At 38.5% G+C, this 288358-nt stretch overlaps 5 protein-coding genes and 2 long non-coding RNA genes across 12 annotated transcripts in view; 5 read left to right on the plus strand and 2 right to left on the minus strand.

Annotated features, from left to right (window-relative positions):
• Positions 1–5577, plus strand: part of LOC128519968 (interleukin-6 receptor subunit alpha-like) — a 13192-nt gene extending 7615 nt beyond the window's left edge. Inside the window, exons 7-10 of the mRNA XM_053493965.1 lie at positions 1278–1318; positions 1873–1924; positions 4207–4312; positions 4699–5577. Coding sequence (XP_053349940.1) covers positions 1278–1318; positions 1873–1924; positions 4207–4312; positions 4699–4864 — 365 coding nt within the window. The 3' untranslated portion in view covers positions 4865–5577. The remainder of the gene's footprint in view (positions 1–1277; positions 1319–1872; positions 1925–4206; positions 4313–4698) is intronic.
• A 63666-nt stretch (positions 5578–69243) lies between these two features.
• LOC128520147 (uncharacterized) lies at positions 69244–171436 on the minus strand. Of its 5 annotated transcripts, XR_008357913.1 has the most exons (9): positions 171131–171436; positions 142616–142711; positions 123526–123633; positions 101325–101376; positions 91606–91661; positions 86488–86545; positions 76992–77215; positions 76495–76572; positions 72230–72754 (listed from the first exon to the last, which is right to left on the minus strand). It is a non-coding gene; the product is annotated as an uncharacterized LOC128520147 (long non-coding RNA). The 5 variants fall into 5 exon arrangements; XR_008357914.1 differs by lacking the exons at positions 72230–72754; positions 76495–76572 and adding an exon at positions 69244–70103; XR_008357915.1 differs by lacking the exon at positions 76495–76572.
• On the plus strand, positions 129213–133905 carry LOC128520148 (uncharacterized). The gene is made up of 4 exons (XR_008357917.1): positions 129213–129390; positions 130125–130244; positions 132790–132808; positions 133098–133905. It is a non-coding gene; the product is annotated as an uncharacterized LOC128520148 (long non-coding RNA).
• A 7265-nt stretch (positions 171437–178701) lies between the features above and the next one.
• Positions 178702–186478, plus strand: LOC128520588 (RIIa domain-containing protein 1). The gene is made up of 4 exons (XM_053494896.1): positions 178702–178839; positions 181294–181370; positions 181591–181637; positions 185036–186478. Exons 1-4 carry the CDS (start codon positions 178762–178764, stop codon positions 185095–185097), a joined length of 264 nt encoding a protein of 87 aa, XP_053350871.1. The 5' UTR covers positions 178702–178761; the 3' UTR covers positions 185098–186478.
• Positions 186479–192257: 5779 nt separating this feature from the next.
• Positions 192258–218656, plus strand: otoa (otoancorin). Its single transcript, XM_053494959.1, has 27 exons — positions 192258–192292; positions 193245–193266; positions 200203–200242; positions 200423–200546; positions 200664–200732; positions 203020–203207; positions 203319–203482; positions 204303–204427; positions 205073–205218; positions 205368–205476; positions 206278–206490; positions 206599–206760; positions 206886–207026; positions 207225–207280; positions 207447–207567; positions 207653–207771; positions 208708–208843; positions 209032–209225; positions 210333–210423; positions 211629–211791; positions 212290–212465; positions 212740–212892; positions 213064–213206; positions 213331–213467; positions 213685–213782; positions 214573–214738; positions 218302–218656. Exons 1-27 carry the CDS (start codon positions 192284–192286, stop codon positions 218379–218381), a joined length of 3345 nt encoding a protein of 1114 aa, XP_053350934.1. The 5' UTR covers positions 192258–192283; the 3' UTR covers positions 218382–218656.
• A 508-nt stretch (positions 218657–219164) lies between these two features.
• On the minus strand, positions 219165–239895 carry znf687a (zinc finger protein 687a). Of its 2 annotated transcripts, none has more exons than XM_053494312.1 (11): positions 239840–239895; positions 235342–237512; positions 234413–234470; positions 233802–233886; positions 233487–233671; positions 230740–230931; positions 230479–230641; positions 227995–228225; positions 227752–227864; positions 227548–227650; positions 219165–224429 (listed from the first exon to the last, which is right to left on the minus strand). In XM_053494312.1, the coding sequence occupies exons 1-11, from the start codon at positions 239890–239892 to the stop codon at positions 223905–223907; spliced, it is 3879 nt and encodes a 1292-aa protein (XP_053350287.1). In that variant the 5' UTR covers positions 239893–239895; the 3' UTR covers positions 219165–223904. The 2 variants fall into 2 exon arrangements, with proteins under 2 accessions (XP_053350287.1, XP_053350289.1); XM_053494314.1 differs by lacking the exon at positions 219165–224429 and adding an exon at positions 224464–225582.
• A 4277-nt stretch (positions 239896–244172) lies between these two features.
• On the plus strand, positions 244173–286268 carry setdb1b (SET domain bifurcated histone lysine methyltransferase 1b). The gene is made up of 23 exons (XM_053494331.1): positions 244173–244352; positions 251765–251816; positions 259661–259898; positions 262389–262594; positions 264664–264701; positions 264833–265136; positions 265425–265626; positions 265755–265828; positions 266125–266315; positions 267945–268074; positions 268243–268420; positions 268547–268660; positions 268834–269176; positions 270990–271342; positions 274908–275024; positions 275152–275321; positions 275576–275809; positions 276060–276224; positions 281384–281562; positions 281660–281747; positions 282692–282927; positions 283135–283223; positions 285870–286268. The coding sequence occupies exons 2-23, from the start codon at positions 251765–251767 to the stop codon at positions 285985–285987; spliced, it is 3819 nt and encodes a 1272-aa protein (XP_053350306.1). The 5' UTR covers positions 244173–244352; the 3' UTR covers positions 285988–286268.
• Positions 286269–288358: the final 2090 nt, after the last annotated feature.

A 288358-nucleotide genomic window follows, 5' to 3' on the forward strand; every position in this document is an offset into this window, starting at 1 on the left:
CAAAGGAACAGTTCTATTATATAATAAGAAAAGAAGGAAAACCAAGTTAGGCCAACAAAACAGCTGCAAAAATTAAGCTATTTACTGTACATATATCTGGTCAAACCCATGAATATTCAGACTTTTGTATGAGGACACCATTTAAAGGACCAAGAGTAATTGAGCAAACTGATATACAGTACAATACTTACAAATTGTCATATTCAATCTCTGGTTAAAGTCAGGAGCACATAGACAACACCAGATGCTGAGCTGATGCTCAGGCAGGCTTGTACTGCAGCTGTCTTCGGTCTCTGCTGTTTCTTGGGTAGTTTGGCTTTTAGTTTTGACTTTAGCTAGTTAAATACATGCCCAGTCGAATTTAGTTCATGGGAAACAACTGGCAATTTGTTTTTAAAAAAATGTTGCTTTCAATGTATGCTTTGAGTTATTGTCCATCTGTAGTGTGAAGAGCTGTCCAATAAGTTACTGTCCTTGCACAGCTGTCCTAAACACTTAAGCTACATGTGTTTAACTGAATCTAAGCAGACAGTCTAGCCCTATACACTTCAAAATTCATTATGAGGAAACCAGTTTCACTCAGATCATGAGCAGTTTCTTCCTTTTTTTTGGTCCATGTTGATCTTAGTCTTAATTATCTATAGGATGTTGTTGCTGAACTATACAATATATATTTCTCTCTCTATTTATTTGGCTAAGATTTTTCTGTTTAATTTCTGTGATATATTTGTTTAAATTTTCCATAACATTTGCAGTGGAAAGCGAAGCTCTTTAGACTCCCTATTGAAAAAAACTCATATTCATAAAATTAACCAATCAGACAATGGCATGATCGTTGATGGTACATGAACCAGTTTAAGTATTTCTGATTGTCCTGAAATTGTAATGCACAACAGTCTCTCATAATAACTTAGAATGGTGTGAAATGGAAATGAGAAATAAAAAAAACAAAGGTCATCTATTAAAGGGGGTTCTGCAGGCTAAAACATGTTGTTAATGAGGTTACATGAGAATACCCAGGCTGATTTAAATTGCTAGATAGTCTATACTCATCAGGGATTTTTTTTTTTAACCTTTGTTCCTTGAACCTTGTGTCAGATGGTATACACCAGTAGATCATGTCAAGTTCAGTTGGAGGACAGTTGGAGAATAGGAAAAGAGAAGATTACAAAATGATTACATACAGTAATTATATGATTTAGACGTAAGATATAAATTCACAAACACAACAAGCCAACTTTATAAAGTAATAGCATGTATCTATCTTTATACTGTAGCTCCTGAATCTACTGTTGTCCCCGACATTTACACCAGTCAGGTAAGTGACCTATCACCTACCTATCTATTCACCCACACAAACACCCACCTACCCACCTTCTTACCTACCTGTAACCCACCCAAATCATACATCTAAATCGACAAAATAATTATTTAATCAAAAGAAGATTAAAGTTGTTTAATGACTCAGCCAGAGCCCAGATCTGAATCTGATTGAAAAAATCTGTGAGGTGATCTGAAGAAGACTGTGCACAGAAGATGCTCTCGGTAATCTGACAGATTTGAAGTGTTTTTTTTTTCTAAGAAGAATGGGCAAATATTGAAATTCAAGATGTTCCATGCTCTTAGACTCCTAACCAAAAAGACTAAATGCTGTAATAAAATCAATGGATGTTTTAACAAAGTATTAGTTTACAGATGTGCATATTTATGGAACCACATGGTATTTCAGTTTAATCATGTTCCATTAATTCTTCAATACAAAAATGTTTGGTTCACACTAGTTAGTTGTATTCAGCAATTTCTGTTCAGATTAATTTTTGAAGAAAGTACATACAGACATACAGGTGCTGTTTTATCTGCATTCTGTATTAGGAGACATTCTGGATATATTCTGAAGATTCTGGAGAATCAGAAGATGAAATAGGTGAGTAGGGGGTTCTACAAAGGTACATGTTTGCTTAGCACAAGCAGTGGTGCATGAAATTTTTGGTGATTTAGGACATAATTAATAACTCAGGACATAATTAATAATAATAGACTATGCATCAACCAGCCATAATAATTTTACAAACATGGACATGTGTTGCAAATACCCATGATCATCTTATTTTGTAATGACCTCGATATCTGACACACTCTAGGATTTCATTCAGTCAGTTTATGTGTAAAAATACTCCCAGAACCACTCTTTTACAATATGAGTCCTGGTTTATGACCGCGTCATTAGGGAAGAGCAACTCCACAGATGAGATACCCTGATATTTAGTACATTCATGTTATCAGTTGGCTTTAGTTTATGGTCACATAACGTTACTGAGCCTAAATCTGACCAAATAAAAAAATATGGATATGGTTTTTCCGTTGACCTTTTACCATATTTACCAAGTGCTTAAGTGATTTCCATTCATTATTTTTTTTTAACCACATTTCTTCCACAAAGCTAACAGTTCCACAACAATCTTTTCAGGTTTTCATAATATAATGATATACAGTATAAAATATGAATATAATATGTTCTTAACCAGGTTCCAGTGATTGCAAATCTCCTTAGTTGTTTTCTTTATTTGATGAAATGGTGACTTTTTGTTCAGTGGTGTATATTTAAAAAAAAAATTACATTTTATAAATGTATCTCCCTTTTTCAGAATTTTCCAATTTTCTCCGCTAATTTAGTAGTGTCCAATTCCTCCCAGTCACTGGAGGCTCCCACATTAAACGTCTACTGCCAATCAGTTGGGAAGGCCGCAGACCGACGTCCAAGTGACGTCAGTGGCCATTTTTTCAAACTGCTTGCTTATATATATATATATATATATTAAAAACAGGTTTAAAAAAAAAAAGAAGAGAAAGTCTGTTTTGAGTCATTTGTTGTACTTCAGTTTGGGAGAGAAGTCATGTGGGAATGCGTTTTCTGAACGTCGGTGATATTACATGCAGTGATGAAGCAAATAAATTAGGCAGCAAATAAACAGTTAGATTTCAAAGTTCATTGTTAGATGCAGGAAAAAGTTTAATCGTATGGAGTAGGGATTCGAAAAAGTTGATGACTGGGTCAAAGCATCTACAAAACAGCATATCTTGCGGTGTTCCAGGTATGCAGTGTTCCTACTAAAAGTAATCCAAAGAACAATAACTTTTGGCGCCCGACGACTATGGGCGCCCAAGACATCTGGGGAGTGAAGGCTAGCTCGACTGCAATCCCATTAAAGAGCTACTGTTAATTGTTGAAATGCTTAATGCCAGGCCCTATAGAACAGAGAGTGCATGCATAGCTTTACATTATAGACAAAGACTATGATGTAAAGCTATGCATGCACTCTCTTAGCAGATGGGCAGAGTGGCCATGCTGACCCTGTCGCCTCCAAAAATACCTACAATGGGCATGGGAATCTATAACTCCTATATAACTTCAACACAACTCCCATGGAACAATAAAAAAGTGATAAATTGTATTTTATTTTGCATAATGTGGAGGCAGCAAGATGCTCTGGGCAATGTTTTACTAAAAAACATTGGGTCCTGACATTCATGTGCAGTAGATGTTACTTTGACATGTACCATCTGTCTGAACATTGTTGCAGACCAAGTACACCTCTTAATGCCAACATTATCACCTAGTCAGTCCCACTAAGCATCTAAGATAAGTTTCAATTATTTGTCCCCTTCACTTTACAGCACAGTGACAGTATTTTTCCTAGCATCCCAGTACAGAAGTTGGGGTCAGAGCGCAGGGTCAGCCAGGATTCAGCAAACAGGGTAAAGGACCTTGCTCAAGGGCTCAACAGCAACTTGGCGAAGCCGAGGCTCGGACCCCCAACCTTTCGATCAGTAACTCAGTAAACTGCAGCCTTAAACATTTGAGCCACCCCTGCCCCTTTGTGGGGTGTGCTAGATAAACAAGTCTGATCCATGAAGGCCTCACCAACTAACAGGATTTAATGGATCTTCTGCTAATAATAAAACATTTAATATAATATTTTCTGCTGATTAATAAAATGTAATGTCTAAAATAAAATAAATATATGTCTGAAATTGTGTTAAATAATCTTAGAGTTGGTTTAAGAATGAGTAGATAAATCTGTCGTGTTAGATGTACCTTTAACTGTATTTGTTATCATTGTTTTTGTGAAATGTCTGTATCTCACTTGTGCTGCTGGGTGTATGTAAATGCGCAATTAACAAATCTCTCTCTCTCTGGTGTGACAGATGTTAGGCCTGCTGCTGTGACTGGTGTAATGTGGGTGTATGTGCTATGGGTCGTGGGAGTCTGTCTCCTTATCAAAATCATTATGGTCACTGTCTACTTTCTAAGGTATTACCATTTCTTAGCTCTCTTTCTGCTCCCTAATGCATTTTTTTCATACTAGTTCACAGGCCATTGACAGAGCTAATTAATATCGATGTTAAAGGAGCCTACAAATGGCCCACTCGGAATCCAGTGAATTTGAACTTACAAAGTTGTTAGCACTTGTTCCCCTTTACACCCCTAGACTTTATAATACGTAGTTTCCAGCCATGGCATTCTATAATATGTCCCGTAATATATTCCATGATGTCAGAACAGTCAAAAAAGAACAATGAAAAACTATAGATTAAACCATGAAATAATAAATAAACAAAGAAGTAATAATAATAATTACAAAGTGAATTAAGGTTCCACTGTTTTCCTCATGTATTTCTGTCTGCCTTTCCTTTCAGGCACAGAATCCCATTCATGTCTAAGAAGAACACAGAGAATGTCTCTTCGACCTCATCTTGTTCTTCTCCTTCTTCTCTTCTTCAGGAGGAAGGGGAAGCAATAGGCATCCATTTACACAACATGGACTACTTTTTTCCTTCAGTGTCTGAATCTTATAGATTTTAAGCAAACAAACTGTTAGATGGCCAAGGCCAGTAATTTCTCAAACACACACACGCACACACACACACACGCACAACAAACCTCCCACACACATTTGTCATGTTATTTGTATGTCTTACTAAATGTTTAATGACATAATTCTTAATGTCCAAACATCTTGACCTCACCAAACAAAAACATCCCCCACCCCCACCCCCAAAGATGCATTATTAAGATATTTACAAGGTCAAACCACTAACATATTCCTATCCACTTGGGGATATTTGAGCCTCAACAAAATACAGTATGTAAAAAGAGGCTGAGATTCAGACTGTACACCACCTTGCTTCCCTATTAAGGGTTTTGTTTGAAATCTGTAGATTTGGATTTCAATTCATTTCAAGTTTATTTGTATAGTGCTTTTAACAACTGACATTGTCGCAAAGCAGCTTTACACAATCGAAAGAATTATATTTGATCTGATTAATTTGATAAAGAACACCTTCTTTTTGTAACAGAGCAGTACATCACTGTATTGAGTGTTTATTTCTATCTATTGGAGTTTAAATACATGTTATTATAGTATGACTCTATTTTTATCTTCCAAGTTTAGTAATGTTCTGTGGATTAGTAAAGGTCAGGAGGTGGCAACACAATATAACCTAAAACTATATCAAACTGTTAAATAATATATACGCAATATGGCTAAAAGTTAAGTATTTTGGAACGGGATGTTTAAAAATGTCACGAACTAACCGGAATGATCAGAAGACTTAGCACTTAGCGGTTAGCCCTTTGTAGCGTGGATGGTAAACCCAAACGCGGAAGCACGCGAGTAGGCAGGATAGCCACGCGATTTAGTCTAAGGACTCTCACGAAAGGGGAGCAAGGGAAAAACACAAATTTAACCCGCGTCCTATAAACACACACTCGAATCAGAAAGTAGACCCAAGAAAAGTGAGTACTCACAAAATGGCAGACAGGCGATCTGAACCAGCATCGGGCGAACTCAATGACTGAGTGATGTGAAGCGCCATCTTGTCTCCTTTTATGCTTCCTGTTTTAGCGACCGTTCTACTTCCGGGTCCTAGTGCCGGTCGCAAAACGGGTGTGTGTGACAGTACCCCCCTGTCCAGGACCGACTCCCGACGGTCCTGGGGTGGAGGATACCCGGCGACGGTAGTCCCTGATAAGTTCTGGGTCGAGAATAAACCGGGCCGGAATCCAAGATCGCTCCTCTGGGCCGTAGCCTTCCCAGTCGACCAGGTATTGGGTGCCTCGGCCCCTAGGGCGCGAATCGAGGATCCGACGTACGGTGTAAGCAGGACCACCGTCAATGATTCGGGGAGGAGGAGCAGGGGGGGAGGGTGGAACCATGGGAGAAGTGGTGAAGGGTTTCAGCTGTGACATGTGAAAAACCGGATGGATTCGGAGCGCCGCAGGCAGCTGGAGCCGGTAGGTGACAGGGTTGATGCGGAGTGTGATGCGGTATGGGCCGATGAATCTGGGTGACAGTTTCTTTGATTCTGTGCGGAGATGCAAATTCTTTGTTGACAGCCATACCTTGTCACCTACATTATACATTCGTCCCGGTGGGTGCCGACGGCGATGTTGTGTGGCGTAGCGGTGGTTGGCCCTTTGGATGGCTTGATTGGCCTGTCTCCACAGCCGCCGACACCTGCGAACCAACTGTTGGGCCGACGGTACGTCAACCTCCGGTTCTTGATGTTCGAACATCGAAGGCTGGAAACCGTGGCATACCTCGAATGGACTGAGATTTGTGGCTGAAGAAACATGGAGGTTGTGAGATAGATCAGCCCATAAGAGATAGCGGGCCCAGGAGCGCTGACGATCGGCAACAAAACATCTGAGATAGCGCTCCAGTTGTTGGTTGGTCCGCTCCGTCTGACCATTAGTCTGAGGGTGGTATCCAGATGACAGACTGCAGGTGGAATTGATCAGACGGCAGAAGGCTTTCCAGAACCGGGCAGTGAACTGGGGCCCCCTGTCCGAGACGATGTCTTTTGGGAACCCATGCAAACGGACTACGTGCTCTAGAATCAGCTCGGCAGTCTCTTTAGCTGACGGGAGTCCGGGGAGAGCCACCAGGTGCACAGCTTTGGAGAACCGATCCACGATGGTCATAATGGTCGTCTTTTCTTCTGAAGCCGGCAGGCCCGTGATGAAGTCGACGGCAATGTGCGTCCAGGGTCGGCGAGGAACCGGTAGTGGCTGGAGCTCACCAGGTGTCGGCTGGTTGGTGGTCTTGGCCCTGGCGCACACTGGGCACGCCTGAACGAACTCTTCGATGTCCTGGGTCATGGCGGGCCACCAGAAGGCGCGTTGGACGAACTGGAGGGTATGTCTGGTGCCGGGATGTCCAGAAATGGGTGATGAGTGGCCCCACTCCATGACGTCACTCCTGACCGCTTGAGGCATGTAGAGTCGTCCAGGCGGCACACCTGCCGGTTCGGTCTCCGCTGCCTGTGCCTGGCGGACTCTGGTCTCTAGATCCCAGCGGAGAGGTGCGATGATTTTGGAGGAGGGGAGGACAGGCGCGGGTTCCGCCCGGGTGGCTGCCCCCTCATATTGTCGGGAGAGGGCGTCGGCCTTGGTGTTCTTGGACCCCGGGCGATAGGACAGATGGAAGTTGTAATGTTCGAAAAACAGGGCCCACCGTGCCTGCCTCGGGTTGAGCTGCTTGATGTTCTGGATAGTGATCAGATTCTGGTGGTCGGTCCAGATGATGAACGGCTCGCTGGCGCCCTGGAGCCAGTGTCGCCATTCCTCCAATGCCCACTTTATGGACAACAGCTCGCGGTCCCCTACCCCGTATCGCTGTTGAGTGGGATAAAATTTTTGGGAGAAGAAGCCACAAGGGTGTAACTTCTGATCTGGACCTCGCTGGGAGAGAACAGCTCCGGCGCCCACATCCGAAGCGTCCACCTCCACAACGAATTGTTTGTTGATGTCTGGATGGAGAAGGATTGGAGCGGTGGTGAAACGTCGACATAATTCATGGAAGGCGGAGATGGCGGTGGAGTTGAGGTGGAAGTGCTGAGATGATGGACGGGTCAGGGCAGTTAGGGGTGCTGCAACTGTACTGTAGTCCCTGATGAAGCGACGATAGAAATTCGCAAACCCGAGGAACCGTTGAAGCTGCTTGAGGGTCTTGGGTAGGGGCCAATGACGCACAGCTTCTAGTTTCTGCGGGTCCATGGCCACACCCTGGGGCAAGATGACAAAGCCCAGGAACGTGGTGGAGCGCTCGTGAAAAGCGCACTTCTCCAACTTACAATACAGTTGATGGACGAGCAATCTCTTAAGGACCGCCCTGACGTGTTGGGTATGTTCTTCAACTGTTCGTGAGTATATGAGGATGTCGTCCAGGTAGACGAATGCCCACCGCCCCAACATGTCTCGAAGGACATCATTTATGAAACTTTGAAAGGCGGCGGGAGCATTACAGAGTCCGAAGGGGATAACAAGACTTTCATAATGTCCAGTGGGAGTGATGAAGGCCGTCTTCCACTTATCACCCTCTCTGATACGCACCAAGTTGTAGGCGCTCCGAAGGTCCAACTTTGTGAAAATGGTGGCACCAGAGAGGGCGTCCAGGGCAGAGTTGGTAAGAGGCAGAGGATGTCGGTTTTTGATGGTAATGTGATTTAGCCCCCGATAATCGACACATGGGCGAAGTTCACCCCCTTTCTTCTTTACAAAGAAGAACCCCGCGGCGGCGGGCGAGGAGGAGGGCCTGATGGTACCTTGGCGAAGGGCATTCGACACGTACTCCTCCATCGCCCGTGTTTCGGTGGGTGTAAGAGAGTATAAATGGCTGCGGGGGGGGGTCGAGCCCGGCTGAAGGTCAATCGCCAGGTCGTAGGGGCGATGAGGTGGAAGATGGGTGGCGCGTCTCTTGCAGAACACTTCAGCCAGGTCTCGATATGCTGGAGGGATGGCGTTGGTGTCGACGTCGGGGGCCTCGGACCCCCTAGAGCACGTCCCAACCGATGCCGGTAGGCAAAGTTCGCTGCAGGCCGGTCCCCATTGTAGAATCCGGTTCTGAGTCCAGGATATGAGAGGGTCATGTTGTAACAGCCACGGATGTCCAAGGATGATGGGTGGTGATGAAACGGATGTTAGATGAAATTGAACCTGTTCGTGATGTTGCTGGATGATCAGGGTAATGGGTTCTGTCTGGGTGGTGATAGGGCTGGATGATAGGGGCCGGCCATCTACAGAAGTGATGCGAACGGGCTGGGATAACGCCTCAGTCTTTACCCCCAGTTCTTTGGCATAAGAAGAGTCAATGAAGTTACCTGCGGCACCGGAATCGATGAACGCGGTGCTCCTGACTCGTTTGTGGCCAAACTGGAGGCTTACTTGAACCGTGAGACAGGAGATATTGGTCGTGGTGGCGAAGAGTTGGAGGCGACCCGGTGAGCTCTTCCCCTCGCTCACCGGGTCTGGGCGTTTCCCGGCCGGAGAGGACAGATGGCTCTGTGGTGGGCTCCTGACCTGCAGTAGGCACAGAGTCCCTCCCTGAATCGCCGTTCCCGTTCTGCAGCGGTCAAGGAGGCGCGTCCTAACTGCATGGGTTCCCCGGCTCCGGTGTCAACCATGGCAGGAGGTGGAGAACCGACAGGTCCATGAGTGGTGGAGGTGACTGTGGTTGGGGTTCGTGGAGTGGAAAACGCGAAGGTGGATGTTGGCGGCAGGGTTCTCGGGGCTGGCTTCGGGCGAGATAGGAGGCGTTGGTCAATTCGGAGGGCGAGTTGAATCAAACCCTCCAGGGTGGCAGGAAGCTCCCGCCCGGCTAGCTCGTCTTTTATCCTAGACGCCAACCCCTCGTAATAGGTGGTCCGGAGCGTGGCGTCTCCCCAGGTGGCTTGTACGGCGAGAGTGCGGAAATCAGCCGTGTAGCGGCTCACGGACGAACTTCCCTGCCGCAGGTGGTACAGCTTGGTGTCGGTCTCCACCTCGCCCGCAGGGTGTTCAAATGTTAACTTCAGCTGACGGGTGAATTCATTGTAGGAATGGGCGGTATCCGAGTCAGCGCGAAGAACTGCCGTGGCCCACTCAGCTGCCTGCCCCGACAGCAACGAGACAAGGAGAGCAATGCGCAATCGATCGGTGGAGTATTTGGTGGCATTAAACTCGAACACCAGATCGAGAGCAGTTAGAAAAACACTGCATCTCCCATCCGTGCCATCCCACTTATCCGGTAGAGCAAGAAAGACATCAGGAGTAGGAGGGGGGAGGGGGGGCGGAGCTGCAGCCGCCGCGACGGGCGAACGGTTAGCTGCGCCAGCAACAGCCTCGCGAAGGGCCGCGTTCTCCTGCCGGAGCTCCGCCACCTCGCGGCGCAAGGCCGCGACGTCTTGGACGCTCCGGCGAAGAGTAGCGAGCTCTCCGTTTAGCTTGTTGATTAGCTCGGCGTGCCGATCAACCACGTCGCAAAGGTGCGCATAATCCGCTGGGTTTACCGCGGAGGACTCAGTCATTCTGTCACGAACTAACCGGAATGATCAGAAGACTTAGCACTTAGCGGTTAGCCCTTTGTAGCGTGGATGGTAAACCCAAACGCGGAAGCACGCGAGTAGGCAGGATAGCCACGCGATTTAGTCTAAGGACTCTCACGAAAGGGGAGCAAGGGAAAAACACAAATTTAACCCGCGTCCTATAAACACACACTCGAATCAGAAAGTAGACCCAAGAAAAGTGAGTACTCACAAAATGGCAGACAGGCGATCTGAACCAGCATCGGGCGAACTCAATGACTGAGTGATGTGAAGCGCCATCTTGTCTCCTTTTATGCTTCCTGTTTTAGCGACCGTTCTACTTCCGGGTCCTAGTGCCGGTCGCAAAACGGGTGTGTGTGACAAAAAATCATGATATTACTCAAAACTCTTGAGACCTTGTATTAATTTGTAATTCAATTAAAGTCAATTAAAAGGACTTAAAGCGAAGCTAAAATTTCATGCACGTTTCATGTAAAATCTGATAGAGAGATACAACTATTTGCTTTAGACAACCAATTGATACATATTTAACCATTATTTATTTAACTTTAGTAAATTCTTTTAAGTAATTTAAAGCCTTTTCTGGGCCATTATGGGTGCGTGAGCAGCAATCTGGATGTCAGGCTAATCCTCTTGAGGCCACCTCTCACACATTCCCAACTAGGAATAATTCAGTATAAATTATAAGTAGCTTATTTAAAACAAATATAGAAGACGCTTAAAAAAGGTATAGAATATTTAGCATTTCTCACTTTTACGAATCCTCAAGTGGAAGTTGATTTTCTGACTAGGTTAAAAACAAACAAACAAACAACCTACCCAGATAGCACAGGTACGTTGCGGAGAGGTCTGCTAAAGGGCGTATCATCTGGTAAACATCACATTCGTTTTTTTATAGTCGTATTTTGATCGTCTGTAGATTGCTTGTTTGAGCTGTTAAATAATACATTGTCTTTACATTTATACGACATCTATACGACGTATCTTTATCATTCGAAATTTGCTGGTATGTAGAGAATCAACCAGAAATTGACGGTAGTGCAACACTTACGGATGCAAGCCGTCGTTAAACTTCAGAAGAAGAAGAAGAGTTTGTTAAGTAGACAAGCGTTTGGCGGGCGTGTGGAAAAGGTAAGCTGGAATTAATTCCCATCTTTCTAAATAGAAACAACATACTGAACATAAATGGCACCTTTTGTTTAGAGATGTTTAGTGTCGTTATTTTGGTTTAAGCTATTTCTTGTATTTTTAATGCGCGTGCTTAATCTGCGGTTCTGGTTTCGGTCTGTTCTCATGAATTGTGAAGCGAGAAAAACAAAGTATAATTTTTGTTCATTTGCTAAATTAAGTATTATGAATTTTAATTGAATCTATCTCTGTATTTTTTTACAGGAGTTTGTGAGTGAAAGTGTCCTGTCTGCATCTGACTTCAGAAGTTTCCTGACCAACCGTATCCATTGGTCACATTTAAAAGTCATAACATTCAGTTATAAAGTACAAAACGTTTCTGTTGGTGTATAATTTTTTTTCTATGATTAATACTTATTTGTTGTGTTTTATGTTTTGTACATCTTTTAAAATTGAGACCTGATTTGTAAGTTGCTGCTGGTGTAAAACTGTTTTTATTAAATATTTAAAAAAAACCTTTTATCCCGTTTGTCTTATGATTCCTTCCTTCACAGAATTCTGTTGACCATGGTTAATTATAAATAACCAAGGGTATTTAATTAAACTAATGGGAGCAGGGTGTTTTAATAAAACGAAGTCTATCCGACATGAATCAGACATTTGGCAGATGTATGAACATCAGGATCAGGGTCGTTTTAATTCATTGACATCTTAAATACGTAGGCTAAGCATCGTTCACGGACGTCTCGGCGACATCTGCCAGAGGAGCAAATGCCCTCTGCCAGACATCTGCCAGATAAAAAAGATGACGTTGCATAGACCTCTCCACGACGTGTGTGTGCTATCTGGGTAAGTGGAAATAAGTAAATGAAAGAAGTAAATCACTCACTGTGCATACTGCTTTATCATGTGTAGAGGGTCGTGGGGGACTTGGGCACGAGTCAGGGTACACCTTGGATGGTGTGCCAATCTATCGCAGGGCACACACATACACACTTACCTTCACACATTAGACTAACCTGCATGTCTTTGGACTGTGGGAGAAAACTGGAGTACCCAGAGGAAACTCACCAAAAACGGGGAAAACATGCAAACTCCATGCACACAGACCCTGAGGCAGAAACAGAACCTGGAATAAATAAGTAAATATTAAAAAAATTACAAAATAATAAAAAAAGTAAAAAATAAAATTATAAATATGATATATTATGTAAAAATGAAAAATATATAACACAAAATTAGAAAATTTATAAAAAATAAGTAACTAAATGTAATTAAATCAGTGGTGATAAAAGTACTAAAGTGTCTTAATTTGTGTCTTAATAGTGATGAGGATTGACTACAGCTGGTAGCTTCTCTGTGCCAACGAAAAAAATATGCATGTTTGACAACATTAATTGGATCGACAAGCACAAGGTACAATGTGAAAGTCCAAGGAGCTCAGTGCAGATTTGAGAAAGAGTTTAGTATTTTTACACAAGTCAGAAGTCTCTCTTAGCCCTTTTTTCAACAACTGCAGATTTCAAGATCAAGGCTTTCCTGGTTTTGCCATCACCGACAGAGGCCCTAATTTTGCGCATGTTTATAAAATTATAAATTATGATCTTGTAGGCAATAATTCACAGTTAAAGTCAAAGAAACAAACAAGTACAGTATGTATGTAGGTAGGTATTACACTGTAAACCCAGACAAGTGGAGTTTACTTAAAAAATTTGAGGAAACTCAAAAAAACTTAAAAAAATTAAGTAATGTTAAATGAAAACTTAAGTAAGTCTAACTTAAATGCTAAGTTGGCTTAATTTAAAATCGTTTGTAATATCAATTGCTTTACCCAATCACACTGTAACGGAATGACAGACTCAACAGACTAGATCGACAAGACAAGACGATTCACAGAGATGAGGAGAGTTTGACAAGGTGCGTGGCGGAGTCTGTATTCCATTGATGAAGTCAGACGCTGAGTGAGGAGAAGTGCATTGTATTTGAGGTGTGCTGTTGATGAGGATCAGGTGTGCATGTGATTAGAACTTGGGTGATTAGGAACAGATATTGACGGCGGAGCCTGGTGTTTCCGTGACAGAACCCTCCCCTTCACGGACCGCTCCTGAGAGCTGCATGACACGCCGTCGGGGTTAACGACCTCTTCCTCTGGGAGCAGGCATTTGTGGATGTTGCTGGTGGAAGTTCCTGAGGAGGTTTGGGTCGAGGATGTCTTGGCAAGGGACCCAACTCCTTTCCTCAGGACCATACTCCTCCCAGTCCACAAGATATTAGAGCCGACCACCTCGACGACGGGAACTCAGGATTTCCCGTATGGCGTAGGTTGTTCCCTCCTCCATGTCTAGCGCCGGGGGAGACTGCAGGCCAGTCGAAGACAGATGTTGCGTGTGGAGAGCCAAACTTGTTGTACCCAATGGAAGGTCAGAGTATCTGCACTTCTCACATTGGCGACGATGCGTTGCCTCCGAACTGCACGCTGTAGCTGTCGATAAGCCAAGTCCCAAACCCTCTCTCTCTCCTGGAACCAGTAATTCACAGCTGGTACTTCTGATGGTGTCCCGTTCCAAGGGAAGAGAGGTCGTTGATAGCCAAGTACACACTGTAAGGGGGTGAGTCCTGTGGATAGAATCTCTGCTATTTCTTTGGCTAAGGGGAGTCCTCGTAAGGGGACTAGACGGCATGACTTGTACCTCATTTCCACTAGACTGGTGCCAGGTGCCAGTTCTGGTGCTTGGTCGGTGCTGGACTGGGGACTACCGAGAACCGGCCCGCATTTACACTAGACAGGAGCTCAGCGGGAGCTGCATGATAATATGTCACAGGCCACGCCCACTAAACAGAAACGAACATGGCCAAAGTCAGTTTACTGGTTATTCTCCAAACTTTGAATATGTATTTCAGTACCCAAAGGCAGCTCAATCTTTTGCACCTCTACTGCTGCCACTTTTACACAGCCCCTTCTTTGTGTCCCTGTAGTCTTTCTTTAGTTTTTTTAGCTTATTTACCATTTGGTCGGTTGTTCGTGTGAAGCCTGCGACTATTAGTTCTTTCTTATTTCCTCATACACTTTTTTTCTTAAAGCACATTCCAATTTCTGCTGAATCTCGGCGGATGTGCAAATTGCTAAAAGCGCTTATGTTTTGTCCGCACTCCACATTAACGGACTTTGGGTCTCATTTTTTTTACGCTCCCTAAAACTCCGCCCACCGCTCATGACGTCATGGGTTCTCGCCACTAGACCAGCAGAGTTTAGGGGCCGGTTCGGTGCTTATTTTAGAGCACTAGCACCAATTTTTTTCTGTGGAAAAGCGCAGCACTGGTTCCAAAATTGCAAACCGGCACGGGAACCAGAGCAGTGGAAAAGGGGTATTGGAAAACCGGTCAACTATTACTAGGATGGAGGTGTGACCATCGGAGCAGGGGAGATCAGTGACAAAATCCACTCCTAGGTGTGACAGGGACGGTGGGGAACCGGAAGGGGTAAGAGCTTTCCTGCTGGCAGGTGTCTAGCGGATTTAATAGCGATGCAGTCCTGGCCTCCTCTCACGTACCCTCTGACTTGTTCGGCCATACGTGGCCACCAGAAGCATTCTTCCAGTAGTGAGGGGGTTTGATTGGCCCCAGGGTGACCAGTGCCCAGTGAGATATGTACCTGATGGAGGAGAGCGTCTCGCTGAGATGAGGGGATGAAGACAGGATTTGCCGGCATTCTGGGGGAGGTGGTTCGGTGTTCGTGTGTTGCTGAATCTCTTTCTCCACCTCCCACTGAATCTGCGAGACGAACAAAGTGGAAGAGAGAATGTTCTCAGGAGTTTCTCGAGATTCCGCTTTGATGTTCTTGGTCCCAGGTCTGTAAGAAATGGTGAAACGGAATAGCGCCCATCTGGCTTGTCGTGGGGTGAGGCGTTTGGCCTCACGCAGATACTCCAGATTGCGTGATTGGTTAGAACTATGAATGGATGCTGAGCCCCCTCTAACCAATGCCTCCATTCCTGTAGGGGGAGTTTGATCGCTAGGAGCTCTCTGTTTCCGATGTCATAGTTACGTTCAGCAGGGGACATTTTCCGAAAAAAGAATGCACATGGATGGTACTGAGGGATTGGGAAGCATCCACCACAACCAAGAAGGGTTTATTGGGATCTGGGAGAATGAGAATGGGGCCTGAAGTGAACGTCTGTTGGCTTGAGAAGCGTAGGCCAGGTTCCAATGGCTTCTACTATAGTCTCGTCAATTTTTATGCCCTCTTTACTGATAAGGTATCCTAAGAAGTGCACAGAGGGCTGGTGGAATGCACATTTCTCTGCCTTTAGAAACAAATGATGGTGTCGGAGTCTCCGGAGAACCTCGGCTACATGAATGTGGTGTTTTGATTTGTTCCTAGAGTAGATAAGAATATTATCAATAAAGACCAAAATGAATCGGTTAAGGATCGAATGAAACAGCCCTGGAACACTGAGGGGGGCATTGACCAGACCGAATGGCATTACAAGATATTCATAGTAGCCGGTTGGGGTAATGAAAGCTGTTTTCCACTCATTCCCCTCTTTAATTTGGATGAGATTGTTGTCACTCTTCCATGGCTCTCTGCTCAGGAATGGAGAGTGAATATATCTTTTCCTGGGGCACTGGTTCACTGGAGAGAAGATCGATAGCACAGTCCCCTGGCCGATGAGGTGGCAGTCGCTGAGGGCAGAACACGTCCTGGAAGGAGGAGTAGATCTCAGGAATGGTAGCTGACTGCTCGCTCCCCGAGTGTTCCATGGACATGGCGTTTACTGAGAGGACTGGTTTTCTCTGAATGCAGTGTTCGAGGCAGTCAGCACCCCACTTGAGGATGTCTCCACTGTCCCAGGAGATCATGGGTTGATGCTCAGTGAGCCATGGACATCCAAGTTTAATGTCGGAGGTGGACCGCTCCAGAACCAGGAACCTGATGTGTTCAGAGTTGAGCCAGCCTACCCGAATATGTATGAGGGAGGTGGAGTGATGGACCAAACTCCCCCGAGGAGGGGCACCAGTGACACTGCAGATCTTGAATTGTGTGGAATGGAGATGCAGGGGTATTCTGAGCCGCTGACATAAGGAGGCGGAGATGAAGTTGACCCAGAATCCAGGAGTGCCTTTACTGTAACAGAACCAACAGCAGTATCAATGATAACATTTGTGGTTATGGGGGCATTGGTCTACATAGAAAAGAGATTGCTAACGTGGAGGACGTCGAGGACATGTCCCCTTTCTGCGCAGTAAAGGCACAATCCTTGGGTCAGTCGCCATTGGAGTGAGCCTGGAGAACGACTGTTGGTCCACCTGCATGGGTTCTAGAGAGGTCCTCGGCTCGAGAGACCGGAGAACTGCAGGGGATCCTTGAAGCACGGATGTTTCCGCGGTGCACTCACTTAAACGGCCAGCGACCCGGATAGCTGTACGCCTAAACTGCTCCAATCCTACCGAGTCATCCTGGGCCGCAAGTTGCAGTCTCAACTTGAACACACACCACTTAATATCTTAAGTTAAACTGGGAATTATTTGCACACACACACACACACAAACAAACACACATCAACAGAGAGACAGTTTTATCGGAAAAATTAGCAAGGAACACCGCTAGTCACACTCGCGTGAGCGCGTTCTAACGGAATCACAGCTGTAAAGTAAAAAAAATAAAAATAAATAAACAAATGAACCTTTACAGACACTTTTGCCTTTACAGACGAGACACTTTACACTCTTGCCTTTACTTTAAAATTATTTACATATTACATTACTATCAAATGCAAGTATATTGTATTAAAAATTAGTACAATCAAACTTAAAATTATTTAAAACATTGTAATTTATTGTTTGATTTGATATCAAATCCAGGGTTACAAGATATTATATGAATGCTAGATGGCCTAAAAGTTTCCCTAGTGTTGGAAGCACATAATTATATAGGATGTCTTTGTATGCTGTAGAATTAAGGTTTCTCCTTTACTGGAAGGTGTATTGAGATAACACATTTTAGACACTTACTGTACTACCCGGATGCCTAGATACAAAACTGGTCTTTAATTCCCATCTAGTGGCCAAATAAAGGAACAGCTCGATCCCCTCACAATGTACTGAGATAAATATCCCTCATTACTTAGAGTAATAGTACAGTTATATGTACAGTATATCAGTAATATATTTCATGATATTTTAACAATTTTATTATTAAGGACAACAGAATGACAAAATCTAACAGATTTTACATGACTGAAAATATATTATAACATAAATTTTATACTTGTGTATATATGTTACAGAAATAAACTGTTATATAAAAATATTTTCCCCCTTATTTTACTTGAATTTTGTAATTACAAGCCCAAATTAGACATAATAAATATGGACATAAAGTTTATATGTCCATGGTAATAGACATGTTCAGAATAATATAATATTTAGATAAAGTAGGATTTGAGATTAAATATAATCAACACGTAACACATATGTTTCATGAGAGCTCTTGCCAGGTTCTAAATTAAAGTAAAATTGATAATCCCTTTCCTTTTTTTTTTCATGAACAGCAACTTTGATTTTATTCATTTTTTAAACATTAAATAGACATGCAAAGTTTACTGGTACAGAAATGAAAAACTGATTTCTTTGTGATTAAAACAGTGCAGCAGTGACTAATTTTTCCAAAATATTTACTAGGCACTGTCATGACACCTGCATATATGTGCATTTATTTCAATCATTGGTTGGGGTTTCAGGCTGATTTCTCACCAGCAAGAACTTCTCTTATGCCTGTAATAACACCATCACAGCCAAAGGATGCACAGGATGTATCAGTTGATGAGGTCACACACATATCAACCAACCAACCAACCAACCAACCAACCAGCCAACCAATCAAATAAATGAATGGATGGATAGATGGATGAAGGAATGGATGGATGGATGGATGGATGGATGAATGAATGTAATCAAATTTAGTATATAGAGTGAACCCTTGGATTGCGAGTAACACGGTTTGTGAGATTTTTAAAAAAACGAACATGTCTTGATTTACGAGTACCAAATATCATGTATCACTCATGCACTTCTTGTTTTGATGCCAAACGTCACGTGATCACAACTGAGCCAACGGGTTTTTCTTTCTTTTGTACTGCAGAATTGTGGATAATCGTCTCCCCCGCTGGATCTTAGTGCGTGTCTCTTACTGGTATAATCAACATTCATGTACTGTTTACTATAACACTGACCATTTGTGTGCGTGTAAAACATATATCATTTTGTATCTGTATGCGTGTGTGTACAGCAAAAGAAAGGGTCATTAGAGAGGTTAAAAATCCATTTTCTTCCTCTGCTCAAGGCTTAGCCTGCTCTTTGTGTCTCACACATACACACACAGACCCCTCCAACTTTCGCCTTTACAGACACACGCACGCACTCACTCTTTCTCTCTGCTCTACACAGAAACACTGCTCTGCCACAATTCTTTTTCAAAATAAGGTGCAGGTTAGAGCTGGGCCGATAAATGATATTATATCGAATCGTGATTTATTTTATTTTAATAACGATGATAAGCTCTAGACATTTTTTGCCCGATATGGATTATGGATTCCCTGTTGAGTCTGGTTCCTCTCAAGGTTTCTTCCTATTACCATCTCAGGGAGTTTTTCCTTGCCACTGTCGCCGTCGTCCTAAGCTTGCTCATCAGGGACAATCATATAATTTTGATTCATACACATTCACATTTCATACAAACTTAATTCTTTTGATTGTGTAAAGCTGCTTTGTGATGATGTAAATCGTTAAAAGCGATATACAAATAAAATTGAATTGAATTGAATTGAATTAATCTAAGAGTCAATCACACAGCAGAACAATACGACAACAGCCAATCAGCGTGCAGCTTGCGCGTGCCTTGCACATCAAAGTTAATTTCCTACCGCACTTTAAGAAGCAAACTTGACACCAGGACGATAAATACAATGAGTGGAAGCAGCGAAAGTGAATCTAACCTCGAGTTATTATCCAAAGATGTTGAAATTGCGGACAAAAAAGGTAGCACGAATTCCGTTATATGAAAGTTGTTTGGCTACCTAAAAAATGACCAAGCACGGATTAAATCGATCTGTAAAATACAGTATGTCGGTTTGTAAAAACCAAGACCTATTCCATCACCTATAAAAGCATCACCCAAACGACCACACTGAAAGCATTAAAATGCGAGCTGATGCTACTCCGTCAACTAGCAGGGTTAGCAGTGGGGCTGTACCAAAGCAGAAATCGCTCGTGTCGTCTTTAGTGGCCATTACACCTTATAAAAGGTGTTCCAAAAGGAGGAAGGATATAACCAAGGCCGTTTTTAACTTTCTAGTAAAAGATATGATGCCCCTAAGCACAGTAGAACAAGACGGCTGCATCTAGCCATTGGTAAGTTAAGCATCTACTAAAGTTAAAGTTTTCAGTGCTAAAACAGTATATAAGGATTTATAACATAGCCTTAAATGCTTTGAAATCATAAGATATCACATTTGACTGCATAATTTAGAAAATGCTGTTGTATTCACACTGCCCTAACAAACACCAACTTGCGTGTGGTTGTGCGCTGTAAAGGCAGATATAAATAAATAAATAAATAAATGATCGTCTAGACCTGCTTGACGCTATTTAATAAATATGCATATATATTAAGCATGTTACATGTAATGCATCTGTTCTACAATAATAATGTGATAATTTCTCATAATTTATTCCATTTTTGTTGTCATTTCATTCTTAAGCCATTATACCAGTTTATTGGGGCAGTGTGAAATAGCCTTTATTTAACTCCGAATTGTGGGATAAAAAGACAGCCCTAGTGTGTGTGGTCTAAATGTTGTTTTTCATTAGTGTTTGAAAATCTCAAAACATTGTAATTTATCATCACAAAATACTTTTTATAAATTTTTTTTTTTTTTTTTATAAAAATCTTTGCCTGGTAAAGATTCTGAGCATGTGCCTATAGTATCTTAATTTTTAAGGCCAAATCTGTCATCTGTTTTTGTTAATAAGCTATACTTTAAAATGTAATTTAATAAACCCTTTAATTTTTGTGGCTTTAGTCATTGTTGGGATACTCTTTTAAAGATGGAAGCATTAAGAGCTTATATCGAAATATATATCGTTACCGTTCAATATGGGGAAAAATTATCGAGATTACATTTTTGCCATATCGCCCAGCCCTAGTCCAGGTTAATTTGTTTTATTTTTACTTTACAGCAGTGATTCTGTCAGTGTGTCGCTCAATCGAGTGTCGTTAGAGAGATTTTTCCAAAAAGACAGCGTTTCGGTTGTATGTGCGTGCGTGTGTAAAAACGGTAAAGATAGGGGAACTGTGTAAGACGAGAAGGGGGAGAGGAGAGCTTACTTTAAATTCACACACACATACACAGCGCCTGCGCGCACAAATGGAAATACTTATCTCGGGATATTTTTTTTTAAGGTAAAGTACAGGTTAGTTTGTTTTATTTGTACTTAATATTTTGTGTTAATTATTTGTATACATTTATTTATTTGAGCTGTGGAACGAATAATTTGTGTTTCCATTATTTCTTATGGGAATTTTTTAATTTAGTTTACGAGTGTTTTGGAATATGAGCCGGCTTCCAGACCAAATTATGCTTGTAATCCAAGGTTCCACTGTAGTATATAAAAAATAAACATATCAAATAAAAATATCCCTTTTCTTTCCATCCAAAACAAACTAATATAAAACAAATGATTTAAAATCTCTGTGCCATTATGTTACAACATTTAGGTTGTTTCACATGTTTCTTAGCTTCACGAATATTATAAATAAACTTTCATAGCCATAACCATGATATTTTCTTCCCTCTCTGTTGCCTGGACTTTTGCCCAGCAAAACATTCTCTACTAACGGCCCGGTCCACTCCACCACACACAGTAGCTCGAATACGTAGCTAAGTCAGAGAAAAACATAAGTACTTAACAGGTAAGGAGTCCTGGTGTTTCAATATTTGGCAACTTAAGATATATTCTAAAAAAAAAATGCTGTTTTAGTTTGCCTATAGAGTTGCACTCATGCTTGTCTGCATATGTTATAGGGCATCAGTTAAAATTATGTTAACGTATGACATTAAGTCGTTAGAAATATTGCCAGGCTCAAAAGCATTTTATCCATATCTGATGCAGAAAAGCTAGTTTATGCATTTATGACCTCCAAACTGGACTACAATAATGCATTATAGGTGGTTATCCTGCATCCTTATTAAACAAGCTACAATTAGTCCAAAATGTAGGCACCAGAGTCTCACTAGATCAAGAAGATTTGATCATATAACCCCAATACTATCATTCCTGCACTGGCTACCTGTTAAATTTAAAATTAATTACAATTTAGCATTACTTACCTACAAGACTCTATATGGTTCAGCTCCCACATATTTAACCAGCGCTTCTTGAGATCACAAAACTTTGGATTTCTGGTAGTTCCCAGAATATCAAAGTCCACATAAGGGGGCAGAGCATTTTCATTTTTAGCTCTTAAGCTTTGAAATAATCTTCCTGATAATGTTTGGGGCTCAGACACAGTTTCCCAGTTAAAAAGCAGGCTTAAGATACATCTCTTTAGGATGGCATACACATAATTTATCCCATAACCTCATACCCTGGAACATTTAAATGCCCACTCTTATCTAGTGCTGCTAATATAATAAATGGCATCTATGCAAAGTTTTACTTACCTCTTCTTTTTTTACCCATCCCGATGCACCTGGAGATTGTGCCAGCTCCAGTAGACAACCCTGTGAAGATCCTGAGGCATTAAGAGAAGGACTACCACCAGAGTTTTTCCTTGCCACAATCACCGTCCCCCTTGGCTTGCTTATCACGGACAATTAGATAACTATGAGCTAATCAGTTTTACTTTTTCCTACACAATTCCATAATCTCCTTTTAATTTTGTGAAGCTGCTTTGAGACAATAACCATTGTTAAAAGCGCTATATAAATAAAATTGAATTGAATATTCTGCCACACTTCGATTCTGCTGTTAGTTTATGCTAATGCCGTAGATCAGTTAAAGATGGTAATTCCTAATTATCATTTACAAACCCCCAGGGTCGTACTCTGAATTTCTTTGTGAATTTGCAGATTTTCTCTCAAACCTAATCATTTTAATATTAGAACGTAAATGGCCTCAAACTAAATTGCTAGTATTTCAAATAGCATGGAAGGAGAGCATCCTGAACTATAGGAAAGCTCTTAGTGTAGCTAGATCAATGCATCTCTCCACTCTTTTGTTATAGAAAATAACAAAAACAATCCTACATTTTTATTTAATACCGTAGCTAAATTAACCAGAAATAAGACCACTACAGAAATCTCCACAACAACATCAGTGCAGTAGTGAGGACTTCATTGTAACACCTGTGCCACTGCGGCCTCAGGGAAAAAGATCTGGCTCTCCAGACCACTGAGTTGCCGCTTTGTCTCCCCCTAGTTTCTCTGTGTGTGTATGTGTCACACTGATATCATTAAAGTACTGTAGATTTACCTGTGTCTCCCTTGTGTGCTACCCCACTTAAACCAGCCGACCCTGTAGCTCCCTGTCTGTCCACCGTTGTGATATCATGTGTTTTTTGATACCACTCGTAAAATAATGTGTTTGCCTGTTTCCCAGGACTGAATAGACTTAGAAGTCGTGGGTCTAAAACCCTGTTGAACACTCCACAGGAGAAAGAGACTGTAAGCTGTGTTTTTTACTTTTGTGTTTTCTTTGAAAAATAATAAATAACACTTGTGTTCGCACCTGCAGCTGCGTCCAATCTTTGTGTGAGAACATGACATTCATTATTTTTTTTTTATAATAAAATTGTAAATATTAGGCATAAAATTGAGGCTTTGAAACCGAACAATGTAATTGATGCAGATCAAATTCAAATTCAAATATTATTTGTCACAACAAAATCGGATGGATTCGGAGCGCCGCAGGCAGCTGGAGCCGGTAGGTGACAGGATTAATCCGGAGGGTGATGCGATAGGAGCCGATGAATCGGGGTGAAAGTTTCCGTGCTTCTGTATGGAGATGAAGATTCCTAGTTGATAACCATACCTTGTCACTGTGGGAGATAATTCTTCCACCTGTTGATGTTGCTGTTAGTTTAAAATATCAATCAGTTAACAAGTTATTAACAAAGAGAATTAAAGAAGAATTAAAGAAGTTTACGCCACGCAGAGCTGGATGAAGTAAGTCAGGCTTTTATTGCAGCAATAAGAACCCAGGTGAGCCGGACTAGCAATGCTTTAGATCAAATCACAAGCAATGCCAAAATCAGACTACCTTCACAGTCAAAATCATGCTCCTTTTATACAGTTTCTGAGAGGAGAGATCTCCAGTCTCCTCCCCTGTACCTTCACCTCGTTTGACCGCATCAGAATTGTTATTCCATTATAATCCAGTTTATATCAATTAATATTTCCATTATAATTACACCTCGTTATTTTTGACTCCTCTCTGCGCTTATCTGACTCCTCCCTGCGCTTATCTGACTCCTCCTACGTTTATTAATTTCCCATTATAAATCGTTTTCTTTTATATTTATTTTCTATTATCTTTACACTTTTCGTATCTTTTTTATAAAAAATATAGGGTGGCGCTTGTTTTCAAGGCTTTTTCCTCATTTTTCTTTGGTTTGTTCTTCATTTCTCAAGAGACCAGCCATGGGTAAGCATCTCCTTTGCACTACTTTACTTATTTGCCTTATTTTACCCATTTTAATGTTTCTCATGTATTTTGTTCTATTTTATAGCTAACCGCGACTTCTCCATTGATGACTTTATCCCTTTGGATGATTCAGACAGTCAAGGCAGTCCAGATCGTGTGGTTCTTCTGAGGACTATAACCCGACTGAACCTGTTATGGATCAAGCCTCCGTAAGTCCTGTCCGAGCTGATTCTGAGTTGTCTGGCTCTTTGATGCATTATCTACGTGACAAAGGATTTACCTATGTTATGAAAGGTGATTCCAAACCTGGTCTTTCTAAAAGACGGCGTTTGGATTTTGAGAGTCCTCACTGTTCTTTTCAGCCAGTGAGGCCAGAGTCTAGTACTCCAGCTCAGATCTGTCAGAAAGCCTAGATGGTATGTAAGTATTGGTACCCAAATTGATTTTAAAGTGTCTGTTAGTACACAGACTAACGAGACAGCCACTGTTGGTACTCAAACAGATTTTCCTCAAGCACCTGTTCCTCTGTTAAATCGTGGCATTTCTGCTTTTATTCCTCTCACTGACCTTCCTCTTGGTGTTGTTTTGGCCCAAAGAAGGTTTGATAGTTAATTTATTTTTGTTGATGCTTTACCCTATCCCCTTATGTTTTTGTATTATACGTTGGGCTTTTATACTCTGTATTTTTATATTATTACCATGTAGATACACATTTTTATTCTATATCTACTCTTATTAAACTATATTATTCTCAAGACTGACTCTGTGTCTCTGATTTTTACCTGCTCTTTGTTTGTTCGTACCAGCCTGTGCCCGTGGTGCCTTGCACCTATGTTCTAGGGAAATTCCTGCTCCTTTTAAGTTTGGTTTCGAGGACATAATTTATTACATAGGTTACTCTGCACCTCGCTAGCTTCTCTCATTGTCTGTTTTTTCTATGACCTGGTCTTTGCATTTTTTCTATGTTTTCTCTCCTTACTTTGGTTTCTGTTTATCTGCATGGGCAATTTTCAGGTATTTCCCAAGCTCCTGGTACCACTGTTTCTGACTTGCTCCTGTCCTGTCTTTCTGCTATACTGGTATACTTACAGGCCTTTTATATTTCTGCCTGCACAAATATATATTAATTAAAACATGCTTACATGAATATAAGTTGATTAAAACATGCATACGTATTTGATTAAAATATGCTTACATATTTCCCCCTCTGCGACTTTTTAGTCGCACAATGGAAGTAACTCTGTAAGACATAGGTAAAGGATAATACATCAAAGAAAAATTAATGGTGACTACGGGTCCATTATAGTCATATTATATGGTTATCATGTTATACGTTATATGTTTCACATCATGTTATACGTTATATGGTTATATGTTCCACTTACATATTACCCCCTCAGCCAAAGGTCTACACCCAATCAGGATCATACATCGGATACACATGGTGAGGAAATAAGGACTAATAAATGAGTATAGAAAGATTTAATATTGGTTACAACCATGAGTAGATAGCGGGTACTTATAATGAGTTCAGAGGTGGGCGAAAAACCCTCAAGTTTAGTCAATTCAAAAGGGAAAAAATTCCACACCTTGCCAGCTTGTTTGTGCTCGACAGTGCATTCGTCACCTGAACTCATCCCTTGTATATATATGTATATAGTCATGCGTATACATGAATCAATGGAAATCATCAAGACCAATCAAACAGTGAGTTAGGGTCCCTATAGAACAAAGACAAAGTGTCTAGGTTTTCACTCCCTTCGTCCATCATTAGCTTGCGGTCCTCCTCAGAGTAGTCAAGAATATATAAGTCTGTGCACTGCAAGAGAAATGAAAGTGGCATAAAACATGGTCTGTCTGCGTTCTGACAAAGAGGATCTAACCAGTGTCCCGGTGTGGACAAGGCGTCCATTGCTCGCTGTGCAATGCTGGGAGTATCTGTCCACAAAATGTCTTCTCCCAACCGTACCTTAGTGATGACCTTCGATGCTCTTAGATAGACACGTTCGAATTCAAGTGTTCCACAAGGACCATACCTTTCCCCGTGCTCCTCACCGTTGGCAGTCGTGCAGAGGTCAAACTCAAGGTATCTCCCTAGTTGGTACATTGTCGTTTCTAGAAGAAGTCCTCGGTTCTCATCAAGGAAGACTGTGTCCTGTTTTCTCGATGTGACCCACTTGAGGTCCTGAGTCACTACGTCTGCCATGGTGATGAATCTAGTAGGCCATGTTGGGTAGTGTGGATACCAGTCGACCAGATTATGTCGTAATGCGTCCCATCGCTTCGTGGGGGTCCGTGCTGTAGTCTGCCTCCAGATCTCGGTGCAGATGGTGCAGGAGATCTTCCACTGTGGCCATGGCCTTGCTTCCCCCTCTGGTGCAGGTTCTACAGGGTCCATTCTGTAACACATATATGTATAGCAGAACAACAATACACTCCACTGGAACTAGGTCCATTTTCTATTGTTATATAACTACTGATCATGGGTCAAGTGGTTTAAAGGACTGATTCAGAGTGTACAACATAAAGCTTGTTTTCTGAACAATTTCAGTATACATTTGATCATCAAAGATATAGTTCATGATGCAGCTGGGTGATCATTGATCACTCATTTGCATGTAGATTGATTCATCTCCGTCGTTTTCAACATAGACCGTTTGCCTGTCATATTCCACAAGAACAGTATACTGTCCCACCATTTTTCTGATGCTTGCTTTTGCCAGTGGAATGACACAGCATGATAGGATGAGTAAAGTACCTAGCACAATCAGGACAACTGTTCCCATCTTTAGTAGTAGTCCATACCAGCTAGAAGGGTTGAGCCAGTCAAACCAGGAAGTCCATGCTGTAGTCTTCTGAGTTTCCTGGGTGACTCTGACATGTTCATCTCTCAACTTTCGCATAGCTTTTAAAATTTTGGTTATGTTACCCTCTGTGTCTTGGGATGTATGTGCAGCATTCTTCTCCAATCAAGGCACATATGCCTCGTTGAGGTGCTAGCATTGTGTCTAGGACGAATCTATTCTGCAAAGTCATTAGTGTTGTCCTGTCAAACTGTTTTTGTACCAGTCCTAGAACATTTAGTGTGTGATTCCAGAACCTTTGTTGATTATACCATAACAGATTTATCCATCTTGCGTCTGTCCCCATGGAAGGAAGAAAGTCATAAATCCTCCCGCTACCCTGTTTATGACCTCGTGTTCGGTAGGTACGCCTATTGGAATGCCATCCCATGTTACTGTTATTCCTCCTTCTCTGTCAAACTCGTCCCATACTCTCAATTCTTCTTGGCCAATTTTCTCTGTGAACTTTGTGTCTCGTGTGTCTCGGAGGTCTTTCTCATGACGTAAGCCTACCACCACTAAGTCTCCCCCTAGTAGTACGGGAGCACAGCATCCTCCCCAATTGTTTGGTAGTGTTTGTCTGACTGTAGTTCCATCACAGTACCAGAATATGTCTGCCAAGGGTGTGGTACCTGCAGTCAAGTTGGGTTGTCGTATCTTTGACATTTCACTGCAGGCTATATTGTCAGTCTTGCTGTCACAGACATGGCGCATCTCTATGGAGAAGCCTGCTGCCAGTTGTGTCTCATTGCAGCTTGAGGATAGATCTCCTATTTCTTCTGTCCCATTCGAACAGATACATAGAGGATAGGTTTGTTGAATTAGTGTTATCTCTCGCTGGACGGCGTCCAACGTGGTCACTGGCTGATGGGTACACTTGCTTGTATTCTGCATCCATTCTGGGCCATAGTGTATTGCAGCTGAGTGCAAAAGACAGCTGATAGGGCATAATTCTGATGTACTGTATGTTGGGTTGTCTGTACATTCCTTCGTGCCCTGAATGGGAATCACATGTAGGGGTTTGTTACTTTTATCATGACACACTATACAGTCTCTTGAGGTCAGTGAGGCTGCAGTGAATTTTAGCCATTGGAAGAACATGTCATTTTTCCATGTTATATCAGTTTCCGGTAGGCTCTCGGGTGGCGTCTTTGTCATTTGTGGGATAATTGTCACGTATGACGTTGATTCGTTATCTGAGATCCTAATCTGTTTGTCTGCTCTTGCGTAGCATTCCTGCCAATCCATCTGAATTAAGCATGCTCCTCGTATCTTTCCTTCTGCTGATTTATTGAATGCACACCAGTTGTTAGGCAGTGGTTTTGCTTCAATCGCTCCTTCTGTCCTGGACATATGCTCCATTTTGTTCTTTTTATCTAACTCTATGTGGATGCGTATTTGTTCGTCTAATTTTTGTGTCTTGTCCACCTTTATTTGGAACCTTGCTGTCCAGGTTCCTGTTCTGTCTATGCCAGGCATTCTAGCTGTTTTCCTTGCCACTGTCGCCGTCGTCCTAGGCTTGCTCATCAGGGACAATCAGTGACAATCATATCATTTTGATTCATACACATTCACATTTCATACAAACTTAGTTCTTTTGATTGTGTAAAGCTGCTTTGTGATGATGTAAATCGGTAAAAGCGCTATACAAATAAAATTGAATTGAATTGAATTGAATAGTTATTGAGGCTAGTACGCAACGCATTTGTCTTTCATTAAGATCCCAGTCCGCGCTGGCTTTATTACTCAAAGGGTCTCTGCCATCAGTTAGACCTGACAGTAGAACAGGTATTATGATTATAAGCATAATTTCAAGTTTATTTTGGGGGTAGTAACGGAATGGTTTCTCCATCTGGATCACAAAGTCGACACCTAGGGCTGTGGCCTAATAATATACACAATATATGTCTTGGTGTATTTTTCGTTGGGTGTGACGTTACTATTGGAGTTGCTTTAACTATTTTAATCACTATCTGATCCAGTGTCGGGTTCTAGCTGTTGCCTGCCTGTAGTCCCGATGGTCCGGCCCTTGGAGAGTCTTCAGGGGCCTCTGGGGGAAACCTGTCTCTTACCCAGTCTGGGTTTGGTGCTTTGCAGCAGTGGTTCAGATGATACCATACGTCTTTTCCTTGTACTTTCACGGCGGTTGTGGTTGCCTATACTACTTTGTATGGCCCTTCTCTCGTGGCTTAGTTCCACCTTCTTCTGAATACTCGAATGAATACCCTGTCACCAGGTAGTACTGTCCTGTCATCTGCTTCTTCCTCGGCTTCGTTAACTGGTCTTTGTCTGTTGTCGTCAAGTATCGTTGCTCCCTTAACCTGTTGGAAAATAACTTTATGTATTTCAGATAAGTGCTTTACATAATGATCAAGTTCACCTTGTAGTTGTTCAAGAGATGGACCTTTATAGGGTCCTCGAACAAAGGACGTCAGCATTGGTCTGCCAGTAAGCATTTCAAGCGGTGTTAAATGCGTGTTTCGGTTAGTCTGCGATCTCATGCACATTAAAGCTAGCGGTAAAGCTTCTAGCCAATTCATGTTTGTTTTTGCACAGATCTTAGCTAGTTTCATTTTAAGTACCCCATTCGCCCTTTCCACCATCCCTTGGGATTGGGGATGGTATACGCATCCGAATCTGTGTTTGATGTTCAGCCACTGAGTTACTTTTTGTATTACCTTGTTTGCAAAGTGCTTTCCGTTATCTGAGCTAAGGGTGTCCGGAATTCCAAATCTTGGTATTACCTCGCTGCATAGAAATTTTGCTACAGCAGTTGCATCTTCCTTAGCCGTTGCTACAGCTTCTACCCATCTGCTAAACCTGTCAACAACCACTAGGATGTTTCGTTTCCCTTGGAATCTAGGTTCACCCATGTCTACAAAGTCACACATTATATGTCTAAATGGTCCATCTGGCTCTGGAATGTGCCCTACAGGTGAGGTGAAATGCTTTCTATTGTTGAACCTAGCACATATGTCACAAAATTGAGACAACGTTCGATGGACCATAGGGCCTAAATAGGGTGACCACCATGTCTTTTGGATCCTCCTTATCACCTCGCCTTTTGCTACATGGTCGTCGCCATGGGCTCGTCTTATTAAAGTCAGGAGGAAGCTCTGTGGTGCTACCAATCGCCCATCCATGCTTCGCCAAACATTGGTATCGTTATCTTTCTTTGCCCCCCTAGAGAGCCATTTTCGAATTTCTTCGCCCGAGGCTGTCATCTGCATGTCTGCTAAGTAAGCTAAATCTGGTGGGGGCGGTGCGTAATCTTCAGGCCTGAGTATTATCCTTTCTTCTACTTCCGGGTCTACTTCTGGCCTAGCAGGGCTGGCGACTGAGCCAGGGCTGGAGCTTGAGCTAGAGCTCGAGCTAGATCCTGAGCTAGATCCCGAACTAGAGCTGGAGCTAGAACTGGAGCTTAATCCTCCCTCTGCCTGCGGTTCAGGCTCTACCTGTGGATCAGGTTCTCCTTGCGCATTGGGGTCTCCTTTTGCAACTGATTCAGGCATCATATTTATCTGCCTTACTGCTGCTTTCTTTGCTGCTTCATCCGCTGCCTCATTTCCCTCACTAACAAATGTACCGTCTTTTTTGTGTGCTGCACATTTGACTATGGCTACTTTTGAGGGTAATTTGATTGCTCTTAATAGTTCTGCTATTGCTTCTCCATGTACCACTGAGGTTCCATCTGCTCTTTTATAACCTCTTTTTGCCCATATGGGGCCATACAAATGGCATATCCCGTATGCATATGGTATCCCCGTATCCCGCAGTCAGTATATATGGTACACGCCTTCCCTTCTGCTAGTTTACACGCATTTGTTAGGGCGAGTAACTCAGCTAGCTGAGCGGAACAGGGTTGTGGCACCTGTTCCGCTTGTGCTATTCTGAATGTTTTTCCATCTAATGTCGGTGTCACTACAGCATAACCTACTTTATTGCTGTCTCCGTCATTGAAACATGATCCATCAATGAAGAATATACAGTCTGGATGTGTTAGAGGTTGATTTTCTAGGTCTTGTCATGTCTTTAAGTGCTCTGCAGATACTAACTGACAGTCATGCGGTTCTCCTTCCGCCAAAGTCATTATGTGATCTGCTGGATTGACCGTCTGACACCTCCGTATGGTCAACTCGGGTACAGAGAGTATTACATCGTATCCTGTTCTTCTAGCATTTGTGATTACAAATGACGGACTGGTCAGTAGTGTGTGCAGTGCATGGGTGGTGTACAGTGTAACTGGGTGTCCCATAGTTATTTTAGCTGCTTTTTGATAAGCAAATGCTGCTGCTGCCACTCCTCGGTAGCAGGGCGGCATGCCTTTTTCAATGTTATCAAGTGCCGTACTGTAGTAGGCAATTGGTTGTTTACTAGGCCCTTGTTGTTGAGTCAGAACCCCTGTGGCAAAGCCGCCACGCTCTGAGACATACAGGTGAAACGGTTTATTGTATTCTAGACCAGCCAATGCTGGTGCCGTGCAGAGTTCCTTTTTCAACTGTTCAAATGCTTCAAATGCTTCAGGAGTCCACTCTAGTAGTGCACTATTTTTGGCTTGTCCCACTGCCTTGATTAGCGCCCTCAGGGGTGCTGTTTTTAATGCAAAATCACAAATCCAATCTCTGCTAAAGCCTACCATGCCTAAGAAGGACAACATTTCTTTTATAGAACGCGGTTTGGGGGCCTTTAATATTGCTTCTATGTGCTCGGGAGATATGTGCTTAGATGTTCCTTTCAGTATTCTGCCTAAGTATTCCACCCCTTGTCTGCAGAATTGCAGTTTTTCTTTACTTACTTTGTGGCCATTTTCGGCTAATACGGTTAACACCCGGAGTGAGTCTGTCTCGCACTGCTCTCTGGTTGGGCTGCAAATTAAAAGTTCGTCACAATATTGGATTAGGGTGCTTCTAATGTTTATCGCCGCCAGATCTTGCATTAGCACTCGAATAAAGATAGATGGCGACTCCGAATAGCCTTGAGGTAAACGGTTATACGTGTATTGTTGTCCCTCGTAGGTGAAGGCAAACGTGTTGTGATGCTGGATGCAGTGGGATGCTAAAGAAAGCCGAGCATAAGTCTATGACTGTATACCATTGCGTGTCTTCTGGTATATTGGACAACAGAGTGTAAGGATCAGGTACTATAGGCAGCTCTGCCTCCACTATTTGGTTTATGGCTCGTAAATCATGTACGAGTCTCCATTTGTCTGAGTTGGGCTTCCTGACGGGAAAGATAGGAGTGTTGCAAGGACTCTTATTGGTTTTATCCCAGCTATGGCCTGTGGTGTTAGTGGGTATTGCCTTTGATAAGGTAATTTCGCGTTTGGTCTTATTTTTATTAAGGCTTGTCCTCCAGATCCAACTACCCCTACGTCGGTAGGATGTCTTGTCCATAGCTTATCCGGGATTGTTTTCAGTAATTCTTCCTCTAACATTCCTTCTCCTTCTTCTACCTGTCCTAACATTCTTACTGACATTTGTGTGTGCGATGATAACGAGGTGTTACACATCCCCCTCTGAGGGTGTGTTGACAACAGCATGTTCCCATCTATCTCTGTATGCGTTGCCCTCATTCTATCTGTTCCTGAAAAAGTTATCTTTAAGAATCTCTTATCTTGTGAGATGTGTACAGAGGGGTTAGAGGTTTGTGCCCATTCAGTCACTTCTGCTGCCTGTTTGACCATTAGTCCTAGTTCTTTTGACTGCGCTCCTTCTCCCACTAACAGTGAGATGTGGGGTGCGGTGTTCGGCACTTGATGCCAGTGTTCCATCTGTTCAGTTAAATGCACAGTGATGGCTGCTCCTGCAGCACCTACGATTATGTCTCCTAGTGCTACATAGGTGATTGTGTCTTCCATGACTTCTGTCCATAGCTGTGCATATTCTTCATCTTGACTTCCTGTGTCGTAATACATGGTACAGTGTAATGGCAAGGTCACTCTTTTGCAGTCTGGTCGTCGTTGAATTATCCAGTCTTCCCATAATTCTTGAGCATGTTGAGCTCCTCTGCCTGTGCAAAGCAGCCAGTATACTGTGTCCATGTTGTGTTTTTTGACAGTCTGCAGGAACTGTCCTATTGTTACACATAGTCCTTTAGTATTACATTGGATCTTTGCTTTTAGTTTACACAACAAATCTCTTCCAAGTAGATTAACTGGGGTACTCGGTGAGAAGAGTAAAGGTGCCGTTATAGTAGTGTCTTCTAGTGTTATTAGTTGGCACTCTGTAAAGTGCAATACTTGGGATAGTCCCGAGAAGGCTGTGGTTTTTATCGTACTGCTTGAGAGGGGGAGCTTCGAGCCTTCGCGTCCTACACATGAGTAGGTTGCACCTGTGTCAATCATAAATGGAATTGGTTGCGAATTATTTATAGACACCATAACAGTTGGTTTTTGTTGTGGATGCAGTGTTGAGACATACTGCATCTGCTCCCCCTCTGGCTTCTCTGGGCCTCGTCAATTTCAGTTTTGAGGTCCCATCCAGGGGCCTGTCCACTGGTTTTGGGGTTGTCCCTGTGTCTAAGATCCAGGGGGTCCCATGTTCCTGGCAGTTGCCTGCGCTGCTCCATACGGTCCTCGAGGTTGGGGTCCCATTGGCATTCCTCCTGTCAGCTGTGGGCAGTTTCGTCTGAGGTGTCCCATTCCTCCACATTGCCAGCACTGTAGTCTTGAGATCTTGGACCCATTGGTCCTGGGGCACTCTGTCTTCTGGACTGTTGTTGATATGATCCCCTCTGACCTCGGCCTCCATAGGGCCTAGGGCCTTGTCCTTGCCACCTCATTGGTGGAGCTGGTCCTTGCTGGTTTCCAGGATATGTGTATGGTGGAGGGGCTGCTGGTTGCTGTACTTGGGGTATCTGCTGTACTTGCGGTGCTGGCCCAGCAGAGGGTGGTGTTGTCCGATTCTCTGGCACCATCACAGCCGCTTGGATCTTGCCTTTTTCTTTTTCTTTTTTCTTGGCAGCTGAGAGTTCTCCCAGCTGTATTTTGTGCAGTTGGGTTGTGATTGATTCAGCTGCTTCCTTGTTCTCCCTCTTTCTCTTTCGATATTGGTCCACATGATGTACAATGTGGGCTTGGAACGTGTCCCAGGGTAGTGTGTTCAAACCCACCACTCCCTCTAGGGCTGCCTGGACCTCCAGAGGCATGCATTTCTTCAGCATCATTCGAAACAGGCTTTTACTTGTATCTGTTTGGTCCCATGGTCCTTCTGTTTCTTCTCTCCACTTGGTTTGAAAGTTATTGATTAATTTTACTGTGTTCTCGTCTTCCCCAAGTGACACTGATTCCAGTTTTCCTGGATCCATTTTTGTAGGATAGGCTCTTCGTAGAGCATTCCATATCTCGTTTCTATACGCGCCAAATGCAAGTCCATCTCCGGTGTTTTGGCCTTTCAGGGCAAACAGACAAGCATCGTCTAATATCTCCATGGTTTTCACTTTTCCAATTGTTTGTGCTAGGATAGCTTTTACGTCCCCAATTGCTAGCAAATATCCAGTAGTCTTTTCTTCAAACTTAGTTATCCACTTCTGTGCTCCGTTGCACAACTCAGGTAATTGGCCAGCTAGGCCTGTCATGTCCATGAATGACCATGGCACGTACTGGCGCTGGGCTCCCTTTATCACAAGAGGGCAGCGTTTGGTGGTGTAATCTTCTGTATCTGACATACTAACACATAGCTCATCATCTTTTCGTTGTCTGGGTTTTCTCTCATATGTGGGCACGTGCCATTCTGGGCCGTCGTACCATCGTGATGTTTGCTTTGTGCGCGCAGATCTCCTTATCACTCTTGGGTCTGTCAGTGCTCTCTCTGTCGTTTTTAGGGCACTCTTTGTGTACTGAGTCAGATGGTCTTCACACAAGGCTATTCCTTCTTCTGCCTGCTTGAGTGCTTTGTCAATGGATCTTTTATCAATAATTTTCTTTTCAGTTACACGGGGAGTTTCATGGCAACTTCTACTCCTGTATGTTTGTTCTTTACTTTTTGTATGTCGTTGATCGCTGCGTCTTGGGGCGCTCATCCGGCCTTGTCTTTCTGCTCGTTTCACTGCATCTTCTCTGGGTTCCATGTACATAAACCCCTGTACTTTTCTTCTTACTGCTTTGCCTTGAACTTCCTCCATCACTTCGTCTTTTTCCTCGGACCCTGCTTCGTCCTTATCTGAATCGGACCAGCTGGGTGACGCTGGTGATGGTTAGGGTGTCCAGGAATCTGCGAATGGTTCTTCCTCTTCTTCGGATTCATCTTCCTCTAGGTCCTCCTCTTCTTCTCTTTCCTTTTCCTTCATGAGGGGCCTTTCTTGTTCCCTCTTTACTTTGTCAGGCTTGGGGTGGGTTTAAGTATTTGGGTTTTCTTCAGGAATTGCTCACTTCGTTTCTCCATTCGCTCAAGCTCCTCTTTTCTTGATAGCATGTAAGAATCTCTTATCTTTTTAACACTCTGTCCTTTCTCTTTTTCTGTGTGGTGTCTGAGGGTTGTCGCTTCCTGCTTTTTACTTTCAGCTTGCTGATCGTCCCATTCGGGGTTGTATGGCGTCAGTTCAGGGTCGCATGGCGTCAGTTCAGGGTTGCATGGCGTCAGTTCAGGGTTGCATGGCGCCATTTGAATATGTCCTGTCACTTGCCCTTTAAAGTCCCATGTTCCTTCGTTATTTTCTGTTAGTGTTGGGTACATTCCCTTAGCCCTCCGCTGCATGTGTTCCTCAGTGTATGGTGGTGGTCTTTCTTCGTCTATATTTATCTCATTTCTCTTTTCCTCACGTGCTTCTTCTTCTTTACCTGTTTTTACTTCCTGTTCTTTTTTTTCAGTTGGTTTTGCCTTTTCCTTTCTTTTTCCTTCTTTTATAAACCATTCTAACTTATGCTCCAGTTTCATTCTTTCTTTACTGCTTTTTCCTTTAATAGTATGTCTGAGCATTTCTTTGACTTCATTGCAATGTTCTTCATTAAAGGTTCCCTCTTTAGGCCATTGCAGCTCTCCTGTTGTCCCGTCATGCCATTTTGTCATGCATTTTCTGATGTACTTTTCCTCTTCTCTGTGTTTAGCAATAATTATATCTGCTGGAGTCACTGGCTTTGGCCAAGTGCTCTTTCTGCAGTGAACCATCCTCTCCATCACACTCTTTTGTTCCTGTTTATGTGTTAAATGCTTGTGTTTCTTTTCTCTCTTATTCACTACCGTTCGTCTGTTGTGTACCTTGTGGTTGTTGCTGTACATTTTAAATGCTTGCTTTTCTTTTAAATGTTCTCTGAGCATTAATCATCCACTGCTGTCATAATCAGAGGCACAACAAATTTGTCAAGAGTCTGAAAAATTATTCGTCCGTCTGGGCCGACTGGTATCAGAGTAAAATCACTAGTATTACTATTAATCCACCACTCACGACACAGCACTAGTGGACCAGCTTCAGCTTTTATCAATCTGTACCTTCTTACTGTTCGTCTGTTTGGTCTCTCGTCTAGGCGTAACACGTCCCAACTTGGATATGTGCGTAGCTGCGAAATGAGAGGAGTAAGACTGGGGGGTCCGCCTATTCCTTTTAATTCTAATGTACCGTTTATTACCTTTTAACAAATTTCTCTTGGCACTAATCCGATGAAGGACATCTCTTCATTTTAAAATAGGATGTAAGTGTAAGGGTCCACCACTAGAGGTCATTGTTTTTCATTTTGTAGTTTTTTGTTGGCTGACTCAGTTTCCCAGCAGGCACCTCAGTCAGGTGATGCGAGTGCACACCTGAACCGAGGTAGCCATCAATCCATCTCTATAAATAGCTGTTTAGACTGGGAAACTGGGTCGAGCATTTTTGGTATCACCACTGTCACTTGTGTGGGCATTTAGTTTTAGTTTGGTTTTGTTCTTTGTTTAGTTTATTTCGATTTTAGTTGTGTTGACTTGGGCTCTCTTATTGGCAATGTTTCTGTGTGTGTTAGTGGAGCTGATTCAGTCCTGTCTTAAATGTATGTAAGTACTGTGGTTGTTGTCCTCCTGTGTTCTTGTGTGTTTAGCTAGAGTCAGGTAAGTAGTTAGGTGTGTGTTTGGCGAGGAGCGTGTTTAGCTAAAATCTATGTTGAGTTACAGTAACTAGCATGCTTCTAGCCATAGCCCCTTTGTGTCTCTAGCTGTCCTGTGTTTCCTATCCCCCTAGTGTCCCAGTGTGCCTAGCTTTAGAGTGCCACCCCTCCTAGCTTTGGAGTACCGACTAGCTTGTTAGTGCCGCCTCGCTTAGTCTTGGAGGGCCGCCTCGCCTAGCCACTGGGTATCCTCTGTCTGTGTTTCTGTGCCCCCATTCCCTAGTGTGTGTGTGTGTTAAGCTATTAGGTAAGTGTAGCTTAGTGCATGTTGGGGCTAAAGACATGCTTAGCTAGGTGTATGTGTAGCTAACTGCCATGGTTAAGCACAGCTTAACCATGTTTAGCTAAAAGCCATGCCTAGCTGATTGCCATGTCTTTAGCCCTCATCCCGTCTCTCTTGGTCTCCCTCTAGTCTCTACGTGTCTCCCTCTAGTCTCTACGTGTCTCTCTCATGTCTCCCTTCTCTCTAGTGTCTCTCTCTTGTCTCCCTTCTCTCTAGTGTCTCTCTCATGTCTCCCTTCTCTCTAGTGTCTCTCTCATGTGTCTCCCTTCTCTCTAGTGTCCAGTTTCAGCTCCACGCATAGTTTGTGTGTCCTGTTATGTGTTTGTCCTCCTGCCTGTGTCTCTCTATGTGGCCCTCTGCCTGTGTCTCGCCACAGGATGTGTGTTTGTCCTCCATTCTGTGTCTTGCCAGAGAGCCCCTGTTAGCACAGAGTTAAATATTGTTTGCGTTTGTTTGTTCCTTTGTTTGTCTCTTTATTTATACTATGTGTTTACCCATCATTAAAAGACTCTTTTTTTTTTTTTTTTTTTTTTGATTACACACCCCTCTGCCTCTATGCCTACTCCTTCCGCCCACGGCGTTCAACACCTGCCACTACACCCTGATCGTGACAGTAAGGACTATAGTGTGTGTTATGTGTTGACATCAGTTTTTAGTACGTCAGGTATCAGCGAGTGCCTAAGCGTCCACTCTCCCTTACTATCCTTTATTCTAAAAAGTAAATCCTTTCCTGTATTATTCAGCAACCATCGGTATATTTCAGTCTGATGTGCTTCTGGTATCCTAAATATTTGGTCACATTTAGTTAATACTCCCTCTTCACTTATCTGATTATCCCAATTTATCTCTCTACAATCAGCTGTCATAAGTTTGATCTTTTCCCTTATGATCTATTGTGGGTGTGTCACATCCGCCAATATCTGATTATTACTTTAACTATATTTTCATTTCTTTTATTACTTGTTTATTTATATATTTATATATGCTTTCTTTTACTTTATACACACAGGCTCTATACCTAGGTGTTAATACACACATATAACATATACACAGAAAATGTACACTTCAAATTACACACAATACAAGTGCTTTTGATGAGTTTTACAAGTTTGAGTACTCCAAATCACTTCAATACTCATTAACAGTTCATCACACAACTGGGCCCAGAACACAAATACCACCTGTAGGAATTTCAGATATCTCTTATCTCCTCGTTCCTAGCGAAACCTCCTACACATAGGCTCTAGCCCTAGGACACGAGATCGCACGTTAATCCCTTACAGGACTTTTTCACAATACCACCTGTTAAGCACCACGTCTTAAACACCTCACTTTTCAATGAGTTCTATACTTAGCGGCTTATTACAGGACTTTTCCACCTGCCACGTCTGAGGATTTGCTACCGTCCTCTACCTAGTGAACTGCAGGACTTTAAACCATCTGGGTCCGGCCCAACTGGTTGGCGAATCCTCGTGTACGGGCTCTAGCCCCAACACAGTGGCGTTACCTCAGATATACCAAACAGAACGTGCGTGCACCACAGTGGCGGACTGGGACAATAATTCAGGACGGGAATTTGACTCCACTCCCAGGCCACCTCTGCTGCTGCAGTCACCACCACCCTATTCATGTAATCTACTGGACTGATAAACTTGTAGGCTAACCCTATTATTGTAACAGGTAGACTACCAGATGCAATATAAATGAATTAAAAAATAGCCCTTAACAACTCACTAGGAATACACCATTTATACTACCAAACCAATGACAAATTTTTTAAAAGAGATAATAAGAGACACATTCACATGTTGAAATATTTACATTTTATGTATTTTCAGTGCTCAACTCTAGTATATCAAATGCATCAGAAACACAAACACAAATAAACTTAACAAAACCTATGACAGCGTAAGTAACAGATAATGTTTACTCAATTATGGCATTATGTGGAACAGACCAGTAAGAGTAAACAGTAAGTAATTAGCACTACTAGTACACCAGTAGGCGTTTGAATTGGGTGATACTTAAAAAAAATCTAAATCCTTAGACTGTGGACAGGCAAAATAATCAAAAGAGATATAAAGGCTTTCACTGTCTCCTTAATCTTTCCCTGAATCCTTCTCTCTCTCACTCTGCACATGTACCGTAGTTGCTCTGCAATATGAAATAAGCGTGTTCAATAATCTGTATTTATAATTGTGCAGCCATCAGTTGTATGTCCCCAAAATCACAGTCTTACTACTGATCTTATAAATCATAAAAAAGCACATGCTGTTTAAAAAGTATAGCCTGCTGCATGCATGTTTAGTTTAGCTTATCTTTAACTTTACCTGAAGTCAAACGCTCTGACTCAAACGCTGAACTGTCCACCACCTCTAGCTCAACAGCAGGAGCATTTACAGCACTAGTGCTACTGCTGCTTCCTTCGTCACCTTTTCAGACGAAACGAGACTTGACACAGCACAGCAGCACTTACATATTGTTGCTCGTTTGTTGGTTTAGTTTTATCGATTGTGATGATCTAAGTGATTTGGATGAAACTGGTTCGTCTGCCAAATTATTATAAATATAATGTAGATGTAATCTTGACCGACCTGTTCCCTTACTGGCGAACATGGCTGGGATTTTGCAGCAGCTTGCTGCGTCTGCGGCCAGGGCTTTTTTCCTTTTTTTATACGCTGACTCTTTGCTCCTCCTTTGCGTTTACGCTCCATTTTTTTTGAACGATTTAGTCAGATATTAGGCAGTGCGTCGCTGACGTTGGGTCATGTGATGTGGGAGTGTAATTTTCCCTCCTGATCTTCTAATCTTCCCCTCCATTGCCTGATTCGTAGATTGAGAGATCCGTCAATTAATTCGTAGTTATACACCAGCCTATCACATGCCAGGCTGATCGTCTGCACAGCGGCCGCCGGCAGGCCAGAACGACCGTCAGGCCACCGGGAAATGTCCCGGTGCTCCCGATGGCCAGTCCGCCCCTGGTGCACCACAAATATAAATAACCTTTGAGATCTCCTATTGTTTTGTTACTTCATCCAGTCTTTTGTATTAACACAAATACAGTACTTATTTTGTCAATATCAGCAACATTCAACAACATGTGTTCAATATACCTTAGGAGTTGCTCCCTCTAGCTGGAAACACGCATACTAACAGACCATGAACTTCTAATGCAGAAATTTGACAAAACAGGTTTTCTGCTTACCTTCTCTATGTTGGCCAAAGTCGATGGTCTGTCAGCCTGTGGTGGTCCCAGGTCCCCAGAGGGGCCACCCTCAACGGCAATCGCAGTCGGGGGTCACCAATAAATGTGGAAGAATTCTTCCACCTGTTGATGTTGCTGTTAGTTTAAAATAGCAATTAGTTAACAAGTTATTAACAAAGAGAATTAAAGAAGAATTAAAGAAGTTTACGCCATGCAGAGCTGGATGAAGTAAGTCAGGCTTTTATTGCAGCAATAAGAACCCAGGTGAGCCGGACTAGCAATGCTTTAGATCAAATTACAAGCAATGCCAAAATCAGACTACCTTCACAGTCAAAATCATGCTCCTTTTATACAGTTTCTGAGAGGGGAGATCTCCAGTCTCTCCCCTGTACCTTCACCTCGATTAACCGCATCAGAATTTTTATTCCATTATAATCCAGTTTATATCAATTAATATTTCCATTATAATTACACCTCCCTATTTTTGACTCCTCCCTGCGCTTATCTGACTCCTCCCTGCACTTATCTGACTCCCCCTACGTTTATTAATTTCCCATTATAAATCGTTTTCTTTAATATTTATTTTCTATTATCTTTACACTTTTCGTATCTTTTTTATAAAAAATATAGGGTGGCTTTTTCCTTGTTTTTCTTTGGTTTGTTCTTCATTTCTCAAGAGACCAGCCATGGGTAAGCATCTCCTTTGCACTACTTTACTTATTTGCCTTATTTTACCCATTTCAATGTTTCTCATGTATTTTGTTCTATTTTATAGCTAACTGCGACTTCTCCATTGATGACTTTATCCCTTTGGATGATTCAGACAGTCAAGGCAGTCCAGATCGTGTTCCTTCTGAGGACTACAACCCGACTGAACCTGTTATGGATCAGGCCTCCATGAGTCCTGTCCGAGCTGATTCTGAGTTGTCTGGCTCTTTGATGCATTATCTACGTGACAAAGGATTTACCTATGAAATTTACTTATGTAAGGTGATTCCAAACCTGGTCTTTCTAAAAGACGGCGTTTGGATTTTGAGAGTCCTCACTGTTCTTTTCAGCCAGTGAGGCCAGAGTCTAGTACTCCAGCTCCATCTGTCAGAAAGCCTAGATGGTATGTAAGTATTGGTACCCAAACTGATTTTAAAGTGTCTGTTAGTACACAGACTAACGAGACAGCTACTGTTGGTACTCAAACAGATTTTCCTCAAGCACCTGTTCCTCTGTTAAATCGTGGCATTTCTGATTTTATTCCTCTCACTGACCTTCTTCTTGGTGTTGTTTTAGCCCAAAGAAGGTTTGATATGTAATTTTATTTTTGTTGATGCTTCACCCTAGCCCCTTATGTTTTTGTATTATAGGTTGGGCTTTTATACTCTGTATTTTTATATTATTACCATGTAGATACACATTTTTATTCTGTATCTACTCTTATTAAACTATATTATTCACAAGACTGGCTCTGTGTCTCTGATTTTTCCCTACTCTTAGTTTGTTCGTACCAGCCTGTGCCCGTGGTGCCTTGCACCTATGTTCTAGGGAAATTCCTGCTCCTTTTAAGTTTGGTTTCGAGGACATAATTTATTACATAGGTCATTGTGCACCTCGCTAGCTTTTCTCATTGTCTGTTTTTTTTATGACCTGGTCTTTGCGTTTTTTCTATGTTTTCTCTCATTACTTTGGTTTCTGTTTATCTGCATGGGCAATTTTCAGGTATTTCCCAAGCTCCTGGTACCACTGTTTCTGACTTGCTCCTGTCCTGTCTTTCTGCTATACTGGTATACTTACAGGCCTTTTATATTTCTGCCTGCACAAATATATATTAATTAAAACATGCTAACATGAATCTAAGTTGATTAAAACATGCATACGTATTTGATTAAAATATGCTTACATCACCTACATTGTACAATCGTCCCAGAGGGTGTCGACAGCGATGTTAAGTGGTGTAGCGAGCGTTGGCCTGTTGGATGGCGTTGTTGGCTTGGCGCCACAACCGTCGACACGGGTGGACCAACTGTTGAGCCAACGGTACATCAACCCCTGGTTCCTGGTGTTCGAACATGAAAGGTTGGAAACCATGGCATACCACAAATGGGCTTACGTTAGTAGCCGACGAGATATGGAGGTTGTGCGACAGCTCTGCCCAAATCAGATAGCGGGCCCAGGAGCGCTGGCGATTGGCGTTGAAGCACCTCACATAGCGCTCCAGTTATTGTTTGATGGTCCAACTTAGTGAAAATGGTGGCACCAGAGAGGGCGTCCAGGGCTGAGTTGGTAGGAGGCAATAGATAATTCTTTAAGGTGATGTTGTTGAGCCCCCAATAGTTGACACATGGGCAAAGTTCCCCGCGTTTTTTCTTCACGAAGAAGAACCCCGCGGTAGCAGGTGAGGAGGAGGGCAGGATGGTGCCCTGGCGAAGTGCATTGGCTACATACTTCTCCATCGCCTGTGTCTCCGTGGAGGATAAGGAGTAAAAATGGCCGCGGGGGGGACGGCACCCGGCTAAGGGTCTATGGCGAGGTCGTAGGGGCAATGAGGAGGTCGGTGTGTGGCGCGCTTCTTACAGAACACTTCAGCCAGGTCCCGGTAGGCGGTGGGGATGGCGTTGGTTTTGACGTTGGGGGACGCTGGCTCCCTAGAACATGTCCCAGCCGGTGCCTGTAGGCAGAGTTCGGTGCAGGTTGGCCCCCATTGTTAGATCCGGTTCTTTGTCCAGGAGATTAAGGGGGTCGTGCTGTAGTAACCAAGGGTGTCCAAGAATGATGGGAGGCGATGAGATGGAGGTGAGGTGAAACTGGACTTGCTCTTGATGCCGGTCGATGATTAGGGTGATGGGTTGAGTTTGAGTGGTGATGGGACTGGATGAGAGGGGGGCGACTGTCTACAGAGGTAATCCGAACGGGCTGGGATAACGCCTCGGTTTTTACCCCCATTTGGCATAGGTAGAGTCAATGAAATTACCTGCGGCACCAGAATCGATGACCGCGGTACTTCTGACCCGTTTGTGGCCAAATTGGAGGGTTACCTGAACCGTGAGACGAGGGATGGTGTCGGTGGTCATGGGGGAGAGTTGGAGGAGGCCCGGTGAGTCTTTCTTCCTCCTCACCGGGCCTGAGCGTTTCCCGGACGAAGGGGGCAGATTGCTCGGTGGTGCGCCGCCGACCCACAATAGGTGCACAGCCCCTCCCGGAAACGGCGTTCACGCTCGGTCACGGTTAGGGAGGCGCGTCCTACTTGCATGGGTTCCCCGGCTCCGGTGTCAACCACGGCAGGAGGTGGAAATCCGACATCTCCGTGGGTGGTGTAAGTGAATCTGGTTGGTGGTCGTGAAGTGGCGTGAGCGAAGGTGGGTGCTGGAGTCAGGGTTCTTGGGACTGGCATCGGGCTAGCTCGTCTTTATTCCTAGGAGCCAGTCCCTCGTAGTAGGATGTCCGGAGCGCGGCGTCTCCCCAGGAGGTTTGCACTGCAAGAGTACGGAAATCCGCGGTGTATCAACTCACGGACAATCCACGCTGCCGCAGGTGGTATAGCTTTGTGTCGGTCTCCACCTTCCCCGCAGGATGTTCAAAGGTAAGCTTTAACTGGCGAGTGAACTCGTTGTATGAATGGGCAGTATCTAAATCGGAACGAAGTACTGCCGTGGCCCACTCAGCTGCCTGCCCTGATAGCAGTGAGCAATGCGCAATCGATTAGTGGAGTATTTGGTGGCATTAAACTCAAACACTAGGCCGAGAGCAATTAGAAACACACTGCATCTCCCGTCCGTGCCATCCCATTTGTCTGGTAAAGCAAGGAAAACATCAGAGGTTGGAGAGGGGGGGGGGGGGGAACTGCAGCCATCGCGACGGGAGGCCGGTTAGCTGCGCTAGCAACCGCCTCACGAAGGATCACGTTTTCCTGCAAAAGCTCCGCCACCTCGCGGCGCAAGGATGGGACTTCTTGGACACTTCGGCGAAGAGTAGTGAGCTCTCCGTTTAGCTGATTGATTAGCTCGGCAGATCTACCACGTCGCAGAGCCGCGCATAATGAGAGAAAAGAAAATAAGTACTCACGATTTGGCAGACGGACAATCTGGACCAACATGGGCGAAACTCAACGACTGAGCGAGTGTGAAGCACCATCTTGTCTTCTTTTATGCTTTCTGTTTCGCGACCGTACTACTTCCGGGTCCTTGTGTCGGTCGCGGAATGGGGGTGTGTGACAGATTTACAGAAATAGAAAAATGATTTAGAAAAAGTTACTTTTTTAAATTAATAGTAACAAAAAAATAATGAAATTAAAAAGATGCTTTGTGTAATTACATTAAAACAATGTTTGTCTATAATAATGAATTTGAATAAATAGCCTAGTAGCTATTAAATTTTAAGGGGTTGAATAGAGAACCTACTGACTTATTTATGTAGCTAAAACTCTTAATTAAACTAGATAACATGATGATCAAAGTTTTTATATTAAGACTCATTTGAGTACTGATTCTGAACAAGCCAAATATGTGTTAAACATCTAGGGGGGCTGAGCCCCCCTTAACTGAAAATCCTAAAGATGCCCCTGGTCATGAGTAGAGTTGGGTACCGAAAACCGGTGCCAATACGGCACCGGTACCTATATAACCAGGTGACCAAAAATTTAAATACTGCATTCATGGGGTGTCAGATAGGGTGCTGGTGGCTCAGTGGTAAGTGTTTCGCCTGCCATGCAGAAGGCCCAGGTTCGATTCCCAGCAAGTGCCCAAACCCCAGCCACTAGATGCAGTGGCGGTCCCAAGCCCAGTGCCGGTCCCATAGTGGGGAAGGTTGCGTCAGGAAGGGCATCTGGCGTAAAAAACCTGTGCCAAGTTGTAGTGCGGACTGGGTATTCTGCTGTGGTGACAATTGCCGGGAGCAGCCGAAAGACCAACAACAACATTCATGAGGTGTTAGAAATGATCGGAAAAATTAATTATACTCTGTTTAACAGAAACCTGGATTAAACAGGACGAGTATGTAGCTCTAAATGAAGCTAGTCCTCCTGGATACAGCTACATACACCAGCCTCGGTTAACTGGTAGAGGAGGAGGCGTCGCAGTTATTCACAATGATAATTTGACTATTGTACAAAAACACGGACACAAATTTAATTCATTTGAAATTCTTTATAGTAACATAAGTGTATTTAACTATATTAAGTCAGCTCAGTCGATCCCGCTAATTGTCATTTACAGACCTCCAGGGCCGTACTCGGAATTTCTTAGTGAATTTCCAGATTTCCTTTCAAATCTAGTCGTTTCTGTAGACAAAGTGTTAATTGCTGGAGATTTTAATATTCATTTTGAAAACCCAGAAGACCCTCTGAGAACTGCATTTATGTCTATACTGGACTCGATAGGAGTAAATCAGTGTGTAGTAGGACCCACTCATAAAGCAGGTCACACTTTAGATTTAATAATATTATTTGGATTAAGTATAAGAAATTTATTCACAATACCACTATCTGAAGTTATCTCAGATCACTATCTTGTCTCAATTCAAGTGTGTCACAATAATAATGTACACACAGCGCCGCGCTACCGTATGAAACGTACATTCACATCAACTACCAAACAGAGTTTTATCAGTAATCTCCCAGAGTTCCCAACTTCGATTAGATCACCGTCTGACCCCACAGAACTCGATCAGGCGACTGAATATTTAGAGCCGACATTTCGCTATACCTTAGATAATGTAGCTCCAGTCAAAAGAAAAATTATTAGAGATAAGAAACTTGCTCCCTGGTATAACGATCACACGCGCACTTTAAAACAGACCGCTCGGAAATTAGAACGTAAATGGTGTCAAACTAAATTACTAGTATTTCAAATAGCATGGAAGGAGAGCATCCTGAACTATAGAAAAGCTTTTAGTGTAGCTAGATCAACATATCTCTCCACTCTTATAGAAAATAACAAAAATAATCCTAGATTCTTATTTAATGCTGTAGCCAAATTAACCAGAAATAAGACCACTGCAGAAATCTCCACAACAACATCATGCAATAGTGAGGACTTCATGAACTTTTTTAATAATAAAATTGTAAATATTAGGCATAAAATTGAGGTTTTGAAACCGAACAATGTAATTGATGCAGATGTTAATCTAGCCATGTCAGATCAGAACCTAGAATACTTTACTCCCCTTGAAGAGAATGAACTAATTTCACTCATCTCTTCCTTAAATTCATCAACCTGTATATTAGATCCTGTACCGACACATTTTCTTAAACAGATAGTACCAGCAATAATAGAACCCCTGTTGAGAATAATTAATTCTTCACTCAGCATTGGATATGTTCCAAAATCTTTTAAATTAGCAGTTATCAAACCAATAATTAAGAAACCTGACCTCGACCCCTGTCAGCTGTCCAGTTACAGACCAATATCAAACCTCCCCTTTATCTCTAAGATTCTGGAAAAGATAGTAGCGGAGCAGCTATGCTCATATATACATAGAAATGGCATACATGAACTGTATCAGTCAGGATTTAGGCCTCATCACAGTACAGAGACAGCGCTCGTTAAAGTAGTAAATAACATTCTATTGGCCTCTGATCAGGGTTGTGTAACTATGCTTGTACTACTTGACCTCAGTGCAGCTTTTGACACCGTTGATCACGCTATTCTTCTTCACAGATTAGAAAATGTAGTGGGAATTAAGGGTACAGCCCTCTCCTGGCTTAGATCCTATCTGACCCATCGTTATCAGTATGTAGACTTAAATGGTGATTATTCTGCATGTTCTCTAGTGGAGTTTGGCATTCCGCAGGGTTCAGTTTTAGGTCCACTGCTTTTTTCCCTTTACATGCTTCCTCTGGGCAACATAATCCGTAAGCATGGTATTAGTTTTTATTGTTATGCTGACGATACACAGTTATATGTCTCAGCAAAACCTGATGAGAAAAAACAGCTTACTAAAATTGAGCAATGTGTGCAGGACATAAGAAATTGGATGCTAATTAACTTCCTTCTGCTAAATCCGGATAAGACAGAAGTTCTAGTCATAGGACCGCATACAGCTAGGAGTAAAATTTTAGATCACACCGTAACTTTAGATGGCCTTTCTGTTCCATCAAATGCAACAGTAAAAGACCTTGGTGTGATTATTGATTCCAGCCTTTCATTTAAAGCACATGTAGATAATATTACCAGGATAGCATTCTTTCACCTCAGAAATATTGCCAGAATAAGAAATTTATTGTCGCTAAACGATGCAGAAAAACTAGTTCATGCTTTTATCACCTTTAGGTTGGACTATTGTAATGCCTTACTGTCTGGTTGTTCAGCTAGATGCATAAATAAGCTTCAGCTAGTCCAGAATGCAGCAGCGAGAGTCCTCACCAGAACCAGAAGATATGAGCACATCACCCCTATCTTATCTTCACTCCATTGGCTCCCTGTGAAATTTCGCATTGATTTTAAAATACTACTCTTGACATATAAAGCATTAAATGGTCTCGCGCCGCAGTACCTGAGCGGACTGCTAGTGTCTTACGATCCGCCACGCCTACTTCGATCAAAGGTTGCAGGCTGCTTGTCAGTACCGCGTATTATGAAAAATACAGCTGGGGGCAGAGCTTTTTCTTACAAAGCCCCAAAGTTATGGAATAGTCTTCCAAATAGTGTTCGGGACTCAGACACAGTCTCAGTGTTTAAGTCCAGGCTAAAAACCTATTTATTTAGCCAAGCATTTTTATAAATAGATTTGCCATAGGTAAAGGAGCAGATCTGGGGGACTCATGGACGTAGAGTATTATGGTGAACTGGTATGTTTGGATGCTGTCTTCCTCACTCTCATTGATCACTCAGGTTTGCTGACGGTGAGGTGATTGTTTGCTTTACATGTCAGGAAGCTTTATGTTTGTGTTTACTTATGGCTCTCCCTTTTAGTTATGCTGTCATAGTTAGTCCTGCCGGAGTCTCTGCTTGCACTCTACAGTTAATATACATTCACATTATACATTGTGTGACTGTGACCATACCTAACTGCCATCTCTCCTCTTCTTCTCTTTCCCCCCCTCTTTCTTTTTCCTCTCTCCTCCTGTCTCCCCCTTTCACTCTTTCTCTCTCTCTCTGTCAAGCTACACATGTCGTTCCTGAGCTGCCAGTGATCCAGACTCCCTCTGCCCTCCGGACCTGTCTGACCCATCCTGGTGCCCCGCTTCTGGCTGAAGATCTCGTCACATGGATGCCCCGTGTGTCTCTCTGGGATGCGTCTGTTGTCTGGCAATGATTCTCTCTACCTAGAAAATGGTTCTGGCCTTGACTGGTGTTGGCAACTGTTTCTCTGGGGACTTGACAGCTCGATAGTTCATGACTGGAACTTCTTACAAGTCTACCTGGGTCTTCAATAACTACCTGTACTCCATATTAACATCAATTAACATCAGCTGTTATAGCTGAACTGCCTCCCACCCTACACACTGTATAAATGCAGATCATTTACTGCTTTCTGTTTCACCCAAATGAGGATGGGTTCCCTGTTGAGTCTGGTTCCTCTCAAGGTTTCTTCCTATTATCATCTCAGGGAGTTTTTCCTTGCCACTGTCGCCCTCGGCTTGCTCACCAGGGACAAACTGACCATTTTGATTCATACAAATTCACATTTCATACAAACTTAAATAATTCTTTTGACTGTGTAAAGCTGCTTTGCGGCAATGAAAATTGCTAAAAGCGCTATACAAATAAAATTGAATTGAATTGAATTGAATTATTTCCTTAATTAGAAAAATCTTGAGAACTTCGGAAAGCTTTGATAATACAAATCCAAAACATTGTTGCAGTGAGGTTACTGTCCATTTTATTTTTGTAGATTAAAAGTTTATTAGATTAGATTGAAAAGTTAAAAGCACAAATCATCAGGAAATGAAAGACCATTCAAGATGTGCGTGAATGCAGCAACTAACGTTACACCTGCTCTGACAGCAGCAGGTGGTCTACCGCTATCTTAGCTTGCTAAATTAAACAACTTTCATTAAAATGACTAAAACTAAAGTATAGCTATATTTCACAGGAAAGGATTTCGACACAGCGACGTGCAGCAAATGTTGGGAAAAAGGAGAAAACACGTCAAATCTAATGAAACATTTGTGGGCACATGTTTTTTTACGGAATAGACTTAAAAGCAGAGAGATGCACCGTGTTTGACAGCTTGCGGACAACAGCTGGCACTATCGATGTGGATGACCCCAGCCCCAGTCATACCAACTGTAGCAAAAAGGAGTCTGCTGATTATGATGACGACAGCAGCCTTTCGGCTGGTTAGTAGTAGGCTAATGTAAGGTTAATTGCAAAATGCTAATCTTGCATTTATGCTAACAAATGGCCAAATGATTTGTAAAACACTAATGTAACATGGATTCTGATTATAATTATGGCTTTTCAGCTAGTACTAGTAGTACTACAACAGTACTTATATATTGATATATACTTTAAACTTTTAATATATTGTTCAATTTTACATTTTTGTTCAATAAAAATGTATTCTTGAGTCATCCACCATTATTTTGTGGTTTTTGTAAAGTATCGGTTCGGGCACCGTTTTGGCACAGGTACCGTTTTAAAAGTATCGAAAAAACAAACAAACGATACCCAACCCTAGAACTACCTTAACCGAGGCTTGAATCCAGCTCCCAAAATTAGGTTGACTCCCTTCACCAAAAGTGACCAATAATCATTGAAAAAAAAAACAGTTGTCAATTAATAGAAACAACCCATTTCAGATAAAACTTACACAAATCAGCCCTATATCGTTTTAAGTGTTCCTAACCCGACCATACGAATTAACTAGGTTATGCATCATGATTCAGTTGGTGTTGAAGTTGTTGTTTGTGTCTTGTGTGTGTGCCTGTTCTCTTTCACTCTACTTTTTTTTCTAGTGCCCATTGACGTTTGCAACAGGAAACTTACCAGGCAAAAGGGGGATATGTAGGGATGAACAGCCCCCCCAAGGAGAGCAATCAATCAATCACATTTCTTAACCCCTCTCCCAGCTAAATGGCACCATCCCGATACTCTTATCTCATCTGCGAACAGAAAACAGCATCTGGGAAATTAAGAAGCGGGAAACTCAAATAAGGGAAGTCCGCTGCGCCTGGTGCCATAAAAAGTCCAGTTGACCTCGACTACAATGGTGTGAATTGGGAATCGAATAAACAAAGGAGAAAGTTTTACATCTTCAAGTGGGGGAAAACCGTCCCCAAGTCATACCACCGGCACTCTCATTGACCTCTAGAGCACATGCCTTTCCACGAACAAAGAGACATATGGCATAGAAAATATGCTAAACAATCCTTAAAAGTGTGCCAGTAGGGCAAAAGTTATTGACAGGTATTGACCTAGTAGGTTTTATGTTTGTGTGTATGTTTGATTATTTAGTATAACTAAGAAGTGTCATCAGCATTTACAAACACCTTTTAATATGTGAAGGTAGAAATGAGTGTGTAAGATATGGGATGTTTGCTATTAATCGAAAGCATGCTTTATTCAAAGAACATTGGTGTACACAGAAACTAGGTAGCATGAACAGAGGTCATGCGAATATATGTTATAAAGATTTTTAAAAACTCCAACTGGATGGCCCCACGTGACAGCTGAAACACTGGCAACCACATTCTATTGGACCAATCAGTCATGGGACGGACTCACTCCGAAGGGTCAAAGCCTCTACACGTCATCGCCATGGTTGTCTGAGGGAAGCAAGCTCACCCAGTCTTTCACCGCTCGTGCTTTGAGCTTTGACCCTTGCAGGCGTTATGCCATCCCTGCTTGCGTTCTTTGCCTTCGTCTTTTCGCTGCTGCACCACCAAGAGACCGAACTGCATGCAAGTGTTCGACAATTATTATATGCCAAGGTGCAAGGATAAAGGATATTCCCCTGTCTACGGAAACATTGGTGTAACGAGTCATCACCATGGCCTGTGATCAGACCCAAACTTCCAGCTGATGAATTTTTATTCTTGGCGTTACGTTACGTTAGTAACAGTAAAACCAAAACACTGTTTTTGAAAATAACTTATTTTTTCTGACTCAATCCTTTTCATTTACATTTACATTTAGGCATTTGGCAGACGCTCTTATCCAGAGCGACTTAAAAAAAAGTGCTTTAAAGTTTACATCATTGGATACATACTTACACTGGGTTAACTAGGATAATAACTAAGTGCCATTAGTCCAACACAACTGGGAAGAGGTATTTTTTTTTTTTTAGTTAGTTCAAGTACTTTCCCCAATTATTATATCACTGGTATGCACAAGGACATTGAAGATAATTTTAATACTTTAAGTATTGTGGAATTAAATTATATATATGTGTGTGGTGCATTAAGTTTGAAGCCTAGACCTGGGTTGAAACTAAAAAGAAAGCAGTTAAAAACTGCTGTGACCATTATATGTGTAGTTAAACACAAAATTTGCAATAGCAAGAGAAAGACAGAGAGGAGCATGCATGTGTGCATTGTTTGTGCCTTGCTCATCTTTCATAGTTTCATAAAAGGGTGTCATGGATACTGTGTGTGTGTGTGTGTGTGTGTGTGTGTTGTGAACCTATGTGTTGTACAAACCTTTATTTTGAATTTTGTTCTGGACTTTCCATGATGCCCTGCACATCACACCCCAGTCACATAAATGCTTAATCATGCTAATGCTATTACAAAGTCCTAGCTCATAGCCCTGTTCTGGTTCAGCTTCACTTCAGTAGTGGAAACAATATATATTTATACTATTTTAATGACAAATCAAAAAAATGGAAGAACAAGTCCCAAAGTTATATTCATAGGAAATCAAAAATAAATATTAAGTTCACGATTTCACAGTCAATTAATGTTTATAAATGAATGAATGCATGAAAAGGAAATAAATGCACAATGCGTCAGCTGGTTATTGAGTCATGTAAGACCATTACTTATGATACATTAACCATGTGTTTATTTATTGGACATTATGACTATATTTAAGTATTGAGATAAATGGGGTACAAAGCGGTTAGCACTGTCGCCTTGCACTTCCAAGGTCCGGGTTAAATTTCTGCCTGTGTGCATGGAGTTTGCATATTCTCCCTGTACTTAGTGGGTACCAGATACTCAGGTCTTCTTCCACCATCCAAAGACATGCAGATAAGATTAATTGGCGTTCCCAAAATGCCCATAGTGTGTAAATGTTGACCAGAGGTACTCCCATGGTTGTAAAAATACCAATAATATATTTTTTATTATATATTTTATTATATTTTTACGTGATTGTAAATACAATGGTCATCTTCGATTCCCAGGTCTTTTACTGTTGAGCTAGTAGTTACAGTACATTCTTTTAAACGCAGGCTGAATTGTGAAAGCTGGTGTGTGCTGGTTTTTGGGCCGATGAGTAATATCTCTGTCTTGTCTGAGTTTAGTAAAAGAAAGTTATTGGTCATCCAATCTTTTATGTCCTGGACAAACTCGGTTGATCTAGACAATTTAGGTATTTCGTCTGGTTTTGTTGAGATATATAATTGGGTATCATCAGCATAACAATGGAAACTAATCCCATGCCTTCTAATGATGTTTTCCAAGGGAAGCATGTATATTAAGAACAGCAGAGGTCCTAAAACTGACCCTTGTGGGACCTCATATTTCACTGGCAATGATGACAAGACTGTTTATTCTGCAGGTGTTTTTTTCATCATAACACAGTGGGTGATACTTTGTTCCACCTTGCACCCTCAAGATCCTGGCATGTGATCTCCTCCTTCCTACTTAGATTTACTTCCCCCTACTTTGTAAACCAGACAAATCACCTTCCAACAACCTAGAAAGGTCAATCTGCACATTCTTTGCAAGTTCCCTTGTCCATTATGCAAATTATAGTACAACAGAATTCGATCTGCATGCAAGTGTTTGACAATTATTATATGCCAAGGTGCAAGGATAAAGGATATTCCCCTGTCTACGGAAACATTGGTTTAACAAGTCATCACCATGGCCTGTGATTAGACCCAAACTTCCAGCTGACGAATTTCTACGCTTTGCGTTACGTTAGTAACAGTGAAACCAAAACACTATTTCTAAAAATAACTTTTTTTTTTTAATGACTCAATCCTTTTCCCCAATTATTATATCACTGTTACATTATGACTGAGCTCCAGGTCCCAGCCTGGTATGCACAAGGACATTAAAGATTCTTTTAATACTTTTAAGTATTGTGGAATTAAATTATATATACATACAGGAAACATACGGTGCATCCAGTTTGAAGCCTGGATCTGGGTTGAAACTAAAAAGGAAGCAGTTAAAAACTGCTGTGACCATTATATGTGAAGTTAAACACGAAATTAGCAAAAGCAATAGAAAAACAAATGGCAAGAGAAAGACAAAGAGGAGCATGCATGTGTGCATTGTTTGTGCCTTGCTCATCGTTTATAGTTTCATAGAAGGGTGTCATGGATACTGTTTGTTGTGAACCTATGTGTTGTAAAAACCTTTATTTTGAATTTTGTTCTGGACTTCCCATGATGCCCTGCACATCACACACCAGTCACATAAATGCTAAGTCATGCTAATGCTATTGCAAAGTCCTAGCTCATAGCCCTGTTCTGGTTCAGCTTCACTTCAGTAGTGGAAACAATATATATTTATACTATTTTAATGACAAATCAAAAAAATGGAAGAACAAGTCCCAAAGTTATATTCATAGGAAATCAAAAATAAATATTAAGTTCACGATTTCACAGTCAATTAATGTTTATAAATGAATGAATGCATGAAAAGGAAATAAATGCACAATGCGTCAGCTGGTTATTGAGTCATGTAAGACCATTACTTATGATACATTAACCATGTGTTTATTTATTGGACATTATGACTATATTTAAGTATTGAGATAAATGGGGTACAAAGCGGTTAGCACTGTCGCCTTGCACTTCCAAGGTCCGGGTTAAATTTCTGCCTGTGTGCATGGAGTTTGCATATTCTCCCTGTACTTAGTGGGTACCAGATACTCAGGTCTTCTTCCACCATCCAAAGACATGCAGATAAGATTAATTGGCGTTCCCAAAATGCCCATAGTGTGTAAATGTTGACCAGAGGTACTCCCATGGTTGTAAAAATACCAATAATATATTTTTTATTATATTTTTACGTGATTGTAAATACAATGGTCATCTTCGATTCCTGCCTCGGGGTATGTGTGCATAGTTTGCATGTTCTCCCCGTGCTTGGTAGTGGGAATAAGTACAAAGGTAATCACCTGCACTTTCAATAGTTTAACTACAGATGTTTCTAGATGGATGAATGGAGGGTTGGAGTACATATTAAGGAAGGAGGGAAAAAATTATATCAGTTTATGAGACACCCTGTATGTTTACTTATGTTCATTACATACTTTTGTGCAGCTTGAACTTGTTTATATGAACAACGGGTACAGTTTTTAAAGTCCATGTCACCTAAAAATGATTGTATGATTAGTGAACAGTGTGGTACTATATTACATTTGTGATTTCTCTACATTTTCTTTATTTACCACTGGAGGGCACCATATACACAGGTAAAGCATTTTAGTATAACTGGTCATTGTGCATTTTTAGGTGACAAGATAAGTTTTTTTTTTGTTATTATTATTAATATTATTATTATTATTATTTAAACTGTATTTGTTTCCAATAAGCAGCAAACACACAGAAAATGGTTAAAAGAGGGGAAAAAAACTAAATATCAGGAAAGATTGTAGCCTGTTTTGCCTGTTGACATCTATTTTGCTGGACATCACCTCTATTTATCTATTTTTCAAGACAGTCCAGAGCTAAACATAAATGAATAAAACATAAACAGGAAAATGTAAATATTGAGTGTAGGCATGTTGTGAGTCATTTCGGGGCTACAGTTGTGCCTTTGTGCATTGCAACATGTCTGGGCATGTCCCCTCGGCTGTTTTATGATGGTGGCTACATTAGCCCAGGAATGGACCAAAACATTTATTTGAATACTTTATTATCAGTGGCAAAGAGGGAAAGTGTTTGTGTGTTATGAACTGTATATTTCATATTTATATTTTAATATTACATTTATGTTAGTGTTTTTTATTGTTAAATCTTAAAGGCTACTTAACTTCCTCTCTTATTCCTCCCCCCTTCAAATTTCTTTCTTTTCCTTGAGAGAAAAAAAGGGTAGGTATGCCTCCAAACTGATAAGTTTTCTCGTGGTGAGGTTCACATCATGATACAAAGTTAATGTTACAGATAAATCAAGTGTACAGCTCAAGCTATTAGAATGTTAGGTTAATTTCTAAATCACACGAGGTCCTCAGATAATACTAATCCTGTGCGAATAGTACTGTGGTCTTTCGCCTGTTCCATATATATATATATATATATGGGCCCCACGTGACAGCCGAAACACGGGTCTAATGTATGCACAAAAGGGGGAACTACATAAGGCTAAGCCCCGCAACCACATTCTTTCGGACCAATCAGTCAAGGACTGACTCTGAAGTGTCAAAGCCTCTATATGTCATCGTCATGGTCGTCTGAGGGAAGCAAGCTCACCCACTCTTTTACCGCTCGTGCTTTGACCCTTGCAGGCGTTATGCCATCCCTGCTTGCGTTCTTTCCCTTCATCTTTTCGCTGCTGCACCACCAAGGGACCGAACTGCATGCAAGTGTTCGACAATTATTATATGCTAAGGTGCAAGGATAAAGGATATTCCCCTGTCTATGGAAACATTGGTGTAACAAGTCATCACCATGGCCTGTGATCAGACCCAAACTTTCAGCTGACGAATTTTTATTCTTGGCGTTACGTTAGTAACAGTGAAACCAAAACACTGTTTTTAAAAATAACTTATTTTTTATGACTCAATCCTTTTCCCCAATTATTATATCACTGTTACATTGTGACTGTGCTTCAGGTCCTACACAAGGACATTGAAGATTCTTTTAATACTTTTAAGTATTGTGGAATTAAATTATATATATATATATATATATATATATATATATATATATATATATATAATATCTGTATATATGGGTCATTGACGGATAAGACTTTTTTTCTTAAAAAAGCCTTAAAAAAGTCATCTGGGGCGACCGTAATATATCTCAGAATTCACATTTTTATGTATCATTAAGACTAGTTGAACTCATATCAGTAAGTAGATAAACTGATGAAGAAAGATAAACTTTAGTGCCCTTTCATTTTATGAAAACCATTATTTCACAAGTTTATTCTATAATATCAGAGTCTCCTTCATTATCCAGTTAAAATAAATGTTTATCCCTATAAAAGGAATGGAAAATGGCTGAATTTAGAAAAAAAAAGATAAAATATACAAATAATTATACTTAAACAATTAACTCTATGTATATAATTGATGTATAGAATATGAAAACTACAAATATAGGACATATATCTATCATTTAAAACATTTAGCAGTGGTCGCCCCACATGATACTCGGTCGCCCCATATGATGTTTTCAAGTTTACTCAAGTATAACAGGCTAACAGTTAGCCTCAGAAACCAAACTAGCTTCTTCTAGTGACAAAGCACTATCAAATTTATCATCAAAATATAGATTTGTGGAAAAAAATTATAATTCACAGTTTTGGGGTGGTCGCCCCACATCATGACCAAAAGTGACTACGACATCACAGCCGTTAAAAAACAGCTTTTTCTTACTATATGTGAGAGAGACTGATTTACTATACAGTTGTTTCCAGGGGTTCTTCACTTGTGTCTGGCTGATGCAGTATCCCATCCTTGATCTTTTTTTTTAAATAAAGGTCCCAAAATTGTGGTTTGTTGATGGTCGCCCCGGAAAAAATGGATAGAATCAACATAATTCGGACAACATTCCTTTGTATATCATGATAAAAATATATGAGTTAATGCTTTATAGTTTTGTCAATGGATGTAAAACATGTTTAAAATTATGCCAACTAGGAAAAGAGATATATTTAAGGTTGATTTAAAGTGTTTTTTAAACCAGTTGTCCTAACTAAAGTCAAGGCCGGACGGTCGCCCCATATGGTGTTTGGCACTTCGGATAGCAGAAAAATGATGAAAAACGTAAAAATTTGTTAGAGTGGTTTAGTAGGTAAAGAAGGTATAACAAGTAGATGAGAAATTTTTATGTATTTTTTTGTTTTTTCTGCAAAATAAAATTAACCCGGACAGAAAAAGGGGGCGTCACGTCATTGACCCACATACAGAAAACATTTGATGCATTAAGTTTGAAAACTAGATCTGGGTTGAAACTTAAATGAAAGCAGTTAAAAATTGATGTGACCATTATATGTGTAGTTAAACATGAAATTAGCAATAGCAATAGAAAAACAAATAGAAAGACAGAGGAGCATGCATGTGTGCATTGTTTGTGCCTTGCTCATCGTTCATAGTTTCATAGAAGGGTGTCATGGATACTGTGTGTGTTTTGTGAACCTATGTGTTGTACAAACCTTTATTTTGAATTTTGTTGCACATCACACCCCAGTCACATAAATGCTTAATCATGCTAATGCTATTGCAAAGTCCTAGCTCATAGCCCTGTTTTCAAGCTATTAGAATATTAGGTTCATTTTTAAATCACACGAGGTCCCCAGATAATACTAATCCTGTGCAAATAGTACTTTGGTCTTTCGCCTGTTCCATTTCTGGGGTTACCACAGCGAATAATCGGCCTCCATCTAACCGTATCCTCTTCATCCTCTTATCCCACGCCAACAAACTTTTTTTGTTTATGTCCTCTATGTCAACATCCGACTCTGCCTCCTGTCTTTTCTTCATTGCCACTGTCTCTAAGCCGTAAGAAACCTACACTGAGCTACCAATGCCCTAAAATCAAAACTTTTGTAATTATATTAAAAATTTCAATGTAAGCTAGCAACATACAAAATGTTTAAAAAAAACATACATGCTACTAATACTAGTCTATTTTATTACATACATAATATACTCATAAAGGGATAACAGTTTCCCCTTTTCTGATCTATTTTTAATTTATTTTATTATTTTATTATTATTATTTTTACCAGGGCATCTAAAGGCTTTGACTTTTTTGTAATTTAATGAGCATAAGGACATTACCAACCCCAATTAATTGCCAAGATTAAACCATTTCACCCTGTTGGTGTGTAGACTTCACCTTTATTGTAGTAGATATAATCAATATTCAGTGTCAATCTCTTGTAATTTAAGACTGTTCTGTGGAGAGAAACACCACCTGTGACAGCAGCTATATACATATATATAAGTTCTGTTAAAATGCTAAAAAGATAAAGTCACCACCATCTAATTTCATGTTTTTAGAAGCACACAGGACTTAAACTAATAACACCTGCTTTAAATGTAAATCACATTTATTAGTTAATTTTATTTTTTAAGTATTTCTTGTATTTCTTTCATTTCTTATTTTACTTTGTACAGCATATTTTACTAGTTAATTTTATTTTTCAAAGTTTTTCTTTCATACCTATTATTTCTTATGTATAAGCTTTTACAATTTTTTCTTTTAAGGTCACTGGCAATCGTATAAGCATTTCACTGTATATCGTACTGTGTATGACTGTGTATGTGACAAATAAAATTTGAATTTTATTTGAAATATCCAATGGTATTTAGACTTATTCATGTTATGTAATGTTATGTTACACACTACCTTTAGAAATATCTAAAGGTAGTGTGTAACATAACATTACATAACATGAATATTTTGTTTCATACTTTTGTTTAATCACAGATTTCACACTGTCTTTTCCAGCGTGTAGAGGTTATGGCTTGTTATAAGTGTGAGTACACATAATCTCATTCTACTTTTTTCTTTAATGTGGGATGGGCATACCAAATTTTTTACAGATTAAATAATCAGTATTTTCTGACTTTTTGCAATTCCAACAACTGGACCAAACACTGCAGAGGAAAGTGAGTAAAACATAAAAAAAAGCTGTATTATGTGCACTCAGAAATTTCCCAGTGTTTATTTTGTGTTTGCCGTTTCTAAGTCTATACCATTTTAATTTCCCGTCTAGTTTCTGTGACACACATCACATTTCATTTCCTTAGTTTACATTTAGGCATTTGGCAGACGCTCTTATCTGGAGTGACTTACATTTTTTTTTTATCTCATTACACATCCAATCAGTTGAGGGTTAAGGGCCTCTTCCAAACCGTAGTCCAATGCTTTAACCACTGAGCTACCCCTAGGTCAAAAGTTTAGTTATACTCTATAAAGCTGATTAAAGCTGCTTTGTCATTTACAATCCTTAATCCTTCATTGTACCATTATGTATTATTGTACATCATTGTATAATTATATAATAATAATAATTATTATTATTATTATTATATCATGAGTTTTAGTTCACCATCAAATTTAGGTGGCAGTGATCATACTTGTGTATCTGTATCTATGGTGCTGGACGTGCTTACTATAAGGCAGAAAGTAAGTATAAGATGCTGCCATTATTACATTTTTTTTACATTTCATCATAAACATTTTATTTACCTACTGACAAACCTGCAGTTACAAATTACTTGCCAGTTGTGAACATTCCTGCAATGGTTGCAACCACAAATTCTTCACATGGCAGAGATTGCGTCAAACCCATCCATAGTTTTCTTCATCTCCATCCAAGTCCCTTCAGCCTCTCCATCACAACCAAGCAAGTGAAAAAGAAGCTGTGTAAAATCAGTTCAAAAAAGGCTGCTGATCCTGATGTGCTACAGCAGCTGTGTGGTTTGAAGATCTTTGAAGAGTCTATTGGCGCTTTTCCACTGCGTGGTACGACTCGGCTCGTTACGGCACCACACGGCTCAGTTCGACTCAGTTTGCATTTTCACTGCAGTTCAGTACCGCTTTAGAGTGGTCGGGATTATTCACGTGTCGTCATAGTTGCGCTGCCTCTACTGCCGTGACATCATCTAAACGCGCCACAACACCACACAACAATGGAGCACATCGACGGAATGGTGTTCTTCATTCTCGGCATGTGGATGTTTTTAACAGCAAGACGAAGGAGTTTGTTTCAAAAGAGGCTGATGGCAGTCAAAGAAAACACAGCTAAAAAACCAAGACAAGAGAGTTTGGGAACTTTTACAACTACACGCAGACACCGACAACTTGTTAGCTCGACGACGCGCAAGGGTAAGCATCTAAAAAAAGCACATCACTAGATAACTTTTATCACTGTTGCTAAGCATATAATAAACTTAACTGCCAGTGTAACATTACACATTTTGCAAAAAAGTCGCCGCAACAGACCATTTGTTTGGACATTTAACCGTACTTCAGAGTGGTTGGATGTGATTGTTCCCGGTTTTACAAACACTTAGTGGCTGGAGAACTTTAGAATGTCTGAAGAAACATTCATCCACTTATGCAACAAACTGCGTCCAGTGATGGAGAGACGGGACACAAACTTCCGTGTGTGTACCTTTAAAAAAAAGAATAGTCATTGCACTGTGGAAGCTTGCTGAGTACAGAAGTGTTGGACATCTTTTTGGTGTAAGCATAACAACTATGTGTCAGTGTGTTCAGGAGTTCTGTGCAGCAGCAGAAACCCTGTTGGTCCCAGAGCTAATTAGTTATCCAAATCAGGAAAAGTTTAAAGAAATGGCTGCCTACATTGAGAACAGGTGGGGGCTCCCATACTGTATTGGTGCTATTGATGAATCACACATCCCCATCATAGCACCAGAGGAATATCACTGTGACTATTTCAACCGTAAAGGCTGGCACTCCATCATCCTTCAAGGTTTTGTGGATGGAAAGGGACTGGAATGTTTTCACAGGACTGCCTGGAAGCCTGCATGATGCTCGGGTTTTGAGACTGTCAACACTGTGGGAGTTGGCAAGCCGTGGAAACCACATAGCAGCTAACACCAGAAACATAGGTGGGGTGACTGCTGGCTACTACATTCTAGAAGACTCTGCCTATCCCCTGCAGAACTGGCTCTTAAAACCATTCATTGACAATGGACACCTGACAGCAGAACAGCAGGTCTACAACATGAAAATCTGCACGCGTAGTTGTTGAAAATGCCTTCGGTCGATTAAAAGGAAGATGGCGATGCATTATGAAAAGAAATGACTGTGCTGTCAACCTTGTGAAGTCCATGGTGCTGACATGTTGTGCTCTACATAACCTTTGTGAGAGTCATGGTGAGGCCTATGAGAATGCTTGGGATTTACCGCCAGCAGCAGAGACTGTGGTGGCAGTGCCACAGGCTGTAGAGGAGGAGGGCAGGGATATCCGTGCAGTTCTGATGCGTTACTTGAGTAGCTAACTATTCACATAGCATGTTTTGTAAAGTGTATTATCAATAAATTTTTAAACACCATTTCAAACTTTACAATGTATTCCTTGTTTTTTTTTTTTGGTTTGTATCGTGGCGGCATTAACCATTTGTCTTTATCAGGAGGTACTTTACCTGCTCATACAATAATAAATCTTTAATATTGTCTTGGGCTACACGTATTTGATCAGATTGTTTTTATTGAAGCACAACACAATTTTACAGGTAAAAATATGACCAGAAAACACTAAAAATCTACAAAGTGCAAAAAATAAAAAGATAAATAGTGAAAATATAAACAGTAAACTTTAAACAGTGTGCACATGTACGTAGTGCACAACGGACATACAACAGACAAATAGAACAAAATAAATTTTAACGTTAACAGAAGAAACTGTTAACAGTGTGCAGACATGTAGTGCAAACATTATCAAAAAACAAACACAAAAACACAAACACTTATGGTATTAGACAGCAAGAAAGTTTTATTCCCGTCGGCCTCTCATTGCCTGGATAAGCATCCCCATAACATTGAGGAATGCTTGATTGAAAGCAGCCATCTGAGAGTGTTCCTCTGCCCTTTGAGGCCGCTTCCTGCTCCCTTGCTTGTTTGGCCTCTTCCAGTGCCATCTGCAAGTGGCGCTCCCTCTGGGCACGGTTCAGCTCCTGCTGCTCAATGTCTGCCACCAGCATCTCTCTTAATACAGGAAGATGTTCCTGATGGTGCAGGCTCCGTTTCCTCTTGCCTGGATCATAGCGTAGAAAATTGGAGTGAAAATGGGTGAAATTATTTTTGAAATTCATTTGATTTTATTCAATTACATTTACAGTATCTATAGTATTGTATAGTATTATTATTTATGGTATTATACTATTTATGGTACTATTTAAGCAACAGTAATTCATGAGACACGGTATATAAGGATATATAACCTATATTGTGATATCCTATTTGTACATATTATGATATATGAAGTATCAAATGTGTATTATACCCGTTAACACACGCTGCGGTGTCGTCGTGCAGCTGGAGGCCGATGGTGTTGGCCGGCGTGGTGGAGACGCTGCTAGCACCCCTTGGGAAGAGTAGTTGTCGTCGTTGCATGTAGAAAGTGCAAGTAAATCGATCGTGGACAATGAGTCTAAAACGCAAAGTTTGTCTAATCAGTTGGGAATGCACAAATTACTGCAACACAACAACAACAAAAAAAACATGAACATCATGAACAATAGCACTACCATTGATACATGTTAGCTACTAGGACTTCGTGCTTCATGATTTTACAGTCAAATTGCGATATAAAATAAGAATCGACGGTCAATAAAATCAGTAAAGTTAGGATTTCAAGTGTTATAAAAACACTACGTACCATCCTCGATCGTGTTCTTCAATAACAATGGCGTGGCCGAGTCCAGGGCACCCTCCCTTCCATTGCTTGTTGGTCTGCCTCCGTAGATTGCGTCCATTTGGTCGAACAACTTTCACGACCGCCTGTTTGAACCACTCCGGCTGTTGTGGTCCTTTATACTTCTGTAGTTGCTCTTCATTTTTTTTTTACTTGTCCCTACACTGTTTGTAAATCCGATGGTAGCCGTGTGCAGCCAAGAGCTTAGCGACCTCCTAAAAAACGTTTTCATTCGGCGTTGCCCCATCAAGCTCTCGCTGGATCCGCTCCTCGGCTACCAACGAGAGGAACGTCTGTACTTCCTCAATAGACCATGAAACAGCCATTTTTTTTAGTTAATACAGTACAAAAAGGTGCGTCCGGTCCTTCACTGGCTGTGCTAATAATACTAGTGGGTCTGTTGTGTCTCGTGTCGCAAGTTCAGTGACGCAGTAATGACGATTTTTTCCGGCCAATCAGTCACCAGCAGAGTTTACACGTCACGTTTTGGTAATGGTTCGGCGCGCTTGGAACCTCGGCTGAGGTGGTACTAAAAAAAGGGCCAGGTACCAGGTACTGTTCCCAGTGGAAAACCCCCCAAAAGTGAGCTGTACTGAACCGTGTCGTGCCGTACTATGCAGTGGAAAAGCGCCATATGTCTGAAGCTGGAAAGGGTTCCAGTTTCAGGAAAACATCATACCTGGTCTTAGTTCCTAAGAAAGAGCCAGAACGAGGAATAATGTTTTACATATAACTGGAACCCTTTCAGCTTCAGCTCTTATATTACACATCATGACGACCTTGGAGAAGCTGGTCCTGGCCTACCTCTATCCCCTGGTTCAAACAGCACTGGATCCTTTGCAGTTTTTTTTATATCAGGACCATATAGAGGTTGACAATGCAGTGATTTACATAAAATGATAATTTAACAGTTCACTATATGACAAAGGTTTACTTTGTTTAGCAGCAAAAAACAACCATAAGCTTTGAGGTCTCAAGATGGCGCCGGTGAGGTCGGCTGCCGTCACGACCTATTTTACTTTGTTTTCGTTTTTTAAGATATCTTTCAGTAATTTTAAACCAGTTAAATCATCACCATGGAGTACATTATTTATGATAGAGACACTCTTGTTTCTATTGGTATACAATGTACTCACAATTCAACGTTTTTAACTCCGGATCCGAGCTGGCTAAGTGAGATCCTGAGGGAAAACAAAGGACGCGACGCGAAGCGGCGGCCTCGAGGGAAACGAGCCGGCGTCAGGAACAAGCTGAGAGCCCGTGCACACCGCACACCTCTGCCTAGCATCCTGCTCGCCAATGTCCAGTCACTGGAAAACAAGCTCGATGACCTCAGGGCCAGGATAAAGTTCCAGAGAGCCATTTGGGACTGCAATCTCTCCTGCTTCACCGAGACATGGCTAAACCCAGTGGTGCCGGACCACGCCATCCAGCCGGCCGAGTTCTTCTCGGTTTACCGCATGGACAGGACACGGGACTCGGGGAAGTCAAGGGGAGGCGGCGTGTGTTTAATGGTGAACAGCAGCTGGTGCAACAGCGCGAGCGTTGTTTCTCTCACACGCTCCTGCACACCAAACCTGGAACTACTGTCCATCATGTGTCGTCCTTTTTACCTTCCTCGGGAGTTCACATCGGTCAGACACAACACCGGGACGCTGCGCTTATTGTGGCGGGGGACTTTAACAGTGCCAACCTCAAACACGCAGCGCCGAACTTTTATCAGCACATCACCTGCCCCACCGGGGGCGAAAGGACACTGGACCATTGTTACACAATGGTCAAGGATGGCTACAAGGCACAATCTTGCCCACCATTTGGTAAATCCGACCACGCCGCCATCTTCCTCATGCCAAAATACAAACAAAGGCTGAAACAGGAAGTTCCGGTTCAGAGGGAGGTCGCGCGCTGGACGGACCAATCGGTGGCCGCATTACAGGACGCACTCGATGACGCAGACTGGGACATGTTCAGGAACAGCTCCGATGATGACGTCAGCGTGTTTACGGAAGCGGTTGTGGGATTCATCGGGAAACTAGCGGATGATACCATGGAAAAAAAGACAATTAAAACGTTTCCCAACCAGAAGCCGTGGGTGGATAAAACCATCCGCGACGCTTTGAGATCTCGCACCACTGCCTACAACACGGGACTCGCGTCGGGGGACATGGAACCGTACAAGGCTGCGTCATACAGCGTCCGGAAGGCAGTGAAAGAGGCGAAGCAGCGCTACGGGAGGAAACTAGAGTCACAACTGCGACAGAGTGACTTTAGGAGCCTGTGGCAGGGATTAAGGACAATTACGGACTAAAAAGCACCAACAACCGGTGTGACGAACGCGGACGTGACTCTGGCAGACGAGCTGAACATTTTCTATGCTCGCTTCGAGGCTGCAGCTAAAGACGCTAGCGATGCTTATGCTAGCGGCGCTAACGGCTGCAGACAGGAAGTCACTGCCAGCACCGGAAGCGCGTTCATCATCACCGAGCATGACGTGAGGAGAGCCTTCAAGAGAGTGAACACCAGGAAAGCAGCAGAACCAAACGGCATCTCAAGCCGTATTCTCAGAGCCTGCGCAGACCAGCTAGCACCTGTGTTCACTGAGATATTCAACATCTCTTTATCTCAGTCGGTGATCCCCACATGCTTCAAAGAGTCCATTATTGTTCCTGTCCCAAAGAAACCTCAACCTGCTTCTCTTAATGACTATCGCCTTGTAGCTCTTACCTCAGTAGTGATGAAGTGCTTTGAACGCCTGGTCAGAGACTTCATAATTTCTTCACTACCTGACACACTCGACCCATTACAGTTTGCATACCGCCCCAACCGTTCTACTGATGATGCCATCTCTCACCTCCTACACACATCACTCACTCACCTGGACACTAGGAAAGGGAATTATGTGAAAATGCTCTTCATCGACTACAGCTCTGCATTTAATACCATAATTCCCTCCACACTCACCACCAAGCCTGGGACTCAGCTCATCTATGTGCCAGTGGATCTCCAACTTTCTAACTGGCAGACCACAGGCAGTAAGGATGGGCGGTCATGTCTCAGCCTCCCTCACTCTCAGCACTGGAGCACCCCAGGGCTGTGTTCTAAGCCCCCTGCTGTACTCTTTGTACACCCACGACTGCGTGGCGACTACCAACTCCACCGCCGTCATCAAGTTTGCTGACGACACTGTCGTGGTGGGCCTGATCGCCAACAACGATGAGTCGGCCTACCTAGAGGAGATAGGAAATCTGGAGAAATGGTGCCAGAGGAACAATCTCCTCCTGAACATCAGCAAGACAAAGGAGCTGATTGTGGACTTTTGTACAAAGCAGGAGAGCAACTACCAGACCCCAGTCATCAACAGCAGCCCAGTGGAGAGAGTGGACAGCTTTCGATACCTCGGTGTTCACATCACGCAGGACCTGTCATGGTCCTGTCACATCAACACCGTGGTGAAAAAGGCCCGGCAGCGTCTCTACTACCTCAGACGCTTGAGAGACTTTAGACTGCCCTCCAAGGTGCTAAGGAATTTCTACTCCTGCACCATAGAGAGCGTCCTGACGGGAAACATCACAACCTGGTTCGGGAACAGCACCATGCAGGACAGAAGAACTCTACAGAGGATGGTGCGTTCAGCTGAACGAATCATCCGCACCGAGCTCCCTGACCTGCACTCGATCTACAGCAAACGGTGCTGGACTAAGGCCAGGAAGATGGTGAAGGACCTCAGCCATCCCAACAATGGACTGTTCTCTCTTTTGCGGTCTGGGAAGCGATTCCGCTCCCTGAAGACCAATACAGAGAGATTGAGGAGGAGCTTCTTCCCGCAGGCCATAAGGTCTCTCAACCACAACACAATACAGCACTAATATCATCTCTTTTACGTCCAACAGTGGGCATTCATGGACAGTATGGACACATTTATGCACAATTTTTGCAATATATAATTATACTTTCATTATGGACCACTGCACAAATCACTTTAATAATAAGACACTTTAAGAAGTCAGTCACTTTATGCATATTTGCACACCTCAGCCATTTTTTAAATTACTTATGGACAAATTTCTATTTTCCTCTTTCATATTTCTATATTATATATATTTTGTTCTTATTTGTACAGTATATTTTTATTCTTATTTTATTTTAGGTAGCACAGTATATTTTTACTTTTACCAGTTAATTTCATTTTTCTGCAATATTTCTTTTACTGCAATATGTCTTTATTTTTACTTGTACAGTATATTTTACCAGTTAACTTTATTTTCTACCGTATTACTTTTTATTTATATTTATTCTTATGTTTAAGTTTTTATTTTAAGGTCACTGGTAGTCGAAAAAGCATTTCACTGCATATCGTACTGTGTATGACTGCGTACGTGACAAATAAAATTTGAATTTGAATTTGAATTATCAAAACACAAGTTGCAACACCTAGTAAAATACCTTGGTTATGTTGAATGCCATGAGTCTTAGACATTGATCTGGCATTTCTAGCATATTTGCTTCACTTCCTGAGCCCATCAGCTTTACCACACCCCCATCATACTATCAGTTGCTTTTGAGTGTAAAATGTTTCCTTTGCAGGTAACCAGATTCTCAGGCCATTACCCTAATGGATGTCAGTGACAACGAAATAACACAAGCATAAGTGCTTTCTCAGACAAAGGGTATGTGGTGGGTATCACTGCAAGGGCAGGCAATGGCATCCTTAGAGTAAATTTTGGTACATGTTTTTTCTGTGTCTTTTCCTTTTGATTACATTTAAATTTTCTTTTTTTGGTTTGCCTTTATTTTGCCACCTATAATTGCACAATATTTTGACAAATGTTCTATTTAAAAATATTTTGAAATTGATCCTGTACTAAATTCTGCCAGTATTAGGAAGGAAAGAACTCAGCCTCGATTTTTTTTTGTGTATGATGTTACTAAGCTGTTTTTCTCTATAGTATAGTATTTCACATGTCTAACTAATTATTTCACATATTCTTACAAACAGGTTAATTTTAATCTCTGAACACTTTGACTTGTGTCTTAAATTTGAAGCTAACCTTGAAGCAATCATCTGAGAAACAGGCAGGAATGATAACAGCAGATGTTTGTTATAATATAACAAGGAAAGCTAAAGTGAATGCTTTTTCCACTATTCATGCTTTCTATTTTTTGCACTATACCATTGATTAAGACTGTTAGGTAAAATAACCATACTGGACAACCCTGGGCCAGATAAATGATGATGGGAAAATTGCAACAAGATGTTTCTACTCATGGCAAACATTAGACTGAGAGTGTGGTCTGATGTTCTTGAAGGAAACATCAGACCACATTGTGTGTGTGTGTGTGTGTGTAAGAGCCATTTCTTTGCAAGAATTTATGTAGCCTATAACTTCCTGTATTCCAGGAAGTTGTGCCATTTTAGCTCTCATACTCGCTACACTCACACTACAACAATCTGGATACATAAAATGGATAAACATAGTTATTTTGCTACAATTCAAGAAGTAGTGGTTAGTGTTTGTAAGTTTTATGTCCCTTAGCTGAAAATAGCTTTTTAGCTAATGCTAGTTGTAAGCTAATTTTTTTTTTAGTTATAGGTACTGGGATGTCTTAAAGATATACAATTCAAGGGTGCTGGTGTTGGAAACATTTGACTCAGTGTGTTATTTTAGCTGGAAAGAGATACAGTTTTCAACCACAAAGAGAAAGCCAAATTACTAAATACTAGGCCAGTAGCAAACGATAGTACTTTTCTGATTACTAAACAGTTCTGATTACTGTACACCTGTGGAAAGCTGCAAAACTAAAATAAAATTATGATCCATTTATCTATTTTATGTTATTTTGCTAAATTCGATAGTTAGTATAATGTTGGGGTGGTCAGGCACTCTGAGTTTCTGTCTCACGATGAGACGCAGAAATGTATTCAAAAAAGACAAACAGAGCACAAAGATTTCTTTTGTTTTAATGGAAAAATATACATTTACATCTGTGTTCTAATCCATCCACTTGGGGTTGCACAAGCTAGAGCATTCTTAGTTCCGCGCCCAATCTAGATATAGAGGTTTTCTTTATTTTGTATTATTTTCTACATTATCAAACAATATTTTGCATTATGCAGTAAAACATATCGAATTATGTGATAAACAGAAATGTGCTAAAGAAGTTGTTTTAGTGTCCTCAAAGTAGCCACCGTTTACCTCAGTGATGTTGTCCACTATTGGTAGTCAACAAGTAAATAACGTCTACAAGACTACCTCATAAAGCACTTTATGACATAACAAACTAAAAGGTGGCTACTTTGAAAAACCTAAAATATAAAAAATTTTATTGTACATTTACTGACTCAAATATACTACCTTTTAAATTTCAAGCTATTTAATAAGAATTAATTGACGCAACATGTCCAGTCCTGTAAGTAAACTCGATTCAGATAATTTTCTTATTAATATTGGGTGATTTTGTGTGATAGCATCATAATATCCAGTTGACTCAAAATTTTTCAAGACAAGACCACCTTAAACAGTGAGAATAAAAAAGGAGTCATAGTGAGACTGGCTAACCAAATGCTGAGTAATTTTCAGTTATAATTCAGAGCTGTTATAATTCAGCAATATCAGTTGTATTACAGGTTGTGCTTGAATAGTTTGTGTTCTAACATCTTGATCCATGAGTTTTTAAATTTCATCAACTGCCATTTAGAAGTCTCTGCACAACCTCATCAAAGAGTAAGGTGGCTATGCCAAGCTGTCCCAAATTGAAATTTTGAACAAGGCATAAGAAACTCTGACGATCTTCCTCACAATTTCCAAGGGATTTTTGCGTGATGATCATACCTGTTTGGGAAAAGAATAAATGTGGGAAAAGAGACTTTAAAAAAGAATCTAAATTAATTAATTTGTTCTTGGTGACAGAGAAGAAAACGCTTTAACCTTTAACCTTCTCAAAAAAAAGTTTTTGAGGAAAACTTCACTGCATTTAACCATGACAGCAGCATTGTGCAGATACAAATACAACGGTTTACAAAACTGGAAATGGAAATCTAAGAGAGCAGCAGTGATAAAGGAATGTAGTGTGGCGTATAGGAAATTATGTAATTAAATAAAACTTGATATTAGGCTAAAATAGTAAAAGAAGTTGTATTTTGTTGTTCAATTTAGACTGCCAGTTGTTTTGATACTGTACATCTAAGCTTTGTAAGCTCTGTCACACTGCAGGAACTTTCTCTACCCCTCCCCCCAGATCTCTCAGACACTGCTAACAAGGCAATAGGAGAACCATTTTGTGTACAGACACTTTTTATGTAGCCATTTTGTGGACTCTATTGATAAACATGTAACAGAAATAATAAATAAATAATTAAAATGAATTATAATCAAACTTAATTTATTCTAAAAAAAAATATCAATTCTATATTGTTATACTGTGTGTATGTGTGTGTATCCCAAGAACTCCTGCACCTTTTTACAGCAGAGAAGTTGGATTTGCAAGTAGAAACATCACACCAGTTTTGACTATGAAGGGCAAACCACAAATGTTCTTCATGTTCATGTGGCACAGAATAATGTGGCACTAGTCATAGTAAAAGCTGAGCTGCAGCAAAACACATTAAAACTCAGATAAAAAGCTGTATTTTTTTAAATTAAGACAAAGACAAAAGATACAGTGTGGTCTGGTATGCTGTCTAAATGAGTTAATGATTGTCTTTTACTATAGTTTTTATAATTACATAATGCTCTCATTACCACTAATGTCATTTTCTAAATCAACAACTGTTAGACCTAAACTGCATTTTGTTGCCTTGTATTTGTGTGATGACAATAAAGTTTAATCTAATCTACTCTAATCTAAACAGTGCTTTCAACCTGACTTAGAAGTAAGGCTATAATGTCTCATAATTCAACACACACACACACACACACACACACACACACACATTGTCATTGTCATTGCCAGCAACAAAATTATCAGAGAGGGTAGCCAGTGTGACTGCCCGTTGTGCAACCATCTGTGTGTGAAACTGTGCAATTCTTATCAGTCTCTTCTGTTTGATTTTGGAAAGCTGCATGCATATGGGCTAACTAAGGCTTTCTGTTACTACACACCTATTGTCAGCTACTTTCGAACAGAATGTAAAGGAAAGGGGGAAACTTAAAACCCTGCTCTAGTCAAGAGCATTAATAATTTTAACAAAAACAATTTTAATATAAATAATAACATTCATGTAAAGGATTTATGATTGCTTAAGGTTTTTACAGGTTATGGTGCAGTAACAGGATAACCTGGCTTGATACTTGGCTACAACAGCAAAAATACTATAACTGAACCAGTGAATGTTAATGCCATACATGCGTATCTCAGTACAGAATAAGAAGTTAACAGCTCAATGTGTTTATCTCTTTTTAAGCTTGCTGTTGACTGTCCCTTTGTGTGCAATGTTAAAATACTTCAGACTGTAAATGCCTACAGGTGTGGTTTATTAAATTAAAAAAAAAACATTCAAAAACATGAAACAAGAATAACACCGAGACATTCAGGTTATTAGTAAAATAGCACAGACAAACCATATTCCAAACTCTAGGCAACAAAGAAAGGGAAAATGCTGTGTGACTCAGGATGACTCACTGTCATAGGACAGTAAGGCAACAACCTACAGCTAGCCATACAAAATGATTGTAAAATGTGTCAAATATTTAAGAACAGGTTTATTAACAAAGAATTAAGCTTAATTAAATCAACTTGGAGCCATCAAAACAAAACACATGGACGTCTTGAGGACATGAAGTTAGTTGGTGTGAGAGAAGAGGATGCAGAGGATAGGGTTAGATGGAGGCAAATGATTCGTTGTGGCGACCCCTGAAAGGGAACAGCCGAAAGACAAAGAAGAAAGATGCACTTAAACATGCAATTGCCAAAACTATCATTTGATCCTTTCCATGCCTTTTATCTGGGGAAGATTATAAGAGTAGAATAAAACTCTACATAACTCTACATGAACATTATAATTCAATAATTTAATTTACATAATTTCATTTTAGATGGTTTTTAATGTATCTTACTACTTATATTACATATAATATCTCACACTCTTGAGAGTAAATGATCTCATTTTAAAGCTTACTGAATGTTAGTAGAACATTTGTATCAAAAAGTCTAGTGAGACCAGTAAATATAATGGACTTAGTCTAGAGAGCATGCAAGTGTTAGGATGTATCAGCAGTCAAAGGATTAAAGGGACAACAGGGGCAAAAATGAACAGTTCAAGGTAATTTTCAAAGGGTTTATTTCAAAGGGGCAACAATACAAAACAAAATCGCAAATCGCAATACAAAACTTGTCACACGGTTAACCACACCAAACTCCCTTTGCTATGGCTGCGTGCCATTCCGAAGTGTACTTCACATGGTGCTTCCTACTAATTGCTCCGTTTGCAGGGCATGTCGATAAAGGGAACTTCCCTTGACAAAACTCCACCATTCGGAACACCCTGCGAAGTCACCAGTGCAAATATCATTTAATCCATACATTCTGTGAAATATACCTAGCAGTATATTTCCATTACTACCCTAGGTAGTATGCCTGTATAATGGAAGCTCCCTGGTCCTCTTGCAGCAATGTATGCTAGATAACAGTAAAATATTATGTAAAATACATTTTTCGGGTTTACAATAAACAAATATTTTAAAACACTTTTATTAGTTGAAAAAAACTTTCACAAAGTAATTACAAAAAATCTACTTGAGAACAGAATATAAACATAAATAATCACAAAATAATAATACATGAAAATTACAACTTCTTTTAGTTTGATAATTAAAATACACTTTTTTAATGTTGGGTTGGTTATATTAATAAAATCAAAATCAAATTCAGTTGCTTGTGGCCTGCTGTTATGATAATGAATATTTAAGCTGATTATTAAAAATTTTAAATGCTGTTCCATATATTGATGTGGAAATTAATATTTTGTGCACAGAGTATGCTATCTGCACATGTAATAGAAAGGTAGTAATCTGTTAGTTATGTTTACTGTACCTTTGATGTTAGAACAATGTACCTTAAAGGGTAAAAAATTACCCAGGACCATGATGCTACACATACTGTAACTGCACTGTGGCTTTCCTAATTATTTCTCTTTATGTATGAAATCTTTAGAAATAGCCTAATATTTTACTCAAGGGTTATGGTAAATTGGTAAACACTTTACCCAAAATGTAAAAGGAAAATTGTCATCAGTAACAACTACTGTAATTCACTACATATGGCTTTCTTGCTTTAATGAGCAGTCTAAGATGAACAGTTAAAAACACAGAAAGACATGTCCTTTCTTGGTTTAAAGGCTACATTATAATCGAAGCTACAATCTGCAACGTGAAATGAGTCTCCTTAAAACAGATTTTATCAAATAAGATGATCATTAACTGTATATTTTATGCAGCTTGGTCTGGAATATTTAATATATGGTATATTACGTATACTTAGTATATTTACTTATTTGTATCTGCAACACTGTGGAACAAAATGCCTGCAGAAACACAGTCATACCCAAAACCCCCTTTAGCTCATGCACTTCGCAGAATTCTGTTTGCAATTTTCAGAAACTACAATCAATCCTTTCCGCTAACACACCCCATCGACCCCAAATACACACACACATATACACACACACACACATAGCATCATGCTATGTGTGTGTGTGTATTTACCCACCAGTATGTGCCTACATGCGATATGAATAACATATACAACATTTCCCACCTAGTGACATTCATTCAACAGTGAATTTCCACAGACAGACTTTCTGTCATGGGGCGTTTCTGTCATGGGGCGCTGAGAAAAAGCGCCCCTGAGTGCAGCCAAATAGCCCGTCATGTACTGTTGCTAGGGTAAATTAATAAATATGCGGCCAATCAGTTTCTCAGAATTTTATGGTCTTGGGGCGCTGGAAATTCTGCCCCAAGCAGCAGAAAATACCGCGAGATTTAAGTTTTTTTTCTTTTGAGGCGCCGTCAATCAGAGTAATGATGGCGAACTTAACGAGCGAAGAGCAGTTTCCACCAAATTCGGTGAGATGCTTATTAATATACCCGTTTTAGACTGTTGTGTTTAATTGCATTTTTAAAACGGTTTTTCTTTGTGTGAACCACTTTGAGATGCAACTTTGCTTGAAAGGTGATCCAGCTGATCATACCCTTTGATGTTGATTATTGTATTTGATACTCTCTTAAGCATGCATGGCGTATTATACAATGGAAATTTGTTCATTTACTTTATCTGTGAAACTGGTGATTTTGAGGAGGAGATTAAATCATTACTGTTAATTGTAATCATCGTCTGACTGTTGATTTTAATTCTTATATTGGACTAAGCAAAGAAATATATTGTCACATCAGCCCCACTGATAGCATGTCTCTACACAAAGTTTGAATTAAACAGTTTTTTTGTGGCTTTTCGTTTTTTTGTTCTTTAACACTGGGGGATTTTGTTGCGTATTTTGTATGAGTGCGGCAAAGCAGAAGATATAACTGTGTGAAATTAAAGAGCAATTGCGAATTCCCCTTCTGAGTTCCTCCTGTGTGTGTGTGTGTGTGTTTGTGCGTATAAAGAGAGAGAGAAAGAAGAGGGGCGGGGTATGTCTATTTAGGCCAACAGACAATTTAGCATTATAACGTTTTAAATAAAACGAACAAGTACTTTATTTTATTTTTTTATAAATTGTTTTTTTTTTTTTTCCAACCGTTTAAATATTTTGTCTTGACATCCGGGCCTAGTTAGCATGATCTTCATTCGAACCAGATTCATGCCAAAATGATACACTAAAATATTAAGGCAGGAAATACATGTAATAAATTTGCATGGTGACCCATGAAAGACCAGACTGATACTGAGGTTATAACAAGAATTTTTTCTTTTTATTTTGGAACCTTAAAAAGTTTTTAGATTGAAAATGGACTAAATTGAACTTAACGAGATTCACAGCCATTTAACCATGCCAGTTTAATTCGACTAAAAATGCCTATTCAATTTGAATAACTGTTTACTTTCTTTACATATAAACATTACTGAAAGAGAAAAACTCATTACTTTGGGTGTCATATTACGGCTTTTTAAGAACCCAGCGGAATTTGACAACAATACATATTTTAGCGTTAATATCCCCGCTGAGCTCCTTGGGATTTTTGTTTTAAGAAGTGCAAAACTTGTCATTTAAATGATCACCACCGTGTATGCACCACATAATTTGTATTGTTTCACTGAAGTGGTCATTACCACCTAATATTAGTCCGATTAATAATGAGCTATGCATTAGAAAATTGTCATATTACAAGAACCTAACTGTTGCGATCTGGTGTACCAGCTCTCTTTGAGCAGGTTTTGACAGCTCTAGCATTACGGCAGGGATACCGAGGCTGGACAAAAGGCAGGGTCAGTAAAGCAGTGCCTGCTGCTGATGACCAACACCTCTCTCCTTCTAGTAAACTAGTTACTCATTTTAATTATTATGGTAGTCAGTATTAATAACAAAAAATGATGAGAAACATTAATTTTGAATTAATGTTGACTACCATAATAATTACTAGCACAAGCTAATGCTGCTACCGATTTTATTCCATCTTAACTGTTCAGTTTGATTGCCATTCTTTTCACTCGGCTCGGGTAGAGAAGGGGAGAGGTGTTGGTCATCATCATCAGTCACTGGTTCATCACCACTGACCCTGCTGCACATTTAGCTTAAACTGGTGAGTGCTATATCTTACACTGCATCAAGATGAGTTGTGTTTATTTTCTATGTTTATATGTTTTCCTTTGTTTCTTTGTTTTAGAAATATGACCAAATATATGTTCACTGATACTTTAAATAATATGTTTAAATAGCATTTATTTCTGTATTGAGTTATATTTTATACTAGTAAGTGGTCTTAATTTAATCTCCACATTAATGAGCCAAATGTATTATGATGTGGGATGTGGTGGGCTGCTGTGGGCTATAAAGTCCAGGGCCACATTTTGATCCCAGTCCGCCCCTGATTTTAAGCACCACCAAGCTAGCCACTCTCCACGTGCATAAATCATATAATTACAAAAATAATCCCAAGATTATTAAACAAACAAGTATCAACCTGTATAATCTATAACAATTGACTGAATGCCTATTAGTTGTTTTTAATCAATAGCATGTTCAATCATTTCAACAAGTGTAAAATAAGTAAAGAGGTAAACAATTACCGTTGAAGATAATGGCTCAGACGCACGGTGACAAGTAAGACAAACCATCATTTAATAGGATGTTCCATATGAATATGACTGTAAAACAAAATTTAACGGTAGATTTCCTAGAATTTAAAAAAGCATTTATGTTATCATATAGTCAGGGCAAAAACAATACTAAGCAGCAAGCCGAAGAAGATTTCACTCCATGCTGCTTTCCATTTTGTCTGACTTTATTAGGGAGAGAATCTAACTGGCATGTTCAAGCTAAGATTTTTAAATGGAGTAAATGAAGGGCAAGAATATTTTTTTCCAAACACATGCGGGGTCCATAATTTACTAAGCAACTCACTATTGATGATCAGGAAAATCGGTTTCCCTCTTCCTACTAGCTGTGGAAGTATCAGGGATGTCTGAAATTGCCTCAGAGACATGTGCACATGAGGCACAGGTAAAATCCACAGAATGGTTTTAAAAACACTGTCTTTCAATTGAAGTATGGGAAACTTATTTACCTGGGCATCAGGAAAATCCGTTTCCCCCTCCCTACTGGCTGTGGAAGTATCCGGGATGTCTGAAACTGACCAAGTGATATGTGTGCCTGTAGAAAAGATAAAATAGTTATCAGAATGTTTTTTTGTTTGTTTGTTTGTTTGTTTTAAACATTGTATTTTAAATTGAAGTATGGAAAACATATTTTCCTGTTCATCTGAAAATCCGTTTCCTCCTGCCTTCGTGCCTGCAAAGGTAATACAGTGAGATGATGTTTTTAAAAACACTGTATTTTAAACAAGAGACTCCTGGAAATCAATTCACATAGTTAACATTTGTAATAAAGTTTAAGTTTCCATACTTTGTGAAATTAAAGAAAAAGTACCAATTCAGATACATTATTTAATGTAAAAATGCTATTATAATATGTGCTGTGCCAATGTTTTTATCATAGATATCTATACAAAAATAAAAAAAAAAAGAGTATCGTGGTTATCACGAGTAGGAACTCTACCCTTGAATTACATGCTAAATTACAAAGTATAACCTTAAATATATTTAGAATAAATCAGTATCACATCTACCGTCACACAGCTTATGTACTTGTAATAAAAGTAGTCGCGATGTGAGAAAACTGGTAAAATTCTCGTTCGCCCTCTCAGCTTTAGGTAGCGAGTGACGTCATGATTTGAATCGGCGCGCGCGCGCGCGCACTGCGAGCCATAGGAGCCCTGAATTTTCCGGAACACCGGTTGTCCATTTGTTTCTGTTCTGTGTTTCACTTTTTGCTGCTCGACGCGGACCATCAGCTCATTAATACTTGCAACTTTGGACGATTACATTAAATCTTGCTAAATATGAGAACCGATCGTCATCCTTTTTTCTCCTTTCTGCTTCCTGTGTTTCTCACTCTGTTTGTGGAATGTCATGCAAGTACACGTAAGTGCCGTTATTTCTTTTTCGGAGATAACGTTTGTTTTTCGCAGCCTAAATTTACACGCGAAATATTAAATCCCAAATAATAATAGAAACCCTGACCCGTACTCATGCACAGTAATGAGTGAATTGAATGAATTGAAATAAGTTCCATTGTCTTCAGTTGGTCTTGGTCTTTCGGCTGCACCCGGAAAGGGGGCGGCACAGCGGATCATCCGATCCGCACACAGCCTTGGCACAGGTTTTACTTCAGTAACGAGTCGTAATAAGGTGTGCTGCTTTAACAAATGATCCTGCCGCATTGCCCGCATTTAGTAAACCAATTCAGCCTTTATTGCTGCTTATTGCCCTCATCAGTTTATGCTTTTATGCACTTAAAAGATGGACAATATCGCCGCTGCTCATTTATATAAAAATCCACACATAATTACACTTGCTCTTGAGTTTCAAATCGTTCTGATTTTAGACTGCTCTTTCAAGAGAAACGCCACCTGTGACAGCACGGGCAACGCGACATTGAACACTGCTGAATTTTATAAAAAGTATAACGACTGTTATTGGAGTTTAAGGGACAAGGTAAATGAAAAATATCACCTTTTTATTTACATAAACTGAAAGTTATAAATCAATTGAGTTATCATACTACAGCCTACTAAGTACTGTAGTATTTATCTGTACAGTTTACATTATCTATTTATTTTTTCACCTTCAGGATGATATTAAAATTGATAAAGTTAATCCATCTCTAAATCTAGCAGTCCAATGTACCAGGCCTGAAATTCTCGTGAAAGTACACTGCATCACCCCAAAGGTAGCATCTGTAATAGTATGATTACGTTAATTCATAACTAATTAGATGGGCTTGATGTGAAATGCATTTTAATTCAAAAGTTTAACTGATAAAACAGCTTCCATGGTTTTTCGTTTTTAGGATGTGTTTCTTACTTGCTACATGAGTAAGTACTAATTTATTCTTTTTATACTTCTTTTCTGATGAGTATGACAACTCAAAAGGTGAAATTTGCTTTTCATTTTTACTAAATGTTGTCTTACACTATTTAATTTTTTATTTAATTTTTTACTTTCTGCAGTTGTTAACCAAACCAATACTAAAAACCCTGAATGGATCAGTGATGGAGAATGTGAGTAGAATATAAGAATCATCCAATCCTTTTTGTACTTGGGAATTTTGTGGGTTTTTTTCCTTCTGGATAACAATAGACAGTTGTGTCTCTATAGGCTTTATTAACTTGGCATGGAGGTTCTATGACACTTATTACACTACAAAATACAGTATATCACTTTTTTAAATCTGAAATATTGGATTTCTTATAATCCTCAATAAAATCCTCTCTGATCATTTTGCATGTCTTTTTAGCCCACCACCGAAATTGGGTGTTTGTATTTATACCTGTGTCCCTAAGCCTGGTGGTGATATCTGCACTTGCAGTAATGTACAGTAAGTATACCATATTGGTATTTTTAAGTAAATGGGTGTACACTTCCCAAAACAAGTTACTTTTAGAGGCTATAAGAAAACATGTTGTTAGTGAGGGTATTTGAGTTGCTAGGGAGTATAAAGATTGATCTTTGGAGCAATGGAAAAAGGTCATGTGGCCTGATAAGTTTAGATAGACACTATTCTAGAGCAATGTGGTGCACCAGTCATGCATAGTGGCGAATGTACAATCCTCTGGAGACAGTGTTATTATCTGGGGTTGCTCCAGTTGGTCAGGTCTAGGTTCAGCAAGTTTATGTGGCAATAGAATAAGTTAATCTGATAACCTGAAGGTACTGAATGACCAGGTTATCACATCTATGCACTTTTTTCTCCCTGATGGCATGGGTATATTTCATAATGCAAAGTGTAAAAAATATGTTTATGGCCACACCCTTGCAAGTAATAATCAAAGGCAGTCAAACTAAATATTAAGGTGTGTGACTATTTTAGCCAGGCAGTTTATTATTCATATCAATACTTTACAATACTAACAGTGAATGAATTGTGAACAGTGATGCTCATACATTTACATTGTTCATGATTTACAGGAAAAAGAGGATGAGGTAAGAGGCAATGGTAAGAAATACTCTTTAAAATGTGCTTTATTGCATATTATGTTTCTTGTGTTATATTATTATATCATCTATAGTCTTCTTTGTTGTTCTCCAGAAGCTTGACCTTACTTGATGTCAATGCTCCTTGTTGCTATGTCTTTTCATTAAACATATTTTCCACTCAGTCATTTATCTTCTATACCGCTTTATCCTGTATTCAGGGTCAAGGGGTGCCTGGAGCCTATCCCAGAAGAATTAGGGCACAATGCAGGGTACTCCCTGGACAGGGTGCCAATCCATCGCCGAGCACACACACATACACACACTCACACACCCAGTCACTCGCTACAGGCAATTTGGGAACGCCAATTAGCCTAACATGCATATCTTTGGACTGTGGGAGGAAACCGGAGTACCGAGAGGAAACCCACCAAGCACGGGGAGAACATGCAAACTCCATGCACATAAAGACGGGAATCGAGCCTGGCCGGGAATTGAACCTAGACCCTGGAGGTGCAAGGCGGCAGTGCTAACCACTAAATAACCTAAATAACCATCTTTCATAAATACATTTTTTTCAGATAATATGTTTACATAATAATGAGAGTTTGTGCATTGGGCAAGATTTTGAGTGGGAAAGTTTGCCTGGTGTAATTATTCTGTTCAAGAAATTTTATCTTTTTTGTTTGAGTAGAAATTTTATTCAGGATGTCCTTAACCACTACACCACCGTGAAACTGTACATATTTTTCTTTTTCTTTTTTTAGGATTTCTCCTTGTTCCCCTCCCTCATTCGATCATCTGCCTGTTTCAACCCTGCTTATGGCATCCTCAGCAACTAACAGACCATAATACATAATATCCTTGTGACATATGGAGCCACCCAGCCATCAAAATTAAAAACTATTGCTATAAGCTGTCTCTTTTCTGTCCAGGAAATATTATATAAATTAATTAATAGTAACATTCTTTGAGTTTTATGGCTGTGGAACTTAAACTAACCTTTTTATTAAAGTTTCTCATGATCTTCAACAGTCTTTTAAGTTAAAAATGTTTTTTGTGCAACAAAGCTAAACACTTTTTTCCTAGTTTCAACTTGCTTCACTGTCTTGCTATAAAAACACAAACAATGCATGAGTTTGGTATATTTTTTTTATAAAACTAAACCAAGGTATACCTTATATTTAGTTGCATACATTAATAACCCAAGTGCAAGATAATTTATTCATTGTGACAAAAATGTAAATAATCAAAAAAAAATTACGCTTAATATTGTGACCCTTGACATTTTTCACATTGTGACTCAAAGAAAACACAAATACACAAGATATTCTCTATCAATTTGTAATAGTGTTTAATTTATTTGATTTTAAAACCACAAAAAAGAGATATATCATTGTTACAATATTGCATTTGTTTGTTTTGTGTGTCTAGTGATGCTTGCTTTATCTCTGCTATGTCTCTGCTGGTGGGGGGGATTGGGCTTGTGTCTTCCTTGTCTTTGCAGGTTCCGCCCACTTCTGCCATTGCCAGAAATCTATTGGCTGTTGCTCTGCATGTCCTTTGTTGGTCCCGCCTCCTCCCAGATGATTGGTCCGCCAGGCAACCCAGAGGCCTACCTGCTACAAGTACCATGCTACAGACCTTGTTTTTGCTTACTGTTTATCCTATACTTAATCATGATTGTTATTCTGTGTATGACCCCTTTGTTACGTTCCGACTACTCTTAGACTTTACCCTTTTGATGGTTGCTTGGTTTTGTTCGCCTATTCCGTGAATGACCCTTTTGCTTGTGTTGACTACGCTTTTGTGTTTGCCCACTGTTTTGTTTGTTTGGTTTGTAAATATTTTTGTATATATTTGTATTTAACTCTTTTTTTGAGTGGCTTAGTAAGGAGTCGACGCCATTTTGTTTGCCCCTTGTTTCTTCTTGGTTTGTGGTTAGTTAGGGAGTAAGGGAAGAGTCTTGTATTTCTGTTTCTTTATTTTTGGTGCAGGCAAGTTGTCACTTTTGGTACTAGGTAGAGGGAATTTTGTTTATTGTTATGGCCTTGTCGGCTTCTGAAGCTCACAGCCACCTTTTGGGGATTTGCTTATTTACCTTTTTGTAAAATAAACACTAAGCAAACGCACTTTTGGTCTCACCCCCTTTTTTCTTTTCACTCCTGGTGCCGTGACCCGGGTCGGAACCGAGGTTGCTGCGGCGCAGAACTCTGTTTCTGTGCTTGACAAACATGACAGGATCGACAGTACTTAGCAACATCAGACTTAATGGCAGGCCAAAAGAAATGTTTTAAAACACGGAGGTAGGTCTTCCTTACACCCAGGTGACCAGCAAGATCATGGGCAATAAGCAAAACTTGTGTTCTATATGGTTTTGGAACCACAACCTGTAAAACAGCCCTTGACTCATGCTTAATATCAGAGGGTGACCATTTTCGCATTAAAACATCATCATCATCAAAGAAGTATGCCATTGAGTGTTGAGGTAACTTAGCACTATCTACAGCTGCAGCAATACAACGAGAGAGAGAGACGCATCAGATTTCTGAGCGGCAACGAACTGCTCTCGCCCAACACCCAAGGTGCGACATCATCTTGTATGGAATAGATCTTATCCTCTGGTGAAACATGAGGATTATAAGACAAATTCTCATCTTCAAACACCGGATTATCATTACACATAAAGGAATCTGAAATGTCGTCAGCATCCTTCATTTTACGAGCCTGAGAGCGTGTCACCACACAGGTAGGGTGAATAGTGGTAAAGTGGGACAATGGGTAAAGTGGGACAGTTGAGCTTAATAATTTATTAATATAATAAATTCTTAATATAATCTTTGCATGGATATGTTTTTATTACTAAAAATCAACAATGAGTTCATCATTAGCAAGTATGTGATAAAAAAAAAAATCTGTGGCTATGACATCACTTCCGGGGTGTGGCACATCATATTTAACAACCATTTTCAGAAAGTGTTCCACTTTACCACTATTCACCCTACTAAAAACCGAGGGGAACTCATGTGACAGCGCGTCACTTTCATTCAGCTCAGGAGCATCCGTGACAACAGGCAAGTGAAAAAACTTACCACCAGCTAAATCGTTACCCAAAATGAGAGAAACTCCTTCAATTGGCAACTGAGGACGAACTGCGACCTTAACAAAGCCAGACACAATATCACAGTTAAGATAAATCATATGTAATGGAGCTTTTACCACACCAAGTTCAATACCCTGAACTAAAACATCTGCGACAACTAGACTGGTCAGACACCAGGCAAGACACCTTCCAAAATACACGACTGTGCGGCGCCGGTGTCTCTCAGAATACGAAGAGGCTTAGGCTCAGAATCTGTGTCCGAAAGCAAAACCATACCATCCAAGATAAATGGGTTAAAAGCAGCATCCAAAGTCGAAAGCGAAATTGAACTTTCAGCTGGCTGCGGTGGTACATTAACTAAAGCCACACTCTTAGTGTTCTGTGCTTTATGACGGTTCTTACGAGATAACTGAAGTTGGAACGAAAATTTTCCACAGCATTTACCTTTTCAGGGTAAGTTTTAACGCCTTCAGCAGATACGATGTGTCCTATGTCAAAGAGGATTGGATGAAGTTGCACTTTTTTAAGTTAAGAGAGAGTCCAGCATCATGTAAACAGGTAAAGACTTCTCGCAAATGGTTCGAATGAGTGGAAATGTTTGGAAATGGAAATTTTTATGGGTTTTTAACAAAGGCTAGGTATAACCTTTTAAAGATTAAAGATTCACCCGGAACACTTTTTCAGCTCTGCTAATTTGGGGATTGTCCCTGTTCAGGCGCCATCTGTAGACCGGCAGTTTCAATTGTTTGATCTGGTAAGGGCCGATGTGGAGAGATCACAAGCCAGACAAAAAAAGTACTATGATCAATGGAGAAAGAAGATCGAGTTCTCGGTTGGGAACATAGTTTGGGTGCGATCTCACACCTTATCCAGAGCTGACGATGGGTATATGGCTAACTATACCCTAGGTGGAAAGGCCCAGGCAAGGTTCTAAAAAAATTGGGGCCAGTTAATTATCAAATTGCTCTAAACTCTGATCCTACTTCAATAGACACTTACTATATACAAAACAGTTGGACAGTTACACTTTGTTTTCATTACATTTAAAAATAAGGTCAAATTAATTTACTTCCATTTACTGTAAGTATAAAAGCTACAACACCGAAAATAATGTGAAATGTAAAACAACAGTGTGAAATGTAAAACAGATTACATTTACATTTAGTAGACGCTCTTATCCAGAGCGACTTACATTTTTATCTTATTACACATCTGAGCAGTTGAGGGTTAAGGGCCTTGCTCAAGGGCCCAACAGTGGCAACTTGTTGGTTGTGGGGTTTGAACCTGGGATCTTCCGAGCCGTAGTCCAATGCCTTAACCACTGAGCTACCCCTGGCCCAATTAATGGTATGAAGCTTGAAATCTTTTGCTATAGAAAAAAAAGCAAGGTTCTTTCCAGATGCATGTTAGGAACAGAGGAAGTCATGTGTTAATTCATAACATCCAATATGTTTTTTTCACCATGTGTCTAAGAAAGAGAGAGAGAGAGCTGTGGAGTTTACCAAAAAAGGAAAGTGTAACCATTAAATAAAATGAATGAATGGAGTTTGATTTACACTATGAAGTGAGTCAATACATTGTTATTAAAATATAAAACATTAATAAAAAAAAGTGCAATCCAGGTTAATTAAGATGCAGGCCTTTCATTACACCTAACAATTTTTAACTTCACTATAAACAATTAACTATTATAGCTATTATTGAACTATTTAACTTATTGTTTTGTCTGCATAATAATTTTTTAGCACATCATTGTGTATTTTTGTGGCTTGAGTTATGTAGCTAATTAAACAGGGATGATTATTTTTGATGATCTCCTATCCAAGTGAAATGTAATCTATACTTGCCACAACACTAAAGAACAGGTTTTTATTTTTATTTAGAAAATTGTATCCAAACTACTTTTAATTCTAGAAACTGAAATTGTTTCCTGCATGTGACGTTTGTGACTGTACATAGTTATAAATAGCATAAGATCTTTATGTAAGTATGTACTGCCTGTATTCTTTTCCACTTGTCAGGGTAATTGTAATTATGTTTAAATTAATTAATTTAATTTCATTTGTGCATTAAAATTAAAAGAGTTGTGTTGACAGAATAAGAAAAGGTAAATTCTTTAAATTTACTCAGCTCAGTTAATTAAAATGAATGAAATGGTGTTGTATTGCTTCTTTTTGTCAACGCATGTTGGAAAACACCACAGGAAGGAACAAACCACAACGGTCGCTCTTCAGCTCATTTAAATCGGCGTCATTTTTGAGAATCAGGGACGGAGAAATAACGCATTATCTTTATTCATTACTAATGAAGAGTATATTTCTAATACACATTTATTGAAATTGAATTGTACATGTGAATGTAATGCCTCCACGTTCTCACCAATCCTAAATTACTTCCTTTAGAAGACCTTTAGCATTCCATCCCCAGACGTTTGAGGAAACTTGACGCCACCGGCGCCTACATTGAATTTTAAAGATTTGCTTTCATTTTCCAATGTAACAGAGTACAAGAACATTTTCATACATTTTTTTATTAGACATATGGACTTTAATACAAATTTTTAATGCCTAGTTACTTTTCATCCACCTAGTAAAAATAAAAATATTATTATCTATTGTGCGTATTCAAAATTTTTGTAAAAAGTGCATTGTAACTCAGAAGCCTAAACACCATTTGTGACGCATTACATCAAAAGCTGACCAAAAAAGCTCCATTTTGATACAAGGTTTATTACTGTATTATTTTCGCTTACTGAAATATTGCCCGTGAGATATTGTTTGCAAGTTTGTTATTATGTTTATTTTTAGAAAGGAGATGTAAAAGAGTTCCATTTTGACACCAGGACGTCCCAAAAAGAACTTTGCGGATTAAAAGAACAGAAGCATGGATATAACGAAAAATGCTGTTTTTCTAATGGAATGCCAAGTTTTTAGAGTGTCCCTTAACATGCTTTCGATTAATGTTTAGAATTAAAAACTTTTTCAATCCTCATAAAAAATCAACATTGAGAATTTGAAACATTTCACCTATAACTACTACTGTATATGCGAAACAGATCTTTGTGACTTAATAACTGACTTGATATGACCAAGTGCATAATAGCACTATTTTTAAATTAACATGGATTATATTGCATGGATTTCCTTAATACTATTTTTTTTTATTTGTCATATAAATTATAAGCAATGGGTTGAAAATGGAATTTTCCTAGACTTCTGAAAATCCATCCATCTATAGATGGTTTTCTTTCTATATATCAGTCTGTGTTTAATTCCAAAAATGACATTCTTTCTGATCAAGAATTGATGGTTATTCATCAGCTGGTGCGAAACAGCGAGGATGGTGTAGATTACTTTTTGCAAAAGCAGGAAAGACAAACATGATTGTTTAAAACATACACAGTATGCTTCAAAGGAAACACTTACAGGATGAAGTGTCCCAGTTTCAGCGGCCTGTGTCTAGCAGCTTGTTGTGTGTTGTGCCCTGGAATGACAAAATTGATCACACAATTTAGTTGCATAATTTTTGTATTGTAAACGAACCATGTTAAATATTTTGTAATAATTATTACTAAGAAACCAATGTGTATTATAGTATTTTGTATATTCAGATATGATATAACGCTAAATGATTTATCGCTGAAGGGATAAACTGTTGTTTATCCCTTGGGACTCATCTCCAGGTCAAGACTTTGTGATATCCATGGACAACAACCAAATCACTCCTTCAGCCACCGCCCGCAATCTTGGGGTAACCGTGGACAATCATTTGTCATTTTTCCCACACATCGCTAACCTTACTCGCTCTTGTCGGTTTCTTCTTTACAATATCAGAAGAATTCGCCCATTTCTTTCTTCACAGGCTACCCAGGTGCTTGTTCAGTCCCTTGTTATTTCAAGACTGGACTACTGCAACTCACTCCTGGCAGGCCTGCCTCTGTCCACGATTCGTCCTCTGCAACTGATCCAGAATGCAGCAGCACGTCTCGTTTTTAACCTCCCTAAGTTCTCCCACACCACCCCACTCCTCCGCTCCCTGCACTGGCTTCCTGTAGCTGCCCGCATCAAATTCAAAACACTGATGCTTGCCTACAAAGCTAAAAATGGCCCAGCACCCACTTACCTCTCTGCGCTAATTACACCACGCACTGCACCACGTTCCCTCCGATTCTCCAGCACTGCTCGCCTCATCCCACCATCTCTCAGGGATCGAGGGCGGCATTCATCCAGGCTCTTTTCTGTTCTGGCACCTAGGTGGTGGAATGAACTTCCTCTAGATGTCCGTACATCAGAGACTTTGACTATCTTTAAACGACGACTCAAGACTCATCTGTTTCTCCAGTACTGGGACTAACCTCCTGCCCGGAGAAAAAAAAAAAAACTCTTCTTAGTTGTGTTGGACTAATGGCACTTAGTTATTAACCTAGTTAACCCAGTGTAAGTATGTATCCAATTATGTAAACATTAAAGTACTTTTTGTAAGTCGCTCTGGATAAGAGCGTCTGCCAAATGCCTAAATGTAAATGTAAATATAACGCTTAGTAGCACCATTTGATGTGTAAGTTATACATCTTTTATAACTTACACCTTTATGTATGTTTAACAGATGTATATAGCACACCAGAGTTTTATTAAGTTGGACCTTTAATTCCCAAGAAATAGCTTTGTAAACTTAACTCTGACCTTTATGAACATAAATAGCACCCCTCCCTATTCTTGGGGTTGTGTGGATAATGGACCAGTGAATCCGCTTCTGAACTTTCCATGCAAAATTCGTGGCTGTTGCTTAATGAGAAATCCTTTCATTATCCTCCTGAACATTAATTGACCAATGTTGGTATGATGAGAGCCAGAAAGAGAAAGAGTAAAGTAATTCTTTGTTGCACATATTATTGCAAGATGTCTCTTGTATATTTAGTATATTTAGTGTTCTCCCCAGTGCTTTAATTTATAAATCCTGTCATGTTGATATTGGATTTGTTGTCCCTACATATCCCTAAAGATCTGAATCTGACCATTTTAATGTGCTTTGCTTTTCCTCAACTTTGACTGTGGCTTTTAAGATCCTGCAAGATTATGCATAATTATTTTTTTAACTCTAGAATCAGCTTTTCTTTTTTGTGTCTGCTTACTAATTCATCTTTTGTGCTAGTAGGCGAATGCAATTCATAGGAGTGACTTTTTTTTTTACACACAGACAGACAGACACAAATTTAGTTGCAACAATATAACTCACAAAAAATATGTAGCAGGCTGACATTTATTTCTCGGGTTTTTACTGTTACATTAGAGTGCACAAAATGGTTGCCTACAAAATAGCTGATCTCAAAATGGGTCCTCTAGTCGGCCTTTGTAGCAGTGGGCGGGGCTCTTTGATTCTATTGTTTTTAGCCTTCCTCTAACTCAGACACTGCTACAAAGGTCAACCAGGGGACACATTTAGAGATGCCATTTCACAAAGCAAAAATTACTACCTATTGTATATCCAGAATTATATTGCTCTAATATTGCTAACATGCTAATGTTGAGCCTATATTAGTATAAAACCAGTCTTTATGCATGATTTTGGTTTAGCCTGATTTTTGTAATATGTAGTAAATGACTAATAGCTTGTGTGCCATGACACAAAAAAAAAATCTGATGATCCTTACCGATTGGGTCTAATGTGGTTTTTATTCGGCATATAAGTGATCTGGGATCCTAAAGATAATTATCAAATGCAAACAGTCTCATCCAGAGGTTCTCAGGGAACCACTGTGAAAACATTTTGTGCATGGGCATGGTGCAAACAAGAGATAGGGAAAAGGAAAAAAAAGAAATACCAGGTGTACAGGTAAGATACTGGAATGATACACTGGTCGGCTATAACATTAACACTGATTATCAATACACCAGTAAACTAGTGACAGGATCATGGGCACCCAAGTCTGTGGAATGACTTTTTATGTCTGTGGAAGCAAATACCATGTCTGGTCTGGTTATGTAGCACAAAGGCTGGAAAAAGTCAATGCAGCCTATGATAGAAAGGTATCTGAGAACTCACTACAGCTTGTTGTGTATGGGGCTTAGCAGGCAAAGAGTTCAAGATTGCTTATCTGGCCTCCAAACTTTCCAGACCCCAATCTGATCAAGCTGTTATGGAATGTACTGGACAAACAAGTATAGGTTATTGAGGACCCACTCAGCAATTTACAGCACTTAAAGAATCTGCTGTTATACTAGACTAGATAATCTCATGTACACATCTGGACCTGTCTGGTGCCACAGAGCCAGTATGCGGCTGTGGGTACTATCACTGAAGCTTGTACATCACATATCCTTGGCTTTTACTATCACCACATTATAATAGTACCATTTTAAAAAATAATTATAAATCTGAAAGGTGGTCATAAGGCAGCTGAAACAATACACAAGTACCATTAGTCTTATTCTGATATTTTATATCCATACTTAGATTTTATATTGAAAGGCACTTGAAAGGCGCTTTTTGCCCCACCTAAGCAGATAATATATTCCCCTTAACTGTACAAAGACTGTGTTCTTCAGCTACAAGAAATGCCACAAGAAATAAGGCATCAAGGGGTTTTACCCACAATGACACAATGTGTTCCAGGCAATATTGCTGTGTGTAATCATATTCAAGATCTGTTGTACAAACCATATCTTAATTAAGCAAGCAGTACAGAAGGACTGTCCCTACTAATTCATTTAGTTAATGATACTCCATGCCACAACTGCTAAAGGTTATGAATTAAACCAATGAGCCTTACGCACGTGACAGCCGTAGTAAACATTAATGAAATATTGGCATATAATTTTTTGAAGCATTTATTTTGATCTGATCTCTCAGAACTAAGGTAATGACAAAATGACTATGTGATATTTTTAACCAATGTGTTTTTATGCAATCGTTTTCATATACATGTATATTTTTACATTGTTTAATTTATAATGACATTCGTTTTATTGTTCTTGAACTCTCACCATAGTTCATATATAAAGATGTTAAAATGATTATAACATATTTATTTTAAATATTTATTTAGTTTTAACAATTTGTATTACATGACAAACCTGAATGTGCCCAAATAAGATATTATATGCCATTTTTAGATTAATGGCATATAATATCTTTAACCATTTCGATGGTTAAGTGACTATTGCTCCTTAATAGTAATATAGCCTAATATTTAATCATAATAAAGATATAAATGTAAGTTTTAGTATCATATTTGGTACCAATCCGTGACAGGGCGGTATTTGCATAACACCTGTTCGGTTCAAGGTAATTATTTTTTTGGATGAATTTGAGAAGGTGGCGTACTGAGACTACGGATTACATTAAAGAGCTTATACGTGGAGTTATAACCACGTACACCAGCACCTTCGATTAGTAAACACTGCTAAAGCCATAGCACGCGGGGAATACCGAATCTAACCTCAACTAATAAAAATGAAAGGTCCAACTCATAAAAAATAACTAAGAACTGCGTTTTTATCTCCACTGTCTCGCCTGAGTTAAGTACTATGTCTTCTGCTTCTGACTATGCACCGCAAACTTCTCAGAATGGCGGTTACTGTATAAGCGAGATATTTGGCATACTGTCGGGTAATATTCGTAACATGATAAAACTATACATAAATCCAACATTTGATCGTGTGGTCAGTTATATGTGACCAATGTAGGCTATGTAGAAGCAGTGTTTGTGAAAACGAGCCACAACTTTCACATGCGCTCGCATTAAAAGTGGACTCCGGTATTAAATGAGCAACACTACAACCTCTAGGAATATAACAGAAGAAGCCAGCTTTATTTTTCGTGGGCCCATCTACACAATGATTTATGGCTCCGCCAATGATCGAGGCACGGCTGTGAGGAGGTCGTAAGGACGTTGCCATAATAAAAGAAGAATGTGTATATTCCTCTTCATTGACTGGACAGGAGCTGTAATAATTGTTACTTGCAGATTCCGTACAGAGTGCAGTCACCATCCCTATTTTGGAAACTACTCCTTCAGAAACTATTTAAAAATGGTGCGTATGTTGGCGAGGTGTTGGTGGAATCTGTTATGTGCAATTGGTTGGGAATAATTTTGTAAATACACATGTGCATGCTGATCTGAAACTTACTGAACCCAGCACCACCCCCAGGTTTTTTTGCTTTTACGATATGACAGCGTCCTAGCCCAAACCACGAACTGCACCTTCTTTTAATTCTGGTAAATATGACCAGCGCTAAGCTTAAAAATCCTGTCACTTCAGGCGTGAAAAAATATGGATTATTATTAGTGAAAATTAAGTGGAAATTTTCCTGAATGCTTGTAGTGAAATTATAATGTATTTTTGTCTAAGTAGCTATAGTTAAATCTAAGACTGTTACTCCATGAATTTGTCGGAAGAAGCACTGTACAGGATAAATGTGTACTGCACCGGTCTCACCTAACGAAACTATAATCATAGACCATGTGACAAACATATTTTTTATGTATATATTTATATTTTCAGGACAATTAATAATACTAAAATAAGTAAGAAAATACTTACAGTCTGGTATTTGTTGTCGTCTGGCTTTAACAGTGCTAATTTCAGTCAGGACAGACCTACAAAAAGATGATTGTTGATTAGAACATTACGGTAATAATTTAACTTCATCAGACTGGTCATATATAAAATATGATTAAAATATGTACGCCCTGCTTCACTGTTTGTGTTATTTTAAATATAATATAAATATATAAAACATACTGTATAGAGTGTTGTATGACACATTTCCGGTTTAATCCCTATATGGTGTATTTTATCAGAAGTCTTTCTATTGACGGACTGGCATAATCTCAGCAATTCAGGAAAACTGTCTGTTTACAGTTAGGCTTCAATACACAGAAACGCTTAAAGGATAAAGTAGCTTTGCTGTGGCCGTTTACGTTTTACAAAACATAATCATTTTGAAGCCTCAAAAAAGAAACTAAAGGAGGATTAAAAATAAAGTTTCATCTGAAAAGTGAATAACAGCTTATAGTGTCACCATGAAAAATATTTTTGCACGTTCAAACCTTCAGCAATTTAGTAATTTTCAGTGGTTGTATACAAAACCCCAAAAAATCTATTTAAATTCAAGGTTGCAGCAAAACAAATGCCAAGGGGGTGAATACTTTTGCAAGGCATCGTATATGAACCTATATACCAGTAAAAATATACATGAACCTATATATTAACCAAATTAATGAAAACAAATCTTCAAAGAAAAGTGGACCAAAATTCCTTCACTGCAACACGAAAGGCTCATTGCAATGGGTTGATTGCAATAACTGAAAGTGCCAAATACTTTTTCACAGCACTAAGTATGTATGTATGTATGTATGTGTGTGTGTAGGCACACTACCAGTCAAAAGTTTGGACACACTTTGTCTTACTCTTCCTCTTCCCCTTTAATGCTTTCAATTGTATGTATTTCTCCTGCTACTTTCTTTTTCTCCTTTCAATCCTTTTAATGCATTTTACTCTTTTAAATTAAGTTTAAAAGACTTCTCTGAAGGAGAAGTTTCTCTTCATCCTTCATCACTATATTTACTTTCCTCTTCTTTGTATTTTGTCTTTGCATCTCTCTCTTTTTCCTTTATTTATTTTATTTAATTTGGATCTCTCTCTCTTCCTTTACTTTGCTTTCTCCTCCTCAACTGTTGTTTTCATGTCTTTCCTTCTCTTATGCCCTTTTAGCACTGTATTTCTCTAGCATTTATTCTTTCACTTTCTTTTTTTATTACTTACTTTTTTTAAAATAGCCTAGTCTTCTTTCATCAAATGAGATTTAGTGAATATATAATGTTAATTAAAATATTTTAAATAATTAGTCTTATTGCGTGCATGGCTGAAGTAAATAGTGTAGGCACTAAAGTCTTTTTATTAAATTATTATTATTGTTGACCTGAGGTGACTTGTGACTAGGCACAGGCGTGAAAAATTGCGTTACCTGCCAAAGATCCTATTACTTGTCTGTTTTCCTTATCAAAGTAAATAATTTCCCGCTTTCGTCACACGGAATGTACCATTGTAGTGTGTGTTTGGGGGGGGGACTAAAACGCTTCAACGTAATTCGCGTGGCGTAATGGTAGTCTAATGCTATTTCAGCAAATTGATTTTTTATTATTTTTAAATGTGAGACGTAAGTACTGACTAAAACTACTTGGTTAGGCTTAAGTCATGGGCCTCTGGCAGTTCGGGACTCTAAGCGCTCGCCTACTTTGCCTAATGGTAGCGCCGCCTCTATTCTTACTCTTACGGCTGCCTACTGTACCTCAGAACTGCTGGAACAACTTATCGAGGCATCTCCTCTGGACGTTTTGGATTTGTTCGACAAACGTGTCTAAAAAGTCTTCAAACTGACATTTCACAGTGAGAGATCTTGGATTCAGAGCGGGATGTGCCCACGCGCTTTGTGGCTGACCGGTAAGTACTGATGGTGGGTCTGTATGCAGGGCAGATATAGCTACAGTACAGCCGTTTGCCCAAAGTTTAAGAAAAATGACACAAATATACATTTTTACAAGGTTTGCTGCTTTTCTGTTTCTAGATCTTTTTGTCAGATGTTACTATTGTATACTGAAGTATAATTACAAGAATTTAAAACATTTTTAAGACATCTGCAATTCGGTTTGTCTTGCAACTAACTACTGGGCCACATCCTGACTGAAGGCAGCCCATTCTTAATGTTTCTTGTAAATAATAATAATAATAATAATAATAATAATAATACTTTTCATTAATTTTTTATGCGCAGCCATCTGCTTGTCAGTTCTGTTTCTTGCTGGAACAGAAGAGCAAGATTGTTATGGTGAGCAATATCCTAACGGTACGACCAGGTTTTATATTAACGAAACACAACCTGTCTCTCAAGAATACAGCTGGCAAGTGAATGTGAGTAGAATTTCCATAAATACACGAAATCTTCTCAATTATGTCTCCTTATTGTCGAATTGTGTATTTCTTTTTTTGGGGTGGCAAACAAAATAAAAAGTAAACTTTTAATAATCGCCTGTAAATAGCCATAAGAAGTGCTGGAAAAGCACTTGACTGCTCCTTAATTAGAAGATCAGGTCGATCTGGTCCAAGCTCTTTTTTTCTTTCTTCGTCTGCTCGCCTTGCGAAGGGGTATTTTAGCAAAGAAATTACATAAGTTTCTCTCAGTTAGCTGGCTTCCACGTGAATCGCTATTCAATATAATAACTAAGAATCTGCTGACCGTTAATAAGACTCGTTGAGAATGGTCCAATCACATGAGCCCAAATACTTAAAAACAATATTGATTCGCTAAGAACTAAAGTGGGAGGGTTCGGGCGCACAGTGCTGGATGATTTGAAAAAATCCAATTAGAGCTCAGTCTTAAATCACATGCTACAAGACACTCGTTTGTCCGGCGCCCCGCGTGCACACAAATGAACGTAATACAGTTTAGATTTTATTTTTAATTGAAAATAAATAATATAAAGGAATACAGCGGAATATTGTGACTAAATGACTTTATTCATTTAAATGACTTTATTCTTTATTATTAAAATAAAAAAATATTATATTAAATAATTACATGTTAAAGTAGCATTCTTCTCTGCCTAACTTTAAGGGGGCGGCGCCACTGTTTAAGAATCTTTTGAAATCAGACTAATTTGTAATGGATCTGTCTTGGAGGAAGTGAATAAACTGGGTAGCATGAGGAATAATTTTTACACATGATTTCCCACCACGGTGTGGGCCTTAAACAAAGCTAAAGGCGGTTGTACAAAAGAGTGAGCAAGTTTTTTCCGTCTATAGGCAGTGCATAGAATTATATTTAATGTGCAGTATATTTGTTATATGAATTTTTAACCTTGTAAATAAAGCTAGCTTAAGCATTTATTGTTTTTCTTATTTCAGTATTTTTAGGGTCAGCTTCTGTTTAATACTGACCACAACATTTAATTTATTGTTACATTAAGTCACTGTGTTATTTGTGTTACCCAATTTTATTGCAATAATAAAATGCAATAAGAAATATAAATAAGTTTGGTTTTGCAAGTAAATTTCGACCTAACTTATCAGGACAGAAATTAAATGCTGTGGATTAAAATTAAATTGCATGAACAACTACATGGTAGTGGGTTATCACACAAATCTTAGTCCTTTAATTTTTTACTGAAACTGACATTTTTAGGGTATTGTTGAGGCCAACTATGAGAGTTTCAACAATGCAAGTGTTCAGAGCCGGGGTCCTGCTTATGTCAACTTTAAAAGTTGCTACGAGAATGTGACCTACTGGAGTGCACATGCTGGGGTGAGTAATAAAGTTTTATCAATGTTATATCTTATACAATGACATTCCCTCATCACACAATTAAAATTAAACAATGAGGTTGAGGCACATCTAGGGATGCACTTATAGCACTTTTTGTCAGACTGAAAACAAGTACTTTCAGAACAGAGTGCCAAAATGAGTACTGTAGCATGGAACATTCATTTTAGAGTACAAATCCGGAGCACAATGTGAACAGAACAAAAACACCTGCTGTTAGTAAATGCAATGTTTTTTTTATGTAAAAAGAACTAGAGCCTTGTAGAGCTAAAGCCTACCTGGAGGTAAATAATTGCTTTAACATGCTTATGCTGGGTAGTCAGTTTTGTTGGCTTCTATTTTATAAAATGTGAGTTTATCTGAATATGTTCCATCACTCACTCTCCTGAACTGAGAGTACATACCCATACAGAACACTTAATAGATGGAAAACATGATAGGATTACCTAGAGTACAATGTACTGGCTAGATATTTGCACACATATCTAATACAGAAACCAATCATCTACCCTAAATGGGTCAGTGTTGTTTTATACCACAAATTGATAACTATCTGCATGATATACACGAAGCAATAAAGCAAGGATGGATCGAGCAAGACAGCAGAGTCCTGCAGATATCTTAAAAGATTGCTTAAAATAATTAAATAATATTATCCTGTTTATCATAATTTATAAAGAATGGGAATTAAATTTCAACTGCTGCACTGTCAACTTTTCAATGTATATCTTTACAGTTTTTGATTGTTTAATGGATGTTAACATTGAATGTTTATTTTTTATTGTGCTAAGTACAAAACATAACATATAGTTATTACACCACATACTTACAAATACCAAATACACTAAATGTGTATTTGAGGGTAAATATCCAAAATACATTTGACATTAGTCATCAAAGTCTTATGACTGCATCACAGCTACGCTGATGTTATATCAACAGTTGATTGTATATTTGTTTTCCTATTTTCCTTTTTTACATGTACTTTAAGGCATAATCTTCCAGTAGAGGGACCTATAATCTTTTCACCTATTTACACTACATACTGATATTTACTTTAGCATGGCACTAACTAATATTATGTTACACAAATAAAACTGATGGGAGACATTGAGCTCGCACTGCAAGTCCAAATACATTAAGTAGTGAACTTTAAATATTCTGCAAAAGGCAGTTGATGTGCTTTTTTTACTATTCACCAAGTAAAGCATATAGTTCCAAGGGCTTGTATATGAATGCATATGCACATTCAAGTTGTTGCCCATTTACATTAGTCAAATGTAATGTATTGTTGGAAGTCTCACATTTGTCAAGCACAAAGTTACAGTTCTGAGAGAGGCTGGTAAGCAAGCAAGACACAAAGACCAAAGAATGCTAAGCTAGATTAGCAGGACAGACAGACTGGGGAGAGATGCAGTGCAAGCATCATAACTTTACTGTTACTGACTTCAAACTAATAGATGAGGATAAAATGAAGAGGAGCATCCTTGGGTATTTTGTTGGAGCGAGAGTATACAGTTGTCCAACTGTGCAGTAAATTCATATTGGGTATAGTATCAGAATGAGCACATAACCACAGAATTGGAATGATGCCCAATATTGATCAGTATCAGTGCATCACACCACCACATCATTAACTATTTTATTTAGTTATAGCAGAACAGCACAACATTGTTAAATGAATCAGAGTAGCTTATGCCTTCTAGATTAAGTCCTTGTTAATAAAATCCAGATGTGATTGAGAACATAGATAATATGCAAACAATGTACTTTCCTAACTGATGAGATATAATGACTATGTGTACGTCTGATCTTTTTTCACAGAAGATCATTAGCTGTCATTGTGAGTATATTGCTAAAATCATTCTTAAGACACGTATCACAAACAAAATATTGACACTTACTAAATTGCACATATAAAATAGTAATGGTGTAGAAAAATATTTCTCAGTTTTTTTTTAACATTTTCTGCTTTACAGATGACTGTTCTCCAGTACACCTTCTGAACGTAAGTATCTTTGCATATTTAAGAATATGCTATCTTAAAAACACATCTGATAATGTTATCTTAAACCACACCTTGCCTACTTAATAACTGCTTTTAAGTTGTTCAGAATTGTGAATGTATTAAAGGAAAAAACATACAGTACAATAGGCATAAAATACACAGTTGTAAAAATAATTGAACTATTGTCAAAACACATGGATACCAGGGCCTTTTAACAATTTTGCACCTTTTCCCCATGCGTCAGGGTTTGCAGGATTCTTGACCTAAAATAGAAGTCCAAAATTAGAGCATCAGTATGGCAAAGGTTTTTTGTCTTGCTGGTAGGATTGAAAACCTGTAGCTCTACCAGCACATTACAAAAATACTGGACATCCCTGACAAAACCATACATGCTAATTCCTGTAATTTTTATGTCAATGGAACTGTATATACTATAATTAAACCCACATTAAAGTAGAAAATGATTCAGGTTTTTATCTTTATCTAGGGCATTCAGCCCAAAAGACTGGAACTGTGTCTGTTTTTGTTTTTTTTGCTGGTTGCTGGTGTTCTTGGTTATGTCCTCTGGTTGAAAAGAAACAATCTTCAAAAGTAAGTCACTCACAGCCTTCACCCGCCATTTTCTACCTCCAGTTCATCTATTCTAAATGCGAAATTAGTGTTTTATATCCTGGGAGACAGCACACATTTTAAATACATTTGGATTTTAGATCAAAAGACAAGATATTAGATTAGAATGTCATCTTTTATTCCTTAATATGTAAGGGGGGGGCGGTGCGAGGGTACCTTTAATCTCATTAAAATTCAATGCATGAAACAATTCAGGTTAAGGTCTGAGAAATAAACAGTGCTAAAAAAAAATTGCGACAATCAACAATAGATAATTTTTTAATAGAAATGCATTTTAACAGATGTTATCGTCCCATGCTTTGTGTACAGGTGGGCTCAGGACATGAGAGAAGCCTGGTGCAGCTACTACATTCAAGCCCCCTTAGGGGCTTGAATGTTTAAAGCCCATGGGAAGCCCCAGATAAACAAGTCCAAGAGCTCACAGACCACACTCAGTGGCTCTGCTGGGGGACACGCCAGGGTCGCCCCAGTGGCACTAGGCAAACCCAAAACCTAGGTGGTTTTAATGTTAATGCTTTAAGGCCGGAAAAAAAAATGTTAATGCTTTTAATTGTTATGGCTGGTTGTAATGAGTGATTACCTCATTGGCTAAAACATAATGTTATTATATATTGGTGTGCTGCCCAAAACCGAATGGCTCTCTGTGACCCTCCACAGAAAAAATGGTACTTAAAATGAATGAATGGATGGCATTAATTTATTTAGGTTTTATAGTTACACTGCAATTGAGTGTTTTATTATTTTAATGTTTTATTGTTACTTGTTAAAGAGTTTTATAAATATGTAATGTTTGTTGTGTTAACTACAAACTACAAACACTTACACTTATAATGCCATTATGAGGTATATTAAGTAAATTAAACAAATTTAGTATATCATGAACTATTGAAAAATAACACTATCATGTGAGAATGATGACAGTGTAGCTAATTAAACATAAAGTGAAGTTAACCACTACTGACGGGAAGAAAAAGTCTGGAACTAAATTAAGATTATGGTTTTCTTTGGTCTGCTAGAGAAGAAAATAATTACATATCAGGAATGCACTTTTGCAAATTTTGGAAATGCCCAACCGAGTTATTTTACGTAATGATGGCGAAATATTATGGAATTAGATCATATCAGATAGTTTCATATAGGTACCACTACTTGTATTAGAAATCATTATCCCTTAATCACCACTGAGAGTGCCTAAGATGACAGGGGTATAGGACAAACATTTTACATACTGCTTATTCTGCATAGGGTCATGTAAGCTTGGAGCGATGACAGCAAAGTTGCTTGGGGCTTATCACTGTTGCCTCACCCGAGTGAAAAAAAATACACTTTAATGTATTACAAATATATTTAAATCCTCGATAGTACACTGCAAATATACTAACAAAAAATTGTACCATCAGTTAATATATAAAAAGTATACTAACATCATGCTTTTACTAAATTTTGGAATTAGACTTCAAAATAATTGTATTATAGTACACTTTCCAAAAAAATATTATTGGAAAATATACTTTAAATGAAAGTTTTGTTTAATTTCCAAAGTATACTTATTTAACCTTATTTTTCAATGTAATTTTGGTATATTTTCTTTTTAAATATGCTCGAAATAATCATTGTACAAATGTACAGAAAGTATACATTAGAATACAATTTTTTATATACGGTAGTCTCTGTATATTAAACACATTATTATTATTACAGCTAAATTTAAATGTACTTATTCATATGTACTTATATTTAGTGCACTACTCTCTCGTGCGCGCGCGCTTTTAGACTCGTTTTTGCACGCTGAATCTCTCTCTCTCTCTCTCTCTCTCTCTCTCAGCAGCGCGCTCTCAAACTTGTTTTTGTGCGCTGAAAATCACTTCTGCACGTTCAAGATCATTTGTGTTTAAACTTTCTTCTATGCGCTCACTGTCATAAAGCGACACTTGCACGAACTGCAGCAGTGATATAGCTCATCAGCGCGACAGCAGCCAATCGGAAGCGGGAGGCGGGCAGATTCGGACTGTCTGCTCCCCAGGCCTCCGCTTCTAGTTTGAATTAATGGCTGGAAGCTGCATCGTTGCGTGCGTTCGTTGGTATCGTTATTATTTTATTTTCATCGACGCAAGGTAAATTTTATGGTTTTTGTTAGGTAGTTTAAAATTAAGTACATAGTTTAAGCTATAGAATGTATTGTCTAATGTGTTATTGCTAAATCTTATGTACTTTGCTTGTGGTATAATGCTCTGTAACTCTCGGCCTGTTTTCAGTCTCTGTGTTACAGCTAGAATCAACACACCAGGTTTGAACTAATACTGTACCTGTATATTCTAATACTAATGTCTGTCTTTGTTCACACAACATTTTAAATTTAATTTGTGTTTGTAAGACAACTTGACTTTTGTTGAACACGAATAAATTTTAGTAGTGCTTTTTTGTAACCTTGTGCAAATTAAATCTGTTGAACGCATGAATAAAATCTGCCTCATATTTACTGATGTAATGTGTTTCAAAAACATGTTATAGTGTAGAAAATGCATTTAGCATTTGAAATTATCCTAAATACTTTTAGTGTACTGTTAATACATTTGCAATAATGTAGTATAGAAAGTTGTGTGTACTGTATGATACAATAAAGTATATTTGTATTAACCACAAAGTGTACTTTTTTAGTATTTGTAATTGTCCAGAAGTATAACAGCTACTGCTGTAATAAGAATATACTCATAGTATATCAATCATGTTTTTGTAATACAGTAAAAAATAGCTATAATGTACTTATAATACATTAAATATATACTTACATTTCATTAATTACTGTCAGATATGTATGTTAGTACACACACAGCCATATACTTTAAGTGTACTAAGTATACTTAAAGTTATTCCATTTTAGCACACAAAAGTATACTTAATACACTTAAAACTGTGCTTTTGTACAATTTAATTACAACTTGAATACACTTAGTACAAAATTAGTTGTTCCAAAATAGCAAACTTCAAGTAGCCTATACTAGTCATTAGTCTGGCTGCAAGTACATTTAAGTATGCTTTGGCATGCTAGGATTTAGTATACTTAGCATTTTTTTTTATTTTACTAGGGCACCCCTCTAAGCTGGAGGGTTTAAATCTAACCTCCACTCTCAGTCTGTGGCATATCTATGGTTTTCCTGTGGCTTGTGTTTTTTCCCCCTAGGTACTTCAGTTTTCTCTCACTGTCCAAAGACATGCATTTTAGACTGATAGCCATTTTTTAATCGCCCATACTGTGAAAATTGGTGCTAGTGCCCTGTGTTGGGTTGGCAGTGTATCCCTTACCTTTTGACGTGAGTTCGCTGGCATATGCTCCATGCCCCTACCAGTGGCGAATCTAGAAAACATTTTTTGGAAAACGTTTTTTAAAATGTAGCATGCATGTATTGATAACTTTGATATTTTGATATTTTACATTTTTTGTCATCTCCCATTAAATTAAAAATGTTATTTTACTTTCTAAAATTGTGTCGTACTGACCTGGAATTTATAGAACAGAAAATAAAATCATACTATTTAGTCTTACTTGAACTACAGTTGTCTCTCTGGCTCTCTCTGCTTCTGTCTTGTTGCTCTGATTCAGTTGCACCTTTATTTTTGTTAATATCAATTATTTTGTGGTTCCCCGTCTCTCCTGGTCTCTGCTGCCTACTTCTCCTTCTGTATTTCTCTTCTTGCCGAAAATGTTGGCAATATTTTAAACCATATTTTAATTCCTTTTCATTTCTTAATTTCCTATTTCCTACTGCTGTGACCTGTAGAAGTCAAGATATTAAAGTGTCTTGTGGTAATAATCTCCATTCCATTAACCTACACCAGAGGAGAATGTGGCTAAAACTTGAGAGTAAGTGCTGATGTGCTGGATATCAGCATGGCTGTGATGTTGCTGCAGGCATGACATTATAGAACAGCTCCACAAAACAATATTTATTATCCACAGATTATAATTTTTTGTTTATTTTTACCAGTTATTTCGCTCCTCCAACACATATCCTTCTGTGCAAGGCAACCAACATTTTGCCAAATCTGCTGTAAGACCAGTAAAACTAATACATTTAGGGAGAAATTTCTCAAAGAAAGTGTTCACCTGGACTATGGTTAATTGAAAAGAGGCAACAGATTAAGTTGTAAAGCATGTTGATGAGAAAAAATAATAATAATATATATATATATATATATATATATATATATATATACGGATTTTCCCCTTAAATGGTGAGTTTTAAAGGTATTAGGGTGTGCGGTCCAGCATAACTAATGTCTTTTTGTTATTAGACACTAGGATTATTCTCTAAAAGTAAGTTAGTAAAAGTGTGTACAGAAAAATGTGAATCAGCATCAGATCTTTTGAATAGGTTGAGAAGGGTCCATTTTATATTACTTTACATTGCTGCTTTACACTGTATGATCGGCTTAAAGATATCGTAATCAAGGCAACAATGATCCACATCGGAACTGTTGAAATAAGCTCTGCCATTTGATCCAACATTGCACATGAAAATTACCTGTGATAACTTTATACACAGACGGTTAAAGTAACACCCCACCGTGTTTATGTATGTCCCATGTCACGGCGTGCGCCTGTGATGAGCGTTCGCCTCAATCTGTCCATCCTCGCTCACTCCGTATGCTTCCTACGTCGGCGGTTCGGGCCGGATGGCGATAATTAATATTAATAGAGCTTGAGCTTTCTCTACGTTATAAAAGCGAGGCGCGGAGTTTAGTCCGGGGGTTCGGAAACATAGTGTTGTGCGGTGGAATTATAAGGAAAGTGCAGAAGCGGGGCGCCCGCGAGACTTTAAAGGCGAGACCGAAATGCCGCCCTTTGATCTCCGCGATGATGACAGCGCATGAAAAGAACTGCTCGAGCTCACACGACACCTTCACTCTCGCTCAGAGCCCGCCTTCGCATCCCGGCCGTCGAAAAGGAAAAGGCTGCCGAGCGGATCGCGTTAGGGCCCCTGATCCCAGCTGGGAAAGCCGCACAACCGTTGAACGCCAGAAAGGGACTCCCGCCTGTGGCCGCGCACAGAGAGAGCTGGGATGGGCCGGTCTTGGCTCATGTCAGCGGGAGAGGTCGTCGTCAGCGAGCGTGCATCCTCCATACTTAAACCCTCTTCCTCCCCCCTTTATTCTTAATAAAATGACCCTTTTCCCGTAAGACCTCGCCTCGTGTCTGTGGTGCCATCCGTGCAAAAACATTTAACCCGATACATCCCATTAGACAAAATTCTAAAATTAACACTGAGTGGTGATTTTAAACTGGTAATTATGTTGTGTAGCCCTTCATGCCTCTAGGCATTAGTACATTATCTTTGTCTATGAGGAAAGGCTGGAAAGTACCAGCAACCACAAACCTAGCCACACCTCTTCTCAGCCCAAAAAGCTGAGTAAAGCATGCAAATTATATAAGGTCAAAGCAGTTCAAGTATCTTTCTTTAAGCAGTTCAAGTATTTTTTCCTTAAATTGCATCTCTTACACAGGGAACATCACAATGGATGTTTATTGCATTCATGAACTACAGTCCAGTTTTCAATGCCAGTAAACAGGGCTGGATACAGGTGCAGTGGTAGTCTGGACAAAAAAAAAAAGAAAAATAGTCATTTGACTTACAAGTGAATAAGATTTCACTAGGAAATAGTACTGCCACTGCTGGATGAGAAAGCTCAGTTAAGCAGGGCTGTAATGATAAAAAACAAAATAATTAAATGATTATGTGATCAAGATAAGGAGGACCACAACATACCAGGAAAAAACGCATTAAGGAATAAACATAGCTGAAATCCATAAAGTTTATTTATTAAGTTGGCTTGAGAAAGCCAACTTACTGATATCCGACTTAAACTTATTATTATTATTATTATTAAGTTGGCTTGAGAAAGCCAACTTACTGATATCCGACTTAAACTTATTATTATTATTATTATTATTCTGAGACTAAATTTGTAAACACTATCTCCTCCTAGAGCTTTAACTCCACTAACTCCAAACTCGGCCCAGACCTTCAGACTGATCTCACGGGGTGTGCTATATCTTTTCTAACTGATCGGACTTACTAATTGCCCCGCAGGGGCAATTAACCGCCCTAAAAATCCCATTTACTTAACATTGAGAGAATTTTGACGGTTTGTTGCGCAGAGAGGGAATTTTGTAGAAACGTTAAATTAACCCTATTTGAAGATGTTTGCAGCCTTTGTCAAAAGATACCATGCACAAGGGTATAAGTTTTACCCCCGGGGCAAGAGAGGTCCCCAATTTGCCCCATTGACATATAATGGGGATTTTGGCGATGAACTAGTCCCGCACCATTTATCGTAGACCCATGAGTGAGGTGTCAAAGCGTGCAGAATATTCGGGAAGAATTTTTCTATGACTTTACTAAGGGGTGGGCGGTTAATTGCCCCCGCAGGGGGCAATTAACCGTCCCATTGACTTATAATGGGGATTTTAGCGAATTATAACTGGTCCCGCACCGTTCATCGTAAACCAAAAAATGAGGTGTCAAACCGTGCGCCTTATTCGGGAATTTGGTGCTGTGACCTTTCTAAGGGGTGGGTGGTTAATTGCCCCCGCAGGGGGCAATTAACCACCCACAGACTTAACATTGAGACCAACATTGCCCGAGTCCCATGAGTGAGGTGTTAAACCGTGCGCCTTATTCGGGGATCGGGTGCTGTGACTCTTCTAAAGGGTGGGTGGTTAATTGCCCCCGCAGGGGGCAATTAACCACCCACAGACTTAACATTGAGACCAGCATTAACCGAATCCCATGAGTGAGGTGTCAAACCGTGCGCCCTATTCGGGAAAGGTGTGCCGTGACTCTTCTAAGGGGTGGGTGGTTAATTGCCCCCGCAGGGGGCAATTAACCACCCACAGACTTAACATTGAGACCAACTTTGCCCGAGTCCCATGAGTGAGGTGTCAAACCGTGCGCCTTATTCGGGGATCGGGTGCTGTGACTCTTCTAAGGGGTGGGTGGTTAATTGCCCCCGCAGGGGGCAATTAACCACCCACAGACTTAACATTGAGACCAACATTGCCCGAGTCCCATGAGTGAGGTGTTAAACCGTGCGCCTTATTCGGGGATCGGGTGCTGTGACTCTTCTAAGGGGTGGGTGGTTAATTGCCCCCGCAGGGGGCAATTAACCACCCACAGAATTAACATTAAAACCAACTTTGACCGAAACCCATGAGTAAGGTGTCAAACCATGCGCCTTATTCGGGAATGGGGTGCTGTGACTGTTTGAAGGGGTGGGTGGTTAATTGCCCCCGCAGGGGGCAATTAACCACCCACAGACTTAACATTGAGACCAACATTGCCCGAGTCCCATGAGTGAGGTGTTAAATCGTGCGCCTTATTCGGGGATCGGATGCTGTGACTCTTCTAAGGGGTGGGTGGTTAATTGCCCCCGCAGGGGGCAATTAACCACCCACAGAATTAACATTAAAACCAACTTTGACCGAAACCCATGAGTGAGGTGTCAAACCGTGCGCCTTATTCGGGAATGGGGTGCTGTGACTTTTCTAAGGGGTGGGTGATCAATTGCCCTCGCAGGGGGCAATTAACCCCCCACAGACTTAACATTGAGACTAACTTTGCCCGAGTGCCATGAGTGAGGTGTCAAACCGTGCGCCTTTTTCGGGAATGGTGTGCTATGACTTTTGGTAGGGATCCGTCGCACGGTTTTCCCGAAATTCCCAAATAACCACCCCATTTTCCCCTATTCATTTCAATGGGAAATTGCCCGAAAAAGGGTGAAAACATGGGTCACTTTGAAAGCTTACCGTTCGGCCATAATTTGTCGTAGAAACATCATTCAAAGTTTAAACGGGTCACAAGACTTTGGACTTTTACGGATTGGGTCCATGTTTTGATAACTTTCACGGTTGCTTCACGAGAGCAGTTTAAGTTTGATGAAAATTTTGATTTTTCACCATGCGTGCCACTGTCAACTGCCATATTCACAGAGTGTGAATCGGAGGGTGTCTTTACACTGTCACCACGTCAATATAATATACTCTACGGGCATGAGGATTCAATATGTCGTAGTCAGGAAGTTCCTGCCACTCACGGTGAAAGAATTTTTGCGATCGGACCTACGGTTCTCGGTTGGGAAGCGTTTGTTTGAGAGCTTAATTATTACAGTTTGCGGTTCTCTGTGTCTGTCACAGAAGAGTGTGCGTGCGCATGCACGACCCATCCCCCACACCACCGACTTGCTAATGCCAATTAGACTCAATCAAACTTCTCTTCTATGTACTATTTCTAACCCATTCAAACTCATCTATCTATCTATCTATCTATCTATCTATCTATCTATCTATCTATCTGTAATCTGATTATTTCTATCTATCTATAGACTTCCCTTCCATGTACTCTTTCTAACACATTTTAACTCATTCAAACTTATCTAACTTTTCTAATCTATCTATCATCTGACTATTTTAACTAATCTATCTATGTATCTATCTATCTATCTATCTATCTATCTATCTATCATCTGACTATTTATAACTAATCTATCTATCTATTTATCTATCTATCTATCTATCTATCTATCTATCTATCTATCTATGTATCTATCTATCATCGGACTATTTCTAACTAATCTATCTATCTAGCTATGTATCTATCATCTGACTATTTCTAACTAATCTATCTATCTATCTATCTATCTATCTATCTATCTATCATCTGACTATTTATAACTAATCTATCTATTTATCTATCTATCTATCTATCTTTCTATCATCTGACTATTTCTAACTAATCTATCTATGTATCTATGTATCTATCATCTGACTATTTCTAACTAATCTATCTATCTATCTATCTATCTATCTATCTATCTATCTATCTATCTGTAATCTGACTATTTCTATCTATCTATAGACTCAATCATGAATCTATCTATCTATCAATCTATTTTTTTTCTATCTATCAATCTATATATCTGTAACTGTCTATCTGTCTGACACTATCTATCTATCTATCTATCTATCTATCTATCTATCTGTCTTTTAAACCTTTTAAACTTAAACTGTTTTAACTTTTTTAACTTCTTAAACTATTTTAAACTTTTCACACTTTTAAACTTCCATCTCCGGCTTTCTCAAGCCAACTTAAAGTTTGTCTAAACAAACTTTTGTATCTAGTTATTATTATTATTATTATTATTCCGAGACTAAATTTATAAACTCTATCTCCTCCTAGAGCTTTAACTCCACTAACTCCAAACTCGGCCCAGACCTTCAAACTGATCTCACGGGGTGTGCTATATCTTTTCTAACTGATCGGACTTACTAATTGCCCCGCAGGGGCAATTAACCGGCCCAAAAATCCCATTGACTTAACATTGAGACGAATTTTGACGGTTTGTTGCGCAGAGAGGGAACTTTGTAGAAACGTTAAATTAACCCTATTTGAAGATGTTTGCAGCCTTTGTCAAAAGATACCATGCACAAGGGTATAAGTTTTACCCCCGGGGCAAGAGAGGTCCCCAATTTGCCCCATTGACATATAATGGGGATTTTGGCGATGAACTAGTCCCGCACCATTTATCGTAGACCCATGAGTGAGGTGTCAAAGCGTGCAGAATATTTGGGAAGAATTTTTCTATGACTTTCCTAAGGGGTGGGCAGTTAATTGCCCCCGCAGGGGGCAATTAACCGTTCCATTGACTTATAATGGGGATTTTAGCGAATTATAACTGGTTCCGCACCGTTCATCGTAAACCAACAAATGAGGTGTCAAACCGTGCGCCTTATTCGGGAATGGGGTGCCGTGACTCTTCTAAGGGGTGGGTGGTTAATTGCCCCCGCAGGGGGCAATTAACCACCCACAGACTTAACATTAAGACCAACATTAACCGAATCCCATGAGTGAGGTGTCAAACTGTGCGCCCTATTCGGGAATGGGTTGCCGTGACTCTTCTAAGGGGTGGGTGGTTAATTGCCCCCGCAGGGGGCAATTAACCACCCACAGACTTAACATTAAAACCAACTTTGACCGAGTCCCATGAGTGAGGTGTCAAACCGAGCGCCTTATTCGGGAATGGGGTGCTGTGACATTTCTAAGGGGTGAGTGATCAATTGCCCTCGCAGGGGGCAATTAACCCCCCACAGACTTAACATTGAGACTAACTTTGCCCGAGTGCCATGAGTGAGGTGTCAAACCGTGCGCCTTTTTCGGGAATGGTGTGCTATGACTTTTGGTAGGGATCCGTCGCACGGTTTTCCCGAAATTCCCAAATAACCACCCCATTTTCCCCTATTCATTTCAATGGGAAATGGCCCGAAAAAGGGTGAAAACATGGGTCACTTTGAAAGCTTACCGTTCGGCCATAATTCGTCGTAGAAACATCATTCAAAGTTTAAACGGGTCACAAGACTTTGGACTTTTACGGATTGGGTCCATGTTTTGATAACTTTCACGGTTGCTTCACGAGAGCAGTTTAAGTTTGATGAAAATTTTGATTTTTCACCATGCGTGCCACTGTCAACTGCCATATTCACAGAGTGTGAATCGGAGGGTGTCTTTACACTGTCACCACGTCAATATAATACACTCTACGGGCATGAGGATTCAATATGTCGTAGTCAGGAAGTTCCTGCCACTTACGGTGAAAGAATTTTTGCGATCGGACCTACGGTTCTCGGTTGGGAAGCGTTTGTTTGAGAGCTTAATTATTACAGTTTGCGGTTTTCTGTGTCTGTCACAGAAGAGTGTGCGTGCGCATGCACGACCCATCCCCCACACCACCGACTTGTTAATGCCAATTAGACTCAATCAAACTTCTCTTCTATTTCTAACCCATTCAAACTCATTCAAACTCATCTATCTATCTATATATCTATCTATCTATCTGTAATCTGATTATTTCTATCTATCTATAGACTTCCCTTCTATGTACTATTTCTAACACATTTTAACTTATTCAAACTTATCTAACTTTTCTAATCTATCTATCATCTGACTATTTTAACTAATCTATCTATCTATCTATCTATCTATCTATCTATCATCTGACTATTTCAACTAATTTATCTATCTATCTATCTATCTATCTATCTATCTATCTATCTATCTATCTATCATCTGACTATTTATAACTAATCTATCTATCTATCTATCTATCTATGTATCTATCATCTGACTATTTCTAACTAATCTATCTATCTATCTATCTATCTATCTATCTATCTATCTATCATCTGACTATTTCTAACTAATCTATCTATCTATCTATCTATCGATTTATCTATCTATCTATCTATCTATCTATCTATCTATCATCTGACTATTTCTATCTATCTATCTATCTATCTATCTATCATCTGACTATTTCTAACTAATCTATCTATCTATCTATCTATCTATCTGTAATCTGACTATTTTTATCTATCTATAGACTCAATCATGAATCTATCTATCAATCTATATATCTGTAACTGTCTATCTGTCTGACACTATCTATCTATCTATCTATCTATCTATCTATCTATCTATCTGTCTGTCTTTTAAACCTTTTAAACTTAAACTGTTTTAACTTTTTTAACTTCTTAAACTATTTTAAACTTTTCACACTTTTAAACTTTTATCTCCGGCTTTCTCAAGCCAACTTAAAGTTTGTCTGAACAAACTTTTGTATCTAGTTCCCATTAAAGCCCTATTCGGACAGGACTAGTTTTACAGGTGTTTGTTAGAGAAATTTTTGTTTCACAGATGTCCTCTAAGAAATGTAATCCCGTCCGAATGCGAATGTCTGTGATTGCCGAAAATGTTTTTTTCCAAAACGCGTTTTCTTTTGTGTTTTGGTCAACGTGAACTACCGTACTATCTCTAGCGCGCCGGTATTCAAGTTTGCGCACCAATAATGGATGTAGATGTGGACATGTGGTCTTGTGCAACGCCCACATGTTAAACACAGACACTCCTACCGTCCGAATGCGTACATAAAATGACAGACGTCGTCTGAAAAAAGTTCTAACTCAAACGTTGTTTGGAAAACTAGTCCCGTCCGAATAGGGCTTAAAGGTATAAAGTTGTTGTTGTTGGTCTTTCGGCTGCTCCCGACAAGGGGTCGCCACAGCGGAATACTTAGTCCGCACTACACGGGCACATGTTTTACTCCGAGTTTGGGACCGGCACTGCATCCAGTGGCTTGGGTTTGGGCACTGACTGGGTATAGGGAATAGGCCTTTTTTTCTCTTTCATTCTTTCTTTCTTTTTTTGCCTGAACCAGTGGTTGGTTTCTTATTTCCAGTTTTCAGTATTGTACTTTTCCACTTAGGCTTGTTTTTTTTTTTTTTTCTCCATGGTCAGAGTTGCATGCATATTCAACCTGTGTGACTCCAGGAGGCAACAAAAATACATTGTTTCCTGGCACACTTATTGTACACAAATATAACTGTCAACTTATATTTAAATCTGTTTTAATTGACTCCTTTGGAAAAACAAATAAATAAATGACAAGAAGAATAACTTTCAGAGTCAGGCAGTATTCACAAAATGGCTGCTCAAAGCTGGTTGTACGGCCAGCTGTTAATGTGGCACTTAATGCTTGAAACAGAGAGATAGAGGAAATTGCATGTACAGTTGTTTTGCGCTGAAGCACATGCTAAGGTGTCATATTTGCAATGTTTTTTTCCTATTTATGTGCCATCTTACATCAAGATTTTTATCTGTATTATAACAGAAACGATCAAATATAATCTTAAAATTAAGAGCCAAGCTTATGCACAGATAAGAGAAGGCAAAGCCAAGGGTAAAAAGCTGTGGCTTGTATGTCAGTTTGAAACATAATGCTGCATAATGCTGCTTTTTTTGCGGCAGACAGCCAACAGACTCTAAGCAACATTGACATTTCCTGCCTCAGATTTCTAACTACTGTTTTCTCTAAACCTCTCATTGGCCGGTGCACATCAGGAGAGAGGGCGGGCAGAATGAGTTGTAGAGAACCTTTTAAGGTGTTATGGGCCCATGGACAGCTAATATGCCCGCTCTTTTGATTGTGTAAAGCTTCTTTGCGACAATGACAATTGTTAAAAGCGCCATATAAATAAAATTTTGATGAATTTAACACACACATTGGCACGTCAACCATGTGCTAATTTTGTTGACGAAAACAAAAAAGTCAGAAAATTTATAACACACTAACTGAATACGACATATTAAAGCGCTTTAGTTAAATAATAAAAAATAAATTAAAGGGAATTTAAGAATCATTCTCTTTTAGTGTTTGGCCATCAGTTTTTAATCACAAAAATTTATCTGATTTATATGAAAGTATCGAGTTATTTGGACGCTTTTAGTAGAGGAAACAATAGGAAATTAAGGAGCCAGGCAAGGTGCTGAGAGAAGTATTTTTGTACTGTACGGTAAAGCTAAAAGTCTAATTATAAAGCTAAGCAAAATTATTGATGCTGTATTGAATTATAGCCTATAATATTATTTAGTCGATTATCTTTAAAGAGACGGTTGTGTGAAGAAATATATTTTGCCTCGTTTTAGTCATTGGTTTACAGGCAGATTTAACCTATATTTATTTTGCGGTACTGTCAACGTGAAACGTTTCTTTTTTCCTATTACCCTATAAGGCTAAGTCAAAAGTATCAGTGACGTTTCCTGAAACAGCCACACGTGAACTGTTTTACTCGCGAGTCTGACTGTTAACAGACAAATCGTTTGTTTCAAGAAGCCTTCCAGAAATAATTACCCTTATGATTTTAAGACTCCTCATAAATGTCTCTCATTACTAGAAGGATGAGGTGGTAAAATGAGACAGTGTAGCCAAAAGGAAAACCTCAGCCGCTGCACGTTTTACATAAACACTGCCTAAACAATTCATAACACTGTATGTTTTTTTAATAAGAATTGCGGAAAATACATTCTGTTTCATTCAGTAAACTTGACAAAAGTCTCACTTCCTTTATTAGGAAATGTACAGATTTACAGATATTACTGTACGCCCTTTTGGTGATGTTATCTTCCAAATGCGTAAATGTAAATGAAAAAATTTCACGGTATCATATTCAAGATTTATAAACCCCTTCCGTATATTTTGTATAAATTGTATTTTACTTTTTTTATTTTTTTATATACTTATTATTCCTGTACATCCACTGGATTCTGGCTCGGTCGTTGGCTCACTCGCTTGCTTGCTTTCTATTGTCATATAAGTCAAAGTTATCAGGGACGTTTGCTGAGACCCACACACAACGTGTTTCTAAACTGTTTTACACGCATAATAAATACACTTCATCGGACTGGTCAAAAGAAGAGATTTGCATTATTTGCTGTGAAATTGGAGGTTGTAAAATTAACAATGACTATATCAAACACTCAGCTTAAACTGACCGCTTTACTGCTTTTTATGTTGATTTGCATTATTTATGTTGATTTGTATTATTTATATAGCAATGCTTTAGATAGATTTCCAATCTTTATTTCACTATAAACATCATTTATAATAATTTATCAAACCATAAACATATAATTGCTTTACACTGTAACCCGTATAATTTTTTTGCATTAAAAAAACCTATGCTAAAAAAAACATGAATTGCGCCCTTATTTATGGTTGTATCTATGGCTGTTAATAAGAAAATATAAATTGTAAATCATCTCTAAATAATTACCGATTGTCGTAATATAGTATACTGATTCTGTTGGCCTTATGGGGGTGTATAAATGCAGAATGGATTAGATTTATTACTGATGATTTTGTACTCTAAATATTAGAAATATAATGCTTTATACTAAACACAAGGGATGTTTTATATAATTTGGTGATTGAGATTCATTATTTTGGCATGAATGTTTACAATTTTTGTTTATAAAAATATAACAGGAGTTTGTTAGCTATTGTTTTAAATATCTTTACCTGTGTATTTTTTTCTCTTCCATGTAAATGGATTTTTTTTTTTTTTTGCCTCGTTTAACTTTTTAGGGAAAGGTGCAGGGAACATTAAGTGGAAACATTTAAGAAACATCAAAAGAAAGTGTTATGTGGTGCGGTGTAGAGAGCTGCACCACGAGATATAAGAATGTTTGTTTAAAAGAGCCCTGACGCAGGGCTTTAGAGAGGGTCAATAAAATAGGAGTTGTGAAAATGCTTGTGACAGGCACGGGAAGACCTTCCCGTTTGGAGATAAAGTGGGATTATTAAGGAACTTAAAAGGAAATAAAAGAAAACTAATACAAAAATAAAGAGAGCTCCGCCGTCTACGCGAGAGCGGACAGGGCTCTGGAAACTAAAACAAAACTAATATTCTCTCGAGGTCTGTGCCCTTACCGAGGATTTAAAGGAGAGAGCGAGTTTCTTAATACTGTATTTGCACTGTTAACTAAGAGCGCACGCTGAACTGAGGCGTATCGCGCTCTCTTTCTCTCTCTCTCTCTCACGCCGGCGTTTTAGACAGGCAGACAGGGGCGGACTGGGACCAAAATGTGGCCCTGGACTTCCTGGCCCACAGCAGCCCACCACATCCCACATCATAATACTGTGGCGTGGGCGGGGTTTTGATGGGCTACCATCATGCTTTGCGGGAGGGATTGTTTTGTGTTCACCCTGTTGGGAAAAGGTGTTTAAGTTAGTGGCTTCGGCCAGAGGTGTGTGTGGTTGAGGTGTGTTTTATGGAGGTTGGATGTGATTGTCTTGGTGTTTACGTTCTGAAGGGTAATAAATTACTCCCAGCCATTTGCATTGGGCAGCAAAGTAGCTCACTCGTCTCTCCAAGTTCCTGCGTGGCAGTGAAAATCGCTACAATACATTGGTTCATTAATGTGAAGATTTATTTTTAACACAACTTACTAGTATAAAAATATAACCATACAGAAATAAATGCTTTTTAAGCATTTTATATAAAGATTCACTGAAAATATATATTGGGTCATATTTGTAAAACAAAGAAAAGAACATTAAGACAAACAACATATAAAACTATAAAGACGATATTTTAGCAGGTCAGTGGGGATCATCTTGATGCAGTCAGTGTAAGATACTACTTATCAGTGTAAGCTCCAAGTGCAGCAGGTCGGTGATGATGAAGTGCCTGCTGATGATGACCAACACCTCTCCCCTGATCTACCTGAGTGAAAATGATGCCAATCAAACTGAACAGATAATCTGGAATAAAATCAGTAGCAGCATCAGCTCATGCTAGTAATTATTATTGTAGTCGATATTAATTCAAAATAATATTTACTCAGCCTTATTTTGAATTAATATTGATTACAATAATCATTAAAATGAGTAACTAGCCTGAGCTAATGCTGCCTCGGATTTTATTTCAGTTTATCTGTTCAGTTGATTGCCATCCTTTTCACTTGGCTCGGGTATAGAAGGGGAGAGGTGCTGGTTAACATCATCCCTGACCCTGAGAGTGCTCCAGACCCGCTGTCACTGACTGTAATGTTAAGAGTTTTCAGAGCCTGCGGAACTGTAATTTCCCCTCACGCCAAAGGCATAATCTGTTAATTTGAAGAATTTTACAGCATCTGCTTTTAAAGCTTTTACTTCTTGTCGTGTAAATTTTCCAGCTCCAGATAGCCTGCAGGCAGAGGCTTAGGCTTTGCCTCAAGACACGTTGTCTGTCTTGTCATGTCTTTTCTTTCATTAGCTTTGTTTTGGTTTTTGGCTCTGATACCTGAATGATCGCACTAAGTTCCGAGGTATCAGGACCCTTATACCTCATTTCCACTGCTGGTGCTCGGCCGGTGCTGGACTGGGAACCACCGAGAACCGGCCCGCATTTATACTAGACAGGGGCTCAGCGGAAGCTGCATAATAATACGTAACAGGCCACGTCCACTAAACAGAAACGACCATGGCCGAAGTCAGTGTTCTGGTTATTCTCCAAACTAGTATAAAAATGTATTTTAGTATCCCAAAGCAGTTTATTCGACGTCTTATAACCGCTGAAAGTCTTTCTTCAGTTTTTTTTTAGATTATACACTATTTGGTCGGTTGTTCGTGTGAAGCCTGCAACTATTAGTTCTTCTCTTATACACTCTTATATTTCCTTATACACTTTTTTCTTACTCGGCGAATGTCCAAAATGCCGAAAAAACGCTTTTCGTTCGCGCTCCAAATTAACGGTAATAGGTCTCCGCCATTTTTTTAACGCTCCCTAACTCCGCCCACCGCTTGTGATGTCACGAGTTACCGCAACTAGACCAGCAGAGTTTAGGGGCCGGTTCGGTGCTTATTTTAGGGCACCGGCACCAATGTTTTTCTGTGGAGCGGCACTGGTTCCAAGATTGGGAACCGGCACGGAACCAGAGCAGTGGAAAAGGGGTGCGGCGTATCCAGGCTGATTTGCCTGTTTATAACTCCGCGTGGTAGCAGCCGGATCTGCCCGTTTCAAACAGTGCAAAGCATTTTTGCGCGGTTCTGCCCCTCGCGATACCCGTGTCGTTACAGAAAGAGAATGGAATTTTCCTAGCAGGGGCGTTTCTAGGATTTTCAGTTAAGGGGGGCTCAGCCCCCATAGATGTTTAAGACTTATTTGGCTTGTTCAGAATCAGTATTTAAATGAGTCTTAAACACACACTGTTTACCGTATAAACCGTTTTCTATGTACAGGTGCAATCAGAAAAAATGTAACCAGAAAACAGCATATAACTTTAAACTTACATTGATTAGCAATATAAACAACACACCTATGAGGCTGGACAATGGAATAAACTGTGTGGGTGCCAATAATGTCAAACATTTATCTGTTAATTCTTTGACAATACTGCTGCTTTTTGTTGGAAACTGGCAGACATAAAAAATGTGAAAAATAGTTTCTGATGCAATGACTTCAATCAATGTTGGGAGCACAGTGTTGAGAGGCTGCCCTTTCAGAGAACTGAACTGTAGAACTGAATAAAAAACTGTAGATGGAAGGTTTTTCAAGTCACATCCAAGTCCAATTTCAAGTCTCCAAATGAGCAGCAGGTAAGAATAGAACATCTTTTTTTTTCATGTGACTTGAAAAATCTTCCATCTACAGTTAAATATAAATATTGTGGTGTGGGCGGGGTTTCGCTTGGGGAACCATCATGCTTTGCGGGATGGGACTGTTATGTGTTCACCCTGTTGGGAAAAGGTGTTTGGGTTAGTGGCTTCGGCCAGGGTATATGTGTATGTTTTAGATGTGTTAGTAATGGTGGAAAGTGTTTGTGTGTGCTATTCGTGTCATACCTGCTGTGTTCCTAATAAAATACTCCCAGCCATTTGCATTGGGCAGCAAATAAGCTCACTTGTCTCTCCAGCATTCTTTCCGGCGTAAAAACGCCACAATATTAAAACTTTGATTATCATGTTATCTTGTAGGTTCTCTATTTAATCCCTTAAAATTTCATAGCTACTAGGCTATTTATTTAAATTATTAATATAGACAAACATTGTTTTAATGTAATTAAACAAAACATCTTTTTAATATCATTCTTTTCTTTGTTTCTATTCATTAAAGAAGTAGCTTTTTCTAAATTGACAAAAACTCTACTCTAAGGCTAATAAATGTATTTTACGATTTGGGACATTATTTAATACAATACAATATTTATTACAAAGAAGGATTTTTCTATCTCTGTAAATCACACTGAATGATGTCTGTCACTATGTTTAATCATTTATGTGCATATCTCTATGGTAGTTAATGCCATATGCACAGTGCAATGTTTTATACATAGACAGTTAGGTTTTTCAATTAAAATAGCAACGGCATGATTAGTGGTTGATAGAGTGTGTATTAAGGCTTCATTTTCACTAGAGGAAACAGCTGGTGTGATGAGGGTGAACACAGCGAAGATTCAACTGATTAATACCTCATGACATTTTGTAAAATTTATTTATGAGAAAGGACTGCACTGATGCAGATATAACAATTTATCGAAAAACACACACCTTGCCTTAATTCTCCCTCTGTAATGGCGAATTGAAGGCCGCGCTGAAAGACGGGGAGGAGCCGAAGTCTGCCGCCGCTTTCATATGAAATTTAAAAGGGACGATGGGGGACCAGCAATGTGTAGGAAGTTTATGGAGAATTTTTAGGGGGGCTGAGTACAAATGGCCTAGCGATGCCCATGTTTCCTAGCATTCTGCAGTGTGGCTGGGTTGTTTGGGGGCCGGTTAACAGTAGTGAAAAAAAAAACATGCTTTACATTGTGGAACGCACTGCCAGGCCAAAAAGAAGTCACATACACTAGGGTTTTATTGACGGCCTTTAGCTTTGATTACAGCACACAATGTGGTGGCCTGTTCATGTGTGAAAATGATTCTCATGCTCCCACCACTATTTCACAATCTGAGTCATGAAATATACCTGTGCCATCGAGAAAGAAGAACTCCTTAGATGTGATAACCTGGTCATTCAGTACATTCAGGTCACCAGCTGACTTCATTTTATTGCCACATAAAGTTGCTGAGCCTAGAACTGACCAACTGAAGCAACCCAGATCATAACAGTGCCTCCAGAGGCTTTTTTTTTCTTGGTCTCTTGGTCTCATTAACAAGTGGTTTTATTATGTCCACTCAACTATTTAGTCCAAATCCTGTGAATTCTTGTCACATTGTGTGTGTGTGTGTGTGTGTGTGTGTAAATGCTCTTACTTGTATTATTACACAATAAATTGTGATTTTACAATTAAATAGACTGTCTTGGCTTTGGTTATTATGCATAGCTTACTGTGAAAAATTTTAAGCTGTAGGTTTTTCATAGTCAGCCATCTGTATGTCAGTGCTGTTTCTGGCTCAGACAGAAGACCAAGACTGTCGTGGTGAGCAATATTCTAATGGCACCTTATGTCTGTCTCTCGGGAATACAGTTGGCGCGTTAACGTATACAGATTATATCAACCGTTCTAAGTGATATATACATAAATAATGGCACTGTTAAAAAGCTATGTTGTTCGTCTTTAATCGTAATTACCTATTACTAAAAACCCGCTACAATTATACGTTTTATTATGTTATTAACATAGAATTAAACATAGAATTAAAAGATATGTAAATAATAATTTATGTAAAATTTAAATAAATAACCTCATTTGATTGTAGCAGCTATGTAAGCCAAAAAGGAAATAAAAGAAGGCAGGCAATGCTACCCCTTCCTAGATTTAAGAGGGTCAGTTGCAGCCAGGTGCTGCCAATCATCAGCACTTGGTTAACTGATTATCTGCAGGTGTGCAATGGCATAAACAATGGTTTTAGAGAAGCAACTGTTTCTGAACATCAATCTGGTAAAAGTTATAAAACCATTTGCCAACAATTTGGAGTTTAACATTTAATATTGAGAAAGATTGTTTACAAGTGGAAAGCATTAAAGACAGTTGCCAATCTTCTCAGGAGTGGATTTCCGAGCACATTTAATTCAAGGCGAGACTGTCCAGTGCTAAAAGGAATACAATAAAACCCAAGGGCTACATCTCTAACCCTACAGGCCTCACTGAGCATGTTAAAGCCCATGACAGAATAATTAGAAGAAGACTGAACAAATATGGCTTTCATGGAAGAGTTGCCAGGAGTTGCAAGAGTTGCCAGGTTGCCATGACCAAGTTTCACAAAACTGAATCTGAACTAACCTAAAGGCTTTTGGCACAATTTTCTATTGACAGATGAGACCAATGTAAAGTTGTTCAACCTTAATGCCCAGCACCATGTTTGGCAGAAAAAACTTGTCCGACAGCTAAAACTTGGTCTAAATTTGGTCATGCAACAGGAGAATAATCTAAAGCACAAAGTAAATCCACATCAGAAGTCCTAAAAATAAAAGAATCAAGGATCTGAAATGGTCTAGACAAAGTTCAGTCCTAAATCTAACTAAAACTATATTGTGGGACCTTAATAGAGCTGTAAAGAATGCTGTAAAAAGAATAGACTAAAATTATGTGTTAGACTCATAAAGTCAAACAGGAAATGATTACTTAGTTATTGCTGATAAAGGTGGCTCTACAAGCTATGGAATCATGGGGTGTACCACAGTATTTTCCATCTGATTTCTTTTTGGCATCATTTTTGTCAAATAAATGGCGTGACAAGAGTTATATGTAGTTGTTTGTCTGAGATTGTATTTGCCTAATACTTAGACCGACTATGTTCATATGACTTTTATTGTGTTTTTACACCACGCCAAGTGCTGCCAATCATCAGCACTTGGTTAACTGATTATCTGCAGGTGTGCAATGGCATAAGCAATGGTTTTAGAGAAGCAACTGTTTCTGAACATCAATCTGGAAAAAGTTATAAAAACCATTTGCAAACAATTTGGAGTTCAACATTCATAGAATTAGAAAATGCGTACTTATCTTGAACATGAAAATTTAATTTTTGTCAAAGTTTAAACTTACTTAAAACATATTTCTTATTTCTTACTAAGCTTGCAGGGAAATTGGTTAACATACTGTAATAAAAAATGTGGTCAGCATCAAACTAGAACCTGATCCCAAAAAACTAAAATAGGAAAAACATAGACACTTTGCCTAGCATAACAAACATTCATATGACAAATATAATACACGTTACATGTGTAATAACAGTTTGTCATATGTAAAAGTTAGTGCCCCTCTTTTAAGGTTTTTTTTGTGTTTAAGTATAAACTCAATGGTTATCTGGCTTGACCTATAGATCGGAAGGTCCCAGGTTCAAACCCCCAGCACCACTAAGTTGCCACTTATCGTGTTGAACTATAGATCGGAAGGTCCCAGGTTCAAACCCCCAGCACCAAGAAGTTGCCACTTTTTTTAGTCACTCTGGATAATGGCATCTACCAAATGCCATAAATATAAATAATCTTAACTGTTCCAGAAGCTTTGTCGTTTGTTCATTTGCTGCTTTGTGAATCTAAATTGTGTATTTCTCTGAGCATTGCACAATGTGACCTTGGCATGAGATTGGCAACTGTCTTAAATGCTTTTTACTTGTCAATAAAGTTTCTCACTAAAGAATAGTCCACAGTGAAATCTCGGATTGCGAGTTACCCAGTTTGCGAGTGTTCCGTTAGACGAGCAAAATAGTTTTTTTAATTTTGACCTGAAAAACGAGCAAGTCTTGGTTTGCGAGTACCAAGTATCATGTAGTAGAGAGAAAAAACATTGGCTCGGTTGTGATCACGTGACGCTCAGCATCAAATCAGGAAAATTACAACCGAGCCAATGGTTTTTTCCCTCTCGTGTGCTGCGGAATTGTAAGTAATCATCTCCCCTGCTCGGTCTTAGTGCACGTCTCTCATTGGTATAATCAACATCCGTGCACGCTTGTGCTGTTTACTATAACACTGTGACCACATGTGTGCGTGTAAAGCATCTTTTATTTTGTGTTCGTATGTGTGTGTGCGTGAAAGTTGTCTTTTCACACGTGTGTGTACTGTTTCTTATAACACGTGTGTGTGTGCATGTTAAGCAAAAGCATGTCTTATTAGAGAGGTTAAAGTTCCATTTTCCCTCTGTTTTGTCAGCACTATGTGTGCGTGTTCTTCTCCCCTCCTCCTCTCGCCTTCAAACACACACACACACACACACACACACACACACACACTAACGGAAACACTGTTCTGCTCAGGTTAATTTGTTTTATTTTTACTTTACAGCAGCAAGTACAGTGTGTGCATGCACTCGTGTCAGAGAGATTTCTTGTTTATTTTCCAGATAAAAACAGTGCTTCCATTAGCGTGTGTGAGAAAGTTGTCCCACACAGTAGTCCCCCCCTCTCTTAAAAGAGTGAAGGACGTGTTACTGTGTAAGACGAGAGGAGGGAGGGGGGGGGGGTCATTCCTTCTTTCCTCTTACTTTAATTTCTGACACACAAACACACACACACACACACACACACACACAGAACATACATTAACGGAAACACTTATCTGTTGGGATTTATTTTTACTTTTTTCAAAAGTAAGGTGCAGGTTAATTTGTTTTATTAACAAATAATAAAGTTAGTTTTACTTTTTTATTTTGGTCACTCGTGGAATGCGACAAACAAATAATGCAGATAATGTAGCATGCTTTATCAGTGCGCAAACACTGAAACTACTTTGCATGGCGAACGAATCTCTGAAGAAGAACGAAATCCTCATCAATCCACTGCACATTTAAACTGATGAGGGACATTAGTGATCTTGTGAGACATCTTGTGAGTACAAATACCAGTAACGAAACTGAAATGTCCTGCAAATGCAGTTAATATGCTTTTTCACAAAGTCATGCAGCTTTTATGGTATGGTTGCTGTGATATAGTGACTGTTCATTTCATACAAGCGCATATGAAAGCATATTCATGTGCAACATGGTTATCATTTTTTAGCTGTTGATGTTGTTCTTGAAATGTAATTAACTGTTGGATTTCTATCTTACATTTGTGAGGCAAAAAAAAAAAAAAAACACACACACAGCTCTTGAAGTGTCTAGCAAGCAAGACACAGAAAGACCAAGGAATACACTGCTAAGCTAGTTTAGCAAGCCTGGGCGATATACACTGCAAGCTACAGTAGCACATCAACCCAACGTTATTGTTACTAACCTAAAAATGTACAAAATTATAGTCCTGCTTTACCCCCTTAAAACCTGTTTTGAGAGGAGAGGGGTCCTTGTGTAATTTGCATAGTGAGAGTATACGGCTGTCCAACTCTGTTTTTTTTACGAAAAAAAAAAATATTGACCTGCACTTTACCTTTGGAAAAGATAAAAATAAATCACGACAGATAACCCTGCAACCCGGGTTACTCGCAATCCGAGGTTCCACTGTAGGGGGTTCCACTCCGAGGTTTATCGTTTATATGAAACCTCTTTTTTTCACCCTCAAAAATTTTTAACATTGCCAATTTACTCCAGTCATGCCCACTTTTTGTTGTTAACTAATGCTTAAGTTCACTTAGTTAACATGCAATATTAAATTATTTAACAGTATATTCACAGAATCACAAATCAGGGCTAACACAATAAAAAATTTCTATAGCCACATCCACTTCAGCGGATGTACATCCAATTTATTATATTCTGATCTACAGTATGCGGCAAAATATACAGTACCGAAATGAAAAGACGAACAATATGAACCTTGTTTTCATCTGTGAGTTTATTTCTCCTTTGTAAGTGTTCACTTCGTAAGTATTCGAAGTGTGTGTGCACACAGAGTGGATTCCTGGAACCAAGGTTGCTGCAGACTCCAAAAGGAGATTATTTGCTCGCATAATGTAGACACAGTTCTTTGCAGGTCTTTACAGTTAAACACACTCTTCTTTCCCCACAAGTAGGCACCAGGTGGTGTAAGATCAGGGGAATGGGACGGGTGTGGGAAGGAATTGGTCTGCCGCCTTTTTTAAACGCGGTCACCATTCCTGACTGCTTTCGTATGAGAAGAAATAATACTCAACTATGAATACATCTTCCTCCATCGAAAGACCCATTTTTAACAACTGCACAACTCTTCTTTTTTAAACTTCCTTTTTACTACTGAGAACACGTGTATCTGGAGTTATGCTCCTTTGTCAAACACCCCGCGTCTGTTTTAGTACTGTATATTTTGGCACAGACCATATTTATGAATTAATACCAATAACCCTGGAAACCAACAGGATAATTCAACAATTTCTGGAAAATGGCACTGAACAATAACCTTCCTTTTTTTGCTTATTTGTCTTACGTAAATGATTCAGAGTACAGTAAATACACAATGCAATTTTTACATGATCCCAAGATCGAAGATGGCGCCGGTGAGGTCGGCTGCCGTCACGACTGCTCCGACCACCTTTTCTTTGTTTTTGTTCAAATTACCACCATGGAGTACATTAGTTATGATAGAGACACTCTTGTTTCTATTTTTATACAATGTACTCACAATTCGAAGTTTTTACCCCGGATCCGAGCTGGCCGAGTGAGATCCTGAGGGAAACGAGCCGGCGTCAGGAACAGGCTGAGAGCCTGGCGGTCGTGTAAGCATTTCACTACATTTCGTACTGTGTATGACTGTGTATGTGACAAATAAAATTTGAATTTGAAACATGACAATGTCATTTATTAAGGGAAAAAAGCTGACCAAAACGTCCTGGCAAAGTCAATCCCCCTATACCTAATAACTGGTTCTGCCATCCTTGGCGGCTACAACGGCAATCAAAACACGTGTTAATCAGACATTTATACACACATACAAACACAAAATAAAAGATGATTTAGAGATAAGACACAGATTTTCTCAGTTGTGATTGTTAGTCTCGGCGTCAAAACAAGATGTGCATGCGTGCACATGATACTCAACAAAATTTCTGCTCGTCTTGTGGAACACTCGCAGCCCAGGTTACTCGCAATCCGGGGTTACACTGTATTAAAAAAAAAAAGCATACAGTATCTCCTGGATCCTAAACTTAGAATGCTTAACCTCTTGGGGGTAGGAATAAAAACCTGTAGCTAAATTAGCACTTCACTACGAAGACAGGATACTCATGACCAAACCGTCCATGCTATTTTTGTGTCAATGGAACTATAAATGATTTAACTAAACCCACCTCAAAGCAGAAAGTGATTTAGATCTTCATCTTTATCTGAGACTTGTGGCTGGTGCAGTTGTTGGGAGCATTTTCCTGGTTGCTGGTGTTGTTCTTGTTTATTGAGATCTGGTTGAAAAGATAGCAATCAGCAAATGTAAGTCACTTGTAGACTTTCACAAGCACTTCTGCTTTACAGCCAAGACATCTTTTCTTCTTCCAGTTCATCCACTATTAATGTAAAATTGCTGTTTTGTACCTGCACTCTAGGAAAACACATATAAAGAATGTTAACAAATGTAAAACTTTGAAAACATATGCCGTGCCCAAAAGTATTAGAAACATAAAAAAGTCAACAGACAACTCAAAGACATTTGAGCTTCAGATCACAAGATTAGGTTAGTTCAAAATTTCAACCTTCATTTCTTGATATTTTAGTCTAGTGTTGAATACCTTAGAACATGGTATTTTGGTGACAAAACCAAATGTTAGTGGCCAAAACGGCATTGTGTGTATTGTGGTATAAGGGAAAAAAGCTGTTTCTTCCACATTTATTTTAAACGAAAAGTAAAACATTATAGCCACATTCCTTGACTGTCAAGTAAAATTGACCTAAAAAGCTATAAAAAGTAAATTAAAATCGCTACTCGTGGCTCAGTGGTAGGTGTGCTACCTGCCATGTGAAACGCCCGGGTGCTATTCTTAGCCAGTGCCCAAACTCCAGCCACTAGATGCAGTGCTACTTCTTTTACACTCACTCATCACTCATAATCTATACCGCTTTATCATGTGTTCAGGGTCATGGGGGGCCTGGAGCCTATCCCAGGAGGGTTAAAGCACAAGGCAGGGTACACCCTGGACAGGATGCTAATCCATCGCAGGGCAAACACACACACATACAATCATTCACAAACTATGGGCAATTTGGGAAGACCAATTAGCTAATCTACTGCTGTTACAGTTATTGTTATATAATAATTAAGGTCTAATGCTTGTCTCCCCCTAATAGAGGTCTGGAAAATTACACATTATAGTGTAACCATGCGACTAATCAGATGACATATAAGGAAGCTAGTGTTTTCTATGATGTGCGGTTCTGAACATGTGCTGCACTGAGTCAATCATCCTCATCACAAATAAACACCTCACGGCCCAACGCTCCCCTTTAAGTCATGCGTTGGGGCTCCCACACTTAACAACATAATTGGTGGCGTCATACATAAGCGCCCCCGTAACGAAAAAAGTGTTTGTGTGTATATTGAGTATGTATACTTATATCGTTAATTGTTTTCTTTATTTATTACATAGTTGTACCCTATCCTTATTAAAAATTGGAAAGAGACACCTTGTCTGTCATTTTAATGAGAGTGGAGTTTTGCTCGCTGTCAAAATATACGGAGAATGTATATACTGTAGAGGACAGTAAAATGACTTTGCATTTGTATTGAAAGTGCTGAAACATGCCAAAATGCCTATATCACAGCCCAAACTGCACGAATCAAGGGACAAATCAGATGATGATGATGATGATGATAATAATAGTCAACTGCAGCTTCTCAGAACCAGGGAATCATGTATTGTGAATTGTAAGATAACCTTAGAATAATTATGTGGTAATTTTTTTTAAACTGAATAAACTATCATTAATGCTCATCTATGTTTTATGGACACATAAAATAAAATGTGTGTCTGCTTTGGAGCATTTAAAGCAAACCACAACTTCCTTAATTTTGCAAAGAATGCTTAAATTTTTACGCAACAATTTTTACACATCATATGCTTTATAGGCTTACACCAATTTTAACGCTGAAAATGCCTATTTTGGGGGCACATATAAAATCATCTCAGCAAAACAGCTCAAGTTAGCAACTTGTTAGCAAGATTGTCCCCTTTCATTTATCTTGAGTAGCTTCTTTGGCATACATATTTTCTGCATTTTATGTATAACATTTAAAAAAATAAATAAATTAGCACTAATACTGAGTTTTGATTATAGCAAATTAAATAAAAAATAATATTCATTTTCATTAATTGGCATCACCAAAAACTTATATATATATATATATATATATATATATATATATATATATATATATATATATATATATATATATATATATATATATAATTATGCTTTTTCTTATTCTTTGCATTGTTGGAAATATTCCTTTGTCACTAATAATTGATCCTCCATTTATTTCCACTGCTAAATCCTTTGGTGTTTTTGGGTCATCCTTATGCTGAACAACAACATCTGTACATTTTTTGGCACAGAGAACATCAGAACTAACGTGGAGTTAGTGCACTTGTCCTTGGCTGTCCTTGGCTGCACTCTAGTTGTTGGCATGCAGTGGTCTCTTTTTTTTAGGATGCACCAAATTGTTCTACTGGCTTTATCCAGTGCTTTTGCAAAGGCTCTGATGAATTTTCTTTCTACTTTCTGTATGTCTTAGTTTTTATTTATTTATTTATTTTTATTTATTATTATTTTTTTTTATTTTATTTATTTATTTTTTTTAAAATTTTTCGTGTTAATAAATCTACATATGCATTTACGTTGTGGATCTGACCATAATGGTAGCACATGACCAGTAAAAACATAGAGCTAATCAATTTAAGAAAGAATTACTGAATCTCTTCCAAGAAATGTTTTTCTTCTAAATTATTTTTCATATAAATTTTAGTGTAATGATGAATGTAACGTTTTATTTTCCATTTCCTGCGTCCATGTCATACGCTTGCATCAGTCTCGCCTGCACACCGCACATTACATGTTCACGAATTTTTTTTTTTTTTAGGTTTATTTACACAGATTATTTGCAAGGTCCAATGTCCTTGTTTTAATAAGAAAGTAGCGAATCATTCGGACGCTATTAGTATGAGGAGACCGTGGTGCAGGCAGTAAGGCGCTGAGAGGGCTGTCTGCTGAAGTATGTTGTACTGTATAGTATTATAAATCTAAAGTCTAATTATAAAGCTAAGCAAAAATCACTGATGCCTTTGTTGAAAAAATATTGTATTTTTTATACAAGCCTCTGGGCTCTGGCTCAATATTCTTTCCTTCTTTCTTTCTTTCTACGACTAAGTCAAAGGTATCACGGTGAGACGCAACTACCCCGTTTTCCTATGCTTTTTACATTTACATTTAGGCATTTGGCAGACGCTCTTATCCAGAGCGACTTACATTTTTTTTTTATCTCATTATACATTTGAGCAGTTGAGGGTCAAGGGCCTTGCTCAAGGGCCCAACAGTGGCAACTTGGTGGTTGTGGGGTTTGAACCTGGGATCTTCCGAACCGTAGTCCAATGCCTTAACCACTGAGCTACCCCTGTAGTGTAGCCAAGTTATTTCCCTCAGACCTACAAAAGACCACCTCATCAGATAGGTCTAAATAAGAGATTTGCTTTATTTTCTGTGAAAATAATGTTGTATGAGATGTTGTAAAAATGTAGACTACTTATTATATCAATCACGCAACTTAAAGTGCCCGCCTTATTGCTTATGATAACTTGTACCATTTAGAGCGATGCTTTAGATAAAGATTGGTGTGATTATGTTTTTGTTTTCTCATTTACGACACGACAACCACTTTCCCCTTTTCATTACATCCAGACACTTGGTATATGCTGGAATACTTTTGGAATTGCGGGTATAAAATTAATACACCCATGGGAATTTTAAAAAAGGCTTCTCATTCAATTTAGTATGTATATGAAAATTAGAGATGTCCTATTACAAGATAAAGCAAAACAGGAAATGTGAGATCTATAATCAGCAAAAAAAGAAACGCCCTTTTTTCAGGACTGTGTATTTCAACAATAATGTTGTAAAAATCCAAATAACTTTACAGATCTTCATTGTAAAGGGTTTAAACAATGTTTTGCATGCATGTTCAATTAACCATAATCAATTAATTAACATGCACCTGTGGAATGGTCGTTAAGACCTTAACAGCTCACAGAAAGTAGGCATTTAAGGTCACAGTTCTAAAAACGCAGGACACTAAAGAGACTTGTCTACCGACTGTGAAAAACACCCAAAGTTAGATGCCCAGGGTCCCTGCTCATCTGCGTGAACGTGCATTAGGCATGCTGCAGGGACTACAGCCACATCAGCATGAGGACTGCTGATGTGGCTAGGGCAATAAATTGCCATGTCCGCACTGTGAGACGCCTAAGACAGCGCTACAGGGAGACAGGAAGGACAGCTGATCATCCTCGCAGTGGAAGACCACGTGTAACAACACCTGCACAGGATCGGTACATCCGAATATCAAACCTGCGTGACAGGTACAGGATGGCCACAATAACTGCCCGAGTCACACCAGGAACACACAATCCCTCCATCAGTGCTCAGACTGTCCGCAATAGGCAGTCCATGAGGAGGAGATGCACTGCAGTACTTCAAGCAGCTGGTGGCCACACCAGATACTGACTGGTACTTTTGATTTTTTGAGCCTCCCTTCATTCAGGGACACATTGTGAAACATTTTTAGTTTATGTGTTGACTCCTTCAATTTTTTTCTTCAATTCAATTCAATTGTATTTGTATAGTGCTTTTACCAGTTGGCATTGTCCCAAAGCAGCTTTACACAATCAAAAGAATTATTTAAGTTTGTATGGAATTTGAATGTGTATGAATCAAAATGGTCAGATAGTCCTTTTAGTGTTCATACAAATATTTACACAATAAGTTTACTGAAAGTAAAAACAGTCGAAAGTCAGAGGACGTTTCTTTTTTTGCTGAGTAGGCTATATTAGAAAAATACCCCCGTGAGAAAATCCCCTAGGAGAAATTTGATAAAGAGAGGGCGGAGATTACAATCGATGCAGGCACAAGCAGAGTGTTGAGCTGACAGTCTGCTTGCGACAGGGGTTACCAGAGGTTAATCAGATTGAGTGGGATTCGCGTCAGTCAGAAGATCTTGAAAGATTTTTTCTTTGTTTTTTTCCTTTTGTAACAAGTGAGAAAATCATTACTTGGACTAGGATGCACGGAATCTTGCGTTGGAGTCCGCTGTGTGAGTCATCTATTTTTCACATTACACATCCCTGACTTTGATATTCTCAGATTCTTTCATACAGATACAGCGTATTAGCCGCGTTAAAGCCACTAGCGGTATTCTAGCCTGCCGCAGCGGGGTAAAGGTCATTTAAAAGCAGACTTATACTGTTACCCTTTAACAGGGGTGTCGAACCCGCGGCTTACTAGCCGCTTACGTAAAAAAAAATAAAATAAAAAAATTTACACAACCGCTGGCGTGATTTAACATACGTTAACCAGTTGACTAACACGATTGACTTGAAGTTCGTTAATAGCCTGTCATTGGCCTGAATGGGAAGATTCTTTTTAAAGAAACGGAAAGCCATTTTGCTTGATATGCCAGACTTCGTTGTCGCATTTTAAGGCTTCAAATTTCACTTCATTCCATTCTACCGTAGCCCGGAAATTTCCCACTTCCTACGAGTAACCACAACTGAATACAAGCCAGACCTAAAAAAGATCGTGGAAACCATGGACTGTCAGGTGTCCCACTGAGTCAAATAAAAGGAGGTATAGGCTGATTTAAATCCATAAAAACTATTGTGTTATATAGGTGTATAAGTGATACTGTTGTTGGCTCTTTGCAGTGATAAAGGTTTTTTTTTTGGCTCATTATGGCAAACAGGTTCGCCACCCCTGCCCTATAATATTACATTTTTAAAATAACTAAATTTTTTCTTATTGTTTTTTCTTATTGTTTTTCAGTAAGCTGCATGTCTTTCCTGTATCTATACAAAGCAGAAGGAAGTGAATGTTGTGCCACATTTCATCCTAATGGCACAACAAAATTTCATCTACATGAGCCAGGATCTTCATGTAATCAATACAATTGGTGTGTTGATGTAAGTATATACAGCATGAGTATTCACCTTTATGTCTGTAATGATGGTCTTGTCAATGTCACTTATGTCAGACCTAAATGTTTTCACATTCATTGAAATATTTTTACTAAGTTATTTTCAAATAATTTATTTATGCTGGTAGAGGAGTTGTTCTTTATTTATATCCTAATTTTCCTAAATCTTATTGTAAATACTTGCTCTGGGTATCTACAACCCTCAAGAAAGCTTCTTTAAATGCATGAAATTCAAGTGTCCACATAAACTGTTTTTTCCCCATCACAACACATCAAGAAATTTTACAAATGCAACATTTAAATGAATTGGTAAATGATTTCATGCTACTGTGCTGGTGTTTACATTATTTAAAGAGTGAGACGCTTAGCCGATTAATAATGTAAACACCACTTATTAGCTACTAAGTAAAATATTAATATTATCTATATATACAGATTATAGCCTGCTTTAGTAATATACTGACACTCACTTTTTATTGTTTGACAATATGTTTACGTCAGTTAAAATAAGAATGATCTAGATGCATTATAAATGATTTAATTATGAACTGTGAATAATGGAATGAAATATGAATGATGTTGATGCATCACTGTGTGGTATACAAAATTAATCACTGATTTGTGGGGGATGATATAGGTTTAAGTCAAATATATTAGAGCTTTAATTGATGACTGAGAAAAAAATGATAAATGTATAACCGTGTTTTTTTTTTTTTAAAGAACACTGTGGTGGCCAATGAAGATAATTTAAATCACACAATAGTCATCAGCAGAGATCCTCATAGCATCATTTTTACCACCTGCTATAACAATGTTACATACAAAAGTGCTTGTAATGGGGTAAGTAATGACATTTATTTTATTTACTATCATGTATTCACTTGAATCACAAGAGGAGAAAATGGAATGACTTGAAGACAGCAGTCCACAAATGGTCACTATTGCATTTAACTCAACTTGAGTATTTGTATGAAAAGAGTGGGCAAATATTGCAAATTCTAGATGTGGAAAGCTTTGTGTGCCATTGAGAACGTGATTAGCTTCACCTGATCGAGTTTACAAGCCTTTTTGTATGAGGGGTGATTCTTTTTAAATACAGTGGAACCTCGGATTACGAGTAATGCGGTTTACGAGTGTTCCGCAAGACGAGCAAAGATTTTTAATACATTTTGACTTTAAAAATGAGCATTGTCTTGGTTTACGAGCACTGAGTACCATGTTTCACGCATGCGCTTATTGTTTTGACCCCAAGCATCACGTGATCACAACTGAGCCAACAGTTTTTCTCTCACTTGCGCTGCGGAATCATCTCCCCTGCTGGGTCTTAGTGCTTGTCCCTTACTGGTATAATCAACATCCGTGCAGCGTGTACTGTTTACTAGAACACTGTGACCCCGTTTGTGTAAAACATATTTGATTTTGTGTTCGGAAGCGCGTGTGTACAGCGCGTGTACTGTTTCTTATGACACACGTGTGTGTGCGCGAGCAAAAAAAAATTTTCAATACAGAGGATAAAAATCTATTTTCTTCCTCATCGCAGTGTGTGTGTGCGCGCGCATTTGACACTGTGCCGGCTGTGTGTGTGTGTGTGAAACCCCTATTCACAAACACACGCGCACAGAAAGGCGAGAGACACACACTCTGCTCTCCGAAGAAATACTGCTCTGTCGCAAATCTTTTCAGAGGTAAGGTGCTGGGTCATTTGTTTGTTTGTTTTACTTTACAGCAATGATTCTGTTAGTTTGCGCTCACACAAGTGTCATTAGCAATGTTTATTGCCAATTTCACATGAAACAGTGTAGCGGGAGAGAGACGTTGATTTATGACCGCTGTTAGTGTAGTCCAGTGTGCGAGATGCATTGTGGGTAATGCAGTCCAAGTGTGTGAATGCGAATGCAAGATGTAAGCTAGGATATAGAGCCTGAGTTTTGTTATTCAGTAGTGTTTTTAGTATCCTCCACTTACTCTATCCTCACACACACACGCTCGCGCGCACACATACACAGCGCCTGCGTGCACAAAAGGGAAACGCTTATCTGCCGGGATTTATTTTTTACTTTTTTGAAAGGTAAAGTGCAGGTTAATTTGTTTTATTTTTACTTAATATTCTGTATTAACGATGCTGTAGAACAAATAATTTAAGTTTACATTATTTCTTATGGGAAAATTAAATTTGGTTTATGAGTGTTTTGGAATACGAGCCCATTTTTGGAATGAATTGTGCTCGTAATCCGAGGTTCCACTGTAAGTGATTCAATTTTTTTCCCTTTTTCTTTAACATGGTAACTTGGTATTATATCTTTCACTTGGATGTTAAAAGTTGCACTGAGTAAATACAGCAGGATAAAACTATCTTCTTTTCATGCTGCTAGGGAACAGTAATTATTTTAAAGGAGGGCGATTCTTTTTTTAAACTCACTGTATATATACTGTATACCCTTTACCATTCCTAGCATCTCCATAACATGTCTTTTTAAGTCTTGAGAATGTTGATAGGATCCAAAAATTATTCACACTAAGCATTTGTTCTTGAAAGAACAGATTGCCTGTAACTGGACTTATCAATATTTAAAAGTCAGAGCTTGCAGTCAAGTATTTCAGCTAAGAAAATGAAATTGAGAAGTGTCAGTTGTGTATAAGCTTTGACCTTTAAAGTGGTACTGTTGTGTTTGTCCATAGTTATGACTGAGATAAAAACCAGATGACATTTTATCAACAAGTTATCAATGCAAAATCGCTGATACTCCCAAAGTACATGGCCAAAAGTATGTGCACACCTGAAACATATGTGCATGTTTAATATCCTGTTCCATTACCATGACTATTTATGTCTAGTTGCTTCCACACCTTTGCTTTTATAATAACCTTAGCATTTTGGGGAAGGGATTTTACCAACAGCAAGTCTTTGTTGATTTCTTTATGCTAAATTAGGCAGAAAATTATTAGTGAGTTTGGGGGAAGCATGCTGGCCACTTAAAGTTCTTCCACTTCAATCTTGACAAACCATGGCTTCATGGGTGTTGCTTTGTGCACAGAAGCTTAATCATGCAGGGAATGTTTTGGCCTTTTTAGTTCCAGTAAAAGCCAATTAGTTAGGTATAATGTGACACTCACATACTTTGGGCCATATCATGTAGGTTAAACTTTCTGGCTGCCCAAAATAAGATTCTTAGTTTGATCATGTCTATATGACAGAAAAAAGTATTTTCTTAGGCTGGGTTTTTATTTAAAATTAAGTGTTTATAGGACTTTTGGCTAATGTTTATGTAGAAGATTGTGTTTCTGATGAAAAAAATAATCAAAGCCCACAACTCCTGCTTGCATTTTACTTGCTTGCTTTGTAATCATATGTATAAGGTTTGTCCCTCTGTTTTCATTTCCACAGAAGATCATCAACTGCCCTTGTAAGTACAACATTACTTTCACTGGATGCTTATTAGAAACTAATTATTTGCATTCTTTAACAACACTTATCAAATGTTGCTAGCATTCTCATATAGCAATATGTTAACCACTAAAACAAGTATAGCCTGCTATTAACAGCTTATCAGTTACATTAGCTGAGAACATTTATGTATCTGAAACATATGAACTGCATACACAGTATATTACATACTGTATGTACAGTATATTAAGTCAGGGCATATACATGTTTGCTTTACATAATACATGTGTTACTTTTCTGCCTTTCAGCCTGTAGTGCAGTGACATCCCCCCGAAACAGTGGACATGTTGATAGGGTTCTTGGGGTCTTATTTATTATTCTCCTTTGTAACCTAATCTTTATTTGCTAGAATGGTCTCGGATTTTAAGAATGTCATTGTAATAACTTATAATTTTAAGTAATCTTTCTGCAATAGAATTTGTGAATGTGAATATTTTGACAGCTTTCAATGCTTCATGTTGTATACAGAGATGTTAAATGCCTGGTGCAGATGTGACCTCAGCCAAAGAATACACTGAAAAAAATCTTTCTGAGTCATAATAGTTTTTTTCTGGGTAAAGCACATAGCTTTTTTCCTCATTTTAATAGCATGAGAAAACCCTAGGCCACAGCATTAGTTACATCCATTGAATATACTTGATACAAATGTGCACATTAGTTCCATGTGAATTAACTGATTTGCATTAACACTAAATATCCATCATGACCTTTTCCAAATCTTCATTATACATGTATCAGTCATTCACTATTTATAAACTACCTTTCTAATCTAATTATGATGTTTAAGTTACTACTTTGTCTAATTAATTTACCTCCAAACTGTGACCCAATTGTTTGCCTATCAACTTATGTAACTTTTTTCCACACGCCAGCAGTGAGCCATTTACAAATCATTTATTACACCTCTGCTAAAGATGACTTTTTGGGAAACATTGACAAAATAAATTAACACATCATATGTCTTTCTGTAAATTGTCCATTAGTCACTAATATCCATCATTACCAGGAACCTAATTCCTGGCTGGGCTGCCAGTTAACAAGCAAAAAATAAAGCAGCCATTCTTTGTCAGTTATGTGTATTTTTTATCCTTATTTTTTTATCTCACCAATATTTTTATTAATTTTAAAATAGGATATAACAGGGTAACCATGTAATGTTTCAATACAGATTTTATAACCCCTTTATAATCCCCTATAGCACCCACCCCACCCCTCCCTTACTCCAAGCCAGCTTTAGTCAGGGAGGGGCGTGTAAGAAAGTGTAAGAAAGGCTATTTAAAAAAAAAAGGAAAGAAACGAAAAAAAAACATGGAGCTTGAAGTTTTTTGGTTCTGCCTGCAAAAAAAGGGAAAAGAAAACAAACAAACAATTAAATAGGAAGGGATTCCCCTCTGAATCTTCTCCAGGGATAAACAGGACATAATATCTCTGAACCACTGGGCGTAAGTGGGTGTCATGGCATCCTTCCACTTGAATAAAAGAGAACGCCTGGCCATGAGTGTCGCAAAAGACAATATACGCTGTTTAGCTGGAGTTAGACACCCATCTTCCTCTCCAGTGATACCAAAAAGAGAAATCAGAGAGTCTGGTTCAAGGTTGCATTTCAATATGTACAACAAGGTTTTAAAAACATCCCCGAGATGCCATTTTAAATGTATAGTTAAAGTAAAAGCTACAGTTAAAAAAAATTGTCAAACTAGAAAAGCATAAGAAAAAAGAAATTTTACAAGTACAAATTTAGTAAGGATCCCAGGAACCATTCTTTAAATTAAATGTCATCTGTTAACAAAATTGATCCAGTTGACCTTACTGCAGAAAGTTGTAAGTTATTAGTTGTTAGTTATTATATTATATATATAATATAATTATAAAGATATATTATATATATAAATATATTATATATCTGGACAGAATTGAATGAAACATTTGCAGTACTTAGATATCTGCCCGAAGTTAAATCTGCACCAAAATGGTGAACCTAAAATCAAATTTAACCTACTGTAGATCAGGAAGAGAGGCATAAATACTTACACATCAAGCTTATTTTTATTGTGGGGAATACCAGACTATGGGAAGGTACATTAGCATTATGCAAATCACATTCATACCTAGGGATAACATATTTGCACAAATTTCCCAGAAAGTAGCCAGGTACCCTGCAGCTGTGAAGGGTTTCAATACAGATTTTGCAGCAATGTGAAGCAGCAATACTTCTCAATACAACAACATGGCAGCAAACAGGAACACTGATATTTCAACTATTTTATGTATAATATAAAAAATATTTTGCAAATGTTAGTAAAAGTATTTGCAAAAGTAAAAACAATGATCTACAATCCCATTGTCACTAAACCTGAAAAGCCATGAACTCCCTGTATACATGGTTGATTAAACGCTAATTAAATAAAATTGCTTCTGACTTAAATCATAATACTTTAATCTTTATAATAAATTAATACATAAATAAATTTTGCTTTGTGTATTCTCATCAGTGATACATAAATAAACAAAAAAAATCCATTTACCCAAATAACACTGTAAGACATTTAAGAGTCAGTATCTATATTATCTTTGCTTCATAGCAAATTAAACAGCTAGAAAAATGTATCAGCGGATCACTGGGTAAAAAACCCACCAAGCACAGGGAGAACATCCAAACTCTATGCACACAGACCCCAAGGTGGGAATCAAACCCAGCCCCTGAAGGTGCAAGGCAACAGAAAGAACCACTAAGCCACCATACCGATAGATAGATAGATAGATAGATAGATAGATAGATAGATAGATAGATAGATAGATAGATAGATAGATAGATAGATAGATAGAGTGAGTGGATGGATAGATGGATGGATGGATGGATGGATGTGTGGGTAGATGGATGGATGGATGTTTGTTTGTGTGGGCAGATGGATGGATGGATGGATGGATGGGCACGAAAGCACAGAAACATTTGGCCAAACCTGTTAATTATTGAATCCAGGTGCTCCAATCAGGTCCCTTATCCCAAGTAAAGTTTAATCTTAATGCTTCGGCATAATAAAACATCTTGCACAATGCTATGGTGCCAACTTTGTGGCAACAGTTTGGGGAAGGCCCTTTTTTATTCCAACATGACTGTTTCCCAGTGCACAAAGCAATGACTATAAAGACATTGATGTGTTCAGTGTGGAAGAACTTGACTGTCTTGCACAGAGCCCTAACCTATATATATATAGTGAGGTCAATAAGTATTTGATCACCCTGTGATTTTGCAAGTTCTCTTACTTAGAAATCATGGAGGGGTCTACAATTTTCAGCATAGGTTCATTTCTACTGTGAGAGACAGAATCTGAAAAGAAAAATCCGGAAATCACACTGTATAATTTTTTAACAATTTATTTGTGAATTACTGTGTCAAAAAAGGATTTGATCACTTGCTTATCAGCCAGATTTCTGACCCTCAAAAACCACTTATTTTGCTTTTAAATAGTCCATATGCTTCTTACGGAGCCTCTTCTTGGTTTTCCTGGCTGTGTGCTTTGGGTCATTGTCATGTTGGAAGACCCAGCCACGACCCATCTTTAATGCTCTGACTGAGGGAAGGAGGTTTTGCCCAATATGTCACAATACATGGCCCTGTTCATCTACTTACACTTTGGCTGATTGTGGGGTGCAAAGGTGTCTTTATGACAGCTAACAACCTCAAACAGGTGCTACTAATTTAGAATCATAAGCAGAGTGTAGCTGGACTATTTATAAGCAAAATAACTGGTCTTTGACGGTCAGAAATCTGGCTGATGAGCAAGTGATCAAATACTTATTTGACACAGTAATTTACAAATAAATTGTTTAAAAAATCATACAATATAATTTCCAGATTTTTCTTTTTAGATTCTGTCTCTCACAGTGGAAATGCACCTATGCTGAAAATTGTAGACCCCTCCATGATTTCTAAGTAAGAGAACTTGAATATATAATATATAAAAGCACATGGCTAGAAAAGGCGGAGTTCTGCGGATGCCATACTCAAAACAAGGGCAGACCTCACAGTCTTCCCTGCTTGCTTCAGAATTTACAGTGATTCGGTGGTTACACGTCAGAGTGTGTAAGAAGATGAAAAAAAAGAAAGAACCTAAAGAAGGTTTTCTTTCCATTTTTGTTTTTTTCCTAACACTTGGACAACATCATCTCCTGGACTAGGATGCTCAGACTCAATAGGAGTCTGTTGTGTAAGTAATCTTTCATATTTTATATGACCCTGACCATGACAATCTCAAAGGATAAAGGCTAGAATGACACAGAGACACAACACAGTGTAGAAGCATTAAAATCACTAGTGGTATTTTATCCTGCCGCAGCGGGTGATATAAAAGTGGTATAATGAATGTTTCTGTTAGCCTATAATCATGAATTGTAGAATTTCAAATCATAAATGTCTTAAATCTCCATTTAAACCTCATTGTGAATTATCATTTGTTTTAATATGTCTTAAATTATGACTCTATAATTTTTGTTTTAATCTTCTCTTACTACTCAATGTTATCTTTGTTATGAATGTTATCTTGTTTTATTGTTAATTTATTTCAGTTTGATCTAGAAGGCGACCTTGGGTGACCAGAAAGGCGCCTATATAAATAAAATGCATTATAATAATAATAATAATAATTATTATTATTATTATTGGCCTCAAGAGCTGGTAGCAAAAGTTTTTGTTTTTTTGTTGGTGCTGCTGTGGTTATTTTAAATGTACACACTAAAACATGCTGGGTTATTTTTTCTAACCAAACGCAGGGTTGCCTCTGTTGGGTCATTTTTCTGGGTTATTTACGGAGAGTTGGGTAGTTGTGTAACCCAGCTGCTGGGTTGAAGTTTGGTTGGCCCCTCCCCCAAAGTTCACTGGTGTATTCAGCGGCTGTGTCAGCTTCGTGTCTTCTCTTTTGAGCTCCCACACCCCTGATGACGGTTCATTCTCCTTGTGCATTTAAGGGAAAATGACGTTAAATACAAGGTCTGTATACACATGTCACTCACCTAAGTCACATATGACTAAAAAATTATCACTATATGTAACATTTGTTACTGTTACCGTGTTAAGGTTACACGCTTTTTAGCTTTCTTTGTAGAATGTTTGCAGAGTGTACGAAGATGGTAAAGTGATGAATGAACGCTAAACTGTTAACTGTAGTGCTAGCATGACGCAGGCATTTAGTTAGGTTGCTAGCGTTAGAAACCACATTAACATTAGAACTCACTGCTTGAGACAATAAAATGCTGGGGTGTTACAAAACACCGATCTTCTCACAAATATGCATGCCTGCGAACCCTCACTATTTTCCCTGGAGACTCCAGTTTTTCACTAGCTAGCAATTTACTCCGCAGTCAAAATTCTCCCGAGTTAAAACATTATTTTACACCCTTTCCCCTTTGGCAAGTATGCAAATATGTCACCCAGGAGCGTTTCTAGGATTTTCAGTTAAGGGGGGCTCAGCCCCATAGATGTTTAACACATATTTGACTTGTTCAGAATCAGTACTCAAATGAGTCTTCTCGGTCACACCGTATAAACCGTTTTCTATGAACAGGTACAATTAGAAAAATGTAACCAGAAAACAGCATATAACTTTAAACTTACACTGATTAGCAATATAAACAACACACCTATGAGGCTGGACAATGGAATAAACTGTGTGGGTGCCAATAATGTCAAACATTTATCTGTTAATTCTTTGACAATGGAAGGTTTTTCAAATTTTATAGCTACTAGGCTATTTATTTAAATTCATTAATATAGACAAACATTGTTTTATTGTAAACAAAAAAACGGATTTTTTAAATATAATTCTTTTTTGTTTATATTTATTTTTAAAAAGTAACTTTTAAGGCCAATAAATGTATTTTACGATTTGGGACTATATTTAATACAATACAATATTTATTACAAAAACACGGATTTTTCTATCTCTGTAAATCACACTGCTACTGTATGCAGTTAAACCGAGTGCACTGAATTCTGTCTGTCACTGTTTTAATCATTTATGTGCATAACTCTAGGGTAGTTATGCACAGTGCAATGTTTTATATAGACACTATATAGGCTTTCCAATTAAAACAGCAACGGCATGATTGTTTTATAAAGTAGACTATAGGTTCGAACTTCGAAGAGTGTGTATTAAGGGCTTCATTTTCACTAGAGGAAACAGCTGGTGTGATGAGGGTGAACACAGCGAAGATTTAACTGATTAATACCTCATGACATTTTGTAAAATGTATTTATGAGAAAGGACTGCACTGAGGCAGATATAACAATTTATCGAAAAACACACACCTTGCCTTAATTCTCCCTCTGTGATGGCGAATTGAAGACCGCGCTGAAAGACGGGGAGGAGCCGAAGTCTGCCGCCGCTTTCATATGAAATTTAAAGGGGACGATGGGCGATCACCAATTTGTGTGAAGTTTATGGAGTTTAGGGGGGTTGAGTACAAATGTTAAAATAGCCTAGCGACGGCCATGATGTCACCATTAACTGCTGCATGTAAGCTAACCAGGTAGCCCTCTTTAACCAAAGTTGCTTGTGACTCAGGCTAAATTAAATCAGTCAACCCGTCAACTATGGGAAAAAGTACCACAGCTGTTCAGATAACTACTAGATGGAAGTATTAATATTTGGGTGATTGTAATGTGCCAGTATGAAACCAGCTATGACAATGCATTTCTTCGGTAATTGGCTTTAAATCAACGTGGACCACAAGATCAACTAGTCTGACTAAAAAATAATAATAATATTTAGGACCTTGTTTGGGGATGTTGTTTATTGCATATATGTATGGTTTGCAAAACTTGGAAGTTTTTTTGTAATAGACCAGTATATCAAAGTAATTTAACTGTTTAATAGACATGGGTATTATTTTTTTTACAGATTCACTGTAAAACATTAAAATAATAATAACCTATTTGTGAGGTAGAATTAACCTAGCATATATAATATATATATATCATATCATATATATATAAAAATATATAATATGACCTAGCATTTGGGTTGAATATTTAACCCATCTTGCTGGGTTAAACAAATAACCAATTTTGCTGGGTTAAATTAACCCAGCATGTAGTTGGTCCAATATTTACCCAGCAGCAGTATTTTTTAGGGTGTACTGTTTTTTAAAAATATGTTTACAGTTAGAGCAGGGCCTTGCCTTCAATGAAAATGGACAGCAAAACTTTTGCAAATATACAGTATGCGCATTGGTTATCAATTATATACCAGTAAACTACGGACGGGACTATGCTCATCTATGGCTCATTAAAGCCTAGACTGTCTGGTCTGATCAAACATAAAAAGTTAATATAGCGCAAAAGGCTAAAAAACAAGGAATCGGAGTACTCATCAGTGAATCACGGCTTGCTGTGTAAGAGGCTAAGCAGGCAAGGAGTTCAAGGTTGTTGTTCCAGCCTCCAAATTCCCAAGATCTTAATCCAATGCAATCCATTGCATGCATGGGGTGTTCCGGACAGATGAGTCTGAGTCATGGGAACCTCACCCTGCAACTTACAGTTCTTAAAGGATCTGCTGCTAACATCCTGGTGCCAGATACCACACAACCCTTCGGATGTCTTGTGGGCATCTTGTCATGCTTCAAGGGGTCAGAGCTGATGGCACAAGGGGAACTTCAAGGTTGTTTTAATGTTATGGCTAGTCCGAATATATATATATATATATATATATATATATATATATATATATATATATATATAAAAAAAATATATATATATATATATATATATGATTTACCTGTATATTTACAACTGCAGACATTCTAGGCAGAATTTTTTATCTTAAAACTAAAACCCATTATGAAATTAATTATTGAAGTCCAATCTGTGTAGACTGTGTAGAAAAATGCAATAAATCTGTCATGTCTTGTGGAATGGAATATGAAAAAATAATGAGTAATATTGTGAATGAACTCATAATGTAATTGATTAGTTAGATTGTCTGTAGTTAAAGTGAAAACTATGCGCAGTACATGTGATGAGTCATACACAATGTGCAGTGTGAAATATGGGTGTAATATTAGTGTCAATACAGTAGATAATAATACTGCTACTAATAGTAATAAATTACTACTACGACTTATAATAATATTATTATTATTAATAATAATAATAATAATAATAATAATAATAATTTCTGTGATTAACTTCTTTAAGTAAAAGTTTATATTTTGTAAAGAACCATGGATCTCATTTAAACTTTAACCAGTGTAAAGCTGCTTTGCAACAATGACAATTGTTAAAAGCGCTATACAAATAAAATTTAATTGAATTAAATTTAACAGCACATTAATATGAAGCTACAGGCCTGGTCTATGTTTAGGTGCATTTGTGTTAGCAGGGACTATTGAACTCTATACACCCAAACTGCCAGGCACAGGCACATTTTCTTTCCTCGGGCAATCACTGTCATAAACAGTTGAACTGGACTATATGCATCAACATGCTTCTTACAAACTTCTTACTGTACACTACACCCTACTGTACATCACTGTTATTTACACTAATCAAACATCCGGTGCTGATGTATGTATCAGTCATTAACTATTTATAAACACTGTATTTTTATCTGATTATGATAAGTTGGGCTTTGTCTAATTAATTAGCCCCCAAAACTGTGACCGTGATTTTCTGCCTATCAACTTGTGTAGAATTTTGCCCTCACTTCCCTCAAGCAGCCATTTAGTTTCTACAAAATAATGTACACTTACATACACTAATTTACTACAATGACTTTTAATTTAAATCATAGTAACATACACTAATTTACTACAATGACTTTTAATTTAAATCATAACATACACTAATTTACTACAATGACTTTTAATTTAAATCATAGTACTTTCGTTTTTACAAATAAAATAATACATTTTGCTATGTGTACCCAAAGAACACTATAAGACATTTAAGTGACTGTATATTTATTATATTTCCTACATTGCTAATTAAACAGCTAGTAATAATCCTAGACAGCAACAGAAACAACAGCAGTCAGGTAAATTAGCTGGCTATCTAAAAATGGATCATTGTTCTCCGATGTGTCAGCAAAGTTGTATGTATATGTTTCTGTAGGCCACAAACAAATTTCAAGGTTTTTTTTTTTTTTACTTTAAAGTTTAAAGGCAAATTACTGAAACTGAATTGTGAATTGGAATACACTTTTTCCCAAAATAGGTCAGTTAGTTACAAATTACACAAAAAAAATATAAGATATGAAATATATGACTTTAAGCAACAACCAATTTTCCCTGGTGACACATTATTAGAAAGGCATGCAGTATATACAGAGATTTAATAGTAAGTGTATCAATCAAATTTTATTTATTATTATTATTATTATTTGTACTTTTTTCCTTGTTTTATTGACTGCGATAGGCATTTTTGCCATGTTTCAGCACTTTGAAAACAAATGCAACATAACATGATTCCCTGCTTCTGAGAAGCTGCAACTTGATGTTACTAGAAGAGGGTGGGAGATTACCCCACCAGCCTAAGGTATTTTGCAATGTATTTTGTTAAACAGACACTAGCGTCATTCCACAAGATAAGCAAGATAAGCATGTACAGTATTTATCCTTATGCCATGGCTGTGTCTCATTCACTCATTCACCTGAGCCGCTTCCCAATTTAAAAAACAAATGAAGATATTTGGACGCGGTAACGACAGCAGCAGAAAGTAACATTACCATAGGTGGAGAGGGACCAAAACAGGAAGATGAAGAAAATGTACACCTGTGTCATGCTGACGAAGAACTAACAGATGTTTCCCAGGGAAGAGTGGAAAGCAGAGAAAGTCATAGCTCTTGTGTGAGATGAAGTTCAAGTCAGCTGTAAAAGTAATAGATCAGAGAAAGAGAGAGAGAGTAATTAGTTTTACAGAGTAAGACCTTAAATTTAACAGTAAAAACTGTGAAAATATGGTTTATTGCAGTAAAATGATATTCTGTATCATAATATCATGAAGCATCAGTTTATATTTTACTAAACCTTTGTTGATAGATTTTAAAAATCAAAAACATATCTGCTCATTATAGTGTATATTTTACGGATTTTAATATATATATATATTTATTTTTATTTTTATTTTTTTTTGGGTGGGGGCTTGGGACGCCAGGAGGGAGTCTCGCCCGGGGAGCAACTCAGTGTAGAACCGCCACTGCCCCCTTGTGCCAAACCCATTACAAAATACATGAACATATTTAACACCCCACTGCAGTGTGCACTTAAAAACCACAATGCAGGACAGAGGACATAAACAATTTTAACATGTGTGTGATAAAATCATTTTTTTGTGGTAAAGTCGTAATAAAAGCCCTTCTATAAAATTATATGCTTAGATTGTCTGCCCAAAACGCTTAAAAAATGTCCACCCTGACACTTGTATATTTGATGTTGAGAATTTAAATATTGTTTTGCTGTCTTTATTTAAAAAAATAATAATAATACATGGGACAATGCTGATGTCCGAGTCTTGAATACATTTTGATGGGTTTTGATAATTTGATTTAGGTTTGTATTCATTAATTAGTATAAAAGTACTCTTAATAGTTTCTTAACAATAAAGTCCGAATGCTTAGCAGTGTAACTTCTATCTCTTTTAGCTCTCAGCTAGTGTGATAAAATGATGCTTTCACAGAATTGCTGAATGAATTCACTGTAAAAAATAAATGTAATTTGTATGGTTATCTATTTGAATTTTACGTGCTAAACAACGCCAAATGTAATTTATTTATTTATAATTTTTGCTTATTTGTTCTTACGTATATTCCCAAAATTTTCGAAGAAATGTTTTGCTTGTTTGTTTGTTCGTGTTTTTTTTTATGTTTTTTTCCGGAATAAAAATAATTTGTTTTTTTATTTATGTAAACATTTAGAACATTGAACAGTGGCGGACAATGTGTATTGTTTTATCATTTAGTATGTTATTCCGAGATTTCTTTAAATAAAACAGAACAACACTTTATTATACAAGACGTCCATTAAACAACAACCTCGAGACACTGTGCGAGAGCGATAAGTGGGTTTTAATAATAGGTTGGCCCATTTATCACTCACCATATCAAGTACTAATTTACCTAAATTCTTATACTGGTGTAATATATACATACAATATTTTTATACATATATATTCAACATTACAATAAGAATATATTTGGGTTGTATACCTGTTGTAGTGCTTGTGTAACTGAAACAGAAATGATAAAATAAAGTTATGACTGAAGAAAGAAATACTATATCCTCGAATTGAAACTTAAAATTTATTTGTCCTATACTGCTTGGTAAAATTGTATTATTGAGACAATCCTGCCAGTGGATGCTACTGTATGTGCTTACATGTCTGTTGTGCTGTGCTGCTCTGAGTCAGACTCCAATAAAGCGTCCCAATCCGTCTCTGATCTTTATCGAAAAACTTTACGCTGTCTTCTTGATATTCCACTACTGCCGTTCCACCGCGCACAAATTTCCATAAACAGTCAATTTAAACATTTAAACGTAAAGTAGGTGAGTGCGTTAGTTGAGAAAATGTTCAATTAAAAAGGACATACCAATGGACATCAGACGACCTTAGTTATCATACACGCGCGCACACACACAATAATTAAAAGTTTCGACACACATTCTCATTTCATGGTGTTTCCTGCTTTTTTTTTTATATTTATTTATTTTTACATTGTAAAACAATGCTGAAGGCATGCAACATATGCAATATTCCCCTGTGAACAGTTTATATTTAGATATGTCTGCTACTTAACTTATGCTCTGTTTTTGAGGCTGGTAAATAAACTTTTCTTCTGCAGAAACAGGTTTTGGTTTGGTCTTGCTTTCCTAGACCAAAACCTGTTTCTGCAGAGGAAAAGTTTATATATATATATATATATATATATATATATATATATATATATATATATATACTGTATACTGTATACTGTACACGGCCACAATTAGTTAAAGAAACGCGACGAATCATGCAAGAAACACGATACACGTTATAATGTATGCACCAACATTTGTTGCCACTATTATGTATATTATTTGTTTCTCTCTTTTCCATCTTTAAGCATACCCTAAGAAGAAAACTAATTTCAGATTTTAGACGGATTGTTAGTCGGATTTGATTGTCCCAGAGTCAAAATGACCAGTAATCCTAAAATACCCCCTTCTACCGTTTACATAATTATAGTTTATGTTGAGTCTGGTTCCTCTCAAGGTTTCTTCCTATTGCGATTTCAGGGATTTTTTCCTTGCCACTGTCGCCGTCACCCTTGGCTTGCTCATCAGAGAAATTTCATTCATTCATCTCATTATTATCTAGACACATTTTTCTCACACATACACAATTTATTCTTATTATTATTCTTATTCTTATTATTCTTATTGTTATTATTATTATTATTACTTGATTATATATATATATATATATATATATATATATATATATATATATATATATATATTAATGAATTTCTTTCATTTTTGTGAAGCTGCTTTGAGACAATGACCATTGTTAAAAGCGCTATATAAATAAAATTGAATTGAATTGAATTGAAAAGTTTATTTTTAACAAAAGTGTAAAACATAAAAAAGAGTTCGACCTGGGCGAGCCTTCTAAGAAATGTTCATCTGTTCGAAGACCTATCGAGAACAACTTCAAGGGAAAGGTAACAAAGTATTATTAATGTGGCATAATTGTTACGTGATAGGCTAACAGGCTTTCTAAAATACGATATATATAAAATTAGTATGAAATATTAAAGATATATGTAATTACCGTCATAATTCATGATGAAAAATGTATCTATACCCCATGCACCCATCTCCCCGCCCCCCATTGGCCAAAGATGGAACATCACGTGCTGCTCAACCTCACTCCTTCATCTTTTTCTTTTCTTATCGGTGTAGTGAACACATTTTAGCCTATATGTGGCTGGGCTGTATGATGTCACCATTAACTGCTGCATGTAAGCTAACCAGGTAGGCCTCTTTAAGCAAAGTTGCTTGTGACTCAGGCTAAATTAAATCAGTCAACCCGTCAACTATGGGAAAAAGTACCACAGCTGTTCAGATAACTACTAGATGGAAGTATTAATATTTGGGTGATTGTAATGTGCCAGTATGAAACCAGCTATGACAATGCATTTCTTTGGTAATTGGCTTTAAATCAACGTGGAATACAAGATCAACTAGTCTGACTAAAAAAATAATGATAATATTTAGGACCTTGTTTGGGGATGTTGTTTATTGCATATATGTATGGTTTGCAAAACTTGGAAGTTTTTTGTAATAGACCAGTATATCAAAGTAATTTAACTGTTTAATAGACATGGGTATTATTTTTTTTAAAGATTCACTGTAAAACATTAAAATAATAATAACCTATTTGTGAGGTAGAATTAACCTAGCATATATAAAATACAATCATATCATATATATAAAAATATATAATATGACCTAGCATTTGGGTTGAATATTTAACCCATCTTGCTGGGTTAAACAAATAACCAATTTTGCTGGGTTAAATTAACCCAGCATGTAGTTGGTCCAATATTTACCCAGCAGCAGTATTTTTTAGGGTGTACTGTTTGTCAAAAATATGTTAACAGTTAGAGCAGAGCTTTGCCTTCAATGAAAATGGACAGCAAAACGTACGCAAATATATGTGCATGGATTATCAATTATATACCAGTAAACTAGGGACAGGACCATGCTCATCTAAGGCTCATTAAAGACTAGACTGTCTGGTCTGGTCAAACAAAAAAGTTAATATAGCACAAATGGCTGAAAAGAAGCGCATCAGAGCACTGATCAGTGCATTACAGCTTGCTGTGTAAGAAGCTTAGCAGGCAAAGAGTTCAAGGTTGTTTTTCCAGCCTCCAAATTCCCAAGATCTTAATTCAGTGCAATCAATTGCATGCGTGGGGTGTTCTGGACAGAGGAGTCAGAGTCATGGAAACCTTACCCTGCAACTTACAGTTCTTAAAGGATCTGCTGCTAACATCCTGGTGCCAGATACCACACAACCCTTCAGATGTCTTGTGGGCATCTTGTCATGCTTCAAGGGGTCAGAGCTGATGGCACAAGGGGAACTTCAAGGTTGTTTTAATGTTATGGCTAGTCCGAATATATATATATAAAAAAAAAAAAATATATATATATATATATATATATATATATATATATATATATATATGTATGTTTACAACTGCAGGCATTCTAGGTGCATTTTTATATCTTAAAACTACAACCCATGACATAACATTAATTATAGAAGTCCAATCAGTGTAGACTGTGTAGAAAAATGCAATACATTAGTCATGTCTTATGGAATGGAATATGAAAAAATAAGCTAGTGGTATGTGGGATTGACTGTTTTCCCAGTAGCACTGAGTAATATTGTGAATGAACTCATAGTGTAATTGATTAGTCATATTGTCTGTAGTTAAAGGTAAAAACTATGCGCAGTACATGTGATAAGTCATACACAATGTGCCGTGTGAAATATGGGCGTAATATTAGTGTCAATACAGTAATAATACTACTACTAATAGTAATAAATTACTACTACTACTTTTAATAATATTATTAATAATAATAATAATAATAATAATAATAATAATTTCTGTGATTAACTTCTTTAAGTAAAAGTTTATATTTTGTAAAGAACCATGGATCTCATTTAAACTTTAACCAGTGTAAAGCTGCTTTGCAACAATGACAACTGTTAAAAGCGCTATACAAATAAAATTTAATTGAATTGAATTTAATTTAACAGAACATTAATATAAAGCTACAGGCCTGGTCTATGTTTAGGTGTATTTGTGTCAGCAGGCACTATTGAACTCTATACACCCAAACTGCCAGGCACAGAAACAGTTTCTTTCCTCAGGCAATCACTGTCATAAACAGTTGAACTGGACTATATGCATCAACATGCTTCTTACAAACTTCTTACATCCTACTGTACATCACTGTTATTTGCACTAATCAAACATCCCGTGTTGATGTATGTATCAGTCATTAACTATTTATACACACTATCTTTATCTGATTATGATAAGTTGTGCTTTGTCTAATTAATTTGCCTCCAAAACTGTGACCTGATTTTCTGCCTATCAACTTGTGTAGAATTTTGCCCTCACTTCAACAAAGAGCTATTTATGACTCATTTAATAAATCCAGAAGATTACTTTTTAGGAAACACTGACAAAATAAACTAACATAAAATGTCTTTCTGTAAATTGTCCATTAGTCACTTATATCATCAGCATCATGAAGCCCATTTCTGGGCTGCCAACCAGCAGAAAATAAAGCTTCTATGAGAAAGCTTTGTTTTCTTATAGAAGCAAATAAAGCAGCAATTTAGTTTCTACAAAATAATGTACACTTACATACACTAATTTACTACAATGACTTTTAATTTAAATCATAACATACACCAATTTACTACAATGACTTTTAATTTAAATCATAGTACTTTCGTTTTTACAAATAAAATAATACATTTTGCTATGTGTACCCAAAGAACACTATAAGACATTTAAGTGACTGTATATTTATTATATTTCCTACATTGCTAATTAAACAGCTAGTAATAATCCTAGACAGCAACAGAAACAACAGCAGTCAGGTAAATTAGCTAGCTATCTAAAAATGGATCATTGTTCTCCGATGTGTCAGCAAAGTTGCATGTATATGTTTCTGTGACACATTTTTCCCTGGTGACACATTATTAGATATTAGATTAGTATATACAGAGATTTAATAGTAAGTGTATCAATCAAATTTTATTTATTATTATTATTATTTGTACTTTTTTCCTTGTTTTGTGCACTTTAGACTGCGATAGGCATTTTTGCCATGTTTCAGCACTTTGAATATAAATGCAACATTACATGATTCCCTGCTTCTGAGAAGCTGCAACTTGATGTTACTAGAAGAGGGTGGGAGATTACCCCACCAGCCTAAGGTATTTTGCAATGTATTTTGTTAAACAGACACTAGCGTCATTCCACAAGATAAGCAAGATAAGCATGTACAGTATTTATCCTTATGCCATGGCTGTGTCTCATTCACTCATTCACCTGAGCCGCTTCCCAATTTAAAAAACAAATGAAGATATTTGGACGCGGTAACGACAGCAGCAGAAAGTAACATTACCATAGGTGGAGAGGGACCAAAACAGGAAGATGAAGAAAATGTACACCTGTGTCATGCTGACGAAGAACTAACAAGGAGTGGAAAGCAGAGAAAGTCATAGCTCTTGTGTGAGATGAAGTTCAAGTCAGCTGTAAAAGTAATAGATCAGAGAAAGAGAGAGAGAGTAATTAGTTTTACAGAGTAAGACCTTAAATTTAACAGTAAAAACTGTGAAAATATGGTTTATTGCAGTAAAATGATATTCTGTATCATAATATCATGAAGCATCAGTTTATATTTTACTAAACCTTTGTTGATAGATTTTAAAAATCAAAAACATATCTGCTCATTATAGTGTATATTTTACGGATTTTAATATATATATATATTTATTTTTATTTTTATTTTTTTTTGGGTGGGGGCTTGGGACGCCAGGAGGGAGTCTCGCCCGGGGAGCAACTCAGTGTAGAACCGCCACTGCCCCCTTGTGCCAAACCCATTACAAAATACATGAACATATTTAACACCCCACTGCAGTGTGCACTTAAAAACCACAATGCAGGACAGAGGACATAAACAATTTTAACATGTGTGTGATAAAATCATTTTTTTGTGGTAAAGTCGTAATAAAAGCCCTTCTATAAAATTATATGCTTAGATTGTCTGCCCAAAACGCTTAAAAAATGTCCACCCTGACACTTGTATATTTGATGTTGAGAATTTAAATATTGTTTTGCTGTCTTTATTTAAAAAAATAATAATAATACATGGGACAATGCTGATGTCCGAGTCTTGAATACATTTTGATGGGTTTTGATAATTTGATTTAGGTTTGTATTCATTAATTAGTATAAAAGTACTCTTAATAGTTTCTTAACAATAAAGTCCGAATGCTTAGCAGTGTAACTTCTATCTCTTTTAGCTCTCAGCTAGTGTGATAAAATGATGCTTTCACAGAATTGCTGAATGAATTCACTGTAAAAAATAAATGTAATTTGTATGGTTATCTATTTGAATTTTACGTGCTAAACAACGCCAAATGTAATTTATTTATTTATAATTTTTGCTTATTTGTTCTTACGTATATTCCCAAAATTTTCGAAGAAATGTTTTGCTTGTTTGTTTGTTCGTGTTTTTTTTTTTATGTTTTTTTCCGGAATAAAAATAATTTGTTTTTTTATTTATGTAAACATTTAGAACATTGAACAGTGGCGGACAATGTGTATTGTTTTATCATTTAGTATGTTATTCCGAGATTTCTTTAAATAAAACAGAACAACACTTTATTATACAAGACGTCCATTAAACAACAACCTCGAGACACTGTGCGAGAGCGATAAGTGGGTTTTAATAATAGGTTGGCCCATTTATCACTCACCATATCAAGTACTAATTTACCTAAATTCTTATACTGGTGTAATATATACATACAATATTTTTATACATATATATTCAACATTACAATAAGAATATATTTGGGTTGTATACCTGTTGTAGTGCTTGTGTAACTGAAACAGAAATGATAAAATAAAGTTATGACTGAAGAAAGAAATACTATATCCTCGAATTGAAACTTAAAATTTATTTGTCCTATACTGCTTGGTAAAATTGTATTATTGAGACAATCCTGCCAGTGGATGCTACTGTATGTGCTTACATGTCTGTTGTGCTGTGCTGCTCTGAGTCAGACTCCAATAAAGCGTCCCAATCCGTCTCTGATCTTTATCGAAAAACTTTACGCTGTCTTCTTGATATTCCACTACTGCCGTTCCACCGCGCACAAATTTCCATAAACAGTCAATTTAAACATTTAAACGTAAAGTAGGCCATATACTTTTGAGTGCGTTAGTTGAGAAAATGTTTAATTAAAAAGGACATACCAATGGACATCAGACGACCTTAGTTTTCATACACACACGCACACACACAGTAGTCAAAAGTTTCGACACACCTTCTCATTCCATGGTGTTTCCTGATTTTTATTTCTTTTTACATTGTAAAACAATGCTGAAGGCATGCAACATATGCAATATTCCCCTGTGAACAGTTTATATTTAGATATGTCTGCTACTTAACTTATGCTCTGTTTTTGAGGCTGGTAAATAAACTTTTCTTCTGCAGAAACAGGTTTTGGTTTGGTCTTGCTTTCCTAGACCAAAACCTGTTTCTGCAGAGGAAAAGTTTATATATATATATATATATATATATATATATATATATATATATATATATATATATATATACTGTATACTGTATACTGTACACGGCCACAATTAGTTAAAGAAACGCGACGAATCATGCAAGAAACACGATACACGTTATAATGTATGCACCAACATTTGTTGCCACTATTATGTATATTATTTGTTTCTCTCTTTTCCATCTTTAAGCATACCCTAAGAAGAAAACTAATTTCAGATTTTAGACGGATTGTTAGTCGGATTTGATTGTCCCAGAGTCAAAATGACCAGTAATCCTAAAATACCCCCTTCTACCGTTTACATAATTATAGTTTATGTTGAGTCTGGTTCCTCTTAAGGTTTCTTCCTATTGCCATCTAAGGGATTTTTACCTTGCCACTGTCGCCGTCACCCTTGGCTTGCTCATCAGAGAAATTTCATTCATTCATCTTATTATTATCTAGACACATTTTTCTCACACATACACAATTAATTATTATTCTTATTATTTTATTATTATTACTTGATTATATATATATATATATATATATATATATATATTAATGAATTTCTTTTATTTTTGTGAAGCTGCTTTGAGACAATGACCATTGTTAAAAGCGCTATATAAATAAAATTGAATTGAATTGAATTGAAAAGTTTAATTTTAACAAAAGTGTAAAACATAAAAAAGAGTTCGACCTGGGCGAGCCTTCTAAGAAATGTTCATCTGTTCGAAGACCTATCGAGAACAACTTCAAGGGAAAGGTAACAAAGTATTATTAATGTGGCATAATTGTTACGTGATAGGCTATTATAACAGGCTTTCTAAAATACGATATATATAAAATTAGTATGAAATATTAAAGATATATGTAATTACCGTCATAATTCATGATGAAAAATGTATCTATACCCCATGCACCCCACCCCCCGCTTCCCATTGGCCAAAGATGGAACATCACGTGCTGCTTAACCTTACTCCTTCATCTTTACTTTTTTTATCGGTGTAGTGGACACATCTTATGCGGCTGGGCTGTATGAATCTGCATCATGTCCTTCTGGTTCGGTAAGGTAATTTTATTTATCATTTTTTGCGGTGCTTTATTTTATATGCTTATACCTTTTTCAGTCAGCCATATTCGACTCCTAACGATCTTACAGCGTTTTGTACCGTATTACCATATTAGCCTGTATTTTCAAAATGTCTCCTGGGTCTCTGTTGATTTTAATCTGCATTTTAAACGTTTACTTCCGTTCTTAACTTCCGCATGTCAAGAAAAAAAAACAATTTAATACAAATGCTGAAACAGACAAATTTATCATTTTAATATTACAGTAAAAAATTACGACGTGTTATGTCTAATTAATCCTTGAAATCGCCATTAAAAAAAGCCAACCCTGGAAATGAATTAGTCTCCGCTTACATCTGATGAAATCAATAACCAAAGGCATGCTTAGCGTTCATGTTGTTTAAACATTTGCATTTTATTTCGAGTTTTTTTATTTTTTGTTAGTTTTTTGCTTTAAACCTACAAGATTAACCGATACTCGTTAATAATACTACCTCGTAGCGGCGTGCAATAGAAAATGAAAGTAAAAAGCGCCATCTGCAGGCTAAAAACAATTATTAAACAACCAAACGTATTTATTCCAAAAAATAAAAGCCGAATAAGAGCCTCTGTACTTGTGGCATTAGTATTTCAAGCATATACTTTTGTATGCTACTACTATTATTATTATTATTATTATTATTATTGTTGTTGTTGTTGTTGTTGTTAATATTAAACATGTGTTAAGCTGGGATCATCCCATTAAATAAAAAGTCAATAATGAGGTTTATGTTGCATGACCTACTGGTTTGAATGATTTCCGTTGATTATTAAATAAAACTGATATACGTTAGAAGTAGTTGCAAAAAAAATTCACATCAATTTTACAGAAAAGTAAATGTATACAGAAAGACGTAACGTAAAGTAATATTAGGAAATAAAATTGCGTTGCATGTACTAAAACTCAGACAGGATGCAAAAGACACTGTGCTGAGAGGAAACAAAAAATAGCTTTAAATGAGTTCTTGAGGAAAAAACATCTAGAACCGTTCAACAGAGTTTTCCACTGCCTGAAGGTGCTCTGAATGTTCTCGTTGTTTTTTGTTTTAAGAAAACTTTTAAAGAAAAGCAGGCGTTTAATTCAGGTGAGAGCGCTGACATGGGGAAATAAGTTTAGGAGCCTATTTTGTAGAATTTCTTGTGTGTGTGCGTTTGTGGGTGTGTGTGCATAGTGTAAAATCTAATTTTTACCTACTCCAAAACAGTATGTCATTTATCCATTTTATATATACAGGGTTACCTAATTTACTAATTTAATAAATTATTATAACACAAAGACTATTGTTTTCAGTATTATTATTGTAGAATTCTCATACAGTTATCCTATTTTCCTCACATTTGATTCAATAAGCTCGATGTGTTGAAAAGCGTCAGTGTCGATCAGCTTGTATTTGCTCAGAAAGGTGAATATTATAAATTTTACATAGCATAAATTAATCCATTGTCTCATTAATGTTTTGGTTTTTAATCATTTATTTCTTAAAGATATGTCAAAATAATGAGTTTGACAAAACGTAGCTACCACTATTTACTGGTTTAATGTCATTAAACATGCATATATTATTTAAGAGGAAATTCTGTTTAAATATATGTAGACAATATATTGCAACTACTTCTAACGTAAAATAAATGTAATATAAGAGTATTTTTTCAGTGCTTACATTACATTTACATTACATTTAGACATTTGGTAGACGATCTTATTTAGAGAGACTTACAAACGTGCTTCAACCATTGCATAAATCCTTACACTGCTATTTGGTAACTAACTAAGAATCATAAGTCAAACACTGTTGAGAAGGGTTTTTCTTTTATGAATGAGCCCAAATACTTAAGAAACAAATCGGGTTTTTAGTTGTCGCTAAAAGATTGATAGCGACTCGGCTGTACTAAAGCGATGGCCTTGGATTAATCGCCAAGGTTTTTTTGTGCAGAATGTTGGGTTAATTATCTCCAGCAATCCCACATTATCATATGAGATGCGATGCAAATGCTGAAAGAAAAAACAGAAAACAGATAAATGACTCGACGTGTGATTTAATCAGACATCGTGGTGTTTTTAAATTTAAATTTTTTATTAACTTTATTCCAAAACTGAAAAGGGACTGAGTGGGATTATGGAGTAAATAATATCCCTAAATCACAAGGGTGACCTTGCTTCTTACAAAAAAAAAAAGAAAAGAAAGAAATCTTTTTCAGACCATTTGTGTGAATATTGAAAGGCCATTTTGAGCTCCTTTGTTAAACACATGCTTTGTGCAATACAGATGAACGAAGGCGAGTCTAAAACTGCTCAAAAAGTGTTTCTAGTTCCAGCGCTTGATGATTTTGACTCAACCACCCTCTTACGGGACGTCTTTACTTTAACTCCGCAAGTAGTAGTCCAATATGTAATTTAATTTGTTTATGAGTTTGCCATAAAAGTAGCAATCATTATTTACTAACTTTTCGTTACTTAGATTTTTGTCTAACATGCAAATTTTCTGTTAAATATTATTTAAAAATTAAATAAATTCTGTTAAAAAATGTGTAGATCCATTATTTTTTTCAGTTCTTCCTTACATTACATTACATTTGGGCATTCGGCAGGCGATCTTATGCAGAACGACTTACAAAAGTGTTCTTAAGTTTCCATCATTTGATAGATCCTTGCACTGGTTACCAGGCTACTAACTATAAGTACAATCAGTCAAACACTGTTGGGAGGGTTTTTATGAATTAACCGAAATATCTAAGAAACAGATCGCTTCAAATCTTTTCGACTCGGCTGTACGAAAACAAAATCTAAAAAACTATTGACTTGTATCTGTCTACTACTCCTAGATTAATAGTCAAGAGTTTAGTGGGCAGAATGTTGAGTTAATTATATTGTCACTCCGGCATAAGACACTCCCACATTATCATATAAGATGCGAATGCTAAAAGAAAAAAACAGATAAATGACTTTATTTAATTAGACATCAACATTTAGATTTTATTTAGTTTAATTTTATTGCAAAATTCTTGCTTCCTACAACAAAAAAAAAATCCTTTTCAGATCATGTAAATATTGAGAAGCCATGTTAATCTCCTCTGTGAAACACAAAAGCTCTGTAGAAGTGGATATAAAAATGGAGGGCTATTCATCACAGTTTCTTCTTCTGGGGAGTGAACCATTTTTACCCAACAAGCAAGAAAGAAACCCAGTTGACATGATTCATCTTTCAGATATTCTCATCTGAATGACTGGGAATCTTAACAGACACACCCACTTTGTACAACAGGCTGACAAACTGTTGCCAGTGCTTAATTTCAACTCATACACTCTTATACATGGCCTCTGTACTCTAACTTGCAAAGTAGGAGTCCATAAGCCAACTTTGATAACCACTTATGCTAGTTTTTAGTAAGTGATTGGTTCTCCAATTGTGTTATACATTATGTTTTTATTGAAATGTTTGCCTATGTTACAAGAAGAATTTCGGGGGAAAGTTGGGATGTTTTTTTTTATTTGAATGAAGTGAAAACTAAAATACTTTTAAATCACAATAGAGAACATAAATATTTAAACTGAGAAATTTTACAATTTTATCTACTAAATCAGCTCATTTCAGATTTGATGCCTGCTACAGGCTATTAAAGTTGGGATGGGGGCAATAAAGGGATGAAAAAGCAATAAATTATGAAAAGATTCAGCTGGGAGAACATCTCGTATCAGGTTTGTAACATGATTAGCTATAAAAATCTGTAAAAGAGTACATAAAAAGATTGTGCAATTCTTTAAAAACAAATAATGTTCCTCAAGATCAAATTGCAAAGGCCTTGCAAATCTCATCATTAACAGTGCATAGTCTACTTTTCCAAAAAAATCTGAGAAATTGGAGAAATCTCCTAAGTGCTTAAGGGACATGGTCAACGACTGTGGACTTCGGGCCCAGGACTACTTCCAGAAACCACAGTCAGTAAACACAATCCGCCGTGCCATCTGCAGATGCCAACTAAAGCTTTATCATGCAAAAAGAAAGCCATATGTGAACATGGTCCAGAAGCTCTGTTGTGTCCTGTGGGCCAAGGCTCATTTAAAATGAGTTGTTTTAAAGTGGAAAAGTGTTGACAAGTCTGAGGGAGACCTTCCAGTGTGTTATCAACGTTCAAGATCAAAAGCCAACATCTCAGATGATATGGGGTGCATAAATGCAAGGGCGTAGATTTAGGGTGGACGGAGGGGATGTGTCCCCACCAATATCCTCCCAGAAGATGTCCCCACCAAAAATTTAATCCACTTCTTCGACTTTTTACCTGCTCTCATGTGAGAGCCTATGGCTGCGTTCAGATACAAGCAGCGCCAAATGCAGTGAATTTTTTTCCTGTGCAAGAAGGTGTGTTGGGTAATTGAGGATGGTGGCAGCAAAAAAAGAAGCTGGACATAAGGAGCTTTTTTTTTTTTTAAAAAAAGTGTAAGTCACTTCAAGTTCACTAATGAATCCATCAAAGTCCATCAACGTAACGACAACAGTTAACGTTAATGCTAATGCTAGTTTGTTTAGTTTTTTTTACCGCTTTGGTGGTATAACATTCATTATAGCAGGGAAGGCTATAGTCTGTGAATACGGACTTAAAACTAACAGCAGATTAAACAGCTAAATGTAAAAGTATAAATATGATCCCTGTCAGTTCTCCTGATGACTATTTGTCAGAAATAGTGAAAGAAATTGATGTGCTACATAGTAATATTGCCATGGCAAGAATTTTGTTTCAGTTTACCAACAGACAATCCACTTCGCACAAAGAGTTTTTAAAATGCATTCACTGACTTGGCAAACATTAATGATTTGATTCGAGATTTGCACACTAAGACTTAGAAAAGGCTGGAAGACATTCTTCTCACAGGAGAGGTGAATGATATTGTTGATCAGTATCCAGAACTTAACAGGGAGACTCTAATAGTTCAGCTAGCCATGTTCAAGTCCAAATACAATTTCAAATCTAGTACAGAAGTGGAATGAGAGGAATGCCAGTGGAGGTGAGGGGTCTATTTGATCAAATTGAAACCCTTGTCAGACTGCTTTTAGTTATACCGGTGTCATCAGCTGAAGCTGAAAGGAGTTTCAGTACTCTCAGGAAACTAAAAACCTGGCTCCGATCAACAATGACACAAATGAGATTTTATTTGCACTATGGCTCAATAAAGAATAGTCTTTATTAAACTATCTTTTTGTCAGTTATTAAACATTCCTTTAACATTAAACTATTCCTTAAATTAACTTAATGAATTGCATTTTGAGTGGATTAATATCAATCGAAGCATTGCTAGTATAAATGTAAAGGGATTTTGCATTTTACAGCATATTAAAAAAACATGCATTCCGTGGACGGATTTGGGGTGGGGGGGTTGTTGGGTGACGCAGGGAATGGGGCGGGGGGAGGGGGTGGAGTCATAGATCCCCACCAATGTCCAGAGCAAATCTACGCCCTTGCATACTGTATGCACTACGCAAGTGCATACAGTATGGGTAGCTTGCATGTTTTGAAAGGCTCTATAAATGCTGAAGGGTATATAAAGGTTTTAGACGACGTCTATTTTAGAAAAGGCCTAGTGTATTTCAGCAGGACAATGCAAAACCACATACTGCAGCTATAACAACAGCATGGCTTTATAGTAGAACAATCTGGGTGCTGAATCCTGCCTGCAGTCCAGATCTTTTACCTATAGAGAACATTTGGTGCATCATTAAACAAAAAATATGTCAAAATCAATTAAGAGTTCTTCAGCAGTTGAAAACCTATATCAGGCAAGAATGGGACCAAATTCTAAAACCAAAACTCCAGAAACTCATAGCCTTAAAGGGGTCATCCAGCCCCATTTCAACAACTCAGTGCGGGCAATGCTTTGTGGGTAATGCAGTCCAAACTGGAAAACGCTGGAATATAGAGCCTGAGCCTGTTTTCTTACGTAGTTTTTGGTTTGATTTAAGTACCGAACCCTCCCGGAAGTTTGTAATATCGCCTGACAATACAGAAATTAAAAGAATGGACATGCACTCGATTTGTCTTTCTCAGCACTGTATGGGCATAAATTAACAGGCTGTTACGCTGCCGCGAGCAACTACAACAAAAGCGGAGAAGCTTACTGAGAGAGATACGAACGCGATGTGTTTACTGATGTGTTTACATGACTTCTTAATCTTTGACAAACATCGTTATAAACCATCTAACATTACAAAGGTAAGCATAATAAAGTTTTCCGACTACGTACACAGTTTGTAACTAGACAATCACCTTAATGCATTGTTTATTATAAACGTGCGATTAGGAATTATATAGAGACGGATGTATATAAAGAAGACGACATAACCATGTTTTATAAAAGTGTAAGTTAACATTTTGCTCCAGCGGCAAATAAAAACAATGGCCGACAGCTTCTTCTCACACGGGGCGGGTCTTTGCTAAAACACCAGTGTCAATTAACTATAGTAGGAGCGGCCTCTGTCGGTGTGGCGTCATATCGACAGGCATTTGCGATTGGCCTGATTTCAGAAGGGGCATGTTATTTTAATAAATGAAAAAAAAATCACTGGGCAGCTCTTTATCATTGTAGAGTGGTTGTGTACACACTCTCCTAACATGCATTTCAGTCCAAACAGCTGGAAAAAGTGCATGTGGGCCCATATGACCCCTTTAATGCCCAGACATCTTCAAACTGTTTTGAAATGCGTTCATTTTTTGCATGAAATTGTAAAATTTCTCAGTTTAAACATTTATGTTCTTTTTGTTCTACTGTAAATAAAATAATGGCTCATGTCATTTGAGAGTCTTTTATTTTATAAAAAAAAAAAAAAAAAAATCCCAACTTTTCCAGAATTCGGGTTGTAAATATACAATATGCACAAATGTAAGTTAAATGGACTAATCCCAAGTAATTACTACTTAAAGCCACCATGTTTGATATCCTTTAAACTTGAACACCCAACTTTCTGACTGCTATCTGAGAGTCTCACCACGTCACTCACAGCACTGCCCTTACTCCTGTTGTTTTTGGCCTTTACCACTAAATTTTAGCTGTACTTACTACATGATAAATAAGTTCTGTTGTGGTATTGTCCATCAAGCAAGCCTAAACGTGTCTTGCCTAAGTTAACCAATGATAATTTGTTGTTTTCATACAAACCAGTTCTTGCATGACAGGTTTGCAGCTATTGTGTGTGTGTGGGTGTGTGTGTGTGTGTGTGGATGAGTAAAGAGCCTTTCTGCTATAATGGCACGTTTGGACAGGATTTAGAAAATGGCAGATGATTTTTTTATGTTTTTTTTTAATGTTTTGTGAATTCTTAGAAAAATGTTGCAGATGACTGACACTTCTGCCATACGAATAGTTCTTTCAAAGCAGCAACAACACGCTGAAATGATTTATACAGAACACTGTCTTTGTACTTTGTACCTTTTTATTTTTCTCAAACATACTTTGAAGATTGGTCCAGTATTGTACATCTTGCAATGACTATAAAAATAGAAAGTCTTCAGAAGAAAATGCACTATTGCAGGTTTACACAACAAAGCAAAAAACACAAAGGAAAGTAGAATTGCAGTACAGTAACCAATACAATATGTTTACTGTAAACTCTTGGAAACACAAAGTACAGTGTAGTGCACAAAAAAATGCTGTAAGGCACTGTTATGAATAAAGTGGATGGTTTGTGGATCCTGCCAGGCTAGGCAACGGGAAATATCGCTTTGTGTGTCATATCCGACCCCTGACTTGGTAGTTAAGCACTTAGTCATACACTTTTACAATGGCAAGCTAAAAAGAATTTTTCAATAGAAAATGGTTTCCAGATGACAAATCTGGGATGGTCTGTACAACTCCATTAGTATATAGGTTATTTAGAAATAGGAATATGTGTGCAGTACTAGATTGAGCTAGGGTTGCATAGTGGTGAGGAACTTGCAGGACACAAAAGTGATGTTTCCTTCATGGTGACCAAAGTGTGTGTGTGTGTGTGTGTGTGTGCTGTATGTGTGTGTGTGCGTGTGTGTGTGTTTGACTGGATGTGTCTTTATTTATTTATTAATTTTTTTCAACAATGCATTTTTTTTTTCTCTCTAAAATACAACAAAATTTGTACATACATGCTGCTCACATGTTATTGTAGCTATTTATATGTTTAATCAGTGGCGGCCGGCCCATAGGGGGCGCTGGGGCACCGCCCTCCCTGATAAGAGGGGCTAAAAATGTAAAATATATTTTTACAAATTAAGTTTTTAAATTCGGTTTACCCACCAGTATGTGCCTACATGCGATATGAATAACATATACAACATTTCCCACCTAGTGACATTCATTCAACAGTGAATTTCCACAGACAGACTTGTATCGTTTCTGTCATGGGGCGCTGAGAAAAAGCGCCCCTGAGTGCAGCCAAATAGCCCGTCATGTACTGTTGCTAGGGTAAATTAATAAATATGCGGCCAATCAGTTTCTCAGAATTTTATGGTCTTGGGGCGCTGGAAATTCTGCCCCAAGCAGCAGAAAATACCGCGAGATTTAAGTTTTTTTTCTTTTGAGGCGCCGTCAATCAGAGTAATGATGGCGAACTTAACGAGCGAAGAGCAGTTTCCACCAAATTCGGTGAGATCCTTATTAATATACCCGTTTTAGACTGTTGTGTTAAATTGCATTTTTAAAACAGTTTTTCTTTGTGTGAACCACTTTGAGATGCAACTTTGCTTGAAAGGTGATCCAGCTGATCATACCCTTTGATGTTGATTATTGTATTTGATACTCTCTTAAGCATGCATGGCGTATTATACAATGGAAATTTGTTCATTTACTTTATCTGTGAAACTGGTGATTTTGAGGAGGAGATTAAATCATTACTGTTAATTGTAATCATCGTCTGACTGTTGATTTTAATTCTTATATTGGACTAAGCAAAGAAATATTTTGTCACATCAGCCCCACCAGGAAAAATTTTCACCAGCCGCCACTGTGTTTAATATATGGGCATGTTAAGGGCTCATGGATGCAACCCCGCATCCATTTATTTTTCTGACTGATTGTAGTCACTCAGAAAAATTAGGCCTAATGGATGCGGGGTTTAAAACTCCCAAGTTTATTTTCTCATTTAACTAAATAACATTTTATAAAATGTAGTCACTCAGAAAAATGAATGGATGCGGGGTTTGAAACTGCCAAGTTTATTTTCTCATTTAACTAAATCAAATGTCATCATAAAATAAAACGTGTCAAAAGAAAAATCCATACAGCCATGAATGATGGCTACTGATCAATAAAACATATTTTAAACAAAAAGCACCGAGCAGCTGGGCATCGGGACGTAGAGCGTAAGTACGACGCGTTGGCCTGGCAAGCGCAGGTCAGGGCTGCGTTTCCCTAAAGCATCGTAAGCGTAAGTCGTTTGTAAAAATGATCGTACGACAGATCTTAATATTACGGTCGGTTTCCCAAAAACATTGTTACGGAAGCTCATTGCATTCACAAAAGAAAAAAAAAATAACGGGACTTATGTCATAATTATGACTTATAATTATCTCATAATTATGAGATAAGGGGAGGCAGTTTGTGAAAAGGGGGCATTTTAGCGCATGACATTGGAAACGAAAGTTACTGCATCCTTTTGCTCGTAAACGAGGATCCAGAATTTTTAATAGGTGCCAGATGATTCTCTGAGATACCACAAAGCCAGCTTGGATGCCTTTTAAATGGATGATTTTGTATCCATGAAGCATTTCATATTGGTTTTGTTACGTGGGGCGGTATGAAGAGCTGCACCACGAAATGTTATGATGTGTATAAGAGCCCTTACGCTGGGCTTTAGAGGGGATGAATGAAATAGGAGTTGTTGTCCCTAAAGCATCGTAAGCGTAAGTCGTTTGTAAAAATGATCGTACGACAGATCTTAATATTACGGTCGGTTTCCCAAAAACATTGTTACGGAAGCTCATTGCATTCACAAAAGAAAAAAAAAATAACGGGACTTATGTCATAATTATGACTTAATAATTATCTCATAATTATGAGATAAGGGGAGGCAGTTTGTGAAAAGGGGGCATTTTAGCGCATGACATTGGAAACGAAAGTTACTGCATCCTTTTGCTCGTAAACGAGGATCCAGAATTTTTAATAGGTGCCAGATGATTCTCTGAGATACCACAAAGCCAGCTTGGATGCCTTTTAAATGGATGATTTTGTATCCATGAAGCATTTCATATTGGTTTTGTTACGTGGGGCGGTAAGAAGAGCTGCACCACGAAATGTTATGATGTGTATAAGAGCCCTTACGCTGGGCTTTAGAGGGGATGAATGAAATAGGAGTTGTTGTGAGAGTGCTTATGATACACACGGGAAGACCTTATCGTTTGGACATAGCGGGGGATTATTAATTAGGAACTTAAAAGGAAACAAAATTTAAACTGAAAACACAAAATGAACAGAGCCCCGCCGTCTACGCGAGAACGGACGGTGCTCGTGAAACTAAAAAAACGTTCGCGCTTACCGAGGATTTATAAGAGAGAGAGGGGTTTGTGTCTTTTTTTGTACTTTCATAGTGTACTTAATCTGCGTGCGCGCGCTGGACTGATGCGTGCCGCTCCCTCTCTCTCTCTCATTCTCGCCGGCGTCTCAGACAGGGAGAGGCTGGGGCTTTGCCTCTGTCTCTAAGCAGCACACTTTTCTGTCTGTTTGTCATTCTTTTCTGCGGACATGCCCGTTCAGAATATTGGTATTTATGCGTTGTTCTGCCCCTTGTAAGACCCGCATCGTTACAGGTTTAGCTGCTCCTGAATGAAGAGAGCCACTTCGAGGAAGACAGAATGTGCTTTTCTTCCTGAACAGTCATAAGCACTTTAGATACCTGTGAGTGTTGACATACTAATGATAATATCATCCAAATTACCTAATGACATTAATACCAGTATCATACCAGTATCAGGATCTCATAATTATGAGATAATAAGTTATAATTATGAGATCAGGATCCCATAATTATGAGATAGTAAGTCATAATTATGAGATATTAAGTCATAATTATGACATAAGTCCCGAGTTTTTTTTTCTTTTGTGAATGCAATGAGCTTCCGTACATTGTAACTTAAGTAGCACTTGAAAATCTTCGTAGATCTACAAGTTCTCTGGAGTAATCGTAAAGCCTTAAGTGCATCGTAAGGAGACAGAATTATGAGGGCACCTGCTGGACAACAGGCAAATTGCACCTGAAATTTACTTCTCTTCAAAGTCATTTTTCATTTTATTTTTACGTATATTTTTATTCATTTCTATTTTCTACTCATTACACAATTCAATATAGAAATAAAAATAAAAAAAGAAATAAAATAAAAATGACATAAATAAACAATGACTTGCTGGCGTGCATGAAACCCAGCCATGTATTGAACATGTCTTGGTTGAGCATCATGAAGTCTCATCTCGACTACAGTCTCTTCCTCCATCTCTTCATCTTCCTCCCTGATGTTCAAGGGCATTCTTGCCCTCACTGCAATGTTGTGCAACATAGCTGTTACTGTTATTACAGCACAGCACTTTTGTGGCACAAAGAGAGCTTCACTTCCTCTAAAATAATATTAATTTCTTTTTAAAGAATGTCTTTTCTTATTTTTTTTTTTGTTTCAGCCATGTTGCTAATGTCTCCACCCCTAGGTATGTGCTTATTAAAATTTTTCTCCTATTAGCAAATGCACTTCAGGTGAAGATAATTATTTTCGAGGCTAAACTTTTCAAAAATAAATTTACGAGCTTATTCATTTATTTACTTATTTATTTATTTTGATGTGAGATAAGCAATTGTTGATAAAGAAATTGATAAATAATTATACTTAAATAATTAAGGTTTCATATAAATATCGAAAAATTATGCTGTAAGAACAGTTAGAATTTGTTTTATGTGAGATTGGAGCAAGACAGTGTTTTTACAGAACAACATTTCCAGTTAATTTATGTTTTTAAACTTGCTCAAAAAGAAATTAAAAGACTTTTTATGTTATTCAAGTTAAATAAACATTCACACAAGTGGAAGAAACGGAAATCAAAATTTAGATGGATTGCTAAAACAGCATGTGCAACAATGACCAGCCATTCTACAGCGTGACATTTCAGCACGTGACCAACAGTTAGCAACTCCTAAGTAGCACTTAAAGCAGGGCTACGTGCAATTGTGTTAAGTGCATTTTTGGGAAACCCACGTGAAACAATAACGAACGTTCACAAAATGACTCGTAGAAAGTGCTCTTAAGCGCTAAGATCAATCGTTAACGGGAAACGCAGCCCTGAGCAGGTCAAGAAGCTCCATAATCTGTTGCCTTGGAAGGCGAAAGTTTGAAAAAGAAAAGCGACCTCAGGGAAAATATGAAAAGGGCTGAAGTTTTGTCTAAAGGGAAAATGTACATGAACCACACGGCTCCGCGGACAGCGCCGTCTTCAGTGTAGCACAACAACGCGCTGTATCGCTGCCAAATAGTTTGCCACCTGTTTAATATTAAAAGTGATTGCCAATTTTAATGCATTAGTCACATTATGAAATAGGCTAATTAAAAGTCACTCTATTAGTTCTGATATCAATTAAAATAAAATCCTTACGAACGTGTGACTTACCTAAGAGATACTTAGCGTAAGAACGTTTTGGGAATCGCGCCATAACGTTAAGAGAGAGGTTAAGGTACAACTTAAAAACTACTTAGCGATAAAAAGCTTTCAAGAAACCGGGCCCTGGTTCGTTTCACCGCCACTACAGGTTACATGAAAATATTGGGGACAGTTTGGTGATTTAATTTATATATTAAATATATAAACTAAATCACCAAACTGTCGCTAATATTTACATGTAACCTGTAGTGACAGTGAAACGAAAGCTGTGCTGCAGCTGTTTGTCAACTATAATTGTATACCCGAATCATAGTTGATTCACAAACAGCTGCGGTCACTTATGTGCAACGCACCCTTAATTAAGCAAAACAAAAGCAACAAAGAAATGCAGCCACCCAACTACATCATTGTGCTACAGTGCTTTCTGGGTATAATCAATTACATCGGAAACTTCATTCTAGCCTCATTCAAGCTGTCTGCCCCACTACGCAAGCTAACCTGTAAAAACAGAGTGGTGCTGGTTTAAACAGCATTTAGGACGCTTTTGAAGATCTGAAGGGCAGGATTTCAAATCCACCTACCTTGAAATACAATGACGTCCAGAAACTAGTCACTCTCACCTGTGATGCATCAAAGTTCAGACGCTGAGCTACGTACCTTCAAGATAAACAAATCAACACCAAAACAGACCATTAGCCACAAGTAACTATCCTCAACAAGCCTGTCCACACAGCTCCAGCAAGGTTGTAACGCATCATACTAAAATAGCAGATTCTTCACAATCTCATAAAAAGGGAAAACATATGTTTCTTGCAGATGCATGGTCAGTTGCAAACTCATACTGCACAGGATCCGGTCCTTCAAGCCCTTTGCAGTACTATTAAATCAGGATGGCCTACCAGCCAATCAAAGATGTCAGCAGAAATTCGTAAGTATTTTCCTATCTGGAATGGGCTTACAGTTGATGGAGATGTACTCATGAAAGGACAGAGAATAACTGTTTCAGAATTACTATGTAGCGAGTATATCACCACTATCAATAGAGATCATCCTGACCTTGATGCAACCAAACGTAGGGCAAGAGGCATTATTTTCTTCGCCTTCCTCACCAAAGTCATTGAAAAGGAAGTACAGTCATGATCTGTCGTAACAGTATGAAGCCTCACCAGCAAAAAGAGCCTCTTCAATTACACTCTATCCCAGATCTCCCATGGTCAACTGTGGCTCCCGATATCTTCAAGTGAAATAGCCTTAAACTTAAACCTTACCTTAAACAATACCTTAAACTATTTGACTCATATTCAGGATGGTTCCAAAATCTACTTTGTGACCTGTCCTCCAGTACAGTGATCACAAAACTCAAAAGGTACTTTTCCGTTCATAGGAGGTCGCATAAAGTCCTTTTAGACAATGGAACCCAATTTAACAGCACCCAAAGTAAACAGGTCAAAGAATTTGCTCCTGCTTGGGACTTAAGACATACTGTATCACCAGTAGCCCAGAGTATTCACGAGCACGAGAAATACACAAGAGATGGATTGGTTGTGTTTCAAAACCTGATAAATCTCAAACATTCAACACGACCAGACATTAGGTTCACCAGGAGAGAGATTAATGTCTAGACAGATACGTACAACTCTACCAATTAGCCAGTCCATTCTGGTGCCAGCCTTAAACATATAATAATACTGTTATGAACAATTTCATCGCTGTTAAGGATCAACTCTCAAAAAAGAGACTTGCAACTTCCAGTGGGCATGACCGAATCGAACTTGTCAGATGTCTCTGTAATGAACCAAGATCATTTCTTGTAGAGACAGATGGGAAAGAATACAGACCAAATACCGCAAAACATCATTCTCTGTTGCCCAGACTCCCTCTGCTGAATCTTATCACAATTGTAAAGCTTCTAATGAAGCCAAAGAACAAGGAACCTAACAAGAACATGACCCACTGACTGAACATCCAACAAGTATTCACTCCCAGACTCCATATGTGACCAGAGCTGATCGCATCAGCAATCTAAACCATAAGTATATATATAAGGCAGACCAAATATCCAGACCCTGGGGATCACGCACATTAAAATACATTTTACCCCACTAGGATGCGCATGTACAAACCAGGCATGGTAGGCAGAAACAATATTAAACAGGCCTGACATTTTAAATAAATTGTTTTTAAATAAAAAACAGTGGGTCATGCAGGTTTTGTGATTCGAGCGGCGCTGCTCAAGTTGGTCCGCGGTGCGCGATCCACCGGGCTGCGCAAATAAACCAGATCATCTCTGCACTATCCAGATAGTCGCGCTGCGCTGTTCACTGGGCCGCGCAGATATTTGGTTCATTCAGGTGCCACGGTTTCGTCCCACTTTTGATGTGTTTGTCTTCACATACACTTCGACAATGGAAGAAGCCGGTGCAGCAGCAGTGAGTTTGCTTACATGTGACAAAACCAACAACGAGGAGATTGTAAAGAAAAAAGGTGCATCGTCTGTGGTGTGGAATTGGTTTGGGTATAAGAAAAGTGATACGAATGAGACGAACGTAATTTGTAAGGTATGCAAGTGCACTGTTTTAACAAGTGGTGGAAACACATCAAACCATTTCTATCTGAAATCCAAGCATCTAAACGAATATGGCCAAAGTAAAAAGAAATGTGGCAAACCTCAGCAATTCACAGTTTAAATAAAATTACATTATGTAAAACAGTTTCTTTGTGTTTGAATTTTTATTTATGCATATTCAGATACAAATTCCTATATTGTGATATATATCGTTATCGAGGTATAAAATTGCTTCTACCGTGATAGAAGATTTTGGTTATATCGCCCACCCCTAATTCACACACTATGGGCAATTTGAGAATGCTATTGGCTTAATCTGCATGTTAACCTGTATGTTTGTGTGTGTGGTTTCTCATCTTTAGTTGCCCTGACTGTGATGACCACTACAGGACTGTCTGCACCTGTCCCTGAAAATCAGTGCACAAAACACTCTGACAGCCAATTTCGCTGTGACTTGCCGACTTCCATTCCCGGGGGAATGCTTGACCCCACCTGCCATGCCCAGTGGAGTATGAATGTAATTGTTTACTCAACTCTGTATCTTCACACAATGCTTTTAAATTAGGGTCAATTTAATCAATAACACTTAAATATAGCTAAATATTATTTAAATAATGGGTTCCGGTCCATGATAATCTACACTGTCTGCCACCCAAAAAGAGCCTGCATCAAGCAAAGAAAACAACTAGGAATATTGCTGGAATTAGGTTAAAATCCATCGAGTGCATTATTAAAACCTGAACGAATATTTACAAAATAAATGTGATCAGAAAAAAACCTGAATAAGCACTATGTTTAAGAGCTTTAATGTTATGGACTGCTCAGACATTTGACCAGAGAGTCAGCTTTGTTTTTGTATCCGTACATGATTACAAATTTACAGGAAGCTTTTTCTAGACTGCAATAAACTGTCTGATGTGTCAGGTAGACAAAAATCAATGATTGAATGGAAGCCAGATCTACATTAAGCTGCTGCATAGATATAGATATCACATAATATGATCCTCCAAACACATCTGGTATTCTGAATTTAAATACCTGTACCTTTCTTTCATCCTTCTTTTAATTTCCTTATCAGGAAATTTCAGTGGTCAGTTATGAGACTGGAAAGATTGAGTTTGATGATCCAATCACTGCTGCTTCACTGGAATGGGTCATAGGTAATAGGTGCAATGGCCCACTGATCTTTTACATCAGCTGCCCTAAAACTGACGTATGTCATTTATAATTTATCATTGATTAATATTTCAACTGTCTTTAACTCATAGTATTAACAACACTTTCCTAATGTCACATTGTACATTAGCAAATAAGTTATAGCCGTGTAATAATTAACAGTAAAGTCATTTTGTGTTGAGTCTTATTGTTTCCTTTGTGTTGCAGTTCACCAGGAAACTTTCATTTTCGTGTAAGTTTTTTTTTAAGCAGATAATTTTATTCTTTCATTCTCATCTCTATCATGATCAGTTTTCAATTTGACTGAATATAAGTCAGAACATAGGAAAGTCACAGTGCTGTTGAATGTCAGACTATGACTAGGATAATGCTGTCAAACGCATTGTTTCACACCAGAGACATGTTTGATACTCATTTTGCCCAGTTTAATACATAAAAAAAATCTACAAACCACATATATATAAATAGTCAATCTTAATCTCAGAAATATAATTAAAATCTTAGTTTCATGTCAAATCTCAAAGATTATGCAGACACAGGCACACAATTAGGACATGAACTCCTCAGGAGCCGTTTCCTGATTTTTCCATCAGTTAGAATATTGTGCAAAAGTTTCATTTCTTCTTAGTTTGTTTCCAAAGAAGCAGACTTTCTTTTTAATTTAGTGGCAAAGAACTTTCCTTGGCTCTCATTTTTAGCAAGTGTTTGACTCTCATTTTCAGATCAGTCCCTGTACAAATAAGGTCGCTGCTGAAGTTGTAACATAAATAAACACTTTTTAATAGCATTTTTAGGCACTTTGCAGCCTGTCTCAGTAAAACATTTGTTTCCTTTTCTTTAACTTAAACTTTCATTTACACACACACATACACACACACTCACACGCCACTTAAAATCCATCTTACCGCGCGTCAGTCCTCGCATGGTCAAACCGCATAGGTGAGATAGGGATATAACAGCAGGAACAACAGACAGGGGGTGGGGGTTATCGGTGGCGGGGCTTGTACGATGACTTTCTCTTTCACACACACACACACACACACACACACACACACACAATAACGGATTGGGAATGGCTGCTGTCTGGCTCACGGATTGCATAAATCGTCTGAATAACAAATTAGTAACTAAATAACTGACTACTTAAATGGCGGACATAACGAGTTAGATTACCCATTACATCAAAAAAGTAATCCAAGTACTCTAATGTGTTACGAAGCATTTAGTTTAGGCTAATTGGCATTCTGAAATTGCCCGTAGTGTGTCAATGAGAAAGTGAGTGTAAGTGCCCTGTGATGGATTGGCACCCCGTCCAGAGTCTACCCCGCCTCGTGCCCTAAGTCTTCTGGGATAGGCTCTAGACTCCCCAGTGAACCTTTATACAGGATAAAGTGGATAGTTTATAAGTCAATGCGCGTTTTCTGGGTTGATTTTCTATTTTTATGTTAAGGCATATTGCTAGCCACTATACTATTTTCATCATTTTTATGCTTTTCCCTAAAACTCACCAATGATGAAAGTTATTTAATATTCTTGCTGTAATGTCCATATCTAAAAACTTATGCAATGTTTACTTCTCTCTGTCCAGCCATGTCTAAACCAACATTATCTCTATTGAGCTATTCAGCAAAGAATGTGCAGGAGATGCTATAATTTGCAGTTGTGTAAAACTATTTCATTCTAAACCACCCTAAGTCATGTTGTAGCTATGTGGGGGTTTTCGGCTAGTAGTAATTATTTAAAAAAATAACTGATACTCAATGATCATTATTAGTATTGGAAAAGACAATCTTGCCCATACTCATACGTGACTAAGTGGAATGAATACAGAGTGTCATGCTTTGATTGATATTTATTTGATTTACATATTTACCTTTCAATAATAACATATATCAACTTTTTTAACTGCCATATTATTTTAAGCGGCCCTTGTCACTCAGAGGCCCTTGCAATAATTTATACTTATTTCTCTCTCCCTTACCCTGCCCTCACAACAAACTGTGTATGTCTTATTAATCATGCAGGTGAAAATAAAGGCTTACCTGAAGGTATAGTAATGCTTGACAATACAGGTTATAGCTATATTGTTTTAATTCTTGTTGTTTGCTTGCTTGCTGCTTGTTTGTCTTTTTTTTTTCTTCAGCAATGCATATCCTCACTGGTCATATTAGTGGCTTAACTTCCTGATCACAGTACTCTTATTTAAATATTTAAACTAAAAACCAGACTATCCTGTCTTACATAGACTCAGAGTACCTTTTAGTAAACAACATTAATCCCATTTTTCTATGTTGTGAAGCCTGTTCTTGCACTGTTTAGTGCTTTTACTGCTTTATAACACCTGTCTCAAAGTTGACTCAGGGAGACTAGGATTCAGGGAGAATCCTAAAATGTGCCTAAATGTCCTAAAATAATATACTTCTGTCTTATAAAGAAATATTTGGTGAAGCATCCAGCTGAAGATCAATGAAAAATATCCATTCCTACCTTGGTATTTGCCGGTTTTGCAGAGTGTCCGTGTCCAGCTACGTTACTGAGACAGAAAACACAGAAAACACGTACTGTACACCATATAATTCTAAATAAATGTCCGTAAAGCGTCTTTTGCAAGGTCGTGACATGAGCCGTGAGGTGTTAGAGGTGAAGCAAACCGACAGCGTTCATTATTTAAATGGAAAACGAATCCATCCTTTCAAAAGTTTAGCGCGCTTTTGAACTTCTGAAGAACCGAAAGTGCTGACGAGCAACTGACAAGATGAGTCTGAGGTTTAGGGAGGGGAAACGAGGGGGAAACGCCTGCCTCTTACGATAGAGTCCGCGCGATGTTCATATCCTTTCACCCCTTTAAGATAATAATTTAAAAAAAAACATATTTTCCTACTTCTAGCATATATATATTTATATATTTATATATTTTTACAAACCTATGAATTCGAAAAAGAAGCACCGCATAAGATGCTCTTTCGCGCGCGCGCTCTCTCTGGCTCTGTTTCTCTTTCTCTCTCTTTCTCTCTCTTTGTCTGTATATGTCTCTATCTCTCTCTGTCGCTCTCGGTCTCTCTCTCTCTCTCTCTCTCTATCTCTCTCTCCCCCCTTCTAATCACACAATCCCTTAATTTAACCATTTTAACATTTTGGTTATTTTTACCTGCATGTTAAACTGTTCTAACCATTGATTGTGTCTAATAATAATAATAATAATAATAAGCAGACTATAAACTCTATAAGAACTTAATAATAGTATATGTTTGAGCTCCAAGTGCACTCCTTCTAATGTGGCTTTTTTTTTTTTTTTTTAAAGTAAACTCCTCTAGTGCTTCCATTACACCCAACTACAGTAAGTATACAAGTGTGCATGTGTCCAGAGTGTTAAGTGTGTATGGAGGTGTACATCACTGATAAAATGTCCTTCCTTTCAGTGTTGCTGGCTACTGTGATCCCTATCATCGTCCTTCTCACTGGTTAAGGTATGCATGTGGTTTATCCATTAATTCATGTATGCGGTCTCCCAGAAGCCCCAGTGTTGATCTTATTTAACTATTATTATAATTAGAATTACTATAACTAATATTGCAGATCAAAATAAATAAAGGGAAAGGCCTTTGAGGCATGACCATTGACACTGTTATTGCAGGACATGCTAATAACAGACTGAACAACTTCTGTAACACAATATGACTTATGTTATAAATTATAATATGTTATAACTGTTATAAGTTTGTAATTAAAAAAATCTTAACAGGCAGTACAGCGACATATAGGTTATTATTGTGGCCTCACACCACCAGGGTCGAGTGTTCAATTCCCACCTTGTGTGTGATTAATTTATACAAATTGTGTATGAATGGAATTGTAATAGTGATCAGATCAGATCACCTTTTTATGCATAAACCATGATAATTTCAAAGGGATAACAAACTTTCATTTTTCAACTGTAAGCCACGTGTACTAATTAAAAACCATCTGGTTTAACATTAACTACATCTCTACTGAGCTATTCAGCAAAGAATGTGCTGATAATGCTATAATCCCCAGCTGTGCAAAACCAAAAATTTTAAACCACCCTAAGTCATGTTGAAGCTATGTGGGGGTTTTTTTGGAAATGAAAAGTGAGAAATGAAAGTGAAAATTAAATTTGACTAAAACTTAATGATCATTATTAGTATTGGAAAAGAAAATCTTGCCCCAATATAGCCCCAGTGTTGAATTTATTCAACTATTATAGCTAGGATTACTATAACTAATGTTGCAGATCAAAATAAATAAAGGACTAGAAAAGGCCTTTCACAACTGTTATTGCAGGATACGCCAATAACAGACTGAACAAACTTCTGTAACATAACTGGTGCACTGCAAAATATTGTAGAGTTGTACATAATTTAGCCATAACATTACAATGCAAAACATTACCGCCTCTGGAGGTATCACTTCACAAGACCTTTGGGGTGTGCTGTGGTGTTTGGCACCAGTACTTTGACAACAGATCCTTTGGGTTCTGTGGGTTGTTGCCTCCATGGATCAAATTAGTTTGGCCTGGGTGGGCTGTCATGCACTGGGTATCCTGGTGCATTTTTTAAGACTAGCATTGTCTTTTTTATGTGATTTGTGCTGCATTGGTTTCACTATGGGATTGGACTAAAGGGCTGGCTTTTGTTTGCTGCTGACATGTACAGTATGAGCCTTGGGTACCCGTGACCCTGTTACCAGTTTACTGTTACAGTATATTACTGATAATCAAAGTTAATGTGGTATTGGTACTGTGTGTGGTGTTAATGTTGGACTGGTAATGGTGGACTGGTGTACAGTACCAGTTATAAGGTTGGACACACGTTCCAATTTAATGGTCTTTTCTGATTGGTATTTCATTCTACATTATAAAACAATGTTGACATTGAGATGTGTCTACGATTTATTCTCTTTATGAAAGCTCTAATCTGAGGTAACTCTAAATGCAGCAGAGATACGTTTTGGTCTTGATGGGTTTTGCAACTGCACCAGACAATGCTGTTCATTAAAAAACTATTCCAGAAAGGCTGACCTTCCTGTTTTAAAACAATTGACCATTGTTGTTGTTGTTGTCGTTGTTACTTAGTTAAGAGGTAAGTAATACCTAATTTCCCATGTGTTATTGCATAGTTTTGAAATCGCCAGTATTATTTTAGAATCTAGAAAATAAACACAAAGCAAAAAAACAATGAATTTGAAGGTGTGCCCAAATTTTGACTGGTACTGTATACATTTATACATTTTATTCTATTTGAAAAGTTGAATAATAAAAAAAGTCTTCACATATGTTTTGTGGATGTGTACATGTGTGAGTGTGTGATTGAAATTAGATGTGCTTGATTAGTATTCTTGTGTGTGTGATTGTGAAAGAGTGAGTGATGGGAAAGGGAGGCTGTCATGGCCATGTGTGCAGCACATAATGTTCTCTAGAAAGATGAGTCAGAGTCAAATGACTTTAATGATAGTGTGACAATATCCTAGCAAAAGAAGACAAAGCATGATTGGGTCAATATTTTTTTTAACTGATTAATTAGTACATGCAAACATTTTGGCTTTGCTTGGCACAACATATTTACAGCTCTTCTTTTTTTTTTGTTGGTGTTTAGGGTCATGACCAGGAAGAACTGACAATGACATGAAGATTTCATAGTGATTAATAAAATCACATAATTTTAAATTGTAATTAAATAAATGTATACAAATATTCAACTTAACATAGTTGTTGGTGCCAGATGGGTTTGTTTGAATATTTCAGAAATTGCTAATTTTTTTGGAAATTTCACTAGAAGCAATCTCTTGACTTTACACAGAATGGTACGCTTCCTGTAAGCAGACAGTCTGAACTTACAGGATGTTTATAGTAATTCATATAGTCCCCCTTTACAATTATGGTGAGCAGAAAAGCATCTAAAAAACAACAACACATGAAATCACAAACACATCAATGTTGGACAGCTGGAGACCAGAAAAAGACGTTTATTGTGTTCATGTTGTTAATGTTTAGCCCGTCCATCTCAAGGTCCAATAGTTTGTGCAGGCTGAAAATTCTTCTGCTCATCAAGTTTGTAAAGAGTGATTATTTGATCTGCTAGTCAGCTCGTACCAAATAGGCCATTTTCCATTCACCTCTCTTTTTTGGCACAATTCTGTATAAAGTCTAGAGACTGCTGTATGTGGTGCAATTTCTGAAATAATCATATGGCACTAAAACATTAAAACCACAAAAAAATACTTTTTAAATTGAATATTGCACATGCAATACTATATCATACAATACAATATATTACAATTATGCTAATATAATAAACAAATATTTATCAATATCATTAATAAAATATTAATAAAATGCATTATAGTAATTTAAATATACATGTCAGTTGGGGCAGTGGTGGCAGCACAACTCCCTCTTGTGTGACATTGATTATTATTATTATGATTATTATTATGATGATGATGATTATTATTATTATTATTATTATTGTCGATAATATATAATTGTCAGTTGTCAGTCTCTGATGTTTGTGTATCACAGGTGGACTGTGATTTGCAGTTGTTCTACATTTTTTATGATTGCATGCTAACAGGCACTGTGCTAACAGTTTTGTGAGATAATGTTTTCATATTTCTTCTAAATAAATGACACGTTAGCACATCATTTTGACTTTTCCTGGTTACCCGTGGGAGTAATTGGGTGTGGTAAAGAGGGATTTGAGTGGCAGAGTCCAATGATGCATCTTCTTGATACAGGTGCAGTTTTTTCAAGACACTGAGGTATGTATACCTGTACAGCTTGGATTAGTGAATGTTTCTCTTGTTAAGTACAGCAGTGGAGAACGTTTGAGTTAATGTTTACTCATCATTTGCATTTAAGCATTTAAGATTTGGTCATGCTGCTTTTGAAATGACACATTTCTGGCTAGCTATTTTTTTATTTAATACACCTTGTGAATATGACTTTGAGGGCAGCATAAGAGAGAGAATATGACTAAACTCAGGCTTACTAAAGGAATAATTCCAAAATAATATAAACATTTTAAGAACACTTATCAACATCACTATCTTGCATTTGTCAGGTACCATACAAGCACTCATACAACATGCACTTTATTTTAGCACATAATGTGGTGTCCAGGTCATGTGTGAAAATGATGCTCCTACAACCACTATTTCACAATTTGAGTCCTGGAAGATGCCTGGGCTATCAGGGAAGTAAAACTCCATACATGTGATAACAGGAATTTCACTATCATCAGAGCATCAGCTGTCTTCATTTTATCGTCACAGACATTGCTGAACCTGACCAACTGAATTAACCTCAGATAATAACACTGTCTCCAAAGGATTGTGAATGGGCACTGTGCATGATGGGTGCTTCTCTTCTTACTCTGATGCGCTCATCACTAGAATAGGCTCAATCTGAACCCTTCAGACCACATGACATTTTTTTCCTAGCTTCAATGTCCAATCTTTATACTTCCCAACAAACTGAAGGCTTTTTTTCTGATTTCTCTCATTAACAAGTGTTTTTCTTGTGGCGACACAGCTGTTTAGCCCCAATACTTTAAGTACTCATCACATTATGTGCAAATAGAAATGCTCTTACTTTCACTATTAAGCATAGCTATGGTTTTACCTATTGATTTTTTTTTAACAATGCAACTTCACCAAGTGTTTAAGTAATCTCCATATTTTTTCTGATCACATTCCTTCTACACAGTTGACAGTTCAGCACTATCCTTCCAGGTTTTGACAATGCGTTGAAGGGTTCTAAAAACAATTTTAGTCATTTCAAACCTGTGTAGTTGTTTTCTTTGCTTGATACAGCCCAATAATTTAACCCTTACATTACTGCAACTTGCATTAGTTGCTACACTTCCCCTTTTAACAACTGACCATTGCCTTCATGATAAAACTGATAATTGCTCACCAAACCATCATGATTTGTTATGCATGCACACATTTACAAAGTTATACAAAGAGGTAAATTTTATTATGGTTAATACACCTTCTGGCATGTTTTAGGTAGCTAGCAGAGCAATGGAGGACCTGAAGGAACAGAAGAAGAAACAGAAACTAAAGATTAGAAACATTAATTTAATATTACCCATATCACATAAACCCAGACATTTATATCATACCTTTACTATATAGCCAAAATGAGGTGGACACATGAACATACACCCATACTGTATGTTGGTCTTAACCAAACTGTTACCACAAAGCTCACTGAGTCACAGAATTTTATAAAACGTCTTTGTATGCTGTAGTACTACAGTTTCCCTTCACTAGAACTAACAATACCAAACCTGTTAAAGTATGACAATGCTCCTTCACACAAATACAGGTTTCTTTAAGACATGATTTTACAAGTTGGAGCTGTCTGAGGGAAACCATGAACTCAACTCGCTTGAACAAATTTTAGACAAACAGTAATGCCAACTGCTTCCCTTAGCCCTTTTCAAGCATTATCAGTGCCTGAACACACAAATGCTCTTGTACACTAATGCTCTGGTATTGATGCCCATATAGATAAGATGGTTAGATGGCCACAATACTTAATAATAAAACCAACTTATAATGTACCATTAAAGAAAAAGTATGCATTGGCCAAAGTCCTTTCAGAACCTGCCAGGTCATTTAAAAAGTTAGTCTTAAAACACATGGTACGTATAAATTTAAGATGTCGCTGTGTCTAAAATGCCTCCTATATGACAGGTAAACAATAACTTCCCAAAACTACTTTTGTGGCTTCATAGCTATTTTGACTACAAATGGTTAATAAAAGACACACAGAATGAGCTCCAGTGGCTCAAAGACATGTTTGGCTCTTTATCTATTGTTGATTTGGGTGGGGTGATGTAGGGATTTTTTATACCTTTGTATTCTGGAAGGGACAAAGTGTCCCCAGAATTATAGTTTGGACCTTGTGTGGACATTTGGCTTTTCCAAAAAGAAATCTTTTTTAAATTTTTACCTGTAAATGCAGTTTTTATTGATGAAACTGTGGTTAAAATTAATGTGGCACTTATTAATTACCTTCATTAATAATGATACCGATGGAAGGTCTTCACAAGAATAGCTAAAGAACAAGTGTTCTATAAATTCATGCTACCTATTAGCATGAATTTAGTCGCTCAGTCTCTCCTACTGCTTTAGCACCCCGCTCATAAATCAAAGTTACTACTATTTTAAGTATTGAGGGTTTTTTTAAATAATTTTTTGATGTACTGTACATTTTATTTGCTGATTAGTTTAACACTCCACACGCCAAAAAGTGCTTATTGCTTGTTTCTTGTTTTATGACAGTTGGCATCCCGTAAGTTGCATTACCACCACTTACACTCTCTCTTAACTTCCTGGCCTTTTAAAGCTAGTTGTCCAGTCTGTTCGATTAAAAAAAAAAAAAAACTTTAAATGCTTCCTTCCCTGATCACTGCAACCCCACCCCCATTCTAACAGCTTTTTAATATTGCATTCTACTCTCCCTAGTTCTTGGATTTGTTAAATCATTACTTAGACATTGTTGTTTTGCCTTTCTCCACACTACACCTTTCCTTTCTGATCCCTCTGATCATCTGATATTGACTTTAACATTAACCTTTTATGGGTATGGAACTCACAGAAAAGAGACGTTTTTCATTGAATATAATTAGTCTTGAGTTATCTAACAGGATTTCATACACAAGATGCTGGTGGGTTCTGGCTCTTTTTGTGGTAATGATTGTATAGTAAATGCTGCTACTAAGTAACTCAAATTGACTACATTTCAGGAACTAAACTGCTCTTCCAATGCCACCAGTAAAGCATACAGCTCCACAATACATGCACACACTCAGACAAACAGAAGTTCTCTTGGTACTCTTGGTTTAATTTGTAACTAGATATAAGAAACTACAGCTTTAGTTTTCTTCTTAGAAACCTGCAAAGACCTGTATGCCATTTTTGCATTTCTGGTCACTAATAAGGTAACCCCCCCTTTTTAAAAAAAGAAAGATAGAACATGTGACGTTATCGCTCGTCACAAACAGTACGCGCTTGTCTGGTCGCCTAGCAACGCGGCCGCTTGATCTTGGCTACCAGCTGCAGGTGTGTGTGAGGAGACGCGGGCGGTAATGGCGGCCCAGAGTGTGGACAAAGCGGACATCGGAGCGCTGAGCCCTGAACAGCAGGAACAATTGCGCCAATTTAAGGTAATCCGTAGAATCCGGATTCCGTAGTCAGATTTTTTTTATGGTGAGCTATAAAATATTCAGGATGTTACTTTTCCAAGTGTGTGTGTGTGTGTGTTTCTCCAGTGCTGCAGGTAGTTAAAATAGTTCAGATTCAGTATCTTCAAACATTAAAAAAAAGAAAAATTATAGATATTTATATGAAATTGGAGCAGCTGCGAGTCAGTCAGTCAGTGGTGTGTCGTTTAAGAGCGAGTGAATATTGATCAAAGGAATCAAGGATCAAAGGAAGTGAATGAATCGATACATTGTGACTCATTACAAAGCAACACCGATGAACTGCTAGAGGACTATCAAAGTCATAATGGTAAAATGAGCTTTTAATAAAAATATGTGTGCACATTGACTGCATTGTCAAACCAACTACCAGCTGCAAAATGTTTTCAGCTTTCTATAGTTTAGCTATTCAGCACACACAGATAATTGTGGAAATGAAACTACGTAACTGACAATCTGGTTGCAGGCACTGGTGGCTCACTAGTAGGTTTCTCGCCTCCCCAGGGGAAGGCCCAAGTTCAATTCCCAGCCAACTGTTTCTGGGTTGAAATGATAAGAAATTCTTATTACTTGCCTAATTAATTTATTTACGGTAATAAGTAATCATAAAATTTATCAGCTGGCAAAAGTAGTTTAGCAACTTATGTTTTACAGAGCTGGCTTTTTCAAGATGCCACCTTGTTATGGAGAGAACTAACCTAAATATACCATGATACCACTCACATACTGTGTTCAGGCAATCAGGGTGGTGATGTTGCTTCTTAACAGGCAAATTATCTAGAGCATAGTTCTGTACCATCTGATTAGAAAATAAAATTGCATTTATTTTGACAAATATTGCAATTTTGCTTTAACTACAGCATTTTACTTTTAAATGGACTATTTAGTATTCATAACGTATATTGAGATTAAAGGCACTAGAAGTAGTTTCATTAACGCAACTTATCTTTCCAATCTCAAATGTTTATTTTGAAATCCTTCCAATAATGTAAGTAATTTTGTGACACCATCTGATTTTCTCATTCAGCAACATGCCTACAATTGCTTCATATTAATAATTAATAATATTAATATTTATTATTTTAATTATTAACTATTAGTGTTTGTTAATTACTTTTTTTTTACTTTGCGCTAATAAATGAGGCTTTTGATTGGACAGTTTGAGCTTGAGTCTCAGAGTCCATACGTCATGTTTAGTATACTTCAGGCAAAACTCCACATGAATTACTAACCATGTATACAGTATGTTAGGTGTTATTGCACCTTTTTTGCATTTAGATAATTTCACAGGTTCATACTAAGATTTTGATTTCTAGGCGATTAATTGCGCAGCCCTACTAGACCAGAGCTTTTGTATAAACATTTTGTAAAGCAACAGATGGGCTATAGTCCATAACACCTAAAACTTTACCTCCACAATACTGTAGGTAAACCAACTGCTAAAAAGACATGTTGTGCGCTTGGAGAGGGTCTGTGTGTATTCTGGCCCAAGTAAAAGAGCACTTAGTGAGGTCAGACACTGATGTTACTGATGTAAGATGAGAAGTCCTGGTTCACAATCAATATTCCGATTAATTCCCAAAGATGTTCAGTGGGCTGGAGGTAAGGGTGCTGTGCAGGCCAGGGACGTTTCTCCTCACCAAAACTGTTAATCCATGTCTTTATGTATGTTAATTTGCATACAGCAGCACATGGTTCTGCTAGAACAGGAAAGGACTTTCTTCAAACTCTTGGCTCAAAGGCGCACGTTTTATAAAATCTCTTTGTATGCTGCAGAATTAACATCACACATAACTGGAATTATGGAATCCTGACTATTATAAGTGTCCCACCAAACTTTACTGTTGGATTCTGTCAGGAGGCCAGATTTGTCCATCTGTGAGATAAAGTCATGTGATTAATCACTTCAGTAAATACATTTATATTGCTTCAGATTCCAGTGGGAGTTACACAACAACAACTGTGCACAGGGCCAAAAGTCAGCTATCTTGACTATAGCTTGTGTGCAGCTGCTTGGCCATGGAAACTCCTTTTGTGGAGCTTCTAGATGTTGCTTTAAGAGACAGTTTGAAGCTCTGGCACTGCACACTTGTCTAAGGCTTCATAGCTGAGCACGGCAGCAAACTGACTTGTGGCAATGTGGCCTCCTGTGACAATTAAAATAATTGAGCACTTCGGTACAACCTGTTCTGCAGCTAGTGTTTGTCTGTGGAGATTGCATGGATGTGTGCTTGCTTTTTTTTGCAGCTGTTAGAAATGAGTGTAGCTGAGAACATCTTGGTTTAGTCATGAGGAGCTTTTTCTGTTAGACATAATGGGCACAAACGTGTATTTCTGTGAATGCGTATCCGAAATTGATCAAATGTTTTTCATTGCGGAGAATTGCATTGTTGGTTTCACTTTGACATTTTCCCATAGATCAAGACAAGAATAGCGAATGAAAAATATCTAAGAGCTCATCCAGAAGTGGAAATGCTGCTGAGTGATTTTCTAAGGTAATAATCAGGATGACAATTTTAGACAAAAAAAAAATAACAGATTTAACCTACCCCAACTAGAATGTCTTGCTAAATAAATACTGTTTAATTTTTAGCATTAATTAGTTCCTATAGTTGCATCAGAATCAGTAATTAAACATCAAACATCAGACATTTATTTCAATGCAAAAGGTATTTACCATTATTTTGCTCTCTCTCTCCTTCTGTCCCTCCTCAGCGATGTATTTGTTAAAAGACCTACAGATATCCGCAAATTTGCTGCAGGTAGGAAATTTACTTTAATATCGGCCATACAATGCTATTGGAAAGTTAAAATGTTAAAATGACTCTTAAAATGTTTTTCACATTCTGTTCTTTTTCACACTTAAAATGGGTTCAGATCCCTTTTTCCTCATCATTCCCCATGATCATACCCTTTTTTTGGAAGTTTCTGCCATGTCAGTGCACAGGAATTTTTAGGCCTCTCTAGAGATATTGTATTGAGTTCAGGACCAAACTCAGACAGGGCTTGATTGGGATGTTCACACAGTAGTTCTGAAATTACTCCTGTGTTTTCTTTGCATTATGCTTTGGGTTGTTTTCTTGTTTAAGCCATCTCCCCTGCCTGAGATCCTGAGCAAATTTTTTTTCTACATCTATTTTCCCTCTATTCTGACGGAGTCCCCTAGTTGTAGAAAACCATCCTCACATGCTCATGCTGCCACCACCGTGTTTGACTTTAGGGATGTTTTAACAAGGTATCGCTGCACAGTGCTGCAGTGAGGATTTTCCTTTTGTAGGTTTCTTCCATCTCCACAATGGAACTCAAGATCCCATTTATAGTCACCCTTGTGGTCATGGCTTCATTTGTGACAAAATCCCTTTATTCCCACTTACTTAATTTGGCTAAATGTCAGATCTAAAAAGACTGATGGTTGATCCAAATCTGTTCTATATCTTGTATGTTTTCAATGCTGCAGAAAAGTTCTTGTTTTATGTGTCTCATGCCTGACATATACCATTTGCCATGAGACCTTATATATACAGGTGTGTGCCTTTTCTTATTAGCTGTAGAAGCAACTCAATGACAACTGATAGGAGTAGGATGCACCAGAGCTCAAAAGCAAGTGTCATAACCGAGGGTGTGAATATTTAAATAAATTAATTAGATGCGTCAGTTGTATAAACATATAGGTTTATAGAGACAAGTGTCCTTTTTAGATGTATTTATTTAATGCTATGTAGCATTTGGATGTTAGAGTACATAGAACATTTTAAAGTAAAAGACCATGACATTACTTTTTTTTAAAGAAGATATATATTCCCTTTCATGAAAGACTCTGTAAATAGTAAGGCAACATGGTGAATTAAATTTACTGTTGAAATAAGCAATTTCACTTGAGAAAGAGAAAGAGAGTGCGGTTGTGCTGAAATATCGGGCATCACAGAACAACAGCATGACCTCGAGTGTGATATTGCTTTTATACCACAGTTCCACAAACTCCGTTTATCAACAACAGATTATGATTTCTTTATTATTTAACCAACTGGTGGAGGTAACTAACCACAACTGGTGGAGCTGGCGACTAACAGTCCCATGGTTAAATCCCAAATCGCATTAAATGGAAAGCTAGTGTGCTAGGGTGTACAATCTAAATCCCTGGATCAGTGGCTGGAGAGCTAGAGAAATTCAGCCTTGTAATAGGACTTGGAGGCAGTTGTTAAGGAGTAAGTGTTTTTTTTTTTTTTTTTAAGATGACAACATTATCAGATGTGTTTCTGTGCTGAGAGTGCTTTTTCTGACTGCTGTGGAATGTGGGTTTTGGCAGGCAGCTGCTCTCCTCAGGGATGCAGACTATACCGATCTACTTAAACCCATTCTGCAACTGACAGTTAGTGTCCTCGACGATTATTAGGACACCTGGGATACAGAGTGATACATGTAGTTAGACATCCCAGGAGTGTTATTGTCTTTAATCTCCACTTATGGAATACCGCTCGTCCAATCAGATTGCTCGCTTTGGAATTAACTGTTGTATAGTGCTGTTTAGCTTAATTTTTTTTATTTGTGGTATTTCAATTCATGTTTAGTGAATTATTTTGTGCTTATAATAGTTTTAGCTTAATTTTTATTTGGCACTTATAAGCATGTACTGTAGATGCATGCATGATATGCTGACTTATTGCTTGTTCTTGCTCTATTATTGTTATTATTTATTTGTTTGTTTGTTTGTTTGTTTGTTTATTTGTTTGTTTGATTGTTTGTTTGTTTTTGTATTATTAAAATAATCGTTAACAGTAAAACAAGCTTAACATTAAAATCTGGTCCTTTCCTGTCCATTTGTATTATCCTACAGCTTTCCAGTAGTTTCCAGTGATGACATGTAGGTCTTCTCAGTTTTTGCATTCTGTGTTTCATGGTTTTGACCTTCCCTTGGTTTTAATTATGGATATTCTTTATTGGAGAGTAATGAGGCACTAACATAAGCACTTTGCTGCATAAAACTAAAACAAAGGAAGCAAAATCTCTGGAGTGACTTGATACAACAAATGGCTGTGGTTTCAACAATAAGACACATTACACTGCTTTCTGCAACAAATTTGCCCCATTAGCTATTTGAATGAAGGGTTTATGTCAGAAATCTTGTTCTATTTTCCATCCTTAATGGCTTAGCTAATCATATTTGCATAAACAAGCAGTAGTTTAAAATTAATTGAGTGTCATTTGTGTGTGATGACATTAATCACTATAATGGATTGGATCATTCACACAGGAGCAGATGGTTTGAATCTGAATGACTTCGTTATTAAAGCTTTGGTGTTGCTGAAATCTGAATCTTATCCTAATTCTGAATGTTTCTGCTAGTTGAGTGACTGTGGATTGACTAAAGGGCTGATCACAATGTTTAGTAGCGTTCTTATTCACATCATAGCATCCCACACAAGGGTCGTAAAGTCCATCAGTCCTTCGGAACTATCAGGTTGGTTTGATTTCTTGCACATTTAGTGCCTTAAAAAGCTTCAGTTGATTTAGCAGATTTTATAGATGTAGCAATTTGCTCAAAATTCTGCAATATCTACATAGTCTTATTGTGACATACTCTAGGTAGATTATATTTTATAGGACCAATTGCCCGCTTGCAGTGCATGCACTCGCCTATGACTACACAGAGGATGAGTGAGCTACAGTATAGTAGCAAGCTGAGAGAAATTGATTCAGGGTGGTTGTTTCTTTTTCCCACATTACTTACGGAAGTGCATTACTCTGATGATGACAGATGATCAGGCCGGTGATTAGGTGATTAATATACTGGTGATGCTGAATGCTGAGTGGTACAGCTGAAAGAGGAAGTTGGGTTTTTGATGAGGTTGTTACATAAACAACCAATTTTTAAATCTTTAGGTGCTTTGCATCCTGAGGCAGTAAAGCTTTTGTTCCAACTTCTTTTACTTATTCTACTTAATTTAATTTCATTTAATATAATGAAATAAGGGGTCGCAATTTGGAACCCTTCTGTATGTACAGTATACATCTAATTGTCTTGCTAGGATTTAACAACCTGATTTAGCTGTGTCTCATATATAAGGTCCTCGGGTGGACCTTTGCTGGTTGGTAATGTGATCGTAAACACCTAAACGCTTAGGATAAAAACATTGATCTTTTTTTCTTTCCTTTTTTTCAGATCATTTCAGTGATCCAGACTTACCGAGGAAAATTCAGATAAAACTGGATGAGAAAATATGAAGAGGTCTTGAAATACATAAAATAATGATGATCGCATTGGCAAACAATGACCAAGATTTCGTTAACATGATACCATTGTTATCATTGCTCTTTATCAGGGGAGAAGACTGTGGCTCGTTTGTTAAATGAGACTATGGGGATGTAAAAACTACAGTATGAAGATGAATGTGAACACCATAGTAATGAGCGTAGTCATCTGCTGCATTAGGAGAGGACAAAAAAGCATTTTTTTCCTATTGAAACAATCACACTAATTTGAATACATCTTAACCAAGTGTCATTATCTATCTGGGATGTTACTGCCTATATAGAGTCTGGCATACAGAAAGTGCATACCTTCATCTTCATGGTTTTTGAAATGTATCTTAAGATACACATTTTCCACATGGATGTGAATGGAAAAGGAAGTCCATCTTCCATCTTGCTAACAAAATTGTTCAGAATTTTTAGCACCCCAAAATAGGCAAAAATACATGATGTATAAATAACAAAAACAGCATGTTTTGAGCTAAAACACATACTTTTTAAAGTAGTCCATTATTTTTTTTTATAAAATTCAAAAGAACTATTAATATTTTATGATGTTAACCTTGTAGAGAGCAATAGCACATAATCTATTTTTATAAAGTTTATAAACCTAAAATACCCTGTATTAGAATTCATAATGCCACAGTTCCACACAAGTGCCTTTAAACCATCAGACTAAACCATTAATTATTTAACATCATATTTGACACTTAACTTCAACTCTAGTGCTAATGATGCTTTGTGACATTCAGGTGCTAGGTTTTGCCGTCAAGTTTGAAATTCAGCTTTAAAAACTCAACTTTTACAACAAGCTGTTTAGAAGCATTGCAAGAAATACTGTAAGGCTGCTAGTTAACTCTTATTCTAAACCTATTATCTTAAGGCTTTTTTTCCATCCTTTACCCTTCCATTCATGGGATAAGTTCCAGGCAAATTTACAACTCCTTCAACTTTTTGGTATCCAAATTATATAAATTGTACTTTTAACTGCTAATATATTTTTGAATTCATTATTTGACTTGTCCAGGTCGACTAACATATTTTTTTGTTGAAATGCTTTTTTTTTCCTCCTGGTAAAAGAAGACAGAAAAAAATGTGCAACATCATTAATCCAGGGAAACAGGGCATGTCTAAAGGGCACAGTATAAACAAGTTCTCATGATTTATAAAGGAAAAAAATAGTCTTATTGGTTGAGATGACAATTGTAATTATTCTGCACTATCATTATTTTATAGTATGATTTTTATGAATGGTGCAAATAATTCTGGCTAGTACTGTATGTACCTTTTATTCTAATTTTGTGTAAACACAATTTAATAAAGGTGTTGTGCAAAGAAATGAGCTGTTGCACCATATCAGTGTTGTGTTTTTTTTTTCTCATTGGGCCATTTATATGGATGAATTTGTTCTTTGCTCAACTCACTCATGGATGAAAGTCATGTTCTAAATAAGCTTTAATAAGCCCCAGAGGGACCTACATGGACACAGAGCGTTCATTTAAACACCAGTGGAGTTAATTACACTTCTTGTATTACTGAACATGAGTACGGAACATTTTGGACTCAAACTTTATAGTTTGTTTGCAAAAGTTCTCAACCCCTTTAAACTGTTTGAGTTTCCAGGTTGTAACATTTTGCAGTCTTACAATCTGGAATTGAAATGTATGTAATCAAAATGTAACCAATGGATCAATGTCTTTCTTATTTATTTATTAATTTATTTATGCAGTTATATCTACAATCCTCTCTTATGTTCACATCTGTATGCTGACATTTTTACCAATAATTTTTTTGTTGAATTAAATAGACTCAGTGAACTAAACATTTTAACCCATGACAGTGTCGTGACAGTGTTTCTGGTATGTTAACCCTCTTTTAAGTATTAATTAATTAATTTGTTTTTTGCCCTCAACCCTGACATGTTTTTGAGTCCCTACACATAAAAATAAGTATACTCTCAGAGTGATGCAACCACCACCATGCTTCACTGCTTTCTCCCAAGGCCAAATATTTAAATTCAGTTTAGTTTTATTTATCTAGTGCTTTTAACAGTGGCCATTGTCACAAAGCATCTTTAATTCAATTCAATTCAATTCAATTCAATTTTATTTGTATAGCGCTTTTAGCAATTTTCATTGCCGCAAAGCAGCTTTACATAGTCAAAAGAATTATTTAGGTTTGTATGAAATGTGAATTTGTATGAATCAAAATGGTCAGTTTGTCCCTGGTGAGCAAGCCGAGGGCGACAGTGGCAAGGAAAAACTCCCTGAGATGGTAAGAGGAAGAAACCTTGAGAGGAACCAGACTCAACAGGGAACCCATCCTCATTTGGGTGAAACAAAAAGCAGTAAATGATCTGCATTTTTACAGTGTGTAGGGTGGGAGGCAGTTCAGCTATAATAGCTGATGTTAATTGATGTTAATATGGAGTCCAGGTAGTTATTGAAGACCCAGGTAGACTTGTAAGAAGTTCCAGTCATGAACTATCGAACTGTCAAGTCCCCAGAGAAACAGTTGCCAACACCAGTCAAGGCCAGAACCATTTTCTAGGTAGAGAGAATCATTCCCAGACACCAGACGCATCCCAGAGAGACACACGGGGCATCCATGTGACGAGATCTTCAGCCAGAAGCGGGGCACCAGGATGGGTCAGACAGGTCCGGAGGGCAGAGGGAGTCTGGATCACTGGCAGCTCAGGAACGACATGTGTAGCTCGACAGAGAGAGAGAGAAAGAGTGAAAGGGGGGGACAGGAGGAGAGAGGAAAAGAAAGAGGGGGGGAAAGAGAAGAAGAGGAGAGATGGCAGTTAGGTATGGTCACAGTCACACAATGTATAATGTGAATGTATATTAACTGTAGCGTGCAAGCAGAGACTCCGGCAGGACTAACTATGACAGCATAACTAAAAGGGAGGAGCCAGAAGGAAACACAAACATGAGGGCTTCCTGACATGTAAAGCAAACAATCACCTCACCGTCAGCAAACCTGAGTGATCAATGAGAGTGAGGAAGACAGCATCCAAACATACCAGTTCACCATAATACTCTACGTCCATGAGTCCCCCAGATCTGCTCCTTTACCTATGGCAAATCTATTTATAAAAATGCTCGGCTAAATAAATAGGTTTTTAGCCTGGACTTAAACACTGAGACTGTGTCTGAGTCCCGAACACTATTTGGAAGACTATTCCATAACTTTGGGGCTTTGTAAGAAAAAGCTCTGCCCCCAGCTGTATTTTTCATAATACGCGGTACTGACAAGCAGCCTGCATCCTTTGATCGAAGTAGGCGTGGCGGATCGTAAGACACTAGCAGTTCGCTCAGGTACTGCGGCGCGAGACCATTTAATGCTTTATATGTCAAGAGTAGTATTTTAAAATCAATGCGAAATTTCACAGGGAGCCAATGGAGTGAAGATAAGATACATAATTTAAAATGATATGGAAATAAATGAGAAAAGTGTGAGGAAATATGTCATCATCATTGTCTTTATTCTGTATACAGGGTCACGGGGGGCCTATCCCTGAAGACTTATATCCGTGTGCGGAAAATGTGTTAAACTTAATACAAAGTCCACTTTCATTTTTAGAGGTACAAAGTTCCTTGATTGGAGGTACAAAGTTATTCATGGAAATTTCAGCCTATACTGTCTAGGGACTGTAGTCACAAGCCATCTCAGGAAAAACTTCTGCCATAAGCCCAGTCCAAGGATATCTCAATGGTGATTGAGTGAAAGCATCTTTAGTCAGTGCACACATCCCAAGCAGACCATACAGGCCAAGAGGCCTCCATGTGGCGAAAACTCTACCCAGAAGAGTGGAGAGCCATTGTCATGCTGCAAAAGATCTAGAACAGGGAAACTGCAACGCTACACCAAACAAAACCATCCTATACAATTATGTGCTTTCACTTTTGTGACAACAGTTTGGGAAAGAACCGCATATGGGTGTGATGGTGAGGTGTCCACAAATGTTTGACCATAAAGCATAAATCAAATAAAACACATAACCACTATGTTTACATAGAAATGTATACATATGTGTATATATATATGTACAGATGAGACATAACATTAACATCACCACCAGATGAACTGGACATCATTGATCACCAATTATACATCAGCAAACTGGTGACAGGATCATGGGCACCTAAGACTCACCCATGCCCATAAGGACCAAATGCCAGCCTATCTAGTCCGAGAAGCAGAGATCCACAGAAGTCCCCAGATTCTAATCCAATCAAGCCCCATGGGATGCTTAGGATAAACAAGTCTGATACACCCCACCCAGGTCTGATATGCCCAACCCCACACCCATGCACCAAGTTTCCTCTGCCAATGTCCTGGTGCCATACAAGCCCGGAGACTCTGCTGAGCCAAGGGACCAGAGCTGCCCCAGTGGCACAATAGGAACTAAAAACCTAGGTTGTTTTAATCTTAATAGTTTTAATATTATGGTTGATCGGTGTAGATGAGTCATAGAAATGTGTCTTCTAACATGTTCCACCTGACCTGTGGATCTCAAACTTTTGCCAAACCTTGTCCCTAACTAGTTTTAATAACCAGGTAGGCTTTATAATTCACTTCTTTTAAAATCTGTTCTCTAATAAACTCTTTCAGAAACAGGTGTATTCATACTGAGAGCATGTGAGACACACATCAGCTACACTAATTATGTGTATTTTGGTTACACAAGAACTAATGATAGGCTTTTTACAGCAGTAAGTGTAATACTTATACCCATCTTTAGCATCATTAATTTTAATTTCGTTTATTCAATAAGCTGTTTTGTGTAGATTCATGACATATAATCCCAGGTATGTTCAATTGCGTCCCTGGATATAACACAAAAACACATGGAAAAGTTCAAGGGGTGAATACTTATGCAAGCCGCCTTAATAATCATTTACAAGTGCTAAAATTAATACCCACAAAAGAAGTTCTTTAAGCCTCTGATGCCACTGACTAGTGGGAGGGGAAAAGAGATTGTCACACACTTGTTTCTCCCAGTACACACTACTGTAGATGTGTATTTTTACAGCAACCCACATCATCCTGACTGTAACCTTTAAGGAGGACAACACACTCAGTAAGTCTGCTTTTTTGTTTAGAAGTGACTTGTCATTTTTTTTTATCCAAAATGAGATTTGGATAAAGAATAATTAAATTGTAACTGAAATGAGACTAAAACAAATCTAGGTACAAAATTGTGCATACATTTAACATTGATCTAGCGTTCGATAGACCATAAATATAATACAAGTTATTGGTTGTTATTCTGTGTTTTAATCAGGTCTACATACTGTTCACGTTCTAAAAATTACATACCCATTGAAAAACACAGCAAAAAAACGAAAAACTGTGTAACATTTTATAAAATGTAATTTTATGATGACATCGTATTTCGTTTTATTCATAAAAGGAATCATTTAGACTTTACACTGCAAATACATCAGAATATTCAGTTTTTCATTTCTACAAAAAAAATTTTTTGTTTCCCCCAAATTTAGGTTTCTTTAAAATCACAGTTATACAGATTTTATTTCCTATCATGTCAATGTGTGTGTGCGTTTGCGTGTGCATGTGTGTGTGCGTGGTGGAAAATATAAATTTAAAGACATTGTTTATCTGTACATGAATTCTGATGGGACTTTACTCACACAACCAGTAACCAGGCAGCTCTCCCAAACCCTCACAGGTGGAAGACACTATAAGGAAAGTTTCATAGGTCATGTCGGTGAGTCTGTGTTCATGACTACAGAAACCATGACCTCAATGGAAAATAAGTACTTCCGTCAGGAATAAATTCTGAACCTGTTTCCTCATGATAAAGCAGTTACTATATATGATTTAAGGAATCCCTTTTGCATTAGAATAAAGTATTTCCTAGTATTAAGATAAACATAAAAAATTCTTCTCAAGTGGAAGTTTTTATCTATTGATTAATGTTAAAAATAATTTGTGCATCAAAGACTAGTCTCAAAAATGTCTAGTCACGGGAAGGAGCTGCCAACAATAGGAGGTGGTATTCTGTGAAATAATTGTGTTCATACTGTACTTTAGAAGTGCAGTGAACCCCAAAATTAATGGGATTTATTTACACAATGTCCTAGGGATAAAAAATTTTGTAAAAAACATTGCAAAAAATGTATGAATAAGGTAAGAATAAAAACCTGAAAGTAGAGTCATTTGATATGGCAGTTACTGAAACTTCTAAAGATTTTTTTTTTACTTATAGCAAAGTGTGCAGACGAGAGAGAAATAAGCTCCTTGGTCCTTCTGGGACAAGGGACATCGAACTGAGGTAAGGTAGCATGCTAACTTTATTATATTAGTTTTTGGATTGTAACATGATTTTCATAATTGAATTATGAATTATGCAGTACAGTATGTTAACATACGCAAGTTATTCTCTGCAGTTCTTAAAGTAAATATCCACACAGCAGCATTCCAGTACTGTACTGTATTTTATTTCATTTACTTTACACAAGCATTTCAATGCACAATTTACTCCGCCATACTGTGCATGAAAATGGCATCATGCAAAATGGCAATTTTTTACACCTTTTCAATTATTTATTAAGGAGCAGGTCACTGCCATAAATGTGATTTTATTATTCATTTTTACATCCATTTATTATTAAAAGAGTTGTTGGAGGACAGGTCACCTCCTTACAGCCTCGGGGTCCCTGGTTTGAAATTTAGAATTATTCAGCGTTGTACATTTTCTCCCTGTATTCTTATAACAGATTAATATTATTTTGGGTGGAATATCTCTACAAGAGACTACAAGTTTAATTTCATGTAAAAACTCTGCATAGCAACTTAAACTACTTTATGATACATTATATGGAAGTATTACCTATTGTTCAGCGTTGTTCTCAAAGTAATATAAAGATGTTTGATTTACTAGCTGGTGAGCGACTTCAAGAGGAATCTCGCAATGTCTCTGGCTCGGGGAACTTTGATTTCTTTTATTTTTGTTCATTCTGCAACAGGTATGCTGAATTCACAATACACAGTAATGAAATTAAGCAGGTTGTAAATATCAGCTATAAATTACAAGGGTTTTTTCTTTCTAGTAATATCGCAGGTCATGCCACCACCAACACCAGAACCAGGCTTTCCTCCGCTGCCACTAGACTTTAAGAAAACGGCAATGAAGATGGTATTTGTTTATTTTACACAGTCACATCAGTAAACTTTATGTAACAACTTAAAGTTACGTTAGTACTGTTCAAGACAACTGGACAGAATGTGCCTTTATCTTCCTGTGTCTCTGTATCATCTTTGATGGGTCTTATCAGTAAATAGACCTTTTCTTTTAATTCTTCTTATAAGATATATTAAAGCACATGATATCAAACTTCTTCATTTGCATTACATTCATTGTTTTTCTTCTTATTATTATTATTATTATTAATTATAAAAGCAGCATACCTAATGCAAGCTTTCTAGGAATCATCAATACACTATATGGACAAAAGTATTTGGCCAAACGCTGTTTATTATTGAATTCAGGTGTGGTTTAATCAGGCCACTTGTCTCAAGTGAAGGGCAATCCTAATTTTTTAGCATATTGGATCATTTTTATCAATCAGTTTGGGGAAGGTCCTGTTTTATTCCAACATGACTGCCGCACTAGCATAGCAAGGACTATAACTAACATGGTCTCATGAGTTTGGTGTCAAAGAACTTGACTGGCTCGAACAGAGACCTGACCTCAACCCTATCGAGCACCTTTGGGATGAACTGGAATGAGGATTACGAGCCAGGCCTTCTCGTCCAACACCAGTGCCTTAAATCACAAATTGTTTACAAAATGAAAGGGCACAAATTCCCACAGAGACACTTTAAAATCTTGTAAACAGCCTTCCAAGTAGAGTGGAAGCTGTTATAGCTGCAAAAGAGGGACTAACTCCATATTGAAGTATGTATTGATGTATTTGGATACAATGTCATTGGAGGTTAGGCCGAATACTTTTGTCCACATAATGTATCATCTGTCACAAGAGGTGAGAAATGCAAATATACTACTGTATGAGTTCCTTTGACCTTACAACAAAAAGTCATCTTTCACTTTGTGTAATTAATCTTACCATTTTGTTTTTCTCTTACAGATGACCACATGCTTAAAAAAAGGTAAAAACTAGTATAACTGCTTGCTGTCTTTATTTTGTTGTTGCTATTTGTAAGTTTTATGTATATTTTTATGCTTAATTTTTCCCATACTAATGGCATGTGGACCAAATGTGATTCTTACACACACTGAATTTGAATATGCTGGACAATGTTTAGTACTAATGCAATTTATACAGCTGTTAGTTCCGAGCAAGCAATCTGATTAGACGAGAGGCATTTCATGAGTGGTGATACTGGATGATAAGACCCCTGGTACATTAACTATATGTATCACTCTATATGTATCAGGAAATCATAAATTATACTAATGACAGTCGCAGCATGGGTAAAAGTAGGTCTGTAGAGATTGCGGGACTGAGGAAGTACTGATCTGATAACGTTATGTCATTTTTAACACCACTTTGTCTCCCTAATAATTGCTTCTTAGTTGTTCCGAATCACCTATGTGTGGTTTTATGTATATGCCTAAGGTAATTTAGAAAGCTAACAGGTATCCCATACTTTCACCCAATTAATTACACTAAATGTCAGTCGCCAGCCATGTGGTAGGCATAAAGGCACAGCCGAGATCCACACATGTACATACCGATAACCAGCGCAACGGCATTCTACGTCATGCATTACTGTATATATTTATGAGCATGTTTCATTACAATAGTAGGCCTCCCACCTCCAGGGTCAAGGGTTTGGTTCCCTCTCCTGGTCTGTGTGTGTGTGGAGTTTGCCGCACGTTCTCCCTGTGCTTGGTGGGTTTCCTTCAGGTACACTGGTTTCCTCCCACAGTCCAAGGACATGCAGCTTAGGTAATTGTAATTTCCAAAATGCCAACAGTGTGTGATTATGTGTTATATGTGCGACCTGCGATGGACTGGCACCCTATTCAGGGTGTACCGCGCATAGTGCCGAAAGTCTTCTGGCATAGGCTCCAGGGTTCCCACATCTCTGAACAGGATAAGCAGTATAGGAGATGAATTAGTAAATGAATGAATGAATAAATACAGCAACAGCAGGTAGTAGAAGGGTTAGAGGTTGAAGAGAAAGGGGCATCAGAGTGAAAAAGCTATCTAAAACAAAAGAGTTTTCAGCTAAGATTATCAAAGATTTGTAGGAACAAGTTGTTTTAAATGTAGAGAAGTAATGATCTTGAGTCTATCAGCAGTAATAAGCAGAAAACAGTGGAATGGTGAGGAGTAGGCTTCTTAAGTGGTGAGTAATTTGTTGATGGTGAGGAGAAAAGAACCTCATGTTGCCATCTCAAAACCTAATGGAAGCCTTAGGAGATTTCAGTAGTAGTGTGGAATTTCTCATAATCTAGTAAGTGCTCAGACTGCATTTAATGAAGGCGATGAAGCTCAGAAGTGCACCATGGTGCAGTGAAAATGAACAGCAACAGCAACAACACGCCCTGTCTCCTGGGATTTACACACTGGGTGTTCTCTTGTGGAGAAAAGGTGTTATTGTGATGGGGAGGGATTTCCTCAATCAGCTACACTTTTACAAAAAGCAGTGGCAGTTCTGCACTATGTGTATGTACAGTGTGTGCATGAGTGTATGTGTGGTGAAGTGTAGGCTATGTATCATGTGTGTGTAACTTCCTGTGGTCTTTCAATTGGAGATCAATAAAGAACGTCTCGGGTTACTTTGCTGTAACCCTGTTCCCTGAAAAGGCGGGAACGAGATGCTGCGTGAAAACGCTATGGGAACATCTTGTCATGTTGCCGGTTGTGAAGCATGTGTGTACCAAACACGCCAAATTTTTGGCTTTTATAACCTCGGTCAGGTGACGTCATCTGATAGGACGCACCTGCAGGTTATAAATAGGAGTGAACCGGAAACATTCCTCAGATTGATTTGTCTGAACGGACGTCCGGTCACATAGGCAGTGCGGCATTGGGACGCAGCATCTCGTTCCCGCCTTTTCAGGGAACAGGGTTACAGCAAAGTAACCCGAGACGTTCCCTTTTAAAGGCTACACTCGATGCTGCGTGAAAACGCTATGGGAACGAGAGTGCCAACGCCGCCGCACTGCAAGTGTCTGGACTCCAAGGTTGTGTAGCGTGTGCGCACAAGGCCGAGAAGGTCTCAGAACTATGTCTGGGTAGCTGACTCAAGGACCCGTGGGCCCGGAGTAGCATGAACATCCAAACTATAAATGTAATAAATGTGTGCGGAGAGGACAACCCTCCGTATCACACACTTGCTGCAGGAGAATACCTCTTGCTAGTGCAATAGATGGGGCGATCCCCCTGGTTGAATGAGCCCTGATTCCTAGAGGCGAAGTGAGCCCACGCGCCTCATAGGAGAGAGCAATAGCCCAGTGTAGTGGGGGCCACCCCTGTTGCGGCCCCAGACCATGTAAAAGCTGCTTTGACTTACGCCACTAGCTGATGCGGTGGACGTAAATCTGAAGAGCACGTACTGGACAAAGTAGGTGAAGTCTTTCCTGCTCCGAAGCTGTAAAGGCGGAGGACAGAAGGCTTCATAAACAATAGGATGCATATTGGAAAATGTGTGCGGAGAGGACCAACCCTCCGCATTACAGACTTGCTGCAAAGGAATACCTCTTGCTAGTGCAATTAATGAGGCGATTTCCCTGGTTGAATGAACCCTGATTCCTAGAGGCGAAGTGAACCCACGCGCCTCATAGGAGAGGGCAATAGCATCTCTCACGTAGCTTGCGGCTTCAAAACATGTAAAAACTGCTCTGACCTACGCCACTGGCTAATGCGGTGGACGTAAATCTGAAGAGCACGTACTGGACACAGTAAGTGAAGTCTCTCCTGCTCCGAAGCTGTAAAGGCGGAGGACAGAAGGCTTCAAAACAATAGGATGCATATTGGCAAATGTGTGCGGAGAGGACCAACTCTCCGCATCACAGACTTGCTGCAAAGGAATACCTCTTGCTAGTGCAATTGATGAGGCGATTCCCCTGGTTGAATGAACCCTGATTCCTAGAGGCGAAGTGAACCCACGCGCCTCATAGGAGAGGGCAATAGCATCTCTAACGCAGCTTGCGGCTTCAAAACATGTAAAAGCTGCTCTGACTTACGCCACTGGCTAATGCGGTGGATGTAAATCTGAAGAGCACGTACTGGACACAGTAAGTGATGTCTCTCCTGCTCCGAAGCTGTAAAGGCGGAGGACAGAAGGCTTCAAAACAATAGGATGCATGTTGGCAAATGTGTGTGGAGAGGACCAACCCTCCGTGTCACATACTTGCTGCAAGGGAATACCTCTTGCTAATGCAATTGATGAGGCGATTCCCCTGGTTGAATGAGCCCTGATTCCTAGAGGCGAAGTGAGCCCACGCGCCTCATAGGAGAGGGCAATAGCTGTCCGATCCTCTTAGAGAGGTAACACCATTTAGAAAAACCATCTTAAGGGTCAGAAACCTGAGGCGCTGACTCTAGTGGTTCAACAAGGGGCACAAGCCAGAGGACAAATTTTCTCTGCAGAAACTCCAGCACTGAAACAATTCGGCAGTGGACTGGGTCTACCTGCTTCGTCATGCACCAACTTTTCAAATACATTCTATTTGAGGGGGAGTAGTAAAGGGGACATTTGCTGATCTTGCGAGGCAAAGAGGTCCACCTACGCTACATGAAATTTTTCAAGAATGTAAATCGCCCTGAGGGACAGGAATCTGGTGCGCTAGCTATTTAGCGGCGCGAGCACAGTCCGCCCTGGCGATTAATATACGAGACTGCCATAGTGTTGTCCACCCGCACTAGGACATGGTAGTCTCAACTGCTGGAGGAAGTGCTTTAGGGCCTGAAATATAGCCATGATTTTGAGGCAATTGATGTGCCGCGCAAAAAGATGGCCTCTCCAGCTCCCTTGGGCTGGACGGTCATTTAAGACCGCACCCCAGCCCATGAGGGAAGCGTCTGTCGTTAGCATCTGCGACGACAAGACGAACTTAGAGTGGGACCCAGAGTCAGAAACCGGGGTCTGAACCACATAGGAAGGGTACGAAGCACCTGGCGCGTAGCCCTTATTGGGGATTGGCCCTAGAGTAAAATCCCCTGGTTCTTAGCCACAACTGAAATGCTCTCATGTGCAGAAGGTCCAAAGGTGTCACCGTGGATACAGCTGCCATGAGAGCTAAGATCTCTGAAAGTGATGGTCACTTTCTGGTCTAGCTTGATTTCCTTGACGGTGTTGAGAATGGATTCGACACGAGCGGGAGACAGCTGTGCCCGCTTACGCTCAAATTCCATGTGACACCCAAAAATGTTGTCCTCTAAACAGGAAAGAGCATGCTTTCATGGCATTGGATCTCAATCCTAGGAAACAAAGATTAGCTAGAACGACATGCTGATGTCGAAGCGCTAGCTACTGAGACTGGGCCAGCCAGTCATGTAATTCAATACGGATGCTCTGGAGTCGTAAGAGCCAGAACTACATCCATGTATTTTGTGTATGTGCGGGTGAAAAAGCTAGACCAAATGGAAGGACCCGATACTGGTAAGCTTCGCCCCCGAAAGCGAACCTCAGGAACCTCCTGTGTTGTGGCAATATTTCCATTGATTTATTTTTAGATAGCGGTAAAGCCCGCAAAATCTAAAAAATTGGATGCAGCCCCCCGTTCCTATTGCACTTTCCGGTTTCATGGAAGTGGAACCACGCCATTGAAACGCGGAGGGTGATGTGAGAACTGAATCCTGTAGTTTCTCTGTACAGTACTTAGTGCCCAAGGAGATATACTTGGCAGTAGCTTCCACGCTGCCAGTTTCTCAGAAAGGGGCAAAGCTCAGCGGCTTGGTTAAACGGGGGGGATGTTAGATGTTCAGCATCCTGAAACACGGCAGGAAAAACCCGAAGAACTAACATTTTATTGGAGACTGGAGTTGCCCGAAACACCAGTGGTGGCGGAGCAAGAACACCAACCTCCTGGGGGTGCCAGGGAGAACACTTCATTCTTTAAAAGGAATTCTGCGTGCCTCTCCTCATTGGGGGGCCACCCCCCACAGTCCTGGGCACATGAACCTCAGGGCTTCTTTGTGAAGACAATATAGTCTGACCTCTTTTGAGGCGAATTGCGTGACGCACCCCAATCTTGCGAGGGGGTGCCCAGCTCAAAAACACTCTCCTTGTGTGTTTCATGCCTCGCAACAGTCAGACCCGGTCGAGACTGGGTGGCCGACAGTCCCGACTCTTGAGCAAGGCGGGGAAGGAATTTCCCGAAGGCTTGTTATATAACTTCGCCTCATGAACCTAGTGGCGACCGAGTTAACGACATCGCCAAGTAGGCCGGGAGGCGAGATGGGGCATCGAGGAGGAATACACGATCCTACTCCTTAATGCCCCTGAGATTCAACCACGAGTGCCTCTCCGCGGAGACCATAGCAGCCATAAAACGGCCGATAGCACGAGCCGTCTGCTTTGTTGCACGAAGAGACAAGTCTGTGGCCTGGCGTAAATCCAATACGCCTTACCTTGCAGAGCCCCGCCAATACTCAAGTCTCTCAGCAGGTCAGCCTGGTAGGCGTGCAAAACCGCCATGGTGTGCAATGCGCCAACCTGACCTGCTGCCTGAAAAGCTTTTCCCTCCAGGGAAGATAAAAAGTCTACACAGCTTGAAAGGAAATAATAGCTTTTCAGGAAAGATGATGTCCCAGAAGAGAGATAGCCTGGCAGCGTCTCTTCTATCTGGGTGTCATCATATAACTCCGCGTTTCTACCTCAATTATATTTAAATAAATAAATAAGTTGATGGCAGGAAAACACGGGATGAATACAGCTTACTCCATGAAAGGGTTAACTCATATGGAGATTGCTAAGGGGAGAGAGCGTCGTTGAGGCTCCGCCCCCGGCCACCCGACAGAACCTGCCGTCTATGTTTTTATTTTTATTATTTTTAAGTGCTTAGAGCCTATTACCATCTCCGCGGAAGCAAGAGAGGATGTTTATCCTTGCCCATTCACAAGAAGCGCGGCGCGCGCTTGCGAGCGGACAGAGGGATTTCCTGATCCGATGAGAACGCGAAAGAAAGGAGTTTTAAATCCGTCTCTCACTGCTCTGCCGGATGCACGTGTTTAAGCCCCAGGAATGCGCGGCGGCTCGAAGATTCTCAAGGAATGCGAGGCGCGCGCGTAGCACTTAATCGAAGCAGTAAAGTGTAGAGATCGCCCTCCGATATGGATTATACACACGGAGGGACATCTCGTTTAAACTCTGCCATTATCGGTGAGTTAAACACTTATTTTTGCTGGTTAGACACAACACGCTCACAACTAGACAAGGTGAAGACAAGAATCTGAGGAATGGTTCCGGTTCACTCCTATTTATAACCTGCAGGTGCGTCCTATCAGATGACGTCACCTGACCGAGGTTATAAAAGCCAAAAATTTGGCGTGTTTGGTACACACATGCTTCACAACCGGCAACATGACAAGATGTTCCCATAGCGTTTTCACGCAGCATCGAGTGTAGCCTTTAAAAGGGAACACCAGCCTATCTGTGTATCTTCAATGGTTTGTCTGTTAATGCTCCAGCTGAAATACCCCGCAGATCATTCATTTTTTTTTTTTACCTCAAACTCCTTCAGTTATACTCCTCCTCCAAACAAGCCATTTCAGTGTCTATGTGAATTAGCTATTGGAAAAGCCACTGCAAAGGGGTTCTTTTGGAGGTTTGGGGGCATCTGCATTAGGGGGGTTAGGAGAGGATTGGCATAAACAGCCATCAAAATCATATAAGGGTGGCACAAAGGAAAGGGTTAAAAATAGACTAGATTTTGGAGTTTATTCAAAATTCTTTTGGCATCCTGAAATGATCTGATAATACTTCGATATCTCTTTAGTAGAGCTCTTAGCTGGGATTGTTCCAGCTTTTCCTTTCATTTTTCCTAAAGGGTGTCATTGGGTGTCATTTCTCCAGAGTGTTGTATTTTGCAGTATGTATTAACAATGTAAAATTGCTGCTTTGCTTCAGGTTACCATCCACCCATCCTAAAGGCCCATATGTTTAACAGGTAAAGTGTTCAGCTGCTGTAATGGAGACATTTATTCTGGCGTGTTTAACATTAAAATGTGGTTGTGTTTGAATACACTGGACATAATTTTTAAAGGTAGTTTTAAAGGTAAAAAGCTTTTAGAGTTTTGTTATTTGTCAATTAAACAATACCCCCCCCCCACCACCACCCCAACTTTAGTTCTTTCCACAAACCAGAGAACATGTCAACTGGAAACCCTATGTTTCTACTTCCTTCCCTTCTTTCTTCGATCCCCTCTCTCCCTGTCTTCACCTGGAAGTCTAACGACACAGAACCACCATTGGTACTACACAAACTAATACACCACTCACACAGTTACTGTATATATTCTCATGTATGAGTTTAAACTCTCTTTGAAATGTACTTGAAAGAGCTTTTTTTGCTCTTTGTTTACCTTAAGAACATCACAGACAAAATGTGCAACTCTTCAAGTCTGCCGCAGTTGATCAGCTACATGTGGAACACCACGGTTAGTGCTTTGTGTGTATACAGTCCTGTGAAAAAGTATTTGCTGATTTATTTTTAATTTTTTGCATACAGTGGTGTTCAAAATAATAGCAGTCTGTTGAAAAAAGTGAGTAAAGCTCCATATCCATATAATAACTTTTAATTTAAATCACATAAATCCATTGGACGTGCACATTGTATTCTTAATCACAACATGAAGAAAAATGTGCTAAATGGATTATTAGTTTAATGTAAGTGAAGAAAAACAAATTAGTCTGTTAAAAAAAATAATGGTGTGGAGTTTAATTGTAGAGGTAAATTATTCTGTAAAAAACAGGTGTCAAACAAGTTCCCCTTATTTAAAGATAAATGCAGAAAAGGTTGTCCTGTGCATTTCCCTCTGAAAATCAGAGTAAAATGGGTTGTCCAGACATTGTTCAGAAGAACAGCGTACTTTGATTTAAAAGTTGATAAGAGATGGGAAAACATACAAAAAAGTGCAGAAAATGATAGGCTGCTCTGCTAGAATGATACCAAATGCTTTAAAATGGAGACGAAAACCAGAAAGATGTGGAAGAAAATGGAAAACTACCATTTGAATGGATCGAAGAATAACAAAATTGACTCAAAGAACATCTAAAGTTACCTGTGAGTATTGTTAACATTAGAAGACGGCTGTGTGAAGTCAAGCTATCAGCAAGAAGCCCCCGCAAAGTCCTTGAAGAGTGCTTTGAAGAGTTTACAATTCGCTGAAGAACACATTGACTGGCCTAAAGAGAAATGGCGCAATATTTTGTAGACTGATGAAAGCAAGATTGTCCTTTTTGGGTCTAGAGGCCTGCAGACAGTTTGTCAGACGACCCCCAAACACTGAATTCAAACCACAGTACACAGTGAAGCATGGAGGCACACGCATCATGATATGGTGATGCTTCTCGTACTATGGTGTAGGGCCTATTTATTAAATTTCAGGGATCATGGATCAATTTAAGAACAGCAGGACTTTTAAAGAGGTCATGTTGCCTTATGCCGAAGAGGAAATGCCCTTGAAATGGGTGTTTCAACAAGACAACGACCCCAGACACACCAGTAAGCAGCATCTTGGTTCCAGACCAACAAGATGGACATTATGGCGTTATGGAGTGGCCAGCCCAATCCCAAGACCCTAATCCAATAGAAAAGTTGTGGACTGACAATAAAAATGCTGCCTCTGAGGCAAAACCAAGAAATGTAGGGGAATTGTGGCATGTAGTACAGTTGTCACAGATGTGAAGCAGTTCTCAGAAACCATGGTTATACAACTAAATATTAGTTCAGAGATGATAATATTTAGAAAGATTAAACTTTAAGAATTTTTTTAAAATGATAAATTCATCACTTTATAAAGATGAGAGATGGCACTGCTATTTTTTTTAACAGGCTAATATTAGTTTTTCTTCACTTACATTAAACTAATAATCCATTTAGCATATTTTTCTTCATGTTGTGATTAAGAATAGAACGTGCAGGGTGTCCAATGCATTTGTGTAATTTCAATTTATAATAAAAGTTATTATATGAATATGGAGCTTTACTCACCTTTTTCAACACACTGCTATTATTTTGAACACCACTGTATTTTTCACACTTCAGATCATTAAAAGAAATTTTTATATTACACAAATATAAACTGATTAAATTTAAGATACGGTTTCTAAATGATTATTTCATTTATTGTGGGAAAAAACCTGCCCAAACTTGCCTGGCACTATGTAGAAAATAATTGCCCATAAACCTAAAACTGGTTCTGCCGAGCTTAACGGCAACAACCATGATGGCCGGAAATTCCTCTTTAGGATTTTCTGATGTAGCGCAGAATTTATGGTTCCATTAATTATGGGAAGTCGTCCAGGTCCTGAATCTGCAAAGGAGCCCCAGACTATCCCACTACCTGCAGTTCTTTACATGGTTCACCACTGTTCCCCTTTTTTCTCCATTTGTGGAAAACCCAGTTTTGTCAGACAGGTTCTATTTAAGTGATTTGGTAGGTCTGGTAGTCATCTAGTCTGGGTGTGGCAAGTGATTACAGTTCATTCATGATTTTGCAAGTTGGCAATTACTTTTTTTATTTAAAGCCAGGTAGGTTTGGACAATTTAAAATTATCTTTGTGTAATATAGAAATTAGTTTGATGTTCTCAATCATGTATGGGTGACAAATATGCACAAAAAAATTTCAAGAAGGGGCCTTGTAATGCTTGTACCCATGCAGTGTTTATGATATTCTTCTTATCCTTGTACCTTCTCTGTCTCCTGATCTTTCTCATGTTAGGAAAGTACAAACTGTTTCATGCGAGCATTCTTGGCTTCTGTCTCCTGGGTGGCCATTGAACAGAACGCTACTCAGTTTAATCCAGAACAGCTCCAAAAGCTTTTGTGGGCAGCTAAGCCTTTCCTAGAAACATCACCTCCTTCTCTAATGCTGCCGCAGACGCTGCACGGCCCTCAGCTTGGCGATATGTGAGTGATGGCATTACGGTGGTTGCCAGACAGAAAATTAGGGGAAACACCAATAAAGCTACAGTATGGGTTTTTTTTTTTCATTTCTTTATTTATTTCTGCTTTTTTTAGGATGCTGACATTGAATGAGGTCTTCATCTCGCTTTCAGAAGGCCAAAGGAATGATATCAGGCAGTGGATGAAAAACAGAGTCACTGAAAATGATCCCAGCTGTGCTCCAGTTCGTAACCTTGTTGGTATTCCCAGTCTGGAAATGCCAGCAGAACATGAAATGCGTAAGTCCCCTCAAACTGTTGCCTTGAGTCTGAGTCTGATGCATGGAGTTTGCATGTTCTCCCGTGCTTGGTGGATTTCCTCCTGGTACTCCAGTTTCTTCCTACAGTCCAGAGACATGTAGTGTAGATTGAGCTAAGTGACATGTAAATGTTACCACGTTTTTAAAAATAGTAAAAAAAAATATATATATACAATGGTCACCACTAGCCTCCACTGCCCTACAAAGACTACAAAGATTCCAGAGATGGTTGGATGGGTAGCCTAAATGACATGGTTGTTTTTATTTAGGAATTACTTGGGTAAATTCCATATAGAGGAAAGAATTGAGCAGAGGGAGCCCTATTGAAGAGAAGGTAACTCATAAATTAAAAATAGGCCGCTGTAATCATGAAATCCAGCGAATGTGTAATGAGTAAAAGTAAGAAATACTGTTTGATGTCCTGTCTGTGTATCACTATAGCAACACCACTCATTCGTCGGAGTCATGGGTGGCCTGGAGCCTCTCCCAGGGGACTTAAGGCACGAGGCGGGTTACACACTGGACACAGTGCCAATCCATTGCAAGACACACATATACACACACTCACACTCATTCCCAAACTATGGCCAATTTGGGAACGCCAATTACCCTAATCTGCAGGTCTTTGGACTGTGGGAGGAAACCAGAGTACGCGAAGGAAACTCACCAAGCATGGGGAGAACATGCAAACTCCATGCACACAGAGATGGGAATCGAACCACTACAGAGCTAGCCAGTACACCACCGTGCCACCCATAGCAACACCAATTACTGCAAAAAAATTTTCTGTATTTCTTCAGACAATTCTTCAGTTCCTGGCTGTCAGCCCAAAACACCTTGGCTGAAGGCTGATGTGCTGAGGATGATGGGACGTTTCATTTCACGACTGCCTGAGGCAGAAGTCAGGGGAATTCCCTCAGTAGAGGTCAGTTGTTCTGAATCATGTTTCCTTATTACTCTCTTTAGAGCAGTGGTTTCCTACCTTTTTACCCTGGAACCCCCCTGGTTAAATCTAAGAACAACAACCCACCACCATCCAGCCCAGCAAAAATACACCAAAAAAAATAAATGCATTTATTTTTTAAATAATTTTCTTTGCAGACTTAAGTGTGTAAGTGTGATCTTATTTATCAACATGTGCAAATGTAATTCCAATAGCCTCAGAGTAGGCAAAGCCTCGGACACAACCTTGTGCCCTATGGCATGGACCCCAGGTTGGGAACTATGGCTTTAGAGCAAACTCTAAAGCACAATCTACCATACTTTGCTGTTTTTAGAATAAACATAACTATTCCCAAACTAATATGATGTTGTCCATTTGATTGCAAATGTTTTATTCACCAAATAAAACAACAGTGAAATCTGGCACTGTGTTATTTATAAAGTGAAATTTCTGTAGAAGGAATCTATCTGTTACTATTTGAAATATTTAAAATGTCAATAGATCAATAGCATCAATATTGCAAAATAAATATTCTTATATATTTTGGTTTCATTCTAGCTTTTAATGGCATGTTTCTGAATATCATGTATCAACTGATTCCTTCTCATTTCGGTCTCTTTCTCTTAGTTGTGTAAGTTCTTCCAGTCTCCTGAGTTCTCGTTTTCATTCAGTAATGTTAGCGGGATGCAGAGTGAGACTGCCCAGACACTAATGCAACGACTCAAGCAAGAGTGTTTTAATGGAACCAAGAACTTCCCCAACCACATGGACAGGTGTGTCCCGTCTAAAGCTTTTATTCCATGGTTTTTATAGGATTTTATCATGGCCCTGTATTAGTCAAAGCTCCTTCTATAGCACGATTTTAGAAATTTGCTGATTATACTGTAAACAGACTTCACTTTATCTCCTCTTCCTTGTACAGACTTGGACATCTTGTCTGTTTCTATGATGAACTTCAGTCTCTAAACACGACAGTAGTTAAAAGGCTACTCCCTAAGCTGGGGTGCTGTGAACAGACTGGGACTGTTGAGGTCAGTAAAAGTTTTAATTCCTTATTCTTTATAGATGCCCAGATGCATGCATGACCACAGTGAACACAGTATACAAACTGCTTCATACTGTACTTCTTAGGTTACGTACACATTACTCATCCGGGTTAAACCACATCATGATTTCATGCAACCACTCATTCATTTCAAACAATGGATGGGATTTTACAGTAGCCAAAAAAAAACCGTGTTTGGGGTTTTCTGGAGGACGGCAAGCAGTTAGTTGGCTTTATTTGTTAAGGCCCAGAGGAAGGAAGAAAACCAGACACCAGACACAGCCAGGAGCAGAACGGAATGCATGCAACTCTCTGATTTAGCACAATCTCAAGCATAGTTTTGCAAAAATCACATCCACTGTTTGAATATGACATGTTTTAATCTAGATGCCGCAAGCAAAGAGATATCGATGCATGCAGACACGTCCACATTTAGAGTCAGATAAATGTCACTTTATTATAATTATGAACATAAACTGGTATGGCATGCAACACTGCTCTGACCAAAAAAATCGGAATTGAACAATGTGTCTTGTAATGTGGACATAGCCTAGGACATTCCTATCTACAATTTGATTTAATCAATATTTGTTTATTTAAAAAAGGGCTTCAATGAAGCTAATGAGAAGCACAGAATGTTTATGCCTTACACCAAGTTAAACCTCATTGTCCTCTCCTCTTTTTTCACTTTAATTCCATACCATTTGTGTTTCCTCATATTTATTTTATTTGCTCCATTTCCTTGACGTTCCTCCCTGCTGTCACTCTTTTTAAATCTATCTATCAGATGAAGAAGCAGTTGGTGAGGAAGATGATGTCAGACGGTGAGTCTCTCACTTCTGAGATGTTGGGCTCTCTGGGCACCGGGATGTCGGTCCTCTCTCCTTCCATGCTGTCCAGTATCAGCAGAGACACTCTTCACAGCACTATGTCCAGCTTGCTTCAGACAGAATGGAAGCCAGCTCAGGCAAAAGTCCTGGCCCAGAAATTATTGAGCAAGGTTACGTTTCCGACCCCATATTAGACTGGTACTTTGTCCTTGCGTGTCCTTCCAGGACAAAATGCCAGGTGAACAAAATGTTTTCATCTTTCTTCATTTCCTTTGTAGGACATCACTGGTGAGACATTGATGTCCCTGGGCTCGATGGTGAGAGGTGTAGACACCGACCTGCTCAAGAATGTCAAGGCAAAAGGCCTGCTAGGAAATGAAGGCTTGAAAAATATAAGTGTGATGATGTCTTCTTTGCAAAAAAAGGCTTTGCTTGTAGGGGTAAGGATGTAATATTAATTTTTAATTGTCATATTAATAAAATAATATATTTATTATTAAGCGAAATGAGAAGGACGGACATGAAAGTTGGATTCACTGCCTCCATTTCTCTCTCTCTGTCTCAGATGCGTGCTGATGTGAATGCAAGTTATTTGGTGAAGGAAATTCCAGATGCCCTTATCGCCTCACTCCCTCTCTCCATGCTTGACAAAGCAAACCTTAATTCCTTAGATCAGCTGGATGGCCGCAGCTGGTCCAGAGTACAAGTAAACAAACACACAAATGCATTTTACCTGTGAGGATCTTCCATTAGTAGTTTAAAAAGGCACATTTTATTGGGGAAATGAATTATTTAAAACTGATATACTGTATTTCTTTTTCATTTCATCCACCCAATATATGGATCCAGAGCACCTTTATTGTTTATTCATCCTTATTTTTTGTCTTTATTTCTTTCTCTATAGTCGGTTTACCTTTTGAAGAAGACTGTGGGTAACGGGCTCAAACTTGACCAGATAAGGTAAGCCAGTTGATTATTAAAAACCAAAAGATGAAATATAATAATCAATATCATAATCAATATCATAATCAATGCAATCAATATAATAATCAAGTTGTTGCCTGTAAACAAATACTGTACAGTGCGTCAATCTGCTAGAAAATCTAACGTCGCCGCTTCTTAATAGAAAGCTGGGCCAGACAGTCCAGGGCGTGACCTGTGGCATGATCGATTACATTGCTCAGAGTGATATCTTGGAATCAACTCAAACACTTGCCAAGTCTTCTAACTTGCTCTCTAAGACACAGGTAAGTCATAGGTCATTTCTTATAAAGATTTGGTGTTTTTTTCCCACCACATTCAACTGATTCTCCCTATCCTGTTCTCCCCCAGGTGCACTGCATGGCTAGCAAACTCTTCCAGAGTCTGGAGAAGCAAAGACCCAAATATTTCACAAACATCAGCAAATCAGAGTTCCAGGCCATTCCAGCTCTGCTCATTATCCACCTACCGTATTACTTCACAGATATACTACAATAATACTAAAACACTGCCTGGTCATAAAAAAGCTTGCACACAATGTTCTTGTTTGTTTGTTTGTTTTGTCTAATAAGCTTTGATTTTGGCACAATGTGGTGGCCAATACATGTAAGTCCAGGAATATGCCCACGCCATCAGGAAAGAAAGAAATGCATAGCGTTTATTAGTCACATATCCATTACTGCCCAGTGAAATTCTTTATTAATCCAAACTTTTGTTAGTAGGCTGGGGTCAGACATTATACAGCACCCCTGGAGCAGACAGGGTTAAGGGCCTTGCTCAAGGGCCCAACAATAGCAACCTGATGGAGCAGATCTTCCGATCAGTAACTCCGAGCCTTAACACACATAAATGCCCCAGATATGATCGATGGGATACACTGATCATTCAGTACATTCATGCCATCAGCAAATCATAATTTTTTCACACATAATGTTGCTGAATCTGCCACTCCATAGGCTTGTACAGTACAGGGGGCACAGTGCATGATGGGTGCCCTGACACGCCCATCGTTCTGGAATAGGGTCAATCTGAACTCATTTCAATTAGACCATATATGCTTTTTACATTGCTCCAAAGTCAAACCTTTATGCTTTCTAGCAAATTATGATTTTTTTTTTTTCTGATTAATCTCACATCTGTTTAGTCCTAATTCTATGAATCGGTGTCACACTGTGAGTTTGGAAATGCTCTTATTTTCACAATTAAACATAGTTGTGATTTTTACTGTCAGTATTTTACAATGCAACTTAGTGCTTATGTGATTTATTTATTTATTTATTTATTTATTTTTGGTTTCTTCGCTTGATGCAGGCTAATCGTTTTTAGGGGCAGGCAGTGTACAGTACTATGTTTATTTATACGTAAGAATACACACACTTACTAAAGACATTTCTACCCCTATACAGGGTACAGGTGATTCAGGGTCTCCAATCCTCCATGTGTCCTTATTTCCTGGAGAAGATGAGTCAAGCCAACCTCTCATCCCTACCGAACAGTGCCTCATCACGCCGGGAACTTAGAAATAAAGCCCTCAGCTGCCTGGTACCATGACCACACACATACACACACACACACACACACACATATATACACACACACACACACACACTTGACTTATCTCTGTGAGGATCTTTCGTTGACATAAATAATACCCAAAAAGCTAAATCTGTCAGAATTTTCCTGAATGTCGAAACAAACACTGAAGTCGTCTCATTTGTATATCTCCTCAGGGGAAGAACGCATCTGCAGTGTCTGCAGCCGATATCACATCTCTGGGTCCACTTGTGTGTGAACTGGACCCGACCTGGATCTCCTCTCTGAAACCTGATGCTCTGAACGTCACCGTGAAGACGCTGACGTCTTGCCGATACATTCCCCAGGCTTCCAGAGGACCTCTGTTCAATGTGCTCACAAACTTCTATGGGTAGCGTAGTCCCCTTACCTTAAAGACACCACTATCTATCAATCTTATTCTACTGTTATCCATAACTAATGTAGCTGTGAAAATGCAGCAGCTTGCGATTGTAGATTTTCGTGAGGAAGCATGATGTTAATAATGACATAACCTCGAAAACAATGAGCTTAAGAGGCAGTCACACTTGAATTATGCTATGACTACTATCTAGTGATTTTTTTATATCTAGTCTCACTTATGGTTTTCCTCCCACAGTCCAAAGATATGAAGATTAGAATAATTGGCATTTCTAAATTGCCTGTAGTGTGTGAGTGTGTGCATGCCTGTGCCCTGCAATACACTGGCAAGTCCCCTGGGATACAGTAGGTGTACAAAAGCATTTATACTGTAAGATACAGTACAGTGTATTCCAAAGATCAATACAAAGTAACGCGTTAGAGTACTTGGATTACTTTTTTAAGTAGCGAGTAATCTAACACGTTAGGTCCGCCATTTAAATACTCATTTAGTTATTTAGTTACTTTTGCCAAAATGTAATCCGTTATTCAGACAAATTATGTAATCCGTGAGCCAGACAGCAGTGATTCCCAATTCGTTTGTATGTGTGTGTAGGTGTGTGTGTGTGTGTGTGTGTGTGTGTGTGAGACACCGGCCACCGCGCGAAACCACATAAGTGAGCTAGGGGTATTAGTAGTTAACAGTTTATGGGCCAAACTTTGCTAAGTGATGAAGGTAAAACCACATGCATGACGAATCTTAAAGGAGATTTCATTTTTTGCATTGACTAGAACTAGTTACTTTTATCAGATCAGCTGTAATGTAACTGATTACTTTTTAAAAACAGTAATTTTGTAATGTAATTACACTACTTTTAAAAAGTAACCTCCCCCAACACTGATGATGACATTCTAAAAAATATTTTCATGGAAACAATGGATATAGTGTAAATGGTGCGGATCTGCCTTCCATGCAACTGTAAATGAACCCCTGACTGTCTGTCTGTAAAGTTTGTAAAGTCTTTTCTGTAGTGTGATTGGGCTTCCTAAGTAGATCAAGTCATTCTAAAGTATGTGATATTATAATCTTGACGAATCATCATTTTGTCATTTCATCTAGGGCCCCATCTAATTGGTCAGGGGATGTCATAAGGTCATTGGGTCCTCTCCTCTTACTGAATGATGCTGCCCTTGACGCATTGCCTTCTACGGTGTGTATTATTCTTAGACTGCTCTGACTCGTTCCACTGTCTTTTTCAATCAGCAGAAATATGCATATTTTATTGGAGAAAATTTGAGCTATTTTCTTTTACAGAATTGTTTGTAGGCCAGGTCTTCCCAATTATAGCTCTTTATTAGTTAGATTTGATGTGTTGGGGGCATGAAAACTTTCCAGCTGTGCAGGAAAGTGGATATTTGGGATTAAAGTGGAGCTCCTCTATTACGCAACACATTAGACTCTCTTAAATAAACCTTTTTATTTAGATCATACACGTACTTTAAGCAGTTATTATTGGCTCTGGTTATATTTAAACTAGGGCTGTCAATATTAATGCATGTGATTAATCTAGAAATTTTAACGCATTACTATATTTTTTAACACATTTGACCAAGTTTGTCCCTAATGGCTTCCCCCAGGTAATGGGTTACCTGGCTGTGTGTGATAGTGGTATGTTTTGCTCATTTAATAAGATGACAAACATCAACAGATGTGCTGAACTGCAAGTCTCATTATAAAAAGCTTTTAGATGGATGTTTGGAAAAAGCAAAGCTGTGTGCTTGAGCTACCTTTACAAAAATGCGTTAAACATAAGATGTGGGAGTGGGGGCTCAGGTGGTTAGGGCTCTAGGTAGTTGATTTTCAGATCTGAGGATCCGGGTTTGAGCCTGCTATTAATGGTCTGGCGCATGGCATGCATTCTAGAGATTTTAATTTAACATCTGTTACATATTAATATTATAACACTGCAAAATCTGTTTTCTCCCAACATTGCACATTTATAATACAAGTATATCTGAGTATTTTAAAATTGTGATTAATCATGATTATTCACAAACTATGACTGTGATTAATTAGATTCAAATTTTTAATCGATTGACGACTCTAATTTAAACATGCATATGCATATACATATGGACTAAATTTAATATATTGATTCTCTTGGGCAAGTGTATCTACATCTATATTTATATTCACTTTAAAACGAATATTAGGAACATTTAGCTGATTTTCTTTTTATTATTATTATTATTATTACGAAAATGCTGACATGCTATCAACATACTGAATGTGAAACATCTTTCTGAGTAACACCTAACAAATTTTCCGTTCTCCCTCTATTGTACTGTACATTCATATTCTGGTTATAATACTGAGGTTGATCCTGTAACCCCTACATTTCCCTCTCCTCTGTAGACCTGGCTGATGAAATCTTTGTCAGATCTTCAAAGCACCGTTCAGGCTCAGGTGGCAGGTCTGGTCCCAGCGGAGTTCCGTGCCTGGCCGGATCTTTCAGCCCTCCAGCGCAAACTGTTTCAGCTGAAAACTCAAGTCACTCAGCAACGGCGCAGGAGAGAGAGTGGGTCCATACAGAAATTTTTTTTTTTTTAAAAAGACATCCGAATTATAATCTTTGCTCAGTAATGTTTGAATAGCCTTGATTCATATCCAAGAATCCATTTATTCTTGAATATGCCGAAAAAAAGTACTTAGCGTACTTTTTCTTAGTTTTGCTTTAATGTATCTGTATTTTACTTGAATAATTTTTTGTGCATACTTTTCACTTTTGCTCCACTGCATCCTACAGTAAATATCTGTATTTTATACTTCACTACATTTGTGCATGGTGTTGCGTTACATAACCAAAGTGCTAATACCACCACTTGCTGACTATTATACAGTATGTAATTGCGTAATTTGCCTTCCCTCTGTGAAATGCTTTACTATGTAGCAAGTGTTTGAAATCAGAAATGAAGATAGTTTCAGACAGCAAAACAAAAACAGCATGTTCATAGTCTGGAAGGAGAAAGAGTGAGAGACTCTTACTATGATTTACCATCCTCTGTAATCACTTTAGCGGTAGTACCTACTCTGGCAAAGATTGAGGATCTAAGGGAGGGAAATGTGTTCTGGAGCCCTGCTCAGCTGTCCAGCATGACGACCAGTACTTTTAAAGATGGCGTCTCTATCTTGGGAGAGATATGTAACTATACTAAAGAGCAACTGGCAGCGCTAAAAGACAAGGCTATAGAGGTACACACACACACACACACACACACACACACACCAGATGCTTGCAATACAGCGAAATACAAGTCAGTTTTCGTTCAGAATACCATGTTGTGTATCTTACGCAAAACATTTCGCACATTAACCTACATGTCCTTGTAATGTATGATCACTTGAAATCAGTAGTTTTCCAAATGGGAGATTGTTTTATGTACCTCTTGTATATACAGTACAATTGAAAATAGATATGTTACTTCTATATGTAAGTCCTACAAGATGTTGCTTTATTCCTTTTCAGGCACTGGGTGATTTATCAATGCTTAACGAATCGAAGATCGTGGAGATGGGTTGTGTTTCTCAGGGTTTTAGTGCTAAACTACTTCAAAACCTTAGCATCAACTCATTGGATACGCTAGAGTTTCTGTCCGTCTGCCCGTGGAACCAAACACAGGTAATGTACTGTATACCAGACTACTAATTACTCAAAGACGCAAAACCACAGCAGAACGGCTATGCACTCTTCAGTTATGTAGCATTCACACATTAATGCATGCAGCATTATATTGGATATTTAGAGTTGATTAAAAAACTAACGTGGATGTTAATGATGTGGTTCTTGCAGAAGGAAGCAGTCTTGCGGGGATTCCTCACAAGAACTGGAATGAAAGTGAGTAAATTCAGTGCACTCGAGATGTCAGGCCTGGGCCAGTTTATCTGCGGACTGCAGCCTAATGAAACAGAGCAGCTCAATGCTACAGAATTCAAGTGAGATTCGAAAATCAATAAAACAGACACATTTCTGAGAAATACAAGAAGTGGTTATTTTTAATATTCATTAATATTATTATTCATTGCTCTGGATGCTGAAATCTGTTTTGCTCTGTACCAGGGACGCAGTGGGGGATATAGGCCATGTTTCCTGTCCTGTGAGTGTCTTGGAGAGTTTGAAGAAGAAAGCTGTGGCTGCATTCGGTCACCCTAAAGGCTGGAGTGAAGCTGAAGTTTGCGTCATGGGCAACATAATTGGTCTGTCCCAAATAGAAAATAACTGGAGTGTATAATTTGAGCTATGATTGCACAGTTCCTTAATGATATTTCATAGTCAAGAACCTTGCCACTGTCAAGCTGTGTGCAAATAATTTTGGAACAAATAACTGTGGGCACAGCTACAATTTTGTAAATATGTCATGTTAAGTGCATTTAAATTTATGTGTAATAGTAATGCATTATTTTCTGTATGTAGCTGGCCTAAATGCCTCTGAGCTTGGATATCTAAACTCCTCAGTTCTGTCATTCATCCATCAATCTGCCATCGCTCTGATCCCTCCTGATTGTCTGGCGGTGAGTCGTCCTGCCTTCTTTCTGTGTTGTACTGCCCTGCTTTTCTTAGATCCCCTTAGATATAGTAATAGAAGTAATAAGGAAATAGCACAATTTTTTTTATGATTATTCAACTTTAATAGACATTGCGCTTTACAACGATTAGCCATAACATGGCCACTGACAGGTGAATAGGATAGCGTATCCTTGATATTCCTTGATTATCGATGATATTCCAGTAAACTGGTGACAGGGGCGGCACGATGGCGTATTGGTTAGCACTGTCAGCCTTGCACTTCCAGAAGCAAGAGTTGGATTCCCACCTTGTGTCTGTGTGCATGCAGTTTGCGTCTTCTTCCTGTTCTTGGTGGGTTTCCTCTGCGTATTCCGGTTTCATCCCACAGTCCAAAGACATGCAGATTAGGTTAGCTGGCATTCCGACACCATAATGAGAGTGTGTCCTGCAATGGATTGGCACCCTGTCTAAGCGTTTACCCCATTATGTGCCCCAAGTCTTTTGGGATAGGCACAATAAGTGCATGTGACAAATAGGAAGCTGGATTTAGAAGGGAAGGTCAGCTAGGATACAACACCCCTGGTGGATAATAGCTCTGTTTAAGGGCTCAATAGTGGCTCCTTGGCAGTGCTGAGGCTTGAACCACCAACCTTTCTCAGAGCCTCAGAGCCTTAAGCATTCGAGCCACCACTGCTCCTTACCTACTGTATGTTGTATCCATCGGTTTTTGGTACACACTTTGCAAATTAAATGCATTATTATGATATTTTTTGTTGTTGTTGTTTTTATGATCAGGCACTGTCAGTGAGCCAGTTGAAGGCTTTGGGTCCTGACAACGCAGCAGCCGTAACAACGTCTCAGCGTTCTTCACTGTCAGTAGATCAGCGAGCAGCCGTAGATGAAGCAATGGGCCTGGTGGCACAAAGCGCTGAAACCACAACCACATTGCCACAGAAAGCAGGTAAAGAATGTGAACCACACAGGCAATAAAGATACACTACACTTCCTATTGAGTACAATACATTCCATGGATCAAGTGTGAAGGAAATATTACACCACTGACTCTTAAAGCAGACAGTCTGTATTCAGTCATGGTTTGCAAGACATTTCATTTTAAATTGCATTTGACATGCTTTCGGTTTTCCTTCTGTAATAAAAATATCAATTTCACAGTTTCTATAAACTCATGTTCATGGCTACTGTATATATATTATATATTTGTTATATATTATCGCCTATATATTGTTCAATGCTTGGAACCACTGCTTTAGACTAATGATATTCCAACAAACATTCCTTTGAATTGTGTGAAAAGAAGTTTATTTTCATTCTAACATTCAGAAGTACGCAAATGTGTGCATGTTTAATTAAATTAAACCTGATTTGCATGAATCAAAGTAAAGCTCCAATGCAAAAACAGTGATCTATATGAAATTAGATTTGTGTGGATTGAACAGTAAGGACTAAAAAAGAAAAAAATATATATATAGTTGCAAGCAACGATGACGGGCCCAAGCACCCTGTGCCATGGCCACCCCGGGGGCACCGCACGACCTGAGACATGTGACTTGTTAGTGTGTGTGGGTGTGTGTTTCTGCATGCAGGCTTGTGAGACAGAGATGTGAGTGTGTGAGTTTTAAAATTTGTGATATGTGATTTTGTGTATACGTGTGTGTGTGCATCTGTGTGAGTGTGAGTGTTAACATTCTGATATAAGTGTGTTTGTGCGTGTGTGTAGTACTAACATTTGTAATGTGTCACTGAATATAATGTCACTCAATATAATGCCATGCAGAAAGTTATTAATCATTTTTCAGTGTAATTTTAAGGCATTATCACGGCTGACCCGTTTGAGATATCGAAAATCCCTCCGCAATTTTGCGTTTTCAATGTCTTTAGATTACATCGGCCCGGTTTGGTGATGATCGTATAAATTCCCTAGGAGGAGTATATCAAAATCCATCAGGTGTGTTTTGCGAAGGACCTAAAATAACTGGCCTCCTGTTGAGTTGACCCCAGGACATGCAGTGCAAAAGTTATTCAGCTTAATGAGCTCTAAATGTGTACTGAGGTTCTTGTGCATACGTGCAAGTGTGTATGAGCTATGCAGCAAAAACTCATTTGGGGGCCCCTGAGGGCCCCGGGCCACGCGACTCTCAGGCATCCTGATGGCAGCAGATTCCATCATGTCTACCATTTTTTATGAGTTTTGGAGCATGTTAGGACTCCCAAAAAGCCCAAAAGGGTGGAAAAAAATCCCTAGGAAAATAAGAGCACCCTATAGTGCTTGGGCCCTAATAAAAATAAATAAATAGGACGAAAATGACTTTTGCAAACCAAAAAACTGACATTAAAAGTTTTTTGTTTCACTGCTGAGTTTTACATTGCCCTTCTGATACAAATACACCAGATGTTTTCCCATTTTCAGGACTGCTTTCCCAATGGCCAGCTGTTTAAATCTCTAACACATTCTCAGGAGAGGTTTTCTGGCAAGCTCTACTTTTTCTGAATAAAAAGCATTAGAACATTTATATTTCTTAACCAGTTGTTTTTATTTACAGTGGCTTGCAAATGTATTCGGCCCCCTGAAACTTTCCCACATTTTGTCACAGTACAGCCACAAACATGAATCAATTTTATTGGAATTCTACGTGAATGTCCAATACAAAGTGGTGTACATGTGAGAAGTGGAACGAAAATCATACATGATTCCAAACATTTTTTACCATTTAATTACTAAAAAGTGGGGTGTGCGTAATTATTCAGCCCCCTGAGTCAATACTTTGTAGAACCACCTTTTGCTGCACTTACAGCTGCCAGTCTTTTCGGGTATGTCTCTACCAGCTTTGCACATCTACAGACTGAAATCCTTGCCCATTCTTCTTTGCAAAACAGCTCCAGCTCAGTCAGATGAGATGGACAGCGTTTGTAAACAGCAGTTTTCAGATCTTGCCACAGATTCTCGATTGGATTTAGATCTGGACTTTGACTCGGCCATCCTAACACATGGATATGTTTTGTTTTAAACAATTCCATTGTTGCCCTGGCTTGATGTTTAGGTTTGTTGTCCTGCTGGAAGGTGAACCTCCACCAGTCTCAGTCTCAAGTCTTTTGCAGACTCCAAGAGGTTTTCTTCCAAGATTGCCCTGTATTTGGCTCCATCAATCTTCCCATCAACTCTGATCAGCTTCGCTGTCCCTGCTGAAGAGAAGCACCCCCAGAGCATGATGCTGCCACCACCATATTTGACAATGGGGATGAGTGATGTGCAGTGTTAGTTTTCCGCCACACATAGCGTTTTGCATTTTGGCCAAAAAGTTCCATTTTGGTCTCATCTGACCAGAGCACCTTCTTCCACATGTTTGCTGTCCCCCCCACATGGCTTGTGGCAAACTGCAAACGGGACTTCTTATGGTTTTCTGTTAACAATGGCTTTCTTCTTGCCACTCTTCCATAAAGGCCAACTTTGTGCAGTGCACAACTAATAGTTGTCCTATGGACAGATTCCCCCACCTGAGCTGTAGATCTTTGCAGCTCGTCCAGAGTCACCATGGGCCTCTTGGCTGCATTCCTGATCAGTGCTCTCCTTGTTCAGCCTTTGAGTTTAGGTGGACGGCCTTGTCTTGGTAGGTTTACACGTCCCCTAGTAGGGTTGTCCTCAATAACTTTATCCCTGACCTGTCTGGTGTGTTTTTTGGACTTCATGGTGTTGTTGCTTCCAATATTCTCTGAAAACAACCTCTGAGGCCGTCACAGAGCAGCTGTATTTGTACTGACATTAGATTACACACAGATGCACTCTATTTAGTCATTAGCACTCATCAGGCAATGTCTATGGGCAACTGACTGCACTCAGACCAAAGGGGGCTGAATAATTACGCACACCCCACTTTGCAGTTATTTATTTGTAAAAAAAATGTTTGGAATCATGTATGATTTTTTTTGTTCCACTTCTCACGTGTACACCACTTTGTATTGGTCTTTCACGTGGAATTCCAATGAAATTGATTGATGTTTGTGGCTGTAATGTGACAAAATGTGGAAAAGTTCAAAAGGGCCGAATACTTTTGCAAGCCACTGTATGAGAGTTTATGATTTACCCCTAGAAAAAAAAAAGTTTTATGTTTAGTTGCTCAGAATCACAATTGGCTATAATCGCTGCTAGCTGCTTAGCAGAGGAAGTGTGTATCAGTGTATAGGCTTACACGAACCATACTCTGTAAATAAAAAAGTGCACAATATGGGCAATTATTTAGCAATTTCTTTTTATTTTCCTCTAAATTTAAATTTGTCTTTAATTCATTTATCTTAGTTCAATCCTGTTGGCACAAACCCAATTCCATAGATGTACAAGAATATAATCAATAGTCTACATATTATTCAATATAAGTAATCCAGATTATGTAATCTAACACCCCATGTCTGTACATGCACACTCTCTAAAATAATGCACTGTATTAATGCAATCATGTGTATTTTCATTTGTTGCTAATATGAGATTTGTTTTCTGTTCGTCTTATCCAGGGGCACCAAAACTAGGCATGTTGGGAATTCTTCTCCTTCTGCAGCCCCTCGCATTGCTACTGTTGGAATACATTCACTAAGAAGCTGGGAATTTTTTTATATATTCTAAATACCTTAAGTTCCCAGATAGATGTGAGAGCTAATGAAATAACCTGCTAATGTTAGCTTAGCGTAAAATTTTTTAAGTTACTGCTGAATGGTTTATAGTCTGGGCAAGTTAATTTAAGTTGTTATAAAATCATGAGTGTATGAGCAATGAATCCATCTGACAATTTGACGCTCAGGCTGGAGGAGTGCACCATAATGATGATGTGACAGTTTGATAAAGATTTGGTCCAGATTTCAGCTAAAATACTCAACTTGATGGTTATTCTATTCTAAATATTCTTAATGCATTTACATTAATTTTTACTAAATCTCTTTGGTTTGGGGTATTTTAGCAAAGATTGTTGCTTAGAAATTAATAGATTATATATACATATACATATATATATATTTATATGCACAAAGGAAAATAAGTCTCTGCTTAATATTCTAATAAATAAAGAGAACACTGACATTTCAGCAGCGATTACTTCTCAGGCACATTTCAATAAAGGCCACTTTGGGATACAAACTGCTGCTACATTATATACATATAAGTCAATCTATTTACTTTTCCCTGTAGAAGAAACTATATCAAATGCAATACTGGTATATATTTTGGTAAGAGATTTATTTTGACTTCAATTCATTAATTAAAAGAGATTTTACATGTACTTGGAGATTGTTTACCTGCACAAATAAAAGTTCTCGTCTGTTATAATCCTCGTTATGTATCATCCATAATAGAGCCTGAGCTTCAATAAAAGAGGAATACAATACACAAGTAATTGTGGATTTTTATTTACAATTGCCAACAAACTAAGGAATGAACCTTATTACAATGATTCCAATAAGTCCTCAAACATGATGGTTTGGGAATATTAAATGTAATTACATGTAAATATATAACAAACAGTTTCCTCTGCTAAAACTTCAGGATCCTTTTGAGCTGATCCATGTTATAGTAGAAGAAAGTTAACATCAGGCCTAGTTTGTTTTTTTGTTTTTTTAGCAGTGTATCCTTATATGCGGGCAAAGCAAACATTTTGTTTTTACCAGATTTACAAAAGTTTCAGAAATTATGATTTTCTTTGTACTTTAATAGCCAAGTCGATCACTTGTAAAGTGCAACGCGCCTCCCAACACTCCCAGCTCATTCGCGATTAGTGACACCCACAACACTCTGGAAACACAGGAATGGCGTAAAGAAAACCATTTTGACATTTGGATTACAATGGTTACATAAACGGTTACATTAGTCTTAATTCATAGGATCATGTTGGCTCACTTCATTTATTGGACATATTCTATCATCAAAAATATCTGAATAATAAGTTCCATGAAATGTTCTCGATTGTCCTGTACTGTATATGCATAGCCCCTGACCTTCAACTCAATCAATACAATTGAAGTTAGGCTTACCTTAGTTGGTCGTCTTATGGTCTTATGTTCAACTTTATACATTGGACAAAAATGTTTTTTTGTTTTTTTTTAATTACAGGTTTTTCACGAGTACCAAATTTCTTTTGATCCGAAAATATTTAACAAATAAATCTCATCGCATCCAGCTTGATAAACGCGGATTGTTGTATTAAATTTTCTGTTTACAGTCTACAATCTTTCCTGAATTATCCTTTATAACAGCTTAGTTAATGGTGTTAACACAATAAGAGCATCAGGGAGGGAATATTTGGTATAGCCCAAACCCTATAAACTGAAACTTACATTCTTCAGTCTTGGAACGCTTTCGCTCTCTCTATCATACACACACATACACACACACACACGCGCATGTGCACACCTGCATTTAAAAGCTGCTTCTTGATTCAGGCAGCACTGGATCCCAGAGTAATTATTCTATGGCTTCCACATATAACCTTAGTCAATGCACATTAGTAAAATCTATTAGAATTGTCTTGGCAAGACAAAAAGGCAACCATTTTAAACGCTCATAATAAAGTCTTCTAGGATGATTATACAGTATATAGTATCAACCCTCTAGATTGACTTAATGACAACTAAACTAAATCAGGAATAAATGGTATGATTCATTAAGATAACAAACCGTGATTTAAACTCTTATTACACATAATGTTTCGGTATAATAGCATTTGAAGAGACATTGTGTATTTTATAGGGAACAAGGCATCTGAAATATTAACAGCTAAGGCTCAGGTGAGTGCGCAGGGCTCGGTGCTAAAAGACTGAAAGATCAGAGAGCCGAGTTTAGTTCCGTCTAAAACCTGCACAGAAAACGAGCCTGAATCTGGCTCTGTGAAATCGGAGGTCTGATTTGCCATGCAGCCTGAATCCACTTTAATATATATATATATATATATATATATATAAAAAAAAAAAAAAAGTCCTCCATCAAACAAATCAATTAAAATTCTCTGTTGTAAACTTACATACAGTAACAGTGCCTTGCATAGGTATTCAGCCCTCTTCTAGTTTGTGTAGTGTTACAATCTGAACTGAAATGAACCTACTAGGGGATAGGGATGACCAAGTACCACTTTTTATCAGATTGAGTACGAGTAGAAGTACTTCTGTTGCGGTACTTGCCGGTTTTGGTCTGAAGCACATCATTAAATACACCTGCTATTGCTTTACTAAGGCGTGAACATTTATACTGTTCTACATGTTGAGTGACTGTGGAGTAAAATCCTCTCTCATGTGCTTCCTTACACACTTAATCAACTGACTTTTAGAGCAAGGGAAAATAATCTTTTATTACATGAAATTGTGCTTACTGGAAAAGTCATATACTTTGATACATCTGACCATTCTAATTAACAGAGAAGACATTTCATTGGGCAGGAACGACATCATCTGCGCACCACTTATGGGGTCTTTGGGATTCTTCATTACCATGGCAACCACTCAAACATAACAGCAAAGTAGACAAAGAGTTCAAGACACCGAGCAAGATCAGACATAATCAAGGAAGGAAGGAAGCAATAAACAGATTTTTTTGTTTGTTTGTTTGTTTTTTTGGGAAGGCTGGACCGGAACATAGGCTTTCTGAGAATATGAGGGAGAGTGAGACCTACAGTTGGTGGTAATGCAACTTTCTGGATTCCAACTGCTGTTAAACATTGAGGAAGAAACAATAACACTGGTGCAACGTTATTGCTGAAGTCTTAAAAAGAAATATTTTCCAATTAAAGAAAGAAATCTCCACCTGTCTATAAGGAATAAAGACATCGATTTGCCACCTCAGTCAGTAATGGGTTAAATATTTTAGAAAGTGCCAGCTTTGGTAGAAGCTTTTTAACTCATTCACGTGCGGGTATGAGCGCATGCACACATGCAAATAAGCACAGGTCTGAAAGCAAACAAGAAACTGAAAGACCAAGAGATGTGCTGCTTGGTTAGCAAGACAGACTAAGGAGAGACTAAAGAGATGCCCTGCATACAAAGTTAGCAGACAAACATTAACCTTACTTTTGCTTGCTGATACTAAACACAGGCTGACCTGACTGCTGTTCCTGCAATTCACTCTCATGGGGGGATTTTATTGTTGCTGTCTGTCTCTCATCAAAGTCAACACTGATTGAACATTGACTGCTTTGAAACAAACAAGAAGGGTCTGCACAGGGAGCGATGCGGTGGTATCGGAACAAATTCACAAATACGAGGAGGTGAGTGTGGTATCTGACCGATACCTGATACGGCATCAGGACAACCCTACTAGGGGACGTGTAACAAATTTACTTAACAACCCACAATACTGAAGTATAGTTTGCGGAAAAAAAAAAAAAGACTGTATAATCACCTACACCACGTAATATATTGTAGTTAACCAAATGGAGTCCACCTGCGTGCGAATTCACAACATACATACAGCTTAATAACAATCTGCTTTGCCTGGACGACTCCTGACAAACAGCATCAGGACACCAATGAGCTTCAGAGATCAAAACACAGTCGGAAATAGTATTAACCCTAAGACAGTACTGGGCAAAAGTCTTATACAGAATAACTGCTATAGAGTAAGGGTCTCCAAAAGAAGTTCAAACAAGTTCCATAAAAAAGAAAAGGAAAAAACAACAGACTACACAAAGAATTAAACAGTAATTAATGAAACAAAGTTGATTTTTTTTTCTTTGTGAAGACCGTTTGCTTAAAATATAGTCTCGTTTTTTTTTTTACATTTAAGCATTTGCTAGATGCCCTTATCCAAAGCAACTTTTCTCTCATTATACATCTGAGCAGTTGAGGACTAAGGGACTTGCTTAGGAGCCCAACAGGGGCAACTTGGTGGTGGTGGGGTTTGAACCTGGTATCTTCCAGACCGCAGGCCAATGCCTTATACCCCTGACCCCTTTTTTTTATTATTATTTAGCAAATGAGCTGCTCAATCTTACTGAACATCCTGCAGAACCAGGCACAGTCCTTCTGATGACTTGGTCACCTGCTTCTTTTTACATGCAGCAAAACCCAGATGCTTTTTATTCTTTTTTTTTGTCTGAAAAGTGGTCTTCAAATAATATGCAGCTTTCTTTCCTGGCCTGTAATTTTGTAAGATTTTTTTTTATTGACTTTACAATGAGATCATAAAATAAACATGTATAACAAAGTTTGTACAAAAAAAAAAAAAAAAAAAAAGGTTGAAGACTTTTGCACAGTACTCTTCCCTCCCCTCCCCCCATGCGTAGGTTCAAAGAAAAGTGTGCACATGGAAAAAAAGGATCAGCCTTGCCGTTCCAGTTCTTTCATATGCGACTGTATACAGTGGGTCCAAAACTCTGACCACATAAAAAAAAAAAATTTGAAATTGTCGACAAAGGTTTTGATCTAAAATGGATCATAAGGTTTTGTGGGTTTTAAGACAGACAGAAATGAGTGCTTCCAGCTTGAGTGCACGTTGTTACAGTGTTAACACACTCGGAGGAGGAAGCTGCTATCTGCCTGTGGCTTGATATTTTAGATTTTAATATTCTGTTGTCAATATGATTTATAGCCAAAAAACCTGCTGTAATAAATTAGGCAAAAGGTGCAAAAAAAAAATGCATAAACAGATTTTTGGACCCGTGTTTGTGCATTAGATAAATGCAGTATTAAAAAGGAAGGAATGTGAGTGACTGGGTGAAGAGGGTTTCAGTAAGAAAAGCAAACAAGATGTTAGGAATCTCTCAACAAGATGTTTCACTTTTGGTTTGGGGTTCTCATGTCAACCTTTTCCACCAAAATCAGCAGTTTGTTTTAGGGCAAAAAAAAAAAAAACATTAATAACTGATGCTCTTATCAAACTAGAGAATCTTTTTCTACGTATTCTCACATTCAGAACACAACCCAAATTTATTTTTAGATTGTAACACTACAAACTCTGACAAGGTTCGAGGAGGGTTTAATACGTTTGCACTCCACATTGTTACCGTCTACGTGGACGCAGTGTGATTAAGGCACATAAGACGAATGTACAGTTTAAACACAGCAGGACTTCACATTTCGAACTGGGGCTTCATTCAGCATTAATCAGCTTCATTTATTACTTTTTTTTATTTCTTTCTTTATCAGGCCGGCTTCTCGGCTTTGTAGGCGTTGATGAAAGCCATGCCGTGAGTGCGGAAATGTGTGTTAAGGTCAGCGGCTTTGCTGAAGTGCCGTCCGCACACTTTGCAGAAGAGCTTGCCTTCCCCTTCTTCTGTCAGAGTCGGTGACTCCGCGCCTTCTGCGGCGTCGTGACTTGTGTTCTCACGCTGCTCGTCGCCGTCTCCGTCTCTTACCCGGTGACTGATGAAGCGGTGGCGGGCGAGGGAGGAAGCCGATGCAAAGCACGCCCCGCACTGCAGACACTGCACACCCTTGCCCCCTTCGCCACGGTGACTCTGGATATGGCGCAGAAACTCCTCTTTGTCTTCGGAGACGAAGCCGCATGGCATGCAGCGCAGAGCCTCCGGGTCCTGCTCCTGAGCGGATCCTCCTCTGACGATTCGAGGCAAGCTGAAATGATCCATGTTATTGTTTTCTTCTGCAGTCGCAGCGGTTCCGTCTTGTTCCGATGAGCTATCAGCAGCGTCAGTGAAGCGTGATGTCACCTGGAACCAGTGAAGAGATTCGCACAGACGCCAAGTTTTATGGACCATGTGAAAGCACAAGATGTTTCTGTTGTCAACTTGCATTGCTACGACTCTGATATGTTCAGATATAATAAAAAATTCTTAAAAATGACTCATTTTATGATGTACACAAATTCTACAGTACAGTAAATATCATAAATTCATCATTTTAGATTAAAATTATTTTGAAGTCTCTGTTAATAATTTGACTGATCAGTCATAGTTGAGTTGAGTTTAAATCACAACCAAAAAAAACAATTAAGGTTTTGATGATTAGATATTATAATAACATTTTCTCTTCATAATAATTAATTTGTACTTGTTATTATCAGAATTGGTAATCCAAGTTATCCAAAATAACTGCTCAACTAAAAACAAAAGGCCCAATTTTATTTCCCTTCCAAATAATACAATAGTAAGAATAGGACCATTTTAACTACAGTGCATCCAGAAAGTATTAAAAGCACTTTATTCCAAAATGGATGGAAAGTCTTTTTGAGTATGATGCTACAAGATGGTTTTTCTTCTGGAAGGTTCTCATCTCTCCACAGAGAAACACTGGAGCTCTTTCAGACTAACCATCAGGTTCTTGGTCACCTCCCTGACTAAGGTTCTTCTCCGCCATTGGTTCACTTTGGCCGGACGGCCCGCTTAAGGAAGTGTCCCGGTGGTTCCAAACTTCTTCCATTTATGGATGATGGAGGCCACTGTACTCATCTGGACCTTCAATGCTGCAGAAATTTTTCTGTACCCTTGCTATGACCACATGACGATACAATCCTGTCTCGGGGGTCTACAGACAATTCCTTGAACTTCATGGCTTGGGTTGTGCTCTGACATGAACTGTTAACTTTCCAAATCATGTTCTATCTACTGAATTTACCATAGGTGGACTCCAATCGAGTTATAGAAACATCTCCGGGATGGTCAGTGGAAAGAGGATGCACCTGAGCTCAATTTTCGGTGTCATGGCAAAGGCTGTGAATACTTATATACATGTGATTTTTTTTTTTTTTTTTTTTTTTAATAAATTTGCAAAGATTGCAAAAAAACTCCTTTCATGTTGTCATTATGGGGTGTTGTTTGTAGAATTTTGAGGAAAATAATGAATTAAATCCATTTTGGAATCAGGCTGTAACATAGCAAAAAAAAAAAAAAAAAAAGTAAAGCGCTGTGAATACTTTCCAGATACACTGTATATAACAATAATTTATTTATAACTACTTGTTTAAAAACAGGTATTAAGATTCAGAAAGAAATCTTCTCCTGCTTGCAGCGACACGCCCACGGTGTTTAGTACAGTATTTTCACAGAGCAGGGTGTCACTTAGAAATGTCAGTCACCTTAATGCTGGTGAATTAATCATACTTGTATATTCACACAGACACTGGTCCTGCACGAGTAAAATGTGAATCACGATTTCTCCCCGTGGGAATTTTCTCACACCATTTTGTGTTTTTAAAAGCCTTTAAGAAAAAGGATTAAAAGCTTAAAATAAATAACTTGTATTTTGTTAAATAACAGAACATTAACAATAATAATTGAAAAGAACTAAGAAATAGCGCTTGAATTTTTTCATCATTACATGCGTCAAGTTTATATTACATTTATTATTTTCATCGGTTTAAGATAGAACCTACGGGTGTTAAGTTATTTGTCATTTTTTATTTTGTCCGAGATTTTATTGCTTTTAGCACATTTTTAAGAAGCTTTAGATCTGTTCCCTAAAGTCAGGTTTAATTAACTAATACAATAAATAATATCCCGATTAGAACTGTGCATTCCTGTCTCTGTTCAGCCAGTAGTATGTATTTTAGTTTTTATTGTGTGAACATGTATGCGAGACATTTAGCTTATTTTGATTTAGTCAGCACCAGACAGCATCAAAAGGAGCTGATCAGTAACCGTCAGATTGTATTGCCCTGCAGCTTCTGATTGGCTGGTACTGGCCCTCCTCTAAACCTCAGGGAAGCTGGGATTGAGCGGCAAACACCGAGGAAGCGGGATGAGAAAATGATGGAGTTGTATGACTGGGGATAGCCCTAACACACACACTGCTTACATTATAATTTGTTTAATAAACCCTGTTATTGTTCACGCTCACCAGGAGGATTCTTAACAATCAACAGATTTACTACATTTACTACTGCGCGTTACCGCCACCTTCTGGATTGTTGATTTGGCCGGGAATATTTTTCTTCAAGGATCTACAATTGGGTATTCGCAATATAATAACAATATTCGAGTATACCTAAACATTGAATAAAACTGTAAGGTGTCTGTACATTTAAGATATTTGCGAAATTATGTAGGGGGGGCGATCATGTAGGATGAGTGATGGAACACAATTTGAAAAAAAAAAAATTGAATTTTTGTTTGTCTGTTTGTTTGTTGACGCATCACATAAAAACTACTGAGCGAATTATAATGGAGTTTTCACAGGTGCATTCGGCCGAGCTGGAGGCCTCGTTTCATCGTAATCGGCCCACAGGAAGAGAAGATATGCTACTTCAAAATGTAATTTAAAAACGTTCTCATATCTTTGAAAAAAATATATAATTTAACCTTGAAAAAAAATCATTAGTTCATGTCAATATTCAACAGATGGGGCTGTACATTTTTTAATATGAGCTTATGAGTGTGCAATTAAAATCTATTTAATAATCGCCTACATTCTGCGCATTTCACTTTAACACGTAAAAATTTTAGTCCATTCCAAAATTCAACAGATGGCGCCAAACATTCTTTAAAACGTGCTTATGAGTGTGAAATATAAAATCCACGTGAACAAAGTCTCGGGAAAATCTAGTAACAATGTAGAAATAAAACTCAATGAACGATGATAAACTTGTGCGCTGGACGTCTGAACGGATGATCATGTTATAACCAGGTTATTATTGTAAGGCTTAGGCATGTACATCGTCATAAGTTAAACACAATTTCCACTCTTAAATGTACTGCATTATTTTTTATAAGTAATTATTAGTAATACGGCACAACTCTGGACTTTATATGATAAAAGCATTAACATAGAAGTGTAAAGAGTACAAATAAACTGCCTGTGTGTGTGCGCGCGTGTGTGTGTGCATACTCTAACCTGTCTCTGACTTTTCGTTGCTCTTTGTCCTCCGTGATGAATTTGCATATGTTTTTCTAGGACAAGCTTACTGCTAAAACTCTTTTTGCTCCCAGTGCACAACCTAAAACCACACACACACACACACAAAGTTCCCCAATAAACAAAATGATGAGGTATTAAATTATCATAATCTGACTTCCATGGCACAGAAAGAGCACTCACTGGCAGTACAAAGACCTCTTGATGCCCTTGTGTTTGACCCGGATGTGGCGTCTCAGACTTGAGGAGGAAGAGAAGGAGCCTTCACACAGCGTGCAAGGGAACCGCTTTAGCTCCTGAACGTCACAACAACAACCAGCAGTACACAACAATTAGGGCGTCAACTCTGTCCTGACATGCGTGTGCATTTACACTCAACCAACCCGAATTGCCTGAGCCTGGCTGAATTTCAAAGAGGCTACCGACCTTTTGGTGCTGTTTGGCCATGTGGGTGATGTAGCTCTCTTTATCTGTGTAGCTCATCTGACACTCGGAGCAGCTCCAGGTCTGGAAGTCAGGAGCGGAGGACCTTTCTTTCACTCTCGGATATCCTCCTCTGTCCTCGTCTTCCTCTTTTCTCCACTCCTCCCCGTCGGAGCTCTCCATCTTCGCAGAGGTCTTCTGAGTCAGATGTGCTGCTGACTTCCTGTGTGAAGCCTGAACACAAGTTCATTCGGGTTAGATGTATTGTCATTATCAGTACATTATCACTTTTGCGCACCATATGCATGCAAGGTTTTTAATGCTGTATATTGATTTCATATGATATTGCATAATTCAACAATATAAATACTGTCGGTAGCTTTTAGTTTAGAGTACATTAAAATACGATTTAAGGTCAGGTTTGAAAATATAAATTAAATTGCACATCACACGTGCAGTGACCTCTCTATTGATATCTTTTTGCTGTAAACCATTTCAGCATGTGCACTATGAATTATTCAATCGCAGTTGGTTATGAAATGCCAGACCTCTCGCTGCATTATGATGTAATGTGCCTGTGGCTAAAAACCTTAGCAGAGGACAAACTTGATTATGGAGATGAACGCTGCCTTTTGTTGACCTCTACAACATTGGCATTAAGTAAAATTGCACTAAGGAAAAAAAAAGGAAAGCTAGATCGATTATAGATCAATTTACTAGCCATCCATCTCAGCTAAGAAATTCCAGGGTTCCCTGAAAAATCACACAAGCCGTAGGAGCCAAATAGTCAAGTAAGGAATAACCTGAACCAAACCTTTTGCCTTTTATACGAGTATATTTTGTGAGAAGTATTGCGAGAAGAGACGCATCTGGTAACGGTACACAATCATTCACCAACACCACTTGCACATTACAGGAACTCAGGGAGTTCCTGGGAGGCCAGTGTATTAGACATGAACTCTTTTAATGTCCGATTCTGGCTCTGGCGTACTGAGAACATTTTTTACATTGATGGTATCCAAGCACTAGTGAAATGTTGGGGTAAGTGTACTAGTGCAGGGACGGTGGTGGCTCAGTGTGTTTAGGCTCTAAGTTACAGATCGAAAGGTCGGCGGTTCGAGCCCCAGCTCCACCAGGTTGCAAGGCCCTAAACCCTGTCTGCCCCAGGGGCATGGTAAAATGGCGGACCCTGCACTCTCACCGCTGCCTACTAACAAGAACATGTGATATGCAAAGAATAAAGAATTTCACTCTGCAGTAATGTATGTGTGACGAATAAAGACTCAACAGCTAGTGTAGAAATGGATTACAGTGGCAAGAAAAAGTATTTGAACTTTCTTTGGAATTTCATGTTTTTTTGCATGAATTTGTGATAAAAATTTCAGTCAAGGGTATGACAAATATAAAGTGCGTAAAAAATTAAATATTTTATGTTTTATATAAATATTTTGATATTATATACATGAAGAGAAATATACACACATACATACAGTATTGTGCAAAAGTCTTAGGCACCATATTATATATGTTATACCAATTTTGTTATATATGTCTGCATAATTATGTACAAAATCATTCAGTATTTCCATATATAAGATGGTTTCCTCTTATACACTTCTGAGATTTGCATAAAAATAGAAAGGACTGAGCATGACAAAGTTACCAGAAGAACTCTCATTTTCCAGCAAGCTCAGTAAAACCTAACAGCTGCTTTACTTATAGTACTGTGCAAAAGTCTTGGGCACATACAAAAATATGGAAAAAGCAAAAGATGCTTTTGAAAACATTTCTGCATGAAAGATCAATAAGGAGTAATAAAATAACGTCAATATTTGGAATGAAAAGTCTTTGCTTAAAATCAGTTTTAGACACAGATTTGTGCAGTTTTATTTAAAAAAACAGCTGTTAGGTTTTACTGAGCTTGCTGGAGAATAGGAGTTCTGCTGGTAACTTTGTCTTACTCGCTCATTTCTATTTTTATGCAAATTCCAGGAATGTACCTGATCAGATTTTTTTGTTTCCATCTGAAAACTGGTCTGTCTTGTGCTATATTTGTCTTCTTTACAGCCATGCATATATTCTCCTGCAATGTTATTTATTTATTAATATTTAAGTTATATATGGAAATACTAAATGATTTTGTACATAATTATGCAGACATGATAAACATAGTATAACAAAACTGCTACAACATAAAATATGGGGCCTAAGACTTGCGCAATCAAAAGTCCCAGTTTGACTTGAACACCCCATGTATGTGTAACATCATAAGGTTTATGCATCAACTTTGCACAGTAGAAGATAAGCGACAGCCCTGGCAAACTTAAGCACATTAGCATCCTGTTTTGTACTTCAGCCTATTCTATCAGATTAATCGTGTAATCAGAATCTGCGCTGTATGGTGCACAAAGACCCAGGCTTAAAGTCTTTAATACTTCATTTAACACAGACATAATCATTTCAGAGTAGAAAAAACAAGAGCCAAACCTTTATATGTTCCACAAGGGACATCCTCTGTGTAAACAGCTTCTGGCAGTCTGGACATTTAAACACATTAACCTTCTGTGTCAGAAGATGAGTGTCAAAATGAACGTTGAGCAGGGCTTTCTGGGTAAAAACAGTCCGGCACATCACACATTTATATATCTCCCTGTGTGAAAGAAGTACAAACAAAACAAGCGTTACTGCTTGACGAGAAAACAGATAGGTCTCGATTATACAGTAGAGACGGCTTCAGGACAAACTGACTTGGACTGCTTGGCTTTCTCGGAGAGCTGAGGGTGCTGGGTGCTGCAGTGAGTGTCAACACTAGAGGCAGATTTGAAGGCCATGGGGCACGAGGGACATTTATGAAAGACTTCAGAATGAGCTGTGTGCATGTGATTCTTGACTGCATTCAGGCTATTCACACCCCCAAACACCAGCTGACAACATGGACACCTGGATACGGGGAGCGAGAGAGAGAGAGAGAGAGAGAGATTAAATAGATGGCAAAGTGTGTCAACAGAAAATGTTTATTTGATTATTAAACAGTTAGACTCTACACTATGCAAATAAGTCTCTTCATCCCTCGTGCAGGTAGTGACTCTACACTATGCATCCAATCAAACGTCAAACTATGGCAAATAGTTAAAAACCATCCACTGAATAATTACTGCAGTGATTTATATGGAAGTAGCTTCCATTTCTTAAAGACATATCCTGCGGTCACGGCAAAAATGTTACTCTGTTTCAGAATGGTCAAATTATTGTCCTGCATCAAGAAAAGAAAACAACTAAAGAGATTGTTGACACTACGAAATTTGGGTTAAGAAAACCCATTATTAAAACCTGGAATTATAGTGATGAGCCATCGTCAGCAAAGAAGGAATGTAGTCAGGAAAAAATTGGATCATGTAAAAGTTTAGTAAGATCTAATAAAAAATTTAAAAATGTGATGGTAAGAGCTTTTCCACATGCACAATGCAAAGAGAACTGAAGGGATTTGGACTAAACAACTGTATAGCCTTAAGAAAACCACTTAGCACTTAGGTAAACTTGAAAAAAAAAAAAAAAGGATGCATAAAGAATGTTGTGTGAAGCATTGGCAAAGGTAATGTGGTCTGATGAGTCCAGACTTATTCCGCTCCAGAGTAATGGGAAAGAACATCAAGGTAAGAAGACAGGCATACCCATCATGCCTAGTGCCTATCGTCAAGCCTGTGGGTGCGGTGTTATGATCTGGGGTTGTTTCAGTGGGTCCATAACATTATGTACCCAAAAGAATGAGGTCAGCTGATGACCTGAATATACTGAACGACCAGGTTTTTCCATCAATTACTTTTTTTCCCTTCCCTGATGGCACGAGCATATTGCAAGACGATGATGCCAGGATTCATCAGGCTCAAAGTGTCGAAGAGTGGCTCAGGGAGCATGAGAATTCAAAATGGGAGCATTACATTTTCACACATGGATCCGGACCTTAAGTCCATTGAGAATCTTCGGGAAGTGCTGGAGAAGATTTTCCGCAGCGGTCCAATTCTCCCATCATCAGTTCAAGATCTTGAAGATAAATTAATGCAACTCTGGACGGAAATAAATGTTGCAACATTGCATAAGCATATCGAAACGATGCCTCGTCGGTTACGTGCCGCAATCAAAGCAAGCGGCGATCCCATGAAATATAAGCGTGTGCGACTTTTTTGGGGCCAGGCAATGTAGAAAATAACCATCAAGAACTGTTCTAACTTGCCATCTGTGCTCACACTTTAATGTATTTAATGCTAGAGGCGCAGATGTGCATCTGAATATTAATAATCCACCAGACTGCACTGAGGAAGGTAAGGATGTGTTGAGGATGAGCCGCCAACACCAGCTTCAGAATGATTGTATAAAACAAAGTGTTGATTTTTGCCTCCCTGGAAGAAATGAACTCTATCTAATTAAAAAACAAAAGCGTTCTGAGAAGTCTTGCAAATGTGCTCGTTTTAACTGACCACATGATTTTTTTTCCTTGCTAACACATCTTCATCTTCACATAAAAATATGCAATGAAGCGACCTTTATTTGATAAGGTCAAACATTTGCTTTTAAAAGTAGTTATTCTCATTTTTGATACATTATCTGCGTACAGTCGCTTTTTCTTTTCTCATTGCAAGTTGTTTAAATAAAGCTTTGCTATGTCCCCTGTGCTGGTGTCTTTAGTCTGTATGCGACTCTAAACGACTGCTTGAGAGACCCTGGTGGGGGGACGACTGTTAGTAGCTGTTAAAACAAGAGCAATACAGGAACAGGAACTTCTTGCACATGTTCCACCAGATTAAACGGACAAATACAGTCGATCTGTCATATTGTTGGCAAATTAATACAAGTATTATAAGGGAACCGAAACATTGCTTTTATTGTCAATGAACCAGAGACTCAGCCGCAGTAAAACATTTGAATGGTGCAAACGTTAAAAAAAAAAAGCCGTACATCCATGAATGACGCGCCCGTCTGAGGTGGCTAGGAACCTTAAAAATCCACATTTAAGACACTAAGGGAGTTCCTGGGAGGCCACTATGCAGTGAACAGGAACTATGCAGTCAGATTGTACTGAGAAAACGTTCTACTCTTGATGGTATCCAAGCACTTGTGAAACCAATTCAGGGGATTACACAGATAAATAAACTGTCATAAGTGTGTTTTGTTATTCTGCACGATATTCTGCAAAAAAAGTCCCAGTTTGAATCGAACGCCCCTTTAGCGTAACAATAGTGCTGTTGGGAGTCACAGTAAACTCATTAACTATAGCAAAAACAAACATATATCACATACATGGGTTTGATGTCCTATTTCATGTTACAGCAGTCACAAATAAAAAATTACATTAATTCCTCAATAACATTGCAACGTAATTTCAGTTTTAAATTACATATTCCAGAAAAATATGCGTAATCCAAATGATTAAATAATTTGCAACATGTGCCCCAGCATCCATCATCTGAGTCCGAGTCGTGTACAGTATGTATGTATACCTGTATCCCAGCTGGCGTGTGTAATGTAGGCAGGCTCGGGACACATGCGTGTTAAGACCGTTTGGCTGGCAGACGAGTCCACACTCGGGACAGACAAGTGGGTGGAGCTTCTGGTGGAGTCGCTGGTGGGCAGCAGCACCACAGGCATTCCACAGAGGCATTGGAGGAGAGCACTGCATACAGCACTAAAAACACACACACACTTGGTACAAATGTCCCTTATCGGGATACAAGCTGGTGCAATGTACACTTTCCTTAAAGTAAATAAGTATGGATCAGTATGAGCAGTATGTTCACATTAACGTTGTTACTTACTGTGTCTATTCCTCCCGGATCCGATTCCTGAAAGTGTGTGGCTAGTTTTTCTTTTGAGCCAAATGAATTCTTACACTCTGGGCACCTGCAAACACAAGTGGAATGAATAAAACAAGCACAGAAAGTGGAGCACTTTTATCAGTTCCTGCTGAAATTTACATGTTTACTTGCATATTTATGACCCTAGCTTCTTTTAGAAAGACAAACTGTATAATTTATTTCCGGGTCCAAATGCACAATACATTTTAAAATTATAAAAACAATTACGCTTTTACTCAGAACTGAAATAATAAATGCAATTATTTAGTCAACTACTTTAAAATGAATAAGGGGGAAAAAAAGACCTTTTATTTCACTATGTACATCACAATTCATAACTGTCTTTACATTTAAACAGATAGGACTTGCAAAGTCATTAACAATATGGATATTTTAAATAGTAAAGTTAAATAGAATAATTAAATAGGCTATTACATTATGTAGGGAGCCCCGGAGTTCATGCACCAGAGTCTACCAAACCTGCTTGCATTATCCAAGTGAAATGTAAGTAAAATGGCTAAGAATACATTTATCAAGATAAATAGTTCCAAGTCATTGTGGTGTGTTATTACCAGTGATCACTGGACCCGGTCAAGGAAGAGGAGGCCAGCAGAGATGGAGAAAGCATACCTGGAAAAAAGCAGAAGAATTAACAATTAAGCAATTAAGGTTTGAAGAAGAAAAGAAAAAAAAAGGAAAAAAAAATCCACAGAATAACTTCTGACAAACAGAACCAGCCAAAAGTTATTTTAAGACACGAAGGTCGGATGTTCTGGAATAGTTCCAGTATTGTCCAGTATCCAGTATTGTCAAGTGCATTTGCAAAACCCATCAAGCGCCATGATCAAACCAAAACTTACCTCTGCTTCGGAGGAAAAGCTCATTTAGGAGTTACCAGCCTCAGAAATCACCAATTAACAAACCGCACCTTAGATTAGAGCCGCTATGAAGGCTTTACAGTGCATAAGTAGCAGACATCTCAATATCTGTTTAAAGGAGATTATTGCATATTTTTGATGCATTTAGCATTGCTTTACAGTGTAGAAAAAATTAAAAGCAGGAAAGACCATGCTCCAAACTCCCCCTCCCAACTGGTCACTTGCCAATTCCCACCCACCCTTAAACTCTCCCCTATAAGCAAGTGCTTCCTCTGAGACATGAAACCAGCCAACCACATATTTTCAAACTGCTGCTCAAACTGCATCATAGGGCTGCATACCACACTTGGAGGAAAGCACTATCTGTCCTCGTCCTCATACATGAACTCACTGGTGCAAGAAATTGTCTAATGTCACAGTCATTGCCATCTCCAAACAACAGAGCAAAACCTCTTTCCTTCTCCCCTTAAAACAGGTTTGAGGGATATGATAAAATAATGCGTTTTAAACTGAATCAGAAAGCTGCATTTCATATAAACCTTAATGTAATAAAACTACATTTGATGTCAGTTTGTCACAAGTCCCTGCTATGCCTATCCATGAAAACTATTTTACTTTCTCACCTATGGGTACAGTATCCTGTTGACCAATCATCTGTTCCACACTGACAGGTCTCATGACAAGGTGTGAGCACTGCATGACCAGCCCCTTCTCCTTGTGCTCACGAGCATGCAACAGCAGGCTGCACTTGTTAAAGAAGGCCAGACGCTTCGTACACAGGTTACAGGTCACCTCGATGCGCAGGGAACGCCGGTCATAGTGACGCGCCAGGCTGCGCTCCAAAGCAAAAGCATCTCCACATTCCAGGCAGCGGTAACCTGAAGCAGGCACGCCAAGGCCCCACTCGGGACGTGGCAAGACGGTGAGGTCCGGCTGGTAGCTGGGTAGCGGGTTCTTACTGTTGAGAATCTTGTTGAATGCCTCCACCAAACTTGACTGGCTGCGGGAGATCACAGCGCCGGGACTGTTTACGATGGTTGCTGGCTTAGTGGAAGATACAGCAACCGTTTTCTGGCCAATCGAGCAAATATTGATGGTAGAAGCGGATGGGGACAAAGATGAAACAGAGGGTGAAGTTGATGTCTTTGTGACACCAGAGGCCACTTTCTGTGCCTTGCTGGCTGCAAACAGCATGGCTGAGCTGGCATCCTGCAAGGTCGACACTGGAAGCAATGTTGCCTTTGAGTCGCTAGGCTGGCCAGACATTGCTGATGCAGGTCTCTTAGGCCTGCTGACCCCCTTATGACCTCCTGCTGAAACTTTAGACCCATCAGCACTCTTGAACATGGCTTGTGCCGCCCCTTTAGCAGCTACTCTGGTAACAGTGCGCGTGATGTTGCCTGTGGGTGTTTTAACTGTCTTGATTCGGACTTTAAGAGGTCTGGAAGGTACTGCCGATGAGCCCGATCTGTTCTTAACAGGTGGTACTGAGACTAGGACTGGGGGTCCCTCTTGTTCTTGTTCTACCATGTTTTCTTTCTCAACTTTGTCACTGTTGGATTTACTCTGCTCCTGTCCATTCCTCGCACTCTCCATAGGCTCTTCCTTTTCAGGAACCTCCAAAGTTTTGTCTTGCACAGGTTGTTTTTCTTCTAGCTCCTGTGCAGGGCTTGATGAGAAACTTTTCCACTGCGGACGTGCTGGCATTTCTGGTTCAGGGCTCTCAGGGGAGTCTCTTTCCTCAATAATGTGTTCTGGGTATACCTCTGGTATGGATGGGCGTGTCTTTTCGGGGGTGTCCTCACTCTTTGAGGGTGTCTGATGGGACGCCAAGGGAGTTGGGATTGGAGAAGCAGAAGACGTCTCCTCGTTTTGATTGTTACTTCTAGACAAAGATGGTGAGGAAGGAGAAGCAGTATGTCTGCCTGGAAACCTTAGAGGTGATGTCATCTGTACATCTGGACTCTCTTGAATTATGAGGGGAGAGCTTCCAAGATCTGGCTCAGATTCTTCATCTTCAGATAACGCTTGATTAATTTCGGTCCTCGTGCCACTGTTTACAGGCTGAGTTGGAGGCGTGAAAGCAGATCCAGAATTCCCTACTTCATCATCATCAACTTTGGAAGGGGGCAGGCTGATGAAATTTGTGCAAGAGATGGAAGAACCAGAAGCAGGTAAAGGCATGTGAGGTGAAAAATTGGCAGAGGAGTTGGAAGGACCGTTATCCTGGTTGCTCTCATCACCTTCACTGGCTATTTTAGGGGAACAAGGGGACCAGAGATGACTTTTTGGTTGCATTTGTGATTGACTGGAGAGCATAGAGTGTTCCACAACTCCTCCAGAAACAGCCTTGAATCCGTTGTGAATAAGCGGGGCCATCGGCATTAGGCTGTGTGCAACCTGAGGAGACAACTGGCCCCCAGCCCTAGCTCTGTCAGCTTCATCCAGAACATTATCACTCACTTGCCCCGCTGTGTCATCATCTTCTTCATGATCATCTCTTGTGTTTTCATATGCATCCACGCATATGTTGTTCTTCACAATAACACTAACTACAGAAGGGTCGTGAGACGTTTCACGTATTTCTGGCGGTCCTATGGGCCTTTGGTCTGGACCACCTCTTCGCTCTTTGTTCCCACTGCCACCAGATTCGCTGTGATTTGCATCAGGATCTCCAGACTCTGACTGAATTGCCTCCTTAGCATCAATATCAGGAATATCAAATGCTGCCAAAAGGTCATCAAAATCTGGCGTCTTCATGTCACCCATTCCTGTCGGACTAACAGACAGATGCCTACAGACGGAAACAAACAACATTAATCTTACAACACTAACTTAGCAAACACAATAAAGTCGTATAAATTAGAGGTGTGGGGGGGGGCATTCAGTTACGAATCGTGATTCTTCAGTGTGATGATTCAGGTATCGCCACACTGACTCCAAATGTAATTTTTTTTCAAACAACTTTTACATTTATAATAGAGATGAACTCGTCAATCTCCCAGTGACCAGAACTGGCTGGTATTCAGTTTGATTAGCCGTGACCAGTGATCAACAGATTAGCACCAGATATAAACGATTCAGTACCAACCGCAAAAACTTTCGAGTGGCACAACAGAAACGCATTTTTGTGGCGTTAAATTATCAGAAATCAAGCGCCTTAAAATCCTTATTAGATCTGCCATTTTTCCAAACACTGTGAGCAAATTAGTCCCAAACTCACTCATTACACACGCTTACACCAGTCTCAAAACACAGCAACGCAAATTAGTCGAAAACCTCATGCGTCATACGCACCTCATGCCCAAATTAGATGTGGCACGTGCCTGCACACTCACGTTCTAGTTAGGTTGACAGTTTAAAGGCATTAGAGGCTATAAAAGTTTTTACAGTTTCTTTATAATCCTGCAGGTAATGCATTCTGAGCTAATTTTCATCCTGTGTGATAGGAATGAATTATTTGCATTATGCATATCTGAATTAAGTTAGTTTAGAAATAATAATTATGGTAAATGACAGAGATACAGTGGTACCTCGACATACAAACTATTTTCACCACAAGTATTGTGAAAATTTTGCAAGAATTTTGTCCCGGGATGCGAAGGATTTTGAGCATACGAGCAAACAAACCGAGCTGAACTGAAAGCTGGCTAAGTTGCACGTACGTCCGGGAGCCATTCAAAACCTGTTTGCATCAATGGAAAGTCAAGCGAAGCAAGTTTACATACTTGGCGTGTGGGGATTTTTTTATTTTTTTTTTGCATTTTATATTTTATGCAAGATTTAAAACATAAAGACATAACACCATATTTTTCTCTTTATTTACATGTCGTTTTTAAATGTTTTAATTGTTTTATATGAGGGGGGAAATATGACTATAGTGTTGGAAATTGGTAACTTTGGTAATATTTTGGGGTGGCTGGAACGGATTATCTGCCTTTACATTATTTCCAATAGGAAAATGCGTTTCACAATACCATATTTTGCCACAGTCGCGCGATTAAATGTAGCTCTTTGTTTAATTTAATTTGGAATTTAAGGTTAACCTCTTGTATTTTAAGCTACTTTGTGCTGCACTTGGCTTTAACGTGAGAAAACTAATGTTATAAGGAACGGGCTGCGTTAAACTTTTTTAAAGGTTTAAAATTGTAACAAAACCGAGCAAAAATGTAATATCGGATTAGTATTTTTTTTTTACTCGTAATCCTTATAAAATCGCAATATAAATCGAATCGGCATATCATTGTGATAATATCGTATCGCTAGATGACTGGTGATTCCCCGCCCTTTATGTAAATGAAGTAAGCGTTTATGTGTGATGTTCGACACAGAAATAAGCCTTGGTTAACTTTATCTAGAAATAAAGTTTAACCATTAACTAAGAAACTAAACTCAACGTCTCAGGAAGTATCCACGGGATGCTAACATGTTAGCTAACGTTAGTTCCTCTAACGCCAGTTAAGCTGGACGAATTCATAGCAAATCCGTTTTAACTGTCATAACTGTCCATACACGTACTTTATCTGAATAGTACGTCAAGTCTGTTAGTTTAACTTGCACTGAGCTTACAACTCTGACAGGTTTTGCTCTAACAGCTAAGCCATTACTCCTAGCTCGAGAGCTGACGTTGGCCAAATCGCAAACGGTTTCGTATTGGACACGTAGTGCACTACACGTATCGAGCCTTAGTGCTTTATCGAGGGCACCCGCGTAGTGCGCATGGAGCTGTTTAGGATTCACCGTTATATTGCTAAGTTGACACAGTTCCTACAGAGTAAACAAGAGCTTAGCTGTGGAAAAAAAAACAATTCTGGTTTATTAGATCTGGACGTTTTTTCAAAAAGATTCAAACATTTCAGTTTTTAAAATGAATTACATCATAATCCATGAATTTAAGATGACTAGGGCTAACCTACTCGGTTAGCTGTCGTTAGATTCCTGAGCTAACAAGCTAGCTTTCCCCGAATGGTATGGTGAAGTTGTAAGCAAGTCGACTTAGATACTCCGGACAGATGGTTTACGAGGTTAAGACTTATACTCTAATCATTACACGTAAAATGCATGAAATGTCTTCTGTCAGCTGCAGGTTCTAAAGAGGGAAAAGTTTAGTTTGGACTTTACCTGCTCGAGCTGTTCCTGACTGTTCCTGGCTTCTGGCAGCCAGGGCGGCGCATCAACCCCGCGTCATCTACAACCAAGAGCGGGCTTTCATCCAAACATGTCCGGAAATAACACCAAGTCTCTCTCTCTCTCTCTCTCTATTCTTTTTAAATAATAAATAATGATCCACAAAAGAGTTGTGTGGTGCTTTATCAACACTCAAGTGGCTACCTTTCCTGTAACACTAGTCTTAAAAATGTCTATATTCTTCTTATACCTCTTATTATCAGCTTGTCAATACTGTCTGCAGGTCTTGTCACTTCTACGAGGAGATATCAAAAGATTCATGGTCACATTAACCATACATCCTTCATCAGACACCTTAAAAACACTCTGTCTCTTGCTGCCCCCCTGTCTCTCTCTCATTGTCGAGTTGCACGTGCCTCTCCTGAGCTGCCAGTGATTCAGACCCCCTCTGTCCTCCAGACCTGTCTGACCAGTCCTGAGATTAGACTAGTTCATCTCATGCATGCCCTATGTGGTCTGCTTGAGATGCGTGTGGTGATTGGAGACGGTTCCACTTTACCATAAGGATGGTCCTGGCCTCGGCTGATGCAGACAGCTGTTCTCTGAAAACTCTTTCTCTCTCTCACACACACTAGTTTAGGACTGAAATTTCTTACATTCTACCTGAGCCTCTAATAACAAACTGCACTTCATATTAATTTAAAGATATCATCTGTTATATTGAACTTTCACCCGCCTGTGTGACTCCACAACAATTCCTTATATCCGTTATCACCCAAATGCAGATGGGTTCCCTGTTGAGTCTGGTTCCTCTCAAGGTTTCTTTCTATTGCCATCGGTAGATTTTCCTTGACGTCGTTTCCCTTGGCTTGCTCATCAGGGACAATCTGATCATTTTAATCCATACACATTTTCCATTCACATTTCATACACATTTCCATAATTTTCTTTTGATTCTGTAAAGCTGCTTTGCAACAATGACCTTTGTTAAAAGAGTTATACAAATAAAATTGAATTTAAATGAATTGAATTGAATTAAAACCTGGCAGTAGAATTCGCTATTGATGGTCTGGCCCCTGGGTACGAATTCTTGTCGGTTGTGAAGATGATGGGCTGTGAAGAACGTTGCTTCGTCTTAGGGTCATATCCATACACTCAAGTTTTGTCACCGGTAATGACCCTCGACATGAAGGATGGCTCATCCACAACAGAGACGAAGTTGAAATCGAAGATGTGGAAATGCGTAGAGTAGCACTAGTTGCACAGCTCCCGGTCTACACAGGATGATGTCTTTTGGCACGCTGACTTATGAAGTTTGATGCTCCCTGTGCGTGGGCCTTGTGCTGCCATGAGTTGGCATGTTACAAAACTAGTCTCAAAACGTTTTGATTGTTCTCTCCCTAACTGTCATTTTTTCATCTCTCTGTCTCTGTTATATCACAAAATCACCTCACCAATTTATTATTACCTACTTATTAGTAATTAACCACATATTATGACTGACAGCCAGGAACAGAGGTCATAAGATTAGGACACAGCTGCTAAATTGAGTCAGGGGAACGAATGTACCCTTTAGAACACAATGTGCCAAACCCTAGTAAGTAAGTAGTTTTTTTTTTGTTTGTTGTTGTTGTTTTATAAAACCAGTGTGCTACTGTAGGTGTAGCTCTTAAAGTTTAAAGCATTTTAGACATTTTTCTTTTTTATGAACATACACATGTATAGGGATCAGGCAGCATGATTTATTAAACACTTTTAGGGCTCATGGTCCCAGAACCATTTCTTTTTTTTTTTCTTTTTTTTAAAGTTCTGCCCCAAATGGATATCTCTTCCCAAACAAAATGAGCCAATCAATCATTATCCACTTTATTAAGTAACACATTTTTTTTAACATGTGAAGTGCAGATTATGTGCATAGGAAGCAAAAATTTAGGACCCAATGCAAATATTTTAAGCCAAGTATGCAAAAACATGATACAGTGGCTATGATTATGAATATAGTGTAAGGGTCAAGATGGACTTTATGTCATGTCACATAAATAATAAATAGGCAATGTGTTTTTATGAATGCCTGTGACACCCTGTATCTCTCATTGTGAGTGAGCTGTTACCCTAAAATCACTTACATATTGAAGTGAGATTATTAATAAAAACATGCTGTTATCAGCAATCTTTTTACCATTTAGACTAATCTAATTATATACAAGGGTGAGTCAAAAATTATCCACATTCTGACTGTTGAATCTATTAGAATTACATTTTAGAAAAGAAAAATATAATTTTTCCACATATTCTCTTTCCTTTTCAATATACTTTTTTAAATCATCTGTCAACAAGCTTATTCCCTCATAAAAAATAAAAAAAATGCTGAGCTGCCAGCAACAAGTGCACCGCTGTCTTCAGTTCTTTATCAGAAGTAAATCTTCATCCTCATAGCGGTGCCCAGATGAAAGTCCAATAGAGTATGCTCAGAACTATAGGAAGAATGCCTTAAAACACCTCAAAACTATTTTTTAGATTGTCAACGATGTGGGCAGTAGTGTGCGGACACGCATTGGCATGAAAGATTACAACGCCCTTGAAGAGCAGTCCTCAGCGTTAAATAAAAAATTAAGACCTCAGCTCTTTAATAAGCATCTCACTGTAACAAGCATAGTTGATTGTTAAACCTTTTTTTCTGATAATGTTCCAATACTGGTTATTGAGAATCCCAGATAACTGTAAGCATCAATCTTCCAGCTGATGGTTGACTTTTGAACTATTTCTTATCAGCGATTGAGGATGCTTCCCTTCCATATTCTGCCGTTTACTTTCAGGCTCGTAATGATGAATCCATGTCTCGTCACTAGTAATGATTCTCATTAAGATAATTTTACCTTTCTTAGAGTATCAGTCCAATTTTTTTGAGTTTGGAAACCTTTTTATACTGTATGAACAAGCATTAATATTTTCATTAATTTAAACTAAAGTATTAGTTAGTCTATTAGATAAGACTACATAGACCAGCTTTCGCTCCTCATGTGCATTAGTCATTTATACATAACACTTCAGGAATTAAAAAATACACACACTCCACATTTAACTTTAGGTATGTACTTTAAAAAAGAAAGAAAATTTGGACAGATCCTCTTTGAGGCAGGACATTCCGGCCTTCTCTCAGGCCAAAATAACAAATGTTAAATGTCACCATGACTGCTTAAGCTGCAAAAAAAGAATGAGTCTCAGAAAAACAAGGCCTTAACACGTCAGAGAGAGAGAGAAAAGTCTATATTCAGATAAAACAGACCAAATACCAAATACAATTATGCAAGTACGTATACAAATACAGTCATGACTCTTTGAACAAAAACTCTTCCTCAAATATGCTACAGTACATGATAATGCATTTGCATATTTGTTTAAAATGAATACACAATACACAAAAGGAATACAGGAGTAATACACATAAAATGAATACATTCTGTATTTCAGTCATTTTATCTCAACAGTATCCTAAATGGCATTTAAATATATTTTCTATGGGCATGTGAGCAGTGTGCTTGTGGGTTGCCAGAGGTTGTAACTTCCCCTTCAGACACTGGCCGTTAGTGTGAAGTCTCCAACCACTGACTGCAATGATGATTGAAAAAGAAAGAAAGAACGAAAGTAGCCGACACCTGGTGATCACCATAAAAGCCATGAAAGTGTGTATACCGTATACACACACTCCAGCTGCCCTGAGTGCTATACTTTCACAGTTTATGATTATTTATATATGTACACAGGTATTCTTTATGATGTTTGCAGTCACAATATGCAAAATATAGCAATATCTGCATATCCATCCATCCATCCATCCAATTTCAGGATTCAAGATTCAAAGGTGCTTTATACGCATGACAAATATAGACAAATATTAAAGCAAGAAAAAATTTAATAGTATAAAATATAATATATTTTATTTAAATATATTTTATATATATTCTATCTCATTCTATTCTATATATTTTATTATATATTTAAGTATTGTTATATATTAAATAATCTATAGAATATATATATTATTTATTTACAACCACAAAGTCGAACAGGAATCGGACCCGGACCCTGACAGTAACATTTCCATTTGATGTTTTAAAACTGAGCTCATCATCTGTCAGTCAGGCGTGAAGCATCTTCAAATGTCGAATCAAAGCCGCATGCGTTGTACATTTCCCACCCGTATTCATGTCACCAGCTTTTCTGATTGGCTATGTCTTTGTTCATGCGGGTTTATAATTGGATACCTTTCGATCAAGTACCGCCTCAAGGGGGCGGGGTTTGTTGGAATACGGGAAGGGAGAAAAATAACAGCAATAGAGTTAAAGACCGGGTGAATGATACACTATTAAATAGCTAGAAGCTGAAAAATAAATTTTAATGCAAATGGCATTTTTGAATGAAGTTGTTGTTTTTTCCCCTTGCTTGATTTAAGTCACTGAGAGCTGGAGCGGTTCAGTAAAGAGGTCTAGGAGGCCGGAGTCTGTTGGTAAGCTACGTTATGTTACCCTCCTAGCCTCCATGATTAACATCAGTACTAACACTAACTGTGTGTCTCATAGGGAACGGATGGGGATGGGAATTTACAGTATCACATCAGCCGTGTCTTGACATTATTCTGAGTGATTTTGAACGAAATGAGATAAAAGAAAGGGACAAAATATTAGAGATTCCTAAAAGTGAACTCTTCCTGCTGCCAGCTGGTGGCGCTATGACTGAGACTTATAGTAGTCATGTCTATCTGATCAGGTTGCCTTTTCTAACATAAAGGTGAGGTTTGATGTACATCGCTGAATTTACATACAAGTTATTAGCCACTTTGTGTTTCCTTTTATTCGCCATAAGTTTAACACCTTGACACGAATGAAGTGTTTGAGGTATCAAAAATCCCTGCGCAATTTTGCATCCTAAATGTCATGAGATCATACTGGCCCAGTTTGGTGGTGATCGTATAAATCCCCTAGGAGGAGTATATCAAATTCTATTGGGTGTGTTTTGCAAACACCCCAAAATAACTGACTTCCTGTTGAGTAGAGCCCATGACATGCAGCACGAAAGTTGCTCAGCCCGATGAGATCTAAATGTGTTTAACATGTATATGTGCAAGCGTATATAAACTATGCAGCTTGATTTCTTTTTTTTCTATATATTTTTTTGGGTTTTCCAATTTTCTCCCCAATATTAGTCGTAGCCAATTCCTCCCCATCACTAGGGGGCCCCCACATTAAGGCTACTACTACCACTCAGTCGGGAGGGCGAAGATTATCCCGTGTTTCCTCCGAACCACTTGATGTCAGCCGACCGCATCTTTTCGAACTGCTTGCTCACAAGCAAGTACCTCTCATCCCTTCCCCCCGTGAGAGAGCTCGGCCAATCAGCTCTCTCTAGACCTCCGGCTGTGAGAGGAAAACAGCATCACCCGGGGTTCGAACCAGCGATCCCCGGATGATAGGGCGACTGCTTTACCACTGCGCCACTCGGAGGCCTGCAGCTTGATTTCTGATAAAGTTCCAGGGGGCGCTGTGAAGGCCCTGTGCCAAACCCGGGGCTCAATCGCTCTGCATAAAACATTTTGAAACATTAGGACTTTCCACTCGAAAGATATAAGAAAATTTTCACAATTTCTTCTATGTCCTTACTTTAAATTTCTTGCCATGGCAAGACCATTCATGATATTCAGGACAAATTCCTTTGCAGTTTCACATCAGCCGTGTCTTGACATTTTTCTGGTTTTGCTGATGTTCAATGGACATCGTTCAATGGACATCACTCAATGTTGTCGTTGGTCTTTCGGCTGCTCCCGGCAAGGGGTCGCCACAGAGGAATATCCGGTCCGCACAACAACTTGGCACAGGTTTTACGGCGGATACCCTTCCTGAGACAACCCTGCCATTTATCCAGGCTGGACCGGCACTGCGTCCATTGGCTGGGTTTGGGCACTGGCTGGGAATCAAATCTGGGCCTTCCGCATGGCAAGCGAAAAACCTACCACTGAGCCACCAGTGCCCCATATGGACATCACTTACTTACGTTATTAGCCACTACCTTTTTCCTTTTATTCGCTGCAAGTTTAAGGCCCTGTCATGGCTGAACCATTTGAGATCAAATTCCATCGGGTGTGTTTTGCAAACTGCCCCAAATAACTGACTTCCTGTGAAGTACTGCTCATGACATGCAATGTGAAAGTCATTTAGCTCAATCATGTCAAAATGTTTGCCAGGTTTTACATGTACATGCAAGCATGTATGAGCTATGCAGCAAGGGTGTGTGCCCAGGGCCCAGCTGCTCTGGCGTTCTAATGACCGCAGATTCCAACCTGTGTGCTGATTTTCATGACTTTTTGAGCATAGTAAGACTACCCCTCCACCACAAAAAGAGCCCGCGTTGTTCATGAGAAAAAACAGAAAAAAAAAAATTATTCCTCGAAGAACAAGAGGGCTCTTTACACTACTAGTGCTTTGCTAACAGTCTTGGGACCCATGGTGCGATGTGTTCACTAAAACTTGCACAAAAATAAATAAATAAAATAAAGTAAAATATTTGTAAACTCGCTTTGCTTGACTAGCCGGCGTTCGGATCGGCTCCATTCATTCGCTTGTATTGCTTTGTATGCTGAGGCAAATTTCTTGCAAAATTTCGGTTCTTAAGGTGAACATTTGTGAGGTGGGTCGAGAGACCACTGTACATAGATACATGTTAACAGCTAAAGTCAGGAGATTCTGTTGTGTTGGAATATTTTTGTCGTACTGGTGTAGAGCTTTCTGTTTTGTTGTGAGCGGCTACATGAACAATGAATATTGAGTATTCTGTGTTACTCAATATTTAGTAGTTGTGCTATTACCAATATCTGCTATTTTGCTGAATTATTTTTCACGTAGTCAACAGACTAGTTTACGGCAAAAACATGAATCCGCGGTGATAAATCATGTCGTTATTGCTGACTACTTAAAAAGCTGATGTTGACTGCTACTTCCCAATAAAATATGTAATACAAGATTACATATAATAATACAATATTACATAAATAATACTAGATTACTGTGCAATACTTACAAGTGGCCTTAAGTCATATTCTGATGGTACTTACTGTTTTAGGAACTTTTTTTTTTTTTTTAAAGATTATTATTATTATTATTTATTACCTTTATTCTTAATTACCTTTCTTAGTTAACAACTGTGAGCACCTGTAACCGAGCATAAGCAATTTCCTTCTGGGATTAATAAAGTTATTTGAATCTTGAATCTTGAATTGACGCTGCCTGTATGCCTGTAACACGCCCTTGACGGAACTACCTTGATGATGCTGCCTACCATTTCATTCCCAACACTCACAGCAATCAGCATCTTTCTGCAGATAAAGTGGCGGGTCTGAGGACTGGTCATTTTTTTAGGCAGCGTTTACAGAAGTAGTTGATGATGCTGCCTAACATGTGACTTAATAGTACGCATCACAATATAACGTGAAGTTTGGTGAGGAATGCCTGTTATGAAGTGCTCACATAATAGAAAGTTTTTCTTTTTTATATCTGGTATAAAATGCATTTTATTGGTTTGATCACTAGCAGTGTCTTTGTGTTTGAAACATTTATGTTGTGTACTAGTTTTGTGGAAACTATTAAACAACACAAATATATACAGTAGTTCCTTGGATTGCGAGTAATTTCTGCAAGTGTTTTGCAATACAAGCAAAAATTTGTAATAAATTTTAACTTGATAAACAAGCAAGGTCTTGAAATACGAGTAGCATACATGCGCTTTCTCTGCTGAGCGTCACGTGACCACAGTTGAGCCAATGGTTCTTCTCTTTCGCGTGCGCTGTTGGATTGTGTGTTATTGTCTTCTATGCCTGGCCTCAGTGTGTGTAACACCCATGCACACACGTACTGTTTACTATAACATTTTGACCAGGTGTGTGCATGTATGTAAAGCATTTTTTTTTACATATTGTGTGTAGTGACTGTTCTTTAGTAACTGTACTGCAAAATGACCCTCATGGGAAAAAAGGTTTTATATGCTGTAGCAGTCTGGGAGACAAATCTGTTTAATGACTATGCAGTATCACATTTATGCAAAATCCTAAAAGAAGACAAAAAGCAAGTGTTATTTAAATTCCTTGTTAAAGTTGCACAAAAAAAAGAAAAAGATTCAAGTTAGACAACAGAAAATGTCTGTCAGAGAGCAGTGATTCTGTTAGTGTGTGTGTAGTGTGTAAGTCGCGTTACGCAGGAAGCCACCTTCTTCTCTTTACACACACCAGCTGCGATTCTTTTCAAAGGTAAAATGCAGGTTCATTTGTTTTATTTTTACTTTATATTTATCATTAATCATTTTTATTTGAATAGTTTTGGGTTGTGAATCATCTAAGTTTCCATTATGTCTAATAGGGAAATTTGCTTTGATATACAAGTGCTTTGGTTTACAAGCATGCTTCCGGAATAAATTATGCTTGCAATTAAATGTTCAACTGTATATGTGTGCATGTCAGTCTGTGTTGTATTTGAATTTTTGCAATTTCTGTGTACAGTTGCACTCGAAATTGTTCAACCTCCATTGAACCCCATTTTTGGCCAAAACTACTAACTTGTAGCTGTTGGTAAGAGATCAGACAAGAGCAATTTAAAAAACATATAAATAGCATTAATACAACTAATATAACCAGTGATTTCTCCAGATTTGTTGATTGAATGGTTTGACAGGATGTCAGAAAAAGAAAAAAAAAAAGTCAAGAGAGTTGTCCATAAAGTTTAAAAATAAAATCATGGCCCTGCACAAACAAGGACATGGATATAAAAAATTGAAATCGTACTAAATGTTCCTTGAAATACAGTAGGAAGGCTAGTTTGCAATTTCAAAGTTACAGGAACAGTGGCATGGACTTTTAGGCGAATATTAAACAGAGAAGATCAACCCAAGACATGGTGTATGTCTTGGGTTGATCTTCTCTGTTCAGTATGCGCCTAAAATACCTACCCTACAACACAAAGTCGGCTCCGGTATGCTTAAAAACCATATGAAAAGACACAGAAGTTTGGAAATTTAGTTCCATGGACTGAAGAATCAGCATATGTTTGATGGAGAACGAATGAAGCATGTGCAGAAAAGTGCCCCCTGCCTACAGTGAAGCAAGGTGGTTTGGTGATGCACTGGGGCTGCTTTGCTTCCTTTGGCACTGGAATCTTGCAGAGGGGAGAGGGCACGATGGATTTAATCAAGTATCCTTAAAGAAAACAACATGGCATGTGTGAGGAAGCTGAAACTTTTTGTCATTGAACTTCCCAATGTGTCAGTGTCAGTGATCCCAAGCATACTTCGAAGTCCACCAAGGCTTGGTTTTCGATGAAGTCCTGGAGTCTTCCAGTGTGGCCATTACAGTCGCTTTACTTGAATCCAATGGAAAAATTTTAAAAAGTAATTTCCTTTCCCCAATTTCCAAGAATATTACAGAACTAAAGGCCTTTGCCAATGATGAATCAGCTAAGATCCCTCAGAAACACTGCAATAGGTCATAATAGCTAAAGGGGACTCTAATGAGTACTGAATATTTTTTGCTTCAAGGGGTTGAATCATTTTAAAACTGTAGTAGTCTTTAAAAGTATCATTTTGTTTTGACTTTGAAGAAATTACGTTATATTGGTTGTGTTAAGTTATTAAGACCCTCTTGTTTTCTACGGATTTTTCCCTCACCATTTTGGGCTTTTTGGTGGTCTTATAACATGCTCAAAGCTCATGAAAATTAGCAGATAGGTTGAAATCTGCCATTAGGATGCCTCGGAGTCTGGGCCCCAGGCATAGATTTTGCTGCATCGCTCATACACACTTGCACATATGCACGCGAAACCTGGTAAACATTTAGAGCTTATTAAGCTGAACAACTTTCACATTGCATGTCCTGGGCTCAACTTACAAACACCACCAAACCTGGCCGATGGGATCTAATGTCATTGTAGAGGGATTTTTTATGTCCCTAATGGGTCAACCGTAACGATGCTTTAAACTTATTCAAAAAAGTGGTTAATAACTTTCTGTGGGACATTATATTGAGTGACATCATAATGTGATCATTTATATATTATAAGTATATACTTTATTTTAGATTGCTTTCGATTCATTGATTTAATACACACAGCTGCAAATTAGTAATTTTGTCAAAAAAAACAAAGAGTTATGACTCTTTTCGACTGCAACCGTACAAATGTTTATATTTTAAATGTATAAATGTTTATGTATATATGTATATGTGCCTAGAGTCATGGCCAAAGTTGTCGGCACCGCTGACATTTTTCCAGAAAATCTAGTATTTCTCACAGAAAAGGATTGCATTGACACGTTTTGCTATACACATGTTTATTCCCTTTGTGTGTATTGGAACAAAACAAAAAAAGGGAAGAAAAAAGCTAATTTGACATAATGTCACACAAAACTTCAAAAATGGGCTGGACAAAATTATTGGCACCCTTTCAAAATTGTGGATAAATAAAATTGTTTCAAGCATGCAATGCTCCTTTAAACTCACCTGGGGCAATCAGCCGCTATTATGACAAATTTATGCATTGTGTTTCTGTGTGTGCCACACTAAGCATGGACAACAGAAAGAGGAAAAGAAAACTGTGCGAGGACTAAAGAACCAAAATTGTGGAAAAATATCAACAATCTTAAGGTTACAAGTCCATCTCCAGAGATCTAGATTTGCCTTTGTCCACAATGCGCAACGTTATCAGGAATTTTGCAACCCATGGCACTGTAGCTAATCTCCCTGGGGGTGGACGGAAGAGAAAAATTGATGAAAGATTGCAACGCAGGATAGTCCGGATGGTGGATAAGCAGCCTCAAACAAGTTCCAAAGAAATTCAAGCTGTCCTGCAGGCTCAGGGAGCATCAGTTTCAGCGCGGACTATCCATCGACATTTAAATGAAATAAAACGCTATGGCAGGAGACCCAGGAGGACCCTATTGCTGACACACAAAAAAAACAAGACTACATAAAAAGAGATAAAAAAGCAAGACTACAGTTTGCCAAAATATACTTGAGTAAGCCAAAATCCTACTGGGAAAATGTCTTGTGGACAGATGAGACCAAGATGGAGCTTTTTGGTAAAGCACATCATTCTACTGAAAACGAAAACAAAATAAGGCCTACAAAGAAAAGAACACAGTACCTACAGTCAAATATGGTGGAGGTTCAAAGATGTTTTGGGGTTGTTTTGCTGCCTCTGGCACCGGGTGCCTTGACTGTGTGCATGGCATCATGAAATCTGAGGATTACCAAAGGATTTTGGGTCTGCCCTCTGTCAGAAAGCTGGGTTTTGTCAGAGATCTTGGGTTTTCCAGAGGAAAAATGACCCCAAACATACTTCAAAAATTACCCAGAAATGGATGGCAACAAAGCGCTGGAGGGTTTTGAAGTGGCCAGCAATGAGTCCAGATCGAAATCCCATTGAACACCTGTGGAGAGATCTTAAAATTGCTGTTGGGGAAAAGGCACCCTTTCAATATGAGAGACCTAGAGCAGTTTGCAAAGGAAGAGTGGTCCAAAATTCCGCGCGAGAGGTGTAAGAAGCTTATTGATGGTTATAGAAAGCGACTGATTTCAGTTATTTTTTTCAAAAGTGTGTGCAACCAAATATTAGGGTAAGGGTGCCAATAATTTTGTCCAGCCCATTTTTTAAGTTTTGTGTAACATTATGTCAAATTTGCTTTTTTTCCAATACACACAACGTGTATAGCAAAACGTGTGTTAATGCAATTCTTTTCTGTGAGAAATACTTGATTTTCTGGAAAAATTTCAGGGGTGCCAACAATTTTGGCAATTAATTTTGGCTTAATTGTTATTAAGCACATATTTAATGCTTAATAATAATATGTGTGATTTCAGTCTGATTATCTATTTTTTTGTGTGTTTAGATGCCGAGGCTGAAGAGATTCCGGATGCGGCGGAAGCCAATAAACAGAAGAAGTAAGAATGTTTCTAATTCTGTAGCTTGTGTTTGTCCAAACGTGTCGGGCATAGTAGCAGTGCAATGAGGGTTAGACTGAAGTCTGGAGAGGTGAATGAAGAGTTTTTAGGAATAGCCTGCAGTAGTGTGATTAAAAATTTTAAGCATACTGTAAAAACATTTATATACATAATAGCAAAAATCTTCCATTCAGGACATTCGTACTATGGGAGATAAACTAGTTGGAGATATGACTAGAAAAAATTACTGCGAGAAAGACAATTTTCTCATTGGTTTGTTGGCCAATATAGCATTTTCAGTAAAACATGCAAAGTAACAGCAACACTGAGTGAAGGTAAAAGTGACGTGTATGAGAAGAATCTTGTCTGGTTAACATAAAAGGCTATTCACTTACTCACTCACTCACTCACTCATCGTCTATACCACTTTATCCTGTATACAGTGTCTCGGGGGGACTTGGGGCACGAGGCGTCAATCCATTGCACACAGTCATTCACACACTACAGGCAATTTGGAAACACCAGTTAGCCTAATCTGCATGTCTTCGGACTGTGCGGGGAAACCAGAGTACTCTGGAGGAACCTCACTAAGCATGGGGACAACTTCATGCACACAGACCCAAGGCTGGAATCGAACCCCATATATTGTGCGTAAAGTGGCAGTGAATAATAGAATATGTATATAAGTTACTATTAGGAAAATGGGAAAAATGAAAGCAAATCTTAAAATGTTTACGTAGGCACCAGTGGTTTGCACAGGTGTTTGGGATTTTGTTGAGAACTACCGAAGTCCGTGCCTCCAAGTCCTCCCACGTAGGCGTAACCTCATCAGATATGCCGCAATTTTTCAGCATTTATGCTATTTGAAATAAGTGTGTGCTTGACAGTTAATAATGAGGAAAGCTCTGTATTTAAATCAAACTAAGGTAAAAATTATTGGTAGCATGTGTGGATCGTTACGTCGGGGTGATTTATAAGTTCAGGTGGCCAGGGAAACAGTGTGTTGCCATTAGCTTGACTGCGATGGCAATGCACAGTGTACATAGTGTGATCTCAGGGAAAGAAAATATCTAGATAATGTTGTTACTATTGGCAATAGCTTGCATATCAATTTGCGTGAAAGTGGTTCAATCACTGATCGAATTGGGGAAAACTTGCTGTGTTTTCCAAAGAATGCATGTGTGGAACAAATGCGTTCAGTTTGAATTATGGCATATTTGTTTCTGGAAATGTAGATGTGATTGAAATGGAGAATTAACTAGATCTGTTGCACATCTGTCATTAGTCAGTAGTTTGGAAACGATGTTCGTAAAATAAGACAGATGCCTTTTTTATATATATATATATATATATATATATTTTACTTTGAACTGTACCCTGTGCTGTTATTAAGCAAAATGGTCAGTTTGCTGAGGTTTAATCTCATGCATGTGGCAGTGCTGGGATGACTCACAGTAATAGCTTCAGTGTGGTTGTGCATCACCAAACATTGTGCATTAAGGCTTTTGGTATTGATAGAAACTTGGAAAATTTTGACATAAGTAGTGGTTGTGTTCTATTTAAAAGCAGCAAAACATGTGGCAATGTCCCGGAAATCTTATGTGATGGCAGTATAAAAAAAGAGGAGACGTCAGTGTAGAAATGTGAGAGAGAAAGAAAATGCAGTTATTATGAAACAGAACATCTGTAGAGGAGAGCACTGAAATACCTAAAACAATTTCCGAAATTGATGTACTTTGTTTGGGTGATGAGAGCAGTGTGTAAAAACAAAAATTATGTAATAAACTGTGTATAAGTTTAATGGTGAAAACATACATTTTCTACCAACTACCACAACAATGGGCCATCCTTGTGAAACAGTTAACATTGTAGGTGACACCCATCTGTGAGAACCAGCATTAATCTTTTTAACAGTCGATGCTTTTCACATGCTTTGGCCATGAGCCATGGCCACCCATGGTGCCAGTTCACCGTTCTTTCTTCCTTGGGTCACTTTTGACATGTCCTGACCACTGAAGACCCAGAACCAGTACCGCCGCTCCCTATACGCAGAGTACTGTACGTAGTCTGTGTAGGGCACCAACTCCCAGAGGGGCACCATCCCAGCTGTTTAAAAAAATCGTTTTTTTTTTTACAGTATATTATAATAATAAATTAATATTAATAATATACATATACAAATAAACAAAAATATAAACATATTGCATTTTACGGTGAACGCAGAGTGGGCTAAGCACACATGACGCGTGTGCCCTCACCTCTGTTAAAGGCTGCCTATTTGGCCAAAAATGATAATAATTGAACAATATGCCTGGTCCGGTGCCGAGAAACGAAAGAAAAAAAATGTCTTGCCAAAAAAATTCTGTTGACGTTAATAATGTGTTTTAATGTCTGTAATAATTTCACGACTAACGCATCTTTCTTAATATGAATACAAGCAGATCTAAATAAACAAAATGACTTAAAATGCATTATATTAAAACACAGAGGCAATTATGATTATTGATTAATAATGACCATATGGTGTCGTTAAATAACAGTGTTAAAATACATAATCTAATAAAAACATAACAGTTTACATAACAATTTTAATATAAATGCCTGAAAAGGGCACCAAAGGCCTGGTAAATGCAGTTGTTACACCTACATGATGATCGAATTCATGGCTCCTATAGTAGTTTGTTGTATTTTATTTTTGGAACACCCCATAAGATCATCAGTTTTGGAGTTGCTCTGATCCAGTCCTAAGCTGTCAAGTCTCATTGATGCACATGGGGAGTGAAGTCTGGTCCATGTAGTAACTACATCTAACTGCAATTGATGAAAAGGTTAATCATGCTGGTTCTGATAGAAAGGGGACAGAACAGTGTCTGATCTGTATGTGTGTGTGTTTAAGTAGAAATACATATATATGTAAGACACCCGTAAAAAAAAAAGCATAAAATTGAAGAAAAGAAGGAAAGCAGGGTTAATTATCATCATCATCATCATCTACGTTAGTGTTTTCACGTAAGGGGGCGGGCCCAGACTGAGCTCGTCATCATCTGTCTGTCTAATAATACCGCTCTGATTGGTCAGCGTGAAGGCCCCGTCTCCAAGTGTGGAATCGAAGCCGCGCGCGTTGTATTTTTTTCCACCTGTATTCCTGTCCTCTACGGTTCTGATTGGTTGTGTCTTTGTTCATGCTGGCATCTGATTGGATACTGCCCGGTCAAGCGCCTCCTCGAGGGGGGCGGGGTTTATTAGAATACAGGTAGGGTGAAAATAACAGCCATAGAGTTGAAGACCGGGTGAATGATACACTATTAAACATAGCTATAAGCTAAAAGTCCTTTTTTAAAAAAAAATACAAATGGCCTTTTTTACGAAGCCGTCGTTGTTGTATTTAAGACGCTGCTAAATAAAAGCGTGGGTGTTTTTTCCCCCCTCGTGCTTGGTTTAAGTCGCTGAGAGCTGGAGCGGTTCAGTAAAGGAGGCCGGAGTCTGTTGGTAAGCTACGTTAGGTTAGCCTCCACGGCTAACATCAATACTAACACTAACTGTGTGTCTCATAGGGAACGGGTTCATCGAACCTGCGTTTAGGAGATCTGGGCAGGATCGTAACTTGTGTGAGGTCGGTTAGAGCATGTGCACTGCTAGGGAAGACATAACACACATGCACCGCCTTTGTGTGTGTGTTTGTGTGTGTGTGTGTGGGGGGGGGGTGCAGGAAATAGAGTGTATTTGAGTGTGTGTAACATTATCACCTACATGAGACTGTAAACACGCTCGGTAGGAACAAGTTTGTTGTTATTGCATAGTACAGATACTCAGCACCAACATGCAGTTCAGCATCTACCAGAAGTGCAAGTAGTAGTAGTATATACACTTCAGTGCAAATATAGGCATTGTGCAAATTATAAGGTGCAGGTCAAAGAAGAGGTGTGTGTGTGTATACAGTAAATATTGTGCAACATGGTTATGCAGTGAGTATATGCAGTAAATACAGAATGGATAAAGCTATAAAGTGGAAGTGTGGATGTAATATAAGCAGGTAATGTCCATAACAAGTGGCTGTGAGTGTGCGAGTGAGTGAGTGAGTGTGCGAGTGAGTGAGTGTGTGAGAAGAGTCAGCAAAAAATGTATACACATTTCAGGAAAAGAAAAACAGTATAATGTATATTATATTAATGTAGTATTTATAAGATTATCATATTGGTGTCGTAATATTATCTCATAGATCAATATATAAAATGTAGCAATTAATTTAGTATTAAAATATTTATACAAGGTTTCTCTGTTCCTGAAGTATGTATACATTTTTTTTTTTACCTGTGTGTGTGTGTGTACAGTACACTATATGTACAGCTGTGGCCAAAAGCTTTGAGAATAAGACAACTGTTTTGATTTTGATTTTTACAAAGTCTGCTTCAGTGTTTTTAGATCTTTTGTCAGTTGTTACTTTGGTGTACTGAAGTATAATTACAAGCATTTTATAAATATCAATCGGTTTTAATGACAATTACATTAAGTTTATGCAAAGAGTCAATATTTGCAGTGTTGACCCTTCTTTTTCAAGACAATATCGTGTTGGCGCAGCCCATTCTTGCATAATTGATGCTTAAAGTTTGTCAGAATCTGTGGGGTTTTGTTTGTCCACCCGCCTCTTGGGGATTGACCACAAGTTCTCAATGGGATTAAAGTCTGGGGAATTTTCTAGGCATGGATCTAAAGGATTTTTATGTTTTGTTCCCCAAGCTACTTCCTTTTGGCTTTGGTTATTATGTAAAGTTAACGAGCCACTTGGTTATCACTTTTAACTGTTCTTGGATGGTTGGGAGCAGCTACCCTTAGAGGATGTGATAAGAGTGATATGATAAGAGTTGGTCAGGATGCTTTTAATGGTGCAGTGATAAGAATTTTTCGGTTTCCTCACGGAGTAAAGACGCTGTTGTGCTTTTCAAACTAGAGGTGATCCTCTGAGATCCCGACAACTAGTGACTCAAAACCGGGTTCCACTTGTGTGGGATGATGCCTGAAAAGGTTCATTGCTTCCTGTCCTTGTGGTCTGAAGAATGCACATCATCCGTACAGGCTCAGTGATCATAACATTAACCAGAACCTCGCACTGTCAGTGAGTGTGTGAGGAGAGTCAGCCAAAAATATATACACATTTCAGGAAATGAAAAACAGCATAATGTATATTATATTAATGTAGTATTTATAAGATTATCATATTGTATTTTATATATTGTATTTTATGGCATTTTATATATTATCTCATAGATCAATATATAAAATGTAGCAATTAATTTAGTATAAAAATATTTATACAAGTTTTTCCTGTTCCTGAAGTGTGTATACATTTTTTTTTTTTACCTGTGTGTGTGTGTACAGTACACTATATGTACAGCTGTGGCCAAAAGCTTTGAGAATAAGACAACTGTTTTGATTTTGATTTTTACAAAGTCTGCTTCAGTGTTTTTAGATCTTTTGTCAGTTGTTACTTTGGTGTACCGAAGTATAATTACAAGCATTTTATAAATATCAATCGGTTTTGATGACAATTACATTAAGTTTATGCAAAGAGTCAGGGTGGGACAGCACAGGGGTACAGGATAGGAGAACAACAGTTTTCCAAAAAGAAACAAATCTGACCTTATTAACAGTGGGTGGTGTGGCACAGAATATTATATTGCAATACTTTATAAATAAATATATATATTTAGAGTGTTTTTGTTTTTGATGAGGGACAGTTACCAAGCATAGATGATTATACGATAAAATGCATAGTTATTAGGGACGATTTATTTGCAAAGTGCTTTTAACAATTGTCATTGTCAAAAAGCAAATTGTTTTTTTTACAATCAAAAGAAATTAGGGAAATTTGTAAGAAATGTGAATGTGTATGAATCAAAATGATCAGGTTGTCCCTGTTGAGCAATCCGAGGGCTACAGTGGCAAGGAAACTCCCTAAGATGGCAATAGGAAGAAGCCTTGAGAGGAACCAGACACAGGGAACCTGCCTTCAGTTGGGTGATAACGAATAGCAGGGATTGATCTGCATCATACTGTGTGTTAGGAGGCTGGAAGTTCAATATAACAGTTAATTTCTTTAAGCTACAATAAAGTCCAGTTCGATATTGGAGACTGTAAGAAATTCCAGCCCCAAACTAGTGAGAGACTGCAGTCTCACATCCTCAGAAAACAGCTGTTTGATTCAGCCGAGACCAGAACTGTTTTCATGAAAAAGTGGAACCGTCCCCAGTCACCACCCGCATCCCAAACAGACCACATGGGGTGTCCGTGCAATGAGATCTCCAACGAGAAGTGGGGCACCAGGACGAGTCAGACAGGTCCAGAGGGCAAAGGGGGTCTAAATCACTGGCAGCTCAGGAGCGACATGTATAGCTCTACAGAAAGACAGTGGGAGAGAGGGGGAAGAGAAGAGAAGAAGAGATAACAGTTGGGTATGGTCACAGGCACGTAATGAATAAGGTAAATGTATATTTAGTGCAGACATAACTATGACAGCATAACTGAAAGGGAGAGTTAGAAGAAAACCCAGACACACCGTCAAAAAAACCTGATTGATGAGTGAGAGTAGGGAAAGACGGCATCTAAACATACCAGTTCACCATAATACTCTGCGTCCATGAGTCTCCCAGATCTGCTTCTTTACTTAAGGCAAATCTAATTATGAAAATGCTTGATTAAATAAATAGGTTTTAAGCCTGAACTTAAACACTGAGACTGTGTCTGAGTCCCAAACATTACTAGGAAGACTATTCCATACCTTTGGGGCTTTGTAAGAAAAAGCTTCGCCCCCAGCTGTAGTTTTCATAATACATGGTACTGACAAGCAGCCTGCATCCTTTGATTAAAGTAGGCGTGGCAGAACATAAGACATAAGCAGTTCACTCGATTTTAAATTAATGCAAAATTCCACAGAAAGCCAATGCAGTGAGGATAAGATAGGGGTGATGTGCTCGTATCTTCTAATTTAGTGAGGGCTCTCTCCGCTGCATTCTGGAATAACTGAAGCTTGTTCATAAAGAATAATGTAGTAACAAATAACAATCTAATACATAAGATAAGAAAAGATAAGATAGGTCTTTATTAATCCCGAAGGAAATTGTTTCTCCAGTGGCTGCATATTTAAAATTATACAAATACAATAGGAAAGGTAAAAAAAAAAAGACAGAGAAATAAATTACAATATAAACAGATATAAATAGAATAACAAATATATAGAAAAAAACTTAAAAACTACAGACTGTACAGAAAGGTGCAGAGTTGTCTCTTTTAGTGTATTGTACATTTGTTATTGCACCCATGATTTATAATGCATATAACATTTGATATTGCATATAGAGTAGTAATGATATTGCACACCAGATATATATAAATATTGCACATGATTTTCATAATATTGTATAATTAGTGGTTTTGCATGTGATATTGTTGTGATAATATTGCACAATGTATCAGGGCATAAAGTTCTGTTGATTATTCTGTCATGACAGCTTCCTAATGAAGGGGAAAGAGCTATAGAGTTATAGAGAATCATTCATATATATATGATTAGGGGTTGATTTTTTTATTTCCCCATAAACACTAAAAAACATAAAAAGGATAAGAGATAAAGTGTTAAATTTATTGATCATCCAGTCAAAGCAATTGGTCAACCACTACATTTATTATTCTTTTAATACATCATCATTATATACATTTGACATTTATTGTAATAAAAAAAATGCTCAGTCTTAAACTTTCAGACTAAAACCCTAATTCAAGCTTTCTTTCTTACATTTATGCTGTTACTGAGTGCAAAAATTTAGTATTTGCATCACTCTGTTTTTCAGTGGCAGCAATGGAAGTGGACACAGGTTTGGGTTCGGCTCTGGATGTAGAGCTGGGACCCGAGCTGGAGGAGGAGCTCGGCGTTTCTCTGGACGAGCTACGCAAGTGGATCGAGGAGCAGGTGGACAGCAGCGAGGTCGTAGCACTCAGGAAGGCGCAGTTAGCAGAAATGAAGAACTTGGTCGAGGAGAAAGAGAAGGACATGGCTAGTATGGACAAACTCTGCTCCACCGCATCAGAGTAAGTTATGTGTGGGCCAAACCGAATTAATTAATGTGTGTATGTATTTACGAAGTTGTGTCAAAAATTATCTGCACTCCGGTCCTGTTAAAGCGTCTCTTGGCCGCTCTTTCTTATTAACAGTGTTGGGTGTAACGCCGTTAGAGTACTTGGATTACTTTTTTGATGTAATGAGTGGCGTTTGGTCCGCCATTTAAGTGCTCAGTTATTTAGTTAAATTTTCAAAAATGTAATCCGTTATTCAGACAATTTATCTAATCCGTGAGCCAGACAGCAGTCATTCCATTAGTGTGTGTGAAAGTCGTCCTACAAGCCCGCCCCCCTCTCTATTATTCCTGCTGTTATACCCCTATCTCACTTATGCGGTTTGACTCGCGGTGAGAAGTGGTGTTGGGCTCAAACTTCGCTAAGTAATGATGGTTAGTTACTTTTATCAGCAAGTAACGCTGTAATGTAACTGATTCTTTTTTAATGACAGTAAGTTTGTAATGTACTTAGTCACTTTAAAAAGTAACGTTCCTCAACACTGCTTATTAGTGTGCAGTGATTAGTTTTTCGTGGTCTGAGGATGTACCTGGTACCGAAACAACTCGTAGAAGAGCATAAACAGAACGTCTGCCTACTAAATTTGGACCGATACTCTAAAGAAGGTGAAAGTTTCTTAAAGCGGATCATTACTGGTGACGAGACACGGATTCCTCACTCTGAGTCTGAGAATAAACAGAAGAGTATGAAAGGGAAACAAGGAACAGTTTAAAAGTCGACGATCAGCTGAAAAATTCATCAATGCTTACAGTTTTCTGGGATCCTCAAGGACGAAAGAAAAAGGTTCAACAATTAACAGTGATCAGTACAGCCAGACGCTTATTAAAGAGCTGAAGGCTAAACTTTGGATTAAATACAGAAGACTGATATCCAGGGACGTTGCGTGACAAAGCATGTTTGCACACTTCTTAACACTCACTGTCGACACACAAAACCTAGTTTTGAGGTGTTAAAGCATCCTCTTTATAGTTCTGGTCCTGATTAAACTCTCACCTTATTGGTCCCCTGAAAGCAGTCCAACGAGGATAAAGTGAAGACAGTGGTGCATTCATGGCTCGCAGCTCAGCTTCAAACATTTTTTAATGAGCAAATAAGCTTGTTGAAAAAGTTTATTTCAAAGCAAGGAGATTTGTCAAAAAATATTTCTTTTCTAAAAGTTAATTCTAATAACTTCTACAGCCAGAGTGCATTTATAATTATTGACTTACCTTTGTTTGTATGTATGTATGCATGTAGGAAGGAATTTATGCATGTGTATAAGACTGTACATACATGGACACTGCATATAAAATACACACAATTCCACTGATAAGTTTACCTCGGAGGGGTTTGTGAAATATTGGCCTTTTTTGTTTAGAAAAAAAAAGAAATTTACGGAATGTTGTAAATGACAGAAAGTAGACCTTTATAAATTAGGAAAAGATATAAGAAGATATCCAGAGATTTAAAAAAAAATGTCAAATAAAAAACCCACAAGCTAAAATACAGGCTTCTCTGCAAAAAGGTGGTGTGGCTATTTCACGATGCACAATAATGAGGAACTTAAACAAACATGGACTGCATGGTTAAGTTGCCAGACAAAAAGCTGTTTTTACACCAGAGCTTTAAAACAGCCTTCCTACAATATGCCAAACAGCTCCAAGACAAGCCTTTAAACTAAGTCATTTGGGGTGATAAGACCAAAATTTAACTTTTTGGACACAACTATAATGCTGTGTTTGTAAAAGAGTCAGCAAGGTGTATGATGTAGTACACCATCCCTACTGTGAAGCATACAGGTGGATCTCTGATGTTCTGGGAGTGTGTGACCTGCAGTGGTGCAAGGAATTTAGTAAAAAAAAAAAAATGTTGGCAAGATAAATGCAGCATCAGGTTTTAGAAAATATCAGAGGCCAATTTGGATTCATCAGCACCGGAGCTGTGCATGGGACACACTTGGATTTAAAAACATTAAAATGATCCAAAGCACAAAGCCAAGACGGACCTTCGGTGGCTACAAAATAAAAAAAAGTATGGGTTCTGGAGTAGCCATTACAGGCTCCTGGCGTTAGGGAGAACGTAAAAGTGCAGTTCATGCAAGACAACACAAGATGTTCTTTCCAAGAAATATACAGTTTTACAACCCAGAGAAAATCCAGAACTGCAAACCATCACTGAATGCTAAAAGCAGCAACCTCCTGTATAAAAAAAAAAAAAAAAGGAAATGCTACTCTTTTGGCATACACAATGTATTCACTTTCTTTCTTCTTATGCTTTGTTTCATCATCGTAATTATCTGTTTGTCCTAATAACTACATTTTTTTTAATTAAAATTTCTGCCAGGGTATGTAAACTTATAAGCAGAACTGTATATATTGAAGGTTTTGTTTGTCCTGAAGATGTTTACTGTTTGCGTTCCGCAATATAACCTGAATCTGTGTGCGTGTGTTTGTGTGTGTATCTCAGGTCTGTAATACAGTGTGAAGTTCTAGTGAAAGAGCTGTACAGTAACATAGGCCTGGAGTATCGGGAGAGCAGCTCCGAAGATGAAGGAGTAGGTGGCGGCAACGCTTCAGAGGTCATTGAAATCGATGACGAGGATGACGAGGATGACGACGATGACGATGATGACGACGAGGACGACGATGATGACGTCATTGCCGTGGGCTGTGGTAGGTGGATGCACACCGTACAGGCTTGCACAATTCCGTAGAGCATATATATATATACACGCAGTGCCTTTTAGAAACGGGATATTTTTGTTCATGATCGGGGCAATTTAAAGCAGGAAGTCCAACTAGTAGTATTGACCTGCTGCTTAGTGGGGTGGGGGGGGAAACAGATGTAGCAGATTGAAACCTGTCCTGACATACAAATGACCTTGTGGACAAAGCGACTCACTTAACCGACATTTGGTACGTTTACACGGCACTTAATATTCTACTAATAATCAGATTAAAAGCCCAATCAGACTTCATCATGTAAACAATTAGAATACACTGGCTACAAAGCAATTAGTTTCTTTTATTTTTTTAGTTACTTTTTTTCTGTACTTGTTTGCTCAGAGTTTTGTGAACATTAGGCGATATGAAAATCTTCTGGGAATTTGATTTTGCTTTTAATCGTAATCACAAAATTTTTATTCGGTAAACTCCCTCCCACCAGTCTTTCCTCTGAAATTTCATCCACTGGCTTCTGGTCTTTGGCAGAGAAAGAGGCACTAAATGACTCATATTTTGCTCCAAATGACACTTTAACCAATCATTAGATCTAATGAGATAAGATCTACCTTTATTCGTCCCACGGTGGGGAAATTTCTACATGACAGCAGCAAAAAAAAAAATATGCAAACAGAAAGTAGAGATGGAACAGTGTATGAATACAGAATAAATAAAAAAAATACCATAGTTACACTTTCAAACTAACTGCACTTGGATAATATTGCTAGTTTAAAATGGTGCTATTGCACAAAACAGTGTAAGATGATGTAACTACTGTATATTGTAAGATATTGTTACTATATTTAAGATATTGTAACTATAGCTCTGGAAAAACTAATCAGACTACTGCAAAATAATCAGTTTCTTATGTTTTTCTTTTCTTACAGGTGCAAATATTGGTGAGATGAACAGTCTTGATTCATTTTTTTGTGACAATATTTCTCCTAAATTTAAAATATAACTATTGTTATTTGGAGTGTATATTTAAGGGAAATGACAACATCACAACAAATCAAAAGAATCCAAGATCTTGCAGTATTTGAAGAGCTTTAATAACTAAAATAAAATGCAAATAATTTGTAAACCAATTGTGTTAATGCTTTGGCTAAATAACATTAAGAAATCAGTATTTGGTGGAATTACATTGGCGTTGGGTAACTTTTTAAACCACTTTTTTTGAAAAAAAAAAAAATTTAAAAAAAGCTCAGCTTTGCCTAATGGTTTGTGACTATCCATAAAGTAAATTGCAGTGGTCTCTTATTTTTTCCCAGAGCTGTATATTGTAAAATTCAATATATTGTAACAACAGTATATATAAGTAATAACAGTGTGCATTATGGAGACTGGTTCACTGGGAGCAGCTCTGATTGTTCAGTCTAATAGCAGCAGGGAGAAAAGACCTTCCATATCTCAGATGAGACCATATTCTTGTAACCAATCAAGAGGACGGCCTGAAAGATTAATCATGGAAAAAGACAAGCGTAGAAAACCTAAACCAGCCTTAAAGTCTTCCTTTACTATATTTTCCTGAGATTAACCGCTCCACATCGTGCAAAACCAATTTGCAGTTGTTAAAAAAAAGTTGTTTTATTCCAATTAAATGCTTTGAGCATGTAAACTCGCATCTTATCAGATCAGCGTCCATGTCAGCGGTTAAGTTAGAATCTCTCTAATCAAGCCCATTACAAGCAGATTGAGAAATATTGTCTGTGGAACCGCAGCTAACGTACCATGCCTTCTTGCACAACATGAGTTCTTGACCTGACTGTGGCTGAATCGGCAAGCATCCTTACACCCATATAACCTAGTGTGAAATCTAACAGCAAAAAGGAATTTAAAACGGTGAAAAACATTAAAGATGGTCTGAATAGCATGGTTAGGTGTCTAAATAATTTTGGTTATATGCTGAGGAGTCATTAAGTTGATAGTTGTAATGAGATTTGTGAGTAAAAGTGTATAAATTATGTCTCTTCACGTTGTTGACTATGTTTTATTATGATATACTTTCATTTCCTCTACAGTGGTTCCACCAAAGAACAAAACACCAGTCAAAGATTCGGTAAGAACTTCTTGGAGAGTTCATACAACACTTGATGAGCCTAATTAATCCTCCTAAATGCGTAATATGTAATAAGCACCAGTCAAATTAGCATTAAGAACCTGTTACGTTTAATATTCCTGCACGTTTAGCTCATGGAAGCGTCGGCGGCGCTACAGAGATCCACTCAGCAGGTGCAGAACCTGATGCAGACACCCAGCAAACCAACGCCGTCCACAGCCATCACGCCCACCAAAGGACTGGCTCCTCCCTCTCCATCCCGCGGCTCCATGCTAAACATTCCAGCAGTCTTCATGTCCTCAGGCCCTGCACACGCACCTACTCAACCCAATCCAGCTCTAAAGCAGGATGTCATGAGGTTAAACATGAGCATCCTGGGTAAAAAACGCACCAAGACCTGGCACCGTGGAACTCTGATCGCTATTAACTCAGTGGGTAAGTTCGGAGTAAGTTTATAAGTTCTTCCTTGTTTTAAAGTGATTCAACACTTTTTTTATGTGTTATGTGAGAATATTGGTTTCTGGTTTGTTTATATTTGTTATATTAATTCTAAGCCCTACAGCACCCTGCTGTTTAAAAGGTTTCTTTTTCTTGGTGCGACTTCTGTATGGAAGCGTTAAGTTTGTTTCAGAGCTGTCAGTAACATTACACTCTTAATCAAACGACGCTTGTTGTACGTTTGTTTTTGGAAAACTCTTGACATTTCTGATCATAATGACGCAGGCAGCGGCTTTAAGTACAAGGTGAAGTTTGAGAATAAGGGGAAAAGCCTGTTGTCTGGGAACCACGTGGCATTCGACTATCACCCCACACTGGAGAGGCTCTACGTCGGCGCTCGTGTCGTTGCCAAATATAAAGATGGCAACCAGGTGTGGCTGTACGCCGGCATCGTTGCTGAAATGCCCAACAGCAAAAACCGCATGAGGTGAGTTAGTGGCAAAGACGGCAGTAGAAACACAGCAGGGGAGAGAAATGATGAAATATCGTTGACATTTTCATGAATTGAATTATTCCTAGAGAGGAAGAAATAATGAAGCTGGTTGTCTCTTTCAGGTTCCTGATTTTTTTTGATGATGGCTATGCTTCTTACGTAGCTTTGCCGGATCTCTACCCTGTTTGCAGACCCTGTAAGTAATGATGGAACTAATCATTTGCCTGAACGCAAATCGTTTTCCACATATGCATGCAAACCCAGAAAGACCCGTCACATCATGTCGTTCTAGTATGTTTTATCAAACATTTATGTGTTGTTTCATATATTAAAATATATTAAGTTATTAAGTCTAATGTTGTGTTCTAAACCTGTTTTTTCTTTTTGTTTGTTCGTTTTTTGGTTAGCTGACAGGTTTCCCAAAATGACATGCATAAGTGATAAATGGTAATAATACGCACAAACCTAATGAGTGTGTTTGTGTGTACACAGTGCAGAAGACGTGGGAAGACATTGAGGATGAGTCATGCAGGGATTTCATTGAGGAGTACATCACGGCATATCCGAACAGACCCATGGTGCTGCTGAAGCCGGGTCAGATCATCAAAACGGAGTGGGAAGGGACGTGGTGGAGGAGCCGCGTGGAGGAAGTGGACGGCAGCCTCGTCAAAATGCTGTTTCTGGTCCGACACGCATCACTTCCTCTTTCTTGTCTTGTTTTTGTTTGCATTAAGTAAATTTGTCACAGATTAAATGCAAGGAGATGCAGGATAGCGTTAATCCTATACAAAGATACTCTTACAGCAAATCTAATTGAGTCAGATGTGTTGCATTAATAATAACCATATTCTACATATGGGCAGATCTCAGACCATTTGGGTGAGTTTTGATTCATAATTTATGGATACCAGGAATGGCAGTTAATTAGGTAATTAATTGAAACCAACATTCAGAAATTCTAATTGGCATAGTCTTAGTCATGTCAATTATCTCTTTTTTTTATTTTTTTTTATTAATCCTTTTTTTATTTTATTCTGCTAATATTTCCCCCATTTTGTGTGTTCATGTACACTGCCCCCTTATGAACCCCTTACTCCATGCAGTCCTTCCATTAGAAAAAAAAACAAATCCCAGCTTTAATAGTTGAGTGTATTTACTGTACAAAACTTAGTGATCACTAAGAAGGCAATTAATCAATAAATAAATGATTGTTTTTTGGTCATTACCCAGGTGCCGATTCGATTTTTTTACGATTCTGTAAGAATCACGGTTTTATAAATATCCCGATACGATATTACTTCTTTCAGGGTTTGTTACAACTCTAAGCAAACTTGGCAATTAATTTGCTCCTACCACACAGGACGCTGTTCTGCCAGCCCGTGTGTAAATAGTTTGAAGTGCAGCACCTGCAGAATTTTAGAGGAAGTGTAACATTTTACCCCTCAAATGCAAACATTTGATATACATACAGTCGATCCCCAAAATTCACGTGGAGTACAGTACTAGAGCACTGGCAAATTGTAAAAAAAAAAAAAAAAAAAACGTGGTCAAAAACGCCTGTTTTTATAGTTTAAACCCCAAACATTTTAATTACATTTTAAACCCATACTTAGAATGTAAAATGCAGATGTTGCCCCTCTGGGTACTGTAGTTCAGCGAGCGCGTTTTCTTTTTTATGTACTGTCATTTACTTTGGTATCAGGTAGGTTAAATACAGTACTAATTCACCATCCATACCTGCGTTTTTCTCTACGGTTGCTTTGTATTCTCTACACTACTAAAAAAATTTATATAATACTATATTTTATATGGAAATTCAGCTGAATTTTATGTAAAAAAAATAGTAAATAATATTGTTATTAATAGTTATTAAAAGTTATATATTGGCACGAAAAAATTTTATAAAAAAATATAAAAACTTTTTGCAGGATTTGCAAAATTGCGGGGTTTCCGTGAATATTTATTAGTTGGGTTCTAAGGAAAATCCGCGAACGACTGAGGCCACAAACTCTGAACAGTGACTTTGCAGGGGGCGATTGTATGTGTATATATAAACAAAATAATACAAATTAATTTTGGAGTGTGGCGATACATGTATTGCCACACGAAATAAAAGCGATCTATAACTTAACCAAATTTTTCCTCCCACCTTTATTAATCATACTCGAGGTAAAAATGTTCAATTAATTGTTATACTGATTTGAGGTCATATTGCCCAGCACTAAAATGATCATTTACATGACTGTAAAATTTGTAGGCCTTTTTTCTTTTCTTTTTTTTTTATGTTCATGCTGCCTGTTTGTTTTATGCAGGACGATAAGCGCAGTGAGTGGATCTATCGTGGCTCAACTCGCCTGGAGCCTATGTTCAACCTAAAAATGAGCACGGCCAACAACCAGGAAAAAAAGATGGCAGGCCAGCAGCGCGTGCGTCCTAACATGGGTAATACAATGTTTCTTCTGTTCTGTTCTATTCTATTCAATTCTACTGCAGTTTTATGTTATCTCTGCATTTTTAAACGCTTTTTCAATAATAAATAAAATTTGTGAAGTCGACCTGTAAGTGTATCTCCATATTTAACTTATTGTTCCTCCCTTTTCTTACATGTAGGACCTATGAGGGTTAAAGGCCCTGTGGTGCAGTATACAAGTGAAAACAATATACCTATCCGTCCTGCACCTACTCCACCCCGCCCACAGCTTCCTGCTCCCCCCCAGCCCCCACAGCCTCCCCAGCCTTCCCAGTCCTCCCAGCCGTCCCAGCCCTCCCAGCCCATCCGCACAACTGAGTAAGTACTCGTCCTATTTTATGCCGATGTAGCCTTACCCATGGTGCTTCACTTCTCTATTATCATTTTTAAACGTTATCCTCTAGGTCTCGATTTACTGTTATTATATATGTCTTTGTTCCGTAGGACTCAGATGGCTAAGAAGAGCACGTCACCGTACGTCCCTGCAGCTCGTCAGATTGTTGCCACTGACCTCCAGCTCAAACCCGTCGGCATCCTCCCCCAAAACACCGGCTCCAGGTGAGTAACCCTGTCATTCCTTCTAACACTTTGTTTCTCTGTGTAGGTTTTATAAAGCATCTGATGTTCAAGATTTATCCTTTCCAGCTGATACAAGATATTTTTTATATTGACAACTAAATGAGCACAGAATTTTGATGTAATCCCCCCCACCCTCACCTTTTTTTTTTAAGACTCTTCTTCCTGCAGTCAGGGCCAGTGCAGAACCTGACACCCATCGCTCCGGCTCCCCAAACCTTGCAGACTGCCATACCTGCCATGCCCACTATGCCCACTATACCCACAATACCCACAATATCTACGATCTCTCCATATGCGAGTGAGCGGGTACCTCAGGAGCCGTCATATCAGGCCCCTAATGATCGCCTCTTCTATATGGCGCACAACTGCACACCCGAGTGTCTAAAGCGCATCCGGCCCACGCGACCCAACCTCCACCGGGGCAGAAACCCGCTCCTCACCCCGTTGCTGTATGAATTCCGCCGCATGACCGCACGTCGCCGGCTCAACCGCAAGGTCAGTGTGTGGGCAAGGAAGCAAGTACCGTATGCACCAAAATATAATTTACTGAAATATTACTCTATATATATATATATATATATATATATATATATATATATATATTATATATGTAACAATATTACATTATCGCTTATCTGTGAGTTATCTGTGACATATTTCTCCTGAAGGAAACGAACATACACACAACTAGCGTGTTGATTTACTGCGGTATGCATAATGTAAGTGTTCGAAGTGTGTGCAACAAAAATAATGACGGAAAATATTCTTTGATGACCTTTTTTTTCTGTGACTAAGACGAGACGATGACGAGGCGTCACGGATATCAATGAACGGTGATGAAATCAGCATGCAATATTATTGCAGAAAAAAAGACGAGACTAAAAAGTGGTTTAAAAAAATATAAACTAATAAAACGTCTGTCTGTATTTTCTTTAACATATAATTTTTGTCACAATCCGCTGCGGTACGGTGTTTATTCATTCTGGCATGAGCAGCAGTGTTTCCCGGGTCACGATGGTGGGCGGCATATCATGAGTAGTTGCGCGTGCAGTGACGGGATGTTACAAGCTCAGTCATCTTTAACTCTTCGTCATCACAGCAGTATCACTCGGGCAACAGAGACGAGACGATATTTGGGATCGGAGGGGAAACAGTGGGGGCTCACAAATGCTGGGAAAAAATACCACAAACTTGAAGAGACGCATTGAGGTACCTTAATATTCACTCAGTTATACTGCCTCTTTGTGGTAATTGTTACCACATGTTAAAATATTTATGTTTGGATCTATTTTATTTTATAGTTAAATCGTTGCCGAACACATTAAGCTAATAGGTTAGCAAATGATTGTGACCCATAGGAGCTACAGTATCCCAACAACAGTCGAAGTGTGTAAATTCATGAAATGAAATAAAACGTTTAAAAACACTGTATTTTCCGTTACTGCTCCTGTAAAAAAAATAAACATGCAGTAGTTGTTGTGACGGTTAAAAATAAATTTGATTAGCTGAAAACATCAGATGAAAAGAAACATTTTGAATGTTTAGATAATTATTTTGTAAAAACTCAATTAAAAAAGGTTTGGGCTAGAATAGATTGACTATGTGGGGTTAATTAATAATAATCTTATTGCTAAAATGTTACATTTTTATTGACTATAATAATTACGGGTTCCTCTGACTAAAACTAGACTAAAATGTCCAAACTTTTAGTCGACTAAAACTTGACAAAAGAAAAATATGATTTTTAACTATATGATGATTGACAAAATATTATAAAAACTAACAGGGACATTTATCCCAGGACTAAGACTAAAATTAAAAATAGCTGACAAAATTAACACTACTTCACAGTTGAACACACTCTCCTTTAACATTCCTCATAAGTACACATCATGTGGTGTATGAGATCGGGGGATTGGGACGAGTATGGGAAGGATTCGTTCAGCAAACTCGGCCCCCGTTCATGATCATTTTCGTATGAACGGAAATAATACTTCACTATGAATACATTGTCCTCCGTCGAGAAACCCATTTATATCAACTGTACTACACGACTTCCTTTTCACTACTGTGAACACTGTGAACACGTGTGACTGGAGTTACGCCCTCCTGACAAACACAAATGCGCGAGTTTCAGTACTGTATATTTTGGCACATACCATACTTCATTGTGTTTCAAAACCAAGCTATTGGTTTAACACATTTTAATTTTTTTTCTTACTTACTTTTCATCTGTTCATGTTTTATTCATCAACCTTTACTTCATTCTTATTACTTTATTTACACTCTCTCCTCTTCGCTTTCCCAGATGTCCTTCCACGTGATCTACAAGTCCCCGTGTGGCCTGAGCCTGAGGAACATGGCGGAGATCCAGCGCTACCTCTTCCAAACCCACTGCGACTTTATCTTCCTAGAGATGTTCTGTCTGGACCCGTATGTCCTGGTGGACCGCCGCTTCCAACCCCAAAGGCCGTTTTACTTCATCCGGGACATCACAGGTGGACGTGAGGACATTCCGCTGTCCTGCGTCAATGAGATCGACAACACACCGCCACCCAGCGTGGCTTACAGCAAAGAGCGCACCCCAGAGGACGGAGTCTTCATCAACACGAGCTCCGACTTCCTGGTGGGCTGTGACTGCACCGACGGCTGCCAGGACAAGTTAGTGTCTCACTCGCGCAGCCTCAACACTGTCCATGCACCTGAGACGAAGCTGTGCACGCTTATTCAGATGTATATTTGTTTATTTTGTTTGGAATTCAGCATCCAGCTAATTTCCATAAAGATAACTTTTTATTCATTCATTTTTAAGTAAACGCTCCATCTTGGGTTGTGGACATTGTGGATCCGAAGCACAAAAGTGGACACAGTGGATCGCACACCAGTCTATCTTTTTTTTTTTTTTTTTTGCAAATATTTTTATTGAAAAAAGGAAAACAATACAGTACTTGCAGCTACAGACATACAATTTACCTTTCTTAATTTTTCTAAATAAATATTATAAAAAAAAAACAACTAAACAAAAACACTGAAAAAACAAAGAACACACACCCCCAATGCCACCCCCGTCCCACAAGGCTCAACACAACCACCAAACATATTACATAAATATAACAGTAACAGGTATACATTTAATCAGGCAATACCTCCAGGCTAGTAAAATAAGAAATAAAAGGTTGCCAATTGTGGTAGAATTTGGCTGTACATCCTCTTAACGTATATTTAATTTTTTCAAGTTTTAAAAAAAACATGACATCTTTAAGCCACTGGGAGATGGTAGGATATTTAGCAGACTTTCAGTGCAACAATAATAGACGTCTCGCTAATAAGGATGTGAAAGCTATGATATCCATTTGTGTAGAATTAAGTGTAAGTGAGCGATCAGGAATCCCAAATATAGCAATTAGAGGACAAGGTTGGAGAGTTACCCCAAGAACAGTTGACATAATAGCAAAATAACCCGTCCAGAAATCTTCTAGCTTAGGACATAGAAAAAACATGTGGCTAAGGTGACAGGGAGAGCCATGACATTTATCACATTTGTTTTCCACATCCGGATACATTTCAGGAAGTTTAGACTTAACACACCAGTCTATCTAACGATAATAATAAAATTAATTCTTGTCTGTTTCCTCTTTTTCAGTTCTGTCAGTTTAGTGTAGGTCTTTCTAGGACTCTTTACTTTCTTCTCCATGCATTGCACCAATCTTGCATCATTTATGAGCATACAGTTACGAATAGGGCATGCACAATTTTATTTATTTTTTTTAACTTGTCAGAAAGGTTCTCAGGGCATCTGCCTGAGACTAGAGGTGTGTATTGGGGATGTAACACAGGTCTTGTGAGCAGGAGGTTTTAACTTTCATATGATGCAAGCAATCATGTAGGAAGCTCTTCAGTGCTGCGTTTGATGTAGTAGCTGTCTGGTTGCATCACTTGGATTTGTTTTTTAAAATGAAAACAATCTAATCTGCAAGAATTTATTATAGGTGCAAATGGAACCGCCTCCCACCCCCTCCCCTTCCACCCTCTCCCCCCAGTCTTCCCAAGGGCATAATGGTGAAGCTGAAATTAATTATAAAAGAAAACCCTCTCCTGGGTTAGGTCATGATAATTTCTGCTTCAACAGAGCAAATACAGATATGAATATGTTAATAGATATTATACAAGAGTTACTTCCATCCAGGCAGTCTGATCGGATGAGAGGCATTACATGAGTGGTGATAATGGACACCACTGGGAAGTTTAACTATATTAATCATTCCACATCACAGGTCTTCTAATACATGTTAATTTATTATTTATATTTAACTGTCGGTCGCAGCTGGGTGAAAGTAAGTCAGTAAAGTTCACTATACTGATGAGTACGGTGGCTGAGAAGCGCAAAACAGAATAACAAAACCGAAAACACAATAACACATTCCAAAAACAAAATAACAAAACTGAAAAAACAATGTAATTAAAATTTCTTGTATTTCTTGTAGTAGTAGGGCTGAAACGATTCCTCGAGTAACTCGAATAATTCGATTACAAGAAAATCTCCTGCTTTTTTTTTTTTTTTTTCCAAAATTTTCCGACCGCATCATTTTGAACTGCTTGTTAGGGTCGGAGTAACACACTCGGAGGAAAGCGCTAGCCGCTCCTTCCGCATGCATGAGCTCACAGACGCCCCTGATTGGCTGTAGTGCCGAGATTAATGTGGGAGCACAAAGTACCTCTCATCCCTCCCCTCTGAGAGAGCTCGGCCAATCAGCTCTCTCTAGACCTCCGGCTGTGAGAGGTAACAGCATCACCCGGGGTGATTGAACCAGCGATCTCCGGATGATAGGGCGAGCACTTTACCACTGCGCCACTCGGAGGCCCTATTGAAGCTTCTTTTAATTAATTTTAAAAGCTTGCGCAATTATTTGTTTGCCGTGGCACAGCGTGCTTCTGGATGCAAGCCGCCACTAACCACAGACAGAAAAAGCGTTTACGTTACCCACAAAGCAAAAAGGGACGCAAACAGTTTGATGTGTAATGATTTGAGGGAGCGCTCTGTTGCGGGCTGCAAAACGGAAGAGACGATAAAATTATATTAAAATTTATTTTAATATGTGCCTTAGTTTTTTTGATACTTAAAGTCATTTGTAATATATTTTTTTTAGTTTTTCATCTGAGAAAAGGCTTTAAAATAATAATATATGGCACTGTAATGCACTTCATCTCGGATAACTTTAAGCTGTTCCTTGTATTGTGAATAATGGCAATGTTTATTTTTAATAAAATGCTGTATGCATTTAAAAAATAAAAGTAGATTTTTCTAAAAAGAAAAACAATTAATCTTTGTTCCCCTTATATATTTTACATTGCTGTTTAATTAAAAGTACATTTTATCCGATTACCCGATTAATTAATAAAAAAAAATTTGGTAGAATACTTGATTACTAAAATGTTCGATAGCTGCAGCCCTAGATAAGAGTTTTTTATTCGCAAACTATACATGCGTTTTCCGGTTTGACTGAATTGTTGTTGTTTTCTATCATTTGGTATTTTGTTTCTAGACATGTCATTGTGTTTCCTACCTGCCAAAAGCCACCTTCAAAACCAGTCACAAAAAATAAATAAATAACTTAATAATTGCTTCTTAGTTGTTCTGAAATGTCTTTGTACCATCAGGTTTTTTTTAAAGACTACAAACCTAACTGACTTGTAACACAAGACTGAATCCCAAATTACTCTCCAACTTCTGATTAAAGGCACTACTTGGTGTGTGTAACACTGTATTTTGCACCCTAGGACACTAGAACTAATGTTATTAGAAATAATGTTTTAATTAAGGTTATTTGGGGTTTAATTCTAGAATCCAGAAGTTAACGGAGCTGATATTCTAAGTGAAAATATAAAGTAAAACTTTTTTTACAGGACTGTCCGTCATCTCCATGAGTTATTCTCACCTTTTAGCCACATAGTACCAGTAAAAATTTAAAACTACTTTGTCCCCTGTTAAATACATTGTTGGTGGCCAGCCCTGCCAGTCGTAGTTTGTTAGTTCCGCCAAATGTCGAAGGAAACGTGTTGGTGGAGCAAAATAACTGGTTAAATAAAGGAGGAAAACTAATTAATAAATGATGTTCATGGAACTGTTGTATAAGAGCAGTATTGCACAGAGGCCGTGCTGTTGTGCTGGATATAGCATCCACATGACGCAGTATTTGAATGTCTGAGTTTGGATGTTTGTTTGTAGGTCAAAGTGTTCGTGCCACCAGCTGACGCTGCAGGCGACAGGGTGTACTCCTGGCGGACAAATCAATCCCAATGCTGGATACAATTACAAGCGACTGGACGAGTGCTTACCCACTGGGTTGGTTTCTCACACACGCACAAACACACACAGACAAGCATTCACTTTACTGCATATTGTAATCTAACTGACCAAAAGGGCTGATCTAATCAACATGATTGTCACGTCTTTGCTTTGTCCCATTCAGGATATACGAGTGTAACAAGCGGTGCCGCTGTAATCCTCAGATGTGCAACAACCGCTTGGTGCAGCACGGCCTCCAAGTGCGCCTGCAGCTCTTCAAGACTCAGAACAAGGGCTGGGGCATCCGCTGTCTTGATGACGTGGCCAAAGGCTCTTTTGTCTGCATCTATGCTGGTACTGAAGAACTGAGCCTGATACCTGCTTTTGTTTGTTTGTTTTTTTTGTTTTTTTATAATAATAGTATAGCTCAAAATAGTAGCTCTGCATCTAAAGGTGTTCTGATTTGCTTCCCTTTCTCCTTACTTTATACAGTTCTTTTTGTAATTTTGTGTCCAAACACACATTCTGGAATACAGATGTTGCAGGTTGGTTCAGAACGAGCACACACCACCTCTTTTACTAAATATATCGTTCCGTGTCTCTTTCAGGGAAAATTCTTACGGACGACTTTGCGGACAAGGAGGGTTTGGAAATGGGCGACGAGTACTTTGCTAACCTGGACCATATCGAGAGCGTGGAGAACTTTAAAGAGGGCTACGAGAGCGAGGCACACTGCTCGGACAGCGAGGGCAGCGGTGTTGACATGAGCCGGGTCAAAATGTCTTCGTCCCAGCAGGGCAAAAATGGCCCCAAGACAGAGGAGCGCAACACGAGCAGCAAAGGTGAGAGATCACCATGCATGAAATATGAGCATGCTAATAGCTGTCTCAGCCTGGCTCTGAAATTTTAATTTAAAAGTGCAAAAACAAAAAAAGTGGCACCATTATACTGAAGTCTGATGAACAAATGAAGATCGGATGTAACTGGGCCATGAGTTTCATATTTGGGAAGTTTAATCACAAAAGGAATTAGATTGTACCCAGAAGTGTGTGGCTCTTAAGTCAAAGGTGAACGTGAGACTTTCTCTGCCAGGCCAAGACTCTTCTGAAGAAGGCGAGAGCGATGACGAAAAAGACGATTCAAACGGTGATGAGAGCGATAGCTCGGACGACACTTTTGTGAAGGACACTTACTATTCCTCCAGCTCGGTGTGGAGGAGCTACACGACTCGCCGACAGGCCAAGGGCATGAAGGAAGGTGAGGATAAAGCTTAAGCTGTTTACATCCGCTCTTAATTATGATGGAAAAATTCATATCATAGACCTTAAATGCTTGCTGTAATAAGCAGTCACGTACTTTCATAGGATGTTTAGTAATACACCCACCGGACACTGGGTCATTAGATATTTGCAATAACTAGCAGTTGAACGGGTGTACCTAATGATGTGGCTTTAATTAAATCACTTATTAAGTTGCGTTTTTCCGTGATTTGAGGCATGCATATTGTCAGATTCTTGGTTCAGTAAGCACTATTTTGACATCAAGTTTATTACTGTATCTGGATTGGAGCAGTATGAGTTTGGTAAGGAAGAGGGAACTCTCAGACTCATTTTGACACCAGGATTTCCCTGCCACCCCGAATCTCTCGTTCCAACACATCTTAAACCTGCTCTATTGGCTTGAGATCTGGTGTCTGTGAAGGGCATGTGAGTGTAGTGCATGTTCAAGAATCAAGTTTGAGATGATTTAAGACAAGGTGCATCATTCTGTGTTCATAGATGGACATGGTGAGCAACAATACTCAGGAAGGTTGTAGCATTTAAACCAGGCTCAGTTGGTACTAAGGGGCAAATAAGTGTGACGAAAAAAAAAATCCCTCTTACCACCTCCAGCCTGAACTGTTGATACAGAGCAGGATTGAACCTTTTTCTTTTCTTTTTTTTTTCCACGTTGTTTACGCCAAATTCTGACACCACCATCTGAATGTTGCAACAGAAATCAGGGCTCAACAGTTTTTCCAATTTTCTATTGTGCAATTTTGAGCCCATGTGAACTGTAGCCTCAGTTGTCCTATGGAGTTTGGAGTGTGTTCAGAGATGCTTTTTGGCAAAACTCAGGCGTAACATGGTGTTATTTGAGATACTGTTGCTTTTCTATCAGCTCAAACCCGTCTGGGCATTCTCCTCTGACCCCTGGCATTAACAAGGCATTTTCTCCCAGAGAACCTCCACTCACTGGGTGTTGTCTCTTTTTTTTAGATCAAACCTTAGATGTGGTTGTGTGCGAAAATCCCAGTAGATCAGCAGTTCTTGGAAATATTCTGGCACCAACAACCATACCAAATTAAAAGTCACTTAAAATACTTTTTTTCCCCCATTGCTATGCTCTGTTTGATTTTCAGCAGATAGTCTTGGTCGTGTCTACATGCCTAAATGCATTGAGTTGCTGTCATATGATTGGGTCATTAGATATTTGCAATAACTAGCAGTTGAACGGGTGTACCTAATGATGTGGCTTTAATTAAATCACTTATTAAGTTGTGTTTTTCCGTGATTTGAGGCATGCATATTGTCAGATTCTTGGTTCAGTAAGCACTATTTTGACACCAAGTTTATTACTGTATCTGGATTGGAGCAGTATAAGTTTGGTAAGGAAGGGGCAACTCTCAGACTCATTTTGACACCAGGATTTCCCTGCCACCCCTGAAAATAACTTTGCCAGCAGCGTAGGTACATAGCGAGGGGAAAAAAAATATTTTTTTCTGACACAACTATAGTAACCAAGAGAACTTGGGATAGCCTTTATTAAAGTGCTTTATAACGATGTTTAGGATTAAAACTTTCTCAATGTTGCTGAAGGATCAGGAAGATATGGTATTTATCAGCCAATTTTTGTTAAAATTAATTTGGTCTGTTTTACCTACTGCACACTGTTGGCTCTAACACTAGGTGACAAAAAATTGCTAAAAGTTCTTCTAGTGACTGTCGGAATATTGCTAAAAAAAATTGTCATACAGTAGCCATCTTTTATTGAGCTGAATACAAATGATTATTTCAAAGTAATAATTTTTTTTCTTGGTTTGTTTTCAATCCAAATAATAGTCGTGGGCCCACCCCTCTGCTGCCAAATAATTTACTTGCATTAAAAACATACAAGATCTTTGGCAGAAAATACAAACTGCTTTCACCTTCCGTCTTTTGCAAGAGTATTGCTTCTTCTTTTGAGTTTGAGGTTCAGTTGGTGCACTACCACCACCTACTGGACTGGAGTGTGGAGCAGAATTTTGACTGTAAAAAAATAAATAATAATAATTCAATTGTTCCTGTGTGTGAGACAGGACATGCTTATAAGCTTTTAGATTTTATACTTTAAAACCTATAAGAAATATATCTGGTTGAGACAAATCAGACAGCAAACGTTAGTGCTATTGAATCAAGTCAAATATCACAATGACCAAAACTAGAATTGAATTGAATCAACAGTAGAGAAATAATTTACAGCTCTAGAATTCCTAAAAAATTCAGTTAGTCTGGAAGAACATTCGTAGTCCACAAGAGCTTCTGAATGGAAAAGGGGCAATTTAAATAAGCAGACTCACTCACTAATGTAAACCTCAACTGATGGCCTTGAAATCTAAGGATGGTCATAAGTTCCTGCAACGTTATGTCTGGATCACTTTGCTAAGTTTTTATAGCTCATTTATTTCAGTTACATACATATATTGTTCCAAATCTTTTGTTAAACTTGTTTTATATTGACCCCAAGTCATTTCATGTTAATGGTCGAAAGAAAGCAAACTGAAACAAATCCAATTCCCATTTGATTAGGACTGACCTTTCAGCATTCAGTAGTCCAGCTTGTCAAGGAGACACACAGAGGTATCATTAAACGAAATGTATGGCTACAAAAAATCTTTTACATCGCCTAATAACTTTTAAGGAATCTTCTCTTATTTTTAAGGATAGCAGTATTTAATGGCAAATGAAACACACACACATACTCAAGCTATATAAATATGGCTAGTCTTCCTTTTGGCATCGTTACTGAGTTATGCTGTATTAAACCTCCAACATAATTAGAGAGACGGATGCAATTTTTTTGCCAGTTTTGAAAGAGAAATTTAGCACCCTGAGTTTTACATTGGCACGCAGATAAAATACTGTTCATGGTGATAATTCAGTTTTGCAGCCAAGGATAATCCTTGGGTTTTCTTTCACCATTTATGTCATAATAATAAAAGTCATTACAGTATACACTAATCAGCCATAACATAAAACCACTGACAGATGAAATGAATAGCATTAATTTTCTCATTACGGTGGCACCTGTTGAAGGGTCGGATATATTAGGCAGCAAGCGAACAGTCAGTACTCAATGCAATGTGAAAAAACGAGCACACGGTGAGGATCTGTGCGACTTTGACAAGCACTGCATGGTGATGGCTAGACAACTGGGTCAGTGCATCTCCAAAATGGCAGGTCTTATTGGGTGATTGCAGCATGATGTAGTCGCTGCCTCCTGGCGACAGGGTAGTGGCTGCCCGAGGCTCATTGAATTACATAGAGAGTGAAGGCTTGCCTGTCTGGTTCGATCCCACAGAAGAGCTACAAATTGCTGAAATCGGTGATGCTGGCTATGATGGGTAGGTGCAAGAACACATAGTGCCCTGTAGCTGGATGTGTGTAAGATGATGGCCTGTTCTGATGAATTATAGCTGGGTAAGGGATGGCACTAGCATGCTTTATGGGGAAAAAGACTAGCAACGGAGGCAGTGTGGCATTCTGGGCAGTGTTCTGCTAGAAAAACATAGGTCCTGATGTTCACATGGATGTTATTTTGACATGCAGAGTCTACCCAAGTATTGTTAAGAACAGGTAGTCCCCGACTTACGAACAAGTTCTGTACCGGGAGCAAGTTCATAAGTCTGATTTGTTCTCAAGTCTTACAAAGTGAGCCTTATACGCACGAGTATATAATGTAAAGCATACAGATTCGCTTGAATAAATCTGTCCCCATTGCCCACACTCACACTGTCTCAGAGCTGTTTTCCACCATCAGGACAGCTTTACAGGATTGCTATTTTCTATCATTGTGCTCCCTGACTGATTCATTGACACCGTGGAGGCAGACTTAAACCCCACTTACGCCCACACACGCACACATACAATATACTAGACTTTACTTCTGCGATTAAATCGGAGGTAAAACTGCAATCCGTTCGTATCTGCAGAGATTCGTACCTTAAAGGTTCGTAAGTTGGGGACGACATGTAGTAATTGTTGAAATTCACATCTTCATTCCCTAATGACAGTGACTTCTTTCAACAGAATAAATCACTCTGCCAAACTGTAAACATTGTTCAGAAATGAGTTGAGGAATCTGACAAAGACTTCAAGGTAAAGACTCGAACCCATGGAGGCTCTACCTCGCAACTTATATAAAGTTGGATATAAGTATAAAGGATCGGCTGCTAACGTCTTACAGTACACCTTCGAAGGTCTTCTGAAATCCGTGCATTAGTAGGGCAGAGTTGTTTTGGTTGCAGTATTATGCACATGCTGCGTTTAATGGCTGATTGGTGCATAATACAATAAGATAAAACATCTGGCCACAAACTGCGTTCTCTCTGCAGTGCCCTCGTGTGTTCATCTGACTGGACATCTGTTCTTAGTCTGACTGAGGACCTTGACACGTCACTTTTCTAATTGGCCTTTTAGCAGATTAGTTTATAGCCAAGTTATCAAGCAACATCCATTAACTCCCCATGAGGGATAATGAAGTGCTATAGAGAGATTGATGGAGTTTTAGTCATGAAGAGTTCAATTACAGACTGACAAGGAAGTGATGTGGGGGTATAATTAAAGAGGTTTATGCAGCACTTTCAGCGCAGTTATAAAATGACTTCACATTTATCTTCTCTTTCATTTGTTGCAGTAGGTCTTTCCTCCCACTCTGTGCCAATCTGTATTTCATTTCAAGCTCTTCTTTCTTTGTCACACTATGGATAGCATTTTAAGCACTCGCTTAGCTCGCTATCTCTTCCTCTCTCTCTCTCTCGATACTATAGATACTATATTAAAAATTACATGGCCACAAATACAGTTGCATTCTGATTTATATATCATTTATAAATCGCCTGTGGAAGATGAATAGCATTTGGAGAATAATTACAAATTAACGCTGATATGGCCAAAACAATTTAAAATAACTTTGCATTTGTGGTTTTTACAACTTTTGTGACCCGAAGAAGCCATTCACAAATAATTTTTTTATTAGTTTCTAATACCTCTTGCTTCTTTTGGAGGGAAAAAAAATCTCAGACCTGCCAAAATTAAGATTTTATATTGCAGTCAAACTATTATGTGTATTTTTGACATTTTAATTCTGACTCTCTTCTTCTGTGCTTATCTTTCCAGAGAGTCAGGATAGTAAGGATGGACTGAGCATGTCAGCTGGAGGATCAGAGGACAGGAAGCCGCCACCTGTGCCAGAGGAATGTGGGAAGAGTAAAGTGGCCTCATGGCTGACCAGCCAGTCCTCTTCCACTGGAGCACCAAATACCAAAATAGAAGGAGGGATAAAGATAGAGAAGAAGGTGAAAGGATGTCGATCACATATGATGCTTTCTTTTCACTCCTTCTTCCCTCTTTTTATTTCGCTCATATAATCTCTTGTTTTTAACACACTTGCAGGAAGTGATGACGCTCTCTGACAGCGACGATGTGCAAACTATCAGCTCTGGCTCTGATGACAACAAAGAGCGTGCAAAGAAGACTCAGGGTAACGCCCCTATCTCACCCATTCCGTTTGACTCGCAGTGAGACACAGGGTTAGGAGCATCACGACTGCCTGCCCAATGTTCCGCGAGGTTTCACCACAGCATGTTAAATTTTTCGTGCAGATAGATTAAAAAACGTAATCACTACGCCAAAACTTGCGATGAATCACGATAAATCGTATTTACCGCTACTGTGCGAAACCACACTGAAACGGCGTAGGTGAGATAGGGGTGTAAAGCGGGGGAAGAAAGGTTAATCAAAAGTGTGCAAAATCAAGGGACAACATAAACAGAGTTTGTTCTTTTTTCTAATATTATATAATATTGTTAAAGGTATTGAGCCTTTAAGCAAATATGGTCATAGCTCTGAAGGTAAGATAGCTTTGGAGTCGATTTAGGTTAAATACAGATTAACGTCAGCATTAGGGTAAAAGTAAAGACCATGACTTTTATGTCTTATTTCAAGACTTTGTTAAATGTTCGAAGTCACACAAACCCAATAAAATCACCCCTAAGCTGTTAAAAAAAACAACAACAAAAAAAAACGTATTGCGGCTATTAGCTGACATTTTCTTCAAAACTGCTGCTAAAAACTCCAAATAGATGTGTGTAGTTGATAAAACATAAATCTTTATTAGACAAGCATTTTCTTATCAGAACCATCTCCATATTGCTTCCATTTGCACTAAGCATTTGTTTCTTAATGTATTCATGAGTTTCAGCTGTGTTGTTAAATTAAAAACACAAAAGAAAACGTCCACCATAACTCGACATCTGTACTTTAATTGTGGTGCCTTAAAATCATCTCATTGAGATTGTATCTTGTGTTCTTTACAATCTGAGAACATGATCTAGATTTGCATCTTCATTTTAAGATTTTGCAGAAAACAGAGCTTTCTGCATAAGTAATGGCATCTTCTGTCTCTCCCCGTTCTCTCTCTCATAGCGGTGGTGAAGAGGCAGGTGGCAGTGAAATCAACACGAGGCATCGCTTTAAAGTCCTCACATGGCATGATGGTGAAAACAGGAGGTGGTGGAGGAGGGGGCTCAGCAGCCAACCAGGGTCACGGGGGTGGTACCGGAGACAGCAATTCTAGAAGCACACGGCAGTTCTTTGATGGAGAGGAGTCATGTTACATCATTGATGCCAAACTGGAAGGCAACCTTGGACGTTATCTCAATGTCAGTACTGACCCTTTGATCTGAGGGCAAATAAAAACATTATTTTTATTGTCATTGTTTTTGTTTATAACCTAATTCCACTCTGTCTTAAACTGAGCATGACTGCATAGTGTAAAAGATTTATGCACATTAATTAGCGAGGAATTTATTAAAGGTTTAGTTTTTTCTAGCGCCTTTTCTTTAACCTATCTTATTCTTCTCTTACAGCATAGCTGCAGTCCTAACCTGTTCGTCCAGAATGTGTTTGTGGATACTCATGACTTGCGATTTCCATGGGTGGCCTTCTTCGCCAGCAAGTAGGTTATATTTCATTCATAATAGGGCTGCATTCATTAGACAAAAAATCACATTTATGCCATTATTTCCGCACATATTGCAATTGTGACCAAACCTTCTCCGAACCTTTCATTAGGAAGTGTAGATGTTCACTAGCCATTTAATTTATTATTTTGATTTTATGATTTTATTTTTTTAACCTAAACAAAAGGGAGAGGAACAAATCAGGAACTTCTCCTGAGCCATGAATGGAAATTTGACCAAACCTTAATTGACCCATTAATAAAAAGCATATAGTAGGTGTGCAATACCTATTTCATTTTCTAATACAGTAAAACCTCATCATATGAATGCGCTCTCATGAATTTTTACCACAGAAATTAAAATGCTTCGGCACACGAAGCATTTTTTGGCCAAATCATGATTGCCAAGAAAGGTAGCAAGGATGGTAACAATAAGAAAAGGGAGCTACTTTCAGTGTAAATTAGAAAAGAAATCTTCACTAAAAAGCAGCCAGTGCCAAGTGGAATCATAAATAAAGGTTAAGTGAGGTTTAATGCCTATTTTTTATTTTATTTTTTTTTACTTTCCTTACATGCCTTTTCCAAACGATTGGGTTGTTTTAATAAGCAAAAATATATTTTTGAATGGTTGAAACAAATTATCTGCATTATTATTTTTGGGAGAAATTTGTGTGGCAATACATTTATATACATAATAAATAAATTATTTTTATTTATATACATCTTAATACATTTTTTAAAATCTAATACTGTAACTTGAAGTTTAATAATGTGGCTACACAGTACAGTGGAACCTCAGATTGCGAGTAATGCCGTTTGCAAGTGTGCCGCAAAACGAGAAAAGATTTTTTATCAATTTGACTTGGAAAACGAACAAGTTATGCATCACGCATGCACTCCTTTTTTTTGACGTCACATAATCACAACTGAGCCAACGGTTTTTCTCTCTCTTGTGCTGCGAATTTATAGATAATCGTCTCCCCTGCTGGGTCTTAGTGCTCCTCTTTTACTGATATAATGAACATCCATGCACGTGTGTACTGTTTACCATAACACTGTGACCATGTGTGTGTAAAAAAACTTATTTGTGTGTTAGTTTGCGTGTGTGTACAGCACACATATAAAGCAAAAGCACACACAGACCCCTCCTACTATCACCTTTACAGACACACACACTCACTTTTTGTCTCTGCTCTACACAGAAACACTGCTTTGTCGGGTAAAGTGCAGGTTAATTAGTTTTATTTTTACTTTACAGCAGTGATTCCGTTAGTGGGTCGCTCAATCGAGTGTCATTAGAGAGATTTCTTGTTTATTTTTCCGATAAAACAGTGTTTCCGTTGTGTGCGCGTGTGTGTAAAAAGAGTGGAGAAAGGGTAACTGTAAGAAAACAAGGGGGAGAGCTTAATTTAGATTCTCACACACACATGCACACACACATACGCAACACCTGCGCGCACAAACGGAAGCACTTATCTGTCCGGATGTATTTTTTATATTTTTAAAAGTAAAGTGCAGGTTAATTTGTTTTATTTTTACTTTATGTTTTATGTTAATAATTTTTATGTTGTTTCTCTACTCAGTACTTCAATGTCTGTTTGTATTATCTCCTTTTGTTTACATTCATTACAAAGTGTCCTTTAAGCTCTGAAAAGGTGCTATATAAATAAAAATTATTATTATTATGTATTTATTTTTTGGGGCTGTGGAATGAATAATTTGAGTTTCCATTATTTCTTATCGGGAAATTCGATTTATTTGGTTTATGAGTGTTTTGAAATACCAGCCCTCTTCCGGAACAAATTATGCTCATGTCCCACAGTAATACCAAATAACTCCACAAGATGTCACTTAGTTTTTGTTGTGGTAGACTAAAGCTGAATATTTGTTAAGTGGGAAGTTGTTTTGTAATGATGACGCTGCCGACTGAACTTCTTTTCCTCAGTAACACGCGGTGCAGAGTATTAGTACTATTGAGTGTCGCGGAGAACGGGCTTGTACAGTTGATGTTTAATACTGTTAAAGCTACAGTGTGGATTTCCACATCCAGAAGTGTTTTTCAGATCTTTAAGCTAACTTGCTATCCTGAAGCTGATGTTAACTATAAAGATCTGATAACTGCGTTAAAGTTGTATTGATGTTGGATATTTGCTTCATATTCAGAGGTTCTTTTGTCAGTATAAACCAATCGGATAGGAAAGTGACCTGACAATTCTCATTCACGTTTTATAAATGTAATGTGAAAACGTAAAATCACTGTCTGCTTTAAAATTGGAGAAAGAAAAGTAGTGAAAGCCTTCATTGTTTTGACTGCCTGTGAAACATGGGTGACATGTATTGATCACTGTCCATTGTCTTGCATCTGCGCTGTTCGTTATCTGTCGTTGTCACACTTTTTACCTCGGCCCACAACTCCGCCCAAGCCATTTATTTGAATTTGACCACATCTTCACAGAATCTTTATTGGGAAGCATAGATGTGTGCTATCGATTTGATTTTTGGAAGTAGCTTGTTCCTTCCATATATTTTTATTTTTTCCTTTAGAAGAGCATAAAAAACAGATCAGCAGAGACCGAACAATAGATGGATGTTTGTATAGTCTGTCTTGTCTGTGCTAACGGCTTTTACACTTCATGTCTTCAGGAGGATCCGTGCAGGAACGGAGCTGACGTGGGATTATAACTATGAGGTTGGCAGCGTGGAAGGAAAAGAGCTTCTCTGCTGCTGTGGTTCCACCGAGTGCAGAGGACGACTGCTCTAACACATACACACATTTACAGATTACTGTACTTGTATTTAGACACCCATGTAGTTTTTCAGTGTATTGTTTTTAGGAAGCTTAATTTTCTTGTTAAAGAATACTGTGTGAACCGGTTGTGAATGAAATACGATACCGAAAACGTCAGGTGCTCGCTGTCACTGCAAGATTGCCCTTAATTCCTTCCTTCTTTCATCAATCTCTGCCTTAAATGAAAAAAAGGCCACACTAAATTATGCATACATAATGTAATTATTTCGAGCATTTAATAAATTTTTATGAACGAGACTTTTCTCCAAGGTTTTCTCTCTTCTCTTGATGTCTTTAAGCTTATGAATAAGTGCTAAATGCGTGAAACTTTTATGGTTGTGTTTTCTTTGCTTCTCAGTCTTTATAAACTGACATATTTTGCATTGTCTGTAAATTCCATATCTGTCGTGTTTGTAAAGACAGACCAAACTGTAATTCTAAAAAAAATAAAAATAAACATTTTTGTTCATAAACACTCTCCCATTTGTTTTAGATATTATGACATAAAATATAATGGTGTAATAAACAAAAAAATAGTTTGTAGCATTAGAAAGTCATTAAACATTTCATTCTACAGTGATAACTGCTAATGCACTTCTGAATTGAACTGTACTAGCCTAGAGAAACGATATACAGTCATAAAAAAAGCAGCACAGAATATTAAGAGATTTGTGAGATCATGAGCAGTGCCAGTGAATGCACCAGCATTCGATTTTCTTTCACATAAATTGTATAATAGACCTTGAATTTGTTGTGAATTAATTTGACAGGACAGGTGAGTAAATAGAAGAGAAGTTATCTAACCTAGATTAAGATTGATAATATGCACATCCTTTAGGCTTGAATGCAAGTTTCTTAGGTTATATGGGAAAAAATATTGTAGGTCACAGATTCGCAACATTTAATCAGATGCCAAATTTAAGAAAAAAAATGCATGATGCGAGAGCCCTTGTTTTTCACTGCCATGATTGTGGTCCTCTTGTCCCTCTACAGGCTGGTGGTTAGCACCGTCACCCTGTACCTCCAGGGTCCGTCTTCGAATCCTGCCTCGGGGGGTGTGTGAATATGGAGTTTGCATGTCCTCCGAGCTATGGTTTCCCCCCGCAGTCCAAAGACGTGCAGATGAGGTTAATTGGAATGAGGATAAATACAATGGGGTCACCATTGGCCTCCGGGGTCCATAGTTAGACTTCATAGATTCCTAGATGGATGGATGTCCCTCTACAGCAGGGAGCTTAAATTCCAGTCCTGGAATTAAAACATTAGGTGAATCAGATGTGTTGAGCAGCAGAAACACCAAATGGCCAAATAGTGGCCCTCTATGATGGACCTGAATATGCCTGCCCTAAAGGGTGGCATCACTGTAAATCAGTATGAAAGCTTTCTGACTAATGGAAGTGATCTTTCTTTCCCATCCACAGGTACAGGAACTCACAGAATGAATTGATGAGTATGTAAATGCTGTAAATCAGTGGATCTCTGGTCCTGGAGAAACGTCTGCCTGGCACACTTTAGTTCTTCTTCCCAGCTCTAATCAGCTAATTAACAGCCTTTTCTGTTTAATACGATACAATAGACCATGGAAAACAGTCCAATGTGCAGGGAAGTTGGACCGGAGCTGAGAACCACTGGTGTAAATCATATTCACTTGCATTCACCATAACCAGATCTTTTTTTTTCTTTTCTTTTTTTCCCCCCCTTCAATTTTCTCCCTAATTTAGTCGTATCTAATTCCTCGCCGTCATTACGGGGCTTCCACATTAAGCTACTACTACCACTTATTCAGGAGGCCGAAGACTATCACATGTTACCTTCGAACCACGTGACGTCACCGACCACATCTTTTCGAACTGTTTACTCACGCACCGGTGTGGGCGGCGTAACACACTCAGAGGACAGCGCTATCGAACTCGCAATCTCAGATCTAAACCCTGTAGAAAACTTGTTATAGATTTTGGACAGATAATGTGGAAGTTTAACAATGCACTTGAGGAAATATCTTTATGAAGAATATCGTTCATCCCTCTAGTACAGTTTCAGAGATTTTAAGATTATATGTACAATTGCTTGTTATTTCCATTTCATTATCCATCTTTATCTATTAAAGGATAAGAAAGTTGCAAAAACATAAATCTGTAGGGATAAAAATAAAATGAATTTATATATATATATATATATATATATATATATATATATATATATATATATAAAAGCTATTTTTCTTGTAGCGTTACGCTAGCAGTGTCTGCTATGAACGGAACATGAAAAGTCTGAGCTATCAAAGTGTACTGGTACAAAAAGAAGGAACTGCAGACCTTTTCTATATTTCAGTACATATATTGCA

Source organism: Clarias gariepinus, chromosome 4 (assembly GCF_024256425.1).
Source record: "Clarias gariepinus isolate MV-2021 ecotype Netherlands chromosome 4, CGAR_prim_01v2, whole genome shotgun sequence".
Taxonomy (NCBI): Eukaryota; Metazoa; Chordata; class Actinopteri; order Siluriformes; family Clariidae; genus Clarias; species Clarias gariepinus.

Coding starts and splice junctions, on each gene's coding strand:
- LOC128520588 (XM_053494896.1), top strand. CDS start 178,762: ATGGCGGCCCAGAGTGTGGACAAAGCGGACATCGGAGCGCTGAGCCCT. Junction 181,371..181,590: donor CTGCTGAGTGATTTTCTAAG/GTAATAATCAGG, acceptor GTCCCTCCTCAG/CGATGTATTTGTTAAAAGAC. Junction 181,638..185,035: donor TATCCGCAAATTTGCTGCAG/GTAGGAAATTTA, acceptor CCTTTTTTTCAG/ATCATTTCAGTGATCCAGAC.
- otoa (XM_053494959.1), top strand. Junction 200,243..200,422: donor AAGGCCCATATGTTTAACAG/GTAAAGTGTTCA, acceptor CCCCAACTTTAG/TTCTTTCCACAAACCAGAGA. Junction 205,219..205,367: donor TTCCCCAACCACATGGACAG/GTGTGTCCCGTC, acceptor TTCCTTGTACAG/ACTTGGACATCTTGTCTGTT.
- znf687a (XM_053494312.1), bottom strand. CDS start 239,892: ATGCGCCGCCCTGGCTGCCAGAAGCCAGGAACAGTCAGGAACAGCTCG. Junction 234,471..235,341: donor ACAGGATACTGTACCCATAG/GTGAGAAAGTAA, acceptor GCTTTTTTCCAG/GTATGCTTTCTCCATCTCTG. Junction 227,651..227,751: donor AAGAGGTCTTTGTACTGCCA/GTGAGTGCTCTT, acceptor GTGTGGTTTTAG/GTTGTGCACTGGGAGCAAAA.
- setdb1b (XM_053494331.1), top strand. CDS start 251,765: ATGCCGAGGCTGAAGAGATTCCGGATGCGGCGGAAGCCAATAAACAGA. Junction 262,595..264,663: donor CGTCATTGCCGTGGGCTGTG/GTAGGTGGATGC, acceptor TTTCCTCTACAG/TGGTTCCACCAAAGAACAAA. Junction 275,322..275,575: donor TTTTGTCTGCATCTATGCTG/GTACTGAAGAAC, acceptor TGTCTCTTTCAG/GGAAAATTCTTACGGACGAC.